The sequence below is a fragment of the Pleurodeles waltl genome, chromosome 3_2, assembly GCF_031143425.1.
Source record: "Pleurodeles waltl isolate 20211129_DDA chromosome 3_2, aPleWal1.hap1.20221129, whole genome shotgun sequence".
NCBI lineage: Eukaryota > Metazoa > Chordata > Amphibia > Caudata > Salamandridae > Pleurodeles > Pleurodeles waltl.
Window position 1 is genome coordinate 205,470,690 of NC_090441.1, and position 288,358 is coordinate 205,759,047.

The window sequence follows — 288,358 nt, forward strand, 5'->3', positions numbered from 1 at the left end:
TCAGGATGTTTTTACTGTCTCACTGGGATCCTGCTAGCCAGGACCCCAGTGCTCATAGTGGAAACCCTATTTTGTCAGTGTGTTTGATATGTGTCACTGGGATCCTGCTAGCCAGGACCCCAGTGCTCATAGTTTGTGGACTATGGGGGGTCATTATGACCTTGGCGGGCGGCCCCCGCCGCCCGCCAGGCGGTAACTGGCGTGTGGCCGCCAATGCGGCCGCACTCACGCGGCCCCCATTATGACATTCCCGCTGGGCCGGCGGCGCAAACCAAGATTGCGCCCGCCGGCCCAGCGGGGATGAGGCCGCAACATAGGAGCCGGCGGTGTTGCGGCCGTGCGACAGGTGCAGTTGCACCCGTCGCGCTTTTCACTGTCTGCTATGCAGACAGTGAAAAGCTGGCCGGGGCCCTGTTAGGGGCCCCCAGGACACCCCTTACCGCCAGCCTTTTCCTGGCGGTGCAAACCGGCAGAAACAGGCTTGCGGTAGGGGTGTCACCGCCTGGGGATTATCACCGCCAGGGCTAAAACGGCGGGAAACCGCCGGCCCCGGCGGTGCGACCGCGGCGCTTCCGCCGTGGTCGTAATAGGGATGGAAGCACCGCCAGCCTGTTGGTGGTGCTTCCGTCCTATTAGCCCTGGCGGTCTCGGACCGCCAGGGTCAAAATGACCACCTAAGTGTGTTACCTGTGTGGTGCCAAACTGTATCACTGAGGCTCTGCTAACCAGAACCTGTGTTTATGCTCTCTCTGTTTTTAAAATTGTCACTGCAGGCTAGTGACCATTTTCACCAATTCTGATTTGCACACTAGAACACCCTTATAATTCCCTAGTATATGGTACCTAGGTACCCAGGGTATTGCAGTTCTAGGATATCCCTATGGGCTGCAGCATTTCTTTTGCCACCCATAGGGAGCTCAGACAATTCTTACACAGGACTGCCAATGCAGCCTGAGTGAAATAACATCCACGTTATTTCACAGGCATTTTACACTGCACTTAAGTAACTTATAAGTCACCTAAATGTCTAACCCTCACTTGGTGAAGGCTAGGTGCAAAGTTACTAAGTGTGAGGACACCCTGGCACTAGCCAAGGTGCTCCCACATTGTTCAGGGAAATTTCCCCAGTCTTTGTGAGTGTGGGGACACCATTACATGAGTGAACTACATATAGGTCAATACCTATGTGTAGGTTCACAATGGTAACTCCGAACATGGCCATGTAAGATCATGTCTAAGATCATGGAATTGTCCCCCCAAGCCAAATCTGGTATTGGGGTGCCAATCCAATGCATCCTGGGGCTCCAGCATGGACCCCGGGTACTGCCAAACTAGCTCTCTCTTGGGTTTTCTCTGCAGCTACCGCTGCTGCCAACCCTCAGACAGGTTTCTGCCCTCCTGGGGTCTGGGCAGCCTGCAGGAAAGACACAAACCAGCAATGCAACAACGATTGATTTCCAGTCGAGGGTACCTGTGGAACAAGGGGACCAAGTCCAAAAGTCACAAGCAAGTCGGAGATGGGCAGATGCCCAGGAAATGCCAGCTGTGGGTGCAAAGAAGCTGCTACTGGACAGTAGAAGCTAAGGATTCTGCAGGAATGACAAGGGCTAGAGACTTCCCCTTTGGAGGATGGATCCCCCACGCCGTGGAGAGTCGTGCAGAAGTGTTTTCCTGAAGAAAGACCACCAATAAGCCTTGCTAGCTGCAAGTAGTGCAGTTAGCGTTTTTGGATGCTGCTGTGGCCCAGGAGGGACCAGGATGTCGACACTTGCGTCTGGGGACAGAGGGGGCGTCGAGCAAGAAAAGAAGCCCTCTCAGAAGCAGGCAGCACCCGCAGAAGTGCCAGAACAGGCACTACGAAGAGGAGTGAAATGGTGCTCACCCGAAGTCGCACAAAGGAGTCCCACGTCGCCGGAGGACAACTTAGAAAGTCGTGCAATGCAGGTTAGAGTGCCGTGGACCCAGGCTTGGCTGTGCACAAAGGATTTTTGCCGGAAGTGCACAGAGGCCGGAGTAGCTGCAAAAGTCGCGGTTCCCAGCAATGCAATCTGGCGTGGGGAGGCAAGGACTTACCTCCACCAAACTTGGACTGAAGAGTCACTGGACTGTGGGAGTCACTTGGACAGAGTTGCTGGATTCAAGGGGCCTCGCTCGTCGTGCTGAGAGGAGACCCAGGGTACCGGTGATGCAGTTCTTTGGTGCCTGCGGTAGCAGGGGGACGATTCCGTCGACCCACGGGAGATTTCTTCGGAGCTTCTAGTGCAGAGAGGAGGCAGACTTCCCCCACAGCATGAACCACCAGGAAAACAGTTGAGAAGGCGGCAAGATCAGCGTTACAGAGTTGCAGTAGTCGTCTTTGCTACTTTGTTGCAGTTTTGCAGGCTTCCAGTGCGGTCAGCAGTCGATTCCTTGACAGAAGGTGAAGAGAGAGATGCAGAGGAACTCTGATGAGCTCTTGCATTCGTTATCTAAGGAAATCCCCAAAGCAGAGACCCTAAATAGCCAGAAAAGAGGGTTTGGCTACTTAGGAGAGAAGATAGGCTAGCAACACCTGAAGGAGCCTATCAGAAGGAGTCTCTGACGTCACCTGCTGGCCCTGGCCACTCAGAGCAGTCCAGTGTGCCAGCAGCACCTCTGTTTCCAAGATGGCAGAGGTCTGGAGCACACTGGAGGAGCTCTGGGCACCTCCCAGGGGAGGTGCAGGCCAGGGGAGTGGTCACTCCCATTTCCTTTGTCCAGTTTCGTGCTAGAGCAGGGCTAAGGTGTCCCTGAACCGGTGTAGACTGGCTTATGCAGAAATGGGCACCATCTGTGCCCATGAAAGCATTTCCAGAGGCTGGGGGAGGCTACTCCTCCCCTGCCTTCACACCATTTTCCAAAGGGAGAGGGTGTAACACCCTCTCTCAGAGGAAGTCCTTTGTTCTGCCATCCTGGGCCAAGCCTGGCTGGACCCCAGGAGGGCAGAAACCTGTCTGAGGGGTTGGCAGCAGCAGCTGCAGTGAAACCCCTGGAAAGGCAGTTTGGGAGTACCAGGGTCTGAGCTACAGACCCGTGGGATCATGGGATTGTGCCAACTATGCCAGGATGGCATAGAGGGGGCAATTCCATGATCATAGACATGTTACATGGCCATATTCGGAGTTACCATTGTGAAGCTACACATAGGTAGTGACCTATGTGTAGTGCACGCGTGTAATGGTGTCCCCGCACTCACAAAGTCCGGGGAATTTGCCCTGAACAATGTGGGGGCACCTTGGCTAGTGCCAGGATGCCCACACACTAAGTAACTTTGCACCTAACCTTTACCAGGTAAAGGTTAGACATATAGGTGACTTATAAGTTACTTAAGTGCAGTGGTAAATGGCTGTGAAATAACGTGGACGTTATTTCACTCAGGCTGCAGTGGCAGGCCTGTGTAAGAATTGTCAGAGCTCCCTATGGGTGGCAAAAGAAATGCTGCAGCCCATAGGGATCTCCTGGAACCCCAATACCCTGGGTACCTCAGTACCATATACTAGGGAATTATAAGGGTGTTCCAGTAAGCAAATGTGAATTGGTAAAATTGGTCACTAGCCTGTTAGTGACAATTTGAAAGAAATGAGAGCGCATAACCACTGAGGTTCTGGATAGCAGAGCCTCAGTGAGACAGTTAGTCATAACACAGGTAACACATTCAGGGCACACTTATGAGCACTGGGGCCCTGGCTGGCAGGGTCCCGGTGACACATACAACTAAAACAACATATATACAGTGAAAAATGGGGGTAACATGCCAGGCAAGATGGTACTTTCCTACAACTACCTACTATCCCTCCCTCTACAGTGGATTCTACTTCTGAGGAAGAAGAATTTCCACCATGTGCAGAACCTACACCAGAGGAGCTGGAAGCAGACACTGCTGAGCTTTTGGGTGAAGGGGGGCCTGTCAGGGAGGAGCTGAGTGTGGCACAGCATACCTGTCTCACACTAGAGGGTCTAAGACAGCAAGCTGTCAAACAAGCAAATGGGGATGTCAGTGACTCTCACAGAGTTTACTGGGAGGACAATCTTCTGTACACTGAAGCAAGGGATCCAAAACCTGGAACTGCCAGGAGATTGGTGATTTCTCAGGAGTACAGAAAGTTCCTCCTAACTCTTGCTCACGACATTCCCTTAGCTGGACATTTGGGGCAAATGAAAACTTGGGACAGGCTTGTTCCCTTGTTTCATTGGCCTAGAATGTCTGAGGACACAAAGGCATTTTGTAAGTCCTGTGAAACCTGTCAAGCCAGTGGCAAGACAGGTGGCACTCCAAAGGCACCCTTTATTCCACTGCCTGTGGTTGGGGTTCCCTTTGAAAGGGTAGGGGTTGACATAGTTGGCCCCCTTGACCCTCCTACTGCTTCAGGCAATAGGTTTATCTTGGTGGTAGTGGACCATGCCACCAGATATCCTGAAGCAATTCTTCTAAGGACCACTACAGCTCCTGCAGTGGCAAAGGCCCTCCTGGGAATCTTTTCCAGGGTGGGCTTCCCAAAAGAGGTGGTATCAGACAGGGGAAGCAATTTCATGTCTGCTTACTTAAAGGCCATGTGGAAGGAGTGTGGGGTGACATACAAGTTCACCACACCCTATCATCCACAAACAAATGGACTGGTGGAGAGATTTAACAAAACTCTCAAAGGCATGATTATGGGACTCCCTGAAAAACTCCGCAGGAGATGGGATATCCTTTTACCATGCCTCCTTTTTGCTTACAGGGAGGTACCCCAGAAAGGAGTGGGCTTCAGCCCCTTTGAACTCCTATTTGGTCACCCTGTGAGAGGTACTCTAACACTTGTTAAGGAGAGTTGGGAACAACCTTTCAAAGCTCCAAAGCAAGACATAATGGATCAGATCAAGGATGGCTGAGTACATGAAAAAGGCCAGTAAAAACCTTCAGGCCAGCCAAGAGCTCCAAAAGCAATGGCATGACCAGAAGGCTGTTTTGGTTCAGTACCAACCAGGGCAGAAAGTGTGGGTATTGGAGCCTGTGGCCCCAAGAGCACTCCAAGATAAATGGAGTGGACCCCACATAATTGTTGAGAAAAAGGGTGAAGTCACCTACTTAGTTGACTTAGGCACTGCCAGGAGTCCCCTTAGGGTGCTCCATGTCAATCGCCTGAAACCCTACTATGACAGGGCTGATCTCACCCTGCTCATGGCAACTGATGAGGGACAGGAAGAAGAGAGTGACCCTCTCCCTGATCTCTTCTCTTCCACAGAACAAGATGCTCTAGTGGAAGGTGTAGTACTGGCAGATTGTCTTACTGCTGAGCAGAATGACCACTGCATAAATCTCCTGGGTCAGTTTTCTGAACTCTTCTCTACTGTGCCAGGTACCACTTCTTGGTGTGAGCACACTATAGATACTGGAGACAGCTTGCCTGTCAAAAGTAAGATCTATAGGCAGCCTGACCATGTCAGAGACTGCATAAAGCAAGAGGTGCAGAAAATGCTTGAACTGGGAGTGGTTGAGCACTCTGAAAGTCCATGGTCTTCTCCTGTGGTACTCGTACCAAAACCTCATTCCAAGGATGGAAAGAAGGAAATGCGGTTTTGTGTAGACTACAGAGGTCTCAACCAGGTTACCAATACTGATGCTCACCCTATACCCAGGGCAGATGAGCTCATAGATACACTGGCATCTGCCAAGTATCTAAGCACTTTTGAGTTGACTGTAGGGTATTGGCAGATCAAATTATCAGAAGATGCAAAAGCAAAAACTGCATTTTCAACCATTGGAGGCCATTACCAATTCACAGTAATGACTTTTGGATTGAAAAATGCACCTGCCACTTTTCAGAGGTTGGTGAACACAGTCCTGCAAGGGCTGGAAGCTTTTAGTGCAGCATATCTAGGCGATATAGCTGTCTTTAGCTCCAGCTGGGATGATCACCTGGTCCACCTATGGAAAGTTTTGAAGGCCCTGCAGAAGGCAGGCCTCACTATCAAGGCTTCAAAGTGCCAGATAGGGCAGGGGAAGGTGGTTTATCTGGGACACCTTGTTGGTGGGGAACAGATTGGACCACTTCAGGGGAAAATCCAAACTATTATAGATTGGGTTCCCCCTACTACTCAGACTCAGGTGAGAGCCTTTTAAGGCCTCACTGGGTATTATAGGAGGTTCAGAAAGAACTATGGCTCCATTGCAGCCCCTCTTAATGACCTCACTTCAAAGAAAATGCCTAGGAAGGTATTATGGACAGCAAACTGTCAGAAAGCTTTTGAGGAGCTGAAGCAGGCCATGTGCTCTGCACCTGTCCTGAAAAGCGCTTGTTACTCTAAAAAATTCTATGTCCAAACTGCTGCATCTGAATTAGGAGTAGGGGCAGTCCTATCACAACTTAATTCTGAGGGCCAGGATCAACCTGTTGCTTTTATTAGTAGGAGGTTGACCCCTAGAGAAAAGCGTTGGTCTGCCATAGAGAGGGAGGCCTTTGCTGTGGTCTGGGCACTGAAGAAGTTGAGGCCATACCTGTTTGGCACTCACTTCATTGTTCAGACAGACCACAAACCTCTACTTTGGCTAAAACAAATGAAAGGTGAAAACCCTAAATTGTTGAGGTGGTCCATATCCCTACAGGGAATGGACTATACAGTGGAACATAGACCTGGGAGTAGCCACTCCAATGCAGATGGACTCTCCAGATATTTCCACTTAGACAATGAAGACCCATCAGGTAATGACTAGTCTTATTGTCCTTCGTTTGGGGGGGGGTTGTGTAGGAAAGTACCATCTTGGCTGGCATGTTACCCCCATTTTTCACTGTATATATGTTGTTTTAGTTGTATGTGTCACTGGGACCCTGCCAGCCAGGGCCCCAGAGCTCATAAGTGTGCCCTAAATGTGTTACCTGTGTTATGACTAACTGTCTCACTGAGGCTCTGCTATCCAGAACCTCAGTGGTTATGCTCTCTCATTTCTTTCAAATTGTCACTAACAGGCTAGTGACCAATTTCACCAATTTATATTGGCATACTGGAACACCCTTATAATTCCCTAGTATATGGTACTGAGGTAACCAGGGTATTGGGGTTCCAGGAGATCCCTATGGGCTGCAGCATTTCTTTTGCCACCCATAGGGAGCTCTGACAATTCTTACACAGGCCTGCCACTGCAGCCTGAGTGAAATAACGTCCACGTTATTTCACAACCATTTACCACTGCACTTAAGTAACTTATAAGTCACCTATATGTCTAACCTTTACCTGGTAAAGGTTAGGTGCAAAGTTACTTAGTGTGTGGGCACCCTGGCACTAGCCAAGGTGCCCCCACATTGTTCAGGGCAAATTCCCCGGACTTTGTGAGTGCGGGGACACCATTACACGCGTGCACTACACATAGGTCAATACCTATGTGTAACTTCACAATGGTAACTCCGAATATGGCCATGTAACATGTCTATGATCATGGACTTTCCCCCTCTATGCCATCCTGGCATTGTTGGCATAATCCCATGATCCCACAGGTCTGTAGCTCAGACCTGGGTACTGCCAAACTGCCTTTCCCGGGGTTTCACTGCAGCTGCTGCTGCTGCCAACCCCTCAGACAGGTTTCTGCCCTCCTGGGGTCCAGCCAGGCTTGGCCCAGGATGGCAGAACAAAGGACTTCCTCAGAGAGAGGGTGTTACACCCTCTCCCTTTGGAAAAAGGTGTCAGGGCTGGGGAGGAGTAGCCTCCCCCAGCCTCTGGAAATGCTTTCATGGGCACAGATGGTGCCCATTTCTGCATAAGCCAGTCTACACCGGTTCAGGGACCCCTCAGCCCTGCTCTGGCGCAAAACTGGACAAAGGAAAGGGAAATGACCACTCTCCTGACCTGCACCTCCCCTGGGAGGTGCCCAGAGCTCCTCCAGTGTGCTCCAGACCTCTGCCATCTTGTAAACAGAGGTGCTGCTGGCACACTGGACTGCTCTGAGTGGCCAGGGCCAGCAGGTGACGTCAGAGACTCCTTCTGATAAGCTCCTTCAGGTGTTGCTAGCCTATCTTCTCTCCTAAGTAGCCAAACCCTCTTTTATGGCTATTTAGGGTCTCTGGTTTGGGGATTTCCTTAGATAACGAATGCAAGAGCTCATCCGAGTTCCTCTGCGTCTCTCTCTTCGCCTTCTGCCAAGGAATCGACTGCTGACCACGCTGGAAGCCTGCAAAACCGCAACAAAGTAGCGAAGACGACTACTGCAACTCTGTAACGCTGATCCTGCCGCCTTCTCGACTGTTTTCCTGGTGGTGCATGCTGTGGGGGTAGTCTGCCTCCTCTCTGCACTAGAAGCTCCGAAGAAATCTCCCGTGGGTCGACGGAATCTTCCCCCTGCTACCGCAGACACCAAAGAACTGCATCACCGGTACCCTGGGTCTCCTCTCAGCATGACGAGCGAGGTCCCTTGAATCCAGCAACTCTGTCCACGTGACTCCCACAGTCCAGTGACTCTTCAGTCCAAGTTTGGTGGAGGTAAGTCCTTGCCTCCTCACGCCAGACTGCATTGCTGGGAACCGCGACTTTTGCAGCTACTCCGGCTTCTGTGCACTTCCAGCAGAAATCCTTTGTGCACATCCAAGCCTGGGTCCACGGCACTCTAACCTGCATTGCACGACTTTCTAAGTTGTCCTCCGGCGACGTGGGACTCCTTTGTGCGACTTCGGGTGAGCACTGTTTCACTCCTCTTTGTAGTGCCTGTTCTGGCACTTCTGTAGGTCCTGCCTGCTTTTGAGAGGGCTCCTTGTCTTGCTGGCCACCCCCCTCTGTCCCCTGACGCAATTGGCGACATCCTGGTCCCTCCTGGGCCACAGCAGCATCCAAAAACGCTAACCGCACGACTTGCAGCTAGCAAAGCTTGTTGGCGGTCTTTCTTCAGGAAAACACTTCTGCACGACTCTCCACGGCGTGGGGGATCCATCCTCCAAAGGGGAAGTCTCTAGCCCTTGTCGTTCCTGCAGAATCCTCAGCTTCTACTGGCCAGTAGCAGCTTCTTTGCACCCCCAGCTGGCATTTCCTGGGCATCTGCCCATCTCCGACTTGCTTGTGACTTTTGGACTTGGTCCCCTTGTTCTGGAAATCCATTGTTGTTGCATTGCTGGTTTGTGTCTTTCCTGCAGAATTCCTCTATCACGACTTCTATGTCCTTTGGGGAACTATAGTGCACTTTGCACTCACTTTTCAGGGTCTTGGGGTGGGCTATTTTTCTAACCCTAACTGTTTTCTTACAGTCCCAGCGACCCTCTAAAAGGTCAAATAGGTTTGGGGTCCATTCGTGGTTCGCATTCCACTTTTGGAGTATATGGTTTGTGTTGCCCCTATCCCTATGTGTCCCCATTGCATCCTATTGTAACTATACATTGTTTGCACTGTTTTCTAATACTATACTGCATATTTTTGGTATTGTGTACATATATCTTGTGTATATTTGCTATCCTCATACTGAGGGTACTCACTGAGATACTTTGGCATATTGTCATAAAAATAAAGTACCTTTATTTTTAGTATGTCTGTGTATTGTGTTTTCTTATGACATTGTGCATATGACACTAGTGGTACTGTAGGAGCTTCACTCGTCTCCTAGTTCAGCCTAAGCTGCTCTGCTAAGCTACCATTATCTATCAGCCTAAGCTGCTAGACACCCTATACACTAATAAGGGATACCTGGGCCTGGTGCAAGGTGTACGTACCCCTTGGTACTCACTACAAGCCAGTCCAGCCTCCTACACTGCCCCCCCTGGACACTTGCGCTACTCTTAGACTTGGTCCCCTTCCTTTGCAGGTCCTCAGGTCCAGGACTCCATCTTCAGTGCTTTGCAGTCACTTGTTGTCTTTGCAGAATCCCCTATCTCGACTTTACTGTCTTTCTGGGGTAGTAGGGTAACTTTACTCCTACTTTTCAGGGTCTTGGGGTGGGGTATCTTGGACACCCTTAGTGTTTTCTTACACTTCCAGCGACCCTCTACACACTACACTAGGCCTGGGGTCCATTCGTGGTTCGCGTTCCACTTTTGGAGTATATGGTTTGTGTTGCCACTAGGCCTAGTGTCTCCAATTGCATTCTATTGTGTTCTACAGTGTTTGCACTACTTTTCTAAGTGTTTTACTTACCTGATTTTGGTTTGTGTGTATATTTTACTTACCTCCTAAGGGAGTATATCCTCTGAGATACTTTTGGCATATTGTCACTAAAATAAAGTACCTTTGTTTTTAGTAACTCTGAGTATTGTGTTTCTTATGATATAGTGCTCTATGATATAAGTGGTATAGTAGGAGCTTTGCATGTCTCCTAGTTCAGCCTAATTTGCTCTGCTATAGCTACCTCTATCAGCCTAAGCTGCTAGAACACTACTAATCTACTAATAAGGGATAACTGGACCTGGCACAAGGTGTAAGTACCACATGGTACCCACTATAAGCCAGGCCAGCCTCCTACAGTTGGAGCCATAGATGGCAACCATGTAGCCTTGGTTCCCCCCAGTGCCAATGAACAGGTACATAGGAACAGAAAAAACGACTACTCCATCAACGTCCAAGTGTTTTTTTTGGTTGACTTGTACATTTTACGAGTACATGAAAGTATCCTGGATCACTCCAGGATGCCTTCATCATGCGGAACAGCAATATCCCACTGCTGATGACATACCTTTACACATAGAGGGCCTGGCTGGTTAGTTAGTCATAGATGTCATGTGTGTTTGTAAAGTTTTTCTCCTATCACAAATGTGCATTTCCAAGATATATGTTTGTGTTGCTGTACCCATTCCTTACAGGTGACTCTGGCTATCCAAACCGTCCTTGGTTGACACCAGTGAGGTACCCAGCCACGGTAAGTCCAATTAAATGAGGCCCACGGAAGAACAAGGCGTGTTGTGGAGCGGACTTTTGGGCTTCTGAAGGCACAATTTCGACAGCCTCAACAAATCTGGAGGAGCCCTCCTCTACTCATCCAACAAGGTATGTCAAATTATTTTTGCCTGCTGCATGCTCCACTATGTTGCCCTGAGTCATCAGTTACCATTTATACCAGATAAGGGTGAGCCAGCAGATCCTGTGTGTGGAAATGCAGATTTGGCAAGTGAGGATGAACATGATGAAGATGAAGCTGGAGACATCAAGGCAGAAGTCATCAATCAGCCCTTCAAGTGACTAAAGGTATGTGATGTATTTTTACAAATGAGAGTCCATGGAGTATTGTATAATTTATGGCTGGCATGTCATTTCCTATTTACCAGCATCTGTGAGGTCTTAGGTTGCTCCAATGCCAGTGACTTAGATATGCATGCAGATTGTTACTTCGTGATGTGTACAGAACAGTTAGGTATACAATGTCATTATTTGTAAATGCACAAGTGTAGGAAGTTGGCTCTGTATATACTATCTCAAAGTGAGAGATAGTGTGCACAGAGTCCAAGGGTTCCCCTTAGAGGTAAGATAGTGGCAAAAAGAGATAATTCTAATGCTCTATTTGTGGTAGTGTGGTCGAGCAGTAGGCTTATCCTAGGGTAGTGTTAAGCATTTGTTGTACACACACAGGCAATAAATGAGGAACACACACTCAAAGACTTACTCCAGGCCAATAGGTTTTTATATTGAAAAATATATTTTCTTAGTTTATTTTAAGAACCACAAGATTCAAATTTGAGGTAAGTACATCAAATGCAAGGTACTGCACACAGGTAAGTATAGAACTTTGATTTAAAACAGTAGTATACACAGTTTTGGTTAAAATGGCAATAAGCTATTTCAAAAGTAGACACTGCAAAAATCAACAGTTCCTGGGGAGGTCAGTTTTGGTTAGTTTTTGCAGGTAAGTAAAGCACTTACACAGTCAGTCTCCTGGGCATAGACATCCCACCGTTGGGGGTTCAAGGCAACCCCAAAGCCACAGCACCAGCAACATAGGGCCGGTCAGGTGCAGAGGTCAAAGGAGGGCCCAAAACACATAGGTGCCTATGAGGAACAGGGTGCTCCGGTCCTAGTCTGCTTACACTTAAGTACCTGCATCTTCAGGGAGCAGACCAGGGGGGTTTTGTAGAGCACTGGGGGGGGGGGGACACACACACAGGCACACAAAACACGCACTAAGCGGCACAGGGGCGGCTGGGTGCAGTGTGCAAAGTAGGCATCAGGTTTGCTATTGAAAGCAATGGAGGGACCCAGGGGTCACTCAGGCGATGCAGGCACAGCACAGAGGGGCTTCTCGGGGCAGCCACCGACTGGGCTAGGATGAGGGCCACCTGCTGGTCATTCCTGCACTGGTAGGCGGTTCGTCTCGGTCCTGGGGGCTGCGGGTGCAGTGCTTGGGCCAGGCGTCGGGTTCCTTCGTTACCAGGCATTCACGGTCAGGGGAAGCCTCTGGATCCTCTATGCAGACGTCGCTGTGGGGGTGCAGAGAGGTCAACTCATGGTGTCCACGTCGTTGGAGTCACTTGGGAGTCCTCTCTGTGGTGTTTGTTGTCCTGGACTCGAGCCGGGGTGTCAGGTGCAGAGTGTGAAGCCTCACGCTTCCGGAGGGAAGTGACAGTCTCTTTAAAGTTGCTTCTTTGTAGCAAGTTTGTTGCTGTTGCTGAACAGTGCTGCTGTTCTCGGGAGGTTCTTGGTCCTTTAGGTGCAGGGCAGTCCTCTGAGTCCTCAAAGGTCGCTGGTCCCACTAGATGTCTTGCGGTGCAGGTTCTTTGAGTCTGGAGACAGGCCGGTAGGTCTGGGGCCAAGTCAGTTGGTATCTCTATCATCTCTGCGGGGCTTTCAGGTCAGCAGTTCTTCTTGTTGTTGTAGGTTGCAGGAATCTGATTTCCTGGGTTCAGGGTCACCCCTAAATACTCAATTTAGGGGTGTGTTTAGGTCTGGAGGGCAGTAGACAATGGCTACTGTCCTTGAGGGTGGCCAAACCCTCTTTGTGCCTCCTCCCAGAGGGGAGGAGGGTACATCCCTATTCCTATTGGTGGAATCCTCCAAACTCAAGATGGAGGATTTCTAAAGGCAGGGGCCACCTCAGCGCAGGGCACCTAATGGGCTGTCCTGTCTGGTAGATGACTCCTTGTTTTTCTCATTATCTCCTCTGGACTTGCCACCAAAAGTGGGGGCTGTGTCTGGAGGGACAGGCATCTCCACTAGCTGGGATGCCCTGGGGCACTGTAACAACAGGCATGAGCCTTTGAGGCTCACCGTCAGGTGTTACTGTTCCTGCAGGGGGGAGGTTTAGAAGCACTCACCCCATGTGGCCAGAAACGTATCTGATTGTGGCAGGCTGAAGGGAACTGGTCAGCCTAACACTGGGAGTCGGACAGGCATGCAGGGAGCATCTCTAAGATGCCCTCTGTTTGCATTTTTCAATAAATGCCACACTGGCATCAGTGTGGATTTATCGTGCTGAGAAGTTTGATACCAAACTTCCCAGATTTCAGTGTAGCCATTATGGAACTGTGGAGTTTGTTATTGACGACTACCAGACCATATAATCTTTCTGGCTATCCTGCAATTACAATGTCTAAGATTTGGCTTAGACACTGTAGGGGCATTTTGCTCATGCAACTATGCCCTCACCTGTGGTATAGTGCACCCTGCCTTAGGGCTGTAAGGCCTGCTAGAGGGGTGACTTACTTATGCCACAGGCAGTGAGAGGTGGGCATGGCACCCTGAGGGGAGTGCCATGTTGACTTAGTCATTTTCTCCCCACCAGCACACACAAGCTATGAGGCAGTGTGCATGTGCTGAGTGAGGGGTCCCCAGGGTGGCATAATACATGCTGCAGCCCTTAGAGACTTTCTCTGGCCACAGGGCCCTTGGTACCAGGTGTACCATTTACAAGGGACTTAACTGTGTGCCAGGGCTGTGCCAATTGTGTGAACAAAGGTACAGTTTAGGGAAAGAACACTGGTGCTGGTTCCTGGTTAGCAGTGTCCCAGCACACTTTCAATCATAACTGGCATCAACAAAAGGCAAAACGTTAGGGGGTAACCATGCCAAGGAAGGCATTTCCTTACACACAAGCAAAGTCATCCTTGTACTAATGAATTGTCAAAGTGATGTATTTATCCAAATCTGTCAATCACAGATTAGCTGAGTTTCTGTTTGGCTCATCCTCGTATGGAATCCTCAGTCAGTACCACAGGCAGATGATATTTGCAGGCAGACATGATAAGTGGGTATGGATGAAACCAAGTACTATTTATCACGAGTTTGTGGAGTGTGACTTATATGGCCAGACTGTCAGGACAGTGGGATGGCAGTATGCTTTTCCACCAAGAAGACCTGTATGGTACCTGCAGTGGACAAACGTGCCATGTGTGTGTCCACTTGTTTCTGACACGTCATAATGTAGAATCCAGAGCCTCTACCATCACATTGGTTTCTGTTGTATGTGACCTTCCTTGTACATAGTCAGTGTGTTACTACTTTGCAGACCAATGTGCATGTCTCGATTGACTGATATAGGTGAGTGGCACTCCTATAGCTACCTGACCATGGTAAATGAAAGGTTCCAGGACTGGGGACATTAGTACTGATCTCTGTCTGTATCATGAGGTATGGTTAGTAGGAAGCAAAGGTATGGGTATGTGATAAGGCTTTATCTGATGATACATATAACCAATCTGTTTGCCTCCTAGGTTGTAGAAAGTCTAACATGTCCGTAACTTCAGTATTCTGTGGGTTAATGGTACATGACACCTGAGCTGACATTCTGGATTCACCAGCAGTGCTCCTCTATCTACTGATTGGATATCTACCAATAAATATGGGGAGATGTACAATACAGCCTAATTTTGTCATGTCTATGTAACATTTCCAATGTTAAATGTATCCTGGTTATGCAGTACACGTGTAATGACCCTAACCAAGGTTGTACATTAGAGAGGGACATTTGGTACAAGAGTTGTCATACATGACAGTTGTATGTGGTAGATACATCACACTCACACAAGAACAGTGTTTAAGTGGTATTTATTGGAGACTGCACAGCTACATGGTGATTTAGAAACAAAATAATACAAAGAAAACAGTGAAAGGGCCAGTCATGGTGGATGAACTCATCTGGGTAGCTGCTACACCTTTTGAAGACAAGTCCAGTGTCTTTGAACCATTGGAAAATGGAGTTATGTTTCAGAACAGTCAACAGGGTATATCTGTTGCACACAAGGGGCACAAATCAGGAGAGGTTTACTTCCTGATAGTGGAGTTGGTCTTGGCATCTGCTTCTCTTGGATGTCTGGGTGGAAGTCCACGTTGGCGGGGGGATCTCTTCAGCTACCGAGGGTGGGGTGACTGAGGCATTTCCTGCACCAGACAGGGCCTCCATTCCACTAGCAGTTGCAGGTTTCAAAGGGCCTGATAAAGCATTAGTAGTGGAAGATGCCTGATGTTGGGTGACTGACCTACTGTAGTGCTTTTGCTCTTATCTAGTTTTTAGCACTTACATAACATATCAGGAATGCACTTCTGAGTTCAAAGAAGACTTTTATTGTTGTTAATTCTTCCCCAACCACAATTTTTATGAATGACAAATTATTAGCTTTCAAGCACACATTAATGAAAACCAAATATATCAGTTTGCAATATACACAGCAGGTTATATTTATAAGATATTGAATGCAAAGCAAAACAAATACTTCACCGTGTGGGAAACTATTTACAGCTTCATCTTTCTAGGGTCTGCAAGCTGATGACTCCCTGTCAGCTGCGAGAAAAAGATTTATCTACCCACACGGGATGCTGGCAACTGGCGCCAAGCTCCAGCACGAAGTCAGGCAGATCCGAATCTGAATCTATGCAGCCTGTGACATTCGTTACAAAGGTGTGCCCCCTCCTCTCAGACTCGGGAAAACTGAGCTAGCCTTTGGAGACTGGCCAGGTCTCCGAGACTTCTCCTCTTCCCAAGCTCAAGCGGAGAAAAACAACCAGTGTACCCTCTCTTATCAGGTCTAGTCTACTGTGAGAAAAACATCTTGGTTCATCTTGTGCAAAAACACAGCTTGGAAAAATACAGCTTGGATTCTCAACAGCAAGGTCTAACTCCACGTTAAAGGCAATAGGCAGCTAACCTAAATATCAAATGCAATGTCTAGTGTCATGTCAAAGCCAATAGGCAGCTGAGCTGAATACAAAATGCAATGTACAATATCATGTCAAAGCCAATAGGCAGTTAAGCTGAATATAAAATGCAATGTATAATATCATGTCAAAGCCAATAGGCAGAATATCTAATAGCATGTCAAAGCCAATAGGCGGCTCAACTGAACAAAACATACCATGTGCCACTGGTGAACATTGAGCAACTAATATGCGCAGTGGTGAAACACAAAGTCATTGGTCAAACAAAATTAAGCCAATAGGCAGGACACCTACTCAGGGTAGCGTTGATGTCCATCAGCACCCCAGCAATGGAAGTCAGGATGGCATTTTGGGCCTGCCACTTCTGCATGGCTTCCTGGCAGTTGTCCCTGTACAACTGTTGGATTTCCCCCATCATGGTGAGTACCTGGTCCATCCTCCCTTGGGAATTTTGGTTGGCTTCCAAAAGTTGGGGGGTGGTGTCCTAGTCAGTAGTGTCCCTTTGAGCCCCATCATCTGGCCCACACCATCCCTCTCACGCACCCTAGCCCCACGTGCCTATGCACCTGGCACAATGTGCCCACTTTTACTCATGGCAGGACCACCATTGTCAGCGGTGACAAGAGGTGACTCAGGTACCCATACTGGGGGCACACAATGGAAGAGACTTTCTTTGGGACATAGATTTGGGGGCAAATGGTTGCCTGTGATGTAGACGCAACAGGGCTGGGAGGAGTCATTGTGGGCAGGATGAGGCTGACAGTTGTAGACTAACCAGGTGTCCCTGATGGGCCAGCTTCATCATCAGTGTCCAAACATCCAGGGGTATTGTACTCAATGGGGCCTTCATCCAGAGGAGTTGTGACAGTCTCTAGTGTCCTTTCCATGGCAACAATGGCATGGTTACCTGTGGGAAAAGTGGAACAGACAGGTCTTGTAAGTGATGCAACACACTGTCTCTTTACATGATCCCCTGAAATGACAGTAACAGCTGCTACCAATTCTTAGTTAGGACAAAGTGAGAGTCTGAATTTTCAGTTCCATACACCATGCTCCAAGCTGTTTGACTATGTTGGTACTTAGATGACTGCAGATACCCTCTTATGCTGTCTGACTAATGACATGAGTGATTACATTTTTTGCCAAGTAAAGTGTATGCCATCATAAATCCATCAAAAAAATTAGCAATGGACAATGGTGTCAGAGTTGCCGCATCGCATAGGAGTTAGCAGTTGACATTGGCCTCTATCTGGATGTACTGCAAGTGCCTCCAGTTTGGTATCTAGTTTTCTGTCACAGGTGAGTCAATGTCAATCTTAGGAAACTTTTTGTCAGAGCAGTTTGATAGGACACTCAGCTGTAGCTATGCTTAGTTTTTAATGGTAGTGGAAGTGGGCCATTGCATTGCTGTCATTGCCACAAACTGTTTCATAGCGGAACATTCATGATGGGTTACATTGCTTATTAGCTTCATACGCAAGAAATCTCAAATTTAGTGCACTGTTCTAGTTTTCTTTATGGTGGAATAGTGCCTTTTGGAGTTGTAGTGCCGTCAGTTCCCAGTACTTCACATGCGATTTCCAAGGACTGTGGACACAGGTGAGTTTAGAAGAAATGTGGCATGTCAGAGAGGGATATTTGTACATTTGGCAGAGAGGGGTGGTGGCTGGTTTGGTAACTGAGGTGGGGAAAGGTGGTGCGGGAGCATACAAGACGAACATTTTTGGTGACAGGTATGTTGTGGGGACTTACCGGACTCCACCCCCCAAGGTTTTCCTGTCAGGCCCTCGGGATGCAGGATGTTCAAGGCCTTATCCTCCTAAGATGTGAAAGTAGGGGTAGGGTTCATCACTAGTCTTGAGTACCGCCAGCTGGTGCCTGGATGCCATGGAATGTACTTCCCCCTTGAGGACGTTCCACCCCTTCCTGATGTCCTCCCTTGTGCATGAATAGCTGCCTACAGAATTGACCCTGTTGACTATATTTAGCCACAACTCCATTTTCCTGGCTATTGATATTTTCTGGACCTGTGCTACAAAAAGGTGTGGCTATACCTGGACAATTATGTTCACCACGACCCTCAACTGATCATCAGTGAATCATGGGTGTTCTTGTGGGGTCATATTAGTGGTAGTAAAGACAGTGAGGTAGTATAAAAAAAAATAAGTGGAATGAAATTTTAGTGATGAGGTGTAGGTAATGTGATGTGAGTGGGTGACGGTGATGTGTATTGTGTGTGATGGTACATTTTGTGCTGTGTATGTTGTGCTGGTGTGGGATGGGTGCACGCTGATATTGTATGGGTACCTAATCTTGCTTTTTGTTTTTGCTTGTCTCTGGCTGTGTGTGGCATTTTGGTTGCAAAGGATTGTGGGTTGTGCTGGGGTGTGTTATATAGTTCAGTATGTAGGTGTGCCGGATGTGTGTCAAGTGTGGGATATTCAAACTTTCCAATGTGGTGTGGCGTTCTGTGTGATGTGAATTCAGACCCCTGAGCGTTTTCCGCCATGGAACAACCGCTGTCATGATTTGTGGATTGTAATCTGATGGGAAGATTTCTGTCTGGCTGACGGTGCTGGTGGTGGGACTGCCTCTCTCCGTCCTCCACTGTTGGCTGTTTTTTGGCAAACTTCACAGTGTGACTCCTAATATGGCAGTCGGATTACCTTCAACATGGCGGTCTTGGCTGCTGCCACCGTGGCGATCTTCCCAAAAGACTGACAAACCCGTAATGACCCTAAATACTTTTTGTGCCAAACTACCCAGGGTTAAGGACAGGTTAATTTAGTGACTTTTTTATGGTCCACCCTGCAAGGGATTGTGTGTCAGAGTCACCAGATCCTCGGGGTCTGTGCACGTTCCCAACACGTCCACCACTGAACAGCTCCAAGACTCTGATAGATAAATCACAGAGACTTAGAGAGTTCAAGAGGGGAAGAGGGGATTAGGAAGGGAACAGCTGGGAAGGAGACCTGTAGTAAGAAAAAGGTTAGAACACACGACATGAAAATTATATCTCCTGAAATCAATACTAGACTATGATTCTAATCCTAGTCACTCTGAAAACATGAACAATCTAAGAGTTAAGTTTAAAATGATTAAGTTTCAAGAAGGCCGGATACCTGTGGGGAATCGAGATGAATTAAATGAAAACTTTCTTATTCAAGTACTTTCCTTTACATGAGAATCAGAAAAACATTCTGACTAAATTTTAAACCAGTCATATAAATCCTGTTTTGAGAATGTATACTAGGACCATACAATATTGCATCTAGAAACTCTGGCCTTCTGTGTACTCTTAAAATGTTTCAACACAAATTGCGCATATTGCAGATATATATATATATATATATATATAGTTAACACCATAAAAGGATTGTGCACCATGAATAACACAATATGGATTCAGGAAACAAATCACATAACTTGTCAACTCGAATATTACCTAATAAATATCTTAGAATAGTGGCATACAATAAACAACATGAAATAAACTCGAGGAGAGAATCGTGCGTCTTGCAGATTCGAGTGCCACCATGTAAAATACCAAGAAATGGTAACACGCAATGAATATCAAGTTCAAATCATCATTAATCGAATCGCGTGTCTTGCCGATTCGTAAAACACGATGTAAATGTCAAGAAATAACAGCTCACAATAAATAACAAGATCAAAGTACAATGAAACGAATCGCGCTTCTTTTGCCAATTCTTAAGCCACCATGTAAATGTCAAGAAATAGTAGCGCGCAATGGACAACAATGTTTAAACACCATAAAACGAATTGTGCGTCTTGCCGATTCTTAAGCCACCATGCCAATGTCAAGAAATGGTAGGACGCAATGAATAACAAAGTCAAACCTTTATGAAACCAATCGCGCATCTTGCCTATTTGTAAACTACCATATAAATGTCAAGAAATGGTAGCGCGCAAGTAATCTGTTACTCATTTAAGAATTAAACCAAGAATATGAAAATTCTCAATAACGGTGTCGGGACAGTCCAACCACCGTCTTACCGCCTGGAACAATGATCACCAATGAAGGATGAAGGGCAGAAGACTGGAAAATCCAAATAGGCCGCTGGGACAGGAGCTCAGGAAGAAGCTGCTGCTCTGCACCGGGACCTCTGAATAGTGAGCACTGGGAGTTGGGCTGGCTCTCTTTTATAGAGTCTTGGCCCAGCCCAGAACCACGCCCAGGCATGTTGCAGGGAAAGTCTCTAGAAGGCCCTGGAAAGGGGCCACACCCTAACACACTCTGAAAACCTGCAGCAATACATTGCAAAGGAACAGTATTTGTAAACATATTAACAATAAGTTTTCAGGATTGAACTCTGCAATGAAAAAGGTTAAACCACACCATATCAGCACAATGCATAAATTACTTTGTTTTGAGAGTGCTGGGTTTTTGCATTTTTGTCCCCAATAGAGCACGTACTGCTCTGGTGTTGACACTGTGGCTGTTGCTCGACTTGGGCTCACACCCTGTTCAACCAACAACCCAATACCTCACATTTCTGAAACCTGGTGACAAAGTGCAGCTACCTTGTTCTAGGGAGCCATATTTTCAAGGCACGGGCGGCACAGCAACTGTTTTGCTGCGCCGCCCTGCACCATCACGAAAGAGCAGAAATGTACCTTATCTACAAGATACGTGCTGGTGCACAAATTGCTGCCATGCGCCAATGCGCACTCTTGCACCATGGTGCAAGGGTGCCTGCCTGCATTATGGGGGTGATTGTTTTTGTGCAGGAAGGGGCATCTTCCTGCACAAAAACAATCAATGGAGGCACTTTCCTCCTATGTGTGTTGCGGAATGCAGCACACATAGAAAGAGTAAAAAATGGTGAGAAATAATGATATTTCTCCCTGTTGCATCACTCTTATGCCACCTCTGGGGTGGCATAGGCTTTTGACACATTCCCAGATTTAAAAAACCTTGGAAATCTGGCAATGGGTCCCATGGAAACGCTGCATGGGAACACCCATGGAAACGCCTCCCTGACGCAAAGTGAGACAACACAGCTACTTGCACTGCAGTGTCTTACTCCATATCGACAAGGACATGCAAAATGGATTTGCATGGCCTTGTAGATATGGCCCTGCAGCCTACGACAGCGGTGCATCATATGGGCCTAACTTCGTAGTGTGAAGGAGGTCAGTAGGTCGCCCAGCAGGGGGGTAAGGAAGAACCTCCAATGCTTGCACAGTTTTCTCATCAATAGTTATAGTGCAATTGTTGCAGTGATATTATCAATGATTGACAAAATTTGGCCTATAATAGGTCAGCATTCCAATAGTACAACTTTGGGAATGACACAATTGCTATTCTCTAGAGACATGGGGAATTCTCTTTATGGTCAATGAGGCCTTACAGACATATCTGTGTCATACATCGGCGTCCTCTCCCCACCCTGGTAGGACAGTGCCACCAGGGCCGACTCAAGCTCCTGTTTGATCTCGAAGGAGGGCATTCTTAGATAAAAACTACTGGCCAAAAACGATTCAGGTCCATTAAAAATACCTTGAGGACTACCGGTAATTTTTACCTTTTTTCACAGTGTGCACAGGTATGATTAAGAAAAGAGTTGATGGTAAATATTGAGAGTAATGACTCAACCCATCTCAGATAGCCAACATGTTTCTGCCCTCATGAGGAGCCTAACCAAGCCTGGGGCATTCCTTAGGGCTAAGGATCCCTATCACAAATGGCGTGCTACAGTCGTAGGTAACTAACTAAAGTGTAAAAGCACTCAAGTCCTACCTCAGTGCTGGTACTGTTGTAATGACCTAATTAAAGGTATAAATAATTGGTAGTTTAAACCAAACCCATGATTACTGTTGTGTTCCTATCACACACATGAGCATGCAAAATCACTGCAAAGCACTGCAAGCCAAGTCAGCAAGTCGTGTTGAAACTGGAGACATGCATTCCTATGTTGCTGCTAACACAATACTATATGGAGGTGTATATTTACTACCTTAACCATGTATATTGCATTTTTAATAATTAACTAAATGCAGCAGTCTTTCAAGGTTTGAATCATTATTATAAAAGGCTAAAACCAAACATCCCTTACCCTAAATTTTGGGGTCATTCCCTCCTGTGCTGGGAAGGTGACAGTGTCCTTTGTAGTCACCCACTGATGGCATAGGGGTAAATAATGAATTAGGGCAATATCAAGACCCAGCTGTATATAGCCTAAGGCCAGTTAGGATGCTAAATATCCTATTATAGTATTAGAGGAAATCAGGGTGAGGTTGTTACAGGGGAAAGTGATTGATATGGTCAATCCGACTGGGTACCTACTGGATGATAATGATAATCACACCAAATCATTTCAACGACGATTCTGCCAATATCAGTTATGATCATAGTGGAGAAGAAGATTTCTTTATAAATTAGGCTGACAGGGTTACATATACTCCCAGAAAGAGACGCTAGGGTAGTACCTACTTACAGCGGGTAGTGCGCCATTCAAGGAACTGAAACAATCAGAGATGACGTTAACTCCCACTATAATGAATCACGTGTGTATGTGTGTACTGGGTAGAAACGAGATATAAAAAGACTCACGTAGGCTACAATGCGTAGCAATGAGATTTGCTGCTCACACGCAAATGCTGCTTCATCGTAACCTCTCAAAGAATATGCACAAGTTCATGCCACTGCAGCCAAAACCATTCCAGTCCAGACTGTATCAAAACCAATCCTCATCATGGATTCTAAATTATCAATGTTTTTGTAAAACTCACATATCACCGTGAAAAATTCACTATCACTACAAATCAAGTAGAACAGATTCAACCAGCCCTTCTGTTGATTGCAGAGAAACTGTGGCGACATACTCAGAGACCAACACCTCAATTCTATGTCAGGACCGGAGGCTCGGATTATGCTTTCTCTTTCTTTTACTAAACTTTCACAGCAGCCAATAAAAACACAGTAAAGGAAAAAACTACATTTCCCATAACCAATATACACAGGTCAAATGTTCCAATCACATATCGTGACCTATTCCAATAAGATCTCTGACCCCCAACGTCATATCCTCTTTCTTTTCTGCTTTGCAGCAGATAAGTACCATTTTGTCTTTTCTCTGTGTATAATTTAATGCTTTAACCTTGTTTAGGTGTTGTTTGTTAAATACGAGCGTCGTGATTTCACGCGCTTCATTGATTTGACTGCGCTTTGTTTTGCCCGTATGTTTATTTACTTAATTGTGGAGCTGGAACACTGCGCGCACTGCGCGCAGTCTGTTTTCAACTTCAACTGTCTTTTTCCGATGTGCGCGCTTTTTACGAGCCGATCCATTCTTCAGAGGTTTCCCCTCCGGATCGGCTCGTAGATTTAGCACGCTAAGGCAATTGTGCTTGAAGTCTGTTACAGACTGAAAAGGTGTATCCCTGACGCCCAGGCACAAATTTAACTGGGTTGTAAATTATATGCAGGCTCTGCCTAGAGTGAGTTTACAGGCAGCTCCCTCCACTATTTATTTAAGGGCCTGAATTTTTCCACTTGTTGCCTGTGAGGGGTTATTTCACTCCCCCTACATATCTTTAATTCTACTATTATTGCAATGGCGCAATGGAGTGATCAGGATGCAGGGTTCTACCCTGATGATAATTGCAATCAACTGGAAGTTAATCTAGTTGAGGCACTCAACACTAGAGTGCAACAATCAGTTAATGATGTCTTGGTGAGAGCGTTGGGCCCCTTTTCTGGGCAATTACTGGAGTACGCTCACTCTCAAGGCTGGGTGCCAGATCCAACCCCTTCTACCACCGAAGGGACTATTCCCCAGGTTGCCTCCAAATCAAAATCTAAAACTAACAATATTGCAAGTGAAGCTCCCTCTGATGATATACATGCAGAGGTTTTTGCGAAACTGCGCAAGAAGCGTATTGCTGAGCACAATTACAGCACCTTGAATAATTCTTCCTCTTCAGGAGATTCCTCCAATCAGGATTCAAATGACCTGACCGCACCACTCCCTACTAAGAAAGCAAAAAAGCATTCTAATGCTCTTCTGTTAGATTTCGACCCTTCAGATATTGTTCACCCTAGATCCTCTATCTGGCTTCCATCCACAGAAGTGGCTCAATACGTTCACGATAACCTTAGAAAAAGTTATGACAAGGAAGTTCGTACTCGTCTCAAGACCGAATGCCCCAGACCTGACCTAGAGAATAACGTAGCTGATACCCCGGAGATAGATCCGACCATGGTTACCTTTTTGAAAAAGTTTTCTAAAGACCCTAAGAAAGGATTGGACAGGTCATGGCGTTCCTGCCAGGATAAGCTACTAGATATGTATGGCCCTTTGACAAAAATTCTTGATTTAGCAGTAAAATTCTTGATTTAGCAGTGGAGTCTAAAGAATCAGGAATACCAGTTGATACAGATGTCTTACTTGGTTGGGCCCAGCGGGCAATCTGTGAATTAGGTAATACCAACTGTGCTATTTCAGCGGAGTGCAGAAAATCTTTTCTCATGTGCATGGATGCAAAACTGGTTTATCTGGCAACATGTGAGGCAGGCCCAGCTGCTGAGGGGCTCCTTTTTGGATCGTCTTTTATTAAGGAACTGGCAAAAAAAAATTCGACCTTTTCCACCCTCGACAAAGCACAGTTGTCCCTTAAAAAGGTTTTTAGACAAGGCTTTTTTCTCAGGGCCAGACGTTATGGTGGATGAATGTCCGGCCGGGGCTCCTTTTCAAGTCCCCAAAATTATTATCCGAGAGGACGAGGTAGCTGGTCAAGTGATCAATCGGATGCCACCTTCTACCCCACTCGGACCAGAGGTGGTAGACCTAGATTCCGCTGAGGACATTGTAGAGGACAACAAGGAGCGATCCAGGACGCCTCCTACGCTGGTAAGACTCATTCTTCCATCTCAGGTTATTCTTCGGGGAAGAGTGGGACGGTGTGCACACAATTGGAAAAAAAGTTTCTGGGGATCCTTGGGTACTGCAAACAGTATTAGGTTTTCATCTGGAGTTTATCAGCACTCCTCACCAATTGCCCCCTCCTCTTCAAATGTATTTCTCCATAGAAAGTCAGAAATTTATAGACACAGACGTGCAAGCGCTGCTAGACAAAGGTGCAGTAATTTTTTCAACTCCTTACCCATCGGGTTTTTGCAACCCCATTTTTGTGGTAGACAAAAAAGGAGGAGGTCACCGGCTAGTTTTGAACTTGAAAGACTTCAAATCTTGGATTGTGTACAGACACTTCAAGATGGAAGGGATTCACATGCTAAGAGATGTCTTAATAGAAGGAGACTGGATGGTAAGATTAGATCTGAAGGACGCTTACCTGTCAATTCCAATTTTTCCTCCACACAGGAGATTCCTTCAATTTCAATGGAAAGCTCACTGTTTGGAGTTCACAGCTCTCCCTTCGGCGTCTCCTCAGTATCATGGTGCTTCACAAAGTTGTTGAAACCGGTTGTGGAATATTTGAGAACCAAAGGGGTTCGCTTGATTATTTATCTGGGCGACATCTTATTGATGGCCCAGGATCCAGCGACTCTACAGACCCATTTGAATTGGACAATCACTCTGTTGCAGGACTTGGGTTTCCTTATCAATGCACAGAAGTCATTGTTGAATCCAACTCAAGTGATAGAGTTCTTAGGCTTCAAGATCGATTCAATCCAAGCTCTGTTGATTCTTCCCTCATTAAAGATTTGCAATATAAAGAGGGAATTGAGTTCAGCCCTAGCCAGTCCGACTATTTCTTTACGAAGCATTGCTCGACTAGTGGGACTGTTGGCTTCATCCATTCAGGTAATCTTCCCAGCCCCACTTCACTATTGGCCTCTACAAAGATTGAAGATCAAATACCTGAGACAAGGTTGGAGTTACTCAACCTTGATTCCGTTATCCAGTGAGGTCAGTGAAGAAATTCAGTGGTGGCTCCACGACATGGAAGCCTGGAATGGCAGGGCCATATTCGGGTCCCATCTAGAGGTGGTGATAGAATCAGACGCCAGTCAATGGGGATAGGGAGCCCGTTGCGGGTCTTTAGTGACCGGGGACCTTTGGTCTGTGACAGAACAATCTCTACACATCAATTGTTTGGAGCTTCTTGCAGGGTCGTTTGCGATAAAGAGCTTATCCCCTCTCAAGATAGATTGCTGCATCCTATTGAGGATGGACAATATATCAGCAGTGAGGTATGTCAACAAGTTAGGGGGAACGAGATCCAGGGTCCTAGCGGAGATAGCCAAGGAGTTCTGGCATTACTGTTTGAGTCACAGGTTAGTAATTGTAGCGGAGTATTTACCGGGAGTTCAGAACGCAGTTGCGGACTGGAACTCCAGGTATCTGACGGATACCAGCGATTGGAGGTTAGATCCGATTATCTTTCAACAGATAATGAGGGAATGGGGTCCTTGCGAGGTGGATCTCTTTGCATCTCACCTCAATACCCAGGTTCCGAGGTTCTTCAGCTGGAGACCGGACCCTCTCGCATCAGCGATGGATGCGTTTCTTCAGGACTTGTCCCCGTTTTGGGGATATGCCTTTTCTCCGTTTCTATTGATTTCCAGGGTTCTATCTCAGATTCAGAGACAGAAAGCAGACTTAATCCTGGTGACTCCTGTTTGGCGAGCTCAGCCCTGGTTCCCTATTGCATTCCAATTAGCGTGTGCTCCACCGTTGCTCATTCCTCCTCGTCAGGACCTATTGTTGAGTCCGGAGGGCCTTCAGCATCCTCTGATCTCATCGAGGACCCTTGTGTTGATGGCATGGATGGTTTCAGGTCAAATTGGAAAACCCCAGGTATTTCGCAACAAGCTAAAAACTTTATCAAGCAAGCCTGGGCTTCTAGCACCCACAAAAGATATGCTTCTGCTTGGCGCAGATGGACTGGTTGGTGTAGTGGAAGGAATATCAATCCCTTGGAATCAAGTATTGATTTGATAATTAATTTTTTAGCCAAGATGACCTCCTCAGGTTTGGCCCATAGGACGGTTAATAATTTCAGGTCGGCCGGGCATAAACTGGTTGACGGTAAGCCAGTGGGTGAACATCCATTGGTGTGTAAGTTATTGAGAGGTATATGTTTTTCTAATCCACCTCAAGCCAAATATAAGACTTTATGGGATGTAAATGTGGTATTAAAATGTATTGACTCCTGGCCTAGTAATAAGTTTCTCTCACGCACACAATCTCAGCAAAACTGACTATGTTACTTTGTTTAGTTTCTTGTAAACGAGTTTCGGATGTCAAGGCTTTAGATTTATCGGGTAGAGTATATTCTCCTGAAGGTGTTACCTTTTCCATTTCAAAAAGGACCAAATCTAATTGCAGGTCGGTATCCTATCCTTGTTATCCAGATAATTCAAAATTATGTGTGGTACAATGTTTAAAAGATTATGAGTCGGTCACGGAGGAGTTCAGACAGAATATGAATGGACAAATATTAATTTATTTACAGAAACCCTTTAAACCAGTCGCTTCGGCAACTCTGGCGCGATGGGTTAAATGGGTTAAATGGCTTATGAGTGAAGCAGGGATTAATACAGATCATTTTGGTGCTCATTCTGTGAGAGGAGCAATGGCTTCCAAATCCTTTGGATTAGGGTCTAGTTTGCAAGATATTATGAAAACGGCCGATTGGTCTTCGGAAGGTACTTTTCGTAATTTTCATTTTAAACCTGTGATTGATGTTGCATCTATTGTTATTAATCAGCTTTAAACTAGCATAATCCGAGCTTCCGGTCCGGACATAGAATGAATAATTTTCTAGCTTACGCGTCAAGAATTTTCAATTCTATTAAGGACACGGAGACGAGGATTATCCCACCCGTAGTTGTTATTGGAGGTTATATTCAAATGTATATTTTTATAAAAGAATTATGCCCTCCCTATAATTTAAAAGTTAAAGAATTTATTGTGGAAAGATTTGTTAAGGGGAAATATTATTATTATTTATTAATATTTTCTAGGATCGGATCAGAAGAATTCTTGAGATCCTTTCAAAAGTCGGTGAGAAAATCCTTTTGGTTCCTTCTTCTTAGAATATTGATTGGCTTGTTGCCAGAGTGGATTGAGTTTCAGTTTCTGGAGCAAGAGAGAAGCTTCAGATTCTTCATATTCAAAAGAAGTTCGTTGCAAAATGGTTGCAGTTTTATCTGTTGGACAAAGAAAGAGGATATGATGTTGGGGGTCAGAGATCATAATGGAATAGGTCACGATATGTGATTGGAACATCTGACTTGTGTATATTGGTTATGGGAAATGTAGTTTTTTCCTTTACTGTGTTTTTATTGGCTGCTGTGAAAGTTTAGTAAAAGAAAGAGAAAGCATAATCCTCGCCTCCGTGTCCTTAATAGAATTGAAAATTCTTGGCGTGTAAGCTAGAAAATTTGTCATTGTACCCTCTGAAATGCTAAAGGCGGTACCGGAGGGTCGCCCCATAGCAGGGCAACTAAAGTCATCAAAGGTCCGCCGTGCTGCACTACCTATTCAAACCTTTTCCCAGCCGAATGGATGGCCCAGGGAGTCGGCATGGCATTTCTTAAGGCCCCCGCAGTACAGAGAACCAGGTGCCATCTCGCTTGCGTCATAGCGCTCGGTACACGTCACCAAGAATAGACATGTGACAGAATGCTGGGAAATGTAGTTTCTGCCAGTTTCGGATGCTCCCAAGCACAAACTGCACTTGGAAAAGCCTGCAGAAGCAATTGTTACGGCAACAGGCAATGTGTCTGAGACAAAGTGTGTACTTCAACAGCTTTACTGTAGCTGTTCTATGTTGAAGAAAAAATATATTACCGAATGTCAAAAAGGAAAAATCAAATGACAAACATTAACATTTCCCAGGGTGTTTGACCCTCTCAAGTCTGAGATGGTAGTTTTTTTCAGATGTCACAACTCCAGAAGGTGTCAGAAAACACTGTACAATGGGGTCAGCTTGGCAAGTACATCCAAAAGACCCATCAAAACTAGGGAAACAAATATAAAACAAATTCTTGAATCACTGCGCTGGACATTGCTCAATTAAAATCTTGGTATTCCACTGGGCTAGATTCCATAAACATCGGTGCAGGAAGGGATTTATTGAGAAAGAAAGAAAGCACAAGCTTTATTTTGGTTAGCACACATTTTATGTTAAAAAGACAATTGCTATTGTTATGCATTCCTGGTAGCCCAGTGTACCAGTTATCAGGCCACAGGAATAGCATGAGGCTCAGATGGGGGTAGTGAAGAGTTATTACAGATATTTATTTATGGTGTTCCAAGGGATCTCATTGTTCAGACCATGTCTGTCTGTGCAAAGCCTCCATATCCACCTATGTCAAAAAATCAGAAGTGGTTGTTACGTATCCTGAGAAAGTTTTTCAATCACATACCATTCAATTTCATCTAAACTGTGATCTTTCTCAATGTAGTGATTGGTGAGTCTGGTGGAATCCCCTCTACAACTAATGGTTCTGTGTTCACAATTCTGAGTTCCTATCCTTCATGTTGTCATTTAAATATATCTACGATTGCAAGGGCATTTAATTATATATATATATAAAATAACATTTTTGCTGTTACAGTTGGTGAAACTTTTTAGTTGCCATGGTGTGGTTAGTCCAAGATCCAGGTCTTGCATTTTTTTGTAAAGGGGCACACACTACACTTCCCACACGGGGACTGTCCTACAGTAGGAGGGAGCCCCCATAATGTCATCTGATTGGTCTTCCCAACAAATGATCTAGGACGTGTGTGCACAATCATGCCCTTGATACTCCTTGCTCACTTAAGGGAATGCATAGGTCCTAACTAAGGGTAATCCTCCAGACTCTAGAATTCGTCAGTTTTTCTTAATGATCTTCTGAAGGTCCTTACATAAAGTGCTGAAAGTGCTAACGCAGATCAGTTTGTCCGTTTCTGCTTTCTTATAGGTTGTTAGTGGTTCTTTATTGTTGTTCAAAAGCCCTTTTATTAGCGCTCTGTATCAGGCAGGAGAGATAGTTTTTTGCTGTGAGTTTCTTAATAAGTTTTTTGCATGTACCTTATAGACTCCTACATCAGATCAATTGTGTCCGTGACGTAAAAACTGACCCACTGGTAGGTTATCACAGAGAGCTCAAGGATGAAAGCTCTCATACCTTGGCAGGTTACTTCGGTCTCTTGATTTCTAAAACACTTCAATCTGCAGGTACCCATTTTTTCTTTGATAAGCAGGTCCATCAACTGTAGCTCATTGCCTCCAATGGTGATATTGAAGCACAGAAAAGGATTGAAAGCATTCAGCCAATTGGCAAAATCCAATGCTTCATTTTTGTTACCTGTCCAAATGGGCAGTACATCATCGAGGTACCATTTTCACAGTCTAATCTTGTCCTGAAAGGGATTGGAAGGGTGTAGAACGTACTCTGTCTCAAAAGAATGGACAGAAAGACAGGCCAGGATGGGAGCAAAGGTGCTTCCCATTGATGTACCATGCACCTGAAGGAAGTACTCGCCCTCAAACCCAAAACAATTGCATGTCAATGCCAATAGTGCAAGATCTAGTACAAATTCCTGGGGTGTAATGGACCCCCACTCGGTTGCATTCAGGATGGTCTTGATTACCTCTAGTGTGGCCTCTTGCGGAATACTGGTGTATAGTGATTCAACATCAAGGCTGATCAGAAGTTCTTTTTCGGACTTCATTTTAACTATCAAAGGTTTGAAGGAATGTGAGCATCTTTCTAACCAGATGTCGAAGAAATGTGTTGCAAAATTGCGACAGAGGTTCTAGATGCCATTCTTCTATAACATTGATTCAGTACTTGAATGACTGCTGTATTTAGTTAATGAATATAAATGCAATATACATTGTTGAGGTAGTATATCTACACTGCCACATAGTATAGTGTTTGCAGCAACATACGTTTGTGGGCATGGGAATGCATGTCTCCAGTTTCTACACAAGTTTCTTACTTGGCTTGCAGTGCTCTGCAGTGATTTTGCATGCTTACCTATGTGACAGGAACACAACAGTAATTTTGAGTTTGTTACTTATTGTTTATACCTTTAATTAAGTAATTACAACCGTAACATCACTCAGGTAGGACTTGAGTGCTTTTACACTTTAGTTAGTTACCTTTCTGTGTAGGACGCCATTTGATGAAAGGGATCTTTAGCCCTGAGGATTGTCCCAGCCCTGGTTAGGGTCTTTCTGAGGGCAGTAACATGTTGGCTATTTGAGACGGGTTGAGTCATTACTCTCAACATTTACTGTCAACTCTGTTTTTAATCATACCTGTGGACACCACAAATAAAGGTAAAAATTACCCATAGTCCTCAAGGTATTTTTAATTGATCTGAATTCCTCATTTTTGCCAGTATTTTTTATCTAAGAACTCCTTCCTTCTAGATCAAACAGGAGGTTGAGTCCACCCTTGTGGCACTGTCCTAACATGGTTGGGAGAGGATGCCGATGATGAAAAATGGCACATATATGAATGTGAGGCCTTCTATTCCATAAGGAGAATCCTTCCCTGTGACTCAGAAGAATAGCAATTGCATTATTCCCTAAGCTGGACTATTAAAATGCTGACCTATTACACGCCACATTTTGTAAAGTTTTGCCATCATACTTTTTGTACTAGTGATATCATATCTAGGAGGACGTATGATGGTGTAACCTCCTCCCCCTCTCTTGTAAGGGTTGTAGATATTATCAATGATGTCATAGAAGATGTAATTACTGATGTAAAATGTGGGGTAAGTAGCAGTGCATGGCGAGGGTGTGACTTATAGATTTCTTACAGCACAAGTTATAGTGTCTTGAGATAAGTATAACTGTCACAGTTGAATGTCTATGGTATTGTGTGTGAAAAATCTGAACCTAACTAGAAAGCCCGTCTACCCTTTGTGTTTTTAGTGAATTTCTAAGTTTTTTTTGAATGTTTAGTAATATTAAATTACCTTACGTTAATCAAAAGCTGTGGCCAACCCCCCATTTGCATCAGATCTTCAGCTGGGCACGGCATGGGCTAGCTGTAGGGCCTCGCCTGCAGCCAACACCTGTAGGCAGCCAACACTGCACCATGCACAGCCATTGGCAGGGCATGGCATTGGTTGGCTGCAGAGCCTGGCCTGCGGTCAGCCCCCATAGGCATCCAAGCCCGCAGTATGCACAGCCTTTGGCTGTGCGTGGTGTGGGTTGGCCGCAGGGCCTGTCCTTTGGCCAGGCCCTGCAGCCAACCCCTCGTAGGCACCCAACCGCAGGCCATGCAGTCTTTGACCGTGGATGGTGGGGGTTGGCCACTGCCATTTTTGACATGGAATTGCAGAGAAAACACCCATTCTTTGTCTTGAATAACTTCACTAAGGTCAGAGGATTTGTCCTTTACATAAGCGGAGCTTCAACAGGTGCATCTGCTATGTTTATATTTGTAAATGTTTCCAGTTGAGGTTTAATTTTTGTGAAATGAGTATCAGTGCCAGAATTAATCCTCACCTGCTTATTTATCCAAGAAGAGTCCACAGTTTTTTGCTCAAAATGTCTACACAACTGGAGTACTTTCTACTGCCTAATTAGTAAGTGTTAGCTTATTGGGTAAATGTATAGTGCACATTCTAGTCTACCACTGCACAAAGGGCCACAAGGTAATATCTCCAGTGACCATGTCCTGTGTAATTTGGCAACCTGACTGTTCCTCAAGTGTCTTTGTACTAAAATATGTACTAACATGAATCCTCCGATAGAGAAGGTAGCCAGACTACAACAAGTTGTATCGCCACTAAACAAGGGCAGATCGTCTTAATTATATCAAGTAAATGCTTCTTTGTTTGATAGAGATGTGCTCATATTACTCTGCATCAGGAATGCTCAGGGGCTTTTTGGTAAGCTGTCCATCAAGCTGGAAAAAGTCGGTAAGACCAATGTATACCAAATGGGAAGTGCTTTGTGGTCATTTTACATATTTGCATACTCGTACTGATTAAAAGAATGAATGATGGACTCTGCTCTCACATTCACTACAGAAGAGATTGCACTCTGATAGAGCAAGGATGCAGTTCTGTGTACTGAGCATCGGTGCCAGGAAGGATCCTCACTTGCTTTTTTTTTCAAGAAGAGTTCACAGTTTTGCACTAAACTGTGGGCTCTTACAGACTGTGGGGGGAGCCTCAATTCCTTCCGAGGCCTATAGCTCCCACACGCCGGGAGCAGCAAGAAATGCTGCTCCCTGCATGCAGGAGCAATTGTTTCATCCGTTCTCATGTCCACTTAACAGTGGGCAGTAAAACAAATGAAAGTTTGCTCCCAGCAGGTGGAAGCAGTTTTCTTGGCGGGAGCTGTCATAGCTCCCGCCAATCAACAGCTAGGAACCTCGGGACACAGGGAGTCGGCCCTTGGGGGTGGCAGTGCCCAAGGCCAATAATGATTCCAAGGGGGCCCCCCTCCTTCCTGTTTGTAGGGCTAGCCCCAGGAAGGTAGTGGTCCCCAGGGCCTAAAACAGCCCAGAAGAGGGGACATGCGGACTGCCTCCCATTTATAATGTGGCCATGCCTCAGGGAGGTGGTGGTCCCGGGGGCTAACTTGGGACTGGGAGGGGGCCACCTGGGCCCCCTCCCACTTTAAATATTGATTGTAGCCCTGGGGGGAGGTGGTTCCCGAGTCTTATTTTATTACAGAGTGGGGGGACCTCCGCGCTCGCACCCTGGGAACCACCATCTTCCCACGGTTTATTTTTATTCAGAAGGGTGGGGGCCATTGTAGGAGGCTGGCCTGGCTTGTAGTGGGTACCAACGGGTACTTACGTTCTGTACCAGGACCAGTTATCCCTTATTAGTGGAGAAGAGGTGTTTCTAGCAGCTTAGGCTGATAGAAGGTAGCTATAGCTGAGCAGCTTAGGCTGAACTAGGAGACATGCAAAGCTCCTACTATACCACTGGTGTCATATGCACAATATCATAAGAAAACACAATACACAGATATACTAAAAATAAAGGTACTTTATTTTTATGACAATATGCCAAAAGTATCTCAGTGAGTACCCTCAGTATGAGGATAGCAAATATACACAAGATATATGTGCACAGTACCAAAAATATGTAGTAATAGCAAAAGGAAGTAATGCAAGCAATGTACAGTCACAATAGATTGCAATGAGAGTACATAGGTATAGGGGCAACACAAACCATATACTCCAAAAGTGGAATGCGAATAACGTATGGACCCCAAACCTAAGTGAGCTTGTAGAGGGTCGCTGGGACTGTAAGAAAACAGTGAGGGTTAGAAAAATAGCCCACCCCAAGACCCTAAAAAGTAGGTGTAAAGTGCACCTATATTCCCCAGAGAGCACAGAAGTCGTGATAGGGGAATTCTGCAAGGAAGACCAACACCAGCAATGCAACAAAGGTGGATTTCCGGACCAGAGTACCTGTGGAACAAGGGGACCAAGTCCAAGAGTCGCGACAAAGTCGAGATTGGGCAGATGCCCAGGAAATGCCAGCTGAGGATGCAAAGAAGCTGCCACCGGATGGTAGAAGCTGTGGATTCTGCAAGAACGAAGAGGGCTAGAAACTTCCCCTTTGGAGGATGGATGTCCCACGTCGTGAAGAAGCTTGCAGAAGTGTTCCCACGCAGAAAGACCGCAAACAAGCCTTGCTAGCTGCAAGGGTCGCGGTTAGGGTTTTTGGATGCTGCTGTGGCCAGGAGGGACCAGGATGTCAGAGGGGGCGTCCAGCAAGACAAAGAGCCCACTCAGAAGCAAGCAGCACCCGCAGAAGTGCCAGAACAGGCACAACGAAGTGGAGTGAACCGGAGCTCACCCGAAGTCACAAAGGAAGGTCCCACGACGCCGGAGGACAACTCAGGAGGTCGTGCACTGCAGGTTAGAGTGTCGGGGACCCAGGCTTGGCTGTGCACAAAGGAAATCCTGGAAGAGTGCACAGGAGCCAGAGCAGCTGCAAATCACGCAGTTCCCAGCAATGCAGTCTAGCGTGGGGAGGCAAGGACTTACCTCCACCAAACTTGGACTGAAGAGTCACTGGACTGTGGGAGTCACTTGGACAGAGTTGCTGAGTTCAGGGGACCTCGCTGGTTGTGCTGAGAGGAGACCCAGAGGACCGGTGATGCAGTCTTTTGGTGCCTGCGGTTGCAGGGGGAAGATTCCGTCAACCCACTGGAGATTTCTTCGGAGCTTCTAGTGCAGAGAGGAGGCAGACTACCCCCACAGCATGTACCACCAGGAAAACAGTTGAGAAGGCGGCCGGATCTGCGTTACAAGGTCGCAGTAGTCGTCTTTGCTACTTTGTTGCAGTTTTGCAGGCTTCCAGAGCAGTCAGCAGTCGATTCCTTGGCAGAAGGTGAAGAGAAAGATGCAGAGGAACTCTGATGAGCTCTTGCATTCGTTATCTAAAGAATTCCCCAAAGCAGAGACCCTAAATAGCCAGAAAAGGAGGTTTGGCTACCTAGGAAGGAGGATAGGCTAGCAACATAGGTAAGAGCCTATCAGAAGGGGTCTCTGACGTCACCAGCAGCACCTCTGTTTCCAAGATGGCAGAGGTCTGGAGCACACTGGAGGAGCTCTGGGCACCTCCCCTGGGAGGTGCAGGTCAGGGGAGTGGTCACTCCCCTTTCCTTTGTCCAGTTTCGCGCCAGAGCAGGGCTGGGGGATCCCTGAACTGGTGTAGACTGGCTTATGCTTTGATGGGCACCATCTGTGCCCATCAAAGCATTTCCAGAGGCTGGGGGAGGCTACTCCTCCCCAGCCCTGACACCTTTTTCCAAAGGGAGAGGGTGTAACACCCTCTCTCTGAGGAAGTCCTTTGTTCTGCCTTCCTGTGACAAGCCTGGCTGGACCCCAGGAGGGCAGAAACCTGTCTGAGGGGTTGGCAGCAGCAGCAGCTGCAGTGAAACCCCGGGAAAGGTAGTTTGGCAATACCCGGGTCTGTGCTAGAGACTCGGGGGATCATGGAATTGTCTCCCCAATGCCAGAATGGCATTACGGTGACAATTCCATGATCTTAGACATGTTACATGGCCATGTTCGGAGTTACCATTGTGACGCTACACATAGGTAGTGACCTATGTGTAGTGCACGCATGTAATGGTGTCCCTGCACTCACAAAGTCTGGGGAATTTGCCCTGAACGATGTGGGGGCACCTTGGCTAGTGCCAGGGTGCCCACACACTAAGTAACTTAGCACTCAACCTTTACCAGGTAAAGGTTAGACATATAGGTGACTTATAAGTTACTTAAGTGCAGTGGTAAATGGCTGTGAAATAACGTGGACGTTATTTCACTCAGGCTGCAGTGGAAGGCATGTGTAAGAATTGTCAGAGCTCCCTATGGGTGGCAAAAGAAATGCTGCAGCCCATAGGGATCTCCTGGAACCCCAATACACTGGGTACCTCAATACCATATACTAGTTAATTATAAGGGTGTTCCAGTATGCCAATTTGAATTGGTGAAATTGGTCACTAGCCTGTTAGTGACAATTTGGAAAGCAAAGAGAGAGCATAACCACTGAGGTTCTGGTTAGCAGAGCTTCAGTGAGACAGTTAGGGGGTCATTCTGACCTCGGCGGTAAAAGGCGCTTACCGCCGGTCAGAAGACCGCCATACCACTGCCGCGGCCGCGGTAAACTGCCACGGTCATTCTGACCCGCAACTGGCAAACCGCCAAAAACCCGACATCAACAAAAGTCCGCCACACCAACGGCCAGCGGGAAACTGGCGATGACCAAACCTCCACCGTCACGCCAACAGAAATATGCCCATGCCATTCCGACCCACGAATCCACGCGGCGGTCTTTCAACCGCGGTATTCCATTGGCGGTACACACTGCCGCGGTCGAAATACACACACACGTACAAAACACAACCACATTGGACAATTCGAAATACACACACCTGATACACATACACACACCACTCCCACACACCCAATACAATATAAAACACACACCCACATCACACACAAACCCTTACGACCAAAAAAACCGACAGAAAGCCAGGGACAGACAGCACTGCTTAGATAACACCATCACACAGAGGCAAACCACAACATCACCCACACAATATCCACGCACAAAACAACACACATCACCACACTCACCACACTCTACAAAAACATACACCACCCCACACCTCATCCACACCACCCTATGGCACCCCAAAGACACCCCCGGTTCTCAGACGCAGAACTCCGGGTCATGGTGGAGGAAATAGTTCGGGTAGAGCCCCAGCTCTTCGGGACACAGGTGCAGCACACCAGCATTGCCAGGAAGATGGCGCTATGGCAAAGGATAGTCAACAGGGTCAACGCTGTGGGACAGCATCCACGAAATCGGGATGACATCAGGAAGCGGTGGAACGACCTACGGGGGAAGGTGCGTTCCATGGTATCAAGGCACAACATCGCGGTGCAGAAGACTGGCGGCGGACCTCCACCTACTCCCCCAGAATTTACAGCATGGGAGGAGGAAGTCTTGCACATCCTGCATCCTGAAGGCCTCGCAGGAGTATCTGGAGGAATGGACTCTGGTAAGTCAAATCTCAACTACTTCATCCCCCCCCACCCCACCTGCATCCCAAATCATACCCCCACCCTCACCCCCACCCCCACCACACCTACTCCCTGCAAATGTCTCACCATCACAACCCACCCATCCCAACACCTAGCCCTGCATGCGTCCACAAAGCATGGACAACCATCACCAAAGCATGCCCACTGCACATACACACCTCCCCCACAAGCCACCCTCACAAAAGCCCCCACACAGGAATGCCAGCCCTGGGGTACACGGGCACCCACCCATTGACCGATATGGCACACACTGAAGCAATATCCATACCTCTATACCCCTGCAGGACCCGAACGCCACCACACCGCCCAGGAGGGTCCAGAAATGTCCATCCCACCCCCAGAAGAGGCCACCAGTGATGACAGCAGCTCTGTCTCCCTGGACCCAGATGACCAGCCCGGACCATCGGGGACCTCGGGACAGTCGGTTCCCCTCACACAGCCACTGGCCACAGCACACCCAACCCCCTCTGGGAACACCAGCACAGCTCCCACCCAGCGGGCCCATGCCTCTGTCTCCAGGACACGTCAATCAGCGGTGTGTCCACCACTACAGGGCACCCAGGTTAACCCACCACCCCAACAACAACAGGGACCTGGGGGCAGTGGTAGTGGGCACACGGTCCAGGGGAGACAGAGGCCCAGGGGAACTGGGAGGGCTGCTGTGCGACAGGGGGGGGGGGACAGGCCCAGGGAACCCACTCTCCACGAGGCCCTCTCCTCCATCATGGGAGCATACCACCACTCCCAGGAGACGATGGCGACGGTACTGGCCAGGTTCCAGGAGATCCAGGTCATGCAGGAGCAACAGTGCATGGGGTTCAGGAAAGAACTTCGAAGCATCATTTCAGCAATGGGCACCATCGTAGGGGCACTCAACCAGATTGTCACCACATTGCGGGACCATGTGGCACCACAAAGGGCCCCTGTCACTAGCATGGACCAAGAACAGGCAACCACCTCCGCCGGCGCTAGTGGACAGGAGGCCCCCACACAACAACAGGCCACCAGAACCCCACCTCCTGCAGAAGAAGAACCACCCCGCAAGCGGGGCCTGAGATCTCGTAAGAAGACAGAGTAGGATGTCAAGACCCCCGCCAGCAAAGGATACCCCCTGATGTCATCCCACTGTCCCACATTGTCACCCTGTCCAACCTTAAACTGCCCCTGCTGCATCCTTCCACAGGCATATGGACAATGCACCTGTGAGACTGAAAAGCTGGACTCTGCCATGGACATTCCTCCACCATCACCCATCACCGATTTTCAACCATGTCCCCATTTCCTGCACTTTAATAAAAACACTTATTGCACAAATACAATCTGGAGCCTGCCTGTATTGTGAACAAATGTATTAAACATAATGCTGCCAAAATGTCCAGTTACACAGTCATGAGAACATACCACTGTCACACAGCTGTAGTCCATGGGTAAACAAAGCAGAGGTCACGCAGTGGGGGCCACATCTCTGAAATTTGAAGGGAAAGTCACAACTCAGTTAACATACATTAGGGGAATAGGACAGACAGTAGAGAGGCAGGAGACTGTAAGTAATTGTAAAATGCCGGTGTTGAATTTTACCTGTGTGTTATTGAAAATACTGTTGTATCACTCTGTCCCTGTTGTCTGTGTCGTCCCCGTCGTCTTCCTCCTCTTCACTCTCCACAGGTTCCACCGCTGCCACAACACCACCATCTGGACCATCCTCCTGCAGGAAAGGCACCTGGCGTCGCAAAGCCAGGTTGTGAAGCATACAGCAGGCCACGATGATATGACACACCTTCTTTGGTGAGTACATTAGGGATCCACCTGTCATATGCAGGCACCTAAACCTGGCCTTCAGGAGGCCGAAGGTCCGCTCGATCACCCTCCTAGTACGCCCATGGGCCTCATTGTAGTGTTCCTCTGCCCTTGTCCTGGGATTCCTCACTGGGGTCAATAGCCAGGACAGGTTGGGGTAACCAGAGTCACCTATTAGCCACACACGGTGTCTCTGTAGCTGTTCCATCACATAAGGGATGCTGCTATTTTGCATGATGTACGCGTCATGCACTGACCCAGGGAACTTGGCATTTACATGGGAGATGTACTGGTCTGCCAAACAGACCACCTGGACATTCATCGAATGATAACTTTTTCTGTTCCTGTACACCTGTTCACTTCCTCTGGGGGGAACCAAAGCCACATGGGTCCCATCAATGGCACCAATGATGTTGGGAATATGTCCAAGGGCATAGAAATCACCCTTCACTGTAGCCAAATCGACCACCTCAAGGAAAACAATGTAGCTCCGCATGTATTTCATCAGGGCAGACAACACTCTGGACAAAACCTTAGAAAACATAGGCTGAGACATCCAAGATGAAATGGCCACTGTTGTTTGGAATGATCCACTTGCCAAAAAATGGAGTACTGACAGAACCTGCACTAGAGGGGGAATCCCTGTGGGTTGGCGGATGGGTGATATCAGGTCTGGCTCCAGCTGGGCACACAGTTCATTAATAGTGGCTCTGTCAAGTCTGTATGTGAGTATGACATGTCGTTCTTCCATTGTCGACAGCTCCACCAGCGGTCTGTACACGGGAACAGTCCTCCATCTCCTCGCAAGTCCCAGCGGATGGTGCCTAGGAAGGACAACATGGAGCACAGAGTCAATCAACCCACAGGTACGTTCACACAGCTTGCACAGTACACGATTCTCTATGCATTGAATGGCTTGTATGAGTGGCAATGCAAGGCCTAGGCCTGTGTGACGCAGTAGAAATTAAGCCATGTGGGCCCTTGAAATGGCGGCTGCCTGTCCTGTGAAGTGTGACAATGGGATGTGAGGTCAATGCGCTGGCGTGGCACACCGTGGCGGTAGGCGGTCGAAGAACGCGGTGCTAAGCAGCATTGGTTAACATTGAACCCTATGGGTTTCAGGAGCCAATGAGGAAGTGCGCCGGCGGTCGCGGTACGCACCGCCGCGGCCGTCACCGCCATTTTCTATCTGCTTAATCACTCAAGACCTGATCATCCACAGGAGAGGACCTATACTGCAAGTGCTGCTGTGACCTCGGTCTGGAAGAGACAATGGCTGCTGCGACTGGGGAAAGGGCCCCTGCCTTCATTTCTGAAGAGTTGGAGACACTCGTGGATGGGGTCCTCCCCCAGTATGCGCTACTCTACAGTCCTCCAGACCAACAGGTAAGTACATTGGGACCATGTTTTGTGGCCAATGCCTGGGTTGAGTGTGGTGAATGAAAGATGGTGGGAAGGGGAGCGAATGAGGCATGCATCGCATGACAGATGAGAGCATGTACCATATGGCAAGGTTGGGGAGGGGGGGCCACTCACATCGACCATGCAGAAAATGATGATATCTATTTTCCCACCCTGTACATGTCACATAGGTCAGCGCCCATCAGAAGATCGAGATTTGGCATGCCATCGCCAAGGACGTCCGGGCCCTGGGGGTCCACAACAGACGGAGCACCCACTGCCGAAAGAGGTGGGAGGACATCCGCCGCGGGAGCAGAAAGACGGCGGAGGCTCTGCTGGGGATGGCCTCCCAACCTAGGAGGGGTGCCACACGGCAATTGACCCCCCCTGATGTCCCGAATCCTGGCGGTGGCCTACCCCGATTTGGATGGGCGCGTGAGGACATCACAGCAGACACCAGGGGGTGAGTATCAGCAAATTCTGCAATATTAGTGCACAGTGGAGGTGTCTGTGTGGGGGAGGAGGGCTGTGGCTATCTCTAGGCCAGGGCGATTTCTGTAGGCTAGGACCCTCCGCAAGGCATGGCCCTGTGCCCCCACCCCCCACCTCTGTAGGGTGCTCAGTACAGCTATCCATGTCCCTGGGTCACCTATGTGTGCATTTGTCGACCATAGACTTGTAGGCCAAGTCACAATAATTGAGTAGTGTACACCGAGTGCGCAGCGTAGTGCAGGGGGCTTCTGTGTCTGTCCTCTCCGCCAACGGTGTCGCCAATGCATGCACTCAACATGTCTTTCTTTCTCCCCCCCCCCTTTTGTTGTGGTCTTCCTGTTCATGTGTGCATTAGCATCATCAGGCGGAGGAGAAGTGGCATCGGAGCACGAGGGAGCTGCATCTCACATGGCCCCGGAGGGCCATGCAACCGACTCCGAGTTCACCAGTGAGACGGAGTGCGAGGGGAGCTCCACAACGGGGACCCGTGGAGACGTCAGCGACACAGACACATCCTCGGAAGGGAGCTCCCTTGTGGTGGCGGCAACATCCGTGCCCACCGCTACAACAGGTACAGCCGCCACCCAGCGCACCAGCTCTGCCCTCCAAGCAGCCCCTCAGCGTTCGCCCCGTGCCCGCTCGGCCAGGAAGGCGGGCATCTCCTTCGCCCCAGGCACCTCAGGCCCTGCCCCAGTTACCCCTGCTGCCTTCAGTGAGGAGATCATTGACCTCCTCCAGATGCTCATTGTTGGGCAGTCTACCCTTTTGAATGCCATCCAGGGTGTAGAAAGGGAGGTGCACCAGAGCAATGCATACCTGGAGGGCATTCATTCGGGTCAGGCTGCCCATCAGCGATCGTTCAACGCTCTGGCCTCAGCACTGACGGCAGCCATTGTCCCTGTCTCCTGTCTCCCCCCTCCGATTTCCTCATCCCAATCCCACTCCCCTGTTCCTCTGCCTAACCCAGCCACACCTACAGACCAGCCTGCACACACATCAACACCCAAGGGCAGCTCATACAGACATAAGCACCACACATCCCACAAGCATTCACACAAGCAACATACACATGCAGACATGCCAACAGCCACTGCCTCCTCTGTGTCCCCCTCCTCCTCGTCTCCCTCCTCCCTCCCTGTGACGTCTCCACTCACACCTGCATGCACACCACCATCAGCCAGTACGTCCATCACCAGCACACCCACCAGAACACTCCGCACACGTGCAGTCACCACCCCCACTGCCATTTACACGTCCCCTGTGTCCTCTCCCACTGTGTCTGTCACCCCCTCTTCCAAACCACACAAACGCAGGCAGCCACCCACCCAACAGCCATCCACCTCACGACAGCCTCCATCACAAGCACCTGCACCCAAAGACAGCACACTTGACTCTCCTACAACCACATCCTCTTCCTCCACTCCCATACCCACTGCACCTACCCTTCCCACTGCTCCTAAAAAGTTTTTCCTCTCCAAAATTAACCTCTTTGCATCACCTGACCCACCCCCTCCATCTCGTAAGAGATCAAACAGCACCTCAGCCACCACAAGCCCTGCACCTACAAGGACCATAGTCCAGGGCTATTGGAGTCCACCAGCTCCTAGGGCAGCAACATCGGCCAGCAGCAAGGGGACAGCCAGCCCACCCCCTGGGAAAAGAACTAAAAAAGGGAAGGGCCGGCGCGAGAGGCCTGAGACGGCAGCCCCCAAAGACACTACCCTGGCACCGTCACCTGGCACCGTCACCTGGCACATCCACAAAGGGAGGCAAGGGCCCCAGAGAATCGGCGAAGGAGGGCAAGGGCAGCAGGGCGGACAAGTCCGGCAGCAGGCGAGCTGCCCAGGAGGGCCCCACCAGCCCCATTTCGGGTGTGAAGGAGGACACCCACGGGCCCAGGACTCCAGCACAGGAGGGCCCCGCGAGCGAAAGGTCGGATGGCGACTGAGCGGGAAATATTGGCCCGATCTGGTTCCCTGGGAACACATGTCAAGCACCGCTGAACAGGGCCCGCCGTGACAAGCACCACTGAACAGGGCCCCGCCGTGACAAGCACCGCTGAACAGGGCCCCGCCGTGACAAGCACCGCTGAACAGGGCCCCGCCGTGACAAGCACCGCTGAACAGGGCACCGCCGTCTCAAGCACCGCTGAACAGGGCACCGCCGTCTCAAGCACCGCTGAACAGGGCACCGCCGTCTCAAGCACCGCTGAACAGGGCACCGCCGTCTCAAGCACCGCTGAGCAGGGCACTGCCGTGACAAGCACCGCTGAACAGGGCCCGCCGTGACAAGCACCGCTGAACTGGGCCCTTCAAGACAAGCACCGCTGAACAGGGCACCGCCGTGACAAGCACCGCTGAACAGGGCCCCGCCGTGACAAGCACCGCTGAACTGGGCCCTTCAAGACAAGCACCGCTGAACTGGGCCCTTCAAGACAAGCACCGCTGAACAGGGCACCGCCGTGACAAGCACCGCTGAACAGGGCCCCGCCGTGACAAGCACCGCTGAACTGGGTCCTTCAAGACAAGCACCGCTGAACTGGGCCCTTCAAGACAAGCACCGCTGAACAGGGCCCGCCGTGACAAGCACCGCTGAACAGGGCCCATCCGTGACAAGCACCGATGAACAGGGCCCTGCCGTGACAAGCACCGCTGAACAGGGCACCGCCGTCTCAAGCACCGCTGAACAGGGCACCGCCGTCTCAAGCACCGCTGAACAGGGCCCGCCGTCTCAAGCACCGCTGAACAGGCCCCGCCGTCTCAAGCACCGCTGAACAGGGCCCCGCCGTCTCAAGCACCGCTGAACAGGGCCCCGCCGTGACAAGCACCGCTGAAGAGGGCCCTTCAAGACAAGCACCGCTCCGCTGGGCCCTTCCTGTCAAGCACCGCTCCACTGGGCCCTTCCTGTCAAGCACCGCTCCGCTGGGCCCTTCATCTCAAGCACCGCTCCGCTGGGCACCGCCGTCTCTGAACTGCTCCGCTGGGCCCTTCCTGTCAAGCACCGCTCCGCTGGGCCCTTCATCTCAAGCACCGCTCCGCTGGGCACCGCCGTCTCTGAACTGCTCCGCTGGGCCCTTCATCTCAAGCACCGCTCCGCTGGGCCCTTCATCTCAAGCACCGCTCTGCTGGGCACCGCCGTCTCTGAACTGCTCCGCTGGGCCCTTCCTGTCAAGCACCGCTCCGCTGGGCCCTTCATCTCAAGCACCACTCCGCTGGGCCCTTCATCTCAAGCACCGCTGGCCCATTGGCAGGGCCGGATCTGTGTCTGCCAGGGCTTCACGAAGCACTCTGGGCACCATGCCTCCTCCAGAACCAGTGGAGTCTGTAATCCACTTGATGGACTGTGGCTTTGCACTCCCCAGGATGGTACATTGGGCAACCTACCCACTGTAGAGACTTGTGAGACTGTGGCTTTGCACTCCCCAGGATGGAAGAGTGGGCAACCCACCCACTGTAGAGACTTGTGAGACTGTGGCTTTGCACTCCCCAGGATGGTACAGTGGGCAACCCACCCACTGTAGAGACTTGTGAGACTGTGGCTTTGCACTCCCCAGGATGGTACAGTGGGCAATCCACCCACTGTAGAGACTTGAGAGACTGTGGCTTTGCACTCCCCAGGATGGTACAGTGGCCATGGAGGCCCCTCGTGGATCTGGCGTCGTGGACTCATGTGGCTGAGGTGCCCCCCATTCCCTTCCCCCTGAGGTGCCTGTAGTTTTACTATCTGATGCCCCTGCAGTGTTCTCTCCAATGGAATCGGGTCTCGTGTGTGGGCTTTGCCCATGTGTTTAGGCCCATTGGCCCACGAACAATGGATGATAGCCAATATGGGCCGGACTTTTGAGCTATGTATATATTGTTCATGTTGTAATATATTTTATTTATATATTTCATATTTCACTTAACTTCAAATATGCTATAATATACTTCAATTTTAATGATCATTTTATTTTGTCTTTGCATTCTTCCGGGGGGTTTGGGGGGTGTCACTCTGACTTGTTGCTCTGCATTGGTGTGTAGGTAGTTGGGGGGGGGGGTAGGGGGGTGGGTATGTCGCGTATGTGTGTGCCCGTAACCTTTTCTCCTCCCCCCTCCCCTGTGTCGTAGGTGCAGTACTCACCGTTGTCGTCTGCGCCGGCGTTCGTGCTCCTGGTAGAGGAGCAGGTAGACAATAGCTGGTAGGATGTTTAATTCGGGTTCCATGCTGTCCAGATTCCTCGTGGAGTGTGTAGGGGTGAGCGTTTTCCCGTTCGTGGTCTGTTTCCGCCGTGTTTTTATCGGCGGGGCTCCCGCCCTGGAAAAGGTGGCGGATTGGTGAGTTGTGATAGGGTGGGCGGTACATTGTCTGCCGCCTGCCTGTTGGCGGTGACCGCTGCGCTGTTTGTTTGTCCCGCCATGGCGGTCGGAGTGTTGAAGTGGCGGTCTGTGTTGGCGGTTCCCGCCAGGGTCAGAATTACATTTTTTTGACCGCCTGCCTGTTGCCGGGTTGGCCGCCGCTTTAACACCGACCGCCAGGGTTGGAATGACCCCCTTAGTCATCACACAGGGAACACATACAGGGCACACTTATGAGCACTGGGGCCCTGGCTGGCAGGGTCCCAGTGACACATACACTAAAACAACATATATACAGTGAAATATGGGGGTAACATGCCAGGCAAGATGGTACTTTCCTACACAACCCCCGCCCCCCCCAAACGAAGGACTAAAAGACTAGCCATGACCTGATGAGTCTTCATTGTCTAAGTGGAAATAACTGGAGAGTCCATCTGCATTGGAGTGGGTACTCCCAGGTCTCTGTTCCACTGTATAGTCCATTCCCTGTAGAGAAATGGACCACCTCAACAATTTAGGGTTTTCACCTTTCATTTGTTTTAGCCAAAGTAGAGGTTTGTGGTCTGTCTGAACAATGAAGTGAGTCCAAACAGGTATGGCCTCAACTTCTTCAGTGCCCAGACCACAGCAAAGGCCTCCCTCTCTGTGGCAGACCAACGCTTTTCTCTAGGGGTCAACCTCCTGCTGATAAAAGCAACAGGTTGGTTCTGGCCCTCAGAATTGAGTTGTGATAAGACTGCCCCTACCCCTAATTCAGATGCATCAGTTTGAACAATGAATTTCTTGGATTAACATGGGCTATTTAGGACAGGTGCAGAGCACATGGCCTGTTTCAGCTCCTCAAAAGCTTTCTGACAGCTAGCTGTCCACAATACCTTTTTATGCATTTTCTTTGAAGTGAGATCATTAAGAGGGGCTGCTATGGAGCCATAGTTCTTTATGAACCTCCTGTAGTACCCAGTGAGGCCTAAGAAGGCTCTCACCTGGGTCTGAGTTGTAGGGGGAACCCAATCTATGATAGTTTGGATTTTCACCTGAAGTGGTGCAATCTGTTCTCCACCTACAAGGTGCCCCAGATAAACCACTTTCCCCTGCCCTATCTGGCACTTTGAAGCCTTGATAGTGAGGCCTGCCTTTTGCAGGGCCTCCCAAACTTTCCATAGGTGGACCAGGTGATCATCCCAGGTGGAGCTAAAGACAGCTATATCATCTAGATATGCTGCACTAAAAGCCTCCAACCCTTGCAGGACTGTATTCACCAACCTCTGAAAAGTGGCAGGTGCATTTTTCAAACCAAAGGGCATTACTGTGAAGTGGTAGTGCACTCCAATAGTCGAAAATGCAGTTTTTGCTTTAGCATCCTCTGATAACTTGATCTGCCAATACCTTGCAGTCAAATCAAAGGTGCTTAGATACTTGGCAGATGCCAGTGTATCTATGAGCTCATCTGCCCTGGGTATAGGGTGAGCATCAGTTTTTGTTACCTGGTTGAGACCTCTGTAATCTACACAAAACCTAATTTCCCTTTTCCCATCTTTGGAATGAGGCTTTGGTACAAAAGTACCACAGGAGAAGCCCATGGACTTTCAGAGTGCTCCACCACTCCCAGTTCAAGCATTTTCTGAACCTCTTGTTTTATGCAGTCCCTGACATGGTCAGGCTGCCTATAGATCTTTCTTTTGAAAGGCATGCTGTCTCCAGTATCTATAGTGTGCTCACACCAATAAGTGGTGCCTGACACAGTAGAAAAGAGTTCAGAAAACTGACACAGGAGATTTATGCAGTGGTCTTTCTGCTCAGCAGTAAGACAATCTGCTACAACTACACCTTCCACTAGAGCATCTTGTTCTGTGGAAGAGAAGAGATCAGGGAGAGGGTCACTCTCTTCTTCCTGTCCTTCATCTGTTGCCATGAGCAGGGTGAGATCAGCCCTATCATAGTAGGGCTTTAGGCGATTGACATGGAGCACCCTAAGGGGACTCCTGGCAGTGCCCAAGTCAACCAAGTAGGTGACTTCTCCCTTCTTTTCATCAATAATGTGGGGTCCACTCCAATTGTCTTGGAGTGCTCTTGGGGCCACAGGCTCCAAGACCCACACCTTCGGTCCTGGTTGGTACTGAATCAGAACAGCCTTCTGGTCATGCCATTGCTTTTGGAGCTCTTGGCTGGCCTGAAGGTTTTTGCTGGCCTTTTTCATATACTCAGCCATTCTGGATCTTAGGCCAAGTACATAGTCCACTATGTCTTGCTTAGGAGCTTTTAAAGGTTGTTCCCAACCCTCCTTTACAAGTGTTAGAGGACCTTTTACAGGGTGCCCAAATAGGAGTTCAAAGGGGCTGAAGCCCACTCCTTTCTGGGGTACCTACCTGCAAGCAAAAAGGAGGCAAGGTAACAGGACATCCCATCTCCTCCTAAGTTTTTCAGGGAGTCCCATTATAATTCCTTTGAGAATTTTGTTAAACCTCTCAACCAGTCCATTTGTTTGTGGATGATAAGGTGTGGTGAATTTGTATGTTACACCACATTCCTTCCACATGGCCTTAAAGTATGCAGGCATAAAGTTGCTTCCCCTGTCTGATACCACCTCTTTTGGCAAACCCACCCTGGAAAAGATTCCCAGGAGGGCTTTTGCCACTGCAGGAGCTGTAGTGGTCCTTAGAGGAATTTCTTCAGGATATCTTGTGGCATGGTCCACTACCACCAAGATAAACCTATTGCCTGAAGCAGTAGGAGGGTCAAGGGGGCCAACTATGTCAACCCCTACCCTTTCAAAGGGAACCCCAACCACAGGCAGTGGAATAAGGGGTGCCTTTGGGGTGCCACCAGTCTTGCCACTGGCTTGACAGGTGACACAGGACTTACAAAAATCTTTTGTGTCCTCTGACATTCTAGGCCAATGAAACAGGGGGACAAGCCTTTCCCATGTTTTAATTTGCCCTAGATGTCAAGCCAAGGGAATGTCGTGGGCTAGAGTTAGGAGGAACTCTCTGTATTGCAGGGGAATGACCAATCTCCTGACTGCTCCAGGTTTAGGGTCCCTTGCCTCTGTATACAAGAGGTTATCCTCCCAGTAAACTCTATGTGAGTCACTGACATCCCCATTTTGCGGTTTGACAGCTTGCTGTCTTAGACCCTCTAATGTGGGACAGGTCTGCTATGCCACACTCAGCTCCTCCCTGCCAGGCCCCCCTCCACCCAAAAGCTCAGCAGTGTCTGCTTCCAGCTCCTCTGGTGAAGGTTCTGCACAGGGGGGGGGAAGTCTTCTTCCTCAGAAGTTGAATCATCTGTAGAGGGAGGGATAGTAGGTAGGGATTTACCTTTACTAACCCTAGCTTTAGGGAGCACTTGGTCCATTGTTTCAGGATCCAAGTCACCCTGTCCTTTTTGCTTTTTGGCCTGAGCCCTGGTGAAAGCAAAAATATGCCCAGGAATGCCCAGCATTGCTGCATGAGCCTCCAACTCCACTTCTGCCCAAGCTGATGTCTCTAAATCGTTCCCTAGTAGACAGTCTACAGGTAAATCTGAGGCAACCACAACTTTCTTTGGACCAGTAAAGTCACCCCCACCCGCAGTTAAGATTTACAACAGCCTTGGGGTGGCTAAGAGTGTTGTTATGAGCATCAGTCACTTGGTACTGGTGACCAAGTAGGTATTGTTCAGGGTGTACCAGTTTCTCTATTGCCATGGTAACACTGGCACCTGTGTCCCTGTAGGCCTGAACCTCAACACCATTTATTAGGGGAAGTTGCTTGTACTTATCCATATTAAGGGGACAAGCAATCAAGGTGGCCAAATCAATGGCACCTTCAGAGACTAATACAGCCTCTGTGGTCTCCCTAACAAGACCAACCCCAACTAAATTACCAAAAGTGAGCCCAGCTACTCCCTTAGTTTGGCTATTAGTAGGTTTGCTCCCACCACCACTGCTATTACTAGGGGCACTAGGTGTAGCAGTAGGGGTTGTGGTAGTGGGAGGCTTGGTGCTTTTCTTTGGACAACTGGCATCAGTTGTCCAATGGCCTTTTACTTTATATAAATAGCACCATGGTTTCTTTACTTGATTAGAAGAGGCTTTGGACCCACAATCCCCACCAGAGTGTTTTTTTGGGTCTGATGAAGACTCATTTTTAGATTTGTCCCCACCCTTGTCAGAAGACTTACCATCCTTCTTCTTGCCATCCTTGTCACCCCCTGTATGAACTTTTCTGTTCAATCTTGTTCTGACCCATTTGTCTGCCTTCTTTCCCAATTCTTGGGGAGAGGTCAGATCTGAGTCCACTAGATATTGGTGTAACAAATCAGACACACAGTTATTCAGAATATGCTCTCTCAGGATCAGATTGTACAGGCTTTCATAGTCAGAAACGTTACTGCCATGTAACCACCCCTCCAAGGCCTTCACTGAATAGTCAACAAAGTCTACCCAGTCTTGTGAGGACTCTTTTCTGGTTTCTCTGAACTTAATCCTGTATTGTTCAGTGGTTAAGCCAAATCCATCCAAGAGTGCATTCTTCAAACTGTAAAATTATTGGCATCACTTTCCTTCACAATAAGGAGCCTATCCCTACCCTTTCCACTGAAAGATAGCCATAGGATAGCAGCCCACTGCCTTTGAGGGACCCCCTGTACAACACAGGCCCTCTCAAGTGCTGCAAACCACTTGTTAATGTCATCTCCCTCCTTGTAAGGGGGAACTATCTTATGCAGATTCCTAGAATCATGCTCTTTCACAGGATTACTATCTGGAAAACTGCTGCTGCCACCATGGGGTCCTAACCCCAACCTCTGTCTTTCTTTTTCTAAGTCTAAAGATTCCCTGTCTAGAGCCAGCTGTTGCTGTTTAAGCTTCAGCCTGGACTCTTCCACTCTCAATCTATTGAGCTCCCTTTCTAACATTCTGTCATCAGGGTGGGTGGGTTGGGCATGCTTTGACACAGAAGAATGGTGTGAATGAACAGAGGGAGAATTGTCCCTAACAGTTGGCCCTCTAACAACCTCCCTACTGTGATGAGAGCTCACATTAGTACCAGTTATGCTAGGTGGTCTGCTAAGGGTCAAGTTGGGAAGGATACCATTTAACATTCTTACTGGGGGTGCCCCAGAATCAGAGTGTGAACCATCTGGCAGCTGCAAATCATGCGGTACCCAGCAATGCAGTCTAGCGTGGGGAGGCAAGGACTTACCTCCACCAAACTTGGACTGAAGAGTCACTGGACTGGGGGAGTCACTTGGACAGAGTTGCTGAGTTCCAGGGACCACGCTCGCCGTGCTGAGAGGGGACCCAGAGGACCGGTGATGCAGTTCTTTTGGTGCCTGCGGTTGCAGGGGGAGGATTCCGTCGTCCCACAGGAGATTTATTCGGAGCTTCTAGTGCAGAGAGGAGGCAGACTACCCCCACAGCATGCACCACCAGGAAAACAGTTGAGAAGGCGGCAGAATCAGCGATACAAGGTTGCAGTAGTCGTCTTTGCTACTTTGTTGCCGTTTTGCAGGCGTCCTGACCAGTCAGCGGTCGATTCCTTGGCAGAAGGTGAAGAGAGAGATGCAGAGGAACTCTGATGAGCTCTTCCATTCGTTATCTAAAGAATTCCCCAAAGCAGAGACCCTAAATAGGCAGAAAAGGAGGTTTGGCTACCTAGGAAGGAGGATAGGCTAGCAACACAGGTAAGAGCCTATCAGAAGGGGTCTCTGACGTCACTTGCTGGCACTGGCCACTCAGAGCAGTCCAGTGTGCCAGCAGCACCTCTGTTTCCAAGATGGCAGAGGTCTGGAGCACACTGGAGGAGCTCTGGGCACCTCCCTGGGAGGTGCAGGTCAGTGGAGTGGTCACTCCCCTTTCCTTTGTCCAGTTTCGTGCCAGAGCAGGGCTAGGGGATCCCTGAACCGGTGTAGACTGGCTTATGCAGAGATTGGCACCATCTGTGCCCATCAAAGCATTTCCAGAGGCTGGGGGATGCTACTCCTCCCCAGCCCTGACACCTTTTTCCAAAGGGAGAGGGTGTAACACCCTCTCTCTGAGAAAGTCCTTTGTTCTGCCTTCCTGGGCCAAACCTGGCTGGACCCCAAGAGGGCAGAAACCTGTCTGAGGGGTTGGCAGCAGCAGCAGCAGCAGCAGCAGCTGCAGTGAAACCCCGGGAAAGGTAGTTTGGCAGTACCCAGATCTGTGCTAGAGACTCTGGGGATCATGGAATTGTCTCCCCAATGCCAGAATGGCATTGGGTTGACAATTCCATGATCTTAGACATGTTACATGGCCATGTTCAGAGTTACCATTGTGACGCTATACATAGGTAGTGACCTATGTGTAGTGCACGCGTGTAATGGTGTCCCTGCACTCACAAAGTCCGGGGAATTTGCCCTGAACGACGTGGGGGCACCTTGGCTAGTGCCAGGGTGCCCACACACTAAGTAACTTAGCACCCAACCTTTACCAGGTAAAGGTTAGACATATAGGTGACTTATAAGTTACTTAAGTGTAGTGGTAAATGGCTGTGAAATAACGTGGACGTTACTTCACTCATCTGCAGTGGCAGGCCTGTGTAAGAATTGTCAGAGCTCCCTATGGGTGGCAAAAGTAATGCTGCAGCCCATAGGGATCTCCTGGAACCCCAATACCCTGGGTACCTCAGTACCATATACTAGGGAATTATAAGGGTGTTCCAGTATGCCAATGTGAATTGGTGAAATTGGTCACTAGCCTGTTAGTGACAATTTGGAAAGCAAAGAGAGAGCATAACCACTGAGGTTCTGGTTAGCAGAGCCTCAGTGAGACAGTTAGTCATCACACAGGGAACACATACAGGGCACACTTATGAGCACTGGGGCCCTGGCTGGCAGGGTCCCAGCGACACATACACTAAAACAACATATATACAGTGAAATATGGGGGTAACATGCCAGGCAGGATGGTACTTTCCTACACTAAGAATTAAGTTTAAAATGACTAAGTTTCAAAATGGCCGGATACCTGTAAGGGAATCAAGATGGATTAAATGAAAACGTTCTTATTCAAGTACTTTCCTTTACACGAGAATCAGAAAAACATTCTGACTAAATTTTAAACCAGCCATATAAATCCTTTTTTGAGAATGCATACTAGAACCATACAATATTGCATCTAGAAACTCTGATCTTCTGTGTACTCTTAAAATGTTTCAACACAAATTGCGCATATTGTAGATTTATATATATAAACACCGTAAAAGGAATGTGCACCATGAATAACAGAATATGGATTTCAGGAAAAAAAAATCACATAACTTGTCAACTCGAATATTACATGATAAATATCTTAGAAAAGTGGCATACAATAAACAACATGAATTAAACTCGAGGAGAGAATTGTGCGTCTTGCCAATTCGAGTGTCACCATGTAAAATGCCAAGAAATGATAGTACGCAATGAATATCAAAGTCAAATCATCATTAAACGAATCGCGCGTCTTGCCGATTCATAAACCACGATGTAAATGCCAAGAAATAACAGCTCACAATGAACAACAAGATCAAAGTACAATGAAACGAATCGCGCGTCTTTTGCCGATTCTTAATCCACCATGTCAATGTCAAGAAATGGTAGCGCGCAATGAACAACAAAGTTAAAACAACAAAAAACAAATCGCGCGTCTTGCCGATTCTTAAACCACCATGTAAATGTCAAGAAATGGTAGCGTGCAATGAATAACAAGATTAAATTATCATGAAACGAATCGCGCGTCTTGCCGATTCGCAAGTCACCCTGCAAATGTCACAAACACTCAAGCGCATATTTCACACACGCAAAGTACTCTGTCAAATCATAAAAGAATTAGGCCCAAGAACATAAGAGTTCTCGATAACGGCGTCGGGAGGCCAGCCCAACCACCGTCTTACCGTCCAGAACAAGGATCTACAAATGGAGAATGAAAGTCAGATGTCTGGAAGATCAAATAGGCCACTGGGACAGGAGCTCAGGAAGTAGCTGCTGCTCTGCACCGGGACCTCTGAATAGTGAGCACTTGGAGCTGGGCGAGCTCATTTTTATAGAGTCTTGGCCCAGCCCACAACCACACCCAGGCATGTTGCAGGGAAAGTCTCTAGAAGGCCCTGGAAAGGGACCACACCCTAACACACTCTGAAAGCCTCCAGCAATACATTGCAAATGAACAGCATTTGTAAGCACATTAAAAATAAGTCTTCAGGATTGAACTCTGCAATGCAAAAGGTTAAACAACAACATATCAGCACAATGCATAAATTACGTTGTTTTGAGAGTGCTGGGTTTTTGCATTCTAGTCGCCACTAAAAAGAAACAACACAAAGGCACCCAATGCACGTTTTTATAGGTATTTGTTTAGTACACCTATGATTTTTGCAAAGAATGTACATTTAATTGTAACAATCAAATCTGTAGAGAAAGGTAAAACCTGTGTGAAATAAAGCGGTATTTAGAAAACTGGTTACAATTCCCAATTAAAGTTTTTATTTTTGCAATATAGTTCGGCAAAATGGTTTTATCAATAAATTATTAAATAGCACCCGAACCAGCAAATCCAATAAAACGCACCATGTTTTTTTAAATGTGAATTTGTTCGTTTTTCCATTAATGAAAGAAAATAAAAGTATCCTGGAAAGAATGCAGATGCATGGGAGTGTTTTCTCAAAGAATTGTGAACTGGAGCAGCATGTGTTTAAAAGCACTTTATCTGGAATTTGAGGTTGCTAAGTTCACATTGACAAAAGATAGCAACTAGATAACAAACAAAGGGCTTCAGACCAGACCGCCAAATTGATTCCTTGAGGGAAAATGTGTTTAACAGCAACAAAACAACCGGATTTTACTTGCCACATTAAATGGAAAAAAAAAAGCGCGATTGCGCTGCTACAGTTCACTCGTAGTGAAACCTATCAGCAAAAGTGTAATTATCTACGTAACCGGCAAAAGTGCAATTAACTATGTAACAGCGTCAATGTCATGCAAAGCGCTTGACTTCTGCCAAGGGAGATCATGCTGCGAAAAAAGATAAAAAGTAGTCCAAAACCTGACGGGAAACAGCGAGCCTCTAATGTTTTCCGTACTTCGTCGCTGCGCTCGATGAGGGCTAACTACCGGAAACGGCATGACAGATACGTGCCTTCCACTAATGAAAGCAAGCAGATTTTGAAAGGCAAGCCCACGAACAAATGAAAGACACTGACGTGACATGGACGGGGCTCTGCGCCCTTTTCTAACTACTAAAGCGTCTTGCAAACGATACGCATGCGCAAGTGCATGCAATGCAGGCTCGACCCTAAAAAGGGGGTAACCATGCCAAGAAAGAGGGTACTTTCCTACAGATAGGGTACCACTTGGCAGGGCAGGATTCTCAGCAGAGAGTCCAAGTGCTGGCAGAGGAAGTCCTTGATGGCCCTGAGACTTCAAAAGAGGAAGCAAGTTCAGTCCAAGCCCTTGGAGACACTTCACAAGCAGGAATATACCACAAAGTCCAGTCTTTGTCCTCTTTCAGGCGGAAGCAGCAACTGCAGTCCAACCCAGCAAAGCAGAGTCACAGGCAATGGGGCAATACTCCTCCTCCAGCTCTTCAGCTCTTGTCCTTGGCAGAGGTTACTCTTGATCTAGAAGTAATATAAAAGACTGGGGTTTTGGGTCCACTACTTGTAGCCATTTCTGCCTTTGCAGAGGCACTGAACGGTTAAGCACGAATATGCCCACTTTCTAAAAGTGGCATTTTCAAACTGACAGTCTGAAAAACAACTTCACCAAAAGATGTATTTTTAACTTGTGAGTTCAGAGACCCCAAACTCCAGATCTATATTTGCTCACAATGGGAAATTGAACTTAAAATATATTTAAGGCAGTACCCATGTTAGCCTATGAGAGAGATAGGCCTTGCAACAGTGTCAGGACAGGTAAAACACATCAGTACATGTCCTACCTTTAACATACACTGCATCCTGCCCCTGGGGCTACTTAGGGCCTACCTTAGGTGTGCCTTACATGTACAAAAAGGGAAGGTTTGGGCCTGGCAAGTGGGTACACTTGCCAGGGAGACTTGGCAGTGCAAAACTGCACACACAGACACTGCAGTGGCAGGTCTGACACATGTTTATAGGGCTACTCATGTGGGTGGCACAATGAGTGCTGCAGGCCCACTAGTAGCATTTGATTTACAGGCCCTGGGCACCTTTAGTGCATTTTACTAGAGACTTAGTAGTAAATCAAAAATGCCAATCAGGGATAACCAATCATAGGCACAATTTACACAGGAAGCACTTGCACTTTAGCACTGATCAGCAGTGGTAAAGTGTCCAGAGTACCAAAAACCAGCAAAAACAAAGTCCAGCACACAACCAAAACATAGGAAGCAGAACCAAAAGACAGGATAGACGAAGCCAAGGATGCAAGGTCTAACAGTATAGTAATTAAAATTATTTTATATATTTTTTTAAACTGAGAAATTCACTGAAAAAAAACAAAGGTTACAGGGACGTTATAGTTATGATCTGAATTTACTCACACTAAACCATAGAAATTCAGCAGTTACAGTTATGGGCAGCTCAAGTAACCATAACTTGTTCCCTAAGGTAGCTATAACTCGTGCCCTCACCTTGCACTGCTAATTATCCCACATATTACATCACTCATGGCATCTTTGATAACTTAATTGATAATATCAATATAACATTTGCAGTCAAATTATTTAGGAGTAAACTGTGTATGGCATGGGCTTGAGTTATAGTCACTTGAGCTAACCATAACTAGAACTGCTGATTTCTATGGTTTTGTGCGAGTAAATTCAGATCCAAACTACTGAAAGTATTTTTTGTTTTTGATAATAACTTTGGTGCTGTTTGACAAATCTTCACAAAATTTTCATAACTAATACAACAGTCAGTTCAACTGCTATGTTAAATATTTTGGGGTGGTTCATCAAGCAGGGCAGAGAAAAAGGGGGGTTCCAAAACACTTTGGGGGTTATTCTAACTTTGGAGGAGGTGTTAATCCGTCCCAAAAGTGACGGAAAAGTGACGGATTTACCACCAGCCGTATTACGAGTCCATTATATCCTATGGAACTCGTAATACGGCTGGTGGTATATCCGTCACTTTACCGTCACTTTTGGGACGGATTAACACTCCTCCAAAGTTAGAATAACCCCCTTTGTGTCTATGGGGATTTTACATTCTTTAGACACAGCTGAACGGAATTACGCCACTTTTGGCAGGAAGCTAGACCTGGGTCCACAGATCATGCTTTTTATGAGTTGGTGTAAATCTGTTCAGTAGTTTCAGAGTTATTTAAGGTTAAAAATATAGATATATAGGGACGGGATCCTCCACGGATCCACTCGCGAAGGATCTGTGGATCCCGGGAAAAAGCAAGGCCCTGATTGGCTGCCTGCAACCTGACAGAAAAGTTGCGGCCACCATTTTGTTTCTCACATAGGCTGGAGGTGGGAAAAGAAGAGTGTAAAACCATATGTAGGGGCAGGATACAGGTATCCTGACCCCATAGGACACATGGAGGGTGCCCTTAGCGTCCCCTCATGAGCTAAAAATTGCCCAGTTTTTTTTGGGCGATCTGTGGATCCACTACGGGGCTCAGCGTGTCCCCAGTGTGAAGTCACGAAGAATCTGCAGATCAAAAAAAAAATCCCCAAAAAACTAAATGGGCATGGGTGCATGCGGGAGGGTTGGCAGCAAGGCGTGGCTGCAGGTCGTGCACAGCAGTGGTTATATTAATGCGTGCTTTAAAAAAACATGGAAATTCACTGAAAAAACAAAGGTAACTGGGGCATTATAGGTAGCTTGACATTTTACCTGTACAAAACCATAGAAATTCAGCAGTTATAGGTATACTTATGATTATACCTATCTGAAAAATCTAACTTGTGCAGGAAAGTAACTTTAGGGTACGAGTTATAGTTTCTTAACCTAAGTATAACTATAACTGCTGAATCTCTATAGTTTTGTATAGGTAAAATGTCAACCTAAGTATAACCTCCCAGTAACCTTTGTTTTTTTCAGTGAATATATATCAATATATTACCTAAAGGCAGGCGCAAGTTATAGTTACCTTTGGGCACGAGTTATAGTTACTTGAGATAACTCTAACTATAACAGATGAATTTCTCTGGTTTTGTTTAAAGTATGAGCCTAACTATAACGTCCCTATAACCTTTGTTTTTTTAAGTGAATTTCTATGTTTATTTACATTCTATTTCCTAACTATACCGTCCCTGTAACCTTTGTTTTTTTCAGTGAATATATATATATTTTTCACTGAAAAAAATAAAGGTTACAGGGAGTTTATTATAGAGAGGTTATAGTTAGGAAATAGAATTTAAAAAACTATAGAAATTCAAAGGTTACGGTGATGTTACAGTATGGCTCACATTTTAAATGTACAAAAGCAAAGAAAATCTGCTGTTATAGTTAGAGTTATTTGAAGTAACTATAACTTGTGCCCCAAGGTAACTAGAACTCGTACCCCCACCATGCACGGTTTTCTCATCAATAATTGTACTGCAAATACTGCAGTGATATTATCAATGATGCAATGTAACATGTCATGAGTGCAGTAATATCTGGGATAATTAGAAGTGCATGGCGAGGGCGCGAGTTATAGTTACCTTAGGGCCTGGGAGGGGGGCCGTGCTGCCCCCTCCATGATTAAAAAAAAACACCTTTTCTATAAACACTAGGTACTAACTATAACTATATATATATACACTGAAACAAACAAAGGTTACAGGGATTCTATATTTAAGAAAAAGAATTAAACAAGGACTTGCAATGCAATAGGTCTCACATTTGCGAGCGTTAGAGCTATTGGCATTGTAAATGGATAAGTGGACTTTTTTGCGACATAAATTGGTCAACCCTGCCTCATATTATGGCCCTTTCCTTCCACATAATACCACTGAGCAAGAGCTCTACAAGATCATGCATGACAAAAGCAGATTTTTAATGAGAAACAGTGAAACAAGAATAAAGGATAGGGTATCTCCGCTCTGTACAATGAGGAACAAAATTTAAGTGCGCTGACATTTTGTAAGCTGTGTGTGAATGGTATGTGCTGTCCTCTCCATAACTGTGATGTGACGTAACTAAGAAACAATGTAAAGTAACTGGTAGTCATGCAATACTGCCTATTGCGCTGTGTAAACTTGAAAGCGCCATGAGCGTGAAGGAAAAACAAAACAAACAATGACAAGCAACTGGTAGTTATGCAAATCGCTCCAATACTGCCCATTGCGCTGTGTAAAACTTGAAAGTGCCATGGCAGCCATGAATGCACAGGAAAAACAAAGGACACAATGGTAAGTAACTCGTAGTTATTCAAATTGCTCAATACTGCTGATCAAGTCATAGCACTTTCAATGTTTATACAGTGGGAACTCAATCAGCAGTTTTGGAGCGATTTGCAAATTGTAATGGCCATGTGCGCAATTGAAAAAGGTTACAATAACAAATAACTGGTAGTTATTTAAATCGCTCTAATACTGCAGATCAAGAGAAGGTCAAGCTAAAAGTACAAAAGTAGTCCACAAACCGTCCATAAAACATGGCCTCTGCATATGTTAACAGTTGTTGGCCGGTGCTCTTGAGGAGGGCTAAACAGCGGAAAAGGTATGATGTATGCGTGCCTTTAACAAATAAAATTAAGGGAAATTTGAAACGCAAGCCCACAAACAAATAAAAGTGATAGGCTTGGGATGGGAGTGGTTAAAGCCCAAAGAATAGATAACAACAGGTCAGAAGCACTGGCGCGCGCAACCTAAAAAATATATAACAAGTGGTGCACAAGAACCTCGATTTGATGGGGCTAAATGCCCATTGGACACTTTCCTTCTGAAATCAATGGACCTGTATGTGTGAGCTCCAGAAAGTGACTACAGGTGGTAATGTTCTGTGTTTGTTTTTGTTAAAAAATACAATCGTGGTAAAACAGCCTTCAATGTAACAACAGGTGCGTTAGTTAACAGCTGTGACCCGAGGTAAGAAGGCAACCCTGCTTTTCAGCTGCAAGCTGTGCCTCCTTCCTGTGTCCAGCTCTGAGTATATTTAATTAGAGTCCCCTCACCTCCACAATGTGTGTATTTCCACTTGACAGTTTCTGTCCTCAAGTGGAAGTCCTTGAGATAAAGCCAGGCCTATTGACTCGGAAGCTTATTATTTGACTTTGTGTTCAAGAATTCCGAAGAAAGCGCTGGCAATAATGCAAGACACTGTTGTGTAGCGCGGCTTTAACTGACGTATCAGTTGGGTCAAAGCTATTGAATGCTTCTTAATAACGGAACAGAGAATCGGCGGATGACCATGGCGGTAACCGCCATGGTCGAAATTCCCAAAAAAAGACCGCCAGCCTGTTGGCGGTCCTACCGCCGCTTTACCACCGTCCACCAGGGTTGTAATGACCCCCATAGTGTTAGAAGGATGTTATGTTATCTTTAATTATGGTTATAATTGCAATAAGGGTAGATTATTAAAATATATACATTTATTATGTAAGTTGTTTAGAATCCTTTAGTAGAAATAAAAAGAGACAGAGAAATAGAGGAAGCTATAGAAAGAAAGAGATAAAGAGAGAAGGAATGAGAGAGAAATAGTGATAGAAAGAAGATCAATAGAGACAGCACATACAGCAAATATGTCCTGCACGGAGAGACAAAATAAATAATATGACTACCTGGTAGTCATACACAGCGGTCCAATACCATCGTTCAAGTTTGACTGTATTGAACATACATTCACCATGTCCTCCATAAGCATCAGTGCGAATGAGAGAGACAAAATAAAGAAAGAAAGAAGTTAGCTAGCAGTCAAACATATCACCAATCGTGTAATTATCCATGTAGCAGGGTCGGTCCCAAAGGTGGCAACCAAACCGGCCAAGGCTGGACAAACATAAAACATTTACCAACAACATCCAGGGATTTTGAAAACGCAAGCCCACGAACGAATCAAAGTGAGGGGCGTGATGTGGGCGTAGATAGACCCCAGAGATACATAACACCTCGGAAAGCAGCGCTTGTGCACTGCTACGCTCGACCTAAAAAGGAGCTCCCTTTAGGTTGCTATTCAGAGTAGAGCAAGCAACAAAAGGAGGGGAGGAGTGGGTAGGACAGTCCCAGCTGCAACAAACTAGAATGTGCAAGCAGTAAGAAACACATGGGAAAGCTACAGCAGGAGTGGGCGCAAACAGCAACCATGATAGTGGCAAGCAGCAACAAAGAAGGAGGTAACGGCCAAAAAAACACTGGTGCAAGGGATAATTGCAATGAACATGAAGGCTAGTGGTAAGGGCAACAAGAATATAAACATTAAGCAACGAAAATAAACACACTAACAGCAAGCAGAAAACAAATGCTGTCTCAGCAGTAATCTTGCAAACAAAAAACACATGCTTTTGCAATAACACATTGTATTCATGGCCAACGGGGGTATGGGATAAACAAAACCAGTCAGGGGAGACTATGGCCCTCATTACGACCCTGGCGGTCAGTGGTAAAGCGGCGGTAAGACCGCAAACAGGCCGACGGAAAAAAACATTGAATTATGACTGTCATCCACCACTTCACCATTCCAACCGCCATGGCGGTGAAGACCGCTGGGCTGGAGATTGCGGTATCCAGCCCGGCGGTCGTCACTAGACCGCCGACGGTATCAGGACCCTGCATACCGCCATGGATCTCGGGTGGTTGGGAACCGCCATGAGATCCAAGGCGGTAGGCACTATCAGTGCCAGGGAATTCCTTACCTGGCACTGATGGGGGTCTCCCCCACGAATCCTCCCCCCACAACCCCATACCCCTGCCACCTTCAAAAGGTGGCACAACCCCCTCCCCACCCCGACCCCGAACATGCACATATACACACCCCTACACGCACACACCCTGAACATGCACATATACACACCCCTACACGAACACACCCCAAACATGCACATATACTCCCCGACAACACATATCCGCACACATACACACAGACATGCACACCGTCTGACCTGCATACACTTCCCATACACACAACATCCCCCCGCACGCACTCACTCACCCCCTCTACACTCCCGCACGCACACCCCCATGCACGCACACAACACTCAGCACCCCTCCACCCCCTTCCCTAGCGGACGATCAACTTACCTTGTCCGTTGATCTTCCGGGAGGGGACGGGATCCATGGGGACACCTCCGCTACCAGAACAACGTCACCAGAACACTGCCACACCTAATCATGGGACGTGATTCAGTGGGCGGTGTTCTGTTGACGTGGAGGTTGAGCAACCTCCACTTTCCTGCTGTCCGCCAGTATGGCACCTGTCCGTACGAAAAAGGACGGCGGGCTGCCAGCGGTCATAATACGCAGCGCGGAAGACCGCCACCACTGGCGGTCTTCAGCACGGCGGTACCTCGGCGGTCTTGCGAAAAGACCGCCGAGGTCGTAATGACCCCCTATGTTTCTGCAAGGTACTGTGTGTTGGCGTCGGTTGCCGCCTGCTCTGGGTGGCTCTGTGCTGGGATGTAGAGGGTTAAAGTATGCTTTGGTACCAAAGTCTGGCCAGAGCACCGTAGGCAAACAGTAATACACGCAGCAGCTGTAGGAGACTGGCCTGGCTTGTAGTAGGTACCAAGGGGTACTTACACTCTGTACCAGGTCCAGTTATCCCTTATTAGTGTAGAAGAGGTGTTTCTAGCAGCTTAGGCTGATAGAAGGTAGCTATAGCAGAGCAGCTTAGGCTGAACTAGGAGACATGCAAAGCTCCCACTATACCACTGGTGTCATATGCACAATATCATAAGAAAACACAATACACAGATATACTAAAAATAAAGGTACTTTATTTTTATGACAATATGGCAAAAGTATCTCAGTGAGTACCCTCAGTATGAGGATGCCAAATATACACAAGATATATGTACACAATACCAAAAATATGCAGTAATAGCAAAAGGAAGTAATGCAAGCAATGTAAAGTTACAGTAGATTGCAATAGGAGCACATAGGTATAGGGGCAACACAAACCATATACTCCAAAAGTGGAATGCGAACCACGAATGGACCCCAAATCGATGTGAGCTTGTAGAGGGTCGCTGGGACTGTAAGAAAACAGTGAGGGTTAGAAAAATAGCCCACCCCAAGACCCTGAAAAGTAGGTGTAAAGTAAACCTATGTTCCCCAGAGAGCACAGAAGTCGTGATAGGGGAATTCTGCAAGGAAGACCAACACCAGCAATGCAACCAAAGTGGATTTCCGGATGAGGGTACCTGTGGAACAAGGGGACCAAGTTCAAGAGTCGCAACAAAGTCGAGATTGGGCAGATGCCCAGGAAATGCCAGCTGAGGGTGCAAAGAAGCTGCCACTGGATGGTAGAAGCTGTGGATTCTGCAAGAACGAAGAGGACTAGGAACTTCCCCTTTGGAGAATGGATGTCCCACGTCGTGACGAAGCTTGTAGAGGTGTTGCCACGCAGAAAGACGCAAACAAGCCTTGCTAGCTGCAAGGGTTGCGGTTAGGGTTTTTGGATGCTGCTGTGGCCCAGGAGGGACCAGGATGTCGCCAATTGCGTGAGGAGACAGAGGGGGCATCCAGCAAGACAAAGAGCCCACACAGAAGCAAGCACCACCCACAGAAGTGCCGGAACTTGCACTACGAAGAAGAGTGAACCGGAGCTCACCCGAAGTCACAAAAGAAGGTCCCACGATGCCAGAGGACAACTCAGGAGGTTGTGCACTGCAGGTTAGAGTGTCAGGGACCCAGGCTTGGCTGTGCACAAAGGAAATCCTGGAAAAAAAAGCACAGGAGCCGGAGCAGCTGCAAATCACACGGTACCCAGCAATGTAGTCTAGCGTGGGGAGGCAAGGACTTACCTCCACCAAACTTGGACTGAAGAGTCACTGGACTGTGGGAGTCACTTGGACAGAGTTGGTGAGTTCCAGGGACCACGCTCGTCGTGCTGAGAGAGAACCCAGAGGACCGGTGATGCAGTCTTTTGTTGCCTGCGGTTGCAGGGGGAAGATTCCGTGTTGCAGTTTTGCAGGCGTCCAGAGCAGTCAGCAGTCGATTCCTTGGCAGAAGGTGAAGAGAGAGATGCAGAGGAACTCTGATGAGCTCTTGCATTCGTTATCTAAAGAATTCCCCAAAGCAGAGACCCTAAATAGCCAGAAAAGGAGGTTTGGCTACTTAGGAAGGAGGATAGGCCAGCAACACAGGTAAGAGCCTATCAGAAGGAGTCTCTGACGTCACCTGCTGGCACTGGCCACTCAGAGCAGTCCAGTGTGCCAGCAGCACCTCTGTTTCCAAGATGGCAGAGGTCTGGAGCACACTGGAGGAGCTCTGGGCACCTCCCAGGGGAGGTGCAGGTCAGGAGAGTGGTCACTCCCCTTTCCTTTGTCCAGTTTCGCACCAGAGCAGGGCTGGGGGATCCCTGAACCGGTGTAGACTGGCTTATGCAAAGATGGGCACCATCTGTGCCCATCAAAGCATTTCCAGAGGCTGGGGTAGGCTACTCCTCCCCAGCCCTGACACCTTTTTCCAAAGGGAGAGGGTGTAACACCCTCTCTCTGAGGAAGTCCTTTGTTCTGCCTTCCTGGGCCAAGCCTGGCTGGACCCCAGGAGGGCAGAAACCTGTCTGAGGGGTTGGCAGCAGCAGCAGCTGCAGTGAAACCCCGGGAAAGGCAGTTTGGCAGTACCCAGGTCTGTGCTAGAGACCCGGGGGATCATGAAATTGTCTCCCCAATGCCAGGATTGCATCGGGGTGGCAATTCCATGATCTTAGACATGTTACATGGCCATGTTCGGAGTTACCATTGTGAAGCTATACATAGGTAGTGACCTATGTATAGTGCACACGTGTAATGGTGTCCCCGCACTCACAAAGTCCGGGGAATTTGCCCTGAACAATGTGGGGGCACCTTGGCTAGTGCCAGGGTGCCCACACACTAAGTAACTTAGCACCCAACCTTTACCAGGTAAAGGTTAGACATATAGGTGACTTATAAGTTACTTAAGTGCAGTGGTAAATGGCTGTGAAATAACGTGGTCGTTATTTCACTCAGGCTGCAGTGGCAGGCCGGTGTAAGAATTGTCAGAGCTCCCTATGGGTGGCAAAAGAAATGCTGCAGCCCATAGGGATCTCCTGGAACCCCAATACCCTGGGTACCTCAGTACCATATACTAGGGAATTATAAGGGTGTTCCAGTATGCCAATGTGAATTGGTGAAATTGGTCACTAGCCTGTTAGTGACAATTTGGAAAGCAAAGAGAGAGCATAACCACTGGGGTTCTGGTTAGCAGAGCTTCAGTGAGACAGTTAGTCATCACACAGGGAACACATACAGGGCACACTTGTGAGCACTGGGGCCCTGGCTGGCAGGGTCCCAGTGACACATACAACTAAAACAACATATAAACAGTGAAATATGGGGGTAACATGCCAGGCAAGATGGTACTTTCCTACACAACCCCCCCCCCCCCAAACGAAGGACAATAAGACTAGCTATGACCTGATGAGTCTTCATTGTCTAAGTGGAAATATCTGGAGAGTCCATCTGCATTGGAGTGGGTAGTCCCAGGTCTATGTTCCACTGTATAGACCATTCCCTGTAGAGATATGGACCACCTCAACAATTTAGGGTTTCCACCTTTCATTTGTTTTAGCCAAAGTAGAGGTTTGTGGTCTGTCTGAACAATGAAGTGAGTGCCGAAACAGGTATGGCCTTAACTTCTTCAGTGCCCAGACCGCAGCAAAGGCCTCCCTCTCTATGGCAGACCAACGCTTTTCTCTAGGGGTCAACCTCCTGCTGATAAAAACAACAGGTTGATCCTGGCCCTCAGAATTGAGTTGTGATAAGACTGCCCCTACCCCTAATTCAGATGCATCAGTTTGAACAATGAATTTCTTGGAGTAACATGGGCTTTTTAGGACAGGTGCAGAGCACATGGCCTGTTTCAGCTCCTCAAAAGCTTTCTGACAGCTAGCTGTCCACAATACCTTTTTAGGCATTTTTTTTGAAGTGAGGTCATTAAGAGGGGCTGCTATGGAGCCATAGTTCTTTATGAACCTCCTGTAATACCCAGTGAGGCCTAAGAAGGCTTTCACCTGGGTCTGCGTTGTAGGGGGAACCCAATCTATGATAGTTTGGATTGTCCCCTGAAGTGGTGCAATCTGTTCTCCACCTACAAGGTGTCCCAGATAAACCACTTTCCCCTGCCCTATCTGGCACTTTGAAGCCTTGATAGTGAGGCCTGCCTTTTGCAGGGCCTCCAAAACTTTCCATAGGTGGACTAGGTGATCATCCCAGCTGGAGCTAAAGACAGCTATATCATCTAGATATGGTGCACTAAAAGCCTCCAACCCTTGCAGGACTGTATTCACCAACCTCTGAAAAGTGGCAGGTGCATTTTTCAAACCAAAGGGCATTACTGTGAATTGGTAGTGCCCTCCAATAGTCGAAAATGCAGTTTTTGCTTTAGCATCCTCTGATAACTTGATCTGCCAATACCCTACAGTCAAATCAAAGGTGCTTAGATACTTGGTAGATGCCAGTGTATCTATTAGCTCATCTGCCCTGGGTATAGGGTGAGCATCAGTTTTAGTTACCTGGTTGGGACCTCTGTAATCTACACAAAATCACATTTCCCTTTTCCCATCTTTGGAATGAGGTTTTGGTACAAGTACCACAGGAGAGGGCCATGGACTTTCAGAGTGCTCAACCACTCCCAGTTCAAGCATTTTCTGAACCTCTTGTTTTATGCAGTCCAATCTTAAACACTAGGGCTCAAACCCTGCAACTTGATACCAGTTGAGAAGAGGTATACGTGATACAGTTGAAGCATTATGTTTGGCACCTTGCTCATTGACAAACATTGGCCCCATGTTTCATACACCCCAGTGCCATTTGTATAATAGCCCCTCGAAACAAAAGCTCTAAAAAGTGATTGGGTTCAGTCCTTGATCACAGAAGGTGCTGGCACCTTCTTGCTTGTTTCACCAATGTTCCTTTTAAAGACCTTACTTTCCCTAACTAGAGGCCTTAGCTTTAAAAAACAATAGTTCTAATGATATAATTATAACCTACAGTTTGAGTCGAATGCACGAAGAGAGTGCTTGGAATATCTTAGTAGAGTGCAGAGACAACAGAGGCATTTGGACATCAGTGGAAAGCAGCAACACCCATCACAGAGGACATCCGATAACCAATTGCTGGCCCAGAGTCTAGAAAAATATTGGTAAACAAAGGATGCTACACCTTGATTCCGGAGTTCTGGTGGCACGTGCTCAAGAAAATCCAGTACATTTGCAAAAGGAGTCTCGTTGAAAGAAGACCGAATCTTGGCAGGTTGAGGAGTGTGTCCTACAGTCCCCATTGATAGACGAGTGAAGGACGATAGGTAGAGCTTATTTATACTTGGATAGCTGAAGTATATGGTTGCGGTAGATGCAGACTCTAGTGACGGATAGGATTTACCATTAAATGGCCCTTCTACACAAAGAACTTCCAGCCATTCACAATGTTGTGTTAGAAGAATGTCCATCTCTAAGAAGCAAGCAAACTAGAGAGTTTGAGAGAAAGCAACTCAGGATAAAGCAGGCAAGGCAGAACAGGGGAAGTTATGAGAGGTACAGAGATAGAGAAGAAGAAAGAGATAGGCAGAGCAATATCTGAGTGAGTTCTTAAGTTAATGGTCATAAGAAAAAGACAGTGGTGAGGTACTGGAAGAAGTAAAACTTGAGACTTCCTTTCACACACTCAACGTAATATGCACAAGGATCTTATGGGGAACTACTCTATCCGTTATAATGTACTCGTATGCAGTGTTGATATTTCTGAGTGCATCGACAATATTATCAACCTAATTGGTTACTTGCCCTTCTGTGGCAAAAAGGCCTGTGAGAGAAGCATCTTAGCTACAGAAAGAAGTATTCAAACATGAAAGGTGCTCTTGTAGGGAGGGTTGGTCCAAACCCTACTTAGTACCCAGATACGTTCAATACTGCATGGAAAGTCAGTGATGTCTCTACCAAGACTTGGCTACATGTTACCTAGAGATGCCTGAGAGTATGCACAACTGGAGATAAGATTATCACCTATTGAAGGATGACACATCTTTTACTCATGGACTACTTTTGAACTATGAAGGTGGTGATGCACACAGCAGAAGAAACTAGAGATTTTAGTAGGTAGCAAGTAGGATGGTGTTAGAAAGACTGTGTCCACAGAAACCCAAACAGGTTGGGAACAGAACTTTCACCAGAAATATTTCTTGCATGGACACAATAATTCCAAGGATTCACATAGTGTAAAGAAGCTGAAAAGAAATGGCTCCATAAAGGACAGCCAGAGATCTCAATACGGTGCACAGAGCAAGTCCCAGAATGATTGCTTAAACTGTTGTCAGCTGCATACAGAACATAAGACTAGTTAAAAGAGTACACAGATCGGGCAGAAGCTCATGGCAGGATTTTTTCAGCAGCACCAGAAAAGGATTTTTAAATACTCGGTTTGTCCAGAGACAATAGCCATAGGAGTGAATGTTTTCATTTTTTTTTTTCTTTTTTTTTTTTTGTGCTTTAAGTCATTTTATTTTTTTGTTGGAAGGAAACATATAACAAATATATTCTTAAATCACTTCACACTGAGAACTTAAAATTCAAGACACAGAGTAGAACAGACAAGAAAAAGACATTGCCTAACTAACTACTCCAAAACGTAGCCACCCGTCTAATCTTGTCTAGAGATGGTGCCGCATTAAATTGAAGGAAGGTGACCCTGATCATTATGGGCCTGTATCCAAGCCTGAAATGGCCCCCATATTGCCTTCCCTTTGCTCCTAACCTGTTTCCCCTTACGTTCATATAATGCCATCTCCAAATGGTATACAGACAGCAACCTAGCCAACCATTGCTGCCAGGACGGGGGTCGTACATTCAGCCAAGCGGATGATATACAAATTTGATGTACTGCCATAGCTACAAAAATAAATGCTCTATGTGGTCCAGCTACTTCGTCATCAATCCCAAAGACCATGATCTCAGGTGTAAGTGCAAAATCATATCCCAAAACTTCCTTCAAAACAGATTGAATACCTTCCCTCGAAACATTTAATTCTCCGCATGTAGCAATCATATGCACGATATCTGTACCGTACATCCCACATCTTGGACAATTTGTTCCTGACACACATCCCCACTTGGCGAGGTGAGCTGGAGTATGATACAAATCGAACATAGTCTTATAGTGCTGCGCTTGCAAGGAAGATGATAATAGAGTAGTGCATCCCAACTCCAGTGACCTCATAAAGTTGTTACTCCCATCTACCAACTGCTTGCTCCACCTCTCCTTATTCTTCTCTAGATCATCTGGTTGTTCCGCCAGCAAAAAGAGATAAATTGACCTAATAGTTATATTGAGATTAGCCAGAATATCATTCACCAATTGGTTGCTTCTAAATCCCTGCACCCCCCCTGTTTTTTTCCCTAAAAAATCCTGTATCTGTAAATATTTGAAAAAGTCCCTTTGCTCTAGAACATATTGCTCCTGTAGATCACTAAACGCCTTGACCCCAGAATTATCAAAAAAGTTCCCTAACCTAATTATGCCTAAGGAGGACCAATTTGCCAAATATTTATCATGTAAGATTTCAGGGAGCAATGGATTCTTCTCAATCATGGTATAATGATTATATCTACCAAATCCTTTCTTCTTATACCATATTCGCCAACACTTCTGGGCCGCTCCCAAAACCTTAAATCTAGTTTTCTTATAATATCCAGGCTCGTGATATGTTACCAGACACCTATTGGCTACTGACCCCATCTGCAGCTCGTATATATTGGGGACGTCCACTTCCACGTTTCCTTCTTTATTAGGACCCCATAAAGGGCGCATATACTGCAAAGCTGCTGCCATTTGATACAGTTTTATATTCGGTAAGGACCACCCACCCCTTTCTCGAGGGAGAGACATAAATTTGCTTGATCTCCTACATTTACCATATGCCCAAATAAATCTCATAATCACTCTGTCGATCACTTTGAATCTCAAATTAGTAAAACTCAGTGGTATGGCACGAAATAGATACAGCAGCTTCGGGAGGAAAATCATCTTTACCATATTACACCGCCCCACAATAGTCAGATGCAAGTTATTCCATCTGCACATATCTTCTCTGACTTTTGCAAGTATAGGATCTATATTCAAATTGACAACTTCATCTACCTTTGGTGTAATATTAATACCTAAATATACTGCATGATCCACCCTCCGAGTGTCTTTAGTATTTGTATATTGATTCGCCAACAGCTGCGTTTTAGCTCCATTTAACAGGTACCCAGAAAACCTTCCAAACTTTTTCGTCACCTCTTCGATCTCTCTCAGTGCTGAATCAGGGGAGGGCATTAATATAGCTATATCATCTGCATATGCTAAGACTTTTGTATCCCATCCCTGCCTATGTATTGGTGGGATCTTGCTATTTCCCTCCAATTGTCTAAGCAGAGGATCTATATACAAAGCAAACAGGAGAGGGGAACATGGGCATCCCTGCCTAGTGCCTCTCCTGATCAAAATACTCTTGGATTGTCCTCCCATTAATTGTATTTTTGCAGCCGGAGATCTATATAGAGCCCTTACTGCTATGATAAATTTCTTCCCTAACCCATAGTACTCCATAAGATACCATAGATACTTCCTATTTACCCGATCAACGGCCTTCTCTTCATCCAAAAATGCAGCCGCCATAGGTTCCTTTGCTACTTCCGTAGCGTCAAAAAGTGCTAGCACTCTCTGAATATGATTAGTTGTATCTCTTCCTGGGACAAACCCATGCTGCCTAGGGGAAACCAGTTTCTTAATCACCAATGATAAACGAGCAGCCAGGATCTTTGAATATATTTTAACATCACTATTTATTAATGTACTCGGGCGATATGAGGCCGGATTTAACGGGGGTTTTCCCTTCTTTAGAAACATGACTATATTAGCCAGATCCCAAGATGGGGGGATTTTCCCTCCATTCTGTACCTGAATAAATACCTCTACCATTACCGGGAGCAATAATAATTTAAAAACTTTATAAAATTCTAAGGGGATCGAGTCAGGACCTGTGGCTTTCCCCGTGGGTAAGTCACTCATTGCCATATCTATTTCTGAGGTATCTATCTGCTCTCCCAGGCGTATATTGTCACTCATACCTAGTTTCTCGATCTTAATGGGATATAGAAACTCCAAAGTTTCTTACTCCGAATACACTGATATATCGTTATAAAGTTCCTGATAATATCCATGGAACACCTTTCTAATTCCACCCACTTCTGATATTATCTGTCCTTGCCGGACTTTAATCTCCCTGATAACCCCGGACGCTATTTTCTGAGTTGTCCGTATTGCTAGCAAACGCCCAGCTTTTTCTCCATACTCATACCCTTGTGCACGCTGTGCTAGATATTTCTCCGCTATTCTTTGGGCCGTGACCTCATTCATTGCTGCTTTTACTATGGCGACTTCTTCCTGCGCCCTCCTTATATCTAATCCAGTTTCTATAGCTATAACCAGTTGTCTTTCTGCAAACCGCAGTTTCGCTTGGGACTCTATTGTTCTACCTTGAGTATCCTTCTGCCTTTTAATACTAAAGCTTAGTGTTTCACCATGAATACCTGCTTTCAAAGTGTCCCAAACTATCTCTACTGAAGCTGACCCCTGATTAAACCCCAGAAATTCAACTATCCACTTTCTCATTTGCTCACAGTATTCCGGATCCTTTAGAAGTCCCCTTTCAAATGTCCATCTACTAACTTTTGGTTCTAACCCATCCAGTTCTATATCAAAAACTAAAGGATTATGATCTGATACTATCCGTGGATAGAACTCAATCCTGCCCTGCTTTAGAAATACAGGAGAGATTAAAAATTAATCTAGCCGTGCTAATTTCGCATGAGGGGCCGAATAATAAGTATATCTGGGGTCGGGCTTATGCAGCTTCACCCAGGCGTCCACTAACCCTAATTCTTGCTGAATAGCAACCATTGCCTTATATAACCGAGGTTTACACCCCTGATACTTCCTAGTTCTGGGTGTTAACAAATCCTGTAGTCCCTCCCAAGATCCATTAAAGTTAAAGTCACCACATATAATATAGGGAGGGGCCCAGCCTGTTAGCTCGATAGCAAGGGTATCAACTACTACTGGATCGTCCGTGACTACCCCATATGAGGAACACAATGTAAAGCCACTATGTCCATAACTACATTCTACTATTACCCATCTTCCACCCGTATCTGTCTTCAGTCGAGTAGCTTTTAGTTTATTGGTTCGATCTAAAATCGCCACTCCCTTAGTTCTAGTCTCTTGTTCTGACCGAGCGATTACCTTCATACCAAGCGAGCCAAGGATCCCAGAGTTTTTATATTCCACATGTGTCTCTTGTAGGCAGAAAATATCTGCCTTAAAGGTTTTTAATTCTTCGGCCACTCTCCTTCTTTTACGAGGGTCGTTCAGCCCACATATATTGATTGACACAATTCTAAGTCTGGTCATTACTTTCCTTTTTTTTTTTTCCCTTTAGTTTCACATCTTTTCTTTTGGGACCCTTCCAGTCTGCATAATTAACTGCACCTTCTCTCGAGTTCTCTTTTCCCGCTGTTCCACTCTTCCACCTCACTTCTCTCACCTCCATTGGTCCTTTCCTTTCCATTTTCTTCCCTCGGTTCACCCCCATCCCTCCCCCCTGTATCTCACCTTTTTCCCCTCCCCATCCCTCCTTCCCCTGCCCCAGACCAGTCTCCTCTCTCCCCCTCCCCGACCCCTTCCCTCCCCCCCGAGACTGGCCTCCCACCCTGTTGAGCAATCAGACCCCCAATAGCCTGAATGTTGGTGTTGTGTATGTATCGGCCCACCCACCCACCAGTACCCTAAGCACCTTTACCTTCCCTGTAATTCTATACTCTATTGATTGACCCCCATCAAGTATTCTTTTGCCTTGATTTCTGAGGTAAAAACTTTTACTTTTCCATTCATTATTGTTTTAAGCCTAGCAGGGGCCAACAAATAAGCTTCCCCTCCTTTCTCAAAGAATGGCTTAATAAGCTGTCGGAGCCGCCACCTCCGCTCCACCGTGGCATGATAGAAATCGGGGCGGGTAAAGAAGGTAACCCCGTCAAAAGAGCATGGGGTATTAGGAGGAGTTTTATCAGATATCTCCTGTCATACTAAATAGTTCCCAAAATATACCAAAATCGCTCTTGGGTATTTAGAGTCTGCCCCTTGACCCCCCCCCGTCAAATTATCAGGAACCTATGGACCCTCTGCAGCTCATTACCCCAATCCCGGTCCCCCAGTTCTGGAAAGGCCCCACGCAAAAGGTTAGCCATATATGCCTGTATATTGTTTCCTTCTAGTCCTTCTGTTATACCCAGAAATCGAAGATTGTTTCTTCACTGTCTATTTTCCAAATCTTCCATTTTCCACATCACATCCGTCATTTGTCCGTCTCTCGCAGCGCTCTGCTCTTTAAGAGTATCCATATCCTCCTCGACTGCCACTATCCGATCTTCCATAGAACATAGCTTAGCTTCAATTTCTGTACATGATTTAGCTACCTTACAGACCGACCCCTGCAGTCTCTTTGTAGCAATCCTTGCACGCCGACTTTCAATCCTAGTCTCAGTTTGTAACTCTTTAATTGAATTATATATTGACTGCAGGATCCCTGCCTCGGTGCCAATCGCATGAGTGTTAACCAAATTACCAGTATCCCCAGCAGAAGCTCCCATATCACTTTCATTTTTATCATTAGCGGGGCCCTGGTTGCCCACGGTTGGGGTATCTGCTAAGCCGATGCCAGAGTAATCCGACCTTAGAGTCCTACCGCTCATCGATGCTGCGTTTTCAAGACCCTCTTGAGAGCCAGAGCGTGGTTTAGCGGGTTTCCGTTGTCGGATCTGCCGTACTGTAAATTCACAGTTTAGAGATTTATTGCCAGCCTCGGATGTCTCACTCTCATCAGGTTCACTAAAACTGCGATCGGCACTGCTGAGATCAGACTCTTCTGTTAAGGAGTAAAACTTATCACTGCTATCTTTACCCCAGTCCGTGAGTAGGGAGTTTTTCCCCCCATACTTTTATCCCATTTTTTAGGGCTCCCTAAAAGATTGGTGGGGTCATCCTTTTCTACTGTAGGTCCTGATGTGCTTATAGTTTCTTCCTTACTTTGATAGCGCCACTGCTCACTTAGATCCACTTGTTGTATTTGAGGCTGCCCATTTCCGGGGGGGCCATGCACCTTCTCTCTTGTTTCCCTGTTAATGTCTTGAATCTCTGACGGGTTCTCTACGTATTGTGTAATTTTAGCACAGAGATCTTTGTTTCCAATACATAACTCTTTATCGCAAATACATAGAGGAGTAGGCTCTTTTCCTGACACATTGCTTTCAGGGGAGGGGGTTATATGTACAGAAGAGCTATCTTGTACTCCGCCTGCAAGGAAAGCCGTAATAGTAGATTGATTTTTACTTTTCAGCTTAATTTCCAACGGGGGGTAGTTCTGTCACTCATCTTGGCATCTTTCATCAATCCTGATGTATTCTTCCCAGCCGCTTTACCAGTTATTGACGCCAAGCGTTTATTTAACCCTACTGTCTCTCCTTTATCCCTGCCAATACGTGTCGTTTTAGCGCCCTCACTTTTGTCTCCAAGGTTCCTGATAGTTTTGGGCGCCATATTTATTGTTATAGTATGAGATAACAGTCTGATAAATCTTGTTATGCCTGCCGCTGCCGCTAACACATCCGATATTGTTTGTTCAATCACACTCCTCGGTGGCCATGAGGGAATGAACAGATGGCAAGATGTATTACTATGTACAACCGGGAGCATTTAAGCCTCCTAAAACTCCTCCTCTTTCCCCCCCTGAAAAAAAAAAAATAAATAAATAAAATTTCCCTTTTTTTTTCCTTCAAACTTTTTAAGCCCCTCTCCTCTATTTTCCGGTGGTAAAAGAAAAGAACAGGATAAAGATAGCAAAATCAGATACTGCTAGTTAATATCGTTTCTCCTGTATTTGAAGTGTTACAATTGGTTTCCAAGTGCTTAATGCCCTTCCATTAATAATCAAAAGGGGATCCCAGGTTCCTCAGTTCCGTCCTCCCCTTAGGTGAAAAGTCAGAGTAAAATTGATTTCCCTGCTTTCTTTAAACAGCCACAAAGTCTGAAAATTCATCAGCTCGGGATAGCGTCCTTGTGCTTTACAAAGTTTTTCTTATTTTATCGCTTTTGTATTTCCCCCCTCCCCCTTACCGGCATGCGGCGCTTCGGCGTGTCCCCAACGCTGCCTCAGATCTGGCCGCGTCACTCCAGCTGCAGCCGTAGACGACCAGGACGCCCCCGCGTTCTCTACCGCGGGAGGGAAGTCCTCGTTGAGGTCGCACAGCAGCGACTGTGGCTATGCGCTGGATTCTTGGATCCTCGGTTGTAGTGGCTGCCGCAATGCGAGGAACAGTGGCGGTTGCAGCGACAGCGGCCGTGGTCGCGGAAGCAGGTATGCGCCGGTGCCCGGGGGACAGTTCTTGTTATAGTGGCTGCCGTGATGAGGAGGGCGGCAGCCACTATGTGCGGTGCAGCCACAGCGGCAGCGGCAATGACTACGGCTCCACGCCGTTGTCCTGAAGGCGGTTTCTCGTTACGCTGGCCGCCACGGCAAGGGAAGCGGCAGCGGGCGAGTGCAGCGCTAAGTTACGGTGGGCGTGGTTTAAAGGCCTCTCCATTACGCCGACACCATGTTGTCCCGTAGATCTTACTTTTGACAGGCATGCTGTCTCCAGTATCTATAGTGTGCTCACACCAAGAAGTGGTGCCTGGCACAGTAGAAAAGAGTTCAGAAAACTGACCCAGGAGATTTATGCAGTGGTCTTTCTGCTCAGCAGTAAGACAATCTGCCAAAACTACACCTTCCACTAGAGCATCTTGTTCTGTGGAAGAGAAGAGATCAGGGAGAGGGTCACTCTCTTCTTCCTGTCCTTCATCTGTTGCCATGAGCAGGGTGAGATCAGTCCTGTCATAGTAGGGTTTCAGGCGATTGACATGGAGTACCCTAAGGGGACTCCTGGCAGTGCCTAAGTCAACCAAGTAGGTGACTTCTCCCTTCTTTTCAACAATAATGTGGGGTCCACTCCATTTGTCTTGGAGTGCTCTTGGGGCCACAGGCTCCAAGACCCACACTTTCTGCCCTGATTGGCACTGAATCAGAATAGCCTTCTGGTCATGCCATTGCTTTTGGAGCTCTTGGCTGGCCTGAAGGTTTTTACTGGCCTTTTTCATATACTCAGCCATTCCGGATCTTAGGCCAAGTACATTGTCCACTATGTCTTGCTTAGGAGCTTTTAAAGGTTGTTCCCAACCCTCCTTTACAAGTGTTAGAGGACCTTTTACAGGGTGTCCAAATAGGAGTTCAAAGGGGCTGAAACCCACTCCTTTTTGGGGTACATCCCTGTAAGCAAAAAAGGAGGCAAGATAACAGGACATCCCATTTCCTGCGGAGTTTTTCAGGGAGTCCCATTATCATTCCTTTGAGAGTTTTGTTAAACCTCTCAACCAGTCCATTTGTTTGTGGATGATAAGGTATGGTGAATCTGTATGTTACACCACATTCCTTCCACATGGCCTTCAAGTATGCAGACATAAAGTTGCTACCCCTGTCTGATACCACCTCTTTTGGGAAACCCACCCTGGAAAAGATTCCCAGAAGGACTTTTGCCACTGCAGGAGCTGCAGTGGTCCTTAGAGGAACTGCTTCAGGATATCTTGTGACATGGTCCACTACCACCAAGATAAACCTATTGCCTGAAGCAGTAGGAGGGTCAAGGGGGCCAACTATGTCAACCCCTACCATTTCAAAGGGAACCCGAACCACAGGTAGTGGAATAAGGTGAGCCTTTGGGGTGCCACCTGTTTTGCCACTGGCTTGACAGGTGACACAGGACTTGCAAAATTCCTTTGTGTCCTCTGACATTCTAGGCCAATGAAACAGGGGGACAAGCCTATCCCATGTTTTCATTTACCCTAAATGTCCAGCCAAGGGAATGTCGTGGGCTAGAGTAGGGAGGAACTCTCTGTATTGCAGGGGAATAACCAATCTCCTGGCAGCTCTAGGTTTTGGGTCCCTTGCCTCTGTATACAAGAGGTTGCCCTCCCAGTAAACTCTGTGAGAGTCACTGACATCCCCATTTTGCTGTTTGACAGCTTGCTGTCTTAGACCCTCTAGTGTGGGACAGGTCTGCTGTGCCACACTCAGCTCCTCACTGGCAGGCCCCCCTCCACCCAAAAGCTCAGCAGTGTCTGCTTCCAGCTCCTCTGGTGAAAGTTCTGCACAGGGGGGAAATTATTTTTCCTCAGAAGTAGAATCATCTGTAGAGGGAGGGATAGTAGGTACGCATTTACCTTTACTAACCTTAGCTTTAGGGAACACTTGGTCCATTGTTCCAGGATCCAAGTCACCCTGTCCTTTTTGGCCTGAGCCCTTGTCATTGCTGCATGAGCCTCCAACTCTACTTCTGCCCAAGCTGATGTCTCTAAATCGTTCCCAAGTAGACAGTCTACAGGTAAATCTGAGGAAACCACAACTTTCTTTGGTCCAGTAACCCCCCACAGTCTAGATTCACAACAGCCATGGGGTGGCTAAGAGTGCTGTTATGAGCATCAGTCACTTGGTACTGGTGACCAAGTAGGTGTTGTTCAGGGTGTACCAGTTTCTCTATTACCATGGTAACACTGGCACCTGTGTCCCTGTAGGCCTGAACCTCAACACCATTTATTAGGGGAAGTTGCTTGTACTTATCCATATTAAGGGGACAAGCAACCAAGGTGGCCAAATCAATGGCACCTTCTCAGAGTAACACAGCCTCTGTGGTATCCCTAACAAGACCAACCCCAACTAAATTGCCAAAAGTGAGCCCAGCTACTCCCTTGGATTGGCTATTAGTAGGTTTGCTCCCACCACCACTGCTATTACTAGGGGCACTAAGGGGGACATTCTGACCCTGACGGGCGGCGGAGGCCGCCCGCCAGAGTTCCCCCCTCCGAAATACCGCCCCGCGGTCGAAAGACCGCAGAGGGTATTCTAAGTTTTTCCCTGGGCTGGCGGGCGGTCGCCAAAAGACCGCCCGCCAGCCCAGGGAAAAACTCCCTTCCCACGAGGATGCCGGCTCGTAATCGAGCCGGCGGAGTGGGAAGGTGCGACGGGTGCTGTTGCACCCGTCGCGTATTTCACTGTCTGCCAAGCAGACAGTGAAATACTCGTAGGGGCCCTCTTACGGGGGCCCCGCGACCCCCTCTACCGCCATCCGGTTCCCGGCGGGCGGACCGCCGGGAACTAGATGGCGGTAGGGGGGGTCGGAATCCCCTCGGCGGCGCAGCTAGCTGCGCCGCCTTGGAGGATTCAAAAGGGCGGCGGTACACTGGCGGGAGACCGCCAGTGTTGCCGGTCTGACCGCGGCTTAACCGCCGCGGTCAGAATGCCCTGCGGGGCACCGCCGTCCTGTCGGCGGTGCTCCCGCCGACCCTGGCCCCGGCGGTCTAAGACCACCGGGGTCAGAATGACCCCCTAGGTGTAGCAGTTGGGGTTGTGGTAATGGGAGGCTTGGTGCTTTTCTTTGGACAACTGGCATCAGTTGTCCAATGGCCTTTTACTTTACATAAATAGCACCATGGTTTCTTTACTTGATTAGAAGAGGATTTGGGCCCACCACCTCCACCAGAGTGTTTTTGTGGGCCTGATGAAGACTAATTTTTAGATTTGTCCCTACCCTTGTCTGAAGACGTACCATCCTTCTTCTTGCCATCCTTGTCACCCCCTGTATGAACGTTTCTGTTCACTCTTGTTCTGACCCATTTGTCTGCCTTCTTTCCCAATTCTTGGGGAGAGGTCAGATCTGAGTCCACTAGATATTGGTGTAACAATTCAGACACACAGTTATTCAGAATATGCTCTCTCAGGATTAAGTTATACAGGCTTTCATGGTCAGAAACTTTACTGCCATGTAACCACACCTTCAAGGCCTTCACAGAATGGTCAACAAAGTCTACCCAGTCTTGTGAAAACTCCTTTATGGTTTCTCTGAACTTGATCCTGTAATGTTCAGTGGTTAAGCCATAACCATCCAGGAGTGCATTCTTTAAAACTGTAAAATTATTGGCATCACTTTCCTTCACAGTAAGGAGCCTATCCCTACCCTTTCCCCTGAAGGATAGCCATAGGATAGCAGCCCACTGCCTTTGAGGGACCCCCTGTACAACACAGGCCCTCTCAAGTGCAGCAAATCACTTGTTAATGTCATCCCCCTCCTTGTAAGGGGGAACTATCTTATGCAGATTCCTAGAATCATGCTCTTTCACAGGATTACTATCTGTAATACTGCTGCTGCCACCATGGGGTCCAAACCCCAACCTCTGCCTTTCTTTTTCTAAGTCTAAAGTTTCCCTGTCTAGAGCCAGCTGTTGCTGTTTAAGCTTCAGCCTGGTCTCTTCCACTCTCAATTTATTGAGCTCCCTTTCTAACATTCTGTCATCAGGGTGGGTGGGTTGGTCATGCTTAGACACAGAAGAATGGTGTGAATGGACAGAGGGAGAAATGTCCCTAGCAGTTGGCACTCTAACAACTTGACCTGCAGGAATGACAATCCTACTGTGATGAGCACTCACATTAGTACCAGTTATGCTAGGTGGTATGCTAAGGGGCAAGTTGGCAAGAATACCATCTAACATTCTTACTGGGGCTACCCCAGAATCAGAGTGTGAACCATCTGCTAATCTCTCAACTGATGTGCCAGCTAAGGCCTTATCATTTTCAATGAGCATGTTAATCAACAGTTCTCTAGAGGGATTCTTCCCTACCCCTAAACCTCTATCAATGCAGAGACCCCTTACACCTTTCCAGCTAAGGTTGTCATAAGCAGTGCTGGCCAGATCAAGAATAGGACCTGTACCAGACATGATAGAAAAAGGTTTAAGGGACAGAAAAAGAAAGAAAAAGTTTCAGAACTTTTTAAGGAAACAGAAAAAAAACATTTTCAACTTTTGAGAAACTTTTTGAAAGTTTAGAGGTACTTTTCAGCACTTAGCAATAGAGTAAGAGAAGAAAAGAAAAACTTGTTGGTTAGGTGTACATACACTGAACTTGTTTTGCATATTTTTCTCTTATGAAAAGTACAAAATGACAAAGTGGTAAGTAGTTACAAGTACTTATCCCGTTGCTGCTTCCAATGTAGGAGGCTGGCCTGGCTTGTAGTGGGTACCAAGGGGTACTTACACTCTGTACCAGGACCAGTTATCCCTTATTAGTGTAGAAGAGGTGTTTCCAGCAGCTTAGGCTGATAGAAGGTAGCTATGGAGAGCAGCTTAGGCTGAACTCGGAGACATGCAAAGCTCCTGCTATACTACTGGTGTCATATGCACAATATCATAAGAAAACACAATACACAGATGTACTAATAATAAAGGTACTTTATTTTTATGACAATATGCCAAAAGTATCTCAGTGAGTACCCTCAGTATGAGGATAGCAAATATACACAAGATATATGTACACAATACCAAAAATATGCAGTAATAGCAAAAGGAAGTAATGCAAGCAATGTACAGTCACAATAGATTGCAATGAGAGCACATAGGTATAGGGGCAACACAAACCATATACTCCAAAAGTGGAACGCAAACCACGAATGGACCCCAAACCTATGTGAGCTTGTAGAGGGTCGCTGGGACTGTAAGAAAACAGTGAGGGTTAGAAAAATAGCCCACCCCAAGACCCTGAAAAGTAGGTGTAAAGTGCACCTAAGTTCCCCAGAGAGCACAGAAGTCGTGATAGGGGAATTCTGCAAGGAAGACCAACACCAGCAATGCAACAAAGGTGGATTTCCAGACGAGAGTACCTGTGGAACAAGGGGACCAAGTCCAAGTGTCGCGACAAAGTCGAGATTGGGCAGATGCCCAGGAAATGCCAGCTGAGGATGCAAAGAAGCTGCACCGGATGGTAGAAGCTGTGGATTCTGCGAGAACGAAGAGGACTAGGAACTTCCCCTTTGGAGGATGGATGTCCCACGTCGTGAAGAAGCTTGCAGAGGTGTTCCCACGCAGAAAGACCGCAAACAAGCCTTGCTAGCTGCAAGGGTCACGGTTAGGGTTTTTGGATGCTACTGTGGCCCAGGAGGGACCAGGATGTCGCCAATTGCGTGAGTTGACAGAAGGAGCGCCCAGCAAGATAGGGAGCCCTCACAGAAGCAGGCAGCACCCGCAGAAGTGCCAAAACAGGCAATACGAAGAAGAGTGAACCGGAGCTCACCCGAAGTCACAAAAGGAGATCCCACGACGCCGGAGGACAACTCAAGAGGTTGTTCACTGCAGGTTAGAGTGTCGGGGACCCAGGCTTGGCTGTGCACAAAGGAAATCCTGGAAGAGTGCACAGGAGCCGGAGCAGCTGCAAATCACGTGGTACCCAGCAATGCAGTCTAGCGTGGGGAGGCAAGGACTTACCTCCACCAAACTTGGACTGAAGAGTCACTGGACTGTGGGAGTCACTTGGACAGAGTTGCTGAGTTCCAGGGACCACGCTCGTTGTGATGAGAGGGGACCCAGAGGACCGGTGATGCACTTCTTTTGGTGCCTGCGGTTGCAGGGGGAGGATTTCGTCGTCCCACGGGAGATTTCTTCGGAGCTTCTAGTGCAGAGAGGAGGCAGACTACCCCCACAGCATGCACCACCAGGAAAACAGTTGAGAAGGCGGCAGGATCAGCGATACAAGGTTGCAGTAGTCGTCTTTGCTACTTTGTTGCGGTTTTGCAGGCTTCCTGAGCAGTCAGCGGTTGATTCCTTGGCAGAAGGTGAAGAGAGAGATGCAGAGGAACTCTGATGAGCTCTTGCATTCGTTATCTAAAGAATTCCCCAAAGCAGAGACCCTAAATAGCCAGAAAAGGAGGTTTGGCTACTTAGGAAGGAGGATAGGCTAGCAACACAGGTAAGAGCCTATCAGAAGGGGTCTCTGATGTCACCTGCTGGCACTGGCCACTCAGAGCAGTCCAGTGTGACAGCAGCACCTCTGTTTCCAAGATGGCAGAGGTCTGGACCACACTGGAGGAGCTCTGGGCACCTCCCCTGGGAGGTGCAGGTCAGGGGAGTGGTCACTCCCCTTTCCTTTGTCCAGTTTCGCACCAGAGCAGGGCTGGGGGATCCCTGAACCGGTGTAGACTGGCTTATGCAGAGATGGGCACCATCTGTGCCCATCAAAGCATTTTCAGAGACTGGGGGAGGCTACTCCTCCCCAGCCCTGACACCTTTTTCCAAAGGGAGAGGGTGTAACACCCTCTCTCTGAGGAAGTCCTTTGTTCTGCCTTCCTGGGCCAAGCCTGGCTGGACCCCAGGAGGGCAGAAACCTGTCTGAGGGGTTGGCAGCAGCAGCAGCTGCAGTGAAACCCCGGGAAAGGTAGTTTGGCAGTACCCAGGTCTGTGCTAGAGACTCGGGGGATCATGGAATTGTCTCCCCAATGCCAAAATGGCATTGGGGTGACAATTCCATGATCTTAGACATGTTACATGGCCATGTTCAGAGTTACCATTGTGACGCTATACATAGGTAGTAACCTATGTATAGTGCACGCGTGTAAAGGTGTCCCCGCACTCACAAAGTCCGGGGAATTTGCCCTGAACAATGTGGGGGCACCTTGGCTAGTGCCAGGGTGCCCACACACTAAGTAACTTAGCACCCAACCTTTACCAGGTAAAGGTTAGACATATAGGTGACTTATAAGTTACTTAAGTGCAGTGGTAAATGGCTGTGAAATAACGTGGACGTTATTTCACTCAGGCTGCAGTGGCAGGCCTGTGTAAGAATTGTCAGAGCTCCCCATGGGTGGCAAAAGAAATGCTGCAGCCCATAGGGATCTCCTGGAACCCCAATACCCTGGGTACCTCACTATCATATACTAGGGAATTATAAGGGTGTTCCAGTATGCCAATGTGAATTGGTGAAATTGGTTACTAGCCTGTTTGTGACAATTTGGAAAGCAAAGAGAGAGCATAACCACTGAGGTTCTGGTTAGCAGAGCCTCGTTGAGACAGTTAGTCATCACACAGGGAACACATACAGGGCACACTTGTGAGCACTGGGGCCCTGGCTGGCAGGGTCCCAGTGACACATACAACTAAAACAACATATATACAGTGAAATATGGGGGTAACATGCCAGGCAAGATGGTACTTTCCTACACAATGTCACCTATCTGGTGGACACGCAGACTCTTAGGAACCCTTTGAGGGTCCTGCATGTGAACTGCCTCAAGCCACACTTTGAGAGGTCTCAGTTGACCATGCTCTTGGTCACAGACGTCAGTTTGGAAGAGGAGGATGAACCTCTCCTGACCTCCTATCTTCAAAAGAGCAGGATGGGTCAGTGGAGGGTGTAAACCTCTTCCCTACTCTGACCCTAGATTAGCAGAGGGACTGTCTCCATTTGCTGGGACAGTTTGCCTCCCTATTTTCACTTACCCCTGGGGTCACCTATTGGTGCACCCATGACATTGATACTGGGGACAGCCTACATGTTAAGCACAAGTCTTACAGGTTGACTGACAGAGTGAGAAACAGCATCAAGGAGGAAGGCTCAAAGATGCTGGAGTTAGGGGTGATTGAGCAATCCAACAGTCCTTGGTCCAGCCCAGTGGTTCTCGTCCCCAAGGCTGCTCCTTCTGGTGTCACACCTGAACTCAGGTTCTGTGTTGACTACTGGGGGTTCAATGCCATAACCAGGACTGACGCACATCCCTTTCCCAGAGCTGATGAGTTTATTGACTGTTTGGGAGCTGCCAAGTTCCTTAGCATGTGTGATCTGACGTCTGTGTACTGACAGATTGCCTTAACCGAGGGGGTCAAAGAGAGGTTCCCATTCTCAACACTGCTAGTTTTGTGTCATGCCCTTTGGGTTTAAGAATGACCCTGTCACATTCCAGAGGATGGTCAACCAGGTCCTGGATGGGTTAGAGAACTTCAATGCCGCCTACTTAGATGACACTGCTATCTTCAGCTCCAGCTGGGAGGACCACTTCTGTGCCTCTGCCTGTCTATGGAATACACGTCTGGGTTAGGATGACAGTTGGGCTGTTTGTGAAGAAAGGGAGCTGAGGTGTGCCCTGCATATCCTGATGGGTCTTCCAGGGAATTGTGCACTACAAAGACTTTTCTTTGAAGACTTTGAAGTCTTTGAAAATGGGTATAAGAGTCCGTCTGGACTGAGGGCATTCTACCAGGAAGAAGAGCTGGTTGCTGTAGGAGGGACTGCCACTCTTTGCTTTGCTTTGCTGTGTTGGCCTGCTGCTTGATGCTTCTGTCCTGGGAGTGAAACGACTGGACTTTGCTTTCTACATCCTGCTTCCAAAGGTTCTCCCTGGGCTTCGAATGACCTTGCCTCCTGTTAGGAAGTCTCAGGGACATCAAAGATTTCATCTGCTGGCACCAGGGCTCTCCTACTGAGCATTCTGACTTGCCAAGTGGTGCCAAATCCAGTCCCTGGGCCCTTGGGAGTGAGTTCTGGTGTAACCAAGAAGAAACCAAGCATGTCTACTCCAGAGCGACTTCGGAACCAGTGCCACTGTCCAACTGCCTGCACCAGAGCCTCACCTGCATTGGAGCTGCAGCGCCTGCTGAGTGCAACGACATCGACTGATGCCGCAGACCCAGCGCCACCCCAGAAGTCGCACCACAGCATGAGTCCAGAGCAATTTCTCACTGACATATGTGGCACCTGGCTCCAACTCTGCGCAGCACCTGTGGCCCCAGGGTGTAATTGCGATACTGCAAAGTCGACGCCTCGCGTCTTGACTTGCTGGATTCATGGACCCCGCTGGATCATAAGGAACCGATGCCACATCACCTCCCCTGCAACCGTAAGGAACCAACACCTCACCTTCGCTGCCTAGCAGTAGGGAACCGACATCTCACCTCCCTGGTAGCAGTAAGGAACCAACGCCCTACCTGCTCCAGCAATGCCTCACCTCCCCGACTCCGTGCAACATCTTTGTTTCCTTGCTTTCCAAGGTACTGAACTTAGGATCCATGTGATGAAGTGACCGGGTTGTACTCCCTTGCGATTGGTGTCAGACTAATGAGAACGACTCCATCAAGATGTCGTGATAGCCCCAGTTGGAACTATTGTGTTTCTAAGTGCTTAACTAGGATTTAATCCTTGAAATGTGTATCCTTGCTTGTGTATGTTGGATTTTTGTGGTGTTGGTCTTGTTTGACTCAGATAAATATTTGCTATTTTTCTAAACTGGTGTGAAGTACTTTTGGGGTGTTTTCACTGTGTTACTGTGTGTACAAATACTTTACACATTGCCTTTGAGAGACGCCTAACTGCTTGTGCCAAGCTACCAAGGGGATGAGCAGGTGTTATCTTAGCTATGTGACTTCCTTAACCTGACTAGAGTGAGGGTTCTTACTTGGCAGGGTGCCAACTGACTGCCAACTAGAGACCCCATTTCTAACACTGGTGATCAGCCATGAGGCTAGGACTTGTATTTGTACTTTACATACAGTGATTGGTGTACACTACTCCCATATTGCTAAACACTACACCCCAGCATACTGGTTTGATTTTTCTCTTTTTCCAACTTTTGAGTTTGATTCACAATCATGTCTCAGTCTGGTGAGCCATCAGTTGGAGCTGCAGAGATGGTGTCTGAGCAGGAGAGGTTGGAGACCTATTCTCTACCTCAACTCAGAAAGTTCTTCAAGTAGCTCAAAAGCCCTTCTAAAGGCCTCACTAAAAAGGACGAGCTGCAAGAGGCTCAGCGGGCCTGGTTGGTAGTAAAGGAGGCTGATGAGCACACTGGGAGGATAATGCTATTGCGGAGGTAGAGGAGCAAAACCTGCATGATGATTTGATGGGGAATCAGGATCTGCCTGGGAGGAAGGCACCTTTCAGGGCGAACAGCAGTGTTTCCTCAAGAGGTCTGACCCCAGACAGGTGGGAGGCTCCAAATGGAGCTTGTGAAGCTCAAGTGGAAGCATGAGATAGAGCTTCAGTTGAAACTAGCCAGGTTCAAAAGAGTGGCATAGAAATAGGAAATTGCTTTGCAGGAAGAGAAAATCACCACAGATGAAAAGAAAATGCTATTTGGTCAAGAGCTGAGCTTGAAAGAGCTGGATCTTAAAAGCAGGCCCAGCACAGATGGTGGCAACAGCTCTACAGTGCGATCTGAGGGAAAGGTACATATACCCAAGGATGTGGTGAAAGATTTGTTTTGTGAGGGATGAGATAGAGCAGTGGTTCAGTGGTTATGAGGTGGTACTGAGGATGCAGAGTCCCTGAGAGAGATTGGGGGGCAGGCCCGTGGAAGTGTTTCTCAGTCGAGGAGAGAGACACCTTGCTAGCCTTAGAAGAAGAGGACAGGATGAGGTACCGTGCCATGAAGGAAGCTCTGACCAGGAGGATTGGTCTCACCCCAGAGAAGTACAAGGTAAAGTTTAGGGAGAGTGATAAACTTGGGCTCTCAAACTTTGGTGGAGTAAGTTGTTTCTTTCTGCAGAGCACTGGATGGTTGTGCGAAGGGCAGCAAGGTAACAGACTTTCAGGGTCTGTACAATTTGATTGCATGGCAGCATTTGTCTAGTCGTTTTCCAGAGCTGTGCCAGCACTTGATTGAGAGCAAGCTTACTGACTCCAAGATGCTTGACAAGGATGCAAACCACTGGCTTAGCACCAGGGTCCAAATGAATATGTTTGTGGGAGATTGTGCCAAGGGCGGGCAGGGTCCCCAAAAGAAGAAGAAGGGGGAGGACAAGGTATACACAAACAGGTCCCAGGATAAATAGGGAAAAAAGGTTCAGATGTCCCTTCTGACAGGAAGGAGGGAGGTTCTGGTGAGCTGTGACCCACGGTTCCCCATTGTCAACCCAGTTGCTTTAGTTCACAGCCAGGACACAAGAAAGGGGACTCTTTCTGTCCTAAGAAAACCCTCACTGGTGGCCCCTCTAGAGGGGTGTCCAACGTGGTCCAGCATGGGCATGGTCATAGACCATGATGTGATCTCCCTTAGTTTAGTTTAGAGCTGGACTCAGAGGGTGAGCTGGTGATCCCTGAGGGTGGGAGTCGTCACTTCCACCAGGTGACAGTGAATGGGGTACCAGTCACTGTTCTGAGGGACAGTTGGGCTAGCCATACCCTGAGGGTGGAAAAGCTTGTCTCGCTAGAGCAGTACTGTAGGAAAGTACCATCTTGCCTGGCATGTTACCCCCATATTTCACTGTATATATGTTGTTTTTGTCTATGTGTCACTGGGACCCTGCCAGACAGGGCCCCAGTGCTCATAAGTGTGCCCTGTATGTGTTCCCTGTGAGATGACTAACTGTCTCACTGAGGCTCTGCTAACCAGAACCTCAGTGCTTATGCTCTCTCTGCTTCCCAAATTGTCACTAACAGGCTAGTGACCACTTTCACCAATTCACATTGGCATACTGGAACACCCTTATAATTCCCTAGTATATAGTACTGAGGTACCCAGGGTATTGGGGTTCCAGGAGATCCCTATGGGCTGAAGCCTTTCTTTTGCCACCCATAGGGAGATCTGACTATTCTTACACAGGCCTGCCAGTGCAGCCTGAGTGAAATAACGTCCACGTTATTTCACAGCCATTTACCACTGCACTTAAGTAACATATAAGTCACCTATATGTCTAACCTTCACCTGGTGAAGGTTGGGTGCAAAGTTACTTAGTGTGTGGGCACCCTGGCACTAGCCAAGGTGCCCCCACATTGTTCAGGGCAAATTCCCCGGACTTTGTGAGTGCGGGGACACCATTACACGCGTGCCCTATACATAGGTCACTACCTATGTATAGCGTCACAATGGTAACTCTGAACATGGCCTTGTAGCATGTCTAAGATCATGGAATTGTCACCCCAATGCCATTCTGGCATTGGGGAGACAATTCCATGAGTCCCCGGGTCTCTAGCACAGAACCCGGGTACTGGCAAACTGCCTTTCCGGGGTCTCCACTGCAGCTGCTGCTGCTGCCAACCCCTCAGACAGGTTTCTGCCCCCCTGGGGTCCAGGCAGCCCTGGCCCAGGAAGGCAGAACAAAGGATTTCCTCTGAGAGAGGGTGTGACACCCTCTCCCTTTGGAAATAGGTGTGATGGCTGGGGAGGAGTAGCCTCCCTCAGCCTCTGGAAATGCTTTGATGGGCACAGATGCTGCCCATCTCTGCATGAGCCAGTCTACACCGGTTTAGGGATCCCCCAGCCCTGCTCTGGCGCGAAACTGGACAAAGGAAAGGGGAGTGACCACTCCCCTGACCTGCACCTCCCAGGGGAGGTGCCCAGAGCTCCTCCAATGTGCCCCAGACCTCTGCCATCATGGAAACAGAGGTGTTGCTGGCACACTGGACTGCTCTGAGTGGCCAGTGCCAGCAGGTGACATCAGAGACTCCTTCTGATAGGCTCTTACCTTTCTTACTAGCCTATCCTCCTTCCTAGGTAGCCAAACCTCCTTTTCTGGCTATTTAGGGTCTCTGCTTTGGGGAATTCTTCAGATATCGAATGCAAGAGCTCACCAGAGTTCCTCTGCATTTCCCTCTTCACCTTCTGCCAAAGGATCAACCGCTGACTGCTCATGACGCCTGCAAAACCGCAACAAAGTAGCAAAGACGACTACTGCAACCTTGTATCGCTTCATCCTGCCAGCTTTCTCGCCTGTTTCCTGGTGGTGCATGCTCTGGGGGTAGCCTGCCTCCTTCTTGCACCAGGAGCTCTGAAGAAATCTCCCGTGGGTCGACGGAATCTTCCCCCTGCAACCGCAGGCAACAAAAGACTGCATCACTGGTCCTCTGGGTCCCCTCTCAGCATCACAAGCGTGGTCCCTGGAACTCAGCAACTCTGTCCAAGTGACTCACACAGTCCAGTGACTCTTCAGTCCAAGTTTGGTGGAGGTAAGTCGTTGCTTCCCCACACTAGACTGCATTGCTGGGTACCGCGTGATTTGCAGCTGCTCTGGCTCCTGTGCACTCTTCCAGGATTTCCTTCGTGCACAGCCAAGCCTGCGTCCCCGACACTCTAACCTGCAGTGCACAACCTTCTGAGTTGTCCTCCGACGTCATGGGACTCCCTTTTGTGACTTCGCGTGGACTCCAGTTCACTCCTCTTCTAAGTGCCTGTTCTGGTACTTCTGCGGGTGCTGCCTGCTTCTGTGAGGGCTCCCTGACTTTCTGGGCATCCCCCCTGCCTCCTCATCCAAGTGGCGACATCCTGGTCCCTTCTGGGCCACAGCAGCATCCAAAAACCCTAACAGCGACCCTTGCAGCTAGCAAGGCTTGTTTGCAGTCTTTCTGCTTGGGAAGACATCTGCAAGCTTCTTCACGACGTGGGACATCCATCCTCCAAAGGGGAAGTTCCTAGTCCTCTTTGTTCTTGCAAAACACCAAGCTTCTTCCATCCAGTGGCAGCTTCCTTGCACCCTGAGCTGGCATTTCCTGGGCTCCTGCCCACTCTTGACACTGTTGCGACTCTTGGACATGGTCCCCTTGTCTTACAGGTACTCAGGTCTGGAAATCCACTGTGGTTGCATTGCAGGTGTTGGTTTTCCTTGCAGAATCCCCCTATCACGACTTCTGTGCTCTCTGGGGGTTGTAGGTACACTTTACACCTACCTTACAGGGTCTTGGGGTGGGCTATTTTTCTAACCCTCACTGTTTTCTTACAGTCCCAGCAACCCTCTACAAGCTCACATAGGTTTGGGGTCCATTCATGGTTCGCATTCCACTTTTGGAGTATATCGTTTGTGTTGCCCCTATACCTAAGTGCTCCTATTGCAATCTATTGTAACTTTACACTGCTTGCATTACTTCCTTTTGCTATTACTGCATATTTTTGGTATTGTGTACATATATCTTGTGTAAATTTGGCATCCTCATACTGAGGGTCCTCACTGAGATACTTTTGGCATATTGTCATAAAAATAAAGTACCCTTTATTTTTAGTACATCTGTGTATTGTGTTTTCTTATGATATTGTGCATATGACACCAGTGGTATAGTAGGAGCTTTGCATGTCTCCTAGTTCAGCCTAAGCTGCTCTGCTATAGCTACCTTCTCTCAGCCTAAGCTGCTAGAAACACCTCTTCTACACTAATAAGGGATAACTGGACCTGGCACAAGGTGTAAGTACCTCTGGTACCCACTACAAGCCAGGCCAGCCTCCTACAAGTACACCGGCCAAGTGTGTAGGGTAACAGCAGCCCCTGGGCAGGACTTCTTCTCCTTATGGCCCTGGTGTCCCTAGAGTGGGGTGGGAGGTGACCCAGATGAGGGTCATAGTTAGTCCCATATGCAGTAGATTTCCTTTTGGGGAATGAGTTGCCCCTGGTGTCAGGGGAACTGGGAGGGGCAGCCACCAAAGGCGCTTTAGCGGTTCAGTTTTTTGAGGGTACCACTCCAAAGGGAAGGTACAGGACCCCAGCAAGAGGGACAGGAGGAGGGAGAGCCCACACCTGTCCTTTTCTCAACTTAAGGGTACAGACCCTAAGTTGAGTGACCAGTATCAGGATACCACCCCTGAATTGGTGGGAGGAGAAGTGGAAAAAGTGCGCAAGGCACCTGGGGCTACTGCCCCCCACTGTCACGGTTTCGGGTGGGTCTGGTTGGGACACCCCTTGAGGTCACCGAATATCCTAAAGAGGTAGTGTACTGTGGCAGAAGAGCAGCTGAAGGTATACACGGAAAGGACAGCTATGGACAGGCACAGGAAACAGGAAAGTAAAAGCAGAGCAACCCTTGTGTGAACAAACAGGAAATGGATTACTAATGGACAAACATGCTGGGGTTGTACACATATTAAGGCGTAGAACCTCTCACAGTGACAGGGAATGTCAATGCCTCTGTGCAGTTCGCTCTTACATATAGTCACCCTGCCAGCCCCATAGAAAGGAGGCAGCAGAAGAGATTCTGTCTCTGGACCCTAGAGCACAAACAAGGATAGTACTTTCATACACAAGACAAGCTCTTGGTCGTTCAGCTGGAAACACAGCAGCGATTCCTTGAAAAACAGCAATAGCACACTGTCACTGTTAGGCACGAAAGACAACTTATAACACTAGACAAGGATGTGGGCTGGAATTGCCTCCTGGAAACCAGGAGCCAACCACAGTACAAAGGAGGACACATACACTGGGGAAGACTGATAGAACACTTACCAGACACAAATACCGAAAGGAAACGGAATCAGAAAGAACAAACTAAGAGGCAGAGGCAGGAACTGGCAACTGGCTCAGGTTGAAGCAAAGGCAGGACTAGGACTTGAGAACAGGGTGCGAACTTCTGGCTGGAACAAACAGAGACAGGACTGGGAAACTGAGAGCAGGCTCTTGCTGGAACAGGCAAGGACAGGGCTGGAATACAGGGAGTAGGAATAAGCCGAAAACAGGACTGGGAAACAGAGAGTAGGTTCAGGCTGAAACAAGGCAGGAGCAGGACAGAGAAACAGGGAGCATGCTCTGGAAGAAACAAACTGGTACAAGGCTAAGAGATAGGGAGCAGACTCTGGCTGGAACAATCAGGAGTAGGGCAGAGAAACAGAAAACAGGTTCAAGATGGACCAGAACAGGAACAAGACTGGAACACCATCCGAATAGGGGTTTGTAACACAAAGGAATCGAACTCCAATGCACGACGAAGGATCTTGAGGAAATGGCAGCTTATAAGCAGTTCGAAGCTGCAGAAAACCCCAGGTGGAATCACATGACTGGGTTGCACAGGAGAGGTCTCAGGTGTGTGTAGCTTCAGACACTCGCAAGCCCTGGAAGAGAGGATACAGTGAAAAGGAGCAACTGGACTTCTCCCATAGAAAGCAATGGGAAACAGAATCCAGGCTTTCCTGACTACCAGGGTGTGCATTATGGGATTTGCAATCCCTGGAAGCAAATGTAATACTACAAAAGCATACCATAGCAAAAAGAGAAACAAACTTGAGTCAGCAAGGGACTCTAGATAAGTGTTCAAGGTGATTCCCACGCTACTGACAGTCCCCTTACAGCACCCCCTAGAAATGGGACGACAGAGTCGTAACACCCACCTTTTGAAACCACAGAGGCTAGAGACCCTAGGGTGGCCTGGGGCATAGCTCTTGACACTAGCAGCTGTCTACGGCCTCTGTTGTTTGTTGTCCTTGTGGTCCGAGTTTTCCCTAGGTTGTGGACCGAAGCCAGAACCAAGGGGTGGAATGGGCCACATCCCTCTGTTGGCCTCTGTGTTCCTGTCTGCCTACTAGGATGCATCTGTGTTAGAAATGGGGTCTGTAGTTGATAGTCAGTTTATACTCTGTCCAAGTAGGGACCCTCACTCCAGTCAGAATAAGGAAGATACATAGCTCAGATAACCCCTGCCCACCCCCTTGTAGCTTGGCACAAGCAGTGAGGCTTATCTCAGTGGCAATATTTAATATATTTGCACAGTAACACAGTGAAAACACCACAAAAGGACTCCTCTCAAAATAGCCAATATTTACCTAAATGAAACAAGACCAAAACAACGAAACTCCAACATACACAAGCAAAGATAACAATTTTTAAAGTAAAAAGAGTCTTAATCCATGGGTGAGGCTGTGCGTCGATTCTTTCTCTGCCGTAAGCAATGCATTGATTCTTTCCTCTCAGAAAAGGGATGCATCGATTAACAGACTAGCAGCCTCAGGTCCGTCCTGTGAAGTTGAAGATTTTGATGCCCAGTGTCGAACCGTGGAAAGAACAAAGAACAGGTGCTGTGTTGATTCTCCAGCTGCGAGGCAGGCGCTGCATTGAATTTTCAGCCGCTGGACAGGGCTGTGTTGATTTTTCTGACATGCACACATCGGTGCATGGGTTTCCCTTGCAGGTTATCAGCTTCCACTTCTAAGGCCAAGGCACTGGATTTGGCACCACTTAGCAAGTCAGGATTCTCAGCAGAAGAGCCCAGGCACTGGCAGATGAAGTTTTTGATGTCCCTGAGACTTCAGAACAGGAGTCAAGCTCAGTCCAAGCCCTTGGAGAAACTTTACAAGCAGGTTTTCAGAAAGCAAAGTTCAGTCTTTTCTCTCTTCAGGCAGAAGCAGGAGCAGCAGGCTAGCACAGCAAAGCAACAGGCAGAGTGGCAGGCCCTCCTCAAGCATCAAGCTCAGCGGTTGTTAGCACAATAGCGTCAACAGTTTTGATGCTATTGTAACTATGCCCCATAGAGTATGCAAGAATGGCTATTAGCATTCCAGGGGAGTGTCAGAGAGTTGGCCTGGAAAATGCACTTATAAAAAGTGTGTGCCAAAAAGGAAAAATGACTACTGAGCGAAACTGTTTGTGGTTTCTGAACCTGTATTCTGGGTTTGTACGAAAAAAAAAAAAAAGACTTGACCTACACCCGGCAGTTCATCAGTACATTGATGCTTCAAACTCCTGGGTGCCTCCATGGGACAAGTAGTACTAAAGCTAATCCTGATGTTGCTGCCTGGCTTCCTTTTGTTTCCTATGATTGGAGGACGTCAGCGCATTGAATATTGCATTGTTCTGTAATGCTTAATACCCTTGATAGGGCATCAAAGCACATGTGCCGAGGGGTAACCTGCTTCTCTCGTGGAGTACTTTGAATGGAGTAGTTTGTGTCTGTTATGTTGCGTCTACTGGTTGTGTTTGGTTGCTATGCATGACAACTAGAGGTTTGGTCTTATTACATTTTGTTGACGCGCCTTGGTAGGAAGTGAAGAAAAAGAGGAGTGAGAGACAGGTGTTTTTCACATGGATCTGCAAGGATCAATTACATAATATCAATTGCAAATATGTTGATTCACAAAAATATTGGAATATCGCCTTCCTATACTGAACTCTTGAAAACACAAATATCGATAACCAAAATAGCACAGTTAAAAATGTATCTTTTTTCTTACATCCATACCAAAAATGTGAGAAACTAAAATATTGTTACAGTTACACAAACATATAAATAGTCAAACATATGCAAACCAAAAAAAAAAAACATTTTACATTAAACATCTTTAAAAGATATATAAATGTTCTAACAGCACTTTTATATTACTTAGATAAACTTAAAGCACCAAAAAACAATACACACTTTAATACATCAAAATATATTAATAACAATATATTTACATCAAATAGTAACATTTAAACATTAAACAAAAATAATTTTAAATATATACATAAATACATCCAAAATTAAAAAAGAAATAGAAATATATATTCAGCATTATAAATTAAACACTTATTAGTGTTCACCATGAATGAAAAAATTCAAGCTAACCGAATACTAACCAATAAAAATAAACTTTTTTATATTTATGTATATATCTCGCCATATCATAATTCATATCGTAATTGCACCAAATTATAATTAATCAATGATGTGCGGATATCTGGCATGCTGCTTCTGTGTTCTTAAAAGAACCGTGGACTGTGTTGGAGATAGATATATATATACATATATATATATATATTTGCACTGATATAAATATATTTGCACTGAATAGTAATAGTTCACTTGATAGCAGTTAAGAGCCAACACCAATTTTACTTATCCAGTAAATTACTGTATATATTTGAGTCTTAAAAATGTTTACAAAAGAACTGAGACACAGTGGGTGATGTCATCAATGACGACATTTGGGATGTCTCAGTGATGTAATGCATGAACTCATCAAACATGTCATGAGTGATGTAATATGTGAGGTCACAAGCAGTGTATTGTGGGGGCGCAAGTTATAATTAGGTGATGTAACTATAACCGCTGAATATCTATGGTTTTGTATGTTTCAAATGTTAGCCTAAATATAATGTCCCTGTAACCTTTGTGTTTTTTAGTGAATTTCTAAGGTTTTTTAATTCTATTTCCTAACTATAACATCCCTGTAACCTATGTTTTTTTCAGTGAAAGCATATGCTTTTTTTTAAATGCAGCATGCTTCCAACCCCACTCTATGAGGGAAAAAGAAGGAGAAAGCACACCAAAAGCGAGAGGAAAAGCAAGGAGAAAGCAATAATAATGCGAGGAAAGCATGGCGAGGGCACATAAAATACAGGTGGAAAAGCAAGGAGAAAGCAGTGAAATCTATGGAAAAGCAAGGAAGAGGCACTGAAAAACTAGAGAAAAAGGAAGGAGAAAGCTGTGAAAATGAGAGGAGAGCATGGATAGAACACACAATATATGGGGAAAAAGCAAAGCGAAAGCAGTGAAAACAAGGTGAACAGAAGGAGAGAGCACACAAAATACAGGTGAAAAAATGACGAGAAAGGAGTGAAAACTAAGGAATAGCAAGGAGCAGGCACACAAAAAACGGGACTTAAATCAAAAAGAGAGCGGTGTCACAAAGGGAAAAAAGGAGAGGGCACACAAAAAATGGGACATAAAGCAAAAAGAAAGCAGTATCAACAAGGGAAAAGCAAGGAGTGGGCACACAAAAACAGGTGAAAAAAGCAAGGGGAAACAGTGAAAATGGAGGAAAAGCAAGGAGAGGGCAGACAAAAAATGGTGGGAACAGTAAGCAGAAAGCAGTGAAAACATGGGAAAAGCAAGGAAAAATAACACAAAATATGGGGGAAAAGGAAAGCGAAAGCAGTGAAAATGAGGAAAAATACAAGGAAAAGGCACTGAAAAATTAGAGAAAAACGAAGGTGAAAGCAGTGAAAATGAAGGGAAAGGAAGGAGAGGGCACACAAAATACAGGTGAAAAAGCAAGATGAAAGCAGTGGAAATGAAGGAATAACATGGAGAAGGCACACAACAAATGGAGGGAACAGTAAACAGAAAGCAATGAAAATGTGGGAAAAGCAAGGAGAAAGTACACAAAATACAGGAGAAAAAGGAAGGAGAAAGCGGTGAAAACACAGAAAAATGGCAGCAGAAGGAACTCAAAAATGAAAGAAAAACAAAAGTGAAGCAGTGAAAACAAGGGGAAAAGAAGGAGAGGGCACACACAGGGGAAAAGCAAGGAGAAAGCTCTGAGAAGAAGGAGGAAGCAAGGAGAGGGCAAGCACAATACAGGGGGAAAAGAAAGGTGACAGTAGTGAGAAAGAGAGAAAGGAGAAGGCAGACAAAAACCGCTGGAAAGAACAAGGATAAAGCAGTGAGCACATAATTGTGTTCCTTTAAAAAACATGGTTCCTCTGCAATACCACAAACATAGATAGGGCCTACTCTATGTTGTTTATTCCGATCACATGATCGGGATGCATCCATGATTTTGGGTCCACAGATTTGATCAATATTTAAAAAAATAGTTTAACTATATAGGTGCCTCTGTTTTTAATAATGGCATGAGGATAAACCTTTTTGAAATTACATAAATTATACTCTATATTTGTATTTTCAAGAATTAAGTCATTTTACGGTTTCTGCGACTTCGATAATCTACGGATCAGATTTGCAATTTTGGTTGATGACAGAGAGAAAATCTGCCTTTTCATTGGGCACTTTTTTACCCTATCCATTTTTGTATTAAAGCCACTCCAAATAGCAGTTATTTGTCTGCAAACCTTGATGGAGCAACACTGTATTGCAGTGGTTCCCTGTTTACAACTGAGATTGTTAAAGGAAGTGTTCCACCTGAATTATATGAGGCACAGGTGATCGCAGATGAAGATGGGGAAGAACCATCTGGAGGGAAAAAGCAAAGTGAAGTTTGACAATTCTTAACAATCCCCTTAGGAGAAAAGAAAATGTGTGCCAGGTTTGTGCAATGTAATTTGTGTGGGAAGCAGTTGTCACGTGGTACTGCCAAAAAGTACAGTCATGACACTTCGAGTAAGTGGAAACACATTAAGACATTCCATGAGCGTTGTAAGAGAAAGAGCTGGGACACTGCAAGTGCTTCAAACTCAGGAGGAGCAACATCAGTTCCTGAGGTTACCATTCCTGCCACCTGTCTGTAGCTGGATGATATGGTGACACACTGTGCTAAGTGTCACAAGCTTGTGGCACTAAAGATTTGTAGTGTCACACACATTTTCAAAGCTGCCAAAAAACACCAGTGTTCGTTTTTTTATTCCCCCTCAGTTTTTGTTGCTCCTGTTGCTCTATACTGTTTATCAAGGCTGATGCACGTTAGTTGGTTTCAATTCTTTTTTTATAGTTTTTTCAAAGTGTTTAATTATTTGATAAAATAAAAAAACAAAAAAAACTTGTTTTGAAACCTTTTTAAAAAAAAGTCATTGTTAGAACCACCAGTTGATCAATCAAAGAGCTGACTCTGTTTCTGTATTAATGTAGTGTATGGTTGAGTGTATGTTATTAGCTGTATGAATGTATGCTTCAGTGTGCCTTAGCATCCTAGTATATGTCTCAGTGTGTGTCTGGAAGTGTTAGTGTATGCATGAGTGTGTCGGTGTATGTACCAGTGTGTTTGTCTGGGTGTGTTATTGCATGCATGAGTGTGTGTCTGGGTGTGTCAGTGTATGTACCAGTGTGTGCCTAGGTGCGTTAGTGCATGCATAAGTACGTGTCTGGGCGTGTCAGTGTATGTATCAGTTTGTGCTTGGTTGTGTCAGTGTATGTATGTGTGTGTGCTTGGGTGTGTTAGTATATGCATTAGTGTGGGCCTATGTATGTGAGTACATGCATGAGTTTATACCTGGGTATGTTAGTATGTGTGTGCCTGGGTGTGCCAGAGTATGCATCAGTACACTTTACTCAAAGTACTCAAGAAAATGCACAGTAATTTCTAATCGTACTCTCCAGGATGTTAGAAGAAGAGACTGTACCTACTGATGATTTATTTGGACTTACTTACTCATGAGACCATGAGTGTGAGAGTTTTTCTTCTTCATCAAAAACACAAATAGATTCAGAACGATTTATTTACTTCACACTACCTGAAACTGTCAATTTTGACAGGCTGTTTCACAGAACAATACCTGCAAACATTGCCAAACAAAACCTCTATCAAGTTTGCATATATGAAGAAGTGGCAACTATCCTATTCTAATGTTACAGTGATACACAGCAGATGGAAGTAAATTGAAAACACAAATTACAAATGTAATAGCTGGACACATTTCTATTTCTGGAAAAATATATACCTATATGGCTATACATTACCCCATAGTTTGTCTTTAGAAGCTGTTGCATTCTCAAGTAGACAAAGGCAAGCATTAAGTTTGAGACCAGGCTCACCTCATTGATGATTAAAAGTTTACATTTCTTCAATACTTTGAAAAATTCATGACAAGCTTCACCAGATAACGTTTGGTACTCCAGTTTGTTGTCATGTTCTACAAATAGCATACTTAGTCAGTGCAAAGTAATTTCTTTAATGTTGTGTGCAGCTAATCCAGTCTGTGCTGTTACTACACATGACAAATTCAAGGCTGTAGTCCTCTCATGATAAGCTGTGAGAACTTCAATTAAAAAGTTTTTCCCAGTGCCAGGTTGCCAACTTATGTATGTAACAGAATTGGCTTAAATGGTGAACATTTACATTCATTCTTCTTGTGGAGGAATCTATGCTCTATTTTTTCTTTTACCTCCATATATATTTCTTTCTGCTCATTGTTCAGTTGTCCAACTAACAGCTCCAAATCAACACATACTTGTCTTGCGTGTTGCATTGCAGTCTCCACCTCAATCATGACTATAGCAACTTTATTTTCAATTATTGGTTGTCCAAGAGGAGCTTGACTTAGAGCTCCTGAAGGTTGGCTGCATTGTGAACTGTCTTTTACTATCTCAGCAGCAATTGTTTCCTTCTGTTCAATCTCATGATTTAACATTTTCATGTAGTTGGGAAAGACTGAACGCTGTCTTTCACAGCGTTGAAAGAATCTTCATAGCAGTCATAATGTCTGAGTAACTCCAATTCAGAAGGCCAAGGCCTGAAAAGTTGCGGGAGTGTCAATTAGAAAAAATCTCTTTTCACAGCGGTTTGACAACTAAGGTTTCTGTGGTTTATAAAACGTCCTTTTGTGTATCGAACCAAATGACCGTTGCAACCGAGTACTGCATATTTCCCTTCATTTACATTTTCTGTTACATTGTTTCTATACTTATAGTGTGGCAGAATCTCTTAAAGGCATATGTTTTCAAGGTATGGACTGCTTCTTGGATAGTAAGTATCCAACATATTTGTTTTCACAATATCTGTACTTTCTGGATCCAACTCTGTTAGGTACTGAATTTCCAAGAAAGACTTCAAGGCTCTCTTTCACATGCTTGCAAGACCTAGACTGACAGAAACAATTACCCTTGACTTTGAGTACAAACTGGCTGAGCTCAACCTGTCGCAACATGCATAGGAACCTATCTCTCTATGCAAAAGCATTTTCAAACCGAAGCTGTAGAATTTCTTGGTTAGAGACTTTTCTGCAAAGATCTCCTCCCACATCTCCTTCATCTCTGTCTTCTCTGATTTTGTAATATACTATGTGGCATAACAAGCAACAGCGATGGAGTTGTCTGCAACAAATTAAATATCCATATTTGCATACCACATTTTCAGAATCACAGGACTATAGTCATGAATTTGCATAGAAGCCTCTAAAGGTGGTGATTTTTGTGTCAGTGTATGTTTCACTGCAGATAAAAAGCTGTTCACTCTTCCTTTAGAAATGCTCGGTCCTGGAAGTCCAAAACAACACCTTGCATAAAATGTTCCTTTGCACCTGTATTTTTGACAACAGTACTTGCCACATCTATGCGTTTAAAAGCTTAGAACTTGTTGTCGTAGGCCTTTACCATCCTCTGTTGGGATGGCACATGTTACATACTGTTCTGTGAAAGAGAGTACAGAGTCATCACTTTTGTTTCCAGATGTTGGTGCATCTTTTATCCCTAACAGCATGTGAATATGAGAAACACCTCTTGCTTGGTACTCTTTACGCCAAAAGAAATCTGTAACTTCATCAAGAAGATTTGATCCATTGCATATGAAACACAGCATGGCTTGAAACCTGTGGTTGAAATACCTACAAACAGTAGCAGGATCCAAAGAGAAAAGTTATCCTGCTGTTTTCATATTGATGTCCTTAATGTTTGACTTTGCTTCTCTTAAAAACTCAAGTAAATCATCCCATGCGTACTCTGCACAACTAAGGGTCAGATCTACAAGAAAGTGGCGCATCAGTCCTGATGTGCCACTTTCTTGCGCTGCCCTTAGTCCCCTTAACATCACCCTTGTAGCGCTGTATTTACAATACAGCGCACCATGGCGCACATTAGCACATGGTGCTTTGCTGGGTTAGCACCATTAATTATGGCGGTAGTCCAGCAAAGCACCATAGGTTGTTATGGGCCCGTCACTTTAATGCCTGCAATGTGCAGGCGTTAAACATGAAGGAAAAAATTACGCAGTGAAATCTTGTAGGTTTCACTGTGCCATTGTTTGTGGCCTCCCTGTGGGGGCACCGCCCCTTGCATACATTATGCCTGGCGCATGCATACTGTGGCGCAACGGGTTACAAAGTGGGGGAGTGCATGCAGCGCGCCACTTTGTAAATATGACGCACCGGGAATGCCTACTTATGCCACATTAGTGTAAAAAATGACACTAATGTGGTGCAAGGAGGCGCAAGGGCCTTGTGAATCTGGCCCTAAGTTTCACAAACAAAGTAGGCGCACCTAAGTTTCACAGTATACACTTAAGTTCTTTAAGACAACGATAACAATACTCGTTGATACCACATTGAGATGCCATCAAATTAATCAAATTGTATTCCAACGTTTCATCCTTACCTTGAACTTTGTCTAAAAATTCAGTTGCAGAGAGATTTTGTGGATTAACTCCTGTCTTCAGAATGTGGTTTACATCATAAGATAGTCCAGATAAGTCACTCTCAAATAATTGGTGGAAAATGTAGGGAATACACTGGTGAAATCAAGGGTTCTCTGAATATAGTTTACTTGACCTATACTCAGCTGATGGCACTTGTTCAGCCCATTCATCATACCAGACTCCTACTGCAGTGGGAAGTAGTTGTACAAAAAAACAGCAAGTCTCTAAAAAAAAATCCACGAACTCAATGGATCTCCTTTTGCTCATTTAATTTGAAACAGATCACCAGCATTGCCATTAACTTCATTGGAATGAAGTGGATGCATATTGTAGTGTTCATATATATCTTCTGATTACATCTATCCACTTTTTGAATCTGTCAACTTGATGCTAATGTTTCATCATTGATAGAACTTACATCTACAACAGCCTCAACAATTTTGTACTGAATATTATTTTGTATAATGTGGCTTTTTTAAACTTTATTAACATCCACTAACTCTTGCCAATTTATTTTGCTTTTGGTGGCCAGACCATTTACAAGAATGATGAGTGTTTCATCAATATCTCTCTCTACACCCACAGTCTCAACATTCAATTTAAAATCTAAAGGTATGTCCACAACTCTTCTTTTAAGGCCTTTCTGCAGCTCTGTTGGTGGTAGTTTCCCAGTCTTTGGTTCCGTTCGAACTATTGCTTGAAAAAGGTGTATAGATTGTATGTGAATTGATTTATAAACATTTAATTGTTGAAGTTCTTCTGGGATTGACACCAATTCTAACTTGTTATATATTACTTCAGCTGTCATTTTGTTATCCTCTAACTTATCATAACAATTCTGTTTTAAAAACCTTTTATTTAATCATTCAGATAGAAAGGTAGATCACAATACATCTTGCAGACACATATTTCATAATAATTTGAAATCATGTCCATCATGATTGATTAATGCTCCCCATCTCCCCCCGCTTTTCCATCCTATATTGTTAGTCTTTCTGCGTTTCATAGGGTTCATGTTCCCAGATAGACTGATATTTCTGTATTGCCCTACTCTTTGTGTGTATATTTCTCTCTTGATTTTACCTTCTCCAATTTATACAGCCAACATTCAAAAGAGAGTACCTCTGCTGAATTCCAGTTTTGTAGAAGCAGTGATATGGCCACGAAGGATGCTATAAAAATGAGTTGTTGCTGTCTAACTGATAAGGTCTGTGTTATTGAAATCCCAAAAAGGGCTCCATAGGGATCAGGGGTTAGAGATACATGAAGTTTCTCACTGACCCATTGAAATATTTTTAGTCAGAATTTTCCTAAGTTGGGACAAGTGAAACACATATGCAGCCAGTCCCCTGGGGTGCCACCGCAACTGAAACAATCCCCGATAGTTGATAAGAACAACTTATGTATGCTGGCTGTTGTATAATAAAGCATCCATTTGGGAATAAATGCCATTCTTCTAAAGTTAACCCCCCTAACAGCTTTATGAACTAGGAGGGTATTGAAATGCCATGATCGTGGTTTTATCTTGCAGCCTGTAGTTGCTTTGAGTTTGGCTAAGGGGGCAGGGAACCGAGCTATAGAAATTTGTAATAGTAACATACGATGCCAATTGTCCATACCAGTTAATTTGCTTATAAAATATGCTTGGGCAATACTGTCAGCCACAGCATTGCTTGCAGGCTGGATATTTTCAATAAAGTGTTAAATCTGTACATATGAAAAGTACATAGATAGTGAGATCTTAGCACCCCCTCCCCATCTGCTACCAAATTTTTTAATTTCCTGCTACCGTAGTTATAAGACATACGAGAACTGAATGGTCGGAAAAAGTATTGGTCAGTATTAACAGACTGTTTCTCGACATTTGTGAAGGTATTTAAAAAAAAGTCCATCCGGGATGCCAAGGTGGAGAAACAGGTAAATTCTCATACAAGTGGATGTTCCTGAGGCCATGGATCTACTAGTGCTGAATACCTTACCATTTTGACTAAGAAGCTAGCTGCCCTGGGTTTGGTTTGGGTTTTGGTTCTGCAGGAGGAGTTGCTTTTGACATCCTGTATAATATTAATAACTTAGTTGAGAGAAGTTACATCATCTTCAATTAGTCCGTAAAAACTGACTAAATGGAGCAGTTGGTTCTTGATCCCCAAGCTGACTAGAATCCGTCTAGCTTTATTATCCCTAATCACCTGTTGTACCTGTCCCCCTAACCTATAAGAAATCAAAACAGTCACGCTGCGTACCACTGTGTCAGCCGAAGCAAAGTACGAATGAGAAATGAAATTAGGTAGCTTTGGCTCTTTAGCTTGAGCCTTGAGATGGGTTTTCTGGAGCAGAATAATTTGTGTGCCCAACCCCTTAAGCTACTGAAGTGCTGGTCTGAACTTAATTTGATTATTTGCCTCATTAATATTGCAAGAAGCAATCTTCATTATTCGAGTACTCATCCTGATGATATCTTCCATTAATGTGAAAACGTCATACCAAGGTCGACTCTAGCTTTCATCCATAACTTACCCTTTCTACCTGTACTTTATTTGTCCCCCCTTTACCCACATGTGACTATCTACTTACTGCCCTTGATGTCGTCGGATCCCCACCCATCATAGGACCTATCCCCAACACCACTACCTCCCCTCTAATATCCCTACCCACTCTCCCACCCTCCCCGCACTCCTTGCCCTTGAGTAAGTGCCCTGGCATGGTACTTTAGAACCTGCATTTTGAGGGCAGCATTAAACAAAGCTGTATAAACAATCTGATGCCTAACTCTTGAAAAAACATCCCTCAATGTGCTTTCCAAGCCGAATTCTCTTTGGCCATAAGCAGATCAAAGCACATTGTTTTGTGATCGTGTTTGCCCCCCTCTATCCTCCAAATTCATATTCTGGAGAAACCCTTTAGCCTGGTCCACCAAATGAAATATGTGGGCTTGTCCCTTAAAGAAAACCTTCAGTTTTAATTGCTGGACTAAGGCAGACGGTGCCCCCTGACTTTTGGAGCTGTCGATCAGACCAATGAAGTCTTTGCACCGTTGTGCTGCTGTGACACATGTCAGAGAATATACAGAACCTAAAATTATCTGACGTACTGACGTACTGAAAGTTTTGGTTCAATAGCATGTGTTAAGATCTGTTCTTTGATCCTGTAGTCACCGAAGTTAACCAGAATAGTTTGCAGATCTGAGCCGGCTATAGCTTGATCTCGGAAGACATACTTATTAACCAGGTCAGTAATCAATTTGGTTACCGTCCCTCCTGCTTCCTGATCCTCAGGGATGCCTGCAAAGCCAAGATTTGTGCAGCCGGATCTATTCTCTGCATCATCGAGCTTCCTCTGAAGTTCCCCTAGCTCCACTTGAATTTACTGAGCCCTAGGTACTGTTTGAATCCTCCAGATTGCTGACTCTTTGCCCGACCTGGGAAATGAGGTGGGCAAGCTATTGAATATTGGTATTAATTTGTGTCAAATGTTTATTAGTTCTCCTATGAGCCTCCTCTTGTGACAGTTACAGATCCTGCAATTCTATCTGATTGTTGTTTCAGTTGATGCTCCTGCTGGAGAGGTTTAAGGTATTGAACCCTCTCGACTTAGAATAGGCTCATCAATTCTTGATGGGGCACTGATCCTATCCATACTTCCACTTGCTGTCTGGACAGTTGGAGTGAACCCTGGGAAGCCTAAGCTACAAGACACTTAACTGGGCTTGTCCATAGAGCTTCACCTTGCTCTGACGTGAGTGCGTCTGTCCCAACCCCCCTTAATGTTTCTTTGGAGTTGCCCCTCTTAAACAATGGGTAGGTTGGCCTAGCTTTGGAACAATCTTTGGAACTATGTAGAGTATGGGGAAGAGACTCCGGCAGGCCCTCTCCTTGGATTTTTTGTGTTATCGTTAAGCTACTTCCTGGGGAAGAGATGCCTTCTTTTTCCCCTTCAGCCGACTCTCTCCAGGGCCATTCCGGTTGCATGGAGCCCGTTAACTCTTGAGGCCCCTACTCTGTGTTTGAAGCCATTCCATGTACTACCCCTCCCATCAAAGAACCCTGTCGTAGCTCCTTATATGCCTGGGCCCTGGACCTTTGGTTGGTGGCGACGAGTAGCAGCGCAAGAAGCAGTACGGAAGAGGATTCAATGTTGTTTAACTGCTGACTTGACAAGCTACTTAATTGGATGATGCATTCTGCCATTCCTAGTTAGTGCATGTTCCTTTGATTCGGCTGCGGTCCTCGCACTCTTCTAGAGGCCTGGCAAAGTTATTATAAACCAGCCAATAGGTCCGCCAAATACAAGGTGAGAAGAAAAGAGAGACAGTGCTATTGATAAGAAAAGGGAGGAGATTATCTTGCTTAATTTCCTGACAGCGTGTTATGATATACATAATTATGTTCCTCAAATGTTAAATATGAGCTGGAAATTGAAAATCCCCTAAAATCGGATGGTCAGCAGCGCAATGACCGCTAGGATTAGCATACCAGGGGAGGTGACAGCTGGGGAAAGGAAACAGCAGGGGGAACACGGATACTTGCATGCGTTTTGCTGTGTTGCCAAATCAAAGTGTTCCTCCACAAATACAAATTCACCAAATTTCTGCCACTTATCTCTGTTCTCCTGCAGTTTTTTGAGATTGCAACTACATTGTAAGTTTGGCTTTTGTAGTGAGTGCGTCAACAACAAATACAACCACAGTTTGGTTTCTCTGAGGAAAAAAAGTTCAACTTTGCTATCTCATGTGTAGCGTTTTCAATAGTAATACATGTGTCCTGTTCCTCTACACCTCCAGCCACCAACTTCTCATTTTCCGTAGACTCCTCTTCAGGACCAAAGAAAGAAAACTGAACATCTTCACGAACTTTGTCTACCTCTGCCAGAGTGCCATACAATAGAGCACGATTCATCTCTCCTAAACAACTAGGCAAGAGGTTTCACATAGTAAAGTCTCCTAACTAAATTTCTCATTTTAGAGTGATGAACAGATAACATTGTGAAGTGATGAAAGGTGTCTGCACACTCTCCTTGACAGACATGCCAGTGAACGTCCCTGTAAATTAGTAAACTTCCTCACTTTGCATGGATCCTTTTACATGGAAATTCATGAAGAAAAACTGCTGCAGTTCCATTGGGATACAGGGGCTTGTTTACGTCTTCCTTGTACCGCTTCAGATATCACTTCCTCTACATTCCTAGGATCCATCTCCTCTTTTGCAATGGTAGTACCATCTTTTACCTCACACCATCGACTAGTTGTATTAACTCCAGATACAAATGTGTTCTCTTGTAAGTAGATTTTTTCATTAAAGAAATGCTCTGTACTAGATATGCACTTCATCCACCTTTCAAAATCTTGCAAAAATTAGTTTTATTCATAAGCCTTTTTTAGGGTTTTTTTCTTCATAGAAAATACTGATTTATCTAGTGTCCTCATTCTGTTCAGTATCAAGATAAATAGTTTCCTCTTCACAGCAAATGCTTTGTCAACTACACTCTCAATGTGTTGCTTTTGCTTGAGTGCAGCACTTTTCCTCTTGTACTGTATGTTTCGTTCCAAATTTTGTATTACTCTAGTTCAAAACATTTGTGCTCATATCCCCTTAAAACTGTTTCTGTCTCCATGTCAAACTGCCTGTTTTCTTACTTTTAAAACCATGTACTCTTTGTTATTTTTCAGTGGATTTCAAACTTCCATTTTTAATGACACATTTCCCTCACTTTGCATTTTCAGGCAATTCTTACCAACTACTGTTTTTTCTCTGCATATTCTCCACCTCATCTTCCTTTTGTACTCTCAGTTTTAACCAGGTAGTACTGTTGTTTCTATTTGTTTCTTCTTTGTGTTTTGTCAGGCATTGTAAATCTTTTTTAAATGGAAGTAGATATCTGGAAAGCAAATAAAGAATTCAATTACTTCTACAGACCAGAGTATAACATTAGGTACTGTAAGCATCTCACTAACTGCACAAGTGGTCATTTGTCTAAATAGTAGTACATGTTTCTCCCTATACATCTATAAATATGTGTACTAGGCACTGTATACATTCAAGATGATTTCCTATCCCTCTTTCTAACAAGTACTTGTGTTTCACTGAGTGTATGCATCAATGTGTGCCTCAGTGTGTACGTGTATGTGTCAGTGTATGCCTGAGTGTGCCAGTGTCTGTCTCAGACTGTGCCTTGGTGTGTCTGTGTATGCATCAGTGTGTGCCCGGGTATGTCAGTGTATGCATAAGAGTGTGCCTGGGTATGTCAGTGTGTGGATGATTGTGTGCCTGGGTATGTTAGTGTATGATAGGTGTGTGCCTGGGTGTGTCAGTGTATGTATGAGCGTGCGTCTGGGTGTGTCAGTATATGCATCTTTATGTACCCGGGTATGTTAGTGTATGCATCAGTGTGTGCATGAGTGTATAAGTGTATGTGTCAGTGTATGCCTGGTTATTTCAGTGTCTGTATCAGAGTGTGCCTTGAGGGGTCAGTGTATGCATAACTGTGTGCCTGGGTATGTCATTGTATTCATGTGTGTGTCTGGGTGTGTGAGTGTATGCATGCGTACGTACTTGAGTATGTCAGTGTATGCATCTATGTGCCTGGGTGTGTCAGTGTATGCATCGGGGTGTGTCAGTGTACGTCTTAGTGTGTTACTGGGTATGTCAGTGCATACATAATTGTCTGTCTGGGTGTGTCAGTATATGCATCAGTTTGTGTATGGGTGTGTTAGTGTAAGCATCAGTGCCTACCTCGGTGTCTCAGCGTATACATCAGTGTATCTGTATGTATCTGTGTGTTCCTGGGTATGTTAGTGAATACTTGAGTGTGTTCCTGGATATGTCAGTGTATACATTAGTGTGTGCCTGGGTATGTGAGTATATGTATGAGTGTATAACTGGGTATGGGTTTTGGGCAGATCCGCCATGAGGCTCATTGAGGCCCCCATGTAACTTCATGGTGGATTTGCAGATCCACATGGGAGTCGAAAAATAATTTTTACAATCTATTTTTAAACAATGTCATTTAAACTACACTTTGTATAAATAACTACATTTGCACCCACATACTACTTATTTACAATTGTTTCTACTGCCACTGTGTCTTCACAATAACAGTCTAGTCTTTTTTCTTCCCTTCTCCCATGCTCCTGTAGCTCTGTTACCATGGTGACCAAGTTTGAAACATTCTCTGCTAGCAGTAGGTCACAAGTTCACAATACTCTGAGAGCAGCATGCTAACTTCTAAACCAACTGTAACAGGTGTGTTTAGTGTGTCCGGAAATGTAGCTATATCCCAAACACCATTACTTTTTTGCTGTTACTCCAAATACACTAGCATATTTACACCAACCAATAAAATTTGATCTTTCAATTTTTAGGTGCTAAGCTCCATTTTAACTGCTTTTCATTTGAAATATGTTTCATTCAGATGCAGCCTTCCTCCATGTGCTACTCCAGCTTCCCTCCAAAATGCTCAAAGTGTGGATTGTGGGTTATAGCTTTGAACTTTGGGCCAGAGAGAGTGCTAGAGAGAGTGGTATTGACAGGAATCTGAGTTGATCTAATGTGAATATTACTTGGGTTGGCCAGAGAGAGTTATAGTGGCATCAATTGCTCCCTTTGGTTGAAAGCGTTATGGATTACCAACATTTATACCTCATGATTGTGCACTGTGGTGGCAATGACCTGGTCACAGTTACTGGGGTAGGGCTGGAAATCCTAATGAAATATATCTTTGGTAAATAAATGGCACTTTTCCCATACACTGCCTTAGTTTTTTCTAACATTTGCCAAGGGCAAAAATGGAAGTGGTCAAGTGACTTTTGCCCAAAGATAGACAAATCCAGGAAAAATGTTATTAAACTGTTTCTGCATTCCTCGGAGACCACAACATGGACTCTATATACTGCGATAATTTACACTTTGATGTGTTCATTGTCAGAGAAAGGCAACAGGGTGTTCCTCTATATCTTGAAAGACTGCATCCTGTTTTATGTGTAGTTATCACTTACACATCATAAATGCAACAGCTCTTATCAGAGTCAGTCCTTTTACCATAGACATATTTATTAATTTTTCAATTCCTATTTTTAATATCTCTTTCGGATCCATGGATCCTTCGCAAATTCACAGAACAAAAGCACTCATCAATTTCACACCAGCAACACTAAAGTATATATCAGTGATTGTGTAACGGTTTTATGTGAGTGATGGTGGGATTGTCAGTCTAGGTGTGTCAGTGTCTATCTGGGTATGTCAGTGGGTCTGAGAGTTTTTGAGTATGTGAGTGAGTGTGAGAGTGTGCGTCTGGGTGTATGAATGGGAGTGAGAGTGTATCTCTGGGTCTGTAAGTTCATATAAGTGTGTCTCTCTGGGTGTGGGAGTGGGTGTGACAGTGTCTGTCTAGGTGTGAGAATGGGAGTGAGAGTGTATCTCTGGGCCTGTAAGTTCATATAAGTGTGTCTCTCTGGGTGTGGGAGTGGGTGTGACAGTGTCTGTCTAGGTGTGAGAATGTCTGTCTGGGTGTCACAGTGGGTGTGGGTCTGGGTGTCACAGTAGGTGTCTGTCTGGGTGAGGGAGTGGGTGTGAGAGTGTGTGTCTGGGTGTCACAATGAATATACGAGTGTCTCTGGGTGTGTGAGTGGGTGTATCACTGTCTCTCTGGCTGTGTCAGTGAGTGTGCAAGTATCTATCTGGGTGTGTAAGTTTGTGTAAGAGTCTGTCACTCTGAGTGTGATATTGGTTGTGAGAGTGTCTGTCTGGGAATGGGTGTGAGACAATCAGTCTGGGTCTGTAAGTGAATGTGAGATTGTCTGTATGGGTGTCAGAATGGGTGTGTGAGCGTATATATATATATATATATATAAATATATTATTTTTTTTTATTCACAATGAGATCCGCGGATCCATCTTCGATTTACACGGGCCGCGATGAGCCCAGCGGTTGGATCCAAGGATCTTGCAAAAGTTCAAAAAAATGTTTTTCAGGCATTTCTTAGCCCATTATTGATATTTGTGCCATATCTTCACCACACACATATGGTCTGGGAAGCTCTACCCTGATCCCTTCATATGAATTGCAGCCAACAGTTCAGCTCCAGGGACCGTTTCCCAATACAAAAACTTTTCTATCACTTTGCCGCCAGCCAATCAGATTCTTGCTTTGGCACTTGAATCTGCGGATTCTCCGTGGAGGGTCCGTAACCCTACATATCTAGATGTATTTTTCCTTTAATATCTCTAAAACTACTGAACTGATTTCCACCAAATCACATTTGGTGTAATTCCGTTCAGTGGTTTGGGCTGTAGTCTTGTCTAAAGACTCTATTGAAAAATGCATGGGGGAAATGCATTTTTTGGGACCCCCTATTTTTCTCTGCCCCCGCTTAACGAATCACCCTGACAATTTCATGATAGAAAGTGAATTGAGTGCTGTAATAGTTTTGAAAAATTAGTGAAGATTTGTCAGACGGCTCCAAAGTTATTAGCAAAACAAAAAAATCAAAAAACACTTTTCTTATGGAAACTAGGTCCTAACTACAACTACCTACTGGCAGCCACCAGTAGGTAATATATATGTGTGTATATATATATATATACATATACACATATATATATATATATGTGTATATATATATATATATTTTATTACATACTAGCAGTCAAAGTGCTCCCGCCCGCTGGAAGCAGAAGTTTAATTTCTTTCTCTGCCAGCAGACATGATGGCAGGGAAAGAGATGAAACAATTGCGGTTGCATGCAGGTAGATGCATTTCCAGCAGCTACCTTTGTGGGAGAGCAAATGTTCACTTCCGCAGGAGGAGGGTAGCCTGCTGGGACCACGGGGGCCTTGAGGCTCCCTCTGCAGTCCCGGGGGAAATTCCAAAAAGAGGAAGAATTAAGGGTGGTCATTACAACCTCGGCAGTCTTTTTCCAAGACCACTGAGGGACCGCCTTGTGGAAGACCACCAGTGGTGGCGGTTTGCCGCTCGGCCTATTATGACCGTTGGCAGCTCTCCGTCGTTTTACGGACAGAGAGCCGCCAACAGCCATACTGGCAGGAGGCGGGGAAGTGGAGGTTGCTCCACCGCCATGCCAACAGAACACCGGCCAGCGAATTACGTCCTGTGATTCGCCGTGGCGGTGTTCTGTTGGCGGTGTGGTGTCGGCGGAGCTGCCCCCATGGCTCCCGTCCCCTCCCGGAGGATTGACAGAACAGGTAAGTCGATCGTCCATTAGGGGAGGGGGTTGGGGGGTGTTGTGTGTTGTGTGGGTGCATGGGGGTGTGCATCTGTGTATGTAGAGGGGGGGTGAGTGCGTGTATGCTTGCGGGGGTGTTGCATGTTTTGGGAATTAGTGCGTGTATGTCTGTGGGTATGTCTGTATGGATGTGTGCGTGTATGTTTGTATGTGGGTGTGCGTGTCTGACTGTGTGTAGGCATGTATGTCGGCATGTGTGCGTAGGTGGTGCCTGTGTGCGTGTCGTGTGGGTATGGGTGATGTGATGTTGGGGGTCGGGGTGGGGAGGGGGGCCCTGCCACCTTTGGGGGGTGGCAGGGGTGGTGGGGGGTGTAGGGGAGGGAGTCGGGGTTGGGGGTGGCGGAGACCCCTATCAGTGCCCGGGAAGGAATTCCCTGGTACTGCTAGTGCTTACCGCCATGGATTTCATGGCGGTTCAAACCGCAGGAAATCCACGGCGGTAAGCCGGGTCAAAATACCGCCGACGGTATAGTGACGGCCGCCGGGATGGAGACCCAGGTCTCCAGCCCAGCGGTCATCTCCGCCCTGGCGGGCGGAACGGAGAACCGGCGGATGACCATGGCGGTAACCGCCAGGGTCATAATACAAAAATAAAAGACCGCCAGCCTGTTGGCGGTCTTACCGCCGCTTCTCCGCCTTCCGCCAGGGTCAAGGTCAGAAAAGAGCAGAATGAGGCAGAATAAAGAGCAGAAAGAAACAAAACAAAGGACAGCAACAAGCAGAAAGAAGCAAGGTAGAGGTGAGAAATGAGCAGAAAGAAGTAAGGTAAAGGTGAGAAATAAGCAGAAAGAAGCAAGGTAAAGGTGAGAAACAAGCAGAAAGAAAGCAGTAAGAAAGAGGACAGAAACCAGCAGAAAGAGGCAAAATAAAGTCAGGAACGAGCAGAAAGAGGCAAAAATAAAGCTCTGAAGGGAGCCGTAAGAGGCAGAATAATGGTCAGAAATTAGCAAAAAGAGGCAAAATAGAGGTCATAAACCAGCAGCAAGAGGCAGAATAAAGGTCAGAAATTAGCAGAAAGAGTCAAAATGGATTGAATTAAATAATCTTTATTTTGATTATAAATCTAATCATAAAAGAATAACTACATAAAAAGAAAATAATCATAATACAGTAAAAATCGCATCCTAAAAATCTATATACATCATACAAACTGCCATTTATGGCTAGAAAAAATACATCATCCTTCACAATTAAGCACATAAAATGAGGCAGCAAATCAATATACCAAAATCCATAATTCATAACTTTGTTCCAAAACAGGGCACTTTTCAGAAAGGAACAAACAGCCAAAGCCACAGTATGATCACTCAGCAACTGGAGATATAGAAAGGCAGGTTGGGATTGTAAAAACACCTTAGCTTTAACCCCTTCGCTGCCTGGCCTTTTTCCCCTCAGGTGCCAGGCCTTTTTTTGGCTATTTGGGGCAGTTCATGCTTCGGCCCTCATAACTTTTTGTCCACATAAGCTACCCATGCCAAATTTGCGCCCTTTTTTCCCAACATCCTATCAATCAATCAATCAATCATTGAATTTATAAAGCGCTCTACGTACCCGTGAGTGTTTCAAGGCGCTCGAGGGGGGGTTGGGGGGGGGAGAGCTGGTGTTACTGGTCGAAGAGCCAGGTCTTGAGGAGTCGTCTGAAGGTGAGTAGGTCTTGAGTCTGTCGCAGGTTGGTGGGGGAGGGTGTTCCAGGTTTTGGCGGCGAGGTATGAGAAGGATCTGCCGCCGGAGGTCTTTCTTCGGATGCGGGGGACGACGGCGAGGGCGAGGTTGGTGGAGCGGAGCTGACGGGTGGGGGTGTAGAAGCTGAGTCTGTTGTTTAGGTAGGATGGTCCGGTGTCGTGGAGCGCTTTGTGAGCGTGGGTAACAAGCTTGAAAGTGATCCTTTTGTCCACGGGGAGCCAGTGAAGGTTTCTCAGGTGGTGGGAGATGTGGCTGTGGCGGGGTACGTTGAGGATCAGCCGGGCGGAGGCGTTTTGGAAACATTGGAGGCGTAGTAGGTCTTTTGCTGGGATGCCTGTATATAGTGCATTGCCGTAGTCCAGCCTGCTGCTGACGAGGGCCTGTGTCACTGTTCTTCTTGTTTCTGTCGGGATCCACTTGTAGATTCTGTGGAGCATGCGGAGTGTGTTGTAGCAGGAGGAGGAAACTGCATTGACCTGTTTAGACAAGGTGAGGGAGGGTCGAGGATAAAGCCCAGGTTGCGAGCGTGGTCGGATGGTGTTGGCAGGGTTCCTAGTGTGGTGGGCCACCAGGAGTCGTCCCAGGCAGAGGGGGTGGGTCCGAGGATGAGGATCTCCGTCTTGTCCGAGTTCAGTTTCAGACGGCTGTTTCTCATCCATTCGGCGATGGATTTCATTCCCCCGTGGAGGGTGCTTTTGGCGGTGTGGGGGTCTTTGGTAAGTGAGAGGATGAGCTGGTATGTCGTCAGCCTAGGTGAGAATGTTGAGGTTGTGTTGTTGGGCCACTTGAGCGAGGGGGGCCATGTAGATGTTGAACAGCGTCGGGCTGAGGGATGAGCCTTGGGGGACGCCGCAGATGAAGTCGGTGGCTTCGGAGAGGAAGATGGGGAGGTGGACTCTCTGGGTTCTGCCGGAGAGGAAATAGACGATCCAGTCGAGGGCTTTACCTTGAATTCCGGTTTCGTGGAGGTGTGATTTCAGGGTGCGGTGGCAGACTGTGTCGAAGGCAGCAGATAGGTCCAGGAGGATGAGGGCTGATGTTTCGCCGTTGTCCATTTGGCGTCTGATGTCATCTGTGGTGGCGAAAAGGGCAGTTTCGTTGTTGTGGTTTCATCTGTAGCCGGACTGGGAGGGGTCTAGGATGCCGTTGTCTTCGAGGTGGCTGGTTAGTTGTGTGTTGACGATTTTTTCAATCACCTTTGCTGGGAAAGGGAGCAGGGAGATGGGTTGGAAGTTCTTGAGGTCGTTGAGGTCTGCTTTGGGCTTCTTGAGGAGGGCGCGGGTTTCGGCGTCTTTCCATGTTTCAGGGAATGTTGCTGTTTCGAAGGAGATGTTGATGACCTTCCGTAGTTGGGGGGCGATGGTGGAGTCGGCTTTGTTGTATACGTGGTGGGGGCAGGGTTCTGATGGAGATCCTGAGTGGATGGAGTTCATGACCTTGCGTGTCTCTGTGTCGTTCACGTTGGTCCAGGAGGTCAGGTGGTTTGCATAGGTGGAGTGTTCGGGGGTGGGGTCTGACGTGGGAGTGGCGTCGAAGCTGTCGTGGATGTCGGTGATCTTCCGGTGGAAGAAGGTGGACAGTGTGTTGCAGAGTTCTTGGGATGGAGGGATGTCGTTGATGTTGGCGCTGTGGTTGGTGAGTTTTTCAACGATGCTGAAGAGCTCTTTGCTGTTGTGTGCGTTGTTGTCCAGGCGGTCTTTGAAGTGGGATCGTTTGGCTTGTTTGATGAGTTGGTGGTGCTTGCGGGTGGCGTCCTTGTGGGCTGTGAGGCTGTCAGGTGTGCGCTTGAGGAGCCATTCCTTTTTTAGCTTCCGACAGACGCGTTTGTAATTTAGGATCTTGTCGGTGAACCAAGTGGCTTTTCTTCTAGCTTGGTTGTCGGTGTTTTTTTTGAGTGGCGCAAGGGTGTTGGCGCAGTCATTGATCCACAGGGTGAGGTTGTTGGCGGCGGTGTCCGGGTCAGTGGTTCTGGGTGAGGGTGTTGGTAAGCTGGTCTTCCGTAACTTTGCTCCAGCACAGGTGGGGTGGTTGTTGGGTGCGGTGGTGCTCGGTAGGTTTCTTGTAGGTGAAGTGGATGCAGTGGTGGTCGGTCCAGTGGAGTACGGTGGTATGGTTGAAGATGACATGGGCGCTTGAGGAGAAGATGGGATCAAGCGTGTGGCCGGCGATGTTGATTGGTGTGTTGATGAGTTGTCTGAGGCCGTGATTGGTGAGGTTGTCGATCAGGGTAGTGGAGTTGGTGTCGTTGTTGTTCTCCAGGTGGAAATTTAGGTCCCCGAGGAGGATGTAATCCGTTGAGGTGAGTGCGTGGGTGCTGGTGAGGTCGGCGAGGGATTCGCTGAATGGTGCTCGTGGTCCGGCGGGGTCTGTAGATGAGCGTTCCTCTGAGAGTGGTGTTGGGGTCGGTGTGGATGCGGAAGTGTAGGTGTTCGGTGGTCTTGAGGGAGTCGTCAGTGTGGGTGTCGACCTTGAGGGAGGATTTGTGGACGATGGCTATGCCTCCTCCGATTCCGTTTTTGCGGTCCCTGCGGATGATCTTGTAGCCGTCCGGGATGGCTATTGCGATGTTGGGCGCTGAGGAGTCGTTCCACCAGGTTTCGGTAAGGAAGGCTATGTCTGGGGCGGTGGAGTCGAGCAGGTCCCAGAGCTCGATGGCGTGCTTGTGTGCGGAGCGGGTGTTGAGGAGTATGCAGTGGAGGTGGTTAGTTTCGGTCTTTGTTGGTTTCGTTGTTCTGTCGCAGGTGAATCTGCAGGTGCGGCATGCGAAGGGTCCATGGGTGTTCCTTGGTGAGGACTGGGAGCATGCTGTGATGCGGCCGGGGTTGATGGCGTTGAGTTGATCGGCCGTGTAGCGGCATCTAGAGGTGCAGGGGTCTCGCGGACCGGGGGGGGTGGCACTGGGCGCGGTCCAGGCGCGGATGGGAGTAGACGGGCTTGCCTTTGGCGTGCCTTCGGCGCGCCAGCGGCTCGTCAGCTGCGCGCAGCCATGGCTGGCATAAGAGGAGGGGAGGGTGGGAGTGGCAGCTGGGAGGCGGGAGGGCCTGTCCAATGGGAGTGCTGGGGGGAGGGGCCGCAGGGGACGCAGTGGTGGGAAAAAAGGCAAAGCAAGCGGTGAGAAGGAAGGGGGAGGCGGGAGGGGCCGCAGGGGACGCAGCGGCGGGGAAAAAAGGCAAAGCAAGCGGTGAGAAGGAGGGAGGAGGCGGGAGGGGCCGCAGGGGACGCAGCGGCAGGAAAAAAGGCAAAGCAAGCGGTGAGAAGGAGGGAGGAGGTGGGAGGGGCCGCAGGGGACGCAGCGGCAGGAAAAAAGGCAAAGCAAGCGGTGAGAAGGAGGGGGGAAGGCGGAAGGGGCCACAGGGGACGCAGCAGTGGGAAAAAAGCAAAAACGGGATGGAGCGTGGAAAGGCAGAGCGGAGAGCGACCTGCCTGCAGTAGCACTCTAGGGATTCTAGAGGTACTCAGAGTTTGCGAGTTCCCCTGAAGGAGACCATGAAATTAGCCAAAATACTATGAACATTTAGTTTTTTTTTTTTTTTAAAGGGAAAAAAGGGCTGCAGAAGAAGGGTTGCGGTTTTTATCCCTGAAAATGGCATCAACAAAGGGTTTGTGGTGCTAAAATCACCATCTTCCCAGCTTTCAGGAACAGGCAGACTTGAATAAAAAAAAAAAAACTTAGTGATTTTACTGGGACAAACCCCATTTTTATTATTTTTTGTGCTTTCAGCCTCTTTCCAGTTAGTAACAGAAATGATTGTGAAACCAATGCTGGATCCCAGAAAGCGAAACATTTCTGAAAAGCAGACAAAATTCTGAATTCAGCAAAGGGTAATTTGTGTAGATCCTACAAGATTTTCCTACAGAAAATAACAGCTGAAATGAAAAAATTGTGAAATTGACGTGAAAAATATAGCACTTTTTTCCACATTTTGCTCTGTAACATGTTTCAGCTGGACTATTCTGGTTGCGGGGATATATAGGGTTTGTAGGTTCATCAAGAACCATAGGTACCCAGAGCCAATAAATGAGCTGCACCTTGCAATGGGGTTTCATTCTATACCGGGTATACTGCAATTCATTTGCTGAAATATACAGAGTGAAAAATAGGTATCAAGAAAACCTTTGTATTTCCAAAATGAGCACAAGATAAGGTGTTGAGGAGCAGTGGTTATTTGCACATCTCTAAATTCCAGGGTGCCCATACTAGCATGTGAATTACAGGGCATTTCTCAAATAGATGTCTTTTTTACACACTGTCTTACATTTGGAAGGAGAAAATGCACAGAAAGACAAGGGGCAATAACACTTGTTTTGCTATTCTGTGTTCCCCCAAGTTACCCGATAAAAATGGGACCTCACTTGCGTGGGTTGGCCTGATTCTTGCAACAGGAAACGCAACATGGACACATCACATATTTACATTGAAATCTGACATGTTTTTTGTAATGTGCCTAGCTGTAAATTGTAAACCTGCACATTTTTTAAAACTAGACACCTAGGTGTAGGAGGCTGGACTGGCTTGTAGTGAGTACCAAGGGGTACTTGTACCTTGCACCAGGCCCAGTTATCCCTTATTACTGTTTAGGGTGTCTAGCAGCTTAGGCTGATAGATAATGGTAGTTTAGCAGAGCAGCTTAGGCTGAACTAGGAGACGAGTGAAGCTCCTACAGTACCACTAGTGTCATATGCACAATATCATAAGAAAACACAATATACAGATATACTAAATAAAGGTACTTTATTTTTATGACAATATGCCAAAGTATCTCAGTGATTACCCTCAGTATGAGGATAACAAATATACACAAGATATATGTACACAATACCAAAAATATGCAGTATAGTCTTAGAAAACTGCAAACAATGTATAGTTACAATAGGATGCAATGGGGACACATAAGGATAGGGGCAACACAAACCATATACTCCAAAAATGGAATGCAAACCACGAATGGACCCCAAACCTATGTGACCTTGTAGAGGGTCGCTGGGACTGCAAGAAAACAGTTAGGGTTAGAAAAATAGCCCACCCCAAGACCCTGAAAAGTGAGTGCAAAGTGCACTAAAGTTCCCCAAAGAGCACAGAAGTCGTGATAGGGGAATTCTGCAAGAAAGACACAACCCAGCAATGCAACAATGATGGATTTCCAGTCGAGGGTACCTGTGGGACAAGGGGACCAAGTCCAAAAGTCACAAGCAAGTCGGAGATGGGCAGATGCCCAGGAAATGCCAGCCGTGGGTGCAAAGAAGCTGCTACTAGGCAGTAAAAGCTGAGGATTCTGCAAGAACGACAAGGGCTAGAAACTTTTCCTTTAGAGGATGGATGTCCCACGTCGTGAAGAGTCGTGCAAAAGTGTTTTCCTGAAGAAAGATTGCAAACAAGCCTTGCTAGCTGCAAATCATGCGGTAAAGGTTTTTGGATGCTGCTGTGGCCCAGGAGAGACCAGGATGTCGCCAATTGCGTCTGGGGACAGAGGGAGTGTCGAGCAAGACAAGGAGCCCTCTCAGAAGCAGACAGTACCCGCAGAAGTGCCAGAACAGGCACTACAAAGAGGAGTGAAACGGTGCTCACCCGAAGTTGCACAAAGGATTTCCACGCCACCGGAGGACAACTTAGAGAGTCGTGCAATGCAGGTTAGAGTGCCGTGGACCCAGGCTTGGCTGTGCACAAAGGATTTCCACTGGAAGTGCACAGAGGCCGGAGTAGCTGCAAAACACGTGGTTCCCAGCAATGCAGTCTGGCGTGGGGAGGCAAGGACTTACCTCCACCAAACTTGGACTGAAGAGTCACTGGACTGTGGGAGTCACTTGGACAGAGTTGCTGGAATCAAGGGACCTCGTTCGTTGTGCTGAGAGGGGACCCAGTGTACCGGTAATGCAGTTCTTTGATGCCTGTGGTTACAGGGGGAAGATTCCGTCGACCCACAGGAGATTTCTTCGGAGCTTCTAGTGCAGAGAGGAGGCAGACTACCCCCACAGCATGTACCACCAGGAAAACAGTCGAGAAGGCGGCAGGATCAGCGTTACAGAGTTGCAGTAGTCGTCTTTGCTACTTTGTTGCAATTTTGCAGGCTTCCAGCGCGGTCAGCAGTCGATTCCTTGGCAGAAGGTGAAGAGAGAGATGCAGAGGAACTCTGATGAGCTCTTGCATTCGTTATCTAAGGAATTCCCCAAAGCAGAGACCCTAAATAGCCAGAAAAGAGAGTTTGGCTACTTAAGAGAGAGGATAGGCTAGCAAAACCTGAGGGAGCCTATCAGAAGGAGTCTCTGACGTCACCTGCTGGCCCTGGCCACTCAGAGCAGTCCAGTGTGCCAGCAGCACCTCTGTTTCCAAGATGGCAGAGGTCTGGAGCACACTGGAGGAGCTCTGGGCACCTCCCAGGGGAGGTGCAGGTCAGGGGAGTGGTCACTCCCCTTTCCTTTGTCCAGTTTCGCACCAGAGCAGGGCAAAGGGGTCCCTGAACCGGTGTAGACTGGCTTATGCAGAAATGGGCACCATCTGTGCCCATGAAAGCATTTCCAGAGGCTGGGGGAGGCTACTCCTCCCCTGCCTTCACACCTTTTTCCAAAGGGAGAGGGTGTAACACCCTCTCTCTGAGGAAGTCCTTTGTTCTGCCTTCCTGGGCCAAGCCTGGCTGGACCCCAGGAGGGCAGAAACATGTCTGAGGGGTTGGCAGCAGCAGCAGCTGCAGTGAAACCCCTGAAAAGGCAGTTTGGCAGTACCCGGGTCAGAGCTACAGACCAGTGGGATCATGGGATTGTGCCAACAATGCCAGGATGGCATAGAGGGGGCAATTCTATGATCTTAGACATGTTACATGGCCATATTCGGAGTTACCATTGTGAAGCTACACATAGGTAGTGACCTATGTGTAGTGCACGCGTGTAATGGTGTCCCCGCACTCACAAAGTCCGGGGGATTTGCCCTGAACGATGTGGGAGCACTCTGGCTAGTGCCAGGGTGCCCACACACTAAGTAACTTAGCACCCAACCTTTACTAAGTAAAGGTTAGACATATAGGTGACTTATAAGTTACTTAAGTGCAGTGAAAATGGCTGTGAAATAATGTGTGCATTATTTCACTCAGGCTGCAGTGGCAGGCCTGTGTAAGAATTGTCAGAGCTCCCTATGGGTGGCAAAAGAAATGCTGTAGCCCATAGGGATCTCCTGGAACCCCAATACCCTGGGTACCTCAGTACCATATACTAGGGAATTATGAGGGTGTTCCAGTATGCCAATGTGAATTGGTGAAATTGGTCACTAGCCTGTTAGTGACAATTTGGGAAGAAATGAGAGAGCATAACCACTGAGGTTCTGGATAGCAGAGCCTCAGTGAGACAGTTAGTCATAACACAGGTAACACAGTCAGGCACACTTATGAGCACCTGGGCCCTGGCTGGCAGGGTCCCAGTGACACATATAACTAAAACAACATATATACAGTGAAAAATGGGGGTAACATGCCAGGCAAGATGGTACTTTCCTACACAAGGGGAATCTGAGATGGGGTGACTTGTGGGGCTCTCGTCAGGTTCTGTTATTCAGAATCCTTTGCAAACCTCAAAATGTGGCCAAAAAAACACTTTTTCCTCACATTTCGGTGACAGAAAGTTCTTGAATCTGAGAGGAGCCACAAATTTCCTTCCACCCAGCGTTCCCCCAAGTCTCTCCAATAAAAATGGTGCCTCACTTGTGTGGGTAAGCCTAGCACCCACGACAGGAAATGCCCCAAAATACAACATGGACACATCACATTTTCCCAAAGAAAACAGCTTTTTTTTGGAAAGTGCCTAGGTGTGGATTTTGACCTTTAACTCAGCTGGCACCTAGGGAAACCTATCAAACCTGCACATTTTAAAAAACTAAACACCTTGGGGAATCCAAGATGGGGTGACTGGTGGGGCTCTTGCCAGGTTCTGTTACCCAGAATCCTCTCAAAACTCAAACTTTGGCCCAAAAAACACTTTTTCCTCACATTTCGGTGACAGAAAGTTCTGGAATCTGAGAGGAGCCACAAATGTCCTTCTACCCAGCGTTCCCCCAAGTCTCCAGATAAAAATGGTACCTCACTTGTGTGAGTAGGCCTAGCGCTCGTGACAGGAAATGCCCCAAAACACTATCTGGTCACAACACAATTATCAAATAGAACACTACCTGTTTTTGGGGGGGCGGCACCTGGGTTTTTGGTCCTGGGCTCAGCAGCCATCTAGGAAAACCTATCAAACCCAGACATTTCTGAAAACTAGACACCTGAAGGAGTCCAGGGAGGTGTGGCTTGTGTGGCTCCCCCAATGTTTTCTTACCCAGATCCCTCACAAACCTTAAATTTAGCTACAAAATCAAATTTTTCCCACATTTCTGTGTGGGATCACCGCACCAGGACAGATTTCCTACCACCCAGCGTTCCCCTCAGTCTCCCAGTAAAAATGATACCTCACTTGTGTAGGTGGGCCAAGTGCCTGTGGGAAGGAAGATTCCGGAACGTTCCATCACAAAAATGTGGGAGCAATGTGTGATTTCCAGCAAAGTTGGAGGTTTGCAGGGCATTGTGAGTAAGAAAATGGTGCGGGGTGCGTGAGAAGCACACCACCTTGGAATCAACCAGATGTTTAGTTTACAGATGTGTCTAGGTCTTGAGGATTTTTCTACTTCGCAGCATCCCAAAGTAAAAAAACGTGCAGCCCTCACCATTCCAAGTGGGACAATTCTGAGAGTTACGAAGCTCTCATGGCCCAAATGTAAAACCAAAACCCCAAATAATCAAATGTCCTCTTGCTTGCTGTGGTATAAGATGTTTTAGTGTGCAGGGGAGAGCTGAAAGACTGTTACCACCTTCAGTTGGAGTGAAGGCATAACCAGGCCCATACTGATTGGTGGCGACCACCCCACCATTTTTTTTTTAATTCCCTGGCATCTAATTGAATTTCTGGCCCTGGGGTATGGATCAGGGGTAATTGCCCAATCTGCCCAATGGTGGGCAGAACAACTTTGGTCCCATTTGTTTGGGGTGGGGGTATGGCCATATCCCCACCCTCTTATTTAGAAAAATAAATCTTACCTGGTCTCTGATGGGCTTTCTGCTCACCTTGGGGGCATATGGGCCTTTCAAAAATAGGCTGATCTTTCCCCAAGGGGGGCAGTTATGGCCAACAGTAATGTGCCCCCATGGGGAGCGACCCTTGCCTAAGGGGCTGTCCCCCGAAACAAAACACACGCATACCCACACACCAATCCCTGGTGTCTAGTGGTTTCTGCCCCCCTTGGGGGCAGATTGGCCTAACAAAAATAGGCTGATCTGACCCCAAGGGGGGCAGAAATGGCCTAAATACAATTTGCCCCCCAGGGTAGCGACCCTTGCCTAAGGGGTCGCTCCCCATACATAAAAACATAAAGTAAATAAAAATATATATATATCCCCGGTGTCTAGAGGTTTCTGCCCCCCGTGGGCTGATCGGGCTAATTATATTAGGCCAATCTGCCTCCGGGGGGCTGAAAAGGCCTAAAAATATTTTTCCCCCCGGGGAGCGGCCCTTGTTCAAGGTGCCGTTCCCCTTATGCGTAAGCATAAAAAAAATCCCTGGTATCTACTGGTTTGTGCCCCTGGGGGGTAGAAATGGCCTAAAAATTATTTGCCCCCCGTGGAGTGACACTTGCCTAAGGGGTCGCTCCCCACATATAAAAAAACTAAAATAAAACAAAAAATTGTATCGCTGGTGTCTAGGTGTTTTCTGCACCCCCTGGGGGCAGAAATGGCCTACAATTATTTTGCCCACCCCCCCAGGGAGCGGCCCTTGCCCAAGGGGCTGCTCCCCTTATGCGTAAAAAATAAAAAACATAAAAATTCCCAGGGGGGCAGAAATGGGCTAAAAATAATTTGGACCCTGGGGAGCGACCCTTACCTAAGGGGTCGCTCACCATATATAAAATAAAATAAAATAAACAAAAAAAATTAGCCCTGGTGCCTAGGGGTTTTCTGCCCCCCCCCCCGGAGGCAGAAATAGCCTGAAAATGATTTGGCCCCCGGGGGAGCGGCCCTACCCAAGGGGCCATTCCCCTTACTGAAATATAGCAAAAAAAAATCCCTGGTGTCTAGTGGGCATTTCTGCTGCCCGATCGCATCACAATCGGGCAGCAGAAATGCTTTGAGAGACATGAAAGGGAAAGAAAGGTCCTTTCTTTCCTTTCATGTCTCTTCTGCCCCACCTTCCGTTTGGAAGAGAAATGCTTTTGCATTTCTCTTCCAGGATCGTGATCCGAGGTGACCTCTGATGAGGTCAGCATGCGATTTGCGCACTGACATCATCAGACTACACTGGGCGGTGTGGGAGGGGGGGTGGAAGGAGAAGTGATTCCCTTTCCATCCCCGACTGGGGTGTGTGGGCCGGGTGCAGGACGAGGTGGTCTCATCCCAGGCACAGAGGAACCGTGTGCCAGGATGAGACCAGTTCAACCCAGGCACCCAGGGGGTTAGGGATCGGCAACAAAAACCTCCTCCTTGTGGGATCATAATGCCAGCAGAATAGAACAAGATGCTCGAGGGTCTGAGGCGAGCAACCATCACAAGGGTAAGGCTTAATGGAGGACAGGTCATATTTCCCTGGGGGAAGCAAAGATTAACCCTGATAGTACCCAGCCTAAACCTAGTAAGAAGCGATCTCTCCCACTATGTAAGAAAGAATATGATTTTTTAAACCTAAGTCAATCACGCATTCCCCTTCTCTATATTCTTCCCAAGATCCATAAAAATGACACTAACCCCCCCCCGGGTAGACCTATCATTGCGGCCTGTGGTTCTTTATTAGAACCTATGGCTCAATACGTGGATTTGTTTCTCAAACCATTAGTATATAATACTAAAGCGTACTTGTGGGATTCCATGCATATGATCAATAAAATTGAAGGTAACGCTTTTAATGAGAGAACACAATTGTTAGTGACCTTAGATATAGAGGCACTTTATACTAACATCCCTCAAAATGAGGCATTACAAATAATGAATATCTATTTAGATCAGGTGCCTGTTCTGCATAAGGTTCCTTCTCCTTTTTTGCTCTCTCTGGCCACGTTGTGCCTGAAAAATAATGTGTTCACATTTGACAATGAGCTGTACCTGCAAGTTAAGGGTGTAGCAATGGGGTGCAACTTTGCCCCTGAAATAGCGAATCTCGTAATGGCATTCTTTGAAGATAAATTGATTTTTGATAAAAATAATCCCTTTCATACTCACATTAAAATGTGGTTACGATATATTGACGAAATTTTCATGATTTGGGAAGGTGATCTGGAGACGCTTACTGTTTTCCATCAATGGATCAATCATTTAACACCTGATCTCAAGTTTACGTTGTCCTCTGACTGTAAACGGATCCATTTTTTAGACCTATGGATCCAATCTACTGAAGGGTATATTTCGGTGAGTCTTTACAAAAAAAACCACAGATAGAAACACCCTCCTACATTTTTGAAGTAATCATCCTCGGTTTCTCAAGGAGAACTTACCCTATGGTCAATTTCTTCAGATTCGTCGAAATTGTACTACTAAAGAAGATTACTTCCAAAATGCAGAATCACTGACATCCTGATTAATCAATAGGGGGTATCCTAAGAAAATCGTAAAAGGGGCCTGCAAACGCGCATGGTATAGTCCACGTGAACATCTGCTAGTCCCCAAGCCCAAAAATAGAGTCTGTCCTTTGACGTGTGTACTAACTTATAATCCCAAAGCTAATCGCATTAGGGCCATTATCGAAAAAAAACTGGAAGTTACTTCTTCCCGTAGGGTTAGATAAACCCTTGTTTTCTTTTAAAAGAGGTTGCAATATTTATGACTCCTTAGTACATGCCCCGTTTACCTCTAATATTAAACAAAAGGCTGATTTAAGAAGTATGTTATCTCTTCCTCCAATCATCGGACATTTCCAATGTATGAATTGCCTTGCCTGTCAGTATACAGAGGAGAGCAGACAGTTGGAGTTGAATGGCAAAATCCATCACCAACGTTGTTTTTCAAACTGCAACACTCGTCACGTGATGTATTGTATCACTTGTCCTTGTTCACTGACCTACGTTGGTCAGACGACACAACCTGTGTAAACACGTATTCTTCAACACATTTCCAGGATTAGATGCGCGGTGCATGGTGCCCCAATGGTGGATCACTACATTGAACAGGATCATCGTCCAGAAGACATCAGATGGTCGATCCTGTATGTAGTTGATAAAATTAAAACAGGCAGATCAACATCTTCCTTCTGGATAGAATGGAAGCACGCCTTATAGAAAGATTCGGGACGGTACGGAGGGGTCTAAATGATGTGTCAGAAATGTGGGCCCTAATTTAATTGTAACTGGCTAAATATTGGCCTGTTCTGTATAGCTTCTTTCCAGTAGAAGATGTTGGTTGCTTTCAGCCCCAGAGATGTATTTATTTTGTTTATTAATTTGATTGTTCATTGATTAAGTTTTTTTATTACATATGTGGCTATTATGAGTTTTTCTAATAAATATATGTGTCATACTTGAGACAGGTACTGTTTATGTCATGTGCAGAGATGTGGGTTTATGACATATGCCGATGTCTGTCTAGATTATATATTTATTATGAGGAGGGGCATGGCCAAGATGGTGGCCGGAGCGGACGCTTGAGCACAGAGCTCTGCTCACGGCCCACCATAATCAGCAACTATCCTGCCCCTGCACGGCCCTACAGACGGGATTGTGGTGCATGGAGCCCCCACTAGATGCTGGGGGACCCGGATGCCCGAAAAAGAAACAAATTAAATAAAGCAAAGAGGGTGAAGAACACGGCACCGACGAGACAGCGTGGCCGGCGGCCTGTGTCCGAGCGGCCCTCGCTAGACGGAGCCACGGTGAGCGCCGGGGTCGCCGCTGGGTGTGGACCCAAGAGACTCCTGGCCCGTTCGGCCTGGAGTGCCCCCTGCGCCACAATAGGCGGGGTGGGGCTCGCGTGCGGCCGAGATCGGGCCCTCGCAGCGACTTGCACCAAGATTTGCGACAACACCAGAGTCGCGATAGGTGAGAGGGGCAGGCGCGGTCCCAGGCGTCTAGCGTGCGGAGACAGTGGGGGCGCTGGAGCTCCCCTGGGACGCAGTGAAAATAGATATTACAGCCCCGGGTGAACGGCAGAAGCGGCACAAGAAACAAAGAAGGCGACCCTGGGCAAATAAGAAATAAAGTGAAAAAAAATAAGTGAGGAAAAAAGAAAAACGCTAAGAAACAAGGAATAAGAAGGGTCGCACTAGATCTCCCTACATACCCCTTCTGGTCACTGCGAGACCTGCCCTGAATGCGCGCTCAAAAGGCCACAGAGGTACGAACGAAGACCAACGAGGACTTTTCCCCATGAGCAGGAATCAGCCTGGGGACTGTGCTGAACCATTGTGCAGGTGAAATCCAAGGCGGGAAGCCCACATGTAGAGGGCACTAAGAACAACTCCTCAAGGCGGCTGGGAACGTGCAAATGGAAAAGTCTGAGTTTCTTCGGACACTTGGAGAAACGGTCTCCACCTCTTGCAGGCGATTTAAGATCCTACCAAAGTAATAGTACACTCATAGCATGGACTCAGTGGGCGAAAAAAACACCGATAGTCGACCCAGCATCGGGACACACGTGGGGCAGTGTCAATCTGGAGCCCTAAAGATCACGACAGAGGAACAATCAAGGAAACATCCGAGAGACCCCGAGAGTCCCCGCATTTGGAGTGTCATTCGGAAGCAGGAAATTTGGACCCATTAACAGATACTCTGACCCATGATAATCCCAATAGATTATAGAGCCAGAGGATAGTTCAATAGCAGTCATCACGAAAGAGCACGATGGTCAAACCGAAACAACCCAGGGCGGTGACCCACATGGACGGTGGGATCCCGCCCGCCGTGAACAGTCCAGACATGCAGATCACAACGCTTCTACAAGTGAGTGAAACGCTGCGCACACATTCTCTACAATTTGATGGATGATCGGATGGACCCGGTCTGTCGGCGACCCTAGAAGCCGCAGAAGCACTGACCACAGCTCTCGCAACTTCATTCATGGCTGCGCAGGGTAACAACAACATGGAGGTGGGTCACGCAACAATCTCTACCACCGCTAACCTACGCCCCCAACACCTGAATGGTCCCTGAATGGAACAGACTTGTGTAAACACTTGTTTAGGCTCCAGTTGTGCCAAATTGTTCAAAGTTGAGCCTCACCCAATTCATCTCTTCTTTTACCTTAGATGTTCTCTAGCTTCTTATATCTTTTGGAGGAGTACACTTTGTACATCTTTTGTCACTGCCATCCCACACAAAAGACTGAGGTGAAATGGCGGGGTACGTGGGGGCGCATGCGGGGGGGACGCCAGGTAATGGACACTCAAGCCTCGCTTGAAGGAAAGATCGACGCTGTTGTCATGAAGGACACACTACTCCAAGCGGATCACCGCAAACTAACAGATAGGGTCGCCAATACAGAGCTGGCACTGGAAACTGTCCAACCAGAGGTCGCAAGCATGAAAACTAAAATCCAACAGATGGAAACCGAAATGGCACAATTACAGCGCAGAGCCGAAGACGCGGAGGGTCGCTCCAGGCACAACAATGTCAGATTTCTTGGTGTCCCAGAAAGAATAGAATCAACAAAAGCTGAGGAATTCTTAGAGGACTGGCTGAAAGATATAATAAAAATACAAGACACCACTAAAGTACCAGTAGTAGAAAGAGCACACAGAATCCCTAGCACACCACCACGACCTGGAGCCCCACCTCGACCACTGATAGCGCGTTTCCTAAATTACAGGGACCAAGTTCTGCAATACTTCAGATCCTCAGGAACAGTTAATCTGGAGAATTGCAACATCACGGCCTACCCAGATTACACGATGGAAGTACAACGCAAAAGAGCATCGTTCATCAAAATCAAACAGTTACTCCGTGAACACAAAATTACTTACTCACTTATGTTCCCAGCTCGCCTTCGAGTAGTAATTGATGAAAAGAACCTAATGTTCCTGACTCCGGAAGACGCATGGACATGGATACATGCCAAGGGCCTAGTAGAATCATCCAAAGAAGATACAGGTCAGGAAGAATGGATTACACCCAGCCTCCGCAGAAAGAAAAAGAAAAGCTCAATGGTACGTCCAACAAAATCACAGGTAGCGGTCGACCAGGCGCAGGCCCTGCAGGAAGCCAGCACATTCGTACGCTCACAACTGGACGCTAGAAGTGAAGCAGAACTCAAAGATAACAGCCCACTACGCAGCGGATCCAGCTCCCCCCTCTCGCCACTGATTGGAGGCCCGGACCTCACACCACGTATGGTGGACGACATATGAAGCCCACCCCGATGTCTTTGGCCCGAGACATTCGCTACAGACTCGAAAGTCTAAAAAAAAAAGACCTAGACGAAAAAATAATTGCTAGGGTGCCGGACCCGGGACAGTTGAGAGCAATCCTCCGGATCACAGAAATGGGCACACATGAACACCGCTCGGATGGACCCGGTCTGTCGGCGACCCTAGAAGCCGCAGAAGCACTGACCACAGCTCTCGCAACTTCATTCATGGCTGCGCAGGGTAACAACAACATGGAGGTGGGTCACGCAACGATCTCTACCACCGCTAACCTACGCCCCCAACACCTGAATGGTCCCTGAATGGAACAGACTTGTGTAAACACTTGTTTAGGCTCCAGTTGTGCCAAATTGTTCAAAGTTGAGCCTCACCCAATTCATCTCTTCTTTTACCTTAGATGTTCTCTAGCTTCTTATATCTTTTGGAGGAGTACACTTTGTACATCTTTTGTCACTGCCATCCCACACAAAAGACTGAGGTGAAATGGCGGGGTACGTGGGGGCGCATGCGGGGGGGACGCCAGGTGGGGGGGAGTGGAACGGAACCCCGGACCCCTGTGCAGAACCGGAGCGGGAGAGATGTTATACTAAAACATGTCACACAAAGAGTCCGCATATAACATACTAACCTGGAACGTGAAGGGAATGGCGGGCACGAACAAACAAAATAGAATACACGCATATTTAAAGCGCCATCACATACACATAGCTATACTACAGGAAACGCATCTCACTCCAGAAGATCTCAAAACGATGGAAAGGAGATGGACGGGACTAGTATACGGTACTGGGACATCGACTTATGCGAGGGGAGTCCTGATCTGGATAGCTCCAGGGGTCCCCTACATAGTGACGCGCACCACAAAAGACGTAGAAGGCAGGTTTATCCAGCTGGAAGGCTCGCTTGACGGGGAACCGCTGGCGATCATAGGGCTGTATGCCCCAAATGTCAGACAGGGTGAATTCCTACAGAGTACTATCCCTCGCCTGTCAAATATACCAACCCTACCTAGTATTTGGGGAGGGGACCTGAACTGCGCACCACAGGTAGAGATGGACAGGTCACATCCCCCATTGGTCGCTGCCCCAGTTAGGAAAAACTCACATATCCTGCAATCCTGGATGTCGGAACGTCGACTAATAGACGTTTGGAGGCACTCACACCCACTAGATAGGGAGTATTCTTATTACTCTCCTGTGCACCTCCTTCACACTCGCGTAGATCTGATACTCAGCTCGCAAGATCTGATACACAAGTTCACAGGCGCTGCATACACAGCAAGAGTAATCTCAGATCATTGTCCACTCATAGCACAAATTCAATGGGGCAGACCACGTGCTTGCATTTCAACATGGCGCCTCCAACCAAACTTACTACAGGATCCTCCGTTCAGAAAAGAACTAGCCACCCATATCACTTCTTACTTCACACTAAATAGCGGGACAACGAGCTCTAGGGCAACTGAATGGGATGCGCATAAGGTGGTAATACGGGGCACATGCATATCGGTGGCTGGGGGTGTACGACAGACATTAACCCAAGACCTCTGTAAATATGAACAAGAAGTACGCACTGCGGAGGGTAAACTTGCAGAAGGTACGACAGTTGCGGAGCTCGGGAGTCTGCGAACACAGTGGAAGGAGGCAGATCATCGCCTCAGACAATATGATTACCACCACTACTTAGCCCGAACACATGCAAAGGGGGACAGGCCAGGGAGAATGCTGGCATGGCTCCTAAAGAAAGAACAACGCAATACTCCCATAGGCGCCATCCGCCTCGACACAGGGGTAATAATAAACACTCAGGCGGAAATAAACGACGTCTTTAGAGAATATTATAGCATGCTATATAAAGCCCAACCACCCCCCACACCAGAACAAATAAGTGAGTTCTTCAAAGAGACACAATTAAATCGCCTCACGGAAACACAGATAGGAGCCCTGGAGAGCCCGATCGACCTCGAAGAGATACAGCAGGCATTGCAACAGTTGGCACATGGTAAAGCACCTGGTAGCGATGGCCTTCCTGTAGAGTACTACAGTACTTTCTCAGCACAAACATTAGTGCCATACCTTGACATGTTGGGCGAGGCTCTTGAGCGAGGTCAATTGCTAGAAACTCAACGTGAGGCGATACTACCTAAACTGGGACACGACCAGTTGGATGTTCGTTCATACCGACTGCTCTCACTGCTGAATACAGATTGCAAACTGCTCGGTAAAGTATTAGCAAATCGCCTGCTCCATTTGATGCCGGACCTGGTACACCATGACCAGTCTGGATTTATACATGGCCGTAAAACCTTTATCAATATACGGAACCTCCTGCGCCTGATGGCAAACACACCGGAGGGCGATTACAAGCAAGTGGCAGTATCATTAGATATCGAAAAAGCGTTCGATACTTTGTGATGGCCCTTTCTGATGGAGACACTCAATCGAATGGGATTCGGTAAGACATACATAAGGTGGGTGAGGGTCTTATACTCGGCACCGTCAGCGAGGGTCAAGACAGGTGACACTATATCTGAGACGTTCAATATTGAAAGAGGCACCAGACAGGGCTGCCCATTGTCCCCATTACTGTTTGCCCTTGCTATTGAACCATTAGCTGCCCGGCTACGCGCACTTGCCTCGGAGTGAGGCATCCTGGATGGTCACGCATATCGCATAGTGTCGCTATATGCAGATGATGCACTAATATGCCTCCGAAACCACACTGAATCCCTCCCTCCCCTACTTGGCGTGCTGGATCAGTTTGGGGTAGTCTCTGTATTAAAAGTGAATTGGTCAAAATCCTGCTTATTTCCAATGCGAACGGTGCCAGAGATACATCGTTTAGTCCCCACGCTCTGCGACCTAAAATGGTGTTACACCACTTTCAAATACTTAGGGATAAATGTGTACCATGACCCCCTGGACCTCAAAGAGGGCAACCTAGGAAAGGCGATTAGGTCCTTCAGGGGCTCCCTGCCCTTCTGGTGCTCACTCCCACTCTCTCCCATGGGAAGAGTGGCCATAGCAAAGATGATTGTGCTACCGCGACTATTATATTTCTTCATGGCGCTCCCACTGGCACCCCCGAATTCCTTTTTGAAAAATTTGACCAGTATACTGATTGACCTGGTGTGGGGCAATGGACGCCGACGAGTTGCACTAGCGAAAATACACCAACCACTTACGCAGGGAGGTCTTGGGGCGCCACGATTTGAGCTGTATTACGCATCCGCCCAATTACAGTGGGTGATGAAATGGCTCTGTAATCCCACTAAGCTGGCTGCTGACCCGAGAAGGCCCACAATACACACATAACACTCTATTGAACAACGCCCGCTGGGTTTGGAATCAATTCGTATCAACTGGGAATAAAAATCCACAGTACTCCCCCAAGATCCCACTGTTGGCCATCCCAAAAACCGGAAAGATAGCAGCACAGCTAGGCCTGACAACATGGCCCGAGAAAGGCATACAAACAGTAGGGGACATATCTGGCGACGGTCACCTCTTAACCTATGCGACACTGGCCAGTGCCCATGATCTGGGACAGGGGGGCTTCATAGCTTTTGGAGCACTGCGACAATTAGTACGATCCGCATGGAACTGTGGAAATGGCGAACTAGATAATTCAGACACCCCGATAAATATATTGAGATTATATGGAATCCTAACCGCACATACTGAACATAGACAGGAACAAGCAAAAAATAGATGGGACCAGGTTCTTGCTACACCACTCTCACAGTATGCATGGAGCCAAGCCATGACAAATGAATTACGCAGTGTCACGCAATCCCCGGCTTAGATACACACAGTTTAACTACCTACACCAAACATATTTATCACCATGCCGACTCGCACGTATGTTCCCACAGACACCGCAGGGGTGCCCCAGATGTGGAGTTGTTGCAGCCACTTTTTTCCACATGACATGGGAATGCCCCCCAATTATGAAGGCATGGAACGACATAGTATCTTCGATAACCGAATGGCTAGACACCCCTTTGCCCCCTACGCCGGAGTTATGCCTATTGGGAATCAGAGACAGACCCAAATGACGGAAGCAGACAGACAGATGCATTGACTTAGCACTTGTGCTATATAGGCGACTGATAGCAATGCATTGGAAGGCACCTAGTGCACCAAGTCCCCATCAATGGCAGGAAGACCTGATACGATGGGCAAAGGCAGAAGCACACACACTGCAATCATTGCAAGACAGGGGGGTCCGGGTCAAGGGCGCAGACACCTGGGACTCCTTTGTAACTAAATTGGAAAGCAAAGACGACAAGCGACCCCCTTGAGTGAATAGGTTCGACAAATATTAAGACAATGCCGATAGGGGAGCACACGCAAACAGAGGCACTGAATGTGCACCCCAAGATAAGCAGTAATGAATGAACTTAGCAATGAACAACTGCAACAACAGTGGTACAAAGGTAGCGGGACACAGGGAGCAACAGTACGCAAATATATCAGGCCAACTCAAGTCAAACTCACAACAGGGAACATGTCGCAACAGATCACCGAGGATCGCCCCCCCATCCCCTTCCCCCATATTAATTTTTCCCCCTCCTTCCCCTCCCCTCCCCCTGTGACCGGCGTATCGCCTACGCAGCCCTACCGCTCAAACCATTGTGGGAACATATAGCACACTACACCCCCCTTCCGGCATGGGGCTCTCATAATGGGAAGCGCGGACACCCCCCGAACAGCTCCTCCGAGCACGATCTCTCATTTCTCTTCTTTCCTCCTTTCTCTATCCTCTCTTTCTTCACAAATTTCCTGATGTTAACAATGTTTCTAAATACTTTCAGTTGAAATTATAAATAGTAATCACATGGCCAAGAGTGCTAAAGATATGCAAATGTAATTAGATTTGGAGCACGAAAAATACGTGTGTAACAGTGATTATATGGAACATAATTGTATTTTCCCAATGACTGAAACAATAAAATAGTTTAAAAAAATATATATATTTATTATGAGATTTGTAAATATTGTAAATATATATTTATCACATTCGGATAGATATTGTTGGGACAGGTTATGTTAATAATACATGCAGAGGTCTGTCTAGATTTTGTATTTATATTACGTTCTTCAGGTATTTTTCTTTTATGTATTTTTGTTTTTGTTCTTTTTTTTTTGGACCAGTAATCCATTCATTCATTGTCGTGTTAGTTTTATATTGCTCCAATATGTTAACAGGCTGTGTCATTCAAAAGCCTGTTTTGTGCCATTTAAAAAAATGTTAACTTGCTATGTCAGATGCGGCTCATTGGGTCTTGTCTTGGTTTATAGTTTCACATTGCCTTGACATTTCAAAATGCCCCCTCATTAATGCTATGGAGTGAGCCACTTTTGAAGGCACCTTTTCTCTGTTTATCATGGGGACGCTTGGCGAGAGGCTCTTGCCGCCGGCAGTTTTGTTTATTTATACGCGCTCTCCGTCAGCGCGACATGCCGAAAAGCTGCTTTCCCGGAATGAAGTCAGCCGGGTCGCGGTCCGTTAATAGGTATGTGCTCCCGTGATTTATGCGCTCGCGTTTAGTAATGCTCCTTGTCTCTTCTGCTTTATACAGCATCAGACGGGTTGCCATTTACTCCTTACCGCCTCTGCAGTTTATGCATTCATACAATGATTAATTAATTTATTTTAAAAGGCTGTGTGTCAATATTGCCTTTTATTGGCATCCTAATTTCATTTTTATTTTGTATGTTTTATCTCTGGGTCTGTTCTTAGTTCACTTTAACTACATCTCTACATTTAACTTAAAGGGCTCTCTATGCTATTCAGTCTTAATAATCTGGTTATTAAAAATTGTTTTCACTCATTTCTTTTATATTTAATCCACTTATGTTTTATGCACACTGTGTTTTTTTATGGTGAACAGGTGTGGGTTGTCTGCATCTGGTAGTGTATTTAGTGGTTGTGAGTCACAATGGTTTTAGGTAATTGAGATTTTCCTAGCCTTGGTGTCAGAAAGGCTAGATTTTATTAAAGACAAGGAGGCGAGTATTATGCTATTCTTTTCATGCTTTATTTTAAACAGCAGCCAAGAAACTACAAATCCCAGAATCCCTGGGAAAAAACTACTAAACTGCGTCACAATGGGTTCCACCAATCACACAACGAGCCCCATAATAACTGTCTTGACTGAGAGCAACAAGCCCTCTTTTCTTGCGAAAGTCAGTCAATAGAACGATGCGAGAAAAACAGCAGTAGACCATAAAGAGTCAAAAATGCGGAAAGGACGTCTAAACAGAAGGCCTTGAGGAAGGGAAAACTCTGTGAAGATCCCGTTGGTTGAGGAGAAGGTCCAGAAGACGGAGTTGAAGGAAGCTGGTCAGACGGTAGCGTTGCTATTGGTTGCAGTTGAGGCAACTAGAATAAAAGAACAGGGAGGGTTAGAAGAGGCGGGATAATACTCGCCTCCTTGTCTTTAATAAAATCTAGCCTTTCTGACACCAAGGCTAGGAAAATCTCAATTTTATTACAAGACAGGAGGCTCATATTATGCTTGTTCAAAGCAAAGAAACAACATTTTTCATAGGATGGTCAACCGGTTTACAATAGAACGTTCTAAACGTATTGACGTTAGACCAATCTGCAGATCTAAGGATGTCCTGTAAACTAGCCCCAGCAAAAAAGGCCTTAGAAGCCGTAGCTCCTCTAACGGAATGGGCACCATAAATGTCGATAGGGACACCAGCCAAATTCATCAGCCACTTGAGCCAACGGGCTAAAGTAGGAGATGAGACAGGTTTGTGGGGCTTTTGATAGGAAATCAGCAACTGGGAAGAAGAGGTTGTCCTGAGATCTGCAGTTCGTGAAACGTACGTTTTTAAACAATTAGCCACACACAACTTAGGTTGGGAGGGAAAAAAGGGATAAAGCACGGAGGACAAAATAGTCTTAGTACGTCTAGCCACATTGAAACACACACCAGAGGCAGAAAAATGAAAGGAGGAAACGTCCAGAGCTTTAACATCCGAAACTCGTTTGATAGAGACCAAACAGAGGAGCATAGTGATTTTTGCAGACAAAAATTTTAACGAAAGTTCCGAATTATCGGGCCAAGAAAAAAGAAGAAGGCGGAGGACGGAATTCACATCCCACATAGACTTATATTTGGGAGTTGGGGGTTTGGAAAAACGTATTCCTTTTAGTAGACGGCAAACTAAGGGATGCTCTCCCACTGGTCTACCATCCACCCTGACGTGTTCTGAAGAAATTGCTGATCTATAAGTATTGACGGTACAATACGCCTTGCCCTGATAGGCTAAGGAAGCTAGAAAATTTACAATTAAGGTAACATCAGCTGAAACGGGATTGGAATCCCTGTCCATATACCAGCTGCACCATACTGACCAAGCCGCTCGATAGACCTTTGAGGTACCCGGAGCCCAAGATTGTTGGATGAACTGGACAGCCTGCTGCGAAATTCCTGGGGTTCTCCAGGAAGCCCCGTAACTCTCCAAGCTATGAGGGATAGGGAACCTTGTATTATGAGGTTGTGAGGATGTCCCTGGGGATTCCGAAGAAGGTCTGGGAACGGGGAGATCAGAACTGGAAGATCTGACGAGAGTTCTAGAAGGGTCGGAAACCAAGGTTGAGACTGCCAGAATGGGGTGATTAACACTAGGGAGGAGCCCTGGCGGCGGACATGTGCTAGGACCCGAGCGATAAAGAGGAAGGGGGCAAAGGCATACAGCAGAGAAGGAGGCCATGTTTGGAGAAAGGCGTCGGAAGCTAAAGCTAAGGGATCTGGTCTCCAGCTGAAGAATTTGGGAAGATGGGAGTTGAGTCTTGAGGCAAAGAGGTCTATGGACATTGTCCCGAAGATAGAAGAAAGATGCTTGAATATAGAAGGGTGAAGTCGCCAGTCGCTTGAGTCGTGGGAATGCCTTGAAAACCAATCGGCCACCACATTGAGATTGCCTGGTAGATATTCCGCTCTGACCAAAATATTTTTGTGAAGACAAAACTCCCAAAGACTTTTGGCCAAGAGAGCTAAAGGTTTGGACCGAGTCCCGCCCAGGCGGTTTATGTAAGTTACCGCCGATAGATTGTCCATTCTGAGAAGAATGGAACATTTTACCCTGTCTTTGGTAAAGGACTGGATGGCAAAGGAACCTGCAAGCATCTCTAAACAGTTTGTGCATTGACGACTCCTGAATGGACCATGGTCCGCCAGTCGAGTGTGGACCACATCTTGCGTCCCATCCTGTCAGACTTGCATCTGACTCTAAGACAAGATCTGGGGCGGCAGAGAAAATCGTTCTCCCGTTCCAGGCGTCTAAATGACTCATCCACCATGTGAGTTCTTCCCTGGAGTCCGCGTCGAGAACTACCTGATCTGAATATGAGAGACCCCGTTGAAGGTGTCGGATCTTGAGCCTCTGAAGGGCTCTGTAATGAAGAGGGCCCGGAAAAATGGCCTGGATAGAAGAGGAAAGGAGTCCTACAAGACGAGCCAGTGCCCTGAGGGAAGTACAAGGAAGAGACAGGGCATGACGAATTTCTTTCTTTATCAAAGAAACTTTGTCTTGGGGAAGCTGGAGAATCGACTCGGCGGTGTTGACGAGGAATCCCAGGAACTCAAGAGTTTGAGAAGGAACTTGGAAATTTATAAGGAACCCCAACTGAGAAAGGAGGTCCTGACAAATTTTTAGATGGACTGCCAGGGTAGACTTGTCTTGAGCCATCAATAGGAAGTCGTCGAGATAGACGGTAAGACGTATCCCTTGAGCCCTGAGAAAGGCAACTACTGGTTTGAGTACCTTGGTGAAGCACCAAGGGGCAGAAGAAAGTCCGAAGGGAAGAGTTTTGAAACAAAAGAAAGTATGTTCCCACCGGAACTGGAGGAATTTCCTGAATGAAGGGTGTACCGGTACTGAGAGGTATGCGTCCTGGAGATCTATGCGGACTAACCAGTCATTGTGAAGAAGGATATCCCTGAGATGGAGAATAGTTTCCATCTTGAATTGGTGAAACACTACAAAGTTGTTGAATTCCTTCAAATTTATGACCGGGCGATGCTTTTTGTTTTTCTTTTGAACCAAAAAGATATTGCTGAGAAACCCTGAAGCGTCGAAGGATACTTCTTCGATCGCTTGCTTTGACAGTAAATCCTGTATCTCGACCTGAATAAGGCGAGATTGATCGTGAGAAAAACGAAGAGGGCGAGGAAGAAAGGGTTGAAAAGGAATCTGGTAAAGTTCTATGCAGTAGCCTTGGACGGTCTGGATTACCCAAGGATCGGAAGTTATTGACAACCAAGCGTTTAAATACAAAGCTAGTCTGCCTCCTACCGGAGGAAGACCAGAACTGAAAGTTCTTACCTGCAAGCTGTTCTCCTTTAGTTCTGTAACCCCTGTTGCGGCCGCCGAGGAATCTGCGGGGGTAGAATTGGGGCTTGTATCCTTGAAACACTTCAAGCTGGTTGGACTGGGTATAGGAGCCTCTGTTGATGGATTGACCTCTTGTCGAGAAGCGGCCGGCAAAACGGCTCCTTCCTTTGCCGGCCCTTCCAAAAACCCGATTGGAAAATATTCTCTTCATTGAATAATGAGCTTTGTCCAGAGAATTAAAAGTAGAGACGTACTTGCCCATCTCTTTTATGAAAGAGTCTCCAAAAAGAAGACCATCAGCATTAAGGCCTTCCTCCTTGGAAGCAAGAGTGCTGAGTTTTGGGTCAATCCTTAGGAGGAGGCTTTTACGACGTTCCTGGGAAATGTAGGAGTTGGCGTTGCCCAACATACAGATTGCCCGTTGGGCCCAGTTGGAGAGGGTGTCGGGATCCACTTGTGAGCCCTCCGATTTGGCGTCCTCAGGAAGGTCAAAAATCCTGGTGAGGGGCCCCACCAAGTCTAGGAGTCTGTCTTGGCAATTTGACCAGGCTCGGTCCACTCCCTTCTTGGGATCTTTACCAAATTTTGTGAAGAAAAGGAGCATATTGGGGTCAATGGCCGGGGTATCTGTAACTTTACAGGGAAGGGAAGGTCTGGGACATTCGGATTTCAATTTATTTCTGGATGATTTATCCAGGGGGTGTCGGAAATAGAAAGAGACGTAATCCGAAACATGATCGGAGGGGAACCATTCAGAGGAGTTGGGATGATGGATGGAAGTAGGGTCGAACAAGGGTTCGCCAACCGGGTCAACCAGATCCTCGGGCACTAAGTGAGGGGAGTACTCATGAGGAGAAATTTTCCGCCTTTTATCCGGAGGCCCATCAAAATAATCATCATCTACAGTGTCTTGTAAGACATCATCATCCCCATCACTGTCCGTGTCCCGTAAATGAAGGATGTTAAGGGGGGAAGAAGGGAGACCCGAAGATTTCGCCTCTCGGGTTGGAGGCCCAAATTTATGAGAAACGCCTTTTGAACTGTCCTTAGAATAGGACACACGTTTCTTGCCTCTGAGAAGAGGACTAACTTTGGGTGCATGAAGCATTTTCGAAATGGAAGCTTTCAAATTTTTTTAAACGTCCAACATAGACACCGACACAGCGTGTTGGACTGAATCCTTAATAAAGGATTTTAAGTTGTCCTTAATGGACTGGGTTTGGTCGTCTTCTGACATATTAGGGAAAAAACGGTATTAAATTTAATAAGAAGGAGAAAAAACAGGAATATTCCTGTTCAAACTAAAGGGAATAATTGGAAAGGGTTAATTGGTCTGGGGGGGGCTGGTCGAGGGTATGAGGAGTTGCCACTAACCTCGAGAGGAAAAGAGCGCTTGAAACAACGAAGCGTGTGGAGGATGAAGGAATTTACTGCAGAAATCAATAAATCAATAAATGGGAGCGGCAGTCAAGCGTGAACAGCTGAGCACGCTGTAGCCGCTTTAATGAACGGGAAGAATCCGAGGCAGACGCTCGTAATGTGAGCCGAGAGCTTGAAACACACGCTGTGCCTGCCGCGTGTGAGAAGAATGTGGGGAATGCCGTTGCCTGAGGCGCGGCTGTCAGAACGTTCACCGAACGTTCTGACAGTCGGCCTGCCAGCGCGGAATGCGCAATTGAGCGCGAGAGTGCGTTTTAAAAGAAAAAACAACCTACAAGGGGATAATTAAACCCTAATATAAACGAACACAAAGAAATATATATATAACCATAAGTAAAAGTATATAAACATCAAATACACAAACAAATGCGATAGACGAAATACATAGAAATGCGAGCAGTGTACTTATCTTGACTGCGAGCAGCAAGAAAAGAGGGCTTGTTGCTCTCAGTCAAGACAGTTATTATGGGGCTCGTTGTGTGATTGATGGAACCCATTGTGACGCAGTTTAGTAGTTTTTTCCCAGGGATTCTGGGATTTGTAGTTTCTTGGCTGCTGTTTAAAATAAAGCATGAAAAGAATAGCATAATATGAGCCTCCTGTCTTGTAATAACATTTGTTGCTGTTGTATATACAGGCACTTTTTCCATTGTCTTGAGGAGGCTGGATTCTTTAAGGCCGAAACGCGTCGACTGTAATTTCGAAGGAGTGACTGTTGGAATTCCTGAATTGTTATATTTGTGGACTGTATCGGACATCTTTCCAGTGATTGTTCTCTCTCACTGAGGCTGGGTACTTTCCTTGGACTATGGTCACTACCTTTTACTGTGACTGCTTGCCACTGGATGGCTAAGCAGCGTATGCTTTATGTATTACGGTGCCCGAATGGAATTGTTGGTTGTTTTCTTTATGTATAGGATTTGTATATATTTAGATTTTATTCTGTGTATTAGTTTTTTAGGTGCACAGGTAATTTGTTGACACTATGATTAAATTACTTTAACTATAATAAAGAAATTATTTTTCAGTGAAAAATGTAGGTTTTTGCTTGGATAGTTGGATATTTATTTTTTCCTTCTGGATATCTTGATTGTTACATTGTTCTTGTCCCTGTTCCAGTGGGGTTATAGGGACGTCCCCTCCCTCTGTCTGTCTTGCTCACAACTAAGGCAATCTTCAATGGTCTCTCTATTGAAATGCAGTATGTCCACCGCTCTAAACAAAGATCCATAGGAGCAGCGGGGCAATTTTCACAAGGTCTTCTGCATGTTCAAGATCCAACTCATCATGTACAAAAAAGCTAGAGCTTGAAGGACCTTGTCCCAATAGCCTTCTACAAAATCTGTTTTCTTTCCGTTGGATGGGCTGACAATTACAATATCCCCAGATAGTCGCACTGTATAAAAGAACTGGCCAACATTTCAGCTTATAGACCTGGTGGAGTGGTAAAATTGGCTTGCTCCCCACCGTACAAGAAGAACTAGACAAGAACCCATAGGCTTGATTAAAATCTGAGCATCGATTAGCAAGGCAAGGGGTCAATGTACACTGCTGATCAAATGTAACCCCCAGATAACGAAATGAGACCACCCTTCTAACAACCTGCCTCATAATCGTGATTGGTCTGAGCTTAGAAGGACACCTCCCACAGACCATAAAATGCATCTTCGCAATGTTAACATCAAGTTCAAATACCTCCATAAATTGAGCCGTTAAGGCCAATAAGTGTACGCAAAAGTAACACTGCATCGTCAGCGTACAGTAAAGAGGGAACCAGAATGGACATTACCCTCTGTATGTCTTTACCATTGGTAGCCAAGAAGGGGTTCAACCCATTTATGTAAAGCAAAATTAATATAGACGCCTAAACACACCCTTGCCTAACCCCTCTTGACAAATTGAAGGAGTCAAAAGACTCAGCCTCCGAGTGAACCTGACTGAATCATTAACCCCGTGGGTGTCCAGGGCGAGCTGGTCTCGTCCTGGCACACGGTTCCTGTGTGCCTGGGACGAGACCAGCTCGTCTGGCACCCGGCTCACATCCCTCACGTCCCTCAGTCGGGGATGGAAGGGGAATCACTTCCCCTTCCACCCCCACCCCCGGCAATCTGATGACGTCAGTGCGCTCACAGCGTGCCGGCGTCATCAAATGCTGCAGAGGACGCGCTGGAAGCCATTTGCTTCCAGCGCCTCGAGTAGAGAGGACGCCTCAAGGTAAGTTCTTCTCTTTTTGGGGGTTTTGGGGGTGAACAGAGATAGGGGAAAGGAAAGACTTTTTCCTTTCCCCCTGTGTCTGTTTCAATGTATTCCTGCTCCACGATCAGAAGCCCGCAATCGTAGAGCAATAATCCTCCACTAGGTACCAGGGATCTTAGTTTTTTTTTTGGGGGGTTGGGGGAGCGACCCATTGGGAAAGGGTCTCTCCCCTGGGGACAATTTACAATCTGTGTTTTGTCCCCCTAAGGGGGCAGATTGGCCGTTTTTTCAGCCGATCTGCCCCCATTGGGGGTCGAAACCCACTATAAACCAGGGATTATATTGTTTTTGATGATTTTGGGCTGCAACCCCATAGACAATGGTCGCTGCCCTGGGGGCAATATTTTTTTATATGTTTTGGTCCCCCTGGGCCTAGATTGTCCATGTTTTTGGCCGATCTCGCCCCCAGGGGGGTCAAAACCCACTAGGCCCCAGGGATTGTGTGTTGTGTGTGTGTGTTTTGGGTCTTGGGGCACCCCTTGGGCAAGGGTCGCCCCACCAAAGGGGAGAAATTAGTGTTGCCCATCTCTGCCCCCCTTGGGGGCAGATGGGCCTATTTTTTTTAGGCCCATCTGCACCCAAAGAGGGCAGAAGCCACCAATACACCAGGGAGCTTTTTTAGTTTTGCTTAGTTGTTTTGTGCTGGGGCGCGCCACCTTTGGCAAAGGTCACCCCCCTTAAGGGGACACAGAGCTGTTGGCCATTGATTGGCCTATTTATTTAGGCCCATCTGCCCCCAGGGCGGGCAGAATCCACTTAAGCACCTGGGGTCTTGTTTGTGTGTGTTTTGTGTGGGGGGCGGCCTCTTTGGCAATGATCGCCTCCCAAAGGGGATACAGAGCTCTTGGCCATTGCTCGGCATATTTTTTTTTAAGCCCATCTGCTCCAAGGGGGGCAGAAGCCACCAAGCTGTCAGGGATTTTTTTTCCCCTTAGTTTTGTTTTGTGCTGTGGTGCCCCCTTTTGCCCCTTTTGGCAATGGTTGCTCCCCAAAGGGGGCACAGAGCTGTTGGCCATTTCTACCTCCCTTGGGGGTAGATCAACCCTATTTTTTTAGGCATCAGGGATCTTGTGTGTGTGTGTGTGTTTTGTGGGGGGGGGCGACCACTTTAGCAAGGGTCACACCCCAAAAGGGGGCACATTACTGATGGCCATTTCTGCCTCCCTTGGGGGCAGATCACTTAGGCACCAGGGAAAATTTGTACGTTCTTGGTGGCGGGGTGTTTGTCAACTGGCGAATTATTTGTATTTGTGATTATAACAGTTTATTTCTTCTTTTTGTTGTAGTTCAAAGCTTTTGCTTCCTTTGCTGTGGATCCTTGCGGTTTTGGCAGTAGCTGTCCTTCAGTTTGCATAGTTGCATGTTTTAGGTAAGTAAAAGCAATTTACTCCAAAGGAATATTGTTGACATGCATGAATGACATGTTTGTAGGTGGTGTACTAAATGCAGGATTGTGTGTGAAACTGTCCTTAGATTTGTGCACAATGATATTTGTGTTGTCTTATGTTTAATTGCTTTTTTCTTTTTAATGGGATATCATTGGTGATTGCTGTGTCTGTGCAGAGTAGTTGCTGGTGAGTCTAGTGTATTCAGGCAAGTGAGTGGTATAGTTTTTTAGTACATAACTCTTTGTGATAAAGCTACACTTTGTTTATTACTTATTTTAGACAGTGCTGGTTGTTGTTGGCAATCCACTTGTTGTTAGAAAGGATCATGGCTAGCCTCAGAGTGACCGCTCAGCAGGTTGTTGCCATGCTATTTGAGTCGTTTTCTGACCATGATTATGAGACTGAGTCTGCATCTGAGGCAGAGGAGGAAGTGAGAGATTCTGGCAGTGAGTTTTCTGTCAGAGAGGATTCTTCTGATGAGGAAGCCACTCTCAGTGCAGAAGAAGGGCCTGTATTAGAGGAGGACATTGATGTGCCAAGAGTGCAGCAGCCTGGGGCTGAAGGGTTTCCCATTAGAAGACCTGACACCTGGATTGCCCCAAACATGGAGCAGCCACAGTTACCTGCATTTACTGGTCTCCCAGGGTGTAGAGTCAATATGGAAAACGTTTTGCCTGTCAATTGTCAAATGGACGATGTATTTTTGGAAGAGATTGTTGAGCAGACTAATTTGTATGCGGAGCAATATTTGAGGGACAACGCTGCCAGACTTAGGCCTCAGTCTAGAGCCACCCAGTGGGTTCCCACAAATCTGGAAGAGATGAAAAAGTTTTTAGGTTTGACTTTTTTGATGGGGTTGATAAGGAAGCTGTCACTGGCTTCTTATTGGTCTACTAGTTCCTTGATGGCAGCAGCTATATTTCCTGCAACTATGACTCGTAATCACTATTTGCTTCTTTTTCAGATGCTGCATTTTGTGAAAATACTTTAGCCTTTCCACAAGATCACCCTGATTGTGACCGTCTTTTTAAGATTAGGCCTGTCCTTTATCATTTTGTAGATGGGTTTTCAGAGGTGTATGTTCCAGGCAAAGAGATAAGTGTGGACGAGTCTTTGGTCCTGTTCAAGGGACGTTTGGTTTTTAAGCAGTACATTCTTAACAAGAGGGCACGTTATGGAATTAAATTGTATATGCTGTCAGAAAGTACTACAGGATACGTATATAATTTCTGGGTCTACACTGGTAGGGATTCCAGTGTTAGCAATAAAAATGTGTGTGAACTTGGTAGATAACTGTTTAACAAACGTCACCATTTGTCCGTAGATAATTTCTACACTGGGGTGCAGCTGTTCAAGAAGTTGTTTAGAAACGATACTGTTGCTTGTGACACAATCCATGCTACCCAGAAAGGCTATCCAAGGGAGCTTGTCTGTAAAAAACTTGAGAGCGGACAGTGCAGTGCCTTGTGGAATAATGAACTGCTAGCTCTGAAATTTTCATACAGGAGGGATGTGTACATGCTATCTACCATCCACGATAAGAGTACTTCCCTGAGACTGTTTGGGGTCAGGTTGCTGAAGTGCGCAAACCTGCGTGCATTTTGGACTACAATAAGCACATGGGTGGTGTTGATAGAGTAGATCAGAGGTTTGAGCCATACACTGCTCTTCGTAAATCTCACGTGTGGTATAAAACGTTGGCCATACATTTATTTAATTTGGCAACTTGTAATGCTTTTATTGTGTTCAAGGATTGTTCACCTGAATCAAGGATGAAATGTGTTCAATTTCAGGAGTCAGTGATAGAGAGCCTTATTGTGGTGGAACAGGCAAGAGTTCCTAGAGTAGCAGTGGTGGCGGATGTGGCTAGATTGAAAGATCGCCACTTTCCAGGTCACATTCCTCCCACTCCCAAAAAAGACTTGCCCTCTACGAAATGGATAGGATAGGTTATTCAGGCAAAGTATTGCAGCAGGCATCTCTCAGGGTACAGTTGATAGATGGACAAAGTCTGTTGTTCAGAAATCAGTATTTCGCCTGTAAGAAACAGAAGGAAAAGGTTTTCAGGTTGGTCACCAATTTTTCAACAGATTCCGAACTTCTTAATCGAATCTTGAAGAAAAAGTGTGGTATTTTACAAACCAAGAACATCGTTGGTTCTAAGCTTCCATCATCTCCACAGGTAACCTATAGAAGGAGTACTTCTCTTAAAGACCTATTAGTAAATAGCCATGTGATGGGAGCAAAAGTGAGCAAACCCAAGATCACAGGGTTTTTCCCTTGTACAGGGTAGAATAGTGACGAAGAACTATGGATTCATGTATGATGAGTTTAATCAGGTTATCTGATTCTTTGAATATAGAGGTCACAGACCTGAAGGGTGCCCATTCAGGGTTTCATAACCACACCGGCATGTTGCATATAATGTTATATGAGGATGGCCACTTATCACAATGAATAATAATTGTGGGCTGGTTATTAAACTCTTGACTACAAGTGTTTGGGAGATATAGGGGTACCATTGATTGGAATCTGGTTCCGCAATTGCTTTAAAATCATGATTTAGACAACATTTAAAAACGACCGCCATGAAAACACATGGGATTCATATAGTTTCCACTTTAGTCTGTCCTTCATGTTGATTACAGGCTATCTGATTCTTTGACTATAGAGGTCACAGAGGTGTAAACTGAAGGGTGCCCATTAAGGGCTTCATAACCGCACTGGTATGTTGCATATAATGTTATTTGAGGAGAAATAAGGATGAAGCCAGTTTATTACAATTAATAATAATTATGGGTTGCTTGTTAAACTCTTGACTACAAGTCTGTGGGAGATACAAGGGTACCTACCATTGATTGTTATATGGTTTTGTAATCATTTTAAAATGGCCGCCATGCAAATGCATGTGATTGATATCATTTTCCCCTTTAGTCTATCCTTCATGTTAATTACACTACGAAGCTTCTGAACCAATGAATTTGTATATTGAAATGCATTGACAAAGGCCGAGTGCTGAAACGTGTCTGTCTTTATTTGTTTGGTTTGTAGAAAAATAAATAATTTATGAAAAGCATACTCCAAGAGTGTGTGACAACTGCCATTGGAGAAATTAATATATAATTTTTTGTTAATATCTAGAGGTGCGGATCCACCACAGTAGAACCGCAGATCCATGCTCTAACAGCAGTGCCATGATTGGCAGGGCGGAACCTAAAAGACAAGTTGGACTGCCATTTTGTCAATTGGGACACAGTTCCCTTGGGGGTGGAGGAATAAAACTATAGTATGATATAAGGGGTTAGGATAGTGGTATCCTGACCCTATAGGACTGACGGAGGGGTCTGTGAGGGACCCCTCATGGCTAAGAAATTTCCCAAAACCTTTTTTTTGGGGTTCAGCGGATCCACCGCAGCGCTCTGCACTATCCCAGTGCACTCACTCACACACTCATTTACTCAATCACACAACTACCACACTCACAGACTCACACAGCCACTCACTAGGGGTGGGTGCACGGAGTTTCCAAAAACTACTCTGCCAACTGCTGGCGGAGCGGAGTTTACAAGCGCGTGCCCCCCACCCCAAATTTACGAGTCAGCCTCGGAGCTCAAGTTTCATCCAGTTCCAGTACCAGGCAAAAACTAAAAGTATTTTTCACAGAATTAGAAAGAGCTCAGCTCAACCCCAGAAGACGGGCATATTTTCAAGGTTGCTCTTGTTTTTAGGGTCGAGCCAGCGTCGCATGCGCTTGCATTTCGCTAAGCGAGACGCTTTAGTAATTAAAAAGGGCTCGGAGCCCTGTCCACATCACGTCAGTGTTTGTCATTGGCTTGTGGGCTTGCCTATTAGAATCTGCTTGATTTCATTAGTGGAAGGCATGAATACGTCATGCCTTTTCCGGTGGATAGCCCTCCTCGAGCGCATCGACCAAGTACAGAAAACATGAGAGGCTCGCTGTTTTCTGTCCGGCTCGTGGACTACTTTTTTTCTATTTTCTCAGTGCGATCTTGCTTGGCAGAAGTCACGCACTTGTTACACAGTTAAATTCACTTTTTCCGGTTAGTACATAAATGCACTTTTGCTGATAGGTTTCATTACCAGTGAAAAGTCGGGTTAGGAGTTTACAACGCTATCAGCTCTAACACGAGCAAACGCGAGACCTGTTGCATTGCAAATGCTTGTTCTTTTTTTAGAATCAACCGATCCGAAACTTCTCTTTGTCAGCCAATCCGATCCTGCGCTGTCCCGAGGGTAAAACACTGGACCCAGCGTTGCATGTATAGTCTCTTGTATTGGAGTGGACGTCTTTCATTTCTCTTTCTTGGCCACTATCACCTCCTGTTCACAGTGCTAAATGGCTTCAGGCAATGCATTTCAGCATGGCTGGGGTGGCTTAGTTATCTCATGGTTGGATGCCATCGAAACCACGCTCACAGCCACCAGAAAACTGGCGTTGACTGGTAAGGTCGTCTGTTACGGGGTGCATCCCCATTTACTGCTGTGCAGCGTGGTGCGTGCAAGTGCATGGACGCAGCAGCGCATAACAGACGGGACACCAGACACATACAATTGCATAGTCAGGACTGACTTCCTTTCAGGAGGTCCTCCTTCTTTATTTACTGGCCCTGACATCATGGGCAGGACCAAGCACTCATTACAGTGTGGGAGCCTGCTACTAATGACCCCTTCAGGTACCGTCCCACATGAAATGAGCCAGTTCTCCCCCAAACATAACATTCCTCCTCAACCTTGAAACAGAAGTAAAACATACGGCATATCATGAATATACCATCAGATTCTTTCCTTTGACCAGATGAAACAAGAGGGAGAGAGAGAAAAAAACACAAAGGTAAAAAACAAACGAACAGACATAAACAAATTTCAAAGAGTGGAAGAGAGTTTCCTTCAGAGTCCATTTTTTAATAAAACCTTTGAGACAGGATGATGCCAATGGATTGGGGTGAAGACTGTATCTGGTACTCCTGGAATGCAGACCTCTCCCGCTGCTCCTGGGGCTATGCTCTGTGTTCTGCTAGTCGACTCCCGGCTGCTACGTTGTGCTGTATCAGTTCTTGACTCTGGGGTTTCATTGTCAGCTATCAATTGCTCCTCAGAGGGTGAGGCACTGAGAGTGCCATTTCGGGGAGGTTAATGTCAATAGCCACGCAGTGGTCCTGTCTGGCATAGGAGAATCTCCAGGTCTGAGTTGTTGGTCAGATGGCCAGTAACGTTTGAAGAACACCCCATTCCTCATGATTGTCTCTGTTCCTTTAGTGGCAGTAATCATTGTGCCTTTCACTCAAGTTACCTTCCATGGGGAAGGTTCAAACAGAATATGGAACTTGCTTCCAGGACGTTGGTCTTTGATCAGAACTAAGGGGTATATTTATACTTTTTGGTGCAAAACTGTGCTAACGAGCTTTGCGTAAAAAAGTTTACCACCGGCTTGTGTCATTCCTGAGCACCAGCTGGGCGCCATATTATGGAATGCCGCAAGCCTTGGCCTTGGGCTAGCGTTATAAAAAAAAGTATGCTAGCCTGGTGGGGGTGGCGGTATGGGAATAGAAGGTTGTGCGCAAGGCTGGTTAGAGGCAAACAAAATGGTGCTAACAAGCTTTGCATCATTTCCAGACGCACAATCATCCAAAAAATGACTCCTACCTTAGAAACGACAGGAGTCATGCCCACCACCCTAATGGCAAGCACAGGGGACCTGTGTCTCCTGGGCATGGCCATTGCACCCAGTGCCATGCAGGGGGCCCTATGTTAGGGCCCCCAATGTCACATTTTTAAAAATTTTAAAATACTTACCCTACTTACCCAGGATAGGGTCCCCCATCCTCTGGTGTCCCTCTGGTGTGGGTGTTCCTGGGGCTTCAGGTCAGCACCTGTGGGCCCAATCTATGGTGTTTGACCATGGAATTGGTTCACAGGTCCCCTAACGCCTGGTCTGACCCAGGTGTTAAATAATTGCGCTAAGTAAGCTTAGCGCCATTATTTGTTATCGCATCCCACCAGTGCGTCATTTTAGCACGGGGATAAATGTGGCGCTATGGGTATAGCCTCATTTTTTGGATAGGAATGCCTATCTTGCATCTCATTGATGCAAGGTAGGTATTGACGCAAGGTAGGTTCTTGCATACAAAAAATGCTGCAAACTCCAATATTTTGACGCTAGCCAGGTCCAGCATCAAAATATAAATATGGAGTTAAGATTGCACCGCATTTGCGTGAAAAAATTGATGCAAATGCGGCACAAACAGAGTATAAGTATGCCTCTAAGTCTCCCATCTGCAGGTGTCGGTACCTGGCCCCTGCTTCGGACCGACATTTTGTCATTCTTGGCCTTCCTGTTTTGGATAGCACGAGACGCTTTGTCTCTAAAGTCAAATGACAGCTCAACATTAGCCAGTATTCCCTCAGAAATGCATATAGAGCACAGCCCAAATTTCTCCCTTCAGCAACTGCAATGCAAAGTGTCTTATTGACGGTTCTCATTAGACGATCCACCTCCCTATTGGCTTGGGGCCACTGCGGTGTGATTTTTAGATAACTAACGCCTTTGGACTTCAAATACTCAGCAAACTCCTGACTGGAGAAGGGAGGTCCATTATCGGTGAGTAGTTCTCGAATCAGACCATAAGCGGCCATAACCTTTTCAAATCGGGGGATGGATTGACTGGCCATAGTTGTCTCCAAAACCTTCACCTCAGGATACTTGGAAAAATCATCCGTCACTACCAGCATGTGGCGTCCATCTGGGACACTGCCGAAGTCTGCGGTGGCTTAGAGCTAAGGGATTGACAGGGTTGGTGTCATGAAAATTGGAGCCAGTGGCTCAGCAGGACTGGCCACTTGACACATCGGGCAGTGGGTGACTGTCTGCTCAACTAGGCTGTCTAGCTCTGGGAACCACACCTTGCTTCGCAATCTGGACTTTATCTTGACGATGCCTTGGTGTGCTGAGTGTTCTGGGTCTACCACTCGCTGGGCTAGGGCTTTCGGGACCACAATGAGAGGCCCCCGTGGGAGGCATCCCTCAGGTGATACTACCAGTTCCTCTTTCCCGTGCCTTAATGATATTATGGTCTGTTCTGTTTCACGGGTCCGGTGCGACAGGTTGCGAGTCATCTTGGCCCAGTTGTCAGATAAAACGGCAATTATGGCTAGTTGGAGACAGTCATCATTTTGGGTCTCCTCGACGATGTCATCTATAGAGAGAGGGAGGGGCCCCAACCTCTCCACCACCAGTCTGACATACTCTTCCATTTCATCTGACTGATTCTTTTCCTGCGGTGGCTGCCTGGCTAGGTAGTCAGCAGGGTTCTGGACTCCTGTTTAGTATATTACCATGAAACAGTATTCCTGAAGTTGCAGGATTCATTTTTCAATCCTCATTGGTGGCTTAGATGAGGATCCTGAGAATAGCAGGATGAGTGGCTTGAACGGTAAAAGGATGTCCTTAGAGGTAGAGATGAAAATGTCGACACCCTCTGTGGATTGCAATGGCTTCCTTCTCAATGTGGGAGTATCTTTGCTCGGTGTCCGTTAGGGCTCTGTTGGTGTACGCCACCTGGTCCCACTCCCCGTTGTTCTGCTTTTGAGAGGGTACAGCCCCCAGTCTCATGGGGTTAGCATCTACAGACAGCTCAGACTCTAACCGTGGTTCAAAATAGGCCAGTGTCATGTTTTTGGATAATTCATCTTTTGTCACTTGGAATGCCCTTTCTTGTGCGGGGCCCCATTCCCACAGTGTGTTGGATTTTGTCAATTCTCTGAGAGTTGCTGTTAAGGATTGGAGGTTTGGGATGAAATGTCCGCCGTAGGTCACCATCCCTAGAAAACTATGCACCCCTGTGACACTGGAAAGGAGCAGGTGCAGATCGAATGCCTTGGACTTTGTCGGGGTCAGGCATGACTCCATGTTCAGAGAACTTGTAGCCAAAGAAGCTGACTTGTCTTTTTAGGAATGTACATTTTTCTCTGTGCAATATGAGTCCGCTATATTTGAGTCATTGAAATATGGCCATCAGCCTCTCCAGATGTTTATCCAGTGTCGGGTCATATCTTAGGATGTCGTTGCTGATATTGAGAACCACGGAGGCCTGCTAAAACTCCTCGGATGGTGTCCTGAAACACCTTGGCAGCACTTGACACCCTGTAGCTGAGGCACTTGTACCTCCTGAGGCCTACGTGCGTGGTGAATGTGGTGATCATTCTAGAGTCAGGGGCCAGCATCAGCTGATGGTAACCAGCCCGGAGGTCTACTTTTGAAAACTACTTAGAGCCACTCACTTCAGACACTAGATCATCCACTGTGAGTATTAGCTGCCTTTCTAGTCAAATAGCCATGCTGGGGATTTGCCTGTCTACGCATATCCGGACTTCCCTGGGCTGCTTGGGCTTGTGTGCTACGACGACTGGGGAAACCCATGGGGTAGGACCCTGCACCTTCTCAATGGTGTCAGCCTCTACAAACTTTTTTAACTTGGCTTTAACTTTCAGGCGGAGATGGAAGGCCACTCAACGATGACGTAAAGCCACAGGTTGTATCATGTTATCAATGTGCAAGCGTACCATTAGGTCTTTCAGGCATCCAAACCCTTTGAAGAGTTGGGAGTATTCCTCTATTAAAGTGTCAATCGCTAATTGATGCAAACTGAATGCGAAAGAGACCAGCTGAAGGCATTCAGCAGTTATGCAGCTCAGTGGCATTCCTGATCCTTCTTGTGTGATGTGTATTCTTGCTTTGGTTGCAATGCCATTGTGAGATATGGTGGTTGTGAAAACGGCCACTAGTGGCAAGGGTGTTGGTGATCCAAATGCACACATTTGAGTGGCAGTGGGTTTCAGTGTTGGCTGGCACAGGAGGGACAGAAAGACTGGGTGGGCCATAATGTTGATGGAGGCGCCGGTGTCTATTAATACTGAAACTGGGTGTCTTCCTACTGTGGCTGTGCATTTGGGGATGTGACGTCCCTTCCGGTCTCCTTGATGGATGGTGTGGATATTGTGTACTGCCCCTTCCATGTCATCATCATCATCAGGTGCATCAGACATGTCCACGGTGCGGACAACTTTGGCCTTTTGCACTGGTTTGTTGGCTGTTGACTTGCAGACCTTGGCAAAATGGTTCAGTTTATTGCACGCTGAGCATCTCTTTTCCTGCGCGGGGCAGGCTCCTTGGTGTGGGAAAGAGCCACCACATCAGTGGCAAGTCTTCGGTGTTACTGATGGCTTGGGGCGACTCTACCATTTGTGTGGTGTGGAACTGACAACCGAGGTCACTGGCTCTGTTTTGACAGTTTGGAGAGCGGCCTCCATATGCACCACTCATGCTTTGGATAGGTCTGTGGAGTGAACAAGAGTCAATATATTGGCCATCGATATTCCGGGTGTTTGGAGTATGTTCTCCTGCAGTTGGGTGGAGGAACACCCCTGTATAAATTGAACCCTGATCTCATCTGCAGCATCTGGTAGGGTGCACATGCTGGCCCACTCTTGAAGCATAGCGTAGAAAGCGTCAAAAGATTCTTCCGGTTGTTGCCTGGCTTGGCATAGCAAAAATCACTAGTAATCGGGATTGACAAGTGGTTCAGAATAAGTTGTGAGAGCTTATTTTAATGTAAACAGGGCCGGACCAGCGGCAACAGCAGGTCAGGTGCGGGTGTGCCAGACTGAAGCATGGTCGCGGTGACAGGTCTCCACCCTCGTCACCAGTTGTTAAGGGGTGTGTCCCTGTTTACAGATGTGCAGCGCGTGCCAGGGCAAAGGCACAGCAGTGCGAAACAGACAGGAAACCAGACACATACGATAGTGTAGTCAGGACTGACTTTGTGGCGGAACATCCACCTGCTTTATTTACGTTCCTGACGTCATGGGCAGGACCAAACACTCATTACAATGTGGGGGCCTGCTAGTAATGACCCCTTCAGTTACGGTCCCACATGAAATGTGCCAGCTCTCCCCCAAACATAACAGTCGTCAACAGGAAGGGGCGGCTGGGAGATGAGTGAGTTGCTTTACAGATGGAGAGCAAGGCAAGGTGAGCCACCTGGAAATGTAACAAGAAATATGGGACAGCAAGGTGAGTGAGGGGCATACAGACCCCTCCTTTTTAAAATAAAAGCAGGTAAACACTATCAAAAGATAGAGAAAGGTCAGAGTTTGTCACCATGCACACATACATCTAATCCCGGAAGACGGCAGGTGTCAAACATCTGTGATGCCACTGTTATCCTTTCACCCACTGCGCGGTCACTGCTCCTGCTCCACCTGCCCCACGCGGGCCACATGTACTTGCTGGCTGTGGAGGGGACGTGGACACTTTGACACAAATTCTCCTCTTAAGATAATATTTCCAACTGGTTACTGACACTGCAAAGGCAACAGGAAGAGAGGCACACTTGTGGAAAGGTAGAAAGTGTAAAGGTGGGGCTCAGTGGGTTAGCGGAGTCATCCCACTGATCCAGAGAGTTCACGGTGCCCTGTGGGGTCCACCTGATGCTTGCTGGAGGTTACTGTCAGTTCAGTACACTCAAGAAGAACCGATGCTGCCCAGACTGTGATTGCATCCTGAAAATGTTCATGATCACAATCTAGTTGATGAGGGTTCAAAAATGACCTGAACGAAGCGCCAACCTAGGCCTGAAGCAGCTAAACAGCAAGGCCCTGCTTGTCTTGTTACTTCCCACAGTCACTTTCCCAAGGCGAGTCACAGACACTCGACTTCCGTAAACAAGTGTTCCCATCATGGAGGGATAGCCATATGCCAAACTCAAAGCGCTCCGCGGCTCACTGCATCTGAAGCTGCATTAACTCGGCCTCACAGTTGTATTCACAGGTGCTGTGGCCGACAGGATGAACAACTTCCGGAGGCTGAAAGTAGAAGTGCGCAACTAAAGGAAATGTAGAGCAGGTCATGTGACCATTAAGGCATAACACTTGGCGCAGCCCCATCCTCCAACTATACAACGCTTACTTAAACTAGAATGAGGTGCTTGTGTGCTTGTTTGGGTGCCTGTTAGAAGGAGTTAGTTAAATAAAGATTTCTGTATATGGCTGTTATTAGCGGTTTCCTTACTTTCACTCATATATTTCTAGGTGTAAGCAGTAGGTGCAGAGTTTGTGATACACAGTGCACCAGAAGCGGGCGAGGAGTGGGAGTGACCCAAGAGCGGTTGGCGGGGCCGTTCACTCAGAGCCTCTTCTATTCTCACGGGGTGGTGTTCGCTGCAGAGAAAGGGATTCGAGAGATTAGCGCTAGCTGTTCCGTCTCCTCGAACTATTGACAGTTTTAAATACTTCAATTATTCATATATCCAGTGCCCTTTGATGATGGGACGCAGGGTGAATGAGGCTGGCGAAATAATGCCAGAGAGCGCCGCCAGTGATAAAACCTGACAACCATACAGAGTGCACTGCTCATAAGAAGTTTAACAACATACTAAGATCAGGCGCCCGGCTTCTAAAATAAAACTGAAACAAAAACGTAATGTTCTTTCGTGTCCTGTCAGTACATTTGGCTGATGCACAACCACATACATATTGCTTTAGAAGGAATTCCACCAGACATGGAACTCTGCGGAATCATTCAGAGTTTTTAGGTGACTCTGTGGAGTACAACTCTGCCATTTCCGCCAACCCTTATTACTCACACACCCAGTCATACATCCTTACGGCCACTTGCACACCCACTAACACACCAATTCACGCAGACCCACAAAACCACTATCACACCTACTCAGACCCGTACAGCTACACACACCCACTCACTCACCCATTCACACACTCACACACCCACTCACCCAACCACACACATTCACACAACCACTCACAGAACCACAAAACCACTACTACACACACACACCCACTCACACCTCTACTCATACACCCATTCACACTCATACCCACTCACTCATTGATTCTCTCTCACACACACACACATCCATCCAGACACACACGTTAACACACTCATTCACACAATCACAGACCCACCAAACCACTACCACACTCCTCACAGACCCATACAGCCACTCACACACCCACACCTCTACTCATACACCCATTCACACACACACACACCCATCCACCCACAGACACACACGTTAACACACTCACACACTCACAGACCCACCAAACCACTACCACACTCCTCACAGACCCATACAGTCACTGATACTTCCTCTCAGAGAACCACTCACACCCCACTCACAGACCCACACACACACACACACACACACCCACACACACACACACACACACTTTCACAACCACTTATACAGTCACTCACACACCCATACAGCCACTGATGCATCCACTCAGAGATTCACTCACACACACTCACAGACCCACACAGGCACTTACACAGCCACTCACACACCCATACAGCAAAATCGGATTCAAAGATCTGTCATGGATCCTCCCGTAATATACCAGGCAGATCCCTTATTTGGCTGGGGATCTGTGCTGGGTCTGTGGATCCGAGTGAGAAAAAAAAGAATTTGAAAACAGAAAAAGGAACCAGTGTTTGGGAAAAGGGTTGGCTCTGGCCTCTGTGTTTATGATATGTAGATCGTTTTTACACATAGAACAGTATGCAGTCTTCTAAGTTGCTGGAGAACACCCTGTTGCCTCTGTCTGTGAAACGGACTCAGTCTTTACAATATATTCCATCCATATTAAAATCACAAGTTGTTATAGAGCCCATGTTGTGGTCTTGGAGGAATGCAGAAACAGTTTCAGTGACATCTTTCCTGGATTTCTCTATCTGCAGACAAAATTCTGTTGACCACTGCCACTTCTGTCTTTGTAAATGTTGGAGAACACCAAGGCAGAAAGTAGGAAAAGTGTCATTAATTTACCAAAGGTATCCTTCATTAAGATTTCCACCCTACCCCAGTAATTGTACACAGGTCATTTCCACCACAGTGCACAATCACGAGGTCTGGATGTTGGCAATCCGGAATAATTTCTACTAAAGTTAACAATTGATGCTACTTTAACCCTCTCTGGCCAACCCAAGTAATGTCTACATTAGGTAAACATAGGTCTCTGTCACTCCTTCTAGCACTTTCTCTGGCCCAGAAATACAAAACTATAGCCCACAACCCAGACTCTGACCATTTTGGAGACCAGCAGAAGTAGCACACAGGAAAGGGCTGCAGCAGAATAGGCAGTTTTGAAGATGAAAGGCTGAATGGAGGGCAGCATGTAAATTATACAAAAGCATATTTTATTGGATTGTGGATATGTGCAGGGAACTAAAATTAGGTAGTGTCTTTAAGAAAAAAGTACCTACCTCTGTGATTGGCTTTGGAAAAATATAAAAAAAAAAGTTATGTTGTTTGAGATATGCTTGGAATTGGAAACAGTCATCCATTCTTGCTGCAGTTAATGTGAAGCTACTTTTGACTTACTGGTAGCAGAGATTATGGGAAACATAGTTACTAAGGAAACTGAGCTATAAGAGTGTGGGAGAAGGGAACGAAAGAGACTGCAGCGTGAAACTGAAAAGCAGACTTGTGTACAAACATTTCTCAGTAGGGAGTGCATGTCTTGTAATTGACAATATTTTACTAAATGAAATGTAAATGAAAAGCATTGACAGCAAATTTTTGAATGCTTTTATGGGCTGCCGTCTGGATCCGCGGATCCACCCCAGACCACACAGGGGGCTGCAGTGAGCCCACTCTGGCTCTGCGGACCTGCAAATAAAACCTACAGAATTGGTCTTCTTTATAGGAAACATGGGAAGGGTTAACAAATAGTGACCATTTAGGAGTGGTATAACAAAAATGTAAGATGAAAGGACGTCTGTGATTTGCTATATACAGCAGTAATAGTGTGAGCACATTGGGAAGGGCAACCATTATTGCTACTTTTCTAATGAGAGTTGAGGAGGATTTCCATATTTGTGACTTGAGATTTGCAGTGGAAAAGAGACATTAACAGATATTAATATAAACGTTGAACAACAGCAGAGATTTTACAGGTATGTGATTTAGGTTGTACTATATAAAAAAGTATATTTTAAAAGAAACCGGTGAGTGAAACCGATAAGCTGAAAGAAATAGTGAGCAGCAAAGCATGGATATCCCGTCCACTGCAATCTACATCCCATAGGACATAATGGAATTTTGATTTCAGCGGATGGGATATCCTTCACCATTGTGACAGCGTAACCCATCTGTCGAGTTCTAAATCAGGCCCATAGTTGTTTTATTAAGCCAGTATAAATGTATGTGTTTGAAATTAGATGTGGGTGCTTGCTTGTAGTATGTAATTTAATAGTATGGAATTTGCACCCACTCACATAGCCAGGCAGGCACTTACACACCCACTTACAGTCCCTCAAAAGCACTTATGTACCCGCTAGTCATATAGACTGATAGTCACCGACACACTCAGTCACATACCGATACAACCATTCACACACCTATTTACTCACCTAAACATCTACTTACACAGTCATTCACAAACCCATGCAGGCACTGTCACACCCACTCACACGCCTATACAGCCATCCATGTGCACAGCACTCAGATAGTTAGTTACACAATGCACTTATACGCCCAGTATACATTCAGTAACCCACACTTATGGCTATTTCTATACCTGTTTACAAAAGCATAGAGCCACCACACACTCAGTCAGAAAGAGGCACTTACACATCCACTCACACAGCACTTATGTATCCACCACTAACAGAGCCACTTGCACACACAGTTACACACCCAAGCACCCACTACCACAGCCAGTTACCAATCCATACAGCCATTTACAGACCCATTTAAACACCTATACAGTAATTAATTCACCCAGCCACAAACCCACACAGCTACTTACACATCCAGGGACACACCCATAGAGGCACTGATACACTCACTCCCACATCCACTCAACCACTTATACATCCAGTCACCCACCTATACAACCACTCATATACACATTTATACACCCATACCTAGACACTTACACAGCCTGTTACACACTGACATAACCACTTATGTAGCTACTCACTTGCTTATAGTATGTGATGTAATAGCATGCAATATGAAGGTAAATGTATTCTATATTTCCTTTTCAGATGCTTGTATTTAAATAGGAACAGAAGGTGGAACGGTGAGAAGAAAAGAAATGAAGAATTATGCTATTGTCCATAAACTGGCCAACAAATGACATTTATTGTTGTAACTGGCATATGGCATTTGCTACAATGAGTGATCACGTCTTAAAGTTTTGATAAAACAACCATCTGGTCAAGAGGTAAGGGCCCCACAGATGGTCCCGCTGCTGCTGCTCCACCTTCCCAAATACAGGATGTGCCACGTGAATACTTCTACATCATACCTCTTGACAGTTTTTTTGCTGCATATATTGCATTGGACAAATTTTATGGAGAACTTTAGTTTCTCCTGAAGAGATGGAGAAATATTTTCAAATGTTGGAGAAATTCTTTGGAGATGGTAAGTCTTCATCCTACTCTTCCCCTTCTCTTCTATCTTCAGCAGAAGACGTCTTAACTTTGAAACTCTCTTCTTTTGAAGGAAAGCCAGAAAAACGATGGAGCAGTGGTTTTGAGTCTGTCTCCAGAGAGATATGCAACCCAAAAAACTGATTTAGGGTATGGTTTGCAATGCGGATGGGTGGAGAAGTAGGCCCTCATTAGGACCTTGGTGGTAAAAACCGCCTACCGCCGCAGCGGCGGCCGCCAAAAGACCAGCCGTCCGCCGTATTATGACCATAGCTGGATTTCTGCCAGTAGGACGGTGGAAATTCATCTGTGGCCATGGCGGTGGATGGCGGTAAGGCCACGCCAGAAGAGCGCCGCAGACCGTATCATGACCCATGATATGGCCTGGTGGTGTTCTGTGGCGGACGCTGCTGCTGGCAGCAGCGCCCCGTCCCGTCCCGTCTCCTGCCGGAGGACCCCCTGACAACAGGTAAGTCGGGTGCTCTGACAGGGGAGGTGTTGTATGCGTATGTTCGTGTGTGAATGAAGGTGCGTGTATGCAGGGGGGGTCTGGAGAGGAAGGGCAGGGTGGGGGAAATCTGTGGAGGGGAGATGGGTGGGGAAGACCCTATCAGTGACAATAAAGGGGTTCCCTGTTACTGATATTGCCTACCGCCATGGTTTTCGTGACGGTAAAAAAAACACTAATGCCATGGCGGTATGCGGGGTCATGATACCGCCGGCGGTACAGTGACAGCCGCTGGGCTGGAGATAGATATCTCCAGCCCAGCAGCTGTTACCGCCATGGCGGTCAGTGTGCTACATTGTCAGTTTGGCTTCAGCCATACCGCCAATGTCATAGAATGGCAGTAAGTACCGCCAGCCTGTTGGCGGTACTACCGCCATACTAACGCTGACCACCGGGGTTGTAATGTCCCCCTTAGGGCCTGAATACAAGTTTGGCAATCCATGGACTGCCCTGGCGGTGGCAGGGGTCCGACTGCCGTCAGGTTGACAGTCAGACCACTGTATTACAATGCATGCAGATCCATAGAACAAAGACTGCCGCTGTCCTGCCTGCACCGCCAGGCAGTGCAGACCGCCATGGATGCGAGAGAGGCCAATGAGGCCGTCGGACCCAGTGTTTCCACTGACCTGATTATGATGTGGACTTTCACGAACCTGACTGTGGTGGTCCATCCTCCATGTCACAGCTGGCAGAAACAGAGGAACAAAAGGCAAACACTCACCTGCAGGCAGCGGCACACATCCTGTGCTGCCATGGAGCCGATTCTATACGTCCTGCCACTGCTGCTGCTCATAGATGAAGCCCGAAATCTACATTGCTGTGGATGCAACCAACAGTAAGACAATACACCTACCAGGGTTCCTAAACTCAACAACAGATCGTTGCGGTGCCATCCACCCGGTATGTGGGATTACACTACCTGCACTAAGTACAGTTTAATGTGTCCCGGGTCGGAGTTGTACACAAAGTATGACTCATATGCAGCCACATGGCACCCCTTTTGGGCAGGTCACTCACACTACACCGCCACACTCCACAAAAAACACACGTCTGCACATCCCAGTTTCAGGGACAGTGAAGTCTACAGAACATTGTGTCACACTCCTGGTCGCCGGGGGGGGGGGGTCACTCTAGTACTCACCTCTTGGGGTTCCTAGTTTCTCCAGCTCCCTTCTACTGACTCCACTTCCTTGGGTGGGGGACTGCCTTGAACATTTCACTTTTTTAGTATATGATTTGGCCCTCCCGAGGGCCCTCACTGTTGACCTATGATTTTGCCACTGCTTATTGCTCTCTATGCTCTTTACTGATTGCTAATCTGTATATTATAGTGTGTTTACTTACCTCCAGTTGGGGGATTGCCTATTCAATATTCTAGTATTTGTGTCACTACAATAAAGTACCTTTATTTTTATAACACTGTGTGGTTCTTTCATGTGTGATAGTGCTGTGTGACTATAATGGTATTGCACCCACTTTGCGTGTCTCCTGGATAAGTCTTGGCTGCTCATCCACAGCAATCTCTAGGGCGCCCTGGCTTCCTAGACACTGCCTACACTTCACTAATAGGGAATACCTGGTTCTGGTATAAGGTGATAACACCATAGGTGCTCACCACACACCAGGTCAGCTTCCTACAGAGGATTTCTTCTTAGGAGGGGTGGTCTTCTCTTTAGGATGAGTGGGCTTCTTCTTCAGAGTGGGAGGGATACAGGAGCTTGCAGGGAGGGCAGGTGTGACAGGGGAGGACTTAGATGTGGAAGGGATGGGTTGGGATGTGGGTGGGGTCCTCTTGGGTCTGTGTGGGGGAGTGGAGGTCACAGATGAAAGGGCAAGGACAAAAATGAAAATTTCTTTAGGAAAACGGGGAGGGGCTTCAGAAGGTACTGGGGTTTGGGAGGTTAGGGGAGTTGTTTTGCCTGTGGGTGTTGATGCTGCTGGTCGGTGCGTATCTGAGGTACGTTTGGGTGGTGTCTGTTGCTTGTGCAGGTGTGGGTGTTTGCGTTTGCTTGGAGGCTGTGAGGTGGAGGTGATGTGGGATGATGTGGGAGTGGTGGCTGTGATGTGTGGGTTTTAGGGTGGTATATGGGGCGACGGTGGATGTGGTGTCTGTGGATTTTGGGGTGGTGTCTGGTGGTATGGTGTCTGGGGTGTGTGTTTAGGTGGTATCTGGGGGTATGGTGAGTGCGGTTAAAGTATCTCTGGGTGTTGTGGTGGTATATGTGGGTATAGTGTCTGTGGTGTGTGTGTGTTGGGGAGGTGGTGGTGTCTGTGGAAATGGTGGTTGTTGTGGTCTGTGTGAGTGACTGTTGAATGCTTGTGTGCCAGTGTGGCTTGTGGTGCTTGTGTTTATGTGTGCTGCATGTGTGTGTTGAGGTGGGTGCATGTGGGTGTATCTGTGTGCTTGGGACAAGTAGGGGATGGGGGAATTTGGATTGGGAAGAGATAGGTGTTGGGGGCAGGATTGTGGGGGATGGATGACTGCCGCCAGTAAGGAGGCCAGAGCCTGAAAAGATCACTGTAGGCCAGACATGGCACTATGAATGCCTTCTAGGTACGCAACCATCTGTGTGACCTGGCTGCCCTGCACCTGGATGGCATTTACAATGGCAGTCTGACCCACAGAGATACTCCTCATGAGGTCAGGGGCACCGCGAGCAGGGGGTCTGGTTCCTTGGGCAAAGGAGACGCCCACTCTCTTGGGTGAGCAGGCAAGGCCAACTGGGTGGAGTGCAACAGGGAGGGTGGAGATGGAACTGTGGGCGGCAGACAAGGTTGGAACATGTGCAGGTCCTAAAGGGTCCACCATCACTATGGAGTGGCCTTTGGAGGAGGAATCTGAAGATGATGAGGTAGCTCCTGTGTCCTCCGTGGTACTCCCCTCACCCTCCGGGCCACTGGGTCCCTCCATGTCGGTCGTCTCATGACTGGAGGTACTGTGGCCAACTGTTTCCCCACTTGGTTCGACCCTGTCTCCTCTGCTTGCCTGGGATGATGCTGAAATTACAAAGACAAATAGGGTCACTATGTGTACCTGATCACTATTGAACAACATCTGTGATTAGCAAATATTACCATGACCTACAGTGGCCTCCATCCACACGCTCCAGCAAAGTGGCTCCAACATTTGCCACACTGTATGCATTACTATGATCTGAGCACTTGGTGCCACACTCCTCCACCTTACAGGTTTGTGACCACAGGCTTATCAGGGTCTACTATTACCACTGCCCTCCTCTTACGAGTTCACCACCTCACCCAGGTACACTACTGACAGGTCCAATCCTAGAAGTTGCATTTGACCTTCTGGAGCCCAGCTAACTGATCACGGGGCTCCCTCACTACTTACCGTTGCCACATACCATTTTGGTCGGACGGCCCAGCCTTGATAAGGTCACTTGTGTGACGAAACACGTGTTGGCTGTATCTCGTTGATGACACAATGATCTCTGGCATCTACAATTAAAGGCAACATCTGCAAAACAAGAACTTGGACTCCAGCCTACTTTTCACCTCAACATTATACTTTGAGGGTTATTTTCCCTGTCACACCATTGGACTATATATTCTGTGTGCTGTGGCCATCTTGTTTAAATGCATGCATGCTACATGAACTGTCAAGAGCTGCCCACAGGAAATTCTGAATCACAGACAACTCCAATTGCATGGCTGAAGTTGTGCAATCACCTTACCCATTAAACAAGCAGGAGATCTTACCACCTTCAATGGTTTGCCTCATGTAGCATCCCTCAGTTACCTGTTGTCATACAATAGTACAGCAATGCCAAGTTCGTCATCACAGATCCCACACAAGGTCATGTATCCAGCTAATGTTCATATACCCAATGCAACATAATGTAGAAATGATGGGCCTAAAATCCAGCCATGTTGCTGACAGAATTACAGAAGCCTGAAGAAGTTGACATGTAAACACACATGTCACACTACAAGCAAATCACCAATGGTCACCTCACTATGTGTGCACTGTCTACATTGACTCATGGAGGTTGTACTAATGTTGCTCAGATAGATAACACATCCTGCACATATATGTACACAGGAGACAATTTGGGCCAAATGTCAGGGAGAAATCTCTAAAAAAAAATCCACACCACAATGAAACAGCTAGTCCCAGCAGGGGTGTGGAATTTATTAAAATATCTACTTGTCCAGGGGACAGGTTGCTTCTCAAATCTACTTGTCCTGTAAAAAGATCTACTTGTCCCTTTGGTGCCATGTAGTGTGGCGACAAATTATGGCAGCAATTAATAGCCTCTCTGATTATGCCAGGGCTACTACCATAGTAGGGCTTGAATACTTGGAGTTTAAATCCCTACTGTAGCAATTTCCTTATTTTGCCACCTTTCTGCAGATCTGCATACTGGGGCTGGAGGAAGCAGTAAGCAATAGTTCCAGGGCTGGAATGCCTTTGAGTCTGCAAACCTACTAACCTGCATGTTTTAAAGATTTTTACCAGCTTCTCTCTAATATTTTCCCATAATAAGAAAGGTTGGACATTTACTCCTGACAATGGCAGAATTAGAACTTCTTCCAGGGTTGGGAAGAAAGTGGCTGGAGGGAAAATGAACTTGCAGATGCTCAATAGATTTTCACATGAGCAAATCTACACATCGTATTTACCCACGCTAAAATACAGTTCACAAATATTTTATAGGGGTACGACATATACCATGGGTGCACTTTTGTGACTTTCTTTAAGAATTTGGGGCCACAAGTAGGTAGGTTCAGATTTGTGACCTGCAAATTGCGAGTCGCAAATCCGAATGTAGGATGGTGTCCTTGACACCATCTGTGATTCGCAAGGGCTTCGCAAATGCCCACATCATGAATAATCATGAGGTGGGTCGCAATTTGCGACCCCCTCACGAATGGTGGCCTGCTGGAGACCGCAGACCACCATGTCTGTGACTGCTTTTCAATAAAGCAGGTTTTTTTGGTAATGCAGCCCGTTTTCCTTAAAGGAAAACGAGATGCATAACAAAAACGAAAAATGAAACGTTTTCATTTCATTTTTTAGGAGCAGGACCACTGCCTGCTCTGAAAAAATGTTTACAGTGACATTCACCATGGGGAAGGGGTCCCATGGGGATCCCTTCCCTTTTGCGAAAGTGTTAGCACCCATTTGAAATGGGTGCAAACTGAGATTGGTTTGCGCCCGCGGTCACAAAACAATTCTACATTGCACTGCGAGTTGCAATTAGGAAGGGAACACCCCTTACTAATTGCGAGTCACAAACCTGTTTTGTGATTCGGTAACCAGGTTACTGAATCGCAAAACTGGGTTTTGCATCGCAGTGTGCTTTTTGCATGTCGCAAACAGCGAAAGTCGCTGTTTGCGACATGCAAAAAGCTACCTACATGTGGGTCTAGGTCCCTAATTAGGTCTGGTGTTAACAAAGACATTTTGTTTTTATTAAACTTCTATTTCTCTCTCTTTCGGCTGGCTTTACTGTGAGTGATCGCATTCTGCTCTTCCACAAGGAGCATATTGCCACACAAAGTAGTTTTGTTCAGTGTCAGGAACTACAGTGGCAATCAGTGACGTAACGAAACTGGAGGGTGCCCCTTTGCAAAGAACATGGAGGAGCCCCCTCTCCAGACTCACTCAGGGCAGGTGCTGTGCTGACGGGGCCCCCTGGAGGGCGGCTGTGGGGCCTTTGTTATGCCGCTGGTGGCAACGTGTGCTTTAAGAGTTCAAAAACTTTTTGGGGGGGTTTTGCCAATGTTTGTTACAATGTTGAGGGCCTGGTAGCTCCCACAACAATAAAGTGTTACAAAAGCCATGTCAAAACAAGACACGCATTGATGAAACTAAAAGACTTATAAAAATATGTCAGATCAGTTGGCTTTGTCAGTGTTTGTTTATTTTCATGCTTCCCATAATCATGTTGAAAATGGTTACACTGATTTTCCATTAGAAATATTTTTGGGAAATGCTAGCATGCATCAACACATTTTACTAAATGACACTTCATTTGCATATAATCAGAGAGCATTCTGGGAGCATTATACTTAGCCTCTTAGCCTAAACTTTTCAAACATGTGTGAACACGTTTTTTTTTTTGTACTGGAACCAACGTCAGTAGTGAAGTGTGACCTTAAAACATTTATTTACAGCACGCACCCTAATAATGAAGGCTTTCAAATAATGAACCATAAATACAAGTTCGAACAGCATTATCTTTTGGAAACACATTACCTCAACTGCAGAGAGTTCAACTCTCTGTAAACAGGCAGCTAAAGGGTTTGTGCTGCAGGGGGTTGGGCCTACTTGTCCCAAGGACAAAGTAAACATAAAAACTTGTTGCCCTTGACCCCAAACAAGATGTCCCGGGCGTCGGGCGATGCCTCTCTCATTGGATTTCCAATTCCAAAAACATGTTGCCATGCGCACGGAATTCAGACATCATCCCATGAAGACAGGTAGATCCTGTATGATACAGCAGTGAAAATGGTTTGGCAAACGTTAAAGGTACACATGCCAACCTGTAGGCATAAGGAAAGATGACAACAGTGATGTCACCAAAAATATGTCAATGGACGTTCACCACTTACCAAGTGAAAGTATTGCTCAGTGACTGCACCCAAAGAGCAATGTATGCTCTGTCACATGTATGATGGCCACCTTCACATGACAGACAGTAGTGAGGCACCACCACTTGTGACACACTGAAGACATGTGATGTAGCCTGGGGGGAACAGATGTGAATATGCTCACTTGAGCAGACACATGCCTCAGGACAGTGATCTATTATTTCATGTTGTTTGGGCTGTCACAGTGAAGAGTAGTGGACAAATTACACCCGCAACAACAAAAAGCATGACCTGATTGATTACTGAACTCAGCCATGTGTTGGCCCTGGAGAGGAAATTGGTTTTGGACTGTACTCTGATGTGTCCTAGGTCACTGGGCTAATATGCAAGGTATATCAACATCCACCAACTTCCATACCTACAGAAACAGATATTCATCTTGTGAGTCATAAATGGCCCATCCCCATTCTTCGGGGGAGATGGCAGAAGCTAACACATCAACTTAGCAATGTTACAGGCAGGAATATGCACAGGACTTACCCCTTTGTAGCTGCTGTGCTCTCCTCAAATGTCCATCAAGCTCAGGGAAGGCCACCCCTTCTAATGCAGACCATTAGGAGGGGTCAGGCCTGTGACGAGCACCCCGCCCATGTAGGGAGGACAGTACCAGCTGAACCTCTGCGGTCTTCCTGGCCCAGCATCTCAGGTCCTCCTACCTCTTCCCACAGTGGCTGCTCCAACGGCTATGGACCCCCAGGGTCTGCACCTTCCGGGCGATAGCTCCCTAAATCCCCTTCTTCTGATGGGCGTTGACCCTTATGTATGCAAGAGACAAATCAAAAGATTATACACACAGGTTTTAACCCAAATGGTTGTGTCGTACACATGTCAGAAACACCAAGCATGCTATGATTAACTTGTCAACACCCCACAAGTGTAACACACACACATGCAATTAAGTACAGGGACAAGACTGCAAACTTTTGGGTTCATCTGAAGACTAATCCACTACCCTGCTCATGGCCTACACTGACTAAGTAAGCCCACTGACATCAGGTAGGCCAGGCCCAACCAATATGTACTGTGATGTGAGCCAGAATGACACAAAACACCCCATTGCGGTCTTCTGAAGGGTAAACCCCTTGAGCCTGACTGGACAGACACTATTACTCCCTGCAATATTGACTCACTCCACACAGTCCCTACAGGCAACTAACATAGTACAAACTTCACCCTATGACTTGAATGACAACAAAAGGGCTGACATGGTAGGCACAAAAACCTCCTCCCTGTACATGTGGCCTATCCAATGTAGACTCATGCCACTTCAGAGTGAGTTTGTGTGGTATGTACTTGTACCACAGAACACACTTTGGACCATATGTGGCAAACCTACAGAGACAGCATCCAACATGTAAAGGTATGTTTGGTCTAATTTCTGGCATGTAACCAAGCTGCTGAGTCACATGTCATGGCCTCCCTGGAATCTAGAAACTATGTGCACTGTGAGTTTGTCACTTGTGCAATACACCTGTACATATGTACTAGTTCATGGATTTACCTCAGTCCCCGTTCCTAATCTAGTCCATGGACTAAGGCATGCAGGCCAAGTCTTGCCACTAGGGCCTCATATTGGTACATGCTAGGATCTCCCAGCTCTACAAGGAGTGGGCACATTACCACTGTTGCATATCCACAGTGACTCTACCCAAGCCTGCGCTATGTCCCATATTGGGAGATACATCTGACAGGCCCTGGTCTCTACAATTATCCATGTGACAAGGTGTAGCCGGCTGTCCGATAACCTGGCTCCAGGCGTCCCAGAATCGGAAACGATGACCCGATTCTACGGCGGGGACGACGCCTCGCCCCGGTGTACTGGCAACGCTGACGCCGGAAAACGCCTAGGGAACCCGGATATCCGGGTTCCTGAGAGGACTGAAAAAGAAGACGGACTTTGCGCGCGGGGCGCAAAAGAAGAACCAAACGCCGACGGAGACGAGGGGAACGAGAACGAAGGAACGAAAGACCGGAGCAACACCGAGAACAGCAAGGATACCCTGGAGATAAACGGCCAACCTAGGGCCGGGAGGGGAGCCGAAGAACACGAACTCCGCCACGTCCCCGGATGGACGTGGCTAACCAAGGTACAGTCCTTCCTAAAGGACAAAGTCTTACAGAAAGGGAAGAGTAACGACGGGAGAGGGGAGGGTGGATACTGGGAGACGGGAGGGGGGAATCTGAGGAGGGCAGGGAGAAGAATTGCATTATGAAGGAGAAGAGGAGTCTGAAACATTAAGAATATCATAAGAAAAGGGAGTTAAATCACAGAACCAAAGAACACTATTTAGTAATTCTTAAAGAGTACTCAGGGACAGAAAGCTAATTCTAAGAAAACACGAGGAGGTGATTGTTTTGGCACCCGCTGCTTTCCAACTCCGCACACTTTCCAAAAGGGGTCACACTATCTCTCTCTGTCTCTCTCTCCCTCTCTACCTCTCTCCTTCTCTCCCTCTCTCCTATACTACTAATAATAAGACCTCTACCTCTATACCATCCTGACTTACCCTAATATCCGTTCCTCTTTTCCGGTACACCTGTGAGCCCGAGAAGAAATCTTCGCCAGTCAAGAGGGGACCTGAAAAGAGAGAGAAGAGATATTCTAATATGAAGAACACGCCACCCATATATTCTTGAACAAATCACATATCCTTAACGAACCTTAAATAAAATCACTGATTCTCACACACCCAAGCCTCATAGTCGTTATTATCACCAACCCAGTGCCACACAAGGTCAGTCTGCAAGGCAGTAACAAAACCTCCCCAAGGAGGGACAAACTAAAGCATTTACCAATGATAACAAAGGATTTTTGAAAGGCAAGCCTGTGAACGAGTTTAAGTGATGCAGTTCCTTTCTCATACTTTGCCACAACCTTTTGAAGTGCCACTGTGTGTTCCTCGGTTTTGTCAGTCTGTGTTTTCTGGGTACCATGAAAAACTGTTCAAGCCGCACAATGCCTTATCCTAAGTGTTCCATCCTTTCCACTCTGCCACATTGCTCGTAGCGTCCGCTCTTCTTGGTTCGTGGGCCTCTGCTTTTGAACTCACATTTCCCAACCATCCACCACAATGACTCTGTCCTACCTGGTTTCAGGCTAACACAAAATCTAAATTAAAAAATGTATCATGTAAGTGCAACTTGCGATCCTTTTTGCATCAAACTAAATGTAATTTTCCCAAAGCTGTAACCGTTTTCCTCAAACAACATCTCAGGTGGGCTGCGGCCAAGTATCTTTTTGTTAAAAGTAGCCCTTAAATGTATCGCCCAAGGCTGCTTGGGAGGGGTAAGCACTTGCAGTAAACAACTTGCCCATCCTTATGGAGGCTGGTCTGCAAGTCTCTCTTGTAGGCGTGGGCAGGAAGGCGAGCGACCTAGTTACAATGAAATAAAGCGTTGTAACCTCCTTACCAGACTTTTCTTGCCACATAAATTGAAAATGAAAATAAAACAGTTTCACATAACTAACTGAACTTTTCTTCCATCTAATATTCAAAGATAGTGATGTCGTCCACTATAGGCGTGCCGTGCATTTTTGTTGAAAAACACAGAGGAACATCATTCTCTCCAATCTTGTAAACAAGAGTTCTGTTCTACCTCCTATGCAGAACCAACACATTATTCTTAGAAGCGTTCAGCCGCCTTTGGGCATACCTTCTATACAATCAAATAAAAATAAATAAGGTATGCCTGACTAGAATTTTGATGGGATTTGTAATCGATGGGGTAATGCATGCTCGGCACATGCGAGTAGGCAACAGGGGGTGGTGGGACAGTAGCCCGGCAGTGCAGCACCCCCTCCCCTCGCAAGGCCCCTTCAGCCCAGTGTCTATGAAGGACTCAGGGACCCTCACCCATTCTGCATGGGGGGCCCTATCAAAATGCATTACTTTGCTGAAAAAGAAAAGAAATGAAAGACAGTCTTTTCACATTTCCTGTTTCCTGCCTGCACCACGCTTGGACATGGACAAATACTGAGGTTTATTGGCTGCACATTAAACTGAAACACTGCACTCGCCTATTTTTGCCTGACCTCTGGTGGCATGTTTGAAATTCAGACTCCAGCTTGATCCGTCCCTCCTCCTTCACCCATATTAAATTCATCACAAATCCGTTAAGACATCCGTTAATTAATTCGGTGCCGATGCGTGCTCTGCCAGCAAAGGAACATTGAAACACAGAATAACAAATAACGAAACAAGAGTATTTTCATGCTTTTTTTTGTTCTCATTGCAGGGCATTGGAAACAGCTCGTCTGAAGAGCTTTGTGCTGAGTGTACGGTTCAGTTCTTTCGTGCTCTGATAAAATCTAAGCCTGGGGTTGACAGGATGCATTTTCTCAGGCGCAGAGCAACCAAGCTCATCAGGAGAAAAACAGGAAAGAGCAAGGGGGGCAAGATTAAAAATAAATGAAAAACAAGTAATGAAATAAAAAAATGGAGTTGGGCGAGGCGTGCTGAATGAAATAAAGGTACAGCCGGCGTATGTAAACAAAGCGCGGTGTGCCGCGCTGTAACAATCAAAACAAGAGTTTAAACGTGTGCACTATTTGTGTGTTCAGTAAAATTTATGCGCTCACACGTTGATTTTACTTTGCTGTCTTTCTGCTCCGGTGCTCGGAATGACCGAGATAACATACCGAGCTGCATACCACCTTCTAAACAAACAAGTAATGAAATTAAAAAATGGAGGTGGGTGAAGCGTGCCAAATGAAAGAAAGGCGCAGCCGGTATGTAAACAAAACGCTGCGCGTGCCGCGCTGTAACAATTAAAACAAGCATTTGGAATGCAATAGTTTTGCGTTTGCTTCCAGTTAGAGCTGATAGCGTTGTAAATGACGGACTGGACTTGTATTGCCACACAGACTGAAAATAAGAGGAAGAGAGCGAGAGCCAGCTGTCCCTGGAAAAGCTCCCCTCTGATTTTGGTTTATGTTTACAGAGGAAGCTGGTGTGGAGGAGGGACTGAACACACACCCACAGCGCAAGGCAAACAGGCCAATACTGAGAGTAAAAGTCCCCTTCAGAAGAGATAAACAGGACATAGTGTAATTACACAGTACTTTGTGCTGCTCCCAAACTGAAAAAAGGCAGAACAAAGAGCCAGAACTGACCACTAGCAAGCAAGGATTTTTGAAGGACACTGCAACTAACCAATCAAAATGCAGGAACTCACTCTATTGTATACTTTAGTATACAGCAGGCCGAACGCTAATGCTCGACCTAAAAAGAAAATAAGTTGCATATTCTTATATGTAAATAACAAACATAGAAACATTTTAAAATTGTAATTCTTTATACAATTACACTATTTTCGGACATAAAGAGCAAGATATATAACAGCACAGAAATGAATCTAATTATTAAGGGCCTCATTACAAGTATGGTGGTCTACAGACCGCCACACTCGTGGTGACGGTCAGGACCGCCGCTGATGCAGCGGTCCGACCACCACATTACAACCCTGGCGGTCAGACAACCAGGGAACCACCAGCTCTACCAGGATCCATGATCCCAGAGGCCTGGCAGTTGCAGAGATCGTAATCCGCAAGGGATGCACTGTATGCAGCGCTGCCCTGCGGATCATGACTTTGTTCTCCACCAGCCTTTTCATGGCGGTCATGAAAAGGCTGGTGAAGAACAGGTGCAGGGGGCCACAGAGGAGCCCCTGAACTGCCCATGCACTTGGCATGGGCAGTGCAGGCCCGCCCTGGCCACCACTTTCGCAATGTTCACTGTCTGCTTTGGTTTCAGCCGCTGACCTAGCAGGAAACCCATAATAGCTCCAGCGGGAAGGTCGCCGCATAGGCGTCCGCCACCCTGTCTAGAGTTTGGCAGGCGGAGTTTTGCATCCACCAAACTTGTAATCAACCCTAAGCCTCCTAATGGATTATTCTGAAGACTTGAGTTGGTAGGCTACATTGTTCTGGGCACAGATGCCAACCCAAACTCCAAAATTCACTGTGGAATGTCTATGAAAGCAGATTGACACAAGAAGCCAAAACACACAATACAGTGGAAGGGTGGCATGATGGGCCCGATTACGAGTGACCGCCAGACATGCAGTGGCGGTACGAGCTCCATTTCATGACCACAGCGGTCTGGCGGTTGCGGCGATCCTACTCTATCGGGGCAGGACTCCAAGCAGCGCTGCCCTGAGGATTACGACCTAGTTCTCCGCCAGCGATTTCATGGTGGTAGCACTGCCATGAAAAGGCTGGTGGAGAACGGGTGCTGGAGGCCCCGGGGGGGGTGCCTGCACTGCCCATGCACTTGCCATCGAGACAGTGAACATTGCGAGGGTGCTGCTAAACCCTCCATCCTACAGCATTGCCTCCGGGTCGATTATGAGCCTGGAGACAATGCTGTAGGGTGTTTCCTGTTAGGCCAGCAGGCGGAAACTGGGGTTTCTGCCCGCTGACCTAGTGGGAAACACATAATAGGCCCGGTGGGGAGGTAGCCACTATGGCGGAAACTTCCCCATCAGAAGTTCAGCGGACGGCCGTAACCATCTGCTGAACTAGTAATAAGGCCCAATGTCTTCCAATCTACACTAGGCAGAACTCAACCTATGAATGGAACAATCTATAACCCAAATTCAACCTAAACTTAGCAAACAAACCAAAAGAATGATTATTCAGAAATAATAGCCAATAGCATATTATAAAATAGATACTAATCAACAAAGCTCCTAAAAAAGTAGAGCATAATCATAACCAAATTAGAAATTGTTTCTCATATAAACGATAAACAAAATATTTGAATGAGACTGATAAAATAAATGAATATTATATCATTTATATAAAAAACCTAAATCTTAATGACAAAAAATCTCACACAACAAACTCAATCCATTGTGAAAACTAATTGCAACATAATTACAACCTAAAATACAAAATAACGGGGGGGGGGGGGGGTGGCCAAGCAAGATGGTCGGAGGACGCACTTCTAGGAAGCTCCCGTCATCCCGGCCTGATCCTGCAGGAATACTGGGGTGCCTGGGATTTTAAGTACTCCCCCGGCAAGGGAGAGTGCCCCGACTCCTGTGGCATCCTGAACCCCTGCTCTGATGGTCCGGGGATCCTCGATCCTGGCAGCGAGTGCTGCCCGCCTCGGTCCGCATGGAATGTGGCCTGGCGGAGAGAGGGGGAGACCTCCGCTCGGCCACCCCCCTCAGGGTCCTTGCCTTGTTTGGGCTTCGTTCTAGCGGCTGGCCTGGCTGTGGCGCCCGGTCATGCATGACCTGTGTCACGAGGTCTAAAACAGCTGTTGGACCCCGGAGCAGACTGCGGAGCTTGAGCGGGGCCAACCTACATTCCCCTTCCCTGGCGGACGGCTTAGGTTCTGGGCCGAGGGGAGAACGTTGGAGGACGGCACGGAGCGGGGGCCCAGGTGAGCAGCAGGGGGCCAGTTGGCTGCAGCTGCCTTCTGACGTTTTTCTTCGATCAATTGCATTTTCATTTCTTCACACTGTGGCGCACATTCACATTAACATTTGCAGCCTTTTTCTCTATCACCCCTCATTTTTCCCTAGTGCTTTTTCCTTTCTCCCCTTTTCCTCTGCCACCCGCAAAGCACCTTTCCCTCCCTCCCACCTCCCAACTGACTGCTCCCCCCAACCTCCTCCCCATCTTAATGGCGGCGGTGCACGCAGGTGCGGTGCTGGTGCGCTGAAGGCGTGCCAAAGGTAAGCCCGTCTGCGCCCGTCCATGCCTGGACCGCACCCAGCACCAGGAACCCTCGTGGCTTTGGTTGAGGTCCCCCCCCGCGCCTTGAGACCCTCACAGGTGATTAGCCACGCTTTATAAGCATTGGTTGATTGAACCGTAGCAGAGCACCTGGGGCGCGGCCTGGCGGGGTGGGGGGAGACCAAGGATTAACAATTGGAGAGATGGCGTGAGCATGTTTGGATGTCAGCGGTACAAAGTCGGCGGTATAGGTGGTGTACCATTGTATGAAGGTGTACTGGAGCCAAAGCGCGGATCAAACCCAACGTAATAATAGCGCCTGAAGCAGGGGTTGATTGGCAGGATATATGGACATAACAGCAGCCAGCAGTTGATGTTTCATTGGGTAATGAGATTGATCTGGATTGACTGAAGGCTGTCATAGTTCAAGGGAACATCAACCTTGCTCCTATAAGTCAGATACTGTTGTGATACATCCCATTGTCCTACTTTTCTTTGGTTGATGGTTAGATTGGGTGGCACAGACAGACTGCCACGTCGCAGGGGAAAACGTTGTGTATGGAGCAATATACTATCCTGCTATGTTGCCACAGCACCAGACACGGGTGGGTGGGCCTGTAGATGATCTGGGCATGCCAGCTGCTGTGGAGGAACCATTGCAAGCTGAACTTCTGGCGGCTATTCAGGGCTCAAGGGTGGCCCTTGAGGGGAAGATAGAGACAGTGGCTGTGGAGGTAAACCTTTTCCGAGCGGACCTCCGGAAGGTCTCTGATAAGGTCAAAGTTGCGGAGGGGTCCATTGTGGATTTGCAGACAGAGGTTGGTACTCTACGAAAGCAGATGGTGCAGGCCACTTCCAAAGTTGGGGTGATGGAGGCGAGACTGAAAGATGCAGAGGGTAGGTCCCGACTAAATAATGTGCACCTTCTTGGGTTTCTGGAGCACGCAGAGGGCTCCACTGTGGAGGTCTTTGTGGAGCGCTGGATTAAAGATGTATCCAGCCTGTTAGGCTATCCACTGTGTGTGTGGTGGACCCTGTGTGTGTGGGCTCATAGGGCCCTGGTCGCACCTCCTTGGCCTGGCGCCAACCCAAGGGCCATCATTGCACGTCTTTTGAACTATAAGGATCAAGACGGTCTCCTACGGGCTGCACGTGAAACAGACAAGACTGTTTTTGAGAACTGCAAAATTTCCATTTATTCAGACTACACAAATAAGGTACATACCTCTCTGAAGGGTTTTCTGGAGGTGAAGGGCAAGCTTTGTGCAATGAACATTAGATACAAGTTACTGTATCCGGCGCGCTTAAAAGTGCTCTCGGGAGGCAAACCCCACTTTTTTGAACACCCGGAAGCGATCTGGAGATGGTATGAGATGTGGGACAAAGTTCCACCGGGTAGATCTGGGCAGGCTGGCTCGGTGGCTAGTCTTGTCTCCGGTGTGGATGGTTCAGACTGGAGGAACCGCAGGCATAGCCAGATGGAGGTCTCTGCGGGGCGGGGAGCCAGCAATGACAGCAGAGTTGAAACTCAACAGGATGGTACAGTGTCTGACAGACTGACTGTAGCACCTGATTTGGGAGTGGAGATGATTTCTGTTGACAGTTAACTTTATTCTTCTTGAGTGGATAGTGTTGTAACGCTTGTCTCTGGGGGGGGCATGTTCTTATGTTGGAGGTCCATTCCTTGTACAGTAAGGAGTACCGGGATTATAGTGGATCTGAAATCGAAGTGGCAGTCCTTGAGTCTACATTATATGGCGAGGGGTGATGTCCTTATTGGAATATGATTGATTAGGTATACAGGCATGATGTATTTAGTGTACAGGGTGGGGGGTAGTTACCTCCACTGTTGTGGTAGAATCTTGTAATTGAGGCGTTGGGGGTTAGGCTGTTGTCCTGGCAGCATTTACACATATGGATCTACAGTACGCTTTGATGTATTTGTTTTACTGTTTATCCAGGGTGGGAATGGGGTTTTGGGATTATTTAGTTAGTGCATGTTTGCATGTGTTTGATGATTACAACAGCAATGCATATTTGTATGTGAGATGTGGAATAATTACTCAATTTGCCTTCTCTTTACAGGAGGGGGGTGGTGGGAGGAGGTCAATGATGGACGGCCTATATCGACAGATTAATATGCTGACATGGAATGTCAGGGGCTGAAAAACTACACAGCGTGCTATAGAGTGCATTCTTTCCTGCGGCGACATAAGGTTCAAATTGCCTGTTTACAGGAAACGCATATGATCTAGAAGGAATCGCAAAAGCTTGCTTAGAAATGGCGGGCCAAGTGTTCTCCTCGTCCTTTTCCTCTTACACATTAGGAGTAGCAATATGGATTGCGCCAGGGGTCCCATTTACACATGTCCACAGCGAAGCTGTTTTGGAGGCGCGATATATACTCTTACAGGGTACATAAGATGGGGAGCCCCTTGCTATTCTCAACACTTATGCACCCAACACAGATGATCCTTGCTTCTATGATAATATACCTGAGGTATTGGGGGAAGGGGTGGGGGCTCCTATTGTATGGGCTGGAGACTACAATTGCATATTGGACGGTGAGAAAGATCGTTACCCATCTAAACTGGGTACTAAACTGTTAATGGTGAGATCCCTAACAATGGTCATGCACAATGTAGGATTATGGGACGGATGGAGGGAACTACACCTGGAGAGTAGGGAGTATACCTGTCATTCCAAGACGCAGAATACATATAGTCAGCTGGACCGATTCCTCCTCGGTGGCCTGAACTGCTCACGGGTGTTGGATATCAAACATTTGGGGTTTCCTATCTGATCATGCACCGGTATTGATGCAGCTGCAGTGGGGTTCGGATGGCGGGGTGACATGTAGTTGGTGCATGCCCAGGGAATTTCTGACAGATGCTGCCTGTTGTGAAAAAACAGCAGTTGCCATTAAAGACTACATAGCCATGAATTGGGGCACCACGGCCTCCAGAGGAATGGACTGGGAGACCATGAAGTCCATTCTGAGAGGGGTGTTTATAGGAACGACTTGTGGGGTGCGCAGACAAATGGAACAGGATCTCAATGAATGGGAGGGTAAACCAGCAGCTATGCAGCAGCAGACTCTACTAACAAGGGAGGCAGAAAAAGAGTAGCTCCGGTTGCATAGGGAGGTCAGTAGATGCTGGGAGACCCTGGATAAGGTAACACTTAGATCCTACAGAAAAGCGACTACACTGTGAGGGGGTTAAATCTGGTAAGTTCCTGGCATGGATCCTAAAGCGTGAAGTGGAACCTCCCCCCATTCTACATATCAGGAATGCCAAGAGTGTGCAGATTACTAATCACAGGGACATCTTTAAAGTATTAGTGGAACATTTGCAGGCAGTGTCACGTGCTGGCGCATCAGTGCCAGACAATTATTTGGGAGAGTTCCTGCAGAAGAGATGACTCCCACAGCTGGACCCTGAGAGTATGGAAAGTTTGGAGGCTGAGAACTGTAAAGGAAGTGAATACGATGGAGGAGGCATTGTCAAAATCTAGGTCTCCGGGCGGGGATGGGTTTCCAATCAAGCTTTATCAAACATGCAAGAGAAATTATTGGCAGTGTTTGAGGAGGTCAAGCGCAGGGCGTCCTGCCGGAGTCTCTGCGCCTGGGCATTGTTTGCCTAATGCTCAAACCTGGTGGGGATCCCAGTGACCCCTCCCCCTATCGTCCGCTCACCATGTTGAGTAGTGATGTTGAGATCCTGTGTCAAATATTGGCGGTTCTGCATTAGAAAATCAATAAAAACAGAGTTCTAAATAAAAAAATACAAAATAACAATCACATAACACTTACATAAATGATTAAATATATTATTTCCCACCCAAAACAAATACATTTGACTTACTGTTCTGTAGCGGCAGAGCAGTCTATGTATCCAAAAACTGGAAAAATATTTTCTAAAAAGCCTAAACAAATAAAAGTAAATAAAAACCAATCCTACAGAAATCCATCAAAGCAATCCAAAGCATCCAGGAACCAAAAGAACCCACAAAAAGTGCTAAAAAAAGAAAAACCCCAGAAAAACTGAGAAATCCAAGTAGAAATTTTTGGTTTTAGAAACCAAAACAGATTTCTTTTTTTAAAAAACAACAAACATCCAAATGTACATAGAATGCGTTTGTAAAGAAAAAACTGGAAAGCAAAAAATAATAATGACTCTAAAAAAATAGTAAAATCAAAAATGGCATATGCATTACACTTAGGCCCTGATTTAGATACCGACGGAGGAAAATACTCCATCACAAACTTGATGGATATTACGCCCGTAGTATTATTATCCCATTATATCCTATGGTGATTGTAAACGGCGGACGGATATCTGTCACGGTTATTTCAGAGTATTCCCTCCGCCAACATCTAAATCAGGCCCTTAATCATCAAAAAGCAAGTAATATAACACAATATAATATAACATATTGACACATTACTAAAACACCGTAAGTAAACTTAAACCTACACACTAGCAAAAACACTACAATTACTACAACTAAATGTACAAAAAATCCACAAACAACATTACAACTAACCTCTACAATTCCCATCTGGATCCCCCCTCACTGTCAAAACCCTAAAAAATATACTTTAAAAGGACATAACTATTCTAATGAATAGCAACACCTTCACGTAAAATGGGTCCCAGACTAGAAATTAGACTACACAAATAAAAGGTAGCAGTAAAATAAAATGACCTTTAATGAAACTAACAGAACAATCTCCCCATAGAAATGGGAATATGTTAAAAATGTTTAAAAAGTGTTTAAAATTGTAAAAAAAATGAACTTATAAAACATGTTAAAAATAGTTAAAATATGTAAAAAATGTGAAGTATAAAATAAATAATAGAATACGAATATACAATTATTTAATCTATACTGAATAAACTTATATACAATTATTTTAATATAGTATAATATATATGAAACAACTGAATTAATGTTAAAAATGTTAAGATAAAAATGAACAATGTACAAAATATAATATTCTTTAAATATGATTGAAATTGTTTTTTAATAATAAAAATATTTTCTAATTATCAATATATAAATGTTTTTATAACTATAGTTAAAATATGAAAAAAGAAAAATAGAAAAATATGCTATGTATCATTATTCTATGGAAATATATAAACAATGTTATGTATTACAAATATTCAACCAACTCATACTTTGATCATCTTTCTAAACATCAACAATACTAATTAGATAACATAATTAACTCCTACTACATGCATATTCATTTTAACTAAGGAATTTAACACTACAAGGGTTAAATTAAATATTACCACTTAAACCAGCCTGGAACAAATGCTGGACAGTAAAGGGGCTGAAAAGCTACACAGCTAGTTACCATCCTTACTTCAATCTAAAACATTTTGGGAAAGGTGATGGGCACTAAAGGGGCAACATGTACCATTCCCACTCCAAATAAAAGTATTTTGGGGAAGGTGTTGGACACAAAAGGGGTGACATTTACGGTTCCCACTCCAAACTAACCCAATTTGTGGACATTGTTGGACACTAAAGGGGCAACATTTACTATTCCAACTCCAATCTAAACCATTTCAGAGAAGGTGTTAGATACTGAAACGGTGACATGTAATATTCACACTCCAATCTGAACCATTTTGGGAAGGTGTTAGACACTAAAGGGGTGATATTACTATTCTCACTCCAATCTAAACCATTTTGGGTAAGGTATTGGACAGTAAAGGGGCAATCTAAACAATTTTAAGGAAGGTGTTGGACACTAAAGAGGCAGAATGTTCTATTCCCACGGCTAACTAAATCATTTGGGGAAGATATTGGACACTAACAGCTTAATATACACACCATAAATACTCCATACTCACACATGATGTTTTATGTATAAAACAAAAAAGTACTTAGAAGACACAATAACCCAAACTAAAAACCTCTGATCTAAAATGAACATTGACAGATAAAATGATGTATTAATATCTATTTACAGAATATATATTTTTATTATTATGTATTAATAATATCCCTAACTTTTGAGACATAACAAAAAATAAATACTTCAAATTTAAAAATCATTGAATATATAAAAAACAATGCCATAATTATATACTAAATATATATATACTTCCAACGGAATATATTCCAATATTATAAATAATACAAATGTCATTATTAAATATTATGATTTTTTAAAAGTAAACCTTTTACATATTAATATACAACTCAATCTCAATTGATACATCATAAATAATACATATTTATTCAATTTTCACAATTTCATTATACATAATGATGAATATTTTATAAATACATTTAAAATTTCAACAAACTATATTTTTTAAACACTTTATTAACACTGACAGCATTTAAATAAAACATAAAAAATTATACATTTTCCAATAAATATTTCAAAACAATAAATGTATTAAATTAAAAATTTGCAATAAATATAAAATTAGAACATTTTTACATTATTCAATTTATATGTATTATTCTTTCCAAACTTTTTATAATTAAAATAATTATTTTGATATTTATAATGAAATACCATTGTTTTAAAAGGTATGTCATTTATCAATACATTAAAAATAATTGTGAAAGATTTGTAATAAAAATATAATTTTAAAAATGATTCATGTTACACTATTTCGCATATAATTACAAAACTATACAGACAGCGCTAAAGTGTTGTGATCACATCACCGTTTCACAGCAGGTTGGTGGATCGCTGTGCTCTTGCCCCGGCCTTACTCATCCCACTCACCCTAGGCCCCCATCAGATTTAGATCGTCCGTAACCGCAGACTGTGATCACAAACTGTTGCCGCCCTGGAGAGTTGCGTCAAGACACAAGGGCCTAGTCTACAGCTGCTGCAGTTTGAAAGGAAGGGGCAGTCACTGATTTGTCCAACAACATTGCCAGGCACCGTTCGGTCTTCGATCTTGCTGCCAAGGTGTCGGCTGGGATGTGGGGGGGGGTTGTCTGGGGCCCCTGCATGACTTAGCGGACACCTGCAGGCTTGAGAGCTAGCGAGGCTGGAATAGAAGTGGGAACTGTGGAAGTGATGCACCAGCTGCCTAACTTATTTCACGCTGCCCTGCCCCCATCATAAGGCACCAGGACAAGGAGCAAAGTTAGTGGTGCTAATCTATAAGTCCTGAATCACCTATTAAAGCCCCCAACCGTTGCTCACCACCATCGCAGCTGGTGTGCGATAGGTCACAGGACCACCCCCCGCAGTACAGAAGCAGATAGTGTTAGACTGGTGTGGTTTGTACACGGAGAGGTGGCCAACTGTACCGCCAGCCACTTTCACCATTATTGCAGGTCCGTGAAGTGCATGCGCACAACATCAACATCAGTAAGAAGCAGCCACCCCCAAGAAGCCCACAAGAAATCTGTGAAGAGGCCTGTGAAGCATTTTGCCATCCACAGACCTTAAGCCAAATTTAACAAGGCTTCCTAAGTGCTGCAGAAAGCTGAAGACAGCGTGCTCGAGCCCCCACCCCAGTGCTCAGTGTAAGAATATCTCAGCGGGGACGTGAGGTGGCGCTACCAGTGACAGGCTACCCTCCGGGAGCTATGAGATCTGACAGAATGAGGAGGGAGCCTTCAGTCCCTCTAAGGTGCAGAAAGAACAGGATGGGTAGTGTGGGGACCACCTGCAAGACTGAGGAATCTCCCTTGGTAGTTCAAGAGCCCAGCCAACAATGCTCTCCATTATTTAAACCTGCGAAGTCTCCTATGTCGGGAGCCGCCCATATCACGATCCCCTAATTCTCCAACACAACCAAAGCACGCGACTACATCCCAACAACATTAATAGATTTTAGCAGATCGGCTGACACCCCTTGCCCCGTGTGGCAACCCTCTAGGATTTCTTCAAAAAAATCTTCCACTACAGATGCCACCACAGGAACTGAGGATGGCCCCACAACCCAGATAAGCCCAGTGCAGCCAGAGGAAAGACAGTCACTGCTCAAAGTTGAGGCAACAGTACATCCGCCTCCGATAACCAGCCCTGTTTAGGATCAGAATGAGCTCTGCAGCAGCCCGGCGATGAAGGACGCCGATGCTCAACTGGAAGAGCTTAAGGCAGGAGCTGTTGAGGCAACACCAACAGCGGTTAATCAGCAGATTGGCCGGCAGCCTCCTTCTTGGGTAGCCACAACCATCCATAACCTTTCACCACTAGTCACCCCAATCGATCTCCCATCTGTCCTCTTAGAATCTGGTCTTCCACTTAAGGAGCCCAGCCCTTGGGATGCTCAAGTCTGCCAATCCGGAGGCTACGTCAACTTAGCGAAGAGAATGTGGACCGGCTCAATGTTGGCGACACATGCAGGCTACATCACCAGCATCACCAGCACACCCAGCCCACTAGCAGCCCAATAGGCCAGGACCTTGGCGGGGAACATATTAGTACTTTCACCTGCTAAACCACCCAATCTGGATGGTACAGGAAACCCCATCCATAAACCTGGTGGCACGGGACCAAAAGGCCAGTCTCTCCTGGATCGGTCTTTCTTACTCACAGAGCCTGTTCAGAGCCCCACCCGCAAGGTAAAACCACCCCTGATATAATTATGGCCTCTTTGTGACACAGTGTGGTTACAACTGTTGCAAACCGTCCAATCCACTGCCACTGGTTTAAATTATCATTCAGACAAACTGGATGTACAAGTTGACCTCTTGAATTCGTTTAACTGTGGTTATAGCAGGGATAGACAATAAGCTGGACAGTTTAACTCAACTAATACTAGAATCATCCTCTAACCTCGTTCAGTCTGTTTCTTGCTGCTCTCCTATTATAGAGTTTGTCCTCACTGCTGATGTTTCTCAACGCTGTTTTGGAAGAAATTAGGGGTTTACCGGCATCCACGGCCACAGCCCGTGTTCCATACATGCAGCGCCCAAGCAAACGCCGGTGGTCCTTGGGAGCAAAACACTCATTCAAGCATCGGTCCAGAATCCGAGGCTCTGTGGCTGGCGGGGTGTCCCTTGGCACCGAGGCTCTGTGGCTGGCGGGGTGTCCCTCGGCACCGAGGCTCTGTGGCTGGCGGGGTGTCCCTCGGCACCGAGGCTCTGTGGCTGGCGGGGTGTCCCTCGGCACCGAGGCTCTGTGGCTGGCTGTGTGTCCCTTGGCACCGAGGCTCTGTGGCTGGCTGTGTGTCCCTTGGCACCGAGGCTCTGTGGCTGGCGGTGTGTGGCTGGCGGTGTGTCCCTTGGCACTGAGGCTCTATGGCTGGCGGTGTGTCCCTTGTCACCGAGGATCTGTGGCTGGCGGTGTGTCCCTTGTCACCGAGGCTCTGTGGCTGGCGGTGTGTCCCTTGGCACCGAGGCTCTGTGGCTGGCGGTGTGTCCCTTGGCACCGAGGCTCTGTGGCTGGCGGTGTGTCCCTTGGCACCGAGGCTCTGTGGCTGGCGGTGTGTCCCTTGGCACCGGTGTGTCCCTTGGCACCGAGGCTCTGTGGCTGGCGGTGTGTCCCTTGGCACCGAGGCTCTCTGGCTGGCGGTGTGTCCCTTGGCACCGAGGCTCTCTGGCTGGCGGTGTGTCCCTTGGCACCGAGGCTCTCTGGCTGGCGGTGTGTCCCTTGGCACCGAGGCTCTCTGGCTGGCGGTGTGTCCCTTGGCACCGAGGCTCCGTGGCTGGTGGTGTGTCCCTTGGCACCGAGGCTCTGTGGCTGGCGGTGTGTCCCTTGGCACCGGCGCTCCATGGCTGGCGGTGTGTCCCTTGGCACCGAGGCTCCATGGCTGGCGGTGTGTCCCTTGGCACCGTCGATGCGGCCACCACAATGGCTCCTAATGGTCCAGATTCCCCCTGAGAAAAGTGGCACGGATTGTCTGCGGCAGTTTTGCCACCCCAGTAACATAACCGCCCAGGCGATAAACTTGATCTCAGAGTTGGCGGAAGCACAATGCCATCGCTCCAAGCTGGAAATCCCCGATCAGTTGCCAAGCTGGCCCACGGGAAACCTGTCACCCATGAACCCAGTCACCCCGCCCAATAAACAAGAGCGAAAACAAGAGACTACGGAAACAACGAAACAAAGCAAGCAGCAATACCACCGCGGCAACTTGCCACCTGTTTTCACTCTTCACAAATAAACCCACAGGGCAAGCTCGGTGTAACGGAGCGTCCCCCATCAATCCCGGAGTGGATCTCCCCAGTGACTGTATGCTGCTTCTGGGCCCTTGATGGCCGGTTCTAAGGCGTCACAGAGCCCCCCGGAAACTGAGCAGAACCCATCGCTTAGCAAGGCGTGGATGGATCCAGGAGCATCTACGTCCAGGAACACCGAAGGCGTGAGCGCACACGGGGGCAGGCGGCCCAGGAACCCCTCGTGGGTCAATCCTGCCCCCTACCCAGGCTCAACAGAACCCCAACCGCCCCGTGCTCCGGAGGTGCACCACCTGGGCACGGCTCCTGTGCCATCACTGGTAGAACAGGAGCTGAGTCCCGCGACAAGCAGCGGGGAGCAGGATCACAATCTGCGAACTCCAAGTTGTTTATCTCTGAATACTGCTCGCAGGGCCTCCACGACATCTTAAACAGGGGAAAGATTTTAAGAATACTGAAGGCATTTCCAGGGATGGGCAGACTGGAATTGAGTGACTGAATGTCCCCGCCCCCTCCCGGGGCTCTCAAACTTCAGAAGTCACACTTGTAACATTTATCTCACCTGCCTGGGCTCGAGCAATTTTCTCACGATCGGAGACTTTTAATGCATGGGGCATTAAGATCCACCCGCGCAAAGTGATTGGTTATCCAATTGTGCTAAAAAGTGCCCAGACCTGTGCCGTCACAAATGGTAGAATTGGAAATGTGAGAGCTAGTTCTGCCCCTAAGAATGATTGGAACTGGCTGCCTGCAGCCCTGTCCAGCAGGCACATGGACTGAGTCAAACACCTGGCACCTAACCTCTCGACGTCGCTCCCGCCTTCACTGTGGTCCTTGAACATCAAGGGACTCCTGCAGAAAATGCAGTCTCCGGATCTACTCACCTTAACTGGCCATGATATCTTGCCACCTTCCTAACTGGCATTGATATCTTGCCACCTTCCTAACTGGCATTGATATCTTGCCACCTTCCTAACTGGCCATTATATCCTGCCACCTTCCTAACTGGCCATGATATCCTGCCACCTTCTTAACTGGCATTGATATCTTGCGTTTGCAGGAAACGTGGGCCCTAACTGGCTTTATTGAACATTGGATATTGGAAGCCAGCGCTCAGAGAGCACAAGTTTAGCAGACTAAAGGGTGGCCTGTCCATGTACATCTCATGTCATCTGCTGTTGTCTTTTGTAGTCCTTTCCCGTGGAGTTATGAAAAAGGTTTTTTTTTTCTTCAAACACTGCTGCAAATAATAACACGCATTGGCATAGCCAATAGGTCTCGCTTTTGGGAGAGATTCTATTTTTGTTTTCTCTATTACACAGTAGTTGTGTGGATATAAGTGTAGATTACTATTTACATGGCAAGTGAAAAGATTTACCACACCACTTCCAGCCTTACACAAACTAGAGCAAACTAACTAACTAGTTTGCAAAAAATAGCTGGTCCCCAGAGAGTGGGTATGTCATCTAGGCTGTTTTTTTTGTATTTTATGCCAGAACCTGTAAATAACAGTTCCACAAGTTCCGAATTGAAACAAAAATTATCTGATGTCTGGCTGGATGGTCACTTGTAACAGCTGCATTTAATTGGGATATGAAGCGAAATTGTGTGTGTTTGTACTTTTGTGTCTTTATTTGTATGTGTGTGCCCGCGTGCGGCATGTGCGTGTCCGTGTATTGTTTTGTTTGTGCAGATCCTGGAGGGAATGAGGTGGAGGGGTGGGAAGGTGGCGATCTTTTTATGTAATATTGTAGTCCTTTAAAAGATAAAAAAAATACAATTTTAAGCCCAAGGCACCCTTGGTTATAATAAATCGTGTCCCCTCCCTTTTCCAAGGTAAAAGTAACACCCAGATGTCATATTGGGTGACTTTTTAATGAGGATGTGAATTAATAATTATGATAAGGTATTAAATTGTGTCTTAATTTAGACGGGGTCCACGTTCTTGCTGGACACTGCTTGAAGACAGCGAGGCATTTACCCCGCATCTTTGGACCAGCAGAAAAAAAAGAAAAGGGGCGACCCCTTTTATTCCAAGATGTGCTGAAGTAGTAACACAAAATATACGCATTTTTGTATTTTTGAAATGGAACAAATCCACTGTGCACGTTTTGCATAGTAAAAAAAAAAACAGCTAATTAAGTTTCAACCTTTTCAGGAACATATTAAAGAAACACTGACATCAGTGCAACTTCTAAATAACTATTTTACACTTCTTTTGTTTTGTCGGGAAAAGTGTACTTTGTAAATGTAAATTTATGAACTAAGCATGAAACAAAATCATTTGGCTGCAGCCGCATATTTTAGATGGAGAAAACTCAATGTTACTCAGTCTAGGCTAAGTTTAAAATATTTATTGGTGCACTGGTCGCAGGCGACAATGCAGCTAGTTTAACGCTTGCAACAAAGATTCTGCTTTTGTCTGCACGTGGTGTGTTCAAATCCTGGCACGGTCAAGCCAGTTCTCTAGTCCCAAGGTCTATGAAGTGAGTGCCATCGCATCATGGTAGCACCTCTTACTTATAGTACCAAGAAAGTGTGCAAAGGCGTTCAAAGGTGTTCTTGAACAACTTAGCTTATCAAATGGTGCGAAATACATTTTTATTTTTTTCAATAATATTGTTAGGTTGTGCATGAGAAAATTCACTGCTGCCCATGAAAGGGGCTGCCACTTGTGTGCAGCATTTAAGAGCTGTACAATTGACGTAGGGGGGTTCCATTTCTAAGGGAAACACAACGGATCTGGGCAGAAGTTTTTTGGTCCATAAATCAGCGTTTTGCAACTGTTATAACAACAAGTTAGTTCTGCACATAAAATTTTAGATTTTCGGGTGAAATGGGATTAAGCAGAGCAAAGCAACATGGAAAGGGTTTTGTACTTTGGAGGCCCCGAGATAAGAAAAACTCCTGTTCGAAAACAAACATTAAAACCCAAGTCCCGGCATTTCCTGAGCACAAGAAAAACAGCATTAAGTCAGGCTGAATGTACAGCAGAGCCGCGTGCGCGTAGGATCCCGGGAGTCCCTGCAGTGCAGATGACCAGCTCTGGGCTCCATGCTGATTAAACAAAGGCACAAGATTCCAATCGAGCTGGGCTTTGAAAACTAGGAGGAGCAGCTGTGCGAAGGAGAGAAAGAAACAAGCAGCCACACGTGCCACAGCAGGAAACAAATTAAACAAGCATTTGAACTGCAATGGGTCTCGCGTTTGCTCGAGTTAGAGCTATTAGCATTTTCTTGCCACACAAACTGAAAATAAAAAGTAAAACAGTTGACATAAGCGACCGGTTCAAAGCGACACCGTGAACTCGCAGAGACAGATAAAAGGAACAAGCATTTGCAATGCAAGAACAGAAAATGCGCAAGGGAGAGTAAGGAATGGAATAACCAAAGTCACACATGACTGCAGATGAAAATAAGTAATGAGACTAGAGCTCTGTAAACAGAAACAGCCTGGATCCACTGAAACATCCAGTGCTCTGGTCAAATACTATTAGCCTTTAAAAAAAGTAATCCCTAAGCACATGCTACATAGGCACATGTGAAGGGTACAAGTACTAGGGCCATGCTCCAGGGGAGTGTACAACTGTGGAAAAGGTGGGACAAAGAGCAAGGATTGACCACTAGCAAGCAAGGACACTGAAACAAACCAGTGAAAAAGCAGAGAGCCCATAAAGAAGTATAGAAGTATATACTAAAGTATATACAAGAGGTCTCAAATGCTTGACCTAAAAAGGACAGAAAGATGAGCATAGTCCTCACCTTGGTGTCCTTATTAGAATTGAAACTTTCTGTTACATTAGATAGGACATTTTACATTCTGGTGCTTAACAATGTTAATGTCACTTGTTTTACTGAACAAGCAGCTGCTATTTTTTATGCACCAGCACTTCACTACATGCCAAATCTAATTAACTTGTTGTTTCTGATTGATGGCACTTTTTAATTCGTCCGCATTCACATGCCTATTATTTTCATTACATTTCACTTATTATGTTCAGGCACTTTGCTTAGTTTTATAAACCCAAAAGCTTTTATTGTTAGCAAATATTGTAAAGGCTTAATTAACCATATACAATAACGATGTATGGGGGAGACCATGCCAAGGAAGAAAAGGCTAACACGCGTGAGTCCGGCACACATCAACAACTTGGGGAACAGAGGCAAAAAGTTAAGGGAGACCACGCCAAGGATGAAAAGTCTAACATTTGTCCCCTCAGCTGAAAATGGGGAGCAACTACCCAACCTCATGGGAGTTCTCATCAATAAGGCGGAAGAACATGGTCAAACTATCAGCATTGGCGTGTTCGGTACTAGGACGGTGTTCCACCGTAAAGTCCATCCCCTGTAGGGAAATGGACCACCTCAAAACTTTTGGATTCTCACCACTCATCTGCATTAACCATCTGAGGGACCTGTGGTCAGTCTGAACTCAGAAGTGAGTCCCAAACAAGTAGGGTCTTAGCTTCTTCAGTGCCCAGACCACAGCAAACGCTTCGCGTTCTATGGCACTCCACCTACGTTCCCTGGGTAGTAACCTCCTGCTAATGAAGGCTACGGGTTGATCTAGGCCCTCTTCATTAAGCTGTGAGAGTACTGCTCCAATACCATGTTCTGAGGCGTCTGTTTGCACAACAAACTCATTGGAGTAGTCAGGTGCCTTCAGCGCTGGTGCTGTGCACATGGCAGCCTTCAGGGCATCAAAAGTGTTCTTGAAAGCCTCTGTCCAGATCACTTTCCTGGGTTGCTTCTTAGAAGTCAACTCAGTTAAGCGGTAACAATGGTACCATATCCCCTAACAAACCTCCTGTGGTATCCTGTGAGACCTAAAAAGGCTCTCCCTTCAGTCTGGGTCTTGGGAGGCTTCCAAGCCAGAATGGTATCAATCTTAGGCTGTAGGGGTGCCATCTGGCCACTCCCCACCTGGTGTCCTAAGTACACCACAGAACCCTGCCCTATTTGGCACTTGCTCGCCTTAATAGTGAGGCCTGCCTTCTGCAGGGCCCACAACACTCCCCAGAGGTGTTGCAGGTGTTCCTCCCATGTGGAACTAAACACAGCAGTGTCATCCAGGTAGGCAGCACTGAACTTATCTAGCCCAGCCAACAGCTGGTTGGCCAACTTCTGAAAGGTGGCAGGGGCATTCTTCATCCCAAATGGCATCACTTTAAATTGAAAGTGTCCACCTGGGGTAGAGAAGACTGACCTCTCCTTGGCCCCCTCAGTTAAGGCAATCTGCCAGTACCCAGATGTTAAATCAAACGTACTGAGGTACTTGGCAGCTCCCAACCGGTCAATGAGCTCATCAGCTCAGGGGATGGGGTGTGTGTCAGTCTTGCTGACCGCATTGAGTCCCCAGTAGACCACACAGAACCTGAGTTCTGGAGTGGCACCAGGTGCAGCAGCCTTTGGGACCAATACCACTGGGCTGGCCCAAGGACTGCTGGAGTGCTGGACCCTTGACCCGAGGGTAGGGCACTCCCCCTGCCGCTGCAGCTCCACCAGCCCAGGCTCCTGACACCTCCCAGCAAGACCTGCTAAAACAGTAAGTACTCCCCCCGCCCAGCCCCTCGCCCAGCCCCGCGCTACTCACCTTTTTTTTCCTGTACCTCTGTCTTCTGCCTTCCGCTCTCTCCTCCAACCTCTCTCCGCACCTCTGCTGTCCATTTTCCCTTCGTTCTCTGCTCCTCTTCTGCAGCCCACTTGCTGCGTGTTCTGCTCTTCCTCGGCCCGCTCCTCTTCCTCACCGCGTTCTCTTCCTGCTTCTTTCTTCATCTGTGCTCTTCATCTGTGTTCTTCTTTCTCCTCTGCACCCCGACATGCGTGTTCTTTCTTCATTCTTCATCTGTGTTCTTCTCTGCACCCCGACCTGTGTGTTCTTTCTTCTTCTGTGTTCTTAAGCTGTGTTCTTCATCTGTGTTCTTTCTCCTCTGCACCCCGACCTGCGTGTTCTTTCTTCTTGCTTCATCTGTGTTCTTGTCTGCACCCCGACCTGCGTGTTCTTTATTCTTCTGTGTTCTTCTTCTGTGTTCTTCTTTCTCCTCTGCACCCCGACCTGCGTGTTCTTTCTTCTTTCTTCATCTGTGTTCTTCTCTGCACCCCGACCTGCTTGTTCTTTTCCTCCTCTGTACTTTTCTCTGCATGTTCCTTTTCTTCCTCTGTGGCCTCTCCTCAACTTCTGGACGCTTCCCCTCTGCTTCTCAGGTCTCTCCTCTTCTGCCTGACTCTTCTACTTGACTCTCCTCTCTTCTCTCCGGACGCTTCCCCTCTGCTTCTCAGGTCTCTCCTCTTCTGCCTGACTCTTCTACTTGACTCTCCTCTCTTCTCTCCGGACGCTTCCCCTCTGCTTCTCAGGTCTCTCCTCTTCTGCCTGACTCTTCTACTTGACTCTCCTCTCTTCTCTCCGGACGCTTCCCCTCTGCTTCTCAGGTCTCTCCTCTTCTGCCTGACTCTTCTACTTGACTCTCCTCTCTTCTCTCCGGACTCTTCTCCTCTTCTGTTCTGGACTCTCCTCTCTTCTCTCCGGACTCTTCTCCTCTTCTGTTCTGGACTCTTCTCCTCTTCTGTTCTGGACTCTTCTCCTCTTCTGTTCTGGACTCTTCTCCTCTTCTGTTCTGGACTCTTCTCCTCTTCTGTTCTGGACTCTTCTCCTCTTCTGTTCTGGACTCTTCCTCTCTTCTGTTCTGGACTCTTCCTCTCTTCTGTTCTGGACTCTTCCTCTCTTCTGTTCTTGACTCTTCCTCTCTTCTGTTCTTGACTCTTCCTCTCTTCTGTTCTTGACTCTTCTCTCTTCTGTTCTTGACTCTTCTCTCTTCTGTTCTTGACTCTTCTCTCTTCTGTTCTGTTCTTCCTTACTCCACCTCTGTAACCCCCCCTCCCGTATCTTTTCTCCCCTCCCCTCTACCTGACCCCCCACCCTCCGCTTTCCCGCCGCCACCTCCTGCTCGGCCCCGCCTGCTCCCATTCATCGCCTCCCTCCCGCCCCCAGCTGACCCCTCCTCCCCCCCTCCTCCCTCTTATGGCGGCCGTTGCGCGTCCGCGTGCCGCTGGTGCGCCAAAGGCAGGCCCGTCTGCGCCCGTCCGTGCCTGGACCGCACCCAGCGCCACGACCCCTGGCCCCCAGCACCCCCAAACCCCACAGCACCGCTACGACCCCAACACCCTCCATGCCCTCAACCCGGGGTGCTCCAGTACCTGCTTCCAAGCCAACCCTAAACGCACCCATGGACCCTTCGCATGCCTCACCTGCAAACTCACCTTCCACCGCGAAATCACCCCGCCCGCCAGCCCACGCGCCAACAACCACCTCAAATGCATCCTGATCAACGCACGCTCCGTCCACAAGCACGCCGTTGAACTATGGGACCTCCTGGACTCCACCGCACCGGACGTCGCCTTTATCACTGAGACCTGGATGAATGCCTCTTCGCCCCCCGACATCGCCATAGCCATCCCCGACGGCTACAAGATCTCCAGGAGAGACTGCACCAACCAAGTCGGTGGAAGAATCGCCATTGTCTTCAAGGACTCCATCAACGTCACCACCTCCACGAAGACACCCCCCTCGCTGCCGAACACCTGCACTTCCAGATCCACACCGACCCCAGGACCACCCCCAGAGGAACTCTCATCTACAGACCCCCTGGACCACGCGCCCTCTTCAGCGACTATCACTGACTTCATCTCCCCGCACGCCCTTGCCTCGCCGGACTACATCCTCCTCGGCGACCTCAACTTCCACCTGGAACAGAACAACGACCCCAACACCACCGCCCTGCTCGCCAACCTCGGTCTCAAGCAACTGGTGAACACCCCCACCCACATCGCCGGACACACGTTCGACCCCATCTTCTCCGCCAGCAACCACGCATCCTTCAGCCACTCCTCCGTAATACACTGGACCGACCACAGATGTGTCCACTTCACCTTCCGACGCGAGACTCGCCACCTCCGCACACAACCCATCACACGCAGACATTGGAACAAAATCCCTGCGGAACAGCTTCTCTCCACTCTGAGCGACAACCAACCCACCTTCTCCACCGACCCCAACGACGCAGCCCTCAGCCTCACGCATTGGATCACCAACTGCGCAGACAACCTCGCACCCCTCAGATGTCTCCCAAGACAGACCAACACCAGGAAACCTCTTTGGTTCACAGACACCCTCAAGGAATCTAAAAAAACCTGCCGCACCCTTGAGTAAGCCTGGCGCAAGGACCACACAGCAGAAAACATGTCTGCCCTCAAAAACACCACCCGCGAACACCACCAACTGCTCCGCGCCACCAAAAGAACTTCCTTCACAGACAGACTGGACAAGAACACTCACAACAGCAAAGAACTCTTCAACATTGTCAAAGAGCTCTCCAATCCTAACGCCAACGCCATCACGCCCTCACAAGAACTCTGCAACTCCCTCGCCACCTTCTTCCATCGTAAGATCACCGACCTACACAACAGCTCCGGACACCAGACACAGCCAACCACCACAGAACCTACAACCCCAGCCATCACCCTCAACGCCTGGCCTCACATCAGCACGGAAGAGACCAAAGCTACCATGAACTCCATCCACTCCGGTGCCCCCTCGGACCACTGCCCACACTTCATCTTCAACAAAGCCGAAGACATCATCAACAGCTCGTTTGCTTCTGCCACCTTCCCCGAGAGCTGGAAACACGCAGAAGTCAACGCCCTACTGAAGAAACCTACGGCGGACCCCAGCGACCTGAAGAACTTCCGCCCCATCTCGCTCCTCCCCTTCCCTGCCAAAGTCATAGAGAAGACCGTCAACAAGCAACTTACCAACTTCCTTGAAGACAACAACCTACTCGACCCCTCTCAGTCCGGATTCCGAGCCAATCATAGCACAGAAACCGCCCTCATCTCAGTCACAGACGACATCAGAACTCTGATGAACGGAGAAACAGTCGCCCTCATCCTCCTCGACCTCTCGGCTGCCTTCGACACCGTCTGCCACCGAACCCTAATATCCTGCCTCCGCTCCACCGGTATCCAAGGACAGGCCCTGGACTGGATCACATCCTTCCTCTCCAACTGCTCCCAAAGAATCTACCTCCCACCGTTCCGCTCAGACCCCACAAGATCATCTGCGGCGTCCCACAAGGCTTCTCGCTCAGCCCGACTCTCTTCAATATCTACATGAGCCCCCTCGCCGACATCGTACGCAAACACAACATCAACATCACCTCCTACGCTGACGACACTCAGCTGATACCTTCCCTCACCAAGGACGCCACCAGCGCCAAGACCAACCTGCAAGATGGAATGAAAGACGTTGCAGAGTGGATGAAACTCAGCCGTCTGAAACTGAACTCAGACAAAACGGAAGTCCTCATTCTCGGAAACACCCCATCTGCCTGGGATGACTCCTGGTGGCCCACGGCCCTTGGCACCGCACCAACCCCCTCAGACCACGCACACAACCTCGGATTCATCCTGGACCCACTTCTCACCATGACCAAACAAATCCACGCCGTATCATCTTCCTGCTTCCTCACCCTCCGCATGCTCCAAAAGATCTTCCGTTGGATCCCCGCCAACACCAGAAAGACTGTGACCCACGCCCTGGTCACGAGCCGACTGGACTACGGTAACACCCTATACGCAGGAACCACCGCTAAACTCCAGAAAAGTCTGCAGCGAATACAAAACGCCTCCGCCTGCCTCATCCTCGACATACCCCGCAACAGCCACATCTCCGCCCACCTGACACCTGCACTGGCTTCCAGTCAACAAAAGGATCACCTTCCGGCTCCTCACCCACGCACACAAAGCCCTCCACAACAAGGGACCCGATTACCTCAACCGTCGCCTCAGTTTCTACACGCCCACCCGCCAACTTCGCTCCGCCAACCTCGCACTCGCCGCCGTCCCTCGCATCCGCCGCACCACGGCAGGTGGGAAATCCTTCTCCTACCTGGCAGCAAAGACATGGAATTCCCTCCCCACCAACCTCAGGACCACCCAGGACCACCTCGCATTCCGGAGGCAACTCAAGACCTGGCTCTTCGAGCAGCAGTAGCCCCCCTCCCCCTAGCGCCTTGAGACCCTCACGGGTGAGTAGCGCGCTTTATAAATGTTGTTGATTTGATTTGAGTGCTCAATAACTCCTAGGGCAAGCATTTTGGATACCTCATCCTTAATGCATGCCCTGACTGTCAGTCACCCGGTAAACCTTCTGTTTATTAGGTGTATTGTCCCCAGTGTCCACATCATGTGTGCACAAGTGTGTGACTTCTGGGATCAGGGAAAACAGTGAGGAAAAGTGTCCCAACACGTGGGAACAGTCACCTTGCTGCTCCTCAGGCAGGGAGGGGGAGAGGATCACTCCCTCCACTGACCCATCTTTTTCTCCTGCAGACAGGAGGTCAGGAAGAAGCTCGCTCTCCTCCTCTACCCCATTATCTGTTGCAAGGAGCATTGACGGCTCAGTCCGCTCAAAGTGTGGCTTGAGGCGGTTGACATGCAGGGCCCTTAAAGGGTTCTTTGGAGACCGCAAGTCCACCAGGTAGGTGGCTTTACTCTTGCTGTCTACCACCTCAAATGGCCCAGTCCACTTATCTTGGAGCACCCTAGGCTCCACTGGTGCCATCACCCACACTTTTTATCCAGGTTGAAACTCGACCAGAGTGGCATTCTGGTCATACCAGTGTTTCATGTCCTCCTGGCTTGCTTCCAGGTTCTCCTGAGCGAGACTCCTGAAGCGGGCAGTCTGGTTTCCCAAAGCCAGCATGTAACTGAATACATCCTGGGGGGGGTTACTAGGAGCTTTCTCCAAAGCTTCCTTAATCAGACTCAAAGGTCCCCTCACAGGGTGGCCATAAATCAGTTCAAAGGGACTAAACCCAAGTCTCTTTTGAGGCACCTCCCTGTAGACGCACAAAAGGTATGGCAAGAGGACATCTCACTTCCGCGTCAAGGACTCTGACAGGCCCAGGATCATGCCTTTCAAGGTGCGGTTGAATCTCTCAACCAGACCATTACTTTGGGAGTGGTAAGGGGTGGTGAACTTGTAGGTTACCCCACACTCCTTCCACAGGGACTTAAAATATGTGGATATGAAGTTGGTACCCCTATCAGATACCACTTCCTTGGGGAACCCCATGCGGGTAAAACCCCCCCATCAAAGCACGACCCACAACATGGGAAGTGATTGATCTCAAAAGGAATGGCTTCTGGGTACCGGGTGGCATGGTCCACCAAGACCAGGATAAACCTGTTGCCCATGGCTGTCTTGGGATCCAGAGGCCCCACAATGTCAACACCTACCCTCTCAAAGGGAGTACTGACAACAGGCAAAGGCTGGAGGAGAGCCTTACATTTCCTCCCACTCTTTCCACTTGCCTTACAAGTCTGACAAGATCTGCAATGTGCATCGGAGTGCCTCCGCATCAGGGGCCAGTAAAAGTGGATGACAAGCCTCTCAAAGGTCTTGTCCTGCCCCAAATGTCCAGCTAAAGGCACGTCATGAGCCAACCCCAATAGGAAGGCCCTGAAGCACTGGGGTACCACCAGCACACGGGCTGACCCAGGCTCAGGAACCTTAAGCTCACTATACAGGAGGTCATCCTCCCAATAAATCAGGTGTGATCCTGGCTCCTTACCAGCCGCCTGGTCTGCAGCCTGCTGCCGCAATCCCTCCAAAGTAGGGCATGTCTTCTGTGCTGCACAGTATGCTACCCTGGTGGGCCCCCCTTCCTGCTGCCACTGCGACAGCTCAGGGACCTCCCCCAGTTCAGCCACCTGTTCCCCTGTAGGCTCTGAGGTGTCACCCTCAGGCTCTGCCTCCTCCCGGACCGCGGGAACTTCTGGGGCCGGTTTCCAGCTCCCCCTGCCCTTCCTCTTCTTGGCAGTGCCCTGGTCCACTGTTTCAGGGGCTCTTGATTACCCTGACGGGCTGCCGTTGACCTGGTGGATACGTATACCCACCCAGGCAGACCCAACATCTCCAAGTGAGACCTGTGTTCCACCTCCTTCCAAGGGGAACCCTCCAGGTCATTGCCTAGCAAACAATCAACAGGCATGGTTGGACTCACAGATACCTTCAAGGAACCTGAGCCCCCCCCCATTCAAAGGGAATCTTCGCCACTCAGCACAGGAGCTCTGAGTTGTCCACTGCAACTACTTGGTGAAGTACCCGGGGATCTATCTGCTCTTCAGACACCAGCTGCCTCCTCAGTGTAGTCACGCTGGCTCCTGTGTCTCTCAGAGCCTCCACCCTCTGTCCATTAATGGTCACCCACTGCCTGTACTTCTTAGTGTTTTCAGGCACTAGGGTTCTCTGGGCCATCTCACTGTCCCCTAGTGAGACAAGGGTCATCTCAGCTGGTTCCCACCCACTTGAAACCAACTCCTCCACAAGCACTACACTGGCCAAACCCTGGGACGGCACATGTAGGAAAGTACCATCTTGCCTGGCATGTTACCCTCATTTTTACATGTATGTCAGTTTGTTTTTGCCTGTCTTACTGGGAACCATTCTCATAGTTTGTGGCCTGAATGTGTGTACTGCGGCTCTGCTAATCAGAACCTCAGTGCTTATACTCTCTCTGCCTTTAAGTTTGTCACTGTAGGCTAGTGACCACTTTTACATATTTTAATTGGCACACTGGAACCCCCTTATAATTCCCTGGTATATGGTATCTAGGTACCCATGGTTTTGGGGTTCCAGGAGATCCCTATGGGCTGCTGCATTTCTTTTGCCACCCATAGGGAGCTCAGACAAACCCTTACACAGGCTGTCATTGCAGCCTGCGTGAAATAGTGCACACACTATTTCACAGCCATTTTCACTGCACTTAAGTAACTTATAAGTTACCTATATGTCTAACCTTCACTTGCTGAAGGTTAAGTGCAAAGTAACTGTTAGAGGACAATTCTGACCATCAGGTCTGCCCTGATTTTTCGATTTTTGACTGTTTACTGTGAAGAAGCCTCCTACGAGGTGACTCACGCACAGTAAACACATGGTAAAATGGACTGCGCGTGTTTACCTCCAGTGCCGCCTTGCTAAGGAAAGGCTGCTGTGGCGCAGCAAGGGCAGGAGGCCCCGGGCAGGTTACATAGGAATGGCACGGCTAATGTTCTCAATCATGCTAGCAAGGGTTTTGTCTGCTTTGCTCAAGCACATGTGCAGCTACATAGCTTTCCCCCCAAGTGGAAGATTTGGCCATTGTGAAGGCTGGATTCTATGCAATGGGGCATATCTCTAATATTATTGGCGCGATTGACGGAACACATATTGCATTTGTCCCCCCCCCTGCACAATGAACAGGTGTACAGAAATCAGAAGAGTTTCCACTCACTCAGTGTGCGAATGGTGTGCCTAGCGGACCATTCATCTCCCACGTCACTGCCAAGTAGCCTGGGTCAGAGCATGATGCCTTTGTTATGAGGAATAGCAGCATCCCACAGCTGATGGCACAACTACAAAAGCACAGTGTGGCTTATAGGTGAGCCTGAGTCCCCACCCAATGCATGTCAGTGTATACCTTCTGGAGTTATCCCCCATACCATTGTATATGGCTAATCTTTGTCCCTCAATTCTTGCAGGTGACTCAGGCTACCCACACCTGTTGTGACTCATGACCCCTGTGAGGAATGCCAGGACAGGGGCTGAGAATCAGTATAATGATGCACATGGGCGAACCAGGCAAATCACTGAACGAACCTTCGGCCTCCTGAAGGCCATGTTCAGATGCCTCCATCTGACAGGTGGATCCCTGTGCTACTCCCCTGAGAAGGTCTGCCAGATAGTTGTAGTATGCTGCGTGTTTCACAAACTGGCCCTCAAGCAACATGTGCCTTATCTGCAGGAGGAGTGTTGCGTAGGTTCTCATTATCCTAATGAGACTACTGGATTTGGGCGGCAGAATAAATTGTACTATGGGAGACTGAGTCTAAACCCACACCAGGTGACACCTGTCGGACTAATTCGGGGGTTTTCCTGGCTAACTAGCAGTGCCTCATCTCCACCGAAGAGCAGGGACGATTGGGCAACAGGGTGCATGACATAAATGACTTCTCAGGGAAGTCGTGGTCACTCAGATCTCATCTGTTTCTCTCAATTACATTAGTCTCACATATGCAAGGACGATCAGAGGCAGGGTAAGGTTCAATAAGGTTTTATTGAAGCAACTGCATCATTAATAATAAAATATGTATCCCAATAACTAGGACGATGAGACATGACAGGATTAAAATTGGGACAAGGAGCGTGAAACACAAAAATAATGCTACCATGTTGTCACTACGATTTTGAAAATAGTTCCTACCTAGGCTATGTTAGAGCACAGCGTGTTAAGCTCTAATTCTGCCTTCAGGTTCCCCCTGGGAAGACATCATCCCTCATACCTGACCAAGAGACCTGTAGTCTACATAAGCAGCTGCAGCGGAGCCCTCAGCAATCAGCATACAATCGTGGTCATCTGGCTGGAATCTCCCTCTAACGTACATGGGTCAAAGTAGTGTTTTTATAATAAAACAGCTGATGTTCCAAGAAAGGACCCCCACGTAAGAACATGTATGTTTCTGTGAACATTAGAGACAAAGCATACCACTTTTGCCGGCAACCTATCTTACTGCAGCCTAGAGAAAAGCACAGAGTGAAAGCAATGTCTTGTTTAGGAACGCAGTGCTGGCCTAGGCAAAGAACAGCTAGATAGAGAAAATAAAACAAAGCCGCAAATGTGGCAATTGTTAAAATAATAAAAACGAAGCTGAATAAAATATATCTAGGTTAAAGTGCACAGCGGCAGGCCTAGTTTGCTAAAATAATGTGTATAAAACTTATAGCTAAAATTGCTACACAACAGGAGGAGATTGGAAATGCCCTTGTGGCAGCAGTGGACCCTGATAACAGTGAGGAAGAGGAGGCAGAAGATGAGGATGTGGACAACAGAACATCAGTAATACACCAGTACTTCCAATGACACACAGGTAAGACAGTGGAACTGACCATTCCTCTAATTGTTTGTGTTTTCAGTGTGGCTGTAGCAGGATGGCAGTCACTTCCTTTGCATCTCAACTGATGCCTTCTCTATTTGCAGAGGTTGGTGTTATTACAACTGTGCACTGATGTGATGACTATAGACAGCTACAGCCCATTATCTGAATTCTATACCAAAGTTCATGTCAATTGCAAATGATGTAACAGATAACGTAATTGCACGTTTTCATCACATAAAGCACTATCACTCCAGTTGTGTTCAAGGATGTTTATTGACGTGATAAATATGGGAGGAATAGTGCAATGTAATGGGGTGGTGCTAGAGGAAAGTCCAGGGTATTGGTCCAGTCTGTTTGTAGCACAGGTCCAGTGTCCAAGGGGCCATATCAAGGAGAGCAATGGCAGTTCAAAGTGGACAAGGTGAGACAGTGGGAGACAAGGGGGACATTCAGGCGGGTCTCATTTCCTGGCAGTGGTCTTGGTCCTGGCAAGTGTCTTTGGCTTCTGTCTTGGTCGCAGGGAACGTTTGCGGGGTGGTTCACCTTCTGCAGGGGTAGGGGTGCTGGTGGCCTGTGGGTCCTGTGGCAGGGCCTCCTGTTCATTAGCTGCAGCAGATGTGGTGGGCTGTTCAGTTGACTGGCTAGTGGAAGGGGCCCACTGGTGTGCTGTCCATTCCCTCATAATGTTGGCCATCCCTGCCAGCACCCCTGCTATGGAGACCCTGGTGGTGTTGAGGGCCTGCAAATCTTTCCAGATCTCCTGATGGTGTACCTTCTGCAGCTGCTTGTTCTCCTGCATGTTAAGAACCTGGCCCATCTTGTCCTGGGATTGTTGGTATGCCCCGAGGACATTAGTGAGTGCCTCCTGGAGAGTCGGTTCCCTAGGCCTGTCCTCCCCCAGGCGCACAGATCCCCTCTGTGTGTCCCTGTCCCCCTGTGCCTGTGTCCCCTGAATGATGTGCCCACTGCCACTGACCCCAGGACCCTGATTGTCTTGGCTGTGAGGGGTGGACTTGGGTCCCTGTACAGGTGGGCACACTGCTGATTGACATTTCCTGGGGACAGAGGTGTGGGGACGTTGGGTGGGTGGTGTGGTGTTGTGTTGGATACTGAGGGGGGAGGCTCTGTGGTGGACTGTGAGAGGGCTGGGGTGGCCGACTGACCAGTGGTCTCTGATGGGCCAGGTAGTTCATCCATATCCAGAAGTCCACAGTTACTGTCATCACTGGGGGCATCTTCTGTTGGGGGACTGGATAGTCGTGGCACCTCCTCACCACTGGGATTGGCAGGGGCACCTGTGGGGATGTGAGTGATGTATTATGCTTCATGTCTGACATATTGTACATCCCTTGCTTCCCCTATGTGGTTGCTATTGCCCTGCAACCTTTGTTTGTGTATGGTGATGTATTGTGGGTTTGTTAGTTCTCCATGCTGTGCATGCTTCGGTGACGGGTGTACATGCAGGGCTGGGAGGGCTGTACATGCATTGGTATGGCATGCAGGGCTTGGCATAGGGGTTAGTCACATGTGTAGGTGTACTGTGTGGGATGGAGTGATGTGAGTCAGGGTGAGGGGGTGAGATGACATGCAGGTATGTGGTGGGACAGGTAGTAAATATTGACTCAACAGTGTCCACTCCGCCGGCTACTCCAGTGAGTCCCTCAGGATGCAGTATAGCCATGACTTGCTCCTCCCATGCCGTGAGCTGTGGGGGAGGAGGTGGGGGTCCACCACCAGTCTTCTGGATGGCAAGCTGGTGCCTTGCTGCCACAGAACATACCTTCTCCCGTAGGTCATTCCACCTCTTCCTGATGTCGTCCCTTGTTCTTGGATGCTGTCCCACGGTGTTCACCCTGTCCACAATTCTCTGCCATAGCTCCATCTTCCTGCCAATGGATATTTGCTGGACCTGTGCTCCAAACAGCTGTGGCTCTACCCCAACTATTTCCTCCACCATGACCTGCAATTCCTCATCAGTGAAACGGGGGTGCCTTAGTGGGGACATGGGTGTTGTGTGGTGTGTGTTGGTGAGAGGTTGTTGAGTAATTTGGTGGAGTGTGTGATGTGTGGTGCATGATGGATGTGGTATATGTGTATAGTTGTCTCAGTGGTCTTGGTGTCAGTCTTGTGGCAGTAATTGTTGTTCGTAAAGGGTTATGGATAATGTGGATGTGTGTTTTATAGTGCTGTGGGTGGTTGTGGTGTGTGTATTGGTGTCAGGTGTGTGGTTTTAGTTTTGGCCACTATTGTATTGTTTCGTATTTGGGTGGCCATTCGGACCGCGCCATTGAATGTCTGCTGTGCTGATTCGTGTGTCATAATGTGGGGTGCGTTGTTTTGTTGGTGTAACGGTATGGGTGTTCGTACCGTCAGTTTAGCACTGACCTTTGGAGTGGCGGATATGTGTTTGTGGCAGTATTCTGTCGGTTTAGTGTGTGTATGTCATAATATGGCGAACGGATGTTCGCCTCTGTGACAGTATGTTGGCAGCGGTAAGCGGCAATGTCATAATGAGGGCCTGAGTCATCAGTATCTTGACCAAACTTCTGTGCATCTTTCACCCACAATAACATATGTATATGTTGTGCTTCTTTAGCTTGGTATTCTTTTATCCAGAAGAAGTCTACAATCTCACCTAGTGGTAGATCCTTTTAATTGCACATAAAATGAAGCAAGGCTTCAAATTTATGCGTGAAGTATCTACAAAAATTTGCAGGATCAATAGAATACAATTCTCCTGCAGACTTCAATTAGGTCCCTTGAATGTCTGCAGTAGCTTGCCTGAGAAAGTCACGAAGATCATCCTAAGCATACTCTGCACAACTCAAAGTAAACAAGCATTTGCAATGCAATAGGTCTCGCATTTTCCCGAGTTGGAGCTATTGACATTGTAAATGCATAACTGGACTTTTTTTTGCCACATTACTTGCTCAACCCTGTCGCATATTTTGGTCCTTTCTGCCACATAATTCCAGTGGCCCTGCATATAACTAAAGAGCTAGTAGGTTTACTGGGATATTTTTTTAAACAATGCCCTTAAAACACAAACTGCTCCCAGGTGCAAAACATATTTACTTGGCAGTTGGTACAGGCAACATTTCTTGCAGGGCAATGAATAAATAATTGTACCCCAAGAATTTGTACTTACTGGATCACTGTCCCTTTACTGCAGTCTGGGGAGTAGAACACAATGGCCACGATTTTTCACACCTTGAGGAGAGCCACCTCACATGATATTAATGATCCTCCGTCAGTCTTGAACTGAAATATTAGTTATAAAATATTGACCATTGTACAGCATAATCAACCTTAAGCTCTCCTTGAGGTTAATTTTATGAATACACAAACACAGCTCAAGTTTCAGAGACTCAAACAGGTGCAGTCACCTAGTCAGGTTTCTGCTTTGTATTAGCAGCTTGTAGCACGTTATAAAAATAAAACTACAAGTCCCAGAATGCAAAGCTGAAACAGACTAAATGAGTGAATCACGCATCAAACTAGGGAGCTGGATAACTCTACGAATACTACTCCAAGAGCTGGTTTCCAGCTTGTATCATGTTGGAAAAATAAAACTTCAAGTCGCAGAATGAATATGTGTGCTGCAAAGAATGTGTACTAAGCAGATCAGAGTGCATATAATGTAAAAATCTCAAAATAACTCTGACAATGTTCTTTCTGGAGAGAGAATGCACTTTTGTCTAGTGGAAGGTTGGAGTCATCATAAGGTAGTGCACAGGGTTAATATGCCTGCTGCAAAGAACGTGTACTAAGTAGACTAGAGTGCATATAATGTAAAAACGATACCGCTGATCGAGTTTGTGCTGTGAGCGATTTGAGCGCCGTGGCAGCCAAGAGAATGTACGTTTGTCTAGTGGAAGCTGGAAGTCATCATAAGGTAGTGCACAGGATAAATGTGCCTGCTGCAAAGAACGTGTGCTAAGCAGAGCAGTGTGCAAATATGTCAAAATGTCAAAATAACTCTGGCGATTTGTTTTCTTTCTGGAGAGAGAACATACTTTTGTCTAATGGAAGCTTGGACTCATTATAAGGTAGTGCAGGGGGTTAATGTTCTTTCTGGAGGGAGAACATACTTTTGTCTAGTGGAAGCTGGAAGTCATCATAAGGTAGTGCACAGGATAAATGTGCCTGCTGCAAAGAACGTGTGCTAAGCAGAGCAGTGTGCAAATATGTCAAAATAACTCTGGCGATTTGTTTTCTTTCTGGAGAGAGAACATACTTTTGTCTAATGGAAGCTTGGACTCATTATAAGGTAGTGCAGGGGGTTAATGTTCTTTCTGGAGGGAGAACATACTTTTGTCTAGTGGAAGCTTGGAGTCATTATAAGGTAGCGCACAGGGTTAATATGCCTGCTGCAAAGAACGTGTACTAAGTAGACTAGAGTGCATGCAATGTAGAAACGATGCCGCCGATCGAGTTCGCGCTCTGAGTACTGTGAGCGCCACGGCAGCCACGAAGCACAGACAAAAGAAAAAACTAGTTTGCGCATGCTGAAGTATATCGGCAACTGTGCAATTATCCCTGTAACAGGGCTGACCCAAAGGCAGGACAAACAAATGTAAAGCATTTAATAATGACATCAAGTGATTTTCGAAAGGCAAGCCCATGAACGAATGAAAGTGATGAGCATGAGGTGGGCCTGGTTAAAAGCCCACAATACTTACAACAGGCCAAAGAGCTTGCATGTTCGACCTAAAAATGTACATACAAGCTCTTCCTCTGCCTGTTCGGAAAGGCTTAAAAAATGTTGGTTATTTCACAAAATTATGTGCTTTTTTTCACTTAGTGCTCCAACCGATATGCATTCCTCTCCCTTTCCACTGCCCCTTAAGCCCCATGCGAAAGAGCACACATTCCATCAGTAGTCCCAGGAACCAAAAGGAACTACCTATTGTGCGGATGTGCACATTGTGCAACAACAGAATGCGTCACTCACAGACATCTAAGCCAGTGTCCCATGCTGTATGCTGTGGTGGGTGGGAGCAAGATGTGAATGACACTACAGCTGACCAATGGATGAAGAGGCTGACTGAAATCGCTGCTTGTGTGTGAAGTATTTATAATTTTTTTTTATTAAAAACAAAAAGCTCTTGCTTAATGCTGGACCTAAAAAAAAATATAAACTTGTAAGCAAATGCTTTAAGTGGAAGTTGAGCACATGAGCAATGGAGAAAACAAACAGTTGATCACTGGCAACATAAAAGCAAAATTTCCTCTGATAAAATAAAAAAATACCAGGCGCCTGCTGGCGCATCGTGGTTCATAGTTTCCTTCTGCAATTCAAGGATTTGCTCTCGTACACTTCTTAGCAGATATTGGCCACACAGTGGCACCAGATGAGCTCTGCTAGCAACATGTGCTGTGCTGCTCGCTCATCCTGCCTGACAGTAGCTAATTCTGAGCTTTGTTTATCTGGTTTTCAGTGCTTAAGTTGTGCTTGTTGTTTCCGGTGCAGAGCACCGGCACTTATTTTTGAGGGCCAGCACTTATTTTTCTGCCTCAAGCATTTACTGCGAACAAAAGACACACATGGGAAAGATGGAGGAAGAGAAAAACAAAAAAGCATCACTAAGTGAGAAAGCAGAAAGCTGCAAGAGTGAGCTGAAGGAGTAGGGAGTGGCTGTAAATGGATTAAAGAGGCTCAAGATGGATTTAGGATTACGCTGCCTCAGTATTCAGTGCTGGCACATTTAATTGCAGCAGCTGCAAGTTTCAGAGGAGAGCTTTGGACACCGGCACGTTTTTATTTACAAATTAAGCACTGCTGGTTGGGGATTTCCTACTAAAACCTATGGATCCTGCACGCACCTCAGTGGCTTCCGTGGCCACGCAGGAGATGTCAAGCCAGAAGATTTACTGCAGGTGTTTCAGCATTAGGCTTCCTAGACCTCGTCAATGCAGCTGTATTACTGTGCATCAAGGTGATGTTTTCCTAAAAGATCCAGGCAGAGAAAGGAAAAGAAAAGGCGTGTTTACACATTGATACACCACCTACAACCAGCAATAAATAGGATTCTTAAATGTCCTTTTCTTAGATAACAGCTGGTTGTGTTTGACACAAACCTTGGGCCACAAGCAGCCTGTGTATGTATGCACAGGGCCCTGTGGCCTTTCCCTTTTGGAGAATGGGGCTGCAATCAAGAAAAGAATTGCCATAAGTGAAGGACGGGACATGGGTGGCACGGATGGGCAGTATACCACAGTCCCCAGGGTCACTATGTCCTGCCCTCACTAACTACACTACACGGTTCTTTAAGTGGGATGAAAAAGCTAGGAAGGGGTGCTGTGGCCAGAGAAACGGACTCGGAATCCAGTGCGAGGGGCGTGGCAGAGGTAATTAAAGGTGTAGGTTTAAACATGTAAACTAAACCCTTTTGTACACAGGGTGCAACCTCAGTGATATTTGGGTGCCTAACTATGGGTTTTCTGTTACTGCATCCAGATATCTCACAGCAACCAATCAGTACACCTAAAACACACCAAGACCTATTGGCTGTGCCAGTACTTGTTAACTGTAATCAGATAAAAGAATCACAACAATTATTTTGTTGTGAAAAATTTGAGTTCAAAATGTTTCAATTATGAAAATTGGAGACTGAATAAAAAATTGCTCAGGTCTGTGGAAGAGGCAGGGGCCATCGGAGTCCCGAATACTCCTGTTCTCCCATTCACAGCGCTTTCTTCGGTACTCTCCCCCTTTGTTAGACACCTAGGTCCTTTTTCTACCCACATCTTTGAGGAATCATCCACCTGAGTGTCTTACACTTTCCCACACTTACAACTGGCACATCTGCAACCACAGTTCTGAGTGCCCTGCAGCAGGCCAAGAAGTGAATGTACATATTATCGGCACTGACAGGAAATGGAGAAACCTGCACTGCCTTCAGCCTCGGCTCCGGGGTTCTCAGTTCTGCTGTGACATAACCAGCCACCTGCAAACTGAAGTCAACCAGACAGATGGAGGTGACTCAGTGTGCACTACAGGAGCTTGTGTTGCATGAAACCAATACAGAAAAATGCATCCTTTATTTAAAATGTATAAAATATTACATCACCGACAAGGAATTCTTTAACAGTGTTTCTGTTTTACGTTAGTTAGCTACATAAATAAAGAGCCCAATAGGGACCTGCTCCAAAGTCGTTTTTTAATTACTTCGGGGTCTGAGACCCGTCACACTTAAAACCCTGACACTACTCTCTTTCAATGAGTGGAACGTGTCCCCCTTGGACAGCTGTCTGTTTGTGAATTGATACCTCACCCTACTGAGGGGCCTGAAAAAAGGCCCAGTTGTTAGGGAAAAGGGAGCACCCAAATAGCAAAATCCAATTGTATATTTTTCTCCAATAACCTTTGCATTGGAGCTTCAAGAAAGATGGAGGTATCAAGAAAAATGATTATCAAAACTCATTCGTGCCCAAGGCCCAGATCTTGACCCTATCAGACTCACTCTTTGCCCCCCTTGCTCTCATGGGCCTCTCCCTTTGTGCTGCTGAACTCTCTTATTCAATAAGGTAATTTTTATTCAGTAATTTGCAGAATGTCGGGGATTTTGCTTTATACTTGCTGTGCAAAATTCCCGATATGTAAACCATTACATCACTTTGTGTATTTACCCACCTTTTGTGGTAAAAATACGTCCATTCACAGTCAAAACTGACCACAAACACAGGCAAACAGGAGAATGCAAACATCCGTTGTCCGCAGCGCAATGTTTGAATGTATACTTGCACCAACAATTTAATTGAGGAACTGATTTGTGCTATAATTTAGGGCAAAATGATAGATGTGCAAGTCGCATAATTATGCGTCATTTCACATAATTTCGCAGAACTTTTGCATAATTATGCGGAAGAAAATGATGCGAATTTCTCACACCGCTAATTTTCATAAGAGCACAACCTGGCAATCACACAATATAATTGTGCTATAAATGTGTGTGTGGAGCGGGCGATTTACACAGGGAGGTGAAGATCATTTCACAGGGCATCAGTGCAAACAAGAATAAACAAACAAAAGAGAATGAGGATGAGGAAAAGAGAGAAAAAGTGACAAATATGAACGAAGAAAAAAGAATTGAAAAGGAAAGAAATTAAAGAATTAGAAGCGGAAGAAGTGGGAAAAATAAAAAAAATGGAAAAGAAAAGGGATTAAAAGAGATGGCAGGAAAAGAAAGAGCTAGAAAAAGGTAAGAGAATCACAGAAAATGTAGAAAATAGAACAGTGAGAACACAAAAATAAAGTTGACAGTAAGGTGAAAACAGAAAATGAACACGAAATAAAGAAGACATCGAAATATGAGATGAACAGAAAAATTAAGAGCATGAAGATAAACGGTAGAAAAATAAAAAAAGAACAATAGGAAAAGAGATGCTGGAAACAAAGACAGAACGTACCTTGAAAGGGAGTAGACTAGGAGAATAAAAATAAAATAAAAAAATAAAAGCGAAGGAAAGTAGCAGAAAAATAAACAGGCGCTGCATGTGTAAGGTTGAAAAGGGAAAGATGTCTCACGGGATGTCTCGAGGCATCGACTGAACTTAACTCTCTGTGACGGATGGCTGCTGCTGCCGAGACATATCTGCAATCTGTCTCGGGCTTTAATCCTAGAAGGAAAACGCAGAGGTTAATGCGCGTGCTAAACAGACATGAGTGTAACCTACAGGTCAAATGTTCAAATCCTAGTGACATAGATTAGTGAGTTAATGCACCCACCGCACAAATATGTGAAACAGGCCTCAGTCCTAGTGAAATACCTTTAAGTGAAGTAGAGTCTCGCAGTGAACACGAGGTTGGTTAAAAAGCCAATAAATTGAAGCGCTTACCTCTGCCTTATATCATTGTTGAGGGTCACCCACACTCCGCCCACATATAGAGCACTCACACTGCGGCCTTTTACATGAAAGGTGCCACACTCACAAAAATGTGCAATTTCAGACCTGATTGTCGGGGCTGCTGGGCGGTGCACAATCCGGACTACCTGCCTGGATCTATGTTCAGAGCAAATCCAGGCAGAGCACAGCGCCAAGATGACATACCAATGACATGCATGCGCTAAACAGATGACAAAAACATAGCACAGCCTTTTGTAACATTAGCAAGATGCCGCAGAAGCCCAACCAACAGGAGGGGCGTTTTATTCGATGCAGCTGCATTTCACAGACATCGCTGGTAACTCCGAGCCCTACTCTAGCACTAGCGTCACCTGGTACGTCTCGTGTGCCCGAGTGTGTGAAGCGCCGCAGCATCCCTGCCTGTTTACGGCCCAATAGGCGCCGTGCCAGCCAGAGAGCCTCAGAGCTGCACAAATATGGCTTTCATTACTTTCTGACGGCAAATGTATTGTTTGGGCGAATCTCTCGTTCCCTTCAAGCCTTCTCCCCTGACTCTTGCTTAAAGACCGCTTAGTGCTAATTACCACAAAAAAAAAGCATTGGGAATGCAATAGTCTGGTGTTTGCTGGAGTTCGAGCTCAGAGCAGCACTGATCGGCGAAGGGTCGGAATGTGCTGCTCCCTCCGTCCAGCCCTCCTCCCTGTGATTCTGCTGGGCCTCTTAAATGGTGACATGCTGCGAATGGGCAGCAGGAGACACCAGCTGTTTTGTGTTTCTTGGGTCCATTTGCGAGACGCGTATCCAGCCGAGGGTTTGTTTTTTAAATCCGGGACACGTTTTAGCTCATAAAAGCAGGAAGACTTGTCCCCTGATGCCAAACAAAAACAAGCATTTGAACTGCAATGGGTTTCACATTCGCTCGAGTTAGAGCTATTAGCGTTTTCCTGCCACACAAACTGAAAATAAAAAGTAAAACAGTTAACATAAGCGGCCGGTTCAAAGCGACGCGCTGAGCTCACAGAGACAGACAAAAGGAACAAGCATTTGAAATGCAAGAATAGAAAATGCACCAGGGAGAAAAGGAATGGAGTAAACAAAGTCACACACGACTGCAGATGAAAATAAGTATTAGACTAGAGCCCTGTAAACAGAAACAGCCTGGAGCCACTGAAACATTCAGCGCTCTGGTCAAATGCTATTAGCCTTCGAAAAAAGTAATCCCCAAGCACATGCTACATAGGCACAAGTGGAACGGTACAAGTACTAGGGCCATGCTCCAGGGGAGTGTACAACTATGGAAAAGGTGGGACAAAGAGCAAGGATTGACCACTAGCAAGCAAGGATTTTTTAAGGGCACTGAAACAAACCAGAGAAAAAGCTGAGAACCCACAAAGAAGTATAGAAGTATATACTAAAGTATATACAAGAGGTCTCGAATGCTCGACCTAAAAATGGGTGGGAGCACGTAGATCACGTAACATACATTTCAGCTCACCATGATGATGGAACCAATATTCATTGGTACCCCATTGGCAAGCCATAACATTTATCAAATTACTTTCTAGTCCCTCATCTTTACCATGTACCTTTCCCACAAAATCTCTAGCGCTCATGTCAATAAACTGTGTCCCTGTTCTTATACATGGCCCACGGCATAAGACAACACTGAGAGATGACTTCGAAAAAAAGGTTACCTACTGCGTCTATATTCTGATGCAGGCATCTGTAGAGGATGGTCATCAGAAAGATCACCTTGTCCTTCAGTTCCAAAGCATCACCCATCATATCTTTGGAATGTAGAGGGCGGATTCTGTAATGGTCATACATTTCTTTTGCTTCACCTAAATCAACCTTTTCAAACTGAACAGATGAAGCTGATGTGGAACTTTCTGTTCCAAGACAGGTAACGCTCCTCTACATCAATATCCTTGTAAAATACATTTTCTATTTTAAGGTATTGTAAAGCACACTTAACTCCATCAATCCTCACAAGTTCCTGCCAAGTATTTTTGTCTTTGGTAGGCGCTCCATTTACTTTCAACCATTAGTAGTTCTTCATCTCGATCTACCCCTGTAGCCTCAATATTCTCCTTTATATGCAAAGGCACATACACAATTTTACCTTTCAAATCTATTAGTAGTTCAAAAGGAGTTTTTTTTTTTCTTAGTATCCATTCTAACAATGGCATGGAAAGGATGCACTGTTTATATGAGAAAAGTCTCAGTCACATTCAGGTTTTGAAGTCGAAGAGTAATTGGAAAAACTTTCAATTTATTATGAATTCCTCTAGCAGGCATTTTATTATCATTCAGTATTTACAGACAAAGTGGCTTACATACAAATCAAGCCTATCTTCGGCAGTCAAACAAAGAGCAGGTTTAAACCACTGTACTAAATCACTCTATTTTGGGGGTTTTCTGCACTTGTTCTTGGAAATGCATCAATTTCCTTTTTGAAATTATCCAACACTGCGGTAGTATTAGAATTTTAAATTTTGTTGTCAACAACCATCTCAGTCTCTTCACTTAGCCTTTTGGACCCAAAGTATTAAATCTGAATGTCATCTATTACAGAACTGACTTGAGACTGAGTACCTCTTAATACTGTATCATTTAGTTTTTGAAGGTGCAGAGCTGGACTTTTTACAAAATACAATCTTCTTACCAGATTGCACATTTTAGTGTGGTGCACAGACAGCATCCATATGTGATGGAAAGTACTGTCACAGATCTGCTGTGATAACCAAGCTAATAAATGTCCTTATAGGTTTGTAAATTTCCTTACACAACAAGGATCAAGGCTTTGGAGTAGTTTCAATTTTTGTTTCACAGTTCCCTTGCTGTATTTGTTTAAGAACAGTCTAAGTTTGTCAAATCCTAAACACTGGCATTAAGGAGGCCATGACAGACTGTAATGACTGTTCTTAGATATCAACAGCATTGACTACCAGAAGCAGAGCTTCTTTTAGAGGGAGGTCCGATTGAGTATGGAGGAGCCCACCACTTCAGTCTGCTGCCACGACCAGTGAAATTGGCAGCACTAGCAAAGAATGGTTGCACATTTTATCTTGGAACATTGCAGGCTTGGCTGATAAAATGGAGGATCAGGACTGGCTGAATGTTATCGATCAACATGCTATGTGTTGCTTCCAGTACATTTGGGCACTTGATAGAATTCATGCAAATGGTTTCCTAAACATAAGCATACCAGCTGCTCACCTGAGAAAGGGGCGACCTTCAGGGGTGCTTCTAGAATGGGTGTCATGTAAATTGAAGAGTAAGAAGGAGCAACTGGGGGTAGACTATCAGTCGCCTAATGAACATCTTGTGAGGGTCTAGCTTATGGGCCCTGAAGGTGGTGTGATTGGTATCCTAAATGTCTGTATTCCACCTGACTGGTCCCCAGAGATCCAGGCAATCTGGGGGAAAATTAGTTTTCTATATCAGAAGAATCAGGGAGGATATTGCCTATTGCAAGTTGTTTGAGGATGGCAAAAGTGGGAAATGTTTGTTATTAATCTGTGGTGATTTTAATACACAACCATCTGACACTATTATCAACAATGAGGTTCCAATAGAAGACCACTGCCTAGGCATCTCTGAGATGGCCATGAGTTGCTTTAAATCAACCAAGAAGGGTGATGCATTCTGTGAATTTCTGATAAATTATCAGCTGTGCTTTATTAATGGTCATACTGTTCAAATAGCACTGCCAACGTGACCTTTGATAATTGGAGAAATTCATCACTAATTGACTATATTATAGTTAACACTGAGAGTTGGGAATGTGTGCGCGATATGACTGTTACCAGAAGAGTGGAGAGCGACCACACTCCTGTGCTTCTCTGTCTGAAGCTGTGTCCCAAGTGGTGAGCTAGCATGAACAACTTAAGTGAGGGGAGATAGCCACAAGATTGCTCCAACCAATTGTAGGAGAAAAAGATGGAGCAGTGACAAATGCCTCCTTGAACTCCCAACAGTTGAACGCATAGTGGCCAAGTATGGACTCATAATTATGACCACACCAGCCGATTGTAGCAGAAGAATCTTAGCAGCCTATGATGGTATGGAAGATGAGTTGAAGGGTCTGTAGTCCAAGCCTGGAAAGCCTAAAATTGCTGGTCCTACTGGCGGGAGACTCATTATAGTGTATGGCTGGTACTATAAAGAATGCTTCCATATGAAGAAAGTTGTCTCATATGTCTTGACACAGCACCACTGCAACCCCCGGAGTGAAGTGTTATTTCAACATTCTAGGCGCAAGTACACACATCTTTTAAAAGCTGCCAAGAAATTGCTGCTCCAAATGTTATTATGTGCAGGATTGAGGGAGACCTCAAATGATAAAAACACCAAAAGATTCTGGGAACTTGTAGCGCAGGTGGAGAAGGGGGCAGTGAATTCTATAGAAAAGCATATTGGCCCCTCAGCGTGGGTTAATCTTAGTGCCTTGTACAGTGCCAAGCCCAAAGGTCCACCTTTCCCCTGCTAGTGTGCAAAGATCTCTGTGAGGGTCATTATGCAATTAACATCTTAGTACCGGCTTTGAGTCCCAGGAAGAAGCACAACATACAAGTCCCTGACATTGTGCCAACTGAGATCTCTTGTGGAGAGCCCCATTTGTGGGCTAGCATCCTTACCAAAGTATTTAACTCAGCTCTCGTTTGTAACATTGTACCATCCTCCTGGCGCTCAGCCATTATTGTACCTATCCACAAGAAGGGCTATCATGGCAGTCCCTCCAATTATCACCCATTCTTTCCTTTGGACGGGGCAGGGAAAGTCCTCAGTATAGTCCTGCTAAGCTAAGTACAGTGCTGGGTGGAAGACCACAATATTAAGACAGAAGTGCAAGCTGGCTTTTGGTCACAGATAGGTATGATTGATCAGGCAATTTAATTGTACATGATTTCACATAAGTTTACAGTTGTCAGGAAATGATCACTGTATTTGTAATATTTGTGGATTTGAAATCAGCCTTTGACCTAGTAAACTAGGAGAAACTATGGAGATCATGGGTAACCCAAGAGGCTGATATCACCTTGGTACAGACTATAAAGTCTCTTCACTCTGGCAACACTGCTAGAGTTAGGTACATGCCAGCAGATGAGTGCATGGAACCCTTCCAAGTAGAAAAGATCATTTGGCAAGGATGTGTGCTGGCGTCCCTACTTTTTAGTATCTATCTAAAAGATGCAGCATATTAACTATCGGAAGAACCTTTAAATATCCCCATTATAGCTGCAAATATATAAACAAAAGGCAGACAGGAGTGCTCTACGGGGCTGAGCTATGGGGATATGCAAACGTATACCCATTGCAAGTGGCCCAGAACAACTTCCTAAGAGCCCTGCTGAGGTTGGGGCCGGGCACTCCCTTATTGGTGCTCAGTGCAAAGCTTAGTTTTATGCCAATATCAGAGCAGCCTTCAGGCCAGTGCTTTATTGATTTAAGATCTTTGGAAGATGCAACCCCCAAGGATGGCTGTGGAGGCAGCTCAAGGTTGTTCCATGTAACAAATGTTTTGAATGAGCTGCAGATGGGGTCCTAGGTGTGACCCTAGTAGAGTAAGGCAGGATACTGCAGATGTGATTAAAGATCAATACCACAAATACAAGTAGTCGGTGAAGCGCATTGCGTTGAAGCCTGGCTCTATCTCAGGTAATTATTATAACAATGATCATGGTCCTCCTGTACTGCTTATCTGCATTTGATATACCCTGGGCTCAAACGAACACTGCACGTAAAATGTAAATAATGGAGACCTAGGCACTCATTGGTATATCAATTTTGTATAGAAAAGACTCTGGCGGACTATGCAAGTTAATTGTATCATTAATTTAAACATTAACTGGAAATCTGAAAATTGACACAATCCAATAAACATCATGTTGAATGACGAATCCATCCTTTATTGTGACACTGAAACAGCCAACACGTGTTTCGTCATGGGAGTAGGTACTCCCCGTGACTTTCTCAAGGCTGAAAAAAACATCAAACATACGATATATAGATATGTATCAAATAAGAATTACAATGCATTCCTTACATACATTCCGTTACTGAAATTAATTGACATAACAAGAGAACATGACAGAAAAAGGCAGTTATCAACCCTTCATTATTGTACAATCAAAATCTAATCAGAGACTGCATAGTGAATATACTATAGGCACAAAGATCTACCATGTAAATCACTACAGTCACAACCCTGTATGACGAGCGGGAAAGGGAAAGACCAAGGCACCAACCACACATATCCAATTAATAATACAATGGTATAAACTAAATTCAAAACATGCTAAATATAATCAAACTCAGTGAATTACCCGTAAGTGTACACCCAAACCACAAATCACCAGTGATCCTTATCCCAACACGGTATAAGACCAACGTGCAGCTAGTGTATAACGAAAATCACACCACATTTTTGAGTAGTTGCCACCCAGTCCCATTACGTCATACCTTGATCGATTTTAATGCGTGTAAAGTCAGTACTTCTAGCTTCTTAAACATAATATCAAACATCCACTCTGTAAATAAAACGTGTAATAAGTGTGAGATATACCAGGTGGCAGAAAACTATCAAAGCCAAGTGCTGCACCGAACTCGAGAAAGTTAGGACGGTGACGGTAGCAGCCTCTCTGTGAGGCTCCCGTCCTTCTCTCCCCGTCCCGGGAGAACTTGACCTGCTTGGGCCCTACAAACCAGCTGGCAGTGGGGCCGAAGATACAGAGTGTCCAGCGGCAGCGCTGCGGGAGCGCTTTTAGTCCCAGGGTCCGGCTTTTGAGGCTGATATTCTGAACGCTGCAGAGCCGCGAGCGATCCAAGATGGCGGCCGCCATCTTTAACACTGCGCTGATGCCTTGCTGATGCGGCGGAGATTGCCCAGACAACCCGGCTCCGAAGCGGTGAGCACAGGGACCTGCTGGAGCCGAAGTATCGGCCGGGGGAGCGATGCGGGGCAGCGGGACGCCCGGGGACTTGCTGAGCCCAAATTTGACATTCGCAACCAAACCTGAAAAGCCCCTTCTTTGATTTGATCTGAACCCGAATGGAACGAAGGCCAGGGGGACACAAACTGAGATGAACGGAGTGTAAATGCCACATTCCAAGCGGCTCTCAACCGCGGGAACCCTAGCTACAGCATCGACAACCTGGTAAATACTTTAAACTTCCGATAAGTGGCGCACAAAAGACCTCACCCCTTTGGAGTTACGAGGGGACAGTCACTAGAGCTATTAAAACCCGGGGCCAAGCTAAAGAAGGGAGGCTCAAGCGCTATACAGCTCCAAATAACAGAACTAACTGTCCGGCTCCTATCCCCGACTGTCAGCTCCGCTCCTCCCCGCCCGGCACCCTCTCACCGGCGCCCCGGCCCCGCCGCCGCCGTCTCTCCCTCCGCCTCGGCTCTTTGTTTCTTTCGCGTTGCGCGAATACTAGCTCGGCGGCGGCCATCTTGGGTAAGGATCTGCGCCATATTGAGTCGGGACGTCAGCTGTGCCCTGCAGTGAAAGCCGCCATTTTAGATGAGGGAGCAGCGAACGCGCCCACTCCGTTCCTGGCGTCTGAACGGGTAACCGTAGGAGCCATTTTCCCACAGGGTCACAACCGTCGCCAGTGAGGTCGTACGCCATCTTGGTGATGACACGCTCCCTCTCCAGTGGAGACATCTGCATTAGCGGCCGTCTTGGAAAAGGACGAACCCCGTCTAGAGTGAAGACTGCGCCATCTTGGATAAGGACGTACTCCGTCTAGAGTGAAGACTGCGCCATCTTGGATAAGGACGTACTCCGTCTAGAGTGAAGACTGCGCCATCTTAGATAAGGACGTACTCCGTCTAGAGTGAAGTCTGCGCCATCTTGGAAAAGTACTCCGTCTTCTGTGAGGACTGCGCCAGCTTGGATAAGGACGTACCCCGTCTTCTGTGAGGACTGCGCCATCTTGGATAAGGACGTACCCCGTCTTCTGTGACGACTGCGCCATCTTGGATAAGGACGTACCCCGTCTTCTGTGACGACTGCGCCATCCCGGGGACTACGGAGCCCGTAAAATAGACGAGTCCCCAGGGAGGACCCGAAGCGGCTGGCCCCACTCCGCTGAGCTGAGCCGTGCTTGCCTCTGACACCCTGCGGAGAGAAGGAAAGCGCAACACCGGTGACCTGATCGGGGTCAAGGAACAAAACTGGCGAGGCCCCTTGACTTGGGGCCCCTGGAAAACTAACTCTAGAGACCCCTACTCGGAGGTCCGACAGAGCACCACTGGGGGCACCTGAAGACAAGATTGTACAAACGCAGCATTAAGGTGAGAGCCTCTGGGAATATAATGGAAACACCCCTGGTCTGGGGAATCACCTGGCGAGTTGAATTGAACCAGATCCCAGCAGGGACTATTTCCAAGTCTCTGCACTAAGAGGGGGTTTCTAGACCAAAGCAAGAGTAAAAGCGATCCACCCAGTTTCTTTCTGACCCCAACTATGGATTGTGGGCTCTGAGAGTAACTCCACACCTTGCCCCATCACTCGTGCAAACTACAACGATCTGTAGGGAAACCACCTTCATTTGGCACATGCACATCACCGCAAAATGGGTAAAACGGGCCAACACCATGCAGTACAGTCCTCTAGACTCTTAGGGCATTTGGAGGTAGTTCTGTCTGAGGTAGCAGTGAGATGCACTCCTTGCACCATTTCTTCACAGCTGTGCAGCACTTAGTGCCAGTTGCAACGTTTAGGTTTGCGCAAGCACGCACGCTGGTCTTTCACTGTATTGGCAGCAGCCCCAACATTCTGGACACAGGGCATTTGAGCCCCTTTGGGTTGGCCAGCTGACTAGGGGTTCCTGGTGGTTTGTAGGGCACCAGGCCCCATTATGTATTTGTGGTGCTAGGAAATGTATTTCTGGTAGTTTGATTTTCAGACCCTGTTCTGGCTACCTCTAAATTGTGTTTTATGATTTTGAGGTTCTGGCATACTTTGGGTTATGCTAGTGAAATTATGTTCCACCCTGTGCTTTTTGCCCATAATGATGCCGATACTTAGGAGATAAGTATCTAATATTAGACTGTTGAGATTTGGGGCGTACAATGTCTTTGATACCTATTGTGATGCTGTGCTTTATGTGGTTTATATCTCAGGATGATAAGTACAGTGATTTTCCTCTTACACCACTTCATCTCCTATTCCATCTTGTTGAATCAGCCCTGTTCTGAAGTAACAACCTATCCCTAATCGCCTCACTTTCCTGTCTCCACAATAACTCAGGTTCCTTCACCCGATGTCTGGATTACGTGCCCCCTTCTTGCCCTCATACTTCTCCTCACCACCACCGTCCTAGTAACACCCTTCCCTTTTCCCCACCACCCTCCTCCTCCACAATTTCCCAACATGGCCACCGCTCGAATGAAGTCTGGAATTAATTGCTACAAAATCATCTACCCTTCTAACCTGTCTAAAGCTGCAACAAAACGTTTCAAGCATAACACCATTGAATATTTCCCCGATTCCCTTTTTGTCGATCAGTTTTACAATGGTCGATATGGGGGGCTCAAAAATGATCTAATTTTTTTCACGCACGACATACCCTCTTGGTCTACCAGCTTTTACAATTCCTTTAACGTCACCTCCTCCTCCTCTATCCCCCATGGGAAACAGCTAAAAATTTCCCCCTCTGCGTGTTTTAACGGCTCCCTCACTATCTCACTCTATAACAACGGTACTGTTATGATCCAAGCCAAAGACACCTGTCTCTCTCTCTTTGACCGCCTCTTCCCTTCCCTACTCCCCTCCCCTGCTACCGGGCTATCCCTTGACTCTCCATCTAGCTCCACCAATTACTCCCTTTCTCCTCCCCTGACCCCCCCACTCTCCAACAGGCTGCACCCTGGGGAGGCACAGGTTGACCCTCTTCTCTCCCCTCGGACCTCCCCTCGCATTCTTCCCCCCTCACAGTTTGCCCCTCCCCTCTTCACTTCAGCCTTACCTCTAGCTAACACGCTCCTCGTCCATTCCGCACCGTCCCGGCACTCCATTCTCATCTCCTCCCCCCTATCCCTTCCAGCCACCCCCCTCCTTAGACCACCTCTCCTCCAGCCCTCTCCCCCTGTCTATGTTCCCTACGCTCCCCTTGTTCCCTCCTCCGCTCTTCTTTTCCGCCCACGCCTCCCCTCACTATGTACCCCGATTTCCCCGCAAATACATTCCATCTCTCTCCCTCCCCACTCTCCTCCAGCACTGCTGTGCTACCCCCTTTCCTCCCCTGGTAACCCCTTCCCTCCCTCGGACCGAGCAGAATCACTTCCTTTCTTCAACTTCCCTTTCTCCCAATCCCCCCCATTCTGCCCGATACCCGCTCCATCACAGCCACCTCACTTAGCTGCCAGGACCTATCCAACTCTATCCAACTCCCCCCCCTTCCTTTCATACCTCCCTAATCCCTATGACTCCTCACACTCCTCCCCTCTCCTATCGCCCCACCGCCCCACTCCTCTACTATCGCCCCATAGTTCTGCCCTTAATTCCTATCCTTCTTGCAACGCCAACAACGACAACTCTCCTCTCACCCCTGGTACACCAACTCCTGCTCTCACCCTAAACCTTTCCCCACCTCTGAACCCTATACCCCTACTCCCCTCCCGTTCCCCCACCTCTTCCTGCCGTACACTGCCTAGTGCACCCCCTCCTGTTTCCATCGAGCCACCCATTACGCCGTGCTCTTCCTTACTCTCTCTGGAAAAAAAGCTAGGCTCTCTAATCACCGCCATCTCCCAACTTGAAGCTACCATTTTAGTTTTAAGCTCCAAGATCGCGACTTTTCCACACACCTCAATTCCTTTGGCTAACACTCACCCTTCCACGAGATGCACCTCACCACCACACCCCACTATAGCTAAACATAGCCAGTCGTCTGCAAATCCACACAAGCACTCGAACGCCACTCTTCCTTCACTTCCACTTCCCAGTAACCCTGTAATCTACACTATTCCGACCATCTCCTCTGTCAGAACCACTCGCCCACCTAAATCCTCCCGAGCGCCCTCATATAAGCACAATATCCCTATCACCCCTCATAGCCCAAGTGCCCCCGTCACCAAAACAGTTGCGTCAGAGCTGCGCTGTCTGCTCCACAACTGCAGATCTGCAATAAAACACAAACTTGAAATCTCCGATACCATCAACCAGCACAATATTGACATGATCTTCCTCACAGAGACCTGGTTCAACGATACCTCTCACTCTATGTTTGATCTCCTTGTACCCACAGGCTATTCTATACTTAGAAATGACAGAATTGACAAAGTGGGGGGAGGTGTTGCGGTCATCTTTAGAAACTCCCTTCAACTTAAGGCTCTTCCTAACAGCTCCTGCCACACTTTTGAATGCCTATCACTTGAGCTTCAATTGCACCACCGCTCACCTCTCAGATTCCATGCTGTTTACCACCCGCCTGGTAGCAGCCCTTCGTTTATGGAGGAACTCACGGACTGCATCAGCGACCAATTCACGCAAAGTGACAATCAGATCTTCGTGGGTGACTTCAATGTCCACTGGGGCTCGCCTCAAGACACAAATGCGAATTTGCTGGCCACCTTCCTCTCTGCAAACGATCTTATCCAACACTGCACAGAAACAACACACTCTAAAGGCTCAATCCTAGACCTTGTCATTTCTAAAGCAGGCTTGCTGACTATCGCTACCCCTATTCATGTAGACTGGTCGGACCACCTCCTCATCCCATTCTCTCTTCACCTATCACACTCTATAACTCTGGGCCAGCCTATGAGGGCTACTTCCTGGTTCCGTGACACTAAAAATATTGACCTCAGTACCCTCTGTAATTCTGCCTTGCTATCACTTCCAAGGCTAGACCCGGACCTAGAGGTCAACGAACTCACCTCCCAATGCCTCACAGTCCTTGCAGTCGAAATCAATAATGTCGCTCCTCTCCAAAGCAAAAAGAAAAGGCCCACTCCCTCAGCACCTTGGTTCAACAAATCCCTCTATGAAGAAAGGAAGCTCATAAGAGCCCTTGAGAAACAATGGAGACAAGCACCCTCCACTGAAAATTTGGCCACGCTTCGTTCAGCAAGATCCAAGTACCACAATCTCATCTTCCTTGGAAAAGCGTCGCACTACAAATCCCTCCTTGACTCAGCCAAAAATAGACCCAAAAAACTATTCGACCTCATCAAGAACCCTAACAGCTCTCCCCCAACCTCCAAATTGGAAGATTCCACAAAGAAAGCAGCGGAATTCGCTATATTCTTTGACGAAAAGGTAAAATCACTTGTAGATCAGGTCATTCATCCTACCCCCACAGAGGAGTGCAAATCCTTAACCATTTGGCAAAACTTTGACCCCATCTCTGACGATGCTCTCCTTAAATGCATCCTCGATACAAAGCCCTCTAACCATTCTCTTGACCCCATCCCTAGTGCCATTGCCATTGACTTCTATACTAATTCTCTTTCCTACTGGACCACTCTGGTCAACCTCTCCCTCAGTCAAGGCTCCCTTCCTGTGTCCTTCAAAACTGGGCAGGTCACCCCTCTGCTAAAAAAAACCACTGCTGATGCGAACGACCTCAACAACTACCGTCCCATCACTAACCTACCCTTTCTTGCGAAAATCACAGAAAAATGTGTAGCGAAACAACTCTCTCGCCATATCAAGGAAAATGATCTTCTTGACAATTTCCAGTCTGGCTTCATTCAAAACCGCAGCACTGAAACAGCCCTGCTGCTAGTGATTGATGACGCGCTGCGGATACTCGATTCAGGGGAGTCTTGTCTTCTAATTCTTCTTGACCTTTCTGCAGCCTTTGACACTGTCAATCACAACACTCTCCTTAACACTCTTCAACAGAGAATGGGCATGGAGGGCACTGTGCTCAAATGGTTTGCCTCCTTCCTCTCTGATAGATCCCAAATGGTCAAAATAGCTAACAGTCTTTCAGCTCCTGTAGCAGTCAGTCAAGGTGTTCCTCAAGGCTCCATACTTGCACCCACACTGTTCAATCTCTATTTAGAACCGTTGGGAAACCTGCTGAGTAAATCCGGGATCCACTATCATCTATATGCGGATGACACTCAGATTTACCTTAAGGTGGCCTCCAATCACGATCTCTCCTTCCTTAGCTCTACCCTCGACTCCATTCAAAACTGGATGGTAACTCATCAACTGATCCTGAATCCCTCCAAAACAGAATTCCTCCTCCTTTCCTCCTCCCTTTCTCATCCCCCAGTGCAAGCATGGATGGATCAGATCAATCTAATGAACAATAAGCCCATCATTGTCGAGAGCGCAAAATCCCTGGGTGTCATTCTAGACAAAAAACTTAATCTACTCTCCCACATTAACTCCATTGCAAAGTCTGCTCGACACCAACTGCGCCTTCTTTGGGGGATTCGTCGCTTCTTCCCGGAGTACGACCTTAAAACCCTGGTCCAAGCGCTGGTTCTCTCCAGATTGGACTACTGCAACTCTCTTCTTACTGGCCTTCCCAAATCCCACCTTTCCCCCCTGAAGTCTATTCTCCATTCAGCAGCTCGTTTCATATATGGGGCCAAAAGAAGCGACCACATCACACCCATTTTATCCACCCTCCGTTGGCTTCCCATAGAGGCAAGATCTATCTACAAAACTGCATGTATCACCCACAAAGCCTTGCACTCCTCCTCCCCTCGCTACCTGGTGAATAAACTGAAACTCTCTGGGGGCTCCAGACCATCACGTAATGCAGAAAAGTTATTGCTTGAACCTCCCATTTTCAAGAAGGAAAGATTGAAGGCCCAATCCTTTTCAGGCAACGCAGTGAGAATCTGGAACTCACTTCCGCCTCAGCTTCGGACCACCACCTCTTCCCAGGCCTTCAAAACTGACCTCAAAGCTCTCCTCCTTCAAAGACACTTCCTAAGTTAATTCAAGCCCTCTGTTTTCAGAAGGAAGTCCTTCCATTATAGGATATTCTGTTCTCCATGCCTATAGAAGTGCCTTCCCAGGGTGTTTTTGTGTTTTGAGTGTCTGCCATTTAGTGCAGTATTTTACCTCTACCTGTATCTTGTACTCGTTTGTAACATGCACACGGCACCTTTCCTTTTCAACGTATCATTTGCTACCTCTTATATCTTGTTTGCTTTTGATACATGCACAACGGCCACCACTGCCTCATGTAACGTAACTATTGTTTTAGTGTTTTGAGTGTCTACCATTGATTGCAACTTTTTTACCTCTATTCGTACTTTATTTACTCTTGTAACCTGCATACGTCACTTTTTCCTCTCATAACGTATCGTTTGCTACCTCGTTTATTTTTTGCTCTTGATACGTGCACAATTATCACGATTGCCTCTTGTAATGTAACGCTTGTTTTTGTAACAGGCTCACTTGTAATTTGTCTCCTCTTGTATCTTTACTTTGCCTATTGTGAAGCGCTCTGACACCTTCGGGTAAAGTCCGCGCTATATAAAAACGCATTAAATAAATAAAAAAATAAAAAATAAATGCGAATACCGAACACCTACCCGCGGATGGCATCTAGCCGTAGCTGCATAAGAAGATAAAGAGTATCCACGACGCCTCTAATGATGAAAATAGTACCAAAAAGCCAATTCGCAAAGTACTGTATTCCAAAACGCTCACAATATCAAGTGTATTCATAACATAAAAAACAGTACATTTGGGTCTTTTACCTGATTCTAATGTGGAGACATGTAAAATAGGCCGGAGCCGAGAAGAACAGCTCCGATCAACCGAACTTCAAAGAAACCTGCCTGCATTACGCTGCCTCGTTTTAAGTTCGCCCATTAGCCGGCGCGCGTAACATTAAAAAGCGCGACCGTACGTGTCAAAATATACAGCTCAACTAACCGGCAACTCGCGGGCGCCATCTTGGAGGGAAAAAGTCCGCCACTAATTACTCTCCAACTACTATGTAACTATTGAGTTTGCGGCAGCTATAACAAACCATACGTTGGTAACGAAAGAGAGTAATACAACATTAGTATAAAACTTGTAAAAGTAAAACACTTCAAAACCACGAAAGTAAAAATGATCAATACTTCCCTTTCTCCCAATCCCCCCCATTCTGCCCGATTCCCGCTCCATCACAGCCACCTCACTTAGCTGCCAGGACCTATCCAACTCTATCCAACTCCTCCCCCTCCCTTTCATACCTCCCTAATCCCTATGACTCCTCACACTCCTCCCCTCTCCTATCGCCCCACCGCCCCACTCCTCTACTATCGCCCCCTAGTTCTGCCCTCAATTCCTATCCTTCTTGCAACGCCAACAACGACAACTCTCCTCTCACCCCTGGTGCACCAACTCCTGCTCTCACCCTAAACCTTTCCCCACCTCTGAACCCTATACCCCTACTCCCCTCCCCCCACCTCTTCCTGCCGTACACTGCCTAGTGCACCCCCTCCTGTTTCCATCGAGCCACCCATTACGCCGTGCTCTTCCTTACTCTCTCTGGAAAAAAAGCTAGGCTCTCTAATCACCGCCATCTCCCAACTTGAAGCTACCATTTTAGTTTTAAGCTCCAAGATCTCGACTTTTCCACACACCTCAATTCCTTTGGCTAACACTCACCCTTCCACGAGATGCACCTCACCACCACACCCCACTATAGCTAAACATAGCCAGTCGTCTGCAAATCCACACAAGCACTCGAACGCCACCCTTCCTTCACTTCCACTTCCCAGTAACCCTGTAATCTACACTATTCCGACCATCTCCTCTGTCAGAACCACTCGCCCACCTAAATCCTCCCGAGCGCCCTCATATAAGCACAATATCCCTATCACCCCTCATAGCCCAAGTGCCCCCGTCACCAAAACAGTTGTGTCAGAGCTGCGCTGTCTGCTCCACAACTGCAGATCTGCAATAAAACACAAACTTGAAATCTCCGATACCATCAACCAGCACAATATTGACATGATCTTCCTCACAGAGACCTGGTTCAACGATTCCTCTCACTCTAAGTTTGATCTCCTTGTACCCACAGGCTATTCTATACTTAGAAATGACAGAATTGACAAAGTGGGGGGAGGTGTTGCGGTCATCTTTAGAAACTCCCTTCAACTTAAGGCCCTTCCTAACAGCTCTTGCCACACTTTTGAATGCCTATCACTTGAGCTTCAATTGCACCACCGCTCACCTCTCAGAATCCATGCTATTTACCACCCGCCTGGTAGCAGCCCTTCGTTTATGGAGGAACTCACGGACTGTATCAGCGACCAATTCACGCAAAGTGACAATCAGATCTTCGCGGGTGACTTCAATGTCCACTGGGGCTCGCCTCAAGACACAAATGCGAATTTGCTGGCCACCTTCCTCTCTGCAAACGATCTTATCCAACACTGCACAGAAACAACACACTCTAAAGGCTCAATCCTAGACCTTGTCATTTCTAAAGCAGGCCTGCTGACTATCGCTTCCCCTATTCATGTAGACTGGTCGGACCACCTCCTCATCCCATTCTCTCTTCACCTATCACACTCTATAACTCTGGGCCAGCCTAAGAGGGCTACTTCCTGGTTCCGTGACACTAAAAATATTGACCTCAGTACCCTCTGTAATTCTGCCTTGCTATCACTTCCAAGGCTAGACCCGGACCTAGAGGTCAACGAACTCACCTCCCAATGCCTCACAGTCCTTGCAGTCGAAATCAATAATGTCGCTCCTCTCCAAAGCAAAAAGAAAAGGCCCACTCCCTCAGCACCTTGGTTCAACAAATCCCTCTATGAAGAAAGGAAGCTCATAAGAGCCCTTGAGAAACAATGGAGACAAGCACCCTCCACTGAAAATTTGGCCACGCTTCGTTCAGCAAGATCCAAGTACCACAATCTCATCTTCCTTGGAAAAGCGTCGCACTACAAATCCCTCCTTGACTCAGCCAAAAATAGACCCAAAAAACTATTCGACCTCATCAAGAACCCTAACAGCTCTCCCCCAACCTCCAATTTGGAAGATTCCACAAAGAAAGCAGCGGAATTCGCTATATTCTTTGACGAAAAGGTAAAATCACTTGTAGATCAGGTCATTCATCCTACCCCCACAGAGGAGTGCAAATCCTTAACCATTTGGCAAAACTTTGACCCCATCTCTGACGATGCTCTCCTTAAATGCATCCTCGATACAAAGCCCTCTAACCATTCTCTTGACCCCATCCCTAGTGCCATTGCCATTGACTTCTATACTAATTCTCTTTCCTACTGGACCACTCTGGTCAACCTCTCCCTCAGTCAAGGCTCCCTTCCTGTGTCCTTCAAAACTGGGCAGGTCACTCCTCTGCTAAAAAAACCCACTGCTGATGCGAACGACCTCAACAACTACCGTCCCATCACTAACCTACCCTTTCTTGCGAAAATCACAGAAAAATGTGTAGCGAAACAACTCTCTCGCCATATCAAGGAAAATGATCTTCTTGACAATTTCCAGTCTGGCTTCATTCAAAACCGCAGCACTGAAACAGCCCTGCTGCTAGTGATTGACGACGCGCTGCGGATACTTGATTCAGGGGAGTCTTGTCTTCTAATTCTTCTTGACCTCTCTGCAGCCTTTGACACTGTCAATCACAACACTCTCCTTAACACCCTTCAACAGAGAATGGGCATGGAGGGCACTGTGCTCAAATGGTTTGCCTCCTTCCTCTCTGATAGATCCCAAATGGTCAAAATAGCTAACAGTCTTTCAGCTCCTGTAGCAGTCAGTCAAGGTGTTCCTCAAGGCTCCATACTTGCACCCACACTGTTCAATCTCTATTTAGAACCGTTGGGAAATCTGCTGAGTAAATCCGGGATCCACTATCATCTATATGCGGATGACACTCAGATTTACCTTAAGGTGGCCTCCAATCACGATCTCTCCTTCCTTAGCTCTACCCTCGACTCCATTCAAAACTGGATGGTAACTCATCAACTGATCCTGAATCCCTCCAAAACAGAATTCCTCCTCCTTTCCTCCTCCCTTTCTCATCCCCCAGTGCAAACATGGATGGATCAGATCAATCTAATGAACAATAAGCCCATCATTGTCGAGAGCGCAAAATCCCTGGGTGTCATTCTCGACAAAAAACTTAATCTACTCTCCCACATTAACTCCATAGCAAAGTCTGCTCGACACCAACTGCGCCTTCTTTGGGGGATTCGTCGCTTCTTCCCGGAGTACGACCTTAAAACCCTGGTCCAAGCGCTGGTTCTCTCCAGATTGGACTACTGCAACTCTCTTCTTACTGGCCTTCCCAAATCCCACCTTTCCCCCCTGAAGTCTATTCTCCATTCAGCAGCGCGTTTCATATATGGGGCCAAAAGAAGCGACCACATCACACCCATTTTATCCACCCTCCGTTGGCTTCCCATAGAGGCAAGATCTATCTACAAAACTGCATGTATCACCCACAAAGCCTTGCACTCCTCTTCCCCTCGCTACCTGGTGAATAAACTGAAACTCTCTGGGGGCTCCAGACCTTCACGTAATGCAGAAAAGTTATTGCTTGAACCTCCCATTTTCAAGAAGGAAAGATTGATGGCCCAATCCTTTTCAGGCAACGCGGTGAGAATCTGGAACTCACTTCCGCCTCAGCTTCGGACCACCACCTCTTCCCAGGCCTTCAAAACTGACCTCAAAGCTCTCCTCCTTCAAAGACACCTCCTAAGTTAATTCAAGCCCTCTGTTTTCAGAAGGAAGTCCTTCCATTATAGGATATTCTGTTCCCCATGCCTATAGAAGTGCCTTCCCAGGGTGTTTTTGTGTTTTGAGTGTCTGCCATTTAGTGCAGTATTTTACCTCTACCTGTATCTTGTACTCGTTTGTAACATGCACACGGCACCTTTCCTTTTCAACGTATCATTTGCTACCTCTTATATCTTGTTTGCTTTTGATACATGCACAACGGCCACCACTGCCTCATGTAACGTAACTATTGTTTTAGTGTTTTGAGTGTCTACCATTGATTGCAACTTTTTTACCTCTATTCGTACTTTATTTTCTCTTGTATCCTGCACACGTCACTTTTTCCTCTCATAACGTATCGTTTGCTACCTCGTTTATTTTTTGCTCTTGATACGTGCACAATTATCACGAGTGCCTCTTGTAATTTAACGCTTGTTTTTGTAACAGGCTCACTTGTAATTTGTCTCCTCTTGTATCTTTACTTTGCCTATTGTGAAGCGCTCTGACACCTTCGGGTAAAAGTCCGCGCTATATAAAAACGCATTAAATAAAATAAAATAAAATAAAATCACTACGCTACTCATTTTGCAAGAATCTAACTCCTTATAAGTCTGCCCATTATCCGGCGAGCGTACCATTAGAAAATGCGACCGTACGTATCAAAAAAATACATCTCAAATGATCGGCAACTCGCGGGCGCCATCTTAGAGGGAGAAAAACCATCATTAATTATTCCCCAGCTATTGTATAGCTAATGGGTTTGCGGCTGCTGTAATGAGTCATACGTTGGTAGCGAAAGAGAATCAAAACAAATAAGTATAACACTCATAAGAGTAAAGCATTTCAGAAACACGAAAAGAAAAAAATGATCAATATCATCACTATACTACTCATTTTGCAAAAATCTACCAATAGGCGATTATCTCCTAATATGAATCGAAAATTTACATATATCCCATGGTAATAGTATATCTATATGAAGGATAAGAAAATCAAAAGAACACTTGTGCCTTGGCCCCTGTCTCACAAGTCAGACCGGGTAGCGACAAATCAATTAAAACTAAAACAGTCAGTGTCCACTAGACAAATCGTGAAGGCAGTGTGATAATCCAGCACCAGCAAATGGAGAAGGCTGTATAATCAAGAAAAAAATTACATAGGAATGATATGACTATATCGCAGTATATATGCAACGCATAGTATCTAACAAACAGAGTAGCTATCCTTTACAAATTTCTAATATACACTATTAATTGCTGGAATAGAGAAGACCCATACATAGATATAGACACAATAATGTAATAACAGTAATGTCTGTAATCGTGTTACATCAGTCCAAAAAGTATTCCATTTCGTAATTTACATGCTGGGTTTTCTGCCAACCAGGGAATATCTAACCAGAATCCACAGGCGCGCTGCTGGTTCTGATTACTGTGAAGGTAAATGTGGAGGGAAGGGCATCCCACCTCACTTTTACCTTGTTTTGCACAAAATATGATTCCCTACATAGGCGGTGGCTCCTCCCCTTTTCATTTCTTAAGGGGTTAAAGTGCCAGATCGGCCCTGGTGCTCTGTGCATGACTGACGATGAGTATGTTCTCAGCTCCGTAGCATCACATGTATGGGCTGCGTGGCCGCGCCTCAGAGAGTTGCCTACTGTGCTGGGTGCTGTACCTATCACATAATATATTGTGGAGCGTCCTTTTGTTAGATTGTATATATGCTGTAGTATTTATTGAAGTACACATTGTTCACCTGAATCATCTACTCCTCTAATGCTCCTTTGCACACACACTCTAGTATAATCTTGTTTTGCAGTGATGTAATAGTTGGTTGTTTTTACTTCAGCTGTACGCATAGCATCATATGTATCTGCTGCAGGCCATGTCCAAGAGAGCTGCCTACTGTGCTCGGTATTATACCAACCTTTCTATGTGATTGTTTGTATTTTGTATCATGAATTGAGATATAACTTGTTTGCCTGAATTGTCTTCTTCCTGAATGCTCCCTTGCATATGCACTTTAAAATTACCTTGTTTTGCACTGATGTGTAGTTGGTTGTTTTTACTGGCGTTGCATGCGTAGGGACTGCTTGATCTCTGTGTACTTACCTCGCCTCGTTTTTGCACATCTTTTTATAACGTCACTGCCCCGCAGCTGTGGAAAGTATAGATATCCATGTCTTGTAACTGTATTTCACCTTCTGTTTAGTCAATATGTTTTAAGTATTTATGAGCAAAGTTTTTGTTATTTAAAATATAGTTTTAACTATTGTAAGGCTGATGGCTTAAACATAAAGAATACATTTTAATCAGCTTTCTCTGCACAAACTTTCAATACTGCAGCAGACTGGAAAGCTAATTTGGCGCAAACAATATATCAAAGTAAACTTCACTGAGCTAAAAGTAAAAGATTTTGAAAGTTCAAAGCTAGAACAGCGTTATTGCTTGCCTGAGATCTTCAGCAGGCGTCAGTGCCGACATCGGCCTTTTAAAGAAAGTGACTGCAGGTTAGCAACTGGACTGCTAACTCCAGAGATGGCGGCGTGCACCCAGGGAGTGGGGCAGTGTAGTGGCAAGTATGAAGGATGCGAAGGAGCCAGATTTCATGTTAATATCTTTTATTCTTGCCACAAGAAATAAGGCCCACGAGCAGCCGGCCGGCCGCAACACCGCGCTTTGTTCGCGCCTCTGCCTTTCCACCGCGCCGCCCCCTGACGTCACGACCGTCCTCGCTACGGATTGGTCGTGGCGTCATGAGGCGCCTAAACATAGAAGACAGACCAGTTCTGTCCCTCCGGCCTCGTACGTTAACTCACGTACGACATCTCCCTTTTCAACAGAACAAGAAAACTTAAGGAACTTCACCTCATAACAAAATCTTCGAACCTCTTGGGTGCTCGGATACGCCTAATTGGCCTGCTCGGAGTAACATACTGAAGTGAATTCGCCTTGACGGCGCACGCATCCTCTCGGCTTGATCCCATTACATTGTGACTATCGCTCTCCACAGATTCGGGCCTGCAACCATTCTGCCCTGAGGCAGCCGTTAAGCCACGCCATGCCTTCTCGCATCGCTCTGCACTCCCCTGTCCACTTATTCCTCGCCTGGAAGGTGTATTCGCACGTTCCTCCTCATCAATGACTACATCCCTGGCTTCGTGAGTTTGCCACTCGTCAACCTCATCCGTGCATTCGGCCCCATCCACATGGACATCTTTCATGATGATTTTCTCTTGACCAGCCTTGAGCCTAACTATGTCGTCCTTGCTCCGCCACCCCGCTCCTTCCAGACAGACTGCCCCTCTTGTCACTCCTTGCACACGCACCGGGGTTTGAAACACAGACTCCCCCTTCATCACCCTGTTGGGTTTCTTCACCAATACCCAATCCCCTTGCGCTATATTTTTAGTTTTGGCTCTATTCACCATGTCAGCGTACCGCTTATTGTTTTCCTGTTTGGCCACTATTCTTGCTTTGACTCTCAACCTCTCATCAGATTCTGCCTCAATTTCCCGGTTCATGTCATACCACTTATTGAATTTGGGGGTAAGCTCACTCATGCATCTTCTCCCTCTCATCAAATAAAACGGAGTGTGTCCAGTAACCTCACTGGGCGTGTTGTGGAAAGTGTGCACCTTGTCCGCCAGAAACGCTTTCACATTCATGTTGGAAGCGATCGCCTGTTGCACGCCCTCTTTGAGGAATCTATTCATACGCTCAACCTGCCCATTGCTCTTCGGGCTGTACAGTGGGGTCTTCTCCTGCTTAATCCCCAACCTGGACAGAAAATCCGTCATCTGCCTGGACACTAGCTGGGTGCCGTTGTCCGACACCATGATCTTCGGCTGTCCCTCAATCGCGAAAATTTTCGTCAATGCCTTGATCACTCGTTCAGTGGTAACTTCCCTGACGAACTTGTAGTGAATCCATTTGGAGAAGTAATCCGTAAGGACGATGAGATGTCTACACTCGTCAGGTAGCATTGTAAATGGGCCCGCAAAATCAATGGCAATCTTGTTCCACGGGCCGGCAGGAATGTCCACCAGCTGCAACTCTCCTTTTGTCGTCTTCCAGTGCTTATCGGCCCTTAAGCACGGTCCACACCGATCAATGAATCTGCTGACGTCGCTGCACATCCCTGGCCACCAGTAGTACTGCTTGAGGAGATTCTTTGTAGCGGTATTGCCCGGGTGGCCCTTATGGGCAATCCTGATTAGCTTGTCTCTTAAACTTTCCGGAGGTACAAACAGCTCGTGTCTCTTCACAAAGCCGCCTTCGATGGTGAGTTCGGAACTAATCTGTTGGAAACTCCTGAGTGCCCCGTGCAAGTTCCGGATAGGGGGCCAATGAGCCTTCATGTGGTCCATCACCCTCCGCATAGTCACGTCCTTCTCCTGAGCCGTCAACCATTCTTCCTCTGATATGGATCCCTCGCACATGGCTGTTGCGTCAACCATTGCCACAACGCACTCCGTGTCGTCCAGGGAATCATTCTCCTCATCCGGGATCGGTATGCGAGATAGGCAATCCGCCCTGCAGTTGAGACCCCCTTTGATGTGTCTGACGGTGAAGTGATATTCTTGCAACTTAGACAGTAGACGTAGGAGCCTCGAGCTGGCTTTGCCATTGCCACGTCCTTCACCGTCCATCATGTATATCAAGGGTTTGTGGTCGGTGACTAATTCGAACTCCCTGCCCCACAAATAATTTCTCAGTTTCTCCACGGCCCAGACGCACGCGAGCGTCTCCCGCTCGATGGTGCTGTAGTGCTTCTCTGCTTCGCTCAATGACCGCGATATAAATGCAACAGTGTTCTCCTTCTTCCCTTGGAATTGGCAAAACACTGCACCAATTCCCTTGGCACTAGCGTCAACCGTGATTACATTCCGGAGGTCCTTGTTGTACGGTCGTAATACTGGGGCCGCGGCGATTGCCTGTTTGACGGATTCGAAGGCAGTGCTTTGTTCCTGTGTCCACGTATATTTTTCGTTCTTCCGTAGCAGTTTCCTTAGAGGCTCCACAGTGGTTGCGTATCCTTGCATGAACTTGGAATAGTATTCGCTGAGTCCCAGGAACGATCGCAAGGCGTCTTTGTCTCCTGGGCAAGGGGCATCTCGTATGGCCCTCACTAAATCATCTTTCGGCGCAATGCCATTTGGGGTAAGCACATGCCCTAAGTATTCTATCTTGCCTTCCATGAATTTGCACTTGTCTTTGGAGACTGTCATCCCCCTTTTTTGTAGCACCTCCAACACTCTGCACAGCAGTTCCAAGTGCCCCTTCTCGTCTTCCGTGTGTATCAGAATGTCGTCCTGAAATGCTTCAACCCCCTTCATATCGCAGAAGAGGAGGTCCATTAGCTTTTGAAAGACGCCCGAGGCCGATGCAAGGCCGAATGGAAGACGGATGTACCTGTATGCTCCAAACGGGGTAATAAAGGTGGTAAGTTCCTTGGATTCCTCCGTGAGACATACCTGGTGGTATGCAGACTTCAGGTCTATCAGGGTGAAAAACTTCGATCCTGCTGTGGCCGACAATATCTCCTGAATGTTGGGCAGTGGATGGCAGTTCACCAGGATATTTCTGTTCAGTGATCGCAGGTCTGCACACAACCGAATGTCCCCTGTCCTCTTCTTCTTGGACACCACGATTGCGGACACCCATTCTGATGCACCTGCTTCCTCTATTACTCCTTCCCTTTTCAGCTTATCAAGAACAGCCTTAAGCTCCCCCCTTACAGAAAGAGGAATCGTTCTGACTTTGTGCTTAATTGGTAGGGCACCCTTTTTTAACCGTATAGCATGCACAAATCCTCTTACACACCCTACCTTGTTTTCAAAAACGGAGTCAAACATTTCGAGGACCTCAGCTAATCCATCATGTAAATCATCAGGCTGCACATAATTGACCCAGTCATCTCTCAGAACTATGGGATCTTCTGCCCCAGGGACTAGCATCACACCTAGCTTCGCCAGGTCCTTCCATCCCACAAGGCTCCTCCAATTTTCAGCCACATATATCTTTGTTCTCACAGTGCGCCCTCGAAAGGTGAGGGAGTCCCAGAAGTAACCTTTCATCACTATGTCGTGTTCCCCGAAGGCCTTTGGACTCACATCCGTCTCATGCAGTCGTACATCTTGCCATTTCGAATCAAATGTCCTATCAGAGATCAGGGTAAGGGGGGAACCAGAATCAGCCGTAAATGGCAATTTTATCACACCAATCATGACGCAGCCAATGGGACCCTTCACTCTACCGTCCTCACCATCAATGGACAACACAATGTCCGCATCCGCATCAGTGTCACTCTCGCTTACCGAGCTCACTTTCATGCCCGTATTATATTTTTTTGCTTTACATACTGCCGCAAAGTGGCCCAACTTCCTGCATTTAGAACAGCTTTTGTGCACGGCAGGGCAGGCCCTGCTATCCGCTAAGTGATCCTTTGACCCACATCTAAAACAGACGAGCTGCCTCCTGCCTCCCCCTCTATCACTCGCCGCCCTGTCTGAAGTCTTGGGCACATGTTTACGGCTGTCCTGTACATAGAACACATTTGAAGCCTGACTAGTGTTCGCCAGTTCCTTGGAAGATACCATGGAGCGTTCCACTGCCTTTGCAATGGCTATTACGTCCTTCAGTGAAGGATTCCTGCATGAAAGAAAACGTTCCTGCACTTTCTTTGAATGGCAGTAGAACACCACCTGATCTCTAATGTACGTATCAGTCATCGCTGCAAATTCACAATCTTGAGCTAGAACACGTAGACATGCAATATACTCTTCGATAGTCTCTCCTTCCTCTTGTTTCCGCAGTGCGAATTTATGGCGCCCCACCATGATGTTGCACTCCTCCGCATACTGCAACTCAAGCCGCCGTACAGCCTCCTGGTACTCATTCAGCGGAGCTGTGGCTCCATGGGGATTCACATAAACCGGCAGGCTATCGAAAACCTCTTGTCCAGCCTTCCCCAACAGTCCGAATAACAAAGACTTTTTCCGTTCGGGGCTATACCCCTGACCATCAATTGAGATAATATAGTTCTCAAATGCGCGCAGCCATCCTTTCCACTTCATGCATGGCTTACCAGGAGAGTCCAGGAAGAGAGGAGGCACGCAGATATGACCTGTCTGCGACATGGCCGGAAAGCGGGCGCCACACTTGGAAGGACCGCGTGATACAGGTGCAGCATCCACTATTGGAGGCTACTGGGCTGCGCAGAACGGTAGGAGTCGTCAAAATCAATCGTGTGGAGATCGCAGCATCAGCGCCTTAGGGGTTGCATGTAGTCTCACGTGAAGAGATATCAGCGCTTTCCACTGGCCTCCCGAAACACCAGGTAAGGTGGGCTACACTCGTGGGCCTTGGTAGAAGCTGTGACCCTCGTCGCCATTTGTAGTGGCAAGTATGAAGGATGCGAGGGAGCCGGATTTCATGTTAATATCTTTTATTCTTGCCACAAGAAATAAGGCCCACGAGCAGCCGGCCGGCCGCAACACCGCGCTTTGTTCGCGCCTCTGCCTTTCCGCCGCGCCGCCCCCTGACGTCACGACCGTCCTCGCTACGGATTGGTCGTGGCGTCATGAGGCGCCTAAACATAGAAGACAGACCAGTTCTGTCCCTCCGGCCTCGTACGTTAACTCACGTACGACAGGCAGATTACATGAAGTTGGCCTTGGCCAGCCCATCATTGAAAATGAGGCGTCCGTAGCTATGAATGATGTAGTCAAGTGAGGAGTGTGAGCATTGATTCAGAAAGTCTTATCTCACAAGTGAAAGGAGAGCAGCAGAGGATTTTTCAGCAAATAAAATCTGTAGGACTGCTACATGATAAGTCTGAATGTACTTGCAAAACATGTAATTAGTATTATAATTTAGATTTTATTTCAGTTTAAACCTTTGGTTAGTGTATTTAAAATTCAATAATGGTACAGTCCATCCTCCCCCCTCTTACACACTGAGATGGGATAGCCCTTCAGTTGAGTGGGAGTCTGCTTTAGAATGTTGGTGTGTGGCAGACTGCTGATGGACTAAGTGAAAGGAAGAAGCGGCGAGTGGAGACCAATAAAGCATTATGATATTTACTTTGTCTTCCTGGTACTCTTTACAACATTTATTGGCGACGAGCTGTCTGCGCAAGGGGCAGCGTGGTCGTCTCCCCTTCTGTGTGCCTTCCACTTCCAGCTGTAAAGAATCTGCACACACCCCTTGTAATTTTCTCTGAGGAGGTATAAGTTGTCGCGCTCAATTCAACCGATATAAGGTACTGTGGCAGTATTTTTTGTATGCCCTGTTCAAATATACTCTTCCGGGGGGCGCATATCTTGTCTTCTATCACCGGAACTCTATTGGCTTATGGTGTGAAGCTTCATATTCCAGGACATTAACGGATTAACACACCGACCGCCACAGCGGTAAAAGCAGCCGGGCTGGAGATACACATCTCTTGCCCAGCGGTTGTGCCCATACTGACCCTGCCTACCACCATGGTTTCCGTGGCATTCGTAACGCCACAAAAACCATGGCGGTAGGCACTATCAGTGGCAGGGAATCCACACACTTACATACATGCATACACACACGCATCCACACTACACAACATACACGCACACACACATCCATACTCGCATACACAACCAACACACATCACACACTCGCATTCAGGCACGCACATATATACACAAACACCCCCCCCCACACAAACACAACACTCCCCACCCCCCTCCCCTTTCGGAGCACCCACTTACCTGGGTTCAGGGGGTCCTCCGGCAGGAGACGGGACGGAACTCTTCTGATGTGGCGCTGCTGCTGGCAGCAGCACTACCTTTCAGCCGTTCACTGCCATGACCAAGGCCGGCTTACTGCCATACTTAAGGCGGTAAGCCGGCTGTGGTCATTATATGGTGGACGGCTGGTAGCCGTGGCGACGGTCTTTTGGCGCCCGTCACCGCGGCTGTAGGCGGTTTTTACTGCCATTCCCATAACGAAGGCCTAAGTCTCTAAACCGTTCCGAAAAGCGTGCCCGCTTCCTGAAGCACGTTCGTTCCAGAAATCCTTTCATGCACTTCTAAGGCGGCACGCTGACCGCAACCTAAACCCTGTAATCTAATTTAAAAAATATATTCGGTGACGCGCACACCATATCTCTTATCACAAGTTGGGCTCTGCGTGTCTTGCGGTGACAGGCACACCGTGTTATTTATTAATTTTACACTCTCTGCTCCCCGGTTAAAGCATAATGTACATGTATACATTGTACTAGCATTACTTATTTAAAATGTTTTAATCCTCTTTAAGTACATGGAACTGTATAAAACAGTTTGGAATTTTGAGAAATAACCATTTATTTAAAATGACTAAAAGGACGATTATTTACAGTTGTGGTTGCATGTCACACAAAAATTCATTATCCTACAGCGCCATCTACTGGCTAGTTAAGGAATATCAGTATACTTAATGATATTGCATTTATTGTGTGCTGGCAAATCTAAATGGTTTAAACTCTGATCTGAGATAAAGTGAAATGTGAATATTCATTTTCTAGAGCATACAGCATTATCTTTGCGTCAGTTTCATATCTTTAGAAGATCTTTCTACATTTAATGTCATCTCTCAGAGAAGTTTTGAAAAATTTACAAATTGTACAATTGTTTGATATTGTATGATGGAAAAATGTCCTACAACTAACTAAATCTTATACATTTTAGCTAACTACAACAATTCTTGGAATTTTCATACCCCCATGGCGGCTGCTAGCATGCTACAACCTCCACCATTCTTAAAAGAACTGGGGAAGTTCAACGAACCATGGGACGAATGGGTGCACGTCTTTGAATCCTACCTTATAGCTGTAGGTGGTGAAAGATTTAGCCCAGTAAGAAAACAACATATATTATTGCACAACCTAGGATCCCATGGTAGGAAAAATGTTGAAACTATTCCTGAACCAGAAATACTGGACAACGACGTAGGTGAGTACAAAATTACTTTATTAAAACTTCAAAATCAATATGGAGACAAAATCAACATTGTAGTTGAACGTCACAAATTGTTCAGCCCTGTGCAAAGCACACAAGAAAACATAACTAGTTATGTTGCAGCTCTCCGAGGCTTAACCTGTTCTGTGCCTTGGAGGAGATGATCTCGTCCAAGGCTACAGTTCCCCTGTGCCTTGGACGAGATCATCTCGTCCATGGCACAAGGGAACTTGGGGGCGCGCTAGCGTGCCCCTCGTGCACCCCCCTCCCCCCCCCCAAGGCGGGGATGGAAGGGGAAGACCTTCCCCTTCCACCCCCGACCCCCCCCTGTGACATCAGCGCACGAGCGCGCGCTGATTTGTCACAGGGGCCTCCCCCATCGCGCTGGAATCTCTGCTTCCAGCGCGATTGAAAGAGAAATGAAAAAGCATTTCTCTTTCAATCACTGGGGAGGCCCGGAGGGGCTTCAAAGGGAAGGAAAAGTATTTCCTTCCCTTTGAAGTCTCTCCGAGGGTTTCAAAAGCCGGATTGCTTGCAATCCGGCTTTTGAAACCCCACTAGACACCAGGGATTTTTTTTTTTTCACCGCAGTTCACATAAGGGAGCGACCCCTTGGGCAAGGGTCGCTCCCATGGGGGGCATTTTTACGGGAAGGCCTTTTCTGCCCCCCCCGGGGGCAGATCTATTATTAGGCCGATCTGCCCCGGGGGGGGGGCAGAAACCTCTAGGCGCCAGGGCAATTTTTTTTTTGTGTTTTTTTTTTGTTTGTTTGTTTTTTTAGAGATGGGGAGCGACCCATCAGGCAAGGGTCGCTCCCCAGGGGGGCAAATTGTATGTAGACCATTTCTGCCCCCCTGGGGGCAGATTGGCAGAGTTTAGGTCAATCTGCCCCCAAGGGGGCAGAAACCGCTAGGCACCGGGGATTTGTTTTTTGGCGCCAATGTCACGCAGGGGGAGCGACCCCGTAGGCAAGGGTCGCTCCCGGGGGGGGTGGGGGTTGGGGGAGCAAATTTATTTTAGGGCATTTCTGCCCCCCCCCCTGGGCCCGGCTGAGCTACAGGCCAAACTCCACAGGTAGGCACCTTGCAAAAAACACCTCTGTTTTCTGTGAAAAAATATGTTGTGTCCACGTTGTGTTTTGGGCCATTTCCTTTCATGGGTGCTAGGCCTACTCACAGAAGTGAGGTACCATTTTTATCGAGAGACTTAGGGGAACGCTGGGTGGAAGGAAATTTGTGGCTTCTCTCAGATTCCAGAACTTTCTGTCACCGAAATGAGAGGAAAAAGTGTTTTTTGGGCCAAATTTTGATGTTTGCAAAGGATTCTGGGTATCATAACCTGGTCAGAGCCCCGCAAGTCACGCCATCTTGGATTCCCCTGGGTTTCTAGTTTTCAAAAATGCGCTGTTTGCTAGGTTTCCCCTGGTGCCGGCTGAGCTACAGGCCAAAATCCACAGGTAGGCACTGCTTTTTATAAAAAAATGTGATCTGTCCACGTTGTGTTTTTATCGAGAGACTTAGGGGAACGCTGGGTGGAAGGAAATTTGTGGCTTCTCTCAGATTCCAGAACTTTCTGTCACCGAAATGAGAGGAACATGTGTTTTTTTAGCCAAATTTTGAGGTTTGCAAAGGATTCTGGGTAACAGAACCTGGTCTGAGCCCCGCAAGTCACCCCTCCTTAGATTCCCCTAGGTCTCTAGTTTTCAGAAGTGCACAGGTTTGGTAGGTTTCCGTAGGTGCCGGCTGAGCTAGAGGCCAAAATCTACAGGTAGGCACTTCGCAAAAAACACCTCTGTTTTCTTCCAAAGATTTGGATGTGTCCACGTTGCGCTTTGGGGCGTTTCCTGTCGCGGGCGCTAGGCCTACCCACACAAGTGAGGTATAATTTTTATCGGGAGACTTGGGGGAACGCTGGGTGGAAGGAAATTTGTGGCTCCTCTCAGATTCCAGAACTTTCTGCCACAGAAATGTGAGGAACATGTGTTTTTTTAGCCAAATTTTGAGGTTTGCAAAGGATTCTGGGTAACAGAACCTGGTCCGAGCCCCGCAAGTCACCCCATCTTGGATTCCCCTGGGTCTCTAGTTTTCAGAAATGCACAGGTTTGGTAGGTTTCCCTAGGTGCCGGCTGAGCTAGAGGCCAAAATCTACAGGTAGGCACTTCGCAAAAAACACCTCTGTTTTCTTCCAAAAATTTGGATGTGTCCACGTTGCGCTTTGGGGCGTTTCCTGTCGCGGGCGCTAGGCCTACCCACACAAGTGAGGTATCATTTTTATCGGGAGACTTGGGGGAACGCTGGGTGTAAGGAAATTTGTGGCTCCTCTCAGATTCCAGAACTTTCTGCCACAGAAATGTGAGGAACATGTGTTTTTTTAGCCAAATTTTGAGGTTTGCAAAGGATTCTGGGTAACAGAACCTGGTCCGAGCCCCGCAAGTCACCCCTCCTTAGATTCCCCTAGGTCTCTAGTTTTCAGAAATGCACAGGTTTGGTAGGTTTCCCTAGGTGCCGGCTGAGCTAGAGGCCAAAATCTACAGGTAGGCACTTCGCAAAAAACACCTCTGTTTTCTTTCAAAAATGTGGATGTGTCCACGTTGCGCTTTGGGGCGTTTCCTGTCGCGGGCGCTAGGCCTACCCACACAAGTGAGGTATCATTTTTATCGGGAGACTTGGGGGAACATAGATTAGCAAAACAAGTGTTATTGCCCCTTGTCTTTCTCTACATTTTTTCCTTCCAAATATAGGAGAGTGTGTAAAAAAGACATCTATTTGAGAAATACCCTGTAATTCACATGCTAGTATGGTCACCCCGGAATTCAGAGATGTGCAAATAACCACTGCTCCTCAACACCTTATCTTTTGCCCTTTTTGGAAATACAAAGGTTTTCTTGATAGCAATTTTTTACTCTTTATATTTCAGCAAATGAATTGCTGTATACCCGGTATAGAATGAAAATGCACTGCAGGGTGCAGCTCATTTATTGGCTCTGGGTACCTAGGGTTCTTGATGAACCTACAAGCCCTATATATCCCCGCAACCAGAGGAGTCCAGCAGACGTAACAGTATATTGCTTTCGATAATCTGACATTTCAGGGAAAAGGTACAGAGTAAAACGTAGAGAAACATTTATGTTTTTTTCACCTCAATTTCAATATTTTTCTTTTTCAGTTCTTATTTTCTGTAGGAAACCCTTGTAGGATCTACACAAATGACCCCTTGCTGAATTCAGAATTTTGTCTACTTTTCAGAAATGTTTAGGTGTCTGGAATCCAGTATTGGTTTCATGCCCATTTCTGTCACTGACTGGAAGGAGGCTGAAAGCACAAAAAATTGCAAAAATGGGATATGTCCCAGTAAAATGCCAAAATTGTGTTGAAAAATTGGGTTTTCTGATTCAAGGCTGCCTGTTCCTGAAAGCTGGGAAGCTGCTGAGTTTAGCACCGCAAACCCTTTGTTGATGCCATTTTCTGGGGAAAAATCACAAGCCTTCTTCTGCAGCCACTTTTTCCAATTTTTTTGAAAAAAAAGAAATTTTCCCTGTATTTTGGCCAATTTCTTGGCCTCCTTCAGGGGAATCCACAAAGTCTGGGTACCTCTAGAATCCCTAGAATGTTGGAAAAAAAGGACGCAAATTTGGCTTGGTTAGCTTATGTGGACAAAAAGTTATGAGGGCCTAAGCGCGAACTGCCCCAAATAGGCAAAAAAAGGCATGGCACAGGAGGGGGAAAAGGCCTGGCAGCGAAGGGGTTAAGCAAGTTCTGTGATTTCGGAAATCTCACTGATTCATTAATAAATTAATAAGGGACCAACTAGATGAGTACAAAATTACTTTATTAAAACTTCAAAATCAATATGGAGACAAAATCAACATTGTACTTCAACATCACAAATTCTTCAGCTGTGTGCAAAGCACACAAGAAAATATAACTAGTTATGTTACACCTCTCCGAGGCTTAAGCAAGTTCTGTGATTTCAGAAATCTCACTGATTCATTAATAAGGGACCAACTGGGACTCAGTGAAAGGAGAAAGCGGCGAGTGGAGACCAATAAAGCATACTGATATTTACTTCATCTTCCTGGTACTCTTTACAACACTAGCCTACACTTCTCTGTTCGTGTTGATGCAGGTACAGAGAAAGGTTGGCTGATTAAAGTGCTCAAGGCATTTGTTCAAGAAAAAACTAGCTATGATCTTTCATGTGTTGTCACTGCCCCTACTAGACTAGCTGCTCATAACATTGAAGAGATCACATTGCACAGACTCATGCTGTCTGTGGAACATGACAACAAACTAGAATGCCTAAAGTTATCTGGTGATGCTTGTCATGAGATGTCCAGAGTTCTTAAGAAATTTAGGCCTGTATTTATACTTTTTTAGTGCCGCGTTTGCGCTGCTTTTTGATGTAAAAGCGGCGCAAACTTACAAAATACAATTGTTTTTTGTAAGTTTGCGCCACTTTTGCATCAAAAAATGACGCAAATGCGGCGCTAAAAAAGTATAAATATGGGCATTAAAGTTTTGATTATTGATAAAACCTTATGCTAGCTTCTATTCATATGAAGATTAAAGAGGTCCTCAGAACTGACTATGGTGTTTTGTTTAGAGGAAAACACGTCATCATTTTTGGTAACCTTTTGTAAATGACTCTGGCCAAAAATCAACCAGTTTTTAAAAAACATGTCCACGAACAAACTAAAAAGTCATTACGCAGTATTGGAAATGTTAACATCTGGTTACATTTTCAGTACGCTGAGTTAACACAAAATATGAGACCGGCATCAGACCTAGAGTATGGGAAAATATTAAAACACATCGGAATAAATATAATTAGCAAAGAAGCTAAAAAAAGCTATTGCTACTCGCAGAGTTATATCTATTCCCACACAAGAAGTCACTGACTTCTATAATGTAACACATTATGAGAAGTCAGAAACAGATTGTCTGGTTGTGTGGATGATTGCACACAATTTAATTTAACAATTCTTCATTTGGAGAAACAGGAAATAGTAACTGTACAGACAAAATGAAACATCAAGGTTTAAACGTACCACTATGTCAATCAGTGGTAAAGAAACTGTAATCTTTAGAGAAAACAGTTTCACATATTGCTGGCTTAGAGAAGTCTCTAAACCTCTGTAAAAATTGCAGAATAATATTATGAAGAAACCTGAACGTCAAGGAGGGATTAGTAAATGGTGCAATGGGAAATGTAAGAGACTTCATTACATATCCCAACAGAACAGAGTATGAATATATTCTCATTAAATTTGATCACACCAGGAAGGAAAAACATTGGAAGGTGCACTGCCAGATTTCTCCTGGTAAAAGATTTGTATGTGAAAAGACATTGGTTTCTTCTGTGCTCGCCGTCTGCAGTTACAATTCACAAATCTCAAGGACTAGGTTTGGATGCAGCTATGATACATATAGGTCATACAGGTCCTCATTATGACATTGGCGGTAAATCCCGATTACCGTTGCAGTGACTGCCGCCAACATACTGCCACAAAGGCGAACATCCATCTGCCAGATTATGACACACACAAAACCGACAGAAACCCTTTGCAAAAACTACACACACCACACAACACCCATGTCCCCCCAAAGGCACCCCTGTTTCACCGATGAGGATTTGCGGGTCATGGTTGAGGAAATAGTCAGGGTAGAGCCACGGCTGTTTGGAGCACAGGTTCAGCAAATTTCCATTTCCAGGAAGATGGAGGATTGTGGACAGGGTGAATGCTGTAGGGCTACATCCACGCACAACGGATGACATAAGGAAGAGGTGGAACGACCTATGGAGGAAGGTGCGTTCCATTGCAGCAAGGCACAAGCTGGCATCAGGAGGACTGGCAGTGGACCCACAGCTGACAGTATGGGAGGAACAAGTCTTGGCAATACTGCATCCTGAGGAACTCACTGGAGTAGCCGGAGGACTGGACACTGGTAAGTCAACATTTACTACCCATCACACCCCCTTACCTGCATGCCACCACGACCCCTCACCCTGACTCCCACACCCCACTCCATCCCACACAGTGCACCAGGGGCCCTCCCTGGCCCATGAGGGACCACTGGTCAGTCGGCTATCCCATCCCACACCCAGTCCACTACAGAGCCTCCCCCCTCGGAATCCAACATCACAGCAGCCACCCAACGTCCCCAGACCTCTGTCCCCAGGACACATCAATCAGCAGTGTGCCCACCTGTACACGGACCCCAGTCCACACCTCACAGGCAAGACAATGAGGGTCCTGGGGTCAGTGGCAGTGGGCACACCGTTCAGGGGACACAGGTACAGGGGGCCAGGGATGGTCAGAGGACAGCTGTGCACCAGGGGGGTACAGGTCAGGGAACTGACTGCCCAGGAGGGACTTACCAACAATCCCTGGACAAGATGGGTCAGGTGTTAAACATCATGCAGAAGAACCAGCGGCTGCAGGGGGAACACCACCAGAAGGTCAAGCAAGAATTGCAAGCCCTGAATACCACCCTGGTCTCCATTGCAGGGGTGCTGAGTGACATGGCCAACATCATAAGGGACTACACAGCACACCAGCAGGCCCCTTCCAATAGCCAGTGTACTGACCAGCCCTCCACATCTGCTGCATCTAGTGGTCAGGAGGCCCTGCCATGGGGCCCACATGCCACCAGCACCTCCCTCCTTTTCAGAAGGTGAACCACCCTGTAAACGGTCCCTGCGACCCAGGCAGACACCAGAGACAGTTGCCAAGACCAAGACCGCCACCAAAAAAATGAGCCCCTCCTGAATGTCCCCCTTGAGTCACACTGTGTCACCTTGTCCACTTTGAACTGCCATTGCTCCCCTTCCTATGGCCCCTTGGACACTGGACCTGTTCTACAAACAGACTGGCCCACTACACTGGACTATTCCCAACCATCACCCCACTCTATTGCACTTTGCATTGTATACAAATCTTTAATAAGCACCTTTGGACATAACTTGAATAATAGTGCTTTATCTGAAGGTAATGTACAATGTATTGAACTGCAGTGAACCTGATGATCCTGTGTAAATGTCCACTAACATGTTGATCCATCCTACAAATGTATCTCAGCAGTCTGTACACAACACAGCATTATACTGTTGTAACCACAGCAACATCTGCAATAAGGGAAGACCTAGGTGACAGTCAGGTGGGATGCAAAGGTAATGACTGGCATTATGCCACAGCCACACAGCACAACACTGAAATGGAGAAATGTTTAGTTCAACAGTCTTACCTGAGTGTCATTGGAAGTACTGCTGGGTCATATGTGTCCTGTTGTCCACATCCTCCTCCTCTTCCTCCTCACTGTCCTCACTGTCCACTGCTGCCACAGGTGCATTGTCTCCCCCTCCTCCTGCAGATATGGGCACATGGCGTCTGAAGGCCAAATTGTGCAGCATGCAGCACACAACAACAATCTTGCAGACCTTCTCAGGAGAGTAACATAGGGATCCACCTGTCAAATGGAGGCACCTGTCCTTCAGGAGACTGAAGGTCCTCTCAACAACCCTCCTGGTACGCCCATGAGCATCATTGTACCTATTCTCAGCCCCTGTTCTTGAATTCCTAACAGGGGTCAGGAGCCAGGACAGGTTTGCGTATCTGGAGTCACCTGCAAGAAGTGAGGGAAACACATTAGCCTTGCACAATGGCATGGGGTATGGCTCCTGAAGGTACACACAACATACATTGGGTGGGGACTCAGGTTCACCTATGAGGCACACTCTGTGCCTCTGCAGTTGGGCCATCAGCTGTGGGACACTGCTATTCCTCAGGACAAAGGCATTATGCACAGACCTAGGATACTTGGCAGTGACATGGGAGATGTACCCGTCAGGAAGTGAGTGGAAACTCTTCCTATTCCTGTACACTTGTTCATTGGCCCTGGGGGGTACTAAGGCAATATGGGTGCCATCAATGGCCCCAATAATATGTGGTATATGTCCAATTGCTTAGAATCCAGCCTTCACAGTGGGTAAATCATCTACTTTGGGGAATGTGATGTAGCTACACATGTGTTTGAGCAAGGCATCCAGTACCCTTGCAAGCACAATAGAGAACATTGGCTGTGACATCCCTGCAGCCAGGCCCACTGTCTCCTGGAAATAGCCAGTTGCCAGGAAATGGAGCACTGAGAGTACCTGCACAAGAGTGGGAATCACTGCGGTGCTACGGATAGCAGGTTTCAGATCAGGCTCTAATTGTGCACACAGCTCTGTGATCGTGGCCCTGTCCAGACGATAGGTGAGTAAGATGTGGCTGTCATCCAGTATAGCCAAGTCCCAAGGGATCTGTACACAGGTGCTTTCCTCCTCCTCCTATTCCTCCGCAGTGGTTGGTACCTAAGGGACCCAAACGGAAGAGGGGAGTGACCACAGGAACATGAAAACACTACAGCAGTGTATACAGAGCATGCTTGTATGTTGGACACTGCAATTGTATAGGTGAGTACATTCCACTACAATTACGCACTTTTAAATCCGTACATGTGTACTAGCATTAAAAAACGGCACACGCCTGTCCTGTATGCAGGGACAGGTGGAAGTGACCTCACTCCACTGGCCTTTCCGTCATGGTGGGAGGCGGTTCGCACCGCCGTGCAATTCCTCATTGGCTAACATGGCCCTCTATGAAGTATGGGAACCAATGATGATCAACGTCGGGGGTGACAGACTTCACCGTCGCGGATGTGACTGCCATTTTATTCCTACCACTTCACTTGATTCCTGACTTTCCACAGGACGACATCACCACTGCGTGTGCTACTGTGACCTGTGTCTGGAACCTGCCATGGCACGTGCTACGGGGGAAAGGACCCCAGCCTTTACGTTGGAGGAGTTGGAGAGGCTCCTGGATGGGGTCCTACCCCTGTATGGGTAGTTGTCTGGGCCTCCAGTCCAACAGGTGAGTACACCATGGGTACGTTGCGGGCCCTGGGGTCTTTAGCAGGCGGAGCACCCACTGCAGGAAACGGTGGAAGGACCTGAGATGCTGGGCCCAGAAGACCTCGGAGGACCAGCTGGGGACTGTCTCCAAACGAGGGCAGGATGCCCATCAGAACCTGACCCCCCTCATGGCCTGCATACTGGCTGTGGCCTACCCAGATCTGGATGGGCACTTGAGAGCATCACAGCAGCCACAAGGGGGTGAATACAGTGTGTTTGACAACCATCTCTGTTGCCTGGCATGGGATTTGGGTGCAGGGTACTAGTCAGTGGATGCCCCAATATTCCAGTCTAGACATTACTGCGTGGTCCAGCCTAGGTTAATAGGGTGAAATGCATGTACTTGATAGGTAGGTATCTGGCTTTCCATGGCAGACAGGGGTTCGTTGGTCCCAGCTGTTGTGTAGCTGGCAGTGTTTGGCTCTAACCTGCTGTGGTACTTAGCCAATGGTATGCCAGTGTGGTCCATACTGCCCATTCTCAGTCTCAGTGTGTGACAGTGATGTGTATGCCATCTGGGCTGTTGGTGCTGTGAGTGACCCTGTGCTCCCTTCCCCTCTCTCCTTTTGTCTACCAATCCTTGTGTGAAAAGGCATAATCCGGCAAAGGAGCAGGGGCACTGGCAAGTGAGGGAGCTGCAGCCCATGGGCCCCAGGAGGCAGAGTCTACCGACGCCGAGGGGACCAGTGGGACGGAGGGCGGTAGGAGCACCATGGCAGGGACAGGAGGTGATACCACTGACTCTGATTCGTCCTCCAATTAGAGCTCCCTGGTGGTGGAGCTACAGGTTCTACCGCCACCCCCATACCAGCACCGACCTCCCATTAGCCCCCCACTGAGTTGCCCGCGTCCGCTCACTCAGGAGGGTGGGCATCTCCTTTGCCCCAGGCATCTCAGCCCCTGCCCCTGTCAGCCCTCAGTGAGGAGTTTATTGACCTCCTGAGATCCATCTCTGTACGGCAGTCAACCATAGTGAATGGCATTCAGGGGCTGGCATCCCAGATGCAGCAATGCAATGCCTTCCCGGAGGGCATTCACTGTGGCTTGGTGGCCCTACAGAGATCGGTTCAGGGTCTGACCTCTTCACTGATGGCAGCCAGTGTCCCTGTTACCTCTGCCCCCCCCCAACTACCACTTCCCAGTCCCAGTCTCCTCACCCCTAACCCATCCCATGCACACATTCGGGCAACCATGCACACAAAACATCACACAAGACTCATACAGACAAACACCCAGATGCTCACACAACATCATCCACTGCCTCCACTGTCTCCCCCTCCTCCTCCTCCCTCACAGTCATATCCACAGTCACACCTGCATGCACTGCATCAACAGTCCCTGAACCTGCCACCTGCACTGCCTTGCCCACAGTCACCACAACAGCAGACCTGCAGTCATGCACCCCACACACCACATGCGCAGTCACCACCAGCATCACCATCATGCAGTACACCCACCTCACTTGCAGACACCACCACAACATCCATCCACACATCCTGTTTGTCCTCACCCACCCTGTCTGCCCCCCACCAAAGACACAAACGCTTGCACTCAGACCCCCAACAGCCATCCACCTCACACACGTACACTGTCCATGCACCTGCACCCAAGTCCAGCACACTTCCTCCTCCTACAACCACTCCCTCTACCTCCACTCCCATCCCTCCTCCCACATCCTGTCCCATTGGCCCTAAGAAGCTTTTCCTTTCCTGCCTTGACCTCTTCCCTCCCCTCCCCAGTCCTGCCTGTAAGAGGAAGGTCCCACCCCCCCAACCCAGTACCTCAAGCACCCAGTATGACATTTTATCACCCCCAAAGTCTCCAGCTGCCACTAAGGGGCACATGAGTGCAACGCTGGCCCCTGCCCCAAGGACACTCCTCCGCCCCCAAAACAGAGGGCTAAAGTGCCGCCCCCTCCCAAACAGGCAACCAAGACCATGGAGCCACCTCCAAACCTAGGACTAAGGAGACCCCTCCTAAAACAAAGGCCAAGGAGACCCCTCCCAAGACCAAGGCCAAGGAGACCCCTCCCAAGGATAAGGCCAAGGAGGCCTCTCCCAAGTCCAAGCCCAAGGAGGCCACTACTATGACTAAGCGCAAGGTGTCTCCTACAAAAACTAAGCCCAAGGAGGCTCCTCACAAAACTGAGACCAAGAAGTCCCCTCCATCAACAGAGGGCATGGACCCCCAACTCCAGAACCAGTGGCCAAGGACCCCCCTCCAGAGCCAGTGGGCAAGGAGCCCCCTCTATCAACAGAGGGCATGGACTCCCCCTCCAGAGCCAGCGGGCAATGAGCCCCCTCCATCAACAGAGGGCCAGGACCCCACTCCAGAGACAGTGGGCAAGGAGCCCCCTCCATCAACAGACGGCATGGACCCCCCTCCAGAACCAGAACCAGTGGGCTAGGAGCCCAGTCCCAATGAGAAGCCCCCCCAACCCACCCCCACCCCTGAGGTACCTGCCCATTTCCAACATGATCTCCCTGAACAGTGTAGTCCCGATGTTCTCAGGAGTCAAGTTGGGGCTTGGACTTTGTCCTATGGGCATTAGAGACTTTGAACTGGCCTTTGGGCCTGCATCTACATATGCAGTTGTGTATGTTTTTTGGTTTTGTATTTTCATCCAACATGATTACAGTGGTTGGAACAGAGGTAGTGTCCTGGCTTCATTTGCCCCTGGGTACTGTTACAGTCGATTTGCTCTGCAGCTGATTCTGGGTGTGTGGTGTGTGTGTGTATGGTGTGCGTGTGTGTGTCTCTCTCCCCTCCCTCTCTCCCTCCCTCCTTTGTGTGCTAGGCGGCTGTACTCACTGTTGTTGTCTTCGTCAACGTTGGTGCTCCAGGATGGCCATGGCGTGGTACAGCATGGGGAAGACTTGTAGTTCAGGTTACATGGCGGCCGCAGTCTCCTCTGTGTCCCTGGAGGTGAGTGTCTCCTTTTATATGATGTCTTTCCGCCAGGGTTTTGGTGTCGTCATAAATCCTGGCAGTGTGTTATGTCATAATATGGTGGGTGGATCCTTGTCTACCATCTGCCTGTAGGTCGCTACCGCCGTGGTCAGTTTTCGTACTGCACTTGCGGTTGAAGTGTACATTGGCTGTCTATGGGAGGGATCACTGCCATGGTCATTTTTTGACGGTCATTACCGCCGGTCTGGTGATGGTACTACCGCCATCGCAAACGTGATGGTAACCTGACCGCCAATGTCATAATGAGGGCCACAGTCTTTAAAGAAGAAATGTTGTATGTTGCTTTATCACAGGTGCCAGTAGGTAGTTATAGTTAGGACCTACTTTCCATAAGAATAGCATTTTTTGTTTTGCCAATAACTTTTGCACCGTTTGACAAATCTTTCAAAGCTAGTACAACAGTGAATTCAGTTGCTGTGTTGAAAGTTTCAGGGTGATTCATTAAATGGGGGTTGAGAAAAAAGGGGGTCACAAAATGCTTTTTCCCCATGCAATTTCCATAGTGATTTTTTGACAGCTACAGCCCGAACCGCTGGACGGAATTACACCAAATTTGGCAGACAGCTAGATGCTGGTCTAGAGAGAGAGCCCATTTTGTGATTTGTGGTAAATCCATTCAGTAGTTTTGGAGTTATTAAAGGAAAAAGACATTTGTTTATCTGGACAGAGCCAAAGCACAGATCTCATGGTGAGGTCTGATTGGCTGTCAGCAGTTCAACCAGGAATTGCTGGCAGCCATCTTGGGAACAATATACATGAAGCGCCAATTGAAGTGCATTGTAGTGAATGGCAGGTTTTGAGAGTCACAAAAAGGAGAACGTATGCAGGGTTATAGCATATTTTAGTTACAATATAAATCATTTGTTGATGGCACCATACTAATTTTAGGAAGTGTGGTGTGTTCTAAGGTGATTTTACCCTGTGAAAAATCCTTCTGCTGGGATTTCATGAATCATGTTTGAGAGAAAACAGTTTTCTCATGATTTTCCCATAGAGGATATGGAAGGTGCTCCAGAAGCTAAAATGAGAGCAAATTGTCTGTAAACTCACACTACCTTTCTCAGCCATATGAAAATGAAGTCAGACATTCACAGTAAAACATGAACTTCCAACAGGAGCAGCACCTGTGAAGTGACTCCCTTGTGACCAGTGTTGCCAGATTTTACAAGCCTTCTATAGCCCAAAACTGTTGAACAACCAGCCCAAAGTAAGCCCAAATGAACTGGTCCCAGCCCAAAAAGTAGCCCAAACTTTTAACACTGAACTAATGCAATCGTAGGCTGAAGCAAACATTTTAACCCCTTCCTCACCATGGACGTAATGGTTACGTCCACGGCAGCGCCCATGTGGTGCCATGGACGTAACCATTACGTCCTGGGACTGGCCATCGGGGGAAGCTTTAGCGCTCCCCCTAGGGCCGCCCCCCCACCCTCCCAGGCCAGGGCTGAAAGGGGAATCCCTTTCTGAGGAGAAGGGGAGTTTTTCACCTTCGTACGGGGGGGCATGCCTCTGAAAGAGGCATCGATGGAAAGGAAAGGGTTTTCTTTTCCCTCGATGTCTCTTTGAGCATTCCTGCTGCCCGATCGCATCTAGACACCAGGGATTTCTGTATGTGTGTGTGTGTTTTTAGTGTGGGGGAGAGACCCCTTGGGCAAGGGTCGCTCCCCTTTGGAGGCCAATTTATTTTTCATCATTTCTGCCCCCCTTGGGGGCAGATTGGCCTTATTTTTAGACCGATCTGCCCCCAAGGGGGGGCAGAAAGCCACTAGACACCAGGGATTTTATTGTTGTTTTTTTTTTTTGTGTTGGGGGGCGGACCCTTGGGCAAGGGTCGCCCCCAGGGGCCCAAATGTATAATTGGCCAGTTATAGGCCTATTTTTTTTAGGCCTTTCTGCCCCCAAGTGGGGCAGAATCCCAATAGCGCCAGGGATATTATATGTGTGTATGTGTGGGGGGGTGGCCCCTTGGGCAAGGGTCGCTCCCCCTGTGGGGCCAATGTATTTATTGCAGTTTCTGCCCCCGTTGGGGGCAGATTGGCCTTATTTTTAGGCCGATCTGCCCCCAAGGGGGGCAGAAAGCCATTAGACACCAGGGATTTTATTGTTGTTTTTTTTTTTTGTGTTAGGGGGCGGCCCCTTGGGCAAGGGTCGGCCCCATGGGCACAAATGCATTATTAGGCAGTTCTGCACCCCTTGGGGGCAGATAGGCCACATTTTTTTTTAGGCCTTTCTGCCCCCAAGGGGGGCAGAATCCCCATAGCACCAGGGATAATATATGTGTGTGTGTGTGTGTGTGCTTTGTGTTGGGGGTGGCCCCTTGGGCAAGGGTCGCCCCCCAAAGGGGGCAATGTAATCTGGCCTATTTGTGTAGGCCCTTCTGTCCCCCGGGGGGGGGCAGAAACCATGAAGATGCCAGAGATTTTTTTTTCTTTCTTTTGTATTTTCTTGGGTTGGGGGTGCCCCCTTGGGCAAGGGTCGCCCCCAAGGGCCAAAACGCACTATTGGGCAGTTCCGCCCCCCTGGGGGTCAGATCGGCCTATTTTCTTTTTTTTTAGGCCCATCTGCCCCCATGGGGGGCAGAATCCACTTAGCGCCAGGGATCATGTGTGTGATTTGTGTGGGGGGGGTTGGCCCCTTGGACAAGGGTTACCCCCTAAGGGGGCAATATATTCTATGGCATTTGTGCCCCCCTTGTGGGTAGATTGGCCTATTTTTTTTTAGGCCCATCTTCCCCCAAGCAGAGAACACTAGACACAAGGGAAAATTTAAAAATGGTTGATGGCGGGGTGTTTGTCAACTGGCGAAGTATTTGCTTTTATGATATCAGTTTTTTTCCTTTTTGTTCTAGTTCAAAGCTTTGCTGACTTTGCTGTGGCTTGTTGCAGTTTTGGCAGTAGTTGTCTTGCGGTTGGCGTAGTTGCATGTTTTAGGTAAGTACATAAATTTACTCCAAGTGAGTATTATTGCCATGCATGAATGACATGTTTGTAGGTGGTGTACTGAATGCAGGATTGTGTGTGAAATTGTCCTTAGATTTATGCACAATGATTATTGTGTTGTCTTATGTCTAATTTGCTTTTTTTTTCTTCTCTTTTTAGTGGGATATCATTGGTGATTGCTGTGGCTGTGCAGAGTAGTTGCTGGTGAGTCAAGCTTTTTCAGGCAAGTGAGCAGTATAGTTTTTGAGTTTATAACTCTTAGTGATAAAGCTACACTTTGTTACTTATCTTACACAGTGCTGGTTGTTGGTGGTGTATTTGTCCAGTTAATTTTTGTAGGAAGGATCATGGCTAGCCGTATGATGACCGCTCAGCAGGTTGTTAGTGTGCTTTTTGAGTCATCTTCTGACCATGAATATGAGACTGACTCTGCATCTGAGGCAGAAGAGGAAGTGCAGGATTCTGGAAGTGAATTTTCTGTCAGAGATGAATCATCTGATGATGAAGCCACTCAGTGCTGATGAAGGGCCTGTTTTAGAGGAGGACACTGATGTGCCGATGGTGCAGAAGCCAGCAGCTGAAAGGCTTCACATTGGAAGACCTGACACGTGGGTTGTACCAAACATGGAGCAGCCACAGTTGCCTGTGTTTACTGGTTTTCCAGGGTGTCGAGTTAATACGGAAAACTTTTTGCCAGTCAACTTTTTTGAGTTGTTTATGGACAATATATTTTTGGAAGAGATTGTTGAGCAGACTAATTTGTATGCAGAGCAGTTCTTGAGGGACAACTGTGCCAGACTTAGGCCACACTCTAGAGCTAGCTGGTGGATTCCCACAAATCTGGAAGAGTTGAAAAAGTTCTTGGGTTTCACTTTTTTGATGGGGCTGATAAGGAAGCCATCGCTGTCTTCATATTGGTCTACTAGTCCCTTGATGGCAACTGCTATATTTCCTGCCATCATGAGTCGTAACCGGTATGAGCTTCTTCTTCGGATGTTGCATTTTGTAGATAATGCTTTAGCCTTGCCACAAGATCATCCTGATTCTGACCGTCTTTTTAAGTTTAGACCTGTCCTTGATCATTTGGTATATCGGTTTTCAGAGATCTATGTTCCAGGCAAAGAAATATCTGTAGATGAGTCTTTGGTCCTGTTCAAGGGTCGTTTGGTTTTAGGCAGTACATTCCTAGCAAGAGGGCACGGTATGGAATTAAACTGTATATGCTGTCTGAAAGTAGTACAGGATATTTTTATAATTTCCGGGTCTACACTGGTAGGGATTCCAATATTGACCCCCCTGGTTGTCCACCCACTTTTGGAGTTAGTGAGAAAATTGTGTGGGAACTTGGTAGACGACTGTTTAACAAAGGTCACTATTTATATGTAGATAACTTCTACACTAGAGTTCAGTTGTTCAAGGAGTTGTTCAGAGTGGACACTGTTGCTTGTGGCACAATCCGCTCTAATCGGAAAGGCTATCCAAGAGAGCTTGTCTGTAAAAAACTTGAGAAGGGACAGTGCAGTGCCTTGCGGAATGACGAGCTGCTAGCTCTGAAATTTGTAGACAAGAGGGATGTATACATTCTAAGTACCATCCATGATGAGAGTACTTCACATGTGGCTGTTTGGGGTCAGGTTGCCGAAGTGCGCAAACCTGTGTGCATCTTAGACTATAATAAGCACATGGGTGGTGTTGATAGAGTATATCAGAGGTTGGAACCTTACACTGCTGCTCGTAAGTCTTATGTTTGGTATAAGAAATTAGCGGTTCACTTGTTCCACTTGGCAACTTTTAATGCTTTTGTTGTGTTCAAGGATAGTTCTCCAGAGTCAAGGATGACATTTGTGAAATTTCAGGAGTCTATCATAGCTAGCCTTGTTGTGCTGGAACAGGCAAGAGTTCCTAGAGAAGCAGTGGTGGAGGATGTGGCTAGATTGAAAGATCGCCACTTTGCTTAGCACATTCCTCCCACGGCCCAAAAAAACTTTCCTGCTAAGAGATGTAGAGTCTGTGCTCGAAGAGGTATCAGGAAGGAGACTAGGATGTACTGCCCTGATTGTCCTTCAAAGCCTGGGCTGTGTGTGGGTGGCTGTTTCAGGAGCTACCACACACAGAAGAATTATTGGGAAATTCCGTGAGCGTAAACTGCTGTTTTATATTTTTATATGTTCAGTTTCACGGTTGGCATTAGTCATGTATTCAGTTAGAGCTTTTGTGTTTGTAGTTTTGTACTTATTTATAATTAGTGGTTTCTTTGTTGTTTAAAAACAAAAAAAGGGATGGTATGTGTGGGGTGGCACTTGGCTGGCGGTGTGCGTGGGGTGGCGCTTGGCTGGCGGTGTGCGTGGGGTGGCGCTTGGCTGGCAGTGTGCATGGGGTGGCGCTTGGTTGGCGGTGCGTGGCGTGGCGCTTGGCTGGCGGTGTGTGTGGGGTGGCACTTGGCTGGCGGTGTGCGTGGGGTGGCGCTTGGCTGGCGGTGTGCGTGGGGTGGCGCTTGGCTGGCAGTGTGCGTGGGGAGTCGCTTGGCTGGCGGTGTGTGTGTGGTGGCGCTTGGCTGGCAGTGTGTGTGGGGTGGTGCTTGGCTGGCAGTGTGTATGGGGTGGCGCTTGGTTGGCGGTGTGCGCGGGGTGGCACTTGGCTGGCAGTGTGTGTGGGGTGGCGCTTGGCTGGTGGTGTGTGTGGGGTGGCGCTTGGCTGGCGGTGTGTGTGGGGTGGCGCTTGGCTGGCGGTGTCAGCCAAATGCCAGTCCACACACATAAGTTGGTGTGATTGGTGTATCAGGCATGTGGGCGTATGAAAGTGATGGGCCCTTGAGTGGTGCTGTCTGTCGATGCGAGTGTTGTAATGTGCTGGGCCCGTGGCTGGCGGCGTGAATGATCTTGTGCATGTCATGTATGAATGGTGTGTGAATGGACTGTAAAGCGGTTGGTGTCTTGCCGTGGCTTTACAGCTCACGAGCTGTGAGTCATTGGTTCAGTTTTTTGGCCTTTCAGTTATTAACAGTGCATTTCACTTTTGTGAAATCTCTTGTTAATAAAATTTGATCTGCTGAACCATCACTCACCCTCGTGCCAAATCCAACCAGTGTGTGTGGTTAAAAATGACAAAACCTGCTCCGCTGTAATCAGGCTTCGCAGCACACTTGTGACACGCTAGGTGTCTCAGGTGGGACCCCAATGATGGAGCATGCCACCAACTTGATGGGTGGGTGAAGGGTCTTTTTCACATAACCTAAGTGCGTTTCTTTTCACAATTTTAGTGTTTGGCACATTACAGACTTATGTGGACTCTTCAAAATGATATATTACAAAACTACCTGTGTTTGGGGGTGAGAGACACCTATGTTTTTGGTCTTGGGTGCGGCCTTCATCTAGGGAAACCTACCAAACCCAGACATTTTTTAAAACAAGACACCCCAAGTAGTCCAGGGAGGTGTGGCTTGTGTAGATCCCCCAACATTTCTTACCCAGACTCCTCTGCAAACCTCAAAATGTGCTTAAAAAAGCATATTTTCCTGACTTTTCTTTGTACGATCACCGGTCCAGCACAAAATTCCTACTCCCCAGCGTTCCCCTCAGTCTCCCAAGTAAAATGACACCTCACTTGTGTGGGTCCCCAAAGCAGAGTCAGACTAAAGATGTATAAAAGAAGAATGTGTGCTTATCAACTCGCTGTGCTATCCCCTCAATCTCTACAAGTTTTTGGCCTTTTTCTGTTGCAGGCACCTGGCCCACCCACACAAGTGAGGTATCATTTTTATCGGGAGACTTGGGGGAACGCTGGGTGGAAGGAAATTTGTGGCTCCTCTCAGATTCCAGAACTTTCTGTCACCGAAATGACAGGAAAAAGTGTTTTTTTGGCCAAATTTTGAGGTTTGCAAAGGATTCTGGGTAACAGAACCTGGTCGGAGCCCCACAAGTCACCCCATCTTGGATTCCCATAGGTGTCTAGTTTTAAAAAATGCACAGGTTTGCTAGGTTTACCCAGATGCCGCCTGAGCTAGAGGCCAAAATCCACAGCTAGGCACTTTGTAAAAAACAGCTCTGTTTTCTTTCTGAAAATTTGATGTGTCCATGTCGTGTTTTGGGGCATATCCTGTCGCGGGCGCTAGGTCTACCCACACAAGTGAGGTACCATTTTTATCAGGAGTCTTGGGGGAACTCTGGGTGGAAGGAAAAAGTGTTTTTTTGGCCAAATTTTGAGGTTTGCAAAGGATTCTGGGTAACAGAACCTGGTCCGAGCCCCACAGGTCACCCCATCTTGGATTCCCCTAGGTGTCTAGTTTTCAAAAAGGTGCAGGTTGGCTAGGTTTCCCCAGGTGCCGGCTGAGCTAGAGGCCAAAATCCACAGCTAGGCACTTTGTTAAAAACAGCTCTGTTTTCTTTCTGAAAATGTGATGTGTCCATGTTGTGTTCTGGGGCATATCCTGTCACGGGCGCTAGGCCTACCCACGCAAGTGAGGTACCATTTTTATCGGGTGACTTGGGGGAACACAGAACAGCAAAACAAGTGTTATTGTCCCCTGTCTTTCTCTACATTTTTTCCTTAAAGTTAAAGCATAAATCTAATTTCTATTGTAAGCAAATATGTGAAGCTCAGAGTGCCTAGATTATTCATTGCATTACACACTAAGAATGTAAATAAACATGGAAAAATGGTCACTCACTTTTTATGATGAGCAGCAAAATGGAACAAGTAGTAATTTTGGACTTAGTGAGAGACGTAAATCTTTGATTATGTGCACAACAGTCCTTCTTTGACAAACCTTTTGACATTGAAGCCTGTAGCAGCTACTTTATTTTCTTTTGTTTGGAGACAGAAAGATGAACATCGCTTCGATCAAGTTCACAGCAGTCCTTTTGACACCAGTTTTGGCATTGGAGCCCTTTGTAGCAGGCAGATCATTTTCATTCGGTTGCAGACAGAAAGCAAGGGCAGAAGCCACTTCCTAGGCAGCAATAAACTTGTTTCACAGTGTGAGGCATGCACCAGTAACTAAACATGGCTGGTAAAGTGAAACTGCAAATGGTTCATTCAATCACATACAGTTTGATCCTTTCTAGGATTCACAGCTTTTGGCTGAGCATCGCTTTCATCAACTTCACAGCAGTCCTTTTGACACCAGTTTTGGCTTTGGAGCCCTTTGAAGCAGGCAGATCATTTTCCTTCGCTTGCAGACAGAGAGCAAGGGTAGTAGCCACTTCCTAGACAGCAATAAACTTGTTTCACAGTGTGAGGCATGTACCGGTGAGTAAACATGGCTGGTAAAGTGAAACTGTGAATGGTACATTCAATCACATACAGTTTGATCCTTTCTAGGATTCACAGCTTTTGGCTGAACATCGCTTTCATCAACTTCACAGCAGTCCTTTTGACACCAGTTTTGGCATTGGAGCCCTTTGTAGAAGGCAGATCATTTTCCTTTGGTTGCAGACAGAAAGCAAGGATAGTAGCCACTTCCTAGGCCGCAAGAATCGAGTGCGAGGCATGCACCGGTAAGTAAACATGGCTGGTAAAGTGAAACTGCAAATGGTTCATTCAATCACATACAGTTTGATCCTTTCTAGGATTCACAGCTTTTGGCTGAGCATCGCTTTCATCAACTTCACAGCAGTCCTTTTGACACCAGTTTTGGCTTTGGAGCCCTTTGAAGCAGGCAGATCATTTTCCTTCGGTTGCAGACAGAAAGCAAGGGCAGAAGCCACTTCCTAGACAGCAATAAACTTGTTTCACAGTGTGAGGCATGTACCGGTGAGTAAACATGGCTGGTAAAGTGAAACTGTGAATGGTACATTCAATCACATACAGTTTGATCCTTTCTAGGATTCACAGCTTTTGGCTGAACATCGCTTTCATCAACTTCACAGCAGTCCTTTTGACACCAGTTTTGGCATTGGAGCCCTTTGTAGCAGGCAGATCATTTTCCTTTGGTTGCAGACAGAAAGCAAGGGTAGTAGGCACTTCCTAGGCAGCAATAAACTTGTTTCAGAGTGCGAGGCATGCACCGGTAAGTAAACATGGCTGGTAAAGTGAAACTGCAAATGGTTCATTAAATCACCTACTCTGTTTGCTGCAGGTTGTTTCAAATCATTGGAATGGGCATGCAATTTTTTATGGCAGTACTTGAATGCAGCCTTGGTATGAGCTCATTTTACAGGGCATTCAGTCCTTTTAATTCAGAAACCACTACTACTCCTTTTATTATATTGAGCCCACTTGCCCATGTTGCAATAATTAACCTGCAACTGTTTGGCAGCTGGGATGACCTGCTCAATGAATAACTGTCTTGTTGAGACGACCGCGGACTACCTGAAACTGCAAGAGAAAGTGACCATCTCTACATCTGTACTGGCATAACTGTGGCAGTCCTAGAGCTAATACATGGCAATTGCACTGCCTTCATCGAAGTAAGGAAAGATAGGTTTTCCTGCTCTTAATACATTTCTTAGAGCATTCTTGATGCATACCAGTGGTACACATAGGACACCACAGAAAAGTGTAACTTTTAAGACATCATATATTGCTTGAAAAACATACTTGGCTGGTGGTAAAGGGAAACTACAAATGGTTAATTGAATCAGGTTCTGATGCAATTGTGATTTCTCTCCTTTTCTAGCCATTTGATATCATTTGAAGTGGCAGCAAAAAGGATCACAGACACAATAGGTGCATTAGAATGTGAATGCTGGCGTGTTCGAGAATTGTAAATCTCAATCACGAAGGTTGCAAGGAGATGTGGCTGTAAAAGGGTCCATGCGAATAGTCATTCTCTTTCACCTTTAGACCGGAAGCAAGTCCAACATCCATATTAAGACATGTACTTTTAAGTAGACAAAGCTGGTAACGGGAAACTGCGAATGACTCTTGGCATCACTCAAGGGTTGCAAGAGCGTTAAGTGCCAGATTCCATTTTTGGTACAGGGTGGCTTTAATCCCATACAGCTAAGGTAGCTGCTTACAACTGTGTGATGATTTTGACTATAGTACTTCAGACACAAGAGCATGGATTTTCTCCCCCGCCCACTTCCACAGAGCCACCGATCAATAAAGAGATATCCAGATGTTCCCAAATCTTGTTGCAGCCTTTCTTCAAAATAGGGGTGCCAATCTCTTAATCTCTTACTGGCATAACTGTGGTGATCCTAGAGTTAATACATGACAGTGGCAGAGGATCCATTAAAGTAGCTCATGGAAACAATGGGTGCCTGCAGCATCAGTGCAGTTATACACTTCCATTCATACATTTACCAGGCGGGATGTCTTAGGAAATGAGCATAAATTGTTTTTGGACTTGAACCGTAGATCATCTCTACATCTGTACTGGCATAACTGTGGTAGTCCTACAGCTAATACATGGCAATGGCAAGGTCTTCATCGAGGTAAGGAAAAATAGGTTTGTCTGCTCATGATAAATTTTATTGTGCATTCTTGATGCATACCAGTGCTAGACATAGGACACCATACAAAAGTGTAATTTTAAGATATGATGACACATTTCTGGAGCATCTTTCCTGCAGGATATTGTGCTAAAGTGTAATTTTAAGGCATCATTGTTCTATTAAATGCTCTACACAATCTGCCATCACTAGTCCTGCGTTTCGCAAGGCGAAATTAATGTCATGGACAGGCCTCCATCCAATGTGAGATACAAATACCTGTAGTAGGCCCGGCGTTTTGGTGAGTGGAAAAAACAGTTGTAAGTTTCTCTGATCATCAATTCTATATTACTTGGAATGCTCCTTATTGCTTTCTTAGCAATGGTCTTAAAGAACTGGTAAATGCAGCACACAAGTTGCAAGGAAGGTTGCTTATCTTTCAACAAGGTGAATGCTGAGTGATGCTTTCCGCACATGACGCTTGCCCATCTATGCCCTATTAAATTTCCAATCTCAAGGCTACAAGCTTCAAGCAAGTTCATTACTTCAATGTACGTAGCTTAATGTAGGAGAAACTGGAGTATGGTGCACTTCTGGGCTTGGCGCCACCATCAGGATGACCATGCAGTGCTCTGGGATTGACAGTGGCTAGAGCAGCTCTGAGAAAGTGTTCTACTGGTCCAGTCACTAGAGGGCTGGCAGGCAGGGCTCCTCCTGCAGCTGACAGTGGCAAGAGCAGGTCTGAGAAAGTATTCTTCTGGTCCTGTCACTAGAGGGCGGGCAGGCAGGGCTCCGTCTGCAGCTGACAGTGGCAAGAGCAGGTCTGAGAAAGTGTTCTTCTGGTCCTGTCACTAGAGGGCGGGCAGGCATGGCTCCGTCTGCAGCCAACAGTGGCAAGGGCAGGTCCGAGCTGCATGCATTCCTTGGGGGAGGGCTGAATTTCGCAACTTTAATCATACATACTGCTGTTAAATTGTGCAAGCAATTCCGGGGGAGACACAAACCAATAGGACTCAATTCCAATGCGTTTCAGTCCAAACTTTATGTAGAGAATATTTGATAGTAGTTTTAGGCCCATTCTATTTCGTCTATCATTTTTCAGCAGTGTCATTTGGGAAAATACCCTTTCAACATGAGCATTGGATATCGGGAGTGTCAACATTTTTATAGCACCCATTGCAAGCTTGTGAAAGCAATGTTTGCCAGCAGCATCAGTGTAGTTATACACTTTCATCCAGAAGGATTCCATGTTATAAGTCTCAGGAAATGAACATGAGGATATAATTCTCCACTGAGACTCTAGTACTTCCAATGGGTATGTGAAAAAGGTATGTGGTAAGTCAGTTACAGGAGGTTTGCAATCTGCAAGCACTTTTTGGGGACTCAAAACTTCTAACTTTTTAAGCATGCTTAGTGACTCTGGAAGGCAAAATTGATATTCACATGCCAATACTTTCAAGAACTCTAGGCATCTTTTCACAATGCCATCCTTTGAAACAGAGGGGAGTTTACTTTCTTCCAGTTTCTTACGGAAAGCAAGACCAAGATCCACATCCTCTTGAGAAAGATAAATGGCAGAACTTTGTAAATCTAGGCTCTGCAACTGTTCTTGATGATTACTGGTAAAAACACTTGGTTTAAGTATCCTTTTCAGTGTGGACACATACAGAATATATAGGTCGCGAAAGATGTGAAGTGCATCTCCACATTCCAACTGAAAGATTTTATTAACAACTTTTATGTCTTGAAGAATAGGATTTAAGAAAGTAAGGTAAAGTAGGTTGGTCTCATTGTGATACATTTCTTGGAGCATCCTTGCTGCATAGCAGTGTTCCCCAGAGGATGCTGTGCTAAAGTGTAAGCTTAAGGCATCATATTGTTCTAATAAACGATCTACACAATCTGCCATCACTAGCCACCGTGTTTCGCAAGGCGAAATTAATTTGAGGGGCATACCTCCGCCCAATGTCAGATACAATTCCCTGTAGTCTGCCTGGCGTTTTGGGGAGTGGGAAAACCAGTTGTATGTTTCTCTGATCATGAATTCTACATTGCTTGGAATGCTCCTTATTGCTTTCTTTGCAATGATGTCCAGGGAGTGACAAATGCAGCGCACAAGTTGCAAGGAAGGTTGCTTATCTCGCAACAAGGTGAATGTTGAGTGATGTTTTCCACACAGGACGCTTGCTCCATCAGTGCCTATGCCTATTACATTTTCAGTTTAAAGGTTACCACTTTCAAACAAGCTTAACACTGCATTTGCTATATCTTCGGCACAGGCCTGATTTAATTCTAGCATTCCAAGGAAGGTGCTTACTAATTTTTTATGCTTTATGCTGAAATACTTCACACAAATGCAAAGCAGTTTTTTTACTTCAATGTCTGTTGATTCATCAATTAATAAGGAGTACAGTGATGTTCCGATATCTTTCAGCATTTCGTCTTGGAAGTATGGGCCCAACACAGAAGTAATTAGTGCTGTACATTTGGTACGGTGCATTCAGAAGGCAGGTAATTCATCCTTCAAAATTTCACCATATCCATCTATAGTATTTATGGATATGCAACAAGCAGTTTGTATGGCAAACCTAATTTCTCTTCTTTTCTGGTCATTAGATAATGAAGGAATGGGTTGTACAAAGGATGTCATGGAAGCACTTGCTGAATTACAGCGAGAGCGGTGTTTTGTGGTTGCTGCATGTTGCTTCAAATCATTATAATGGGCACGCAGGTCCATATGGCAGTACTTGCAGGCCGCTTTGGAATTATCCGATTTGACTGGGGCAATCCACCTTTTTAATTCAGGATCCAACTCCCACTCTTTTCTGTATATTTGTTTATATTGTGCCCACTTGCCCACGGTGCAACAATTAACCTGCCAGGTCAGCTGGGAGATGATCAATGATGAACTATGGCAAGATGAGAGCCCAGGGGACTACCTGACACTGCAAAAGAACTTGCAATCATTGTCCCTAGTTCACTGACAATCTTGTGCAAAGCAATAAATAAAACACTATCTAGAATTGCCAAAGGGTATTGAGCATACCTCTACTTCAAGTGTCCAAGGATGTCATGTACTTATTTTGGGGTACAACACCAGTGAATTCAATGGCGATACAAAGTGGTGTTGACTCTGCGCCGGGGCAAGTGATTTGTTTCAGGGCAGACAATTGACTCTTTGGATTTGTCATGTTTTGAAATGGAGAATGAGCCTTGTATTCAAGGTTAAATGAGAGGTATGCTCTAGCTTTCAAACTGGTTTTATAATAAAGCAACAACTCGCTGATAACAGCAAAAGGTAATACATCTTAATGGACTACCCCTCATACTTACTCAACTTTTCATGCCGAACTCAAGTTTGTGGAAAGCAGACCAAACCCTGTTTTCCCTTTGCATTTTACAGTTCAAGTCCTGTTAATCCCAATATGTCAGCCCCAACATGCAAAGATAACATTGCTACATTAGCTCCATCATTAACCTATGATAATCAACACACCCCAAATGCATTCAAAGCACAACCTGTGTTCTTTTCACTGCCTTTCAGATGCACACGGTAGATAAAGGTAAAATGCAAGTAGCCACTAGCATTCCCAGTGTGTATCTGCAGTCTGCTCTACTACTGTTCTACTTTCTGGACTTTTCATTAAATGGGCAGCAGACCAGCATTTCTTTCATTTGCTGCCTCCTTCAGATGTACTCAGGCACTACCCCTACACTTGTTTTAACGAGCTATCTCTACCCTGGACAGTGGAGGTCAACAGGGCCCTGCAGAAAAATACATCCTTGTGTGAGGTGAAAAAGGCTGTTTGTGTGAGGCGATAGACAGCTTTCTGCAAATTGCTACCAGAGGCCAGTACACAGTGACCCAAACTCCATGAACTTGAACTTAAATTATTGGTAAAGGCTAGTGTTTTGTGTCAAATGCAAGCAATGGCTACGCTGAGCAGAGCATGACTACAAGTGATGTCAATAATTTAGGCACTAAGATCACGAACAGAACCATGCAGTGAGGCTGTGCACTGACCATGTACCCTCATTTCGCCTAGCTCAGCCAATGAGACCACATTTGTGCTTGCACTGCCTGCAACTGGAGTGAAATAAATGAATAAATCAGCTGAGCACACAGCTCAAAGTGCATTAAAAAAAGTATGGGAACAGTGATGCTGCATGCAATGGGGCGGGGGTAAACGTGTGGCTAAAAAAAAAAAATATATATATTGTCTTTCAGGTAGCCACATACATAACTCATGCCTTAAAATAAAAAAGTTAAGTTAATCACTGTTTATTATGAAACCTTTATTAGTTAATGCACTGAAAGGTCTGTGTGTAAACAAAAAGCCACAGAATTAAATCTTCACTGCTGCAATGGAGAATTGTGTGTTGTGCAAATGTAAGTCATTAGGTTAAACTTGCATTACTGGCAGTATAAGACAGACTGCTACCAAACGTGCAAAAAGGTTTCAGATAAAATGGTTTAAGTAATACCCAAACTGAATGATTTATTTTTATTTAAATGCCCTGCAAAGCACACACTTCACAACTCAGCTGGTAATCCCCTTGCATTACAAGAAGAAAACAATAACTCTTTGTCATCAGCAACCTTCATGTGATTCCACCCAGTGCTTAATTTGTGCTTGTTGTTTTGAGTGCAGAGCACTGGCACTTATTTTTGAGAGACGGCACTCTTTTTTCCTGCCTCAAGCATTTACTGCAAGCAAAAGACACATATGGGAAAGATGGAGGAATGCAAAAATGAAAAAGAGCGCCAGAAAGGGAGAGAGCAGAAAGCTGCAGGAGTGAGGTGAAATGGCTTAAAATGGACTAAAGAGGCCCAACATGGCTTTAGGATTACGCTGCCCTAGTATTCCGTGTTTGCACATTTAATTGCAGCAGCTGCATGTATAAGAGGAGAGCTGTGGACACCGGCACATTTTTATTTACAAATTAAGCACTGGCTATGCCACTCATTCTTATTCAATCCTGCCATGCTTTAGATCCTATGCAATCTCAAGCCACAATCAGCCCCTGAATATTAAAAATAAGGAATACATCTACTCACAACAAGTCACAAAGGTACAAATTGAAGGACACTTACCTTGTCTTCCGCAGCTGCGCACCAACCGGCCGCACGTCAGTGTAGGTAGGGGACGTAGGTAGCACCTACACAACAGGAAGGGGCCAGGGGGGGTGTCTCCCCTCTACTGGGCCTCAATCACTCACTCTGGGGCTGGGTGCTGGCTTTAATTCGGGGTCCAAGGCTGAAGCGCACAACAAAAGAGACTTTTCCAGGGAGGAGGGGGGCACCACACCTGTGCAGGCTGAGGGCTGAGGCTCGCGGCAGGGCCCAAAAAGAGAAGAGGCACACACACCAGACGACACCACCACGTGCGCAGCGCAGCAAGTGAGTAAACAGTGTTCCACATACTGACTGACTCGCTCGCTCCTCGCTCGCACCACGCGACGGCCACCCACGCAGGCATTTTAAATAATGCTGCGGGGGCAGGCCAATACTTCTTGGCAGGGCCGGCAATTGGTAGCGCTTTCGCGCGCTACTAGATTGACGGCCCTCTGCCCCAACAGAGCTAAACACCGTGACTCCATGACAGGGCGCGCTGCGCGGCTGGCGGGTGCTGTGTGCGCCGCGCAGTGTCGCACCAGGGGGCCGTCAATTGGTAGCGCTTTCGCATGCTACTAGATTGAGGGCCCTCTACCCCACTGAAGAGAGCTCCGTGACCTACGGCCGCGGCGCGCAGCTGCTGCCTGCTGTGTGTGCACCGCGCAGTCGCACAGAGGCAGCAGCAGTCCGCGCTGCAGTGCCGGCCGGCAGCCGTACAGACAGGCTCAGGGAGGGTCCAGGAGGTCGGGGAGGACACCTATCTCGCGGGATGGGGTCTGGGGCAGTACATCTCCGGCAGCGCCGCCCCGCAAACAATTGTGCGCACACAGGGCTAAAAATAGCCCAACAATCAGGCTCCCGCAATTGGGTTTCTTTCCCGCACAAATGGGAAAAATATCGCCCATTTGTGCGAGAAATCGCCCAATCTGGCAACACTGCTTGTGACCTACTGCTGTCTCCCAGAGTGATCTAAAGAGCAACTAGAATGCTAACAAATTATTATTATTATTTTTTAAAATATTTTTTCTTGATTTTATATTTCAAAAAATTATACAAATTGTTCAATTTGCAACCCCAGGATAAACCAATACAATAACTAATATCTAGGTCATTTAACAATCACACCCCCCCCAATATGCACTTCGCGGAACACTTCTAGTTTTACAGTATCATTTCTGGCTGCACCCTCCATGGGTTTATCCTTTATTATTTATTTTATATAGGCATTCGCTCATGACCAGTGTGGGCCTTGTTTTGCGTGCATGAGTTCCCTGGCTGCCTGAGGAGGGCACCATCCGGATTAGTATATGCAGATAGCAACCCTGGGTTTCTGCTCCTCACGTGTCGCTGATACTGTGGTGACGAAGGTTTGATGGACTATTATTACTAGAGAGATGGAAAGAAATGATGTGCCTGCGCTGTGGTGCCTGGGTGCCCTACGGGTTTTGTTTCCGTAGCGGGGGATGCAAGGGGATTTATGTTGTGGTTATCGCGAGTATATGTACCCCAGTTCAAGAAGGCATCTCATCGTTTTTGGCCTCCAATTTTGTTACCAAATCCTCCCAAGTGGAGCATCCTGTGGGTTGTCGCCCTTCGCGCACCATTCTTTTTAGTACCTGTTATTCAGTGCGAGCCCAACATATTATTAGAGAGTACCAGGATTTCAGATCGGGAGCATTGGGGGCTTTCCAATGCATTGCTATTAATCTTTTGTACATTAAAAAGGCCAAGTCTATAAATTTGTGCAGGTGTCTTTGTTTTTTTGGTCTCTTTCTCAGTCCCAGCAGGCAGGACCCAGGGTCTGCTAACAGTGCCAGTCCCGTTAGCTCAGATACCTCCCCTACCACCTCCGCCCAGGCCGTCTGTATATTAGGGCAGTCCCATACCATATGGTAGAAGGGTGCTGACGGTGTTTTGCATCTGGGGCATATTGGTACTGAATCAGGGAACATGCGCTTTATTCTGGCTGGGGAAAGATATGTTTGATGCGTGTAATTGAATTGAGTATATCTAAATCTGGGATTCCTTGACACACCTCGGATCTGGGACAAGGCCTTTGGCCAGTCTTCCAGTGGGATCGGGGTGGGGAGTACTGCATTCCATCTACCCCATGCTTTCCCTGCCTGTGTATCAGGAGTTTTGTTGAGGATTCTATTTAGATTGGATATTATTTTTGTTTGATCACTGTGTTGTAGAAGCTGGTGGATCACTGGGGAGATCTCTGGTTCCGAAGTGCCTACTCCCCATATTTTTCTAATTTCGTGGCATACGGCGTGGTATGTCAGAAACTGACCCGGGTTTATCTCCGTGAGGGCCTGGAGAGCCTCAAACGTCATTAATTTGCCGTCTTCAAAGCAATCTCCTACTGTCTGTATTCCTGCTTCACTCCACAGCTTCACAGCTTGCCCTCCAGCTGCAGTCCCCGCCAATAGATAATTTAGCGGTATGTGTGGGGAATAAGGAAGCTTATCCGCTCCTTTTTGCACATATTTAGCCCAACACGCATGCGCGGCTGCAAGCAAAGGGTTGACCAGTACCGCTTTGGGGTGCTTAGACGTCAGCCAGTTTATGAGGGGGGTCCCGTTCCATCGAGGCTCTAGGCTCATGGGTTCCGCTTGCTCTGGTCTGTGGATCCAGTATTGGACCCACTGTAGTTGTGCGGCTGCATAGTATCTTTCAAAATTCGGAGTTCCCAGGCCACCATTATCCAGCGGGCTTTGCAATGTGGTTAGCGCCACTCGTGCTCTGCCACCGCCCCAGATGAGCTGCAGTAATGTTGTATTTAAATTGCTGAAGAAACTTTTGGGAATAGTTATCGGCAGGGCCGCAAAATAATCTAGGAGCCTAGGTAGAATCAACATATTGGCAATCGCCACCTTACCGGGTGGCGAGAGCGGGAGCTTGTTCCAGAATTGTAGGGAGCCTTTTATGGAAGTTAGCGCCCTCCCCAGGTTCCCGTCTCTTAAGTCTTCTGTGACATGATATATGTTTATCCCAAGATATTTAAATGTTGTCGGGCAGCACTTTAGGGGCCCTACCTCTGGGGGGTCTTGATTGTTGGAGGCCTTTTTTGCCAGGGGGAACACACAGGACTTCTCCCAGTTTACCACAAGGCCAGACAGGCCTCCAAATTCAGCCAATAAGGATATTACAGGTGGAATAGCTGCACACCCGTTCCTGATATATATCAAAGCATCATCTGCATATAATGAAATCGTGTGATATAACCCATTCCTAATGATTCCCCATTCGTGTTCCATGAGGCGTATTTTTGCCGCTAACGGTTCCATTGCTATGGCAAACAGTAGCGGGGATAGGGGACATCCCTTCCGTGTCCCCCTGGAGATCGGGAAGCTATCAGAAATCACCCCGCCCGACTTCACCCTCGCACTTGGATAGAATACAATGTCCGGCCCCAACGAATGTAATTAGGGCCTATTCACATGCGGGCCATCGTGGCCATCAGGAAGTCCCATTCCAGCGTATCAAAGGCCTTTTCTATGTCTAGTGAGAGCACCATTTCTTCTTGTGCAATCTTGGGGGTGTCTCCTATTATACTCAGCAATCTGCGAATATTTAGGAAGGTGTTACGCTTTGGGATAAAGCCATTTTGATCTGTGTGAATCAATAAGTGCATGAGGGGAGCCAACCTATTAGCTAATATTTTGCCTAATATTTTGCAGTCTGTATTTAACAGCGATAGTGGTCTATAAGATTTAACATCCGTGTGATCTCGGCCCTGTTAAGGGAGTACCACTATCATAGCTTCCCTTTGAGATATAGGTAAGCTTTCTTTAGTCCACGCCTCTTGGAACACTTCTAGCAGATGGGATTTCAGGCTGGGTAGATAGGCTTTATAGTATTCCGAGGGGAGGCCGTCTACACCCGGCGCTTTGTTCCTGGGCAGCTGTGCAAGGGCTAGTTCTATTTCTTCTGTTGTTATGGGGGTTTCAATTCCATCTCTATCTGTTTGTGATAGTTGGGGTAGGAGGGAGTCCGCCAGAAAAGCCTCAAGCTGTGTAGCTGTGCATGAGGTACGTTTAGTGTATAAGTTTGAGTAGTAATTCCTAAACGTCTCGTTTATTTCTACTTGTGTAGTAGCCATCCCATGCGCGCCCACCCGGATGGCACCTATCGGAGCTTGCTGTCTATCTTCGCGGAGTAGCCATGCCAGCATTCTACTTGATCTATCTCCTTCCGTTTGCAACCTAGTTAAGTAATAGTTGTAGTCGTGGCAGCGGAGCCTGCTATCTGCATCATTATATTTTGAGCGCTTTTCTTTGAGGATAGTGCTAGGGATTTCCCCCAGTGCTACCGCTTTTTCCGCAATCCTTAGTTCCTTCTCTAGTTTGCTAATTTCCGCCTGTAAAGAGCGTCTCACTCCCCACGTATTGGACATGCATACTCCGCGTGCTACTACCTTGTGGGCATCCCATTCTATCGCCCGAGTTGTTGCAGACATAGCGTTTATTTCCCAATATTGGCCTATAGACTTCCCCAATTTTACGGCGAATGCTTGATCTTGTAGAGCCTCCGCCTGGAATCTCCAAGTGGGGATTGCCTGACGTGTCCTGCCCCAGTTCAGTGTTACTCTCAGAGGCGCATGATCCGAGACTGTCTTTGCTAAGTATTCAGATTCAGTGATCAGCGCCCCTATTTCGCGGGTGCCCCATACTATGGGGGTCATTCTGACTCCCGCCGGGCGCGGTCACCGCGCGCCCGGCGGGAGCCGCCAAAATACCAGACCGCGGTCGGAAGACCGCAGTGGGTATTTTGAGGTTTCCCCTGGGCTGGCGGGCGGCCTCCAAAAGGCCGCCCGCCAGCCCAGGGGAAAACGTCCTTCCCACGATGAAGCCGGCTCGTAATCGAGCCGGCGGAGTAGGAAGGTGCGACGGGTGCTACTGCACCCGTCGCATATTTCACTGTCTGCTAAGCAGACAGTGAAATACAAGCGGGGCCCTCTTACAGGGGCCCCTGCAGTGCCCATGCCATTGGCATGGGCACTGCAGGGGCCCCCAGGGGCCCCGCGACACCCCCTACCGCCATCCTGTTCCTGGCGGGCGAACCGCCAGGAACAGGATGGCGGTAGGGGGTGTCAGAATCCCCTCGGCGGCGCAGCAAGCTGCGCCGCCTTGGAGGATTCCAACGGGCAGCGGAAAACCGGCGGGAGACCGCCGGTTTTCCATTTCTGACCGCGGCCAAAGCGCCGCGGTCAGAATGCCCTGTGGGGCACCGCCAGGCTGTCGGCGGTGCTCCCGCCAACCGCGGGCCTGGCGGTCTAAGACCGCCAGGCTCGTAATGAGGGCCTATGTCTATTCTAGTGTGGGTGTTATGTGGGACCGAGAAAAATGAATATTCTTTTTGCTCTGGATGGCCTAATCGCCATACGTCATGAAGTCCCATAACATTTGCCCATTCTTGCAGGGGACTCACGGGCTTCCTACTAGTTGGTGCGCTCGGGTGGGCACTGGTTCTGTCCAATGCTGCTGATGGGGTACTATTAAAATCACCGCCCCAGATGGCTAGGGGCATGGGGTGGGACAGCAACGTTGGGGTGAGAGTGGTAAGAAAGCCCATGATGCCACTATTTGGGGCGTATACTCCGACCACCGCCGTTTGTCTGCCGTCTAGTCTGCCCTCCACTACTACGTACCTCCCTCCCTGGTCTATCTTGTGTGATGACATGAGGAATGGAACTCCTGCCGCTATCCAGATCAACACCCCCCTTGCAAAGGCCGAGTATGTTGTGCCTATCAACTGGCCTCCCCACTTCGTGCGCAGGTCGCGTAGGTCCCCCTCTAGCATGTGTGTCTCTTGCAAGATAGCGATATGCACTCCTAGTCTTTTAAGTCGAGCGTACACTCTAGCCCATTTGCTCAGCGCCCCAAGGCCCCTGATATTCCATGTTAATATAATATACTGTTTTTCTGTATTATTTTGGGAAGACATCACATGGGGTTCTGGGGATGTGTTGCTGTGTTATGGGTCTGGGCTTTAGTGTTGGCCCGTCTGGTCTCTGCCTTTCTGTAGCTGATATTTAAATATAGCGGGTGCAGGTCTATATTTTGTGCATTAAGTAATTCCGGTCCTTGCATTTCTACTAAACTGTTAATCCCCACCCCCCTAATTAAACCCCCTGTACTACTTACAACTACAGTGAAACTACAAAACTTAAAAATGTGTGAAATAACTCTTATCCGGTTGGATTTGCATAGTGGGGTTCTCATATCGTACAGATGTGGCTCTTGTAAGGGGCTCACATCGTGCCGCAGACTTAGGCCCTCATTCTGACCTTGGCGGTCTTTTCGCAAGACCGCCGAGTTACCGCCGCGGTGAAGACCGCCGACCGCGGCGGTGTGCCGCTGTGCGCATTCTGACCGCTGGGAGCGTTCCGCCGGAAAACCGCCAGCAGCCACACTGGCGGTCGGCGGGAAAGTGGAGACTGGTCAACCTCCACCGCCACGCCAGCAGAACACCGCCCACAGAATTACGACCCACATTTCTGTGTGGCGGTCTTCTGTTGGCGGTCTTCTGTTGGCGGTCACGTCCCTATGGCTCCCGTCGCCTCCCGGAGGACCAACGCACAAGGTAAGTTGATCGTCCGTGAGGGGAGGGGGTAGGGGGGTGTTGTGTGATGTGTGCGTGCATGGGGGTGTGCGTGTGAGTGTGTAGAGGGGTGCTGTTGTGTCTATGGGTAATGTGTGCTGTTCGGCAGGTGCGCATGTCGGCATGTATGTGTGCGGGTATGTGTCCCCGTTGTGTATGTGTGTGTAGGGGGTGTGTATATGTGCATGTTGGGGGTGTGTGCATGTCGGGGTACATGTATGTGCATGTCGGGGTGGGGGTGGGGGGGGGGTTCGTACCACCTCTGGGGGGTGGCAGGGGGGTGGAGGGTGTGGGGGGAGGACTCGGGTGGGTAGTGGGGGGTGGGGGAGACCCCTATCAGTGCCAGGGAAGGAATTCCCTGGCCCCGATAGTGCTTACCGCCATGGTTCGCACGGCGGTTCCCGCCCGCAAGAAACCGCGGCGGTAGGCAGGGTCATAATACCCTTGGCGGTCTTGGGACGACCGCGGGGCCGGAGTGCGCAAACTCCAGCCCCGCGGTCATGACCGCCGCGGCGGTCGGAGCGGAGAAGTAGCGGTCGGTCGCGGCGGGGACCGCCGCGGTCAGAATGCCATTTTTAATACCGCCGGTCTGTTCGCGGTCCGACCGCCGTCTCTCCGCCGACCGCCAGGGTCAGAATGAGGGCCTTAGTCTGCCAATATCGTCAGGCGCCCCCCCTTGGCATAATTCTGTTCCCTCTGGCCCCGCCCATCCGTCGTGTACCACCTTCTTATGCCCCCAATCACTTAGCTTAGCATTTATATCAAAGATGCATATTGTTGAAGGCACTTTGTCCCCACTTCTCGGCAGTGCCGCAAAGTCTCTGCAGATTTTCAAGTTGCAAGCATCATCCCTGGTAGTCTCATTGGGCCTGTATGAATAGTTTAAAGTTCGTCAGCGGTTCTTGGGGTGACCTTCGGCCCGCCTAGTTCTCCTGTTACCGTGGATGCGGAGCTGGCCGTGTCTGAGTCCGATCCCAGCTCTGGAAGACCACTAGCAATTGTACTGTGACTTTGGATGTGTAGTGGCGTCTCTTTTAGCACTTTTGCTCTTTCCTCTACTGCTTGCCAGTCATTGGGCTGGCCTCTGGTGCGCCTTTTAGATTGCTTCCTTGCAGCGGGTTTTTGCCATTTCTCGTCCCCCTCATCGTCCTCCCGGGGATGTGCAAGGCCCTTGGCGTGGAGCCATGTCCAGGCATCTTCGGGGTTGGTGAATATATGGGTACGGTCCTCCATCACCACCCTTAGCTTGGCTGGGAAGAGCAAGGCATATTTTACGTTATGTTCCCGTAAGCGTTGCTTGATTTTAACAAAAGAATTGCGTTGGTTCTGCACCTCTTGCGTAAAGTCTGGGTAAGCGTTAATGTTCGAGTCTTCATACTTGAACGGGCCCTTACTGCGGAATTGTTGCAATATTGCGTCTTGAGCTCTGTAGTTCAAAAACCTGGCAATCAATGGCCTGGGGGATTGGCCGGGGGCCGGAGGTCTGCCCGGGATTCTGTAAGCCCTTTCAACTGAGAAAAACTTGGATGGAGCCCCATTTAACACCTCCTTGATTAGCCACTGCTCTAGGGAAATTTATGATTCCGGTTGACGCATACTTTCCGGAAAGCCCAGAAACCTCACGTTGTTTCGGCGCGCCCTGCTCTCCAATTCCTCCGATCTTCTCCAAAGTATCTTCAGCTCCTCATCCATGCGCTGAATCTGTTTTTGGTTGCCTTGCGCTATTGGAGTTAGGTCGGCTATTTCAGCTTCAGTTGTTTTCACTTTTTCAGCTAGGCTTCGATGATCCACTCGTAATAGATTCAAGTCTTGCACGACTGCATCGATTCTGCCTTCCAAGGATAACTTAGTGTCCAGTATTGCCTGCAATACTTTCTCGAACTGAGCAGAGTGCGCAAGAAGTGTGCTTTCCAGTGACTGTAGGGATGGACCAGATTGTTGGTCGGTAGGCGTTATCGCTTGAGTAGTTCGGTCTTGGTTCTTGGTTGATTTGGCTCTGCCGGCCATTTTGGCTGTTCTGAGATTACCTCCCAATCTGCAGTGATTTCGCACTTTTAATCTCCCTGATACGTTGTTTTAAACTTTTACTGAGTGGCCTGGGCATGAAGTACACATCCGGCGTTAAGAGCGTAAGATTGGCCAGCAAAGCAAAGGGACAATTTAGCCTTATTCAGGCTTATTGTGGCCTGGATGTTCAATGACAAATGCTGCAGCCATTAATGGATTCAATGTTCCAGCGTTGAGTTCTTGTGGGGCTATCCTCCGGGCCCACTGGAGTATGCGAAGGGTGTAAAAGCTGGGGGGGAACACTCGCTTCCTCCTGTGTGATGGAAGGGCTTAGTGCCAGAGGCTCCCTCAGATAGAGGGGAGAAGTGCTTGATGGCCGGGAGAGGTGGCGGCGCGCGGGAGAGATCGCGGGTCAGGGCGATCGCCGGGTGCCGCAGGTAGGCTTTGTGCAGCTAGGGACAGTCGCGGCAGGGACCCACTGCAGGGGAGTCCAGGGCTGGCCAAACGCCCGCGATCCGACCCAGCCATCCATTCCGCGCTAGTTGATTAGTCCGAGCTCACAGGAGCTCGTGGTCCACATCGATCTTGCCCTCTTCCGTTAATGGAGAGGTGAGGTGGGGGAGGGGGTGCCCGACGTTCCAGGAGTTTTTCCCCATAGCTTAATTTTGGTGTTCCCCCCCCTCACAAGTGCCCACCTCACCTCGATCCTTAGACTCTGCACCGGTAACCCCCGCAGCCTGCTGGACCGCCGCCGCTGTGCGTCTTCTTTGCAGGGCTGGAGTGCCCCTTCTTTGTTCCTCTGCAACTTGTACACGCGGCCACTGCCGCGGCGAAATTAAAAATGGCGCCCCAGCCCCTCAGGCCGGCACCAGCTTCACGCGCCCCGGGGCGCCCAGCAAAATCTGCAGTGCGGTCCGCTTTTGGCCGCGGCTCTTCAGTCCCCCCGGCCACGAGCAGGCCTGGAAGCAGGGGGCGGCCGCGCCAGGCAAGAGCGCGATCGGGGCCGCAGTCGCAGCTCCTCCCTCTCGGCGCCGCACCCTGCGCGGCCTCACGAGTCCCAGCACCGCTTCGCCTGCTTAGGGCTCAAAATGGGCGCCCCAGTCTCCCCCGGTCGAGCCGCCGTCCCGGCCGTCGCAACCAGGCCGCGGGGGGCGCCTTTCAGGATGTTTCGAGCTAGCCGGGAACGGATCGCTCAGATCAAGCGACCGTCCCGACCGCCATTTTGGCTCCTCCCATGCTAACATTCTTATATGATAAAAGTGCGGCACACCTGAAGCCATCTTGGTTGAATTAAACTGATGAAACTTAAAACATTTAGGGGGTCATTACAACCCTGGTGGACGGTGTTAAAGCTGCGGTAATACCGCAAACAGTCCGGCGGAGAAAAAAAGGGAATCATGACCCTGGCGGAAACCGCCAACAAAGACAGCCACTTTAACACACCGCCCGCCACGGCGGTACAGACAAGCAGCGCGGCGGTCACCGCCAACAGACAGGCGGAAGACAATGTACCGCCCATAGTATCACAACCTACCAATCCGCCACCTTTTCCGGGGCGGATTCACCGTGGATAAAAACATGGCGGAAACAGTTACTGCAATGGGAAAACGCTCACCTGAACACATCCCACAAGGAAGGAGGACTCCATGGAGCCGGAATTACAAATCCTACCGGCCCTTGTATTCCTACTCATCTACGAAGAGCAACGCCAGCGCCGGCGAAGACAACGGTGAGTACTGCACCTATGACATAAGGGAGGGGGGAGGCAAAAGTTAGGGGGACACACACGAAACACCCCCACCCCCACCCTTGCATATTACAACACACACACCAATGCATGCACAAAAATCACAGTAACAACCCACAACCCCCCCGGAAGAATGCAAAGACAAAACGAAATCAGTTCAAACATTGAAATGTATCAATATGCATGTCTCAAAAATATACAGATATATTATAAAATCATTCAAAAGTATATACATTACGAGAAGTAGTGCAGATATGCACATCTCAATGTCTGTGCACCACTAGTCCAAAAATGCATGGGCAAGGCCCACAAAAGATACCTTTCCACAAACGGAGAGAACACTGCCGGGGTATCAGATCGAAATACTACAGGCACCTCAGGGGGAAGGGAAGGGGGGCACCTCAGCCGGATGAGTGCAAAGCCAGATCCACGATGGGGCTCCATGCCCATTGATGTATCCTGGGGAGTGCAAAGCCACTGTCTCTCCAGTGGGTGGTTTGCCCACTGTACCAATCTGGGGAGTGCAAAGCCACAGTCTCTCAAGTCTCTACAGTGGGTGGGTTGCCCACTGTACCATCCTGGGGAGTGCAAAGCCACAGTCTCTCAAGTCTCTACAGTGGGTGGTTTGCCCACTGTACCATCCTGGGGAGTGCAAAGCCACAGTCTCTCAAGTCTCTACAGTGGGTGGTTTGCCCACTGTTACATTCTGGGGAGTGCAAAGCCACAGTCTCTCAAGTCTCTACAGTGGGTGGCTTGCCCACTGTACCATCCTGGGGAGTGCAAAGCCACAGTCTCTCAAGTCTCTACAGTGGATGGTTTGCCCACTGTACCATCCTGGTGAGTGCAAAGCCACAGTCTCTCAAGTCTCTACAGTGGGTGGTTTGCCCACTGTACCATCCTGGGGAGTGCAAAGCCACAGTTTCGCAAGTAGATAACAGCCTCCACTGGTTCTGGAGGGGCACTGGTGCCCAGACTGGATTAGTTTCCCCGTGAAAGTTCCTGTCCCGTCACTGTCCCAGCTGCACATGGGATAACTATGCTTGATGTGGCGGCCTTTTCATTCTTCCCCGGTGCATGCCCTGTTCAGCGGTGCTTTGCCATGGTGGTCTCTGGACTGTGCAGCGGTGCTTTGCCATGGCGGTTCTGGACTGTTCAGCTGTGCTTTGCCATGGCGGTCTTTGGACTGTTCACCGGTGCTTTGCCATGGCGGTTCTGGACTGTTCACCGGTGCTTTGCCATGGCGATTCTGGACTGTTCAGCGGTGCTTTGCCAATGGCAGTTCTGGACTGTTCAGCGGTGCTTTGCCATGGCGGTCTCTGGACTGTTCAGCGGTGCTTTGCCATGGCGGTTCTGGACTGTTCAGCGGTGCTTTGCCATGGCGGTTCTGGACTGGGCATTGGTGTGTGGCATGACGTTCTCTGGACTGGGCATTGGTGTGTGGCATGACGTTCTCTGGACTGGGCATTGGTGTGTGGCATGATGTTCCCTCATTGCCCAGCGGGGCTGTGGCAGCCGGGGCCCTCCTGGGCACTGACTCCGGCGGTGGTCTCCTGACCAGTGACGATACTTGGGCCCTCCTGGGCACTGACTCCGGCGGTGGTCTCCTGACCAGTGACGATACTTGGGCCCTCCTGGGCACTGACTCCGGTGGTAGCGGTGGTCTCCTGACCAGTGACGATACTTGGGCCCTCCTGGGCACTGACGCCGGCGGTGGCGGTGGTCTCCTGACCAGTGACGATACTTGGGCCCTCCTGGGCACTGACTCCGGCGGTGGCGGTGGTCTCCTGACCAGTGATGATACTTGGGCCCTCCTGGGCACTGACTCCGGCGGTGGCGGTGGTCTCCTGACCAGTGACGATACTTGGGCCCTCCTGGGCAATGACTCTGGCGGTGGTCTCCGGACCAGTGACGATACTTGGGCCCTCCTGGGCAATGACTCTGGCGATGGTCTCCGGACCAGTGACAACGGTGCTGGCGGTGGCGTCCCGACCGCCGGGAAGGATGCCGCCCTTCTCCGCTGTGATGCTCACACCAGGCTGTGCAGACTTCCTCTGGCCCTTCCCCACCTTTGGAGGAGTCACAGCTGACTCTGCAATCCCCCTGGGACCCCTGTGAGTTGTTTTGCCTCCAGGAGTCTTCACAGGGTCCCGTCGGCCATTTTCCAATTTCAGAGCCTTTACAGGGGGTGGGCTGCCAGTGCCTTGTCTCCGGGTCACACTGCCTGCCCTGGTGGCCGGTGCACTCCACACACCTTGAACAGGCACCACTGGTATTGGAGGCTTTTTGGCTGAGGCGCTACGACGGGACTGATGAATTTGAGGGGGGGGTGGGGGCAAAAAGGTCAACTTTACAGAGGGACAGTTTCTGACGAACACTGGGATGGGTAGTTGGAGGGGGTCTGGGAGTGGAGGAAGAGGAGGTGGTTGTAGGAGGTGTCACTTTAGGTGTTTTGGGTGCAGGTGCAGGTACTGGAGGCTGTCGTGAGGTGGATGGATGTTGGGTGTGTGGGTGCCCACGTTTGTGTACTTTGGGAGGGGGCGTCACAGACACACTAGGAGAGGACTCAGGGGACGTGTAAATGGGAGTGGAGGTGGTGATTGCAGGTGAGCGGGGTGTGGTGCTGGGTGTTCTGGTGCGACTCCTGGTGCCTGTAGATGTAGTGCATGCAGGTGAGAGTGTAGACGAGACTGGGAGGGAGACGACGAGGAGGGGGACACAGTGGAGGCAGTGGATGTTGCTGTGTCTGCATGTGGGTGATGCTTGTGTGTGTGCCTGTGGGTTGTGTGGTGCCTATGTTTGCCTGAGCTTCCCTTGTGTGTTGACATGTGTGCATGCTGGTCTGTAGGTGTGCTTGGGATGGGCTGGGGTACAGGGGATTGGGTCTGGGTGGAGGAGGTTGGAGGGGGAGGCTAGACACCAGGACAATGGCTGCCATCAGTGCTGAGGCCAGAGATTGCAGGGTTCGCTGAAGGACAGCCTGACCAGAATGAATGCCCTCCAGGATTGCATTACCGTGTTGCAACTCCCTTTCTACACCCTGGATGGCATTCAAAATGGTAGACTGCCCAACAGTGAGTGACCTGAGGAGGTCAATGGCCTCCTCACTGAGGGCAGCAGGGGTGACTGGGGCAGGGCCTGAGGTGCCTGGGGCGAAGGTGATGCCCATCCTCCTGGGTGAGCGGGCACGGGGCGAACGCTGAGGGGCTGCTGGGAGGGCGGTGCTGGTAGGGGAGGTGGCGGCTGTACCTGTAGAAGTGGGGCGCACAGATGGTGCCGCCACCACAAGGGAGCTCCCATCGGCGGACGAGTCCGTGTCGCTGCTTGGTGATCCGGTGGCCGACGTGAAGCTCCCCTCGCCCTCCTTCCCACTGGTGCATTCTGAGTCCGTGGTGTGGCCCTCCATGGCCATGTGGGATGCACCTCCCTTGTGCTCCGGTGCCACTGTACCTCCGCCTGATGATGCTGATGCACAAAAGAACAGGGAGAGCACAAAAAGGGGGGCGGGGGAGACAGAAGAAAGACAGGTTGAGTGCATGGCATACCGCTACCGTTGGCGGACAATACAGACACACCAGCCCCCTGCACTACGCCATGCTCCTGGCCTCTGCAGATGCAATTTCTGGGATCTGGCCTACATGGCTATGGTGGACATCTGCACACATGGATGCCACAGGGGCATCTATACCTGTACTTGGCACTCCACTGCGGTGGGGTAGAGTGCCACATGGCCTGCATTACGGAGGGGCCTAGTCTACGTATTTCTGCCTGGCATAGGTACACCCACAGGCCTCCTCCCCCACCCAGACCCCTCCAATGCGCACAAAGTCAGCAGAATGAGAGAGTACTCACCCCCTTCTGTCTGCTGTGATGCCCTCAAGCGCCCATCCAACTCAGGGTAGGCCACCACCAGGATCCTGAATATCAGGGGGGTCATGGGGCGACGGGCACCCCTCCCACGTTGGGATGCCATCCCCAGCTGAGCCTCCGCCGTCGTCTTGCTCCAGCGGCTAATGTCCTCCCATCTTTTACGGCAGTGGGTGCGCCGTCTCTGGTGGATCCCCAGGGTCCGGACGTCCTTGGCGATGGCACGCCAAATGTCCTTCTTCTAGTGGGCGCTGACCTACATGACATGCACAAGGGAAGAAGCGAAGTCATTACCAACTGCACCGTCGATGTGAGTGGCCCCCCTCCCTACCCTAGCCATGTGGCACATTCATTCACATGCATTCATGTTCCCTGAACTCTGCCCCCTTCCCTCTTACAATCAGCCCTCTCCACCCAGGCCTAGCCCATACAACGTGCTACCTGTGTACTAACCTGTTGGTCTGGAGGCGCGTAGAGTAGCGTGTACTGGGGGAGGACCCCATCTACCAGTTTCTCCAACTCCTGAGCAGTGAAGGCAGGGGCCCTTTCCACCGAGGCAGCAGCCATCGTCGCTTCCAGACCGAGGTCACAGCAGCACTTGCAGTGTAGGTCCTCTCCTGTCGAAGATCAGGTATCTAGTGATTGAACAGATAGAAAATGGCGGTGTCATCCGCGGCGGTGACGTCCGCGGCTGTGCGTATCATCACCGCCGGCGCACTTGTTCATTGGCTCCTGGGACCCATAGGGTCCAATGTTAACCAATGCAGCATTGCGCCGCGGTCTACGACCGCCTACCGCGACGGTGTGCAATGGCAACGCAGTTACCCCACAATCCCATTGTCCCAGTTTAGAGGTCAGGCAGCCGCCATTTCAGGGGCCCACATGGCTTCATTTACTTCTGCGTCACACATAGCTAGGCCTACACTCAACACACATACAGGAAGGGTTTTGTGTTTGGTGTCATCTTCTGTATAACTGTGGGTACATACCTGTAAAAAAATTTACTCAATCGTCGCTGTTGTCCTTCCTAGGCGCCGTCAGCTGGGACATTTGAGAAGATGGCGGAATCCTCCGGTGTACCGCTGGTGGACCTGTTGACAATGGAGGGAGCGACATTTAATCGTCACCTACAGGTTTGACTGTGCCACAATCCAGGAACTATGTACCCAGTTGGAGCCAGACCTGATGTCACCAATCTGCCATCCCACTGGAATCCCCCCTCAAGTGCAGGTGCTGTCAGTGCTCCATTTCCTTGCAAGTGGGTCTTTTCAGACAACAGTGGCCATGGCATCAGGGATGCCCCAGCCTATGTTTTCCAACGTCCTGTCCAGAGTGTTGTCTGCCCTGCTGAAACACGTAAGGAGATACATCATTTTCCCTGAGGTGGAAGATTTGGCTACAGTGAAAGGTGACTTCTATGCCCTTGGACATATCCCCAACATCATAGGTGCTATTGATGGGACCCATATAGCTCTGGTCCCCCCACACAGGAGTGAACAGGTGTACAGGAACAGGAAGAGTTATCATTCGATGAATGTACAGATGGTATGTTTGGCAGACCAGTACATCTACCAGGTTAATGCTATGTTCCCTGGCTCAGTGCATGATGCCTACATCCTGCGGAATAGCAGCATCGCTGATATGATGGGTCAACTCCAGAGGCACCGTGTTTGGCTATTAGGGGACTCTGGTTACCCCAACCTGTCCTGGCTATTGACCCCAGTGAGGAATCCCAGGACCAGGGCAGAGGAACGCTACAATGAGGCCCATGGGCGGACTAGGAGGGTGATTGAACGCACCTTCGGACTCCTTAAGGCCAGGTTCAGGTGCCTCCATATGACAGGTGGTTCACTATTCTACTCACCGAACAAGGTGTGCCAGATCATCATCGCCTGTTCGATGATTCACAATCTTGCTTTTCGACACCAGGTGTCTTTTCTGCAGGAGGATGGTCCAGATGACGGTGTTGTGGCAGCTGTGGAGCCTGTGGAGCCTGTGGACAGTGATGAGGAGGAAGCTGAGGAAGAAGACAACGACAACAGGGAGTCAGTCATACAGCAATATTTCCAGTGACACACAGGTGAGAACATTTTCATTTTTACCATTACATTCACTGTCACACGTATTCCTCTATCCTGTGTGTAATTTCATGGGATTATTTGGTAACTGAGTTGTTTCTTTCCATTACGGTTTCACAGGTGTGGTTACCAACGTGTGTCATCTGCATGCATCCTTCAAGGACTTGTGATGTGTGACATTGGTATGTTGCCTTTACAACTAAAAACACATTTTGACACTGTCATTGATAATACATTTTACCAAATCATAGACTGACTACAGATTGTTTTGTGGTTCAAGGGTGTTTATTTAAGTGCTCAAAAATGGAGGGGGGTTGTAAAATGGTGATGGGTGATGGTGGAGGAATGTCCATGGCAGAGTCCAGTCTATTAGTCTCACAGGTGCAATGCCCATATGGGCAGAGGAAGTGGAGCTGGGGCATTTTAAGTATGGACAGAGTAACAAAGTGGGACAGTGGGGGGACAATCAGGGTGGTCTCATTTCCTGGCGGGGGTCTTGCCATCTTGCTCTGTCCTGTTCCTGGATCTCAGGGACTGCTTGGGGGGTTGTTCTCCGTCTGCAGGGGGTGGGGTGCTGGTGTGGTGTTCCTGTGGCGGGGTGTCCTGTCCACTAGCGCCGGCGGCGATGGTGGGCAGTTCATCGTCCATGGTAGTGTCAGGGGCCCCTTGGAGTGCCACGGTGTCCCTCATGGTCTGCTGTATGTCCTTCAGCACCCCTACGATGGTGCCCAAGGCGGAGCTGATGGTCCTGAGCTCCTCCCTGAACCTCAAATACTGTTCCTCCTGCAGGCGCTGGGTCTCCTGAAACTTGACCAGGACCGTCGCCATTGTCTCCTGGGAGTGGTGGTATGCTCCCATGATGGAGGAGAGGGCCTCATGGAGAGTGGGTTCCCTTGGCCTGTCCACCCCCTGTCGCACAGCAGCCCTCCCAGTTCCCCTGTGTTCCTGTACCTCCGTCCCCTGGACCATGTGCCCACTACCACTGCCCCCAGGTCCCTGTTGTTGTTGGGGTGGTGGGTTATCCTGGGTTCCCTGTAGTGGTGGACACACAGCTGATTGACCTGTCCTGGGTACGGAGGTTTGGGCCCGCTGGGTGGGTGCTGTACTGGTGTTACCAGAGGGTGGAAGGTCAGTGTTGGGCTGTGCCTGTGCAAGAGGAACCGACTGTCCCGAGGCCCACGATGGTCCGGGCTGGTCATCAGGCTCCAATAGGGCAGAGCTGCTATCGTCACTGTGGGCCTCTTCTGTGGGTGGAGTGGAGATGTCTGGACCCTCCGGTGTAGTGACTGTCCTTCGTGATCCTGCAGGGGCATAAGAGCATGATTATTGCATGTGTGTGTGTGATGGTGTGCAATGGGTGGGTGTGCGTGTACCCCAGTGCAAGCATTTCTGTGTGGGGGCTTGTGTGATGATGGTTAGGGGGTTGTTATGGGTATGTACAGTGGCCATGCTTTCGTGAGGGGTGTCCATGCTTAGCTGTGTCATGCAGGGCTTGGTGTTGGGATGTGTGGTTTGTGTTATTAGTACATTAGTGAGGAGTTGGAGTGATAGTTGAGGGGGTGAGGGTGGGGGTGTGTGATAGCATGCAGGTAGGGTGGGGGATATGATAGTTAAGATTTGACTTACCAGTGTCCATTCCTCCACCGACTCCTCCAAGGCCTTCAGGATGCATGATGGTCAAGACTTGCTCCTCCCATGTTGTTAGTTGTGGGGGAGGAGGTGGGGGTCCGCCACCAGTCCGCTGAACCGCGATGTTGTGCCTGGAGACCGTTGAACGCACCTTCCCCCGTAGGTCGTTCCACCTCTTCCTGATGTCCTCCCGATTTCTTGGGTGCTGTCCCACAGCGTTGACCCTGTCCACTATTCTGCGCCATAGCTCCATCTTCCTGGCTATAGATGTGTGCTGCACCTGTGAGCCAAATAGCTGTGGCTCTACCCGGACGATTTCCTCCACCATGACCCTGAGCTCCTCCTCGGAAAAGTGGGGGTGACTTTGGCCATGGGGTGGTGTGTGTGATGTGTGGGGCGGTGTGAGTGTTGATGTGTGTGGTGATGTGTAGTGGTGTGTGGTGTTTTGTGTGTGGATGTTGTGTGGGTGATGGTGTTGTGTGCCTTTGTGTGGTGGGATTGTCTAATCAGTGCTGTCTCTCTGGCCTTCGTGACTAATTTTTGGTCGTAGGGGTTTGTGGGTGATGTGGGTGTGTGTTTTATATTGTAATGGGTGTGTGGGAGTGTTGTTTGTATGTGCATCATGTGTGTGTATTTTGAATTGTCCAATGTGGTGGTGTTTTGGAGATGTGTGTGTATTTTGAGCGCGACAGTGTGTACCACCAATAGAATACCGCGGTTGAAAGACCGCCGCGTGGATTCGTGGGTCGTAATAGCATGGGCATGTTTCTGTTGGCGTGGAGGTGAAGGATTTGTTTTCGACAGTTTAACACTGACCTTTGGTGTGGCAGAGTTGTGTGGTTTTCTGAATTTCGGCGGATTCCGAGATGTGCTTCATAATAGCTGTGGCGGAATTCCGCGGCCGCGGCGGTGTATTGGCGGTCTTCTGCGCGGCGGTAAGCGGCTTTTACCGCCAATGTTGTAATGACCCCCTTAATTTAGAAAGGAACAAAATGAGGGTGTTCATTTTGTCAGAGAAATTATGGTTAGTGCTGTAAAACACAAATTAACACATTTTAAGTTAGTTCTCAAATATCTTCCTCTTCTATTTCATTAAATCATTCTGACATGCAGACTGAAACATGCACCTTCAACACCAGCAGCAGACTGCCAGTTAACCCCCTGGTGATCAGCAGCTTTACTACAGTGTTCTAATTAACAACTAGAGTGCTAATATTCTGAATTTATGCCAAAAGTGCGGCACATCTGGAAGTCATCTTGATGGAATCGAAGTGGAAAACTGAAAGCATTTTCTTCTGAGGATACTGCAGTAAATTAGGAGATTAGGGCGCTCCATAATAAATAAGTCTCCAAAAATGGCCACCAAAGAAAAAAGAGACCAAATGTAGCACAAATATCACTCAAATGTAGCCCAATGATAGATGTGTGCAAAACTCTTAGGGGCATATTCAAAAGAAAGTGGTGCATCAGCTATGATGTATCACTTTTCTTGGGCCCCCCTGTGCCCCTAACATCACCATGCTAGTGCTGTATTTACAATACGGCACACCCTGGTGCATGTTAGCACAATAGCATCAACAATTTTTATGCTATGCTGGCGCATTAGTTGACTATCGCCAAAACGTATGGCGCTAGTCCAGCAATGAGTGGAGACGCCCAGTGAAATCAATGGGAGCATCACTTTAACGCCTGCCTTGGGCAAACGTTAAAAATGATGGGAAAAATGGCGCAGTGAAATCTTGTAAATTTCACTGTGCCATTTTTCTGGGCCTCGTAACGGGGGAACATCCCCCTTGCATACATCATGCCTGGTGCAGGCATAATGTGGCGCAAGGGGTCACTTTGTAAATCTGGCATGGGGAAAAGTTTTCCTTGATGCTGCCTTAGTGTAAAAAACAATTATGCTAGGGCGGCGCAAGCCGGCACTAGGCGGCGCTAAGGGCTTGTAAAAATGCCCCGTAATTGTTTTTGTTTTTTTAAAGTTTTATATACCACAGATTTGACCTGAAGGCTTTGGAGTGGTTTACATGATCATCAGTAATATTACACAAAGACACAATCATTTTGGTTTTAGGCATGGGAAAATTAAGTGATTTGCCCAGAATCACAGGATGTCAATCTGGCGTCGAAACTCTAACCTGGTTCCCAAGATACAAACTCTGCAGCTCTGGCCATAGTGCCACATCCTCTCCCCTAAGTGTAACAAATAATCAAGTGATCAACTGGATAAAGAAAATCAAGATAGCAAATTATTTAAAAGTGCTTTGTAGTTATTTGAGAACTTAGAAAATATGTCCTCATTTTAGTTTTTAGAGTACTAACCATAATTTCTATGGAAAGAAGACCCTCTCATGTTTATAATTTCTAAAGGAAATGCTTTAGGTATTACCATTTTAATTACATCAAGATGATATCAGGCGTGCCACACTTTTGTAATAAATATAGAATGTTTGCACTCTAGTTGTTCATTAGAATGCTCTGGAGAGGCAGAGCTCAGGGGGACGGACCCTGACAACTGAGGACAGGGAGGAGGGTGCAGAGGCAACAAGTTGACCTCTCTGGACAGGCGGGAGGAGCAGAAGCAGTACAAGGGACCATGGAGGGCTGGGGCGACAAACCAACCATGCAGGACAGGCAAGAGAGACTGTGGCAGTTTAACAGACCATTGAGGGCAGAAGGAAAAGGCATTGGCGGTACAACCATACAAGCCAACAGCCCCGATTCAGGCAGGAGGCTCTCGATATTTTTAAGCCCAAAATCTGTCTTCTTCCTGAAAACTCCTCTTTTTCAATGTAATTCAAAGGGGAAAAATCGATTCCCCAGGTTTCTTTTTCCAAATTCTCCCTCTTAGCAAGTTCAGAATGTTGGCAAGTATGGTACATTGGATCACGGACGGCAGGAGGAATGGGGTAGAAACATGGACTCCGATAACAGAGGGCAGGAGAGAGATGGCCAGGGGCACCAAACTGACCTTACAGGGCAGGAGTCAGGGATTGCAGCAGCACAATATACCGCAACAGGGCAAGCTGGATGGCAGTGCAGCACAACGCCCAGGGAAAGCAATAGGGAGGGGACAGGGCCATGCACATGGACAACAGAGAAGAAAGGGGAAAGAGGCAAGGGCAGCAAGCTGACCATACCGAATATACAGGAGGGACATTTGCAGCATAACGCACCATGAACGGCAGGTGGGAGGGGGCAGTGGCAGCACATCAGACTATGCACCGCAGGAGGGAGGGGGGCTGGTGCATGGACTTGGACAACAGAGGGTAGGGAGGAGGGGAATGGGACAGCAAGCTAACTGTTTAGGGCAGGCGGGAAGGGCAGTGACAGAACAATGGCCACATAGGCGGAATGAGGGAGCAGGGGCATGGGCTTGGATAATGGATGGCAAGGAAGACAGGGGCATGAGCAGCAAGCTTGGGTGGGGGCAGCTCATTGCCAGGCCAGGGCCTGTGTCCAACTGCCCCCCCCCCAATCATGCATTGCAATGGGCATCTTATTTCACGTTAAAAAAAAACCTACAGGGATGTTATAGTTAGAAATTCAAATTTAAAAGAAATTCACTGAAAAAAACAAAGGTTACAGGGACGATGAAATGAAATGAACAAAATATTTATAAAGCGCTCTAATGCACAAAGGTGTCTAGGCGCTGGCAAGGATTAAAGATAGTAAGCATAAGAAAATTTCACAAAAGACCATTTATACACTGAACAACCATGTTTGGAATCCTGTCATATTCTTCAGTTCAGAGGGAAGTGCATTCCAGAGTTTGGCTCTGCAATGTTATAATAAGGTTCTGAATTTACACACAAAAACACAGAAATTCAGCTGTTATAATTAGAGTTATTGTATATTTTGCTTTAACAGACTCTTTTGCCACCTAGCCTGCCTGAAAAAAGATTATTTAATAAGATATTGTTTGGCAGGGTAAGGCGACTGAAACAAAGGAAAAGAAGATCTACGTACATCAAAATCCAGTATGCAAATGAAGCAAAGGAAAGGGGTTATTGACTTACTAGTAATGAGAGGAGGGCAAATGTAAATATTTTGTAAAGCTTGTTTTTTATTTTTGAAGTTGTAGTTTATTAATGTTGTTATGGTCTGGTGTGTTGCTAAATCATTTAAGTAAAATGTTTGAAGTTTCTACTGATTTCTTTCCTTAATAGGTTTTAAAGATTTCAGTATTATTACAGTCTTCCAGTGTTGACTGAAAGTGGCAGTTTGTTCTTCATGAACAGTAACTGTGCAGCTGCATGTAAATGTATGTTTAAGGTACTATAGAGAAATTAATGCTCCTTCCCTTTGTAGGATAAAGATTTTTATGTAAGGGGCAGGTTTTGGCACAGAACACATTCTCATAGTATACAACTCACTGCTGTATGATGGTGGAGATGGAAGTTCTTTTGCACATCTTAGTATATATGCGTATCACTCTGGAGAGAATTGTCAGCACAGTGCTCTGTCTCTGTGTACACTGTCCTACCCATGCCTGTCCCCATAAGGAACTGTCTGAGAGAGAGGTGAGTGTGTCCTTACATTGTGCATGCTGGTTGTCCAAGACACAGTTGTCAACAGAGAGGATACTCCATTTTATACTCTACTAATTACATTCATTATCATGAAGAGAGGTGTGAGCAGAGACAGCAGCCTCCACCCACAGCCTACTTTACACATGTGTTAATCTGGAGAGATGTCTGAGCTGACCCGGCAGTCTCTCTATACCCTAGTCACTCTGCTTGTCATCCAACAGAATCTTCTCAGCATAGAGCTCATTTCCTCCCCACAACCTAGTTGGTGATCTGTCATTTAACAGAGATGTCTCAGCAGGTCGGCTGGTCCCTCCCAACACCATTCTATGCATACCCATCATCCAATAAAGAGATCTAAGAATGCACCCTACTCCACGCTCCCGTCATCCCAGAGAGAGGAGTCAGCAGAGAGGTCAGTACCTCCCCACATCCTACTATGCATACCCGTGAAGTAAGTCTCAGTGTAGAGGGGTTTTTATCCTGTTGTGAGGTGTTTTTGGAGAAGCCAGTCTCTCCTCACTCCCTCCTATATACTGCTGCCATAATGTAGAAAGCTGTGACTGGAGTGGGCACTTTTTTCCTAAAATCCTAGAGAAGGGCATACAAGTTGTAAGTGCTGTAATGAAGGACAGAGTGCACTGTGTGATCTCGCAAGAGATATCATTGTCTCTATGGTTCTTGCACAAGACGTACCTTTCAGCATAAAAGTAATTTCAACTCCATTTTTTACTTGTGCTTATTTCTTACTGGGGAGAGATGTGACCACAAAGGTAAGCCACTTTTTTGCACCCTAATTAGCATAAGAATGATTCAAGAGATACATCACAAAAGAAAGGCCAGCCTCTCCTCACACTATACTAAGCAGAGTTTTCATGCAACAGACTTGTGTCAGGAAGCAGGGCAGTATGTCCCCACAGCCTATTATGCAACTTGGCATAATACTACTAGAGGCACGCCTTTCCCAGTTAATATGTGCTAGCAGGGAGATGACTCCCTTCCCAGACAGCACTGCATATTGCTGTTCCTCTAAGGAAAGGTACGAGGACAGATAGCGTCTACCTTGTCAGCTACTTTTTCTTTAAGTTTTTCCACGTGAGAAGGTAAATCCTGACTTGCCCAATCCACTTCGTGTGTCTAAACCTCTCTCCATCACCGTCGACCTTAACTATTTACTTTGCCCTGGTCTAGCATGACCAAAAGTCCTTGGTTGGCATTTTTTGCTTTTAAGCGCTATTTTGAACCTTAAACTTTAAAAATTAATAACTCTGCTTCTACTAATTGTATTTTAATAGTTTTGGTGTCAAATCATTTAGTAACATTTACTCAATTTTTTTAAATTGGTGTGTGGTGTTTTCACTTTATTTCTGTTTGTGTGCTGTATAAATACTTTACATATTACCTCTAAATTAAGCCTGACTGCTTTTTGTGCCAAGCTACCCAAGATTAAGTACAGGTTAATTTAGTGACTTTTTGTGGTTCACCCTGAAAGGGATTGTGGCTGTTGCACACCCCAGTCAAACAACAACCCAATTTCTCACAGAATTCCATTATTTAAATATGGAGTAACAAATAAATATTCCTGTCAACTGTAGACAGGCAGTAACTGCACATTTAACTGCACATGGGCTCGTCAATGTCGGGGAAGATGCTACCTTCGTGATTGAGGCACACAAAGTTTATAAATGAGTTTTTTGTTCCTGGACTACTTTTCCTGCAGTCAATGCAAATGCACAGACATTTCACATATACACTGAAGCAGCAGTTCCAGCTGCATACAGACCTTACAAATACTTAGAAATACCATTAGCCTACCAGAAAGGACATCAAAATTGGTTGCAAAGGCGCCCTCCTACAAAATCTAAAACATGTAAAACTGGGTACCCTCAGCAATGATGGGGCAACTTGGTCAGCATTAGCTGGCTAAACACCATATCCAATAATAGTAACATTAAATGATATCAAAGTGTGTGGTTTACATACACATTTAGTCAGACTGTATCATGGTCTGATGCAGTTTGTTATGCGTACCATAACTACTGTTACAGTAAAGGCAGATACAGTTAGTTGTGCTTGTAATTAGTGCAGTTACTATCAATGCTATTATGGGTAAAATTCCTACCAAATTTGAGGAAATTCTATTTTGGATTGCAAAAAAACACAAACCAGGATGAAGCAGTCTTTCATCATATGTGCCCCAAGACAAATTTAGAATTCTCACTATGGGGCAGATTTGGGAGCCACTAGCAAATCCTTGCGCTACATTAGCATAATTTTCTTTTGCGTTAATGTGGCCCAACGAGGCCAAAATCGCTGCACCAGATTTACAAAGTGGTGCAATGCATGCATTCACGGTGCCTTGGCTGGCCTGCAGAGATCGATTCAGGCTCTGGCCTCCTCTTTGACAGCAGCCAGTGTCCTTCATCTTCTGTCCCACCTCCATCTACCTGTGCCCAATCCAACACCCCTCTCCCCTCACCCATCCAGACCACATATACAGACAAGCATTCACCCACTACAACAGACAAGTGGGGTCATTACAACATTGGTGGTAAAAGCCGCTTACCGCTGTGCAGAAGACCACCAACACACCGCCGCAGCCGCGGAATTCCGCCACGGTCATTATGACCCACAGCTCGGAATCCTCCAAAATCCAGACACCCACACAAGTCCGCCACACCAAAGGTCAGTGATAAACTGGCGAAAACAAATCCTCCACCGTCACGCCAACAGGAATACGGCCACACTATCATGACCCACGAATCCACGCGGCGGTCTTTCAACTGCGGTATTCCATTGGCGGTACACACCGCTGCGCTCAAAATACACACACATCTGCAAAACATTACCACATTGGACATTTCGAAATACACACACCTGATACACAGACAAACACCACTACCACACACCCAATACAATATAAAACACACACCCACATCACCCACAAACCCCTATGACAACAATTACGACAGAAGGCCAGAGATAGACACCACCAGAAACAACAATAGCATCCACAGGCACTCAACACCATCACTCACACAACATCCACGCACCTCACACAACACACCTCTAAATATCACCCCACACACCACCCCACACATTATCCACACCACCCCATGGCACCGCAAAGACACCCCAGGTTTTCTGACGAGGAGTTCAGGGTCATGGTGTAGGAAATAATCCGGGTAGAACCACAGCTATTCGGATCACAGGTGCAGCACACCACCATAGCTAGGAAGATGGAGCTATGGCGAAGAATCGTCGACAGGGTCAATGCAGTAGGACAGCACCCAAGAACTAGGGATGACATCAGGAAGAGGTGGAACGACCTACGGGGGAAGGTGCGTTCCGTGGTCTCAAGACACCACTTGGCGGTTCAGAGGACTGGCGGCGGACCCCCACCTTCTCCCCCAGAACTCACTACATGGGAGGAGCAGGTCTTGGCTATACTGCATCCTGAGGGCCTCGCAGGAGTAGCAGGAGGAATGGACTCTGGTAAGTCAAACCTAAACTACTTCATCCCCCACCCACCTGCATGCTATCACATACCCCCACCCTCGCCCTCACCCCCATCACTCCAACTCCTCCCGTATGTCCCAA